Here is a 288,358-nt window from a genome sequence, read left to right on the forward strand (position 1 = left end):
CCCCCCATTACTTCGCAAGAGAGACCTGGTGGGGCGCAGGTGACACCCCTCCCTCCCTCCCGGGGCCAAAACCAGAGGGGACTCCCTCCATCCCTCCATCCAAAAGGAAGAAAAAAAGGGGGGGAAGCGGGAGAGGGTCTTCCCAGTTTGGGGGGGGGAGGGTGTCCCCTACCTTGGCGAAGTAGAGCATCCACAGCTCGTAGAGGCGCTCCTTGGAAGCCATGGCCCCCCCACGGCCGCCACCGCCTCCTCCTCCTCGGCGCCCTTCACGCGCCCCGCGCAACAGCCCCCGATCCTCCGGCTGCTCCCGGCGCAACAGCAGCAGCAGCGGCGGCGGTTCCTGCGCCGCCGGGCTCCATGGCGCGCCCGCGGATCCAGCCGCGAGAGGAGGAGGAGGAGGAGGAGGAGGAGGAAGAGCAGCAGCAGCAGGAGGAGGGGAAGGGAAGCGCGCTCCGGGGCGCGCCGGCTTAAGGGGAGCGCGGCGGCGGCGGCGGCTGCGCTGGGGGGCTCCGCGCCCGCCTGCCCTCCGCCTCCGCCATGCTGGGGCTCCTCGGCCCTTTCTGGCGGCTCCTCCTCCTCCTCCTCCGGCAGCACCTGATTCGCAGCCGCGGATGGGAAAGAGAGGGAGGAGGGAGGGGGGGCGGATCATCCGCGCGAAAGCCCCCCCTCCTTCCCTCCTTCCCTCCCTCCCGGCCCCGATCCCTCCCCCTCCAGCCCTTGCTCCCGAGGAGCCCCATCTCCCCCCGCCGCTCCGGGAGGGAGCGCAACCTTGCGCGCCTTCCCGAGCAGAACTTGTAGGATTTGGGGGGGGGGGACGAAAGAAAATTCCCCCTTTTGGGGAGGGGGGACTACAAAGCCCATGGGACCCCCCACAGCCGGGGGATGCTGGGAGGTGCCGTCCCGCCTCGGGGAAGGGCCACCAGCTGTGGCTGGAACGGATTGCGCGCCTTTCAAAGCGAGTTCTATGGGAGTTTTTTTTTTGTGGGGGGGGGGGGTCGGATAGAAAGAAAGGGAAGCAGGCAAGGCTGGAAGGCAGCAGGAAAAGAGGGAGACTCGTCCCTGGGAGGGGGATCCACTTTGCAAAGGAAGCCACGGCTCCCCCCCCCCGTGCGCGCAAACGCTCAGCAAGGAGGTCGAGTCGCCAGAAGTTGGGAACGCCTGGATGGCCCGTCATAAAAATCATGCTGGTTAATTTTTTATAAAGGCATCATTCTTGAGCCTTCTTCAGTGTTTGTATTCGGGGGGGGGGAATGCAAAACACTTATTATTATTATTTTTATTATTGTTGTTGTTGTTGTTTGCTACAGTTTGCACGAGTTCCATGCGGTAACATTTCTCCAATGGCTGATTCATAAAAGCAAGCATGTTGTCTTTCAGGTTTTTTTTTTTGGAGGGGGGGGAAACACACACACACACCCCATCTGCCTGCCCTCAAGATACCCGATGATGACCCTCCTGTGGCCTTAAATGACCTTTGAGGATCTGGAAGGGGGTTTGAAGGTGAAGGGGGAAAGGTCTTGGGACGGGAGTCAAAAGATATTTTCTTCAGAGTAAAAGGGTGCAGCGGGAAATGAGAGGCCGTCCCAATTCCCCAGAGGTGTTTACTCAGTGAGTAAGTGCTATTTACCCAGTTATGGAGGGAAAAGAACATGCTTTCCGTCCTGAGTCTTGAGTTTGAACTGCAAATCTCCATGGCCTTTTTTTTGGAATTCTATGAGCTTCTTCGTCCTTATTTATTTATTTATATATATATATATTTATGCCTTACCTTTCACCTTACAAGGAACGCAGGGCAGCCAACATCCTTCAAAGATAGCATTTAAAACGAAGACGGTCTCGCTTGATGAGGAGTTCCAGTCTACTCAAAAGCTGGCATGGGTTTTCTTTGCAGGAGAGTCTAGTGAAGAGATTATTGCCCACCTGTCGATTTAGGATGATAAATTTGGACAAATGAGGAGCAGGTCTTTTGTAAAGCTAAGGGCTTTTAATTGCCCATTTGGAACAAAACTGCCTCCCATGTTTTGCATTAGTGGTAGCTTTCCACAACCTCCAGTAGACACGGTCTGGGGTGCCTGTCTATTTGGCATTAAATCTTCCTAGAGCTGGAGAAAAAAAATTATCTTCCAATAACTGCTGCTATTGTAGCTGGAACCCTTTGCCCGTTTATTGGAAATTGAGTGCTCCTGAACATATATGGCAAACTTTGTACACTTTTATTGGACAGTTAAGGTGGATCTGAATCAGAATCCACTGTGACCTGCATGGATTAAGCTGTTTTTTAAGACCCACCGTGCGGTCCTGCACAAATTGACTAAAGATAATCCCAGAATTCCGTCTGCTTTATGTCAAAGTAAGGCCACATGCCTGCCTCCCTTGAGCTGTATCATTGCCAGGATTGTACCAGACCCTGTAATAAAACAGAAGCAACCAACAGCAGCTTTTTCTGCTTGGAGATGTAAGAGAAACAGAACTAAGGCCTTCAGGGACTACAGTATCATAGTTTGTTTCTCTTTCAATTAAACGGTCATTTTCTCTATAGCTGGTTGGAGAAATTGTTATCCTTTTCCCCCCCTCCCCAACAAAAACATTTGAGAACTGGCCCAGTTGTAATGGAAGGCATGGGAGGGAGTCTTGGTTTTGAATGGGCAATTAAGGTCCGTTAGCATTGCAAAAGACCGGCTCCAGGCAGAACCAAGCCCTGGATTAACACTCTGTACTACATTCTGGAGTTTTCCTTGAGGGAACTATCTGGATGCACTCCAGAATTGACCGCTGTTGAGTTGCTTGAAAGAATAAGGTGCATTATATTTTTCCTGAAGTGGAATTTATCTGCTATTTCCTCCCTTTGCCTCACTTCTCAAAATAAACAGATGACGACCTCATTCGCTCACTGCTGCTTTCCACCCTGTCGTTGGAGGTCTGTCCCTGAGTAACTAATGAGAATCAATGCCTTCATACAGATGGTGGATTTTTATTTTATAAAATTAAAGAGGAGGAGACATGAAATAATACATGAATCAAGAGTCAGGACATCTGTGCTCTTTTGATAGGTAGAAATCTGGGTTAATTCACTTAAACGGCAGAGGCCAGGGGGCTGCGGGCCAGCTGGTTTAATTAGGTGGCCCTTCTGACAAAAGTTTAGTTCAAAACTGTACAACTTTAAATGCCTATAAGTCTTTGCTGTGGAGGGAGCAGGTCTTTTGCAATGCTAATGGATCTTAATTGCCTATTCCAGACTAAGACGCCCAGCAGATCCATTCTGTTACAACTGGGACACCACACTTCTCAACAGCATGTCTTTGCTGGGGAGGGGAAACAAAACCAGTCATCCCCTCAACTTTATTTTTTTTTAATTTAACAATAAATAAAAAATAAAATAAATAAATTAACTTTATTAAAAATTAGGGATAGATGTTTCATGGGAGTGGGAGGATTGTTCTGCAGGAAAAAAATGGTTAATTCCCCCACCCCCATTTATTTGGTTGGAAGTTTAAATGCAAATGGAAAGGGATTAAATCAGTATCTCCCCCCCACCCCCATTTTTCCTGAAGAGTTGTTTTGTCTTCTAAATTGTGAGGCACCTGGTTGTCTATGATATATTCATTGTGCATTGAACACTATCTATACTAGCCGCCTTGGGTTCGTTTTAAGGAGAAAGGTGCGATAAAAATATTTTAAACAAATAAATCAAATCAAATCAAATCTGTAGTTCAGGAAGCAATCCTCTCTGAGCTATTCTTTCTGTGTCTGGGAGTACAAACCTATCTGTCACTTTACATCCAGCTGCAAATTCTTCACCTTTCATGAGCTTTAAAACTCCCCAGCCTGCCATCTTTGCATCTACACAAGGGTAAGAGAGCTTAGGAAAAGTTACTTTTTCAGGACTACAAAACTCTGAGAAACATATTTGCTGGGTCAGAATTCGCCAATCTTCATGGCCATGCTACTTGGGGAATTCTGGCAAGGATCATCCAAAAATGTAACTTTTCCAGGCTTTGGGATAGAGCAAGAAAATTTGGGCAGGTATTTGAAGCTCACCTGTTGCTCTCGAAATTCTGTCGTTGACCTGGAGGTGATACTGTACGCAGGTGGTCAGTTTTAAGCATCATGTATGCATTATGTATACTCTTTTCTTGCTTTGCTCCACACATGCACCTGCTGTGGTTGTCGTTCTGACACACAGCGATGTAAAAATGAGTGACATCCAAAACCAAGAACAGTTCCGTTCAGATCTTGCCAGCTCAAAGCAGTGGCTCCTTGATTAAGTCAACCGATCACACATACGGCCTTCCTCATTTCCTACTGCCTTCCACTATAGCATTCTCGGTAAGAACACTAGGGTGAAATACTGCATGCAGAAGGGACGTGGTGCTACAGGGGTTCACCACGTTCTTTCTGATCATCGGTCCTGCTCCCAAGCATACGATCAAATGTATGACGTGGACAGGTGGGAGCGCGCAACAGCTAGCCAGAGGGATTTCATGCACTTGTTATGAAATTGGGGTTTTTTTCACGGTGCAAAACCGTTGAAATTCTGGCAACTGCCTTTCCCCGGGAGTTGTGTCTTCTTGTGATAGAGTGGAAGTAGTAACTGCGCTAACAGCGGCTGGTTTTTATTTACTGTACTATGAAAGCTGGACACTTAAAAAAGTTGGCAGGAAACAAACAAAAAAACACTGATTTTTTTTTGAAATGTGGCACTGGAGGAGAACTTCACAGATATCCTAGACTTCCAGATAGATGAACAAGTGGGTCCTGGATTGAATCCAGCTTGAATGGTCTCTAGCGGCAAAAATGTCGAAGCTGAGACTATCCTACTTCATGAGAAGGCAAGATCATCCTGGAAAAGACAATCAGGCTGGGAAAGGTGGAAGGCAGTAGGAAAAGAGGAAGACCCAAATACGGGATGGACCGACTCCCTCATAGAAACCACGAGGTTGAGTTTGCAAGACCTGAGCAGGGCAGTTGAGGACACGGCATTTTAGAGTTGCCCACCAAGTTGGTGACCTCTCAAGGGCAGATAAGAACAACAACGAATATAAGAAGTCAGCCTGACAGTCTTTCCAGAGGGCCCTGGAAGCATTCCCCCCAGTGAATCATTTTTAGGCAATCTGGGTGCTGGGTTGCTACATTTCCCCTTTTCTGTTTGCACGGAAGAACTCCGAGATGTCCCAATTCAAGGCAATTTCAGAGCTCTACCAATTGGTATGAAATTATGTGCCATCAAATAGCCTGTTCATTATGGCAACCTTATGAATAAGGCATCTCCAGAATGCCCTTTCCTCAACTGCCCTGCTCAGGTCTTGCAAACTCAATCTCGTGGCTTTCATTAACGAGTCGGTCCATCTCACATTTGGTCTCCCTCTTTTCCTGTTGCCTTCCATCTTTCCCAGCCTGGTGGTCTTTTCCAGCGACTCCCGCCATCTCATGATATGCCAAAAGTAGGACAGTCGCAGTTTTCAACATTTTTTATTTGCTCCCAGACAATGTTCCGGCTTGATTTGATCTAGGACCCACTTGTTTGCCTTTCTTCAAACTACTGTTTTAACTGGCCGAAGGTTTCGTGGAGTATAGAACTGGGCTCTAGTGATTAAAAGCTTGCACCGGATAAAAGAGGTAAATTTCTATGGTTCCACAACAATCCTTATTATTTATCTTCAAGCGAGCACAGGAAGCAAAGGTACAGTCCGAAGCCGGCTCTTGCAGCTGGAATTTAGAAGCAGAAGGAGGGGGGTGCCGCATCTGGATTTTGCAGACTGGATGGTGCAGACTGGTACCGTGTATGCGTGCAATTTCTCTAGTAATATGAAGCTGTGTAATGAAGGCTTATGAATTTGCTTGCTTCCTATGAGATCCCATTTGTTTATGAGTAAATAAAGCAACCTTGGCAGCCTCGTTAGCTGTCTTAATTTCTCTTTAAGAGGAAGGAAACCACCGAGATCCCACCCTTTGTCCCTGATTCTGTAAAACACTTTTTTTACTGTTTATAGGAACCTTCAACAGTGAGTGCTGATATGTGATTTCCTCAAAACAGACAGGAAAACCTGGATTCTAATATTGAATTGTTGTGAAAAGATACAAGCACAAAGAACGCACAGAGAACAACAACAACAACAAAAACCTCTTTTGCCATCTTGAAGAACAAGGAAAGGACTGGTGTGGTCCGAAAGATTACACAAAGGCAAGAGTTGCTGATCCCTCTTATTGGACTATGTAACATATTTATTGTTTAATTTTTGTTATGGTGCATTCAGAGTTACCACCTACTCTTGCAATGCCATGAAGAAAACTCAGCTTTAAAAAATTTTTTTTACACAGATTCATTGGAGCAAAACCACTTTACAGGAAACACAGGCTATTGCTAGAGGGATGCAACATCATCCAGGGTAGGGTTGGAGAACTTACCTTTTTTTAAAAAAGCCACTGGTTACCGTTATTGTTTCAAGATTTTCAACGCAATTGCAGTCTGTGTCTTCTCAAAGGCTTTCATGGCCGGGATCTGATGGTTGTGGGTTTTTCGGGCTGTCTTGCCATGTTCTGGAGGTTTTTCTTCCTAACGTCTCGCCAGTCTCCGCGGCCAGCATCTTCAAAGGACCGGAGTCAGAACTCTGTCTGTGCTCTGGTGCAGTTTGTTTGGATAGTTGAGTGTATTTATAGCTGTGGGATCAGTTTTTGTCCTTTTCAGGAGATTGGGTGATTAGGGTGATCAGCGTGTTTTTTAAAAAAACTTATCTAAATATTCAAACATGCATTAAGAACAAAACAAGTATAATATTTTTTAAGTAAAAGTTAAGTTTCGTGGGGATAGTTGAAAATGGCACCAGAGCACAGACAGCAAACCTGAGGATGTTGCTTGGGTGCAAAGGTTCGAGAATCTCCCAAGAGAGTTTTTTTTAAATTCCTGAAAAAAAAAGAGTTACATGTATATGGGCAAGCAAACAAACAAATAAACAAGCAAGCAAACAAACAAACAGCACTTGAGGCCAAATCCTTTTCATATTCCTCATCGAACTTGCCCTTCTCTGTCTTTCTCACCCAGATGATTGTTTGATGAACTGCTTCTGTGAATCGGGGCAACTTCTCCATCACACAAAAGAAGTCTTTTTTTTCACAAGGGCAACATTTCGTATTCCTGTGTCTCGTCGTACCAAAAGCTCTCTGAAATAGCCTTTGAAAGATCGCATAATTTATTCCGGGCAGAAGTATTAATCGGTGTCCTTCATCCTCTCTGACACTTCAACGGGGAGCCAGAGACACCTTTGTCCGACCCCCCCTCATTATGCCAATTCTCGGAGTTGACTTTGCTGCTCCTGCCTGTTTGCTTTGAAGTTTGCTTGATAGAAGAGCTTCTGAATTATTTAAAATGCAAACATCTGGATGAAATAAACTGGGGAGCATCCGAGCTGGCTTCGTGCCTGAATGCATGCTGAGCTGAGTTCGGAATCACATAGGAACAGCAAGAACGGGTGAACGGGTATATTTGGAATGGTTAGTGATTAAAATTTGGCTAAACTTGGAAGTAAAACAAAAGTCTAGATGTATTGCCTGCATCTCATTTTGGGATTATTTAGATTATTTTTATAGATGTACCCTTCTAAAACATGGATCTCAAAATGAGGATGTAAACGAAGTCATCGGCAACACTGAGGATTTTAGCAGGCAGGTGATGGATGGCGAGTTTATAAAATTGACAAAAATAAAAGGTCTTGCAGCCCCTTTACGGCCAGCAAGTTTGATAAGGCATAAGCTCTCAGGCATAGCGTGCCGTTTCAGGAAGCAGATATTTGTAGAGGGATGGAGATGTTAGAAATGTAATGGAAATGCTCACGGCCTAGAATGATGATGGTCACTGTGGGTCACTGACAATCCTTGGGAATGGCAGACATAGATTTCAACTGGATATCCCTTCTGAGAGCTGGTACGGTGTCGTGGGCAGAGTGACAGACTGGGAGTCCTGGGTTCGAATTCCCTGCTTGGTCACGGGAACTCATTCGAGGGCGTGAGTGGCAAACTACTCCTTGAGCACTCCACATACCTCCAAAACCCTATAAAGGGCACCTTAAGTTTAAAAAAAAACCCACATCCAGTCTAGTCTACTGGACAGAGTGTCAGTCTAAAGAGTCCTGGGTTTGAATTCCTGTTTAGCCATGGAAAGTCACAAGGTGTGTGCATGGCCCTACCTTAAAAGCTCCATTAGGGCCGCTATAAATAGGTTTTGACTTGACGGCACATATCAGACAAGGGGGCAAAAACCGGCTTGACTGCTGTAACAACCCAGGAACAAAGACTCATTCCAAGGTCATTGGTAGACGAGAAGCCCGTTCAAGCATCAGTAAGCAGATGAACACACTTAAGGGGGAAAAGAGTCCTTGTGGAAATCCCTTTGTTATCCTGTCAATGTTTTGTTTTGAATTTTAACTCTAACAAAAATTAGATCAAACAATGACATCGAACTCATATATTTTATTTAAGAACATTAAGGAGAACATGAGCGGTCTGTAAATTGAAACGGAAAGGTTTATTTTAATGCACTAAGAGGTAAGGAGAAGAAGGGTAGCAAAACTGAACGAATTATCTCAAATTTAGAAACTGGCAATTTATAATATGGGATAATTCTGGGAACAGAATCACGGACTAAGTTGTGTACGTGTGGTTTACTTTTGAATACCCCGATGAAGCTGGCTATATAGCATGGATACAATGGGTGGGGGCACTGTATGAGATGATGCCCTGTTTATTAGCAGCAGCAGCAGCAGTAATGATGATGATAGTAATAGTATTAAGCTCTCAGGAAATGACCAAGTTAAGATCTTGTGGGATTTCTAGATCCAAACTGATAAGACACCTGGAGCACAAGCACCAGACATGCCAGTAAGAGAAAGAAGAAAAGACTCTGGATCATTGACATTGCAATTCCAGGGGATGCCGGAGTTGAAGGTAAAGAATGGGGAAAATTAACAAAATACAGAGACCTGGGAACAGAAACAACTCATTGGTGGACAAAACATATTTCAGGGGGACCCCCATGGCCATCGGGGCATAAGAAAAAAAATGCTGGAGATTTTTGATAAAATATTCTCTGAAATAACAGAAGAACTGAAAAACAAAAACGGTATTAGGAACAGTATGCATATTACACAGGTATTTAACTGATGCTTAGGTTTTTGCTTAAAACATCTGAGGACGTGGATTTGAGCCAAGAAAGCTCACATTAAAATATGACAGAAAAGACCCACAAAACCATGCCAACGCAGGTGACACTTTTATTTATTAGATTTATTTCCCATCCATCTAGACCGATAGTCTATTCTGGGCAGCAAGGCTATTTATTTATTTATTTATTTATTTATTTATTTATTTATTTATTTATTTATTTGGCTACTAAAAAGAAATAAATAACTCAAGCAAACAACAGGCAGCCAGCTTTCCATGATTGTTCATCTTTTTCAGGGTGAGCACCAACTTTTTTGGGGTCGTTCTGAAAATTATATACAGTACTTTAATAAAAGTCCCAAAGTCTCATGGGGCGAGGTGTGTTTCTGTCACTGTGAGTCTTTAAGTACAGTATATATTATTAAAGTATATACCTGTATATAGTATATGTGTACAGTAGTTTATTTATATAGTACTTTATTAAAGTCCCAAAGTCTTATGGCCGGTGCTTGGGTGAGGTATGTTTCTTTCACTATGAGTCTTTAAAGTTTCAGGAGACTTTTGCATTTTTTAATGTTATAATACTGTACTGTATTCTTTTATTTCTTTGGTCTTTGCCTGATCTGCTGGCCCCGCCCCTCTGTGCCCCTCCCCTCATTAACATTCATGCCCCGCCCCTTTCCTTTCCTCCACGCCCTTTAGTTCCACTTTCCCTCCTTTGTTTCGGGCTGCTCCGAACGATGAGCTCGGCCATCTACTCGCTGCCCCTTCGCCGGGCGATCGGTGGCTCGGAGGCCGCCCAGCGGCTCTCCCGTTGCCAGGCTGCGGCCTGCGCGCGTGCGCATTGGGCGCGAAGATGGCGGCGGCGCCTGGCCGGCTGCAGGAGGAGGCGCTGAGGCGGAAGGAGCGGCTCAAGGCCCTGCGGGCGCGCACGGGGGCCAAGCAGGTACGTGGAGGGGGGGACCCCGGAGTCTAGGGAGAAGAACGGGGTGGGGGAGCCGGAGGCGGCCTTAGGGCCAGGAGGGGCATTGCAGGGGGGTGGAGCGGATGTGGGAGACGGCCTGACGTCATCGTGCCGTCGGGGTGACGTAACAGCGTGGCTTGGGTGACGTCATCCCCCGGGCAGGGTCTGCGGGGGGGCTTCGACGCAGGGGTCACGGTTTTCGTGTAGCCCCAGGTGGGGAACGTGCGATGCACTACAACTCCCATCGTGCCTCACGACGACTGCCCTCCACCCCCTGCTGGGGCTGATGGGAGCTGTAGTTCCTGAAGCCTCCCCGGCCTTCCCATGCCAGCCCAGTCCCCTGGGGATGATTGGCCGCCTGCCTCTGAGACAGGGCTGTGGCTTTCCAGCAGGCGTGTGGGCGTGGGTGGACTACAACTCCCAGAATTCCCCACCAGGCAGCTAAACCTCCATGGGGAATTCTGGATGTTGTAGTCAGTGAAAAAGAAAACCTCACCCTCCTCTCGTCTCAGCCAGGGTGGTTCTCCGGGTCACGTTCCCAAGCCCTAGCTATGGGCGAGGGGTGATGGGAAATGTAGTCCAGCAGCACTTGGAGGCCTGGGCTTTTCACCAAGGGGGTGCTGATTGGGGGGGAGGGGGAGGGGAATGTTGACACCCCGGTTTCACTCACAACCAGGGCTGTTCTGCTGGCGAAGACCTGCCTTGTATCTCTGCCCATCTCTGTTTCAAAGAGGGGGTAAAGAAATATGATTTCCCTGGCTTATAATTTATTATTATTATTATTTATTTTATTTATATCCCGCCTATCTAATCAATTAAGATTGCTCTTAATTTGTCTTGATAGCCCATTCACACGAGGGCAGCTTCATTTGCCAGATGACTCCCCCTCCCCCCCAAAAAAATCCCCACAAGGAAACCATATTTTTTCTTAACTTTCCCAGTTGACAACCAGGAGGCAGCCTCAGGTTCCTGCCTCTCCCCATATGAGCCTTCTGGGCGCTCAGGATCAATGGGACCGAGAGGCCCTCTTCTGGTCCCATTGCCAGGTCAGGCAAGGCTGAAGGGGCCATGAAGACCAGGGCTTTCCTTCTCTGTGGCAACTCCCAGGTTATGGGATGCTCCCCCCCCCATCCCTTTAATCCTTCCGCTGACATTTGCAGATTCACCTTTTCAGGCAGGCTTTTAACGATCGTAACTGAGTCCCCGAATTTCTTCTAAGATAGTTTTTAATGTTTATTTGCTTTTAATTACTCAGTTGTATTTTAATTAGCATATAGTTTAATTGTTTGTCAGTGTTTCATTTGTGATGTTTTTAAATCAATTCCTTTTAATATTGTGAGCCACCCTGGGTTCCCCCCTTATTCATTTAATGAATAAAGAAATAATGCTAAGAAATTGGCAAGTGAAATTTTCTGCCACCAGAATGGAAAACCAACCGCAAATTCTGGAGAAAGTTGCCAGTAGGGCAGTCCCCAGACAGGGCAAGGGATTGCCTGGAAGGTGCGTGCGTGCGTGCGCCTTGGGCAGAGATTGCAGAAGTCCCGGGGGGGGAGGCGTGAAGTAAATGGCTTAGGGCCTTTCTGGTGACACTGTGTGTGCAGAACGCCAAGATGAAACGTATACTACTCTTGATTGTTATGAAATACACAACACAACACATGCCTGCCAATGCTGTAACAGTGAAGTGGTCGTGAGTGAAGCTATAGGGGCCATAGATTTGGAAATGGGGATTAACTACTGTGGTGTTATCAGTTAGGATCAGTATATGTTGGATGCTTCCATCAGCCTTCCCTATTGGCTAGTTGCAGTCCAGCAGCTCCTTTGCAGGATGATGGGTTGTAAGAATTTGCTGCTATAAGGCATGTGAAGCACTTTGAATGCTATAATGCTCTTTAGATTAGATTCGGCATTCTTCAGTCTCAAAAGACTGTGGTATTGTGCTCTGTATGGAGGACTTGGAACAGCATATCGTGTGGCTGAGGAGGCCAATTTGAGAGTTATCATCCCTTCCACACTGAACGCAAATACAGTCTGTCCCCCGTCCAGCTCCCTGATTTTGCTGCTTCCGGGACGGCCTCTTGGCCTCGGCCTGCTGGACAAGGCTCTCTTCCAATTGAGAGAGGCCATGATGTACCGCCTGCCTCCAGGCTGAACGCTCAGAGGTCAAGGTTTCCCATCTGTTGAGGTCTATTCCTAAGGCCTTCAGATCCTACTTAGGATGCTCCCCGAAAAGACATGAAATACCTACATAACCTGTGTATAAATATTGCCACTGACATGCATGGTTGAAATTTGCTTCCAAAAAGCTTGCTCCAATTCAGGGAGGCATAGAGATGTTAGTGGCTGCTAACTAGCTCTGTTTTAGGCCTCTGGCTGTGGAGCCAGAGGTTGGGAGTTCGAATCTCCACAGGCCTCCCTGACAGGAGCTGGACTCGAGGATCGATAGGATCCCTTCCAGCTCTCCCATTCCAAAGTGATGAAGATAATGATGGTGATTACCAGACACTGGAGATGAACAGGAGTTGGCATTTTCCACGGGGCCTTGCTTGTGAACTTCCCAGCAGCATTTCTTTCAGTGGTGGCCTGGAATATAATCAGGCAGTCCCTTTGTTTTTTCTCATGCCAGGAGTTTTTTAAAGGTCTCCTGCGGCGGTCCGGCCGCCACACAGGTGCGAAAGAATCACACAGGACACAAAAATCAGGACCAAATGGGTTCCAGAGCCTAACAGTCAGCCGTGGTGTATTGTGGCTTGAGGGGAGAAAAAGCTCCTGCCTGCACGCCTGTAGCCCTTCTTTATTCAACACAAAATGTCCTCCAATACAGGGGTTATACAGCCAATCACCATACAGTATACACAGCCAATCGCCATACAGTATACAAACTTACATAACATATCTTCTCACTGAGCATGCTCAGGGCAGTACAACATTACCATATATGGCATATAACATAAGTTCCCTAGCTTGCTGGTGTATGTAACTGCTTCACTTAAACATAATGGCGTACTCCCACATCTCCTCCGTTTTTATTTTAATTTAGTTAGAAGTCATTGCCAATTACATACTCCTATATATTCTGAGTCCAATGATTTATGACAAAGGTATGAAGAACTAGGAAACTGTTTTTATCTGGAGGAAGGGATTCAGTATTAAGCACATAGTGACAGATTTGATATAATTGCTACAAGGTTAAAGAGGAGGTAGGAGTAGCACGAGCAAAGCAATTACGAAATATATGAGTCAAGCTTGGAATACACTGTATGCAGCAACAAATCAACATAAGAACACAAACAACAATAAGAAAGTACATAAGTAATTGTCGGAGCCATCCAAAACCGAATGATGGTATGAGTCCCAAAAGGGAAAATCTGATACCGAATTGAATTAAGTAATGCGATGTTCCATGTCAGAAAGTGTTTGAGAAATATCAGAGAAATGATCAGGAACATAGATGTAACAAGCATCACCAATCAAGACACAAACACTACCTTTACTAGCTAAGATAAAATTGAGAGCTCGTCGGTTTTGTAAGGCTACAGTGCAAAATTCTTTTCAAGTTTAACATTAACAAGTTTCAAGGCACATATTGTGTCATTAAACATAACTTCTGTAAAGTTCAAAAGCTGTAAAAGATTATTATAGTTCCACTCCCCACCCCTAGCAGGAGAGAGTAAAAAGTATTAAGTGAGAACAGGTGTTTGATGACAGTAAATGTCCATGCAGATAGGGGTACACTAATACAAGATCCATCAGAAAAGGAATTACTAGGCAAATGAGCACATTGCAGTCTCTGTCATGAAATAATTGTCCCTCCATCAGGGTGAGTAACAGGAAACACTAATAACAACTACGAAACAGAGTACTATTATTTCGTCTCGGATCGCCATGGCCTAACGCAGCGAGCAGGAATCCAACGAGGTGTTCCGTCCACTTCTACTGCTGCGTATCCGCGTCCCCATGTAATGAGCTGGGCGGGACCATGCCACTGAGAGTCCGGTGGGATACGGTAGGAGACCAAAGGACGTGGAAGCTGCTCCTGTGTTCTAAAATGAACCTCAACAGGAGTCAGATTCCTATTATGAGGATAAAAAAGATGATTAAGAGCATACAATACTTTAGCAACACAAAAAGGTATATCGGCAACAGGAACATGTTTGCTATCCAACTGTTTAGAAAGCAAAGATTTGAAGGTTAAATGAGCACGTTCTACTATAGCTTGACCAGTAGAATTAAAGGGAATCCCATGAGTAAGCTTAATTCCCCAGTCTTTACAGAATGTTGAAAAGGCAGATGAGACATATGCAGGTCCATTATCAGTCTTGAGGGAAAGTGGTCGTCCCATAACGGCGAAACAACGGATGGTATGTTGTATCACGTGACGAATAGTTTCTCCCTTAAGCGGTGTAGCCCAAATAAAACCAGAGAAGGTGTCCACAGTCAAATGGACCTTAGAAAAGGGAGAAAGCAATGGAGCATGGGTAACATCCATCTGCCAAATTTCATTTGGTCCAGTTCCGCGTGGATTGACAGAATCAAAAGGAAGATTTAGAGGAGAGGTAACACAGGAAGAACAGGTAGAGACAATATCACGTGCTTGAGACATAGGAATGGCGAACTGTTTGTGAAGAGTCTTAGCTGATTGATGAAAAAATGAGTGGGAAAGAAGAGGGTCATCAAATAGCGAAAAGGCGACAGATACAGAGGAACGGAGAAGCGAGTCAGCCATTGCATTACCTTCAGCCAGAACACCAGGGAGTCCAGAGTGAGAACGTATATGAGTGACAAAGACAGAGGCAGTACGAGCATGGAGAAGAGCCTGCAGAGAGTCAAAGAGATTGTAAAGTTCTTGGTCCATAGTAGGAGATAAGTAAGAATGAGGAAGATGAAGCAAAAGACGATAAACATATTGAGTATCAACAACAAGATTAAACGGCTTTATACAGAAGATGTTAAAAGCAAGAATAACAGCAGTTAGCTCAGAACGTTGAGCAGAGGAGCAAGAAGTAGTGTAGCGAGACTGCCATTTGCCTTCTTCATCTTTCCATGTAACTACTCCACGGGACGGTGAGCCATCGGTGAAAACAGTAGTAGCATCTGGAATAGGACGATCTGCAAAAAAGGAACTAAGAGTATAAGAGACACAAGAGAGAAAGGTAAGCCGTCTATCCTTAGGAGGATTGGCTAGTACAGCACCATAGAAGCCTGCGAAAGCCACCTGAAAAGGAACAGAGGTTTGTAGGAGTCTTTCTACTTCACCCGGGGAGAAAGGTAAGTAAAGTGACACAGGGTCTGTCCCAGTAAGTTGAAGAACGCGGGAGCGAGCCTTGGCAAGTAAGTCTGAAGTCGCTTCAATCAAACTGTAGATCTTCTTCGGTGGAGTGTGTGGAAGATGAAGCCATTCTACTATATAGACTTGATTCTGACCGGGAGAGTAGATAATTCCTGTTGGTAAAGCCGTAGGAGATGAAGGCGGGAAAATAGCACAGGCAACCGGAGAGGTATCATAAGGAATCCTATCCACAGAACGGTCTCGTAGTGCCTGGGAGATCAAGCGAAAAACACACTGCATATCTGGAGTTACCGGGATGATGTCAGCCGGAGAAGAGTGTCCTGCTAAGGCAGCAAACAAAGGTGACAGATCTTGTGTTCGAAGTTTCAAATATGGTCGTACCCAGTTAATATTTCCTAATAAACTTTGCAGTTCTACAAGAGTGTAAGTAGTTTTAAACTTTAAATCAGGTAAAACGGGAAGTGAAGCTGACTCTGAAAGTTTGTGTCCCAGATAGGTGTAGGGAGGTGATGATTGTACCTTCTCAGGAGCTATGACAAGTCCATATTCAGTTAAGGTTTTCACTAGGAAGGTAGTATGATGATCAGTTATTTCTTTACCAGCAATAAGGATGTCATCCATATAATGGTAAACTCTTAGCTGCGGAAAAGCATTCCTAAATGGTTGCAATGCTGTGTGAACAAAATATTGACACAGACTTGGTGAATTTGCCATCCCTTGTGGAAGCGTCCGCCATTGATATCTGGCAGCAGGACGATCGTTGTTACAGGTGGGAAGGGAAAAGGCAAATTTCGCTTGGTCTTGAGGTGCAAGTGGTATGGAAAAAAAACAGTCTTTTAGGTCAATAATCCTCACTTGGTAATTAGCAGGTATTAGATTAGGGTTAGGCATCCCCCTTTGGAGAGAGCCCATGACAACCATGCGTTCATTGACCTTACGAAGATCTTGCAGCAGTCGCCATTTCCCCGATTTCTTTTTGATTACAAATACAGGAGTATTCCATGGGGAAGTGGATGGACATATGTGGCCAAGTTTTAATTGTTCAGAGATGAGGGCCTCGGCCGCCTGCAATTTTTCCTGAGGGAGTGGCCACTGATCAACCCATACAGGAGATTCATCAATCCACGTAATAGGAAGAGCATGACGTGGAGTGCAGGGGGAGGCCCTTAGGATAAATTTGAAGACGTGTGGATGGTAACGTTGAGACGGGAAAGAAGGTCTCTGCCAAACAAAGTAAAAGGAATGTCCATGACAAGTGGGGTGAGGGTTACATGTTGCTGGTCATGTTGAAATAAAAGTGGTTGAGCACTAATCTGTGCAGGCTGGAATCCCCCAACACCAAACACTGAAGCAGTGGAGCGAAGGGGAAATGACGAGGGCCAGTCCTTTAATGCCACAACAGTAACATCAGCACCCGAGTCAATCAGTCCAGTGATCTTATTGCCCCCTACAATAAGGTCCATGGTAGGCCTGTTATCCATGGTGAGGACAGCAAAAGCTGAAAAATCCTGTGGAGCAAATGGTGTATTTGTGGGGAGGGGGAGGAAAAAAAGACGGCCAATTTCTGCCTGCGCCGGAAGAGTGAAAGGGACCTTAAAAGGTCTAACACTAAGGAAAAATTTTTCTGAGCTATGGTCATCGGTGTGAAATACCAGCCCACCCAAGATTTCTAAAGTGGGGAACTTGTCTGTTGGAATAAACAGGCCCACCAGACCAGGCGGGACAGAGTCAAAAATACCAGCAAGAACTGGAAGAGCTACTCCTGGCACAGTGAAGTCAGTAGAATTGACAGTTTGTACTAGCACACCAATCTGTCTCTCATCTGGAGAGTGAAACCCCTGGGATTTTACGGGGCCTGGGGCTGGCCCCCTCTGAAGTTTCCCTGATTTTGTGAGGGGTTTGAAGAGGAGGCTGCTTGGTCATGATTTTGAGGTAACGGTCGAGATCGACATTGATTAGCCCAGTGGAACCCTTTGTTACAGATTGGGCATTTCTTGGATGGGCGCGCCGCAGTCTTGGGCGTGGAACGACATTGGCTAATGAAATGGCCAGGCTTGTTACACCCGAAACATTTTTTATCTGCTTGGGCAGATGGTGGATTTGCTGAAAAGGCAACCTGAAAGGCTTCTGTCTGTGCGGCGGCCATCATAGCTGCTGTATGAGAAATTGTCCCAATATTTTGGCACACCCTAAGCATGTCCTGAATGGTTGAGCCAGCATTGCTATACGTAGAAACGAGGGCCTTTCGGCAATCATCATTCGCATTTTCAAATGCAAGTTGCTTAAGTAGGATTGCCCGAGCCTCTTCGTTTTCCACTTGGCGTTCGGTGGCAGTCATGAGCCGACTAACAAAATCTGAATATGACTCAGTGGCTCCCTGTCGAATACGGGCAAAACCAAGGGATCCACCACCCTCGCGGGGGCTGGGAATCTTCGACCATGCCTTCTGAATAAGTTGTGGAATTTGCTGAATTGCCACATCTGTTAGAGTGAGTTGCTGAGTAACCGTTGCAAAATCACCAGTACCATTAAGCTGATCTTCAGTGATAAGCCGAACAGCGGCAATATTTGATTGTGTATTTCGGGCAGCCTGCCCTTCCGCTAAAAACTTGAATTCATCAAGGACAATGAGAGCCTGAGCAGGGGGTAGGGCAGACCTAACAAGCAATTTCCAGTCACCAGGTGTCAAGCTTAAGGCAGCTATGTTAGCAAGCAGTGCCTTAACAAAATAAGAGTGAGGACCATAGTCTCGAACAGCCTGCATAAAGTCTTTCACCAACTTTAATTGAAGCGGAGCGTAACGATCTGGCGTAGCAGGAATGCCCGCAACACCCGGGTTTTGATCATTCCCAGGCTGCCCTGGGATAGCTGGATTCCCCCGAATAATAGGAAATGCAGTGGCAGCGGCAACAGTAGAATGGTGAGAGTTTCCCGTCTCTACTAGAGCTGCAGCAATTGAACAAGCAATAGGAGAAGGTTGAAACAGCTTAGGAAGTGGCTTCTCATGAAATGGCTTGTCATGTTCATCCTCGGAGAACAAATTAAGGTCGTCCGAGTTGTTATTTGCCCATTTTTCCAATCTCTGATCCGGTGGTTTAGGATGGATCTTCTCCAATGGTGGTTCATAAATCGGAGGAGGAGCTGAGGGAGTTGGTGCTGGTGGTAAAAGCACCGGCAGAACTAAATCGCCACCAACTGCGCCAGTTTGCCATTGATTATTGAAGAGAATATTTTTAGGAGTGACATCCGCCAAGCAAGCTCGAATCTTGCACCAGGTAAAAAGAACCCGGAAAGGGAGCTGCGGATGATTCTGAAAAGTGGTTCCAACTTTTATCCATTTTTCCAAGTCCAAAGTGCCTTTTTCTGGTAACCAAGGGCAAAAACGCTTGAGAGCCTGAACTAATTCAATTATTTCTTCTTTAGTGGCTTTCTGACCCTTTGAGGAAAGAAGTTGTTGTAAGTCCTCAACATAGGTCTGCTGGGCTGATGACAAAGAGCAACCCATGGTCTGTGTGTTCTAATTTTCACAGTACTACTCACCGGGATCCGAAGATGAATGCGCGCGCTGAAACCCTCGCAGGGCGTGATGAGTAGTGGGAAAAGACGGCCTTCTACCTGAACAGCCGGTCCAAAATTTGCCTCACACAGTGGAGTAGGCCTCAAACTGTGAAGTAGGCCTCATGCAGTAGAGTAGGCCTCACACAGTGGAGTAGGCCTTGCCTCGCACGGGGCACCAGATGCGGCGGTCCGGCCGCCACACAGGTGCGAAAGAATCACACAGGACACAAAAATCAGGACCAAATGGGTTCCAGAGCCTAACAGTCAGCCGTGGTGTATTGTGGCTTGAGGGGAGAAAAAGCTCCTGCCTGCACGCCTGTAGCCCTTCTTTATTCAACACAAAATGTCCTCCAATACAGGGGTTATACAGCCAATCACCATACAGTATACACAGCCAATCGCCATACAGTATACAAACTTACATAACATATCTTCTCACTGAGCATGCTCAGGGCAGTACAACATTACCATATATGGCATATAACATAAGTTCCCTAGCTTGCTGGTGTATGTAACTGCTTCACTTAAACATAATGGCGTACTCCCACAGTCTCCTAGCTGCTAAACCGATGTGGATTTACCATATAGTGATTCCTTCCTATCCTGTGTTTCGTATTAAAAATCCCCATGAAATCTGGGAGAATCCGACAGGCTGAACTGCTTGGGCAGTGATACCAAGTTGGCTTATCTCAGCACAGGCTGTGGGAGGAATTGTTCTCTCCAGGGCTGCTTCTTCCTTCAAACAAACCCCTGCCCGTTAAAACCGTTGCTTTTGTCCATCTGAAGCCCTTTGTCTCTTAATTAGAAGGGAAGATGATAGCGGATGGTTTGCCGACGCTCTCCTTGCCGCTGGTGCCCCCGAGAAGCTGCGGCTCCATGAATTATCCATGTTCGGAATAAAGCGATCCGTCTGGCGAGATCAACCGCCTGCCCTCCCGCCCTCCCCAGGCTCATGGTTTATTTATAGTTTCGCTAATAACGTTTTCTGACATCTCCGGGAGACGGATTGTTTTAGTGTTCGCGAGCCTTGTTTCTGTGGTCTTGCTGTAATTTGCCGTGAAGGACTTTGATAACATCTTCGGTGACCTTTGAGGTTGGAGCAGACACAGAACAGGCCTGGCAAGGGGGTGCAGGGCCCCCCCTCCAATCAGACCATTCCTTGCACAAGCCTCATTTATGTGACAGGGTTAGTTAGTTAATTATGTGCTGCCAAGTCAGAGCCAACTTATAGTGACTCTAATACAGCTTTTAAGGTAAGTGAGATACTTAAGGAGTGGTTTTGCCAGTTCCACACCCACCCACGCACAACCATGGGTGTCTATGGCTAAATGGGGATTCGAACACCTGGCCTCTAGCATCCCAGAGCATCACTTCTTCCATGACACTCCATGGAGTACTTTGTACAATTATTAATGCAAGCAATATCACAGTACAGTAGGTCCCCCTTATCTGTCAGTTAAGTATCCACTGATGCACTTATCCATGGTTTGAAAATATTAAAAATATTTTCAAAAATCCCCAAAATATATACAGTATTTCGAACGGTGATGTTACCAGAACTGGCCATGAGAGGGAGCCAGAGACTATGCTATGTATTGTTGTTGTTCAGTTGTTAAGTCCTGTCGGACTCTTTGTGACCCCATGGACCAGAGCATGCCAGGCCCTTCTGTCTTCCACGGCCTCCCAGAGTTGGGTCAAATTCACGTTGGTCGCTTCGGTGACCCTGTCCAGCCATCTCATCCTCTGTCATCCCCTTCTCCTCTTGCCTTCACTCTTTCCCAACATCAGCGTCTTTTTCAGGGAGTCTTCTCTTCTCATGAGATGGCCAAAGTACTGGAGCCTCAGCTTCAGGATCTGTCCTTCCAGGGAGCACTCAGGGTAGATTTCCTTCAGAATGGATAGGTTTGTTCTCCTTGCAGTCCAGGGGACTCTCGAGAGTCTCCCCCAGCACCACAATTCAAAAGCATCCATTCTTTGTAGTTATGCTATGTGTAGCATTTGCTATTATAATAGCATTTGCTATAACCCACGTTTTTCAGCATCCATGGGGTGGGAATTGGTCCCCTGCAGATATGGGAATCCTATTGTACAGTATTTATAAAGCGGCAACCATGTTAACATAGGAAGCCATCAGGATTCTTCCTCTGGGGCAGCTGATGCACGGTGGCTCTGCTGTGAAGGAAATCTCTCTCGAGTAGACCCAGGGTTCTTGTTGACCTGCCTTTCCCAAGCTCTTGGGCTGGATTTAAGAGCGGTCCCAAAGATGGTGTTCCCGAGATACCCTTTAGTTCTTTATCACCCACTCATCTGAAAAATGGTGCAGCAAAACCAGAAGCTGGCTTGTAAAATGTAATTCATGGTCATTAACTTATTATGATGCTTAAAAAGTGGTTGTCCTTCCAGTGCCAGGAGAGGGATTAGTTATATTGCCTGTTGCTTTTCTGTTACTTTCCACTGCTTCCTTTGAAAGGTAAAACAGGCTTGGCAAGAGAAGGGCATAAAAACGTGAAAACTTTCCCATCAAAATGCCTTAAAAACGCTAATAAAAAGTAATATTCAAAAGTAGCTGTAGACATTATTTGGTGCATGGCTAGGGGTTCTTGCTCATTACTTTTAATTTGTGATTTCATTATGTCTTCATTACCTGCTGAAAGCAACTTTTTATATAGTAAGTGGCCACTTCCCGTTCGTTTACGCCCAAGCTCTGTGCAAAGCAATAGATGCTTATTATCTTAATTTCATATTTTTGAGTTCCTGGAAGTGCATCATTAGAAGGCAAAAACCTGGATTTTTGGTCTGAGACATCAGATTGCTTCTGGTCTGCCCACATAACACAACTGAGCATGATTGTGTGGTGGACCGAGTAGGTCTTCTCCTGCACACAGCTGTCCTCTGGTGGCGTTGGTCCGAGAAGTGAGGAGATGAAGCCCTCACGAGGGGTGAGGATTTTACGGCTCAGTCCAGTTTGGACGTTTGCAAAATCTAGGACAGGTGCAGAACCTGGAAAATGTTCTTTCCTTGGAGAGTAAGCCCCATCATCCTCCCGCAAGCCTGGATCTGGCTTCCTCTGGTACCTTCTCCTCTCCCTGCGAAACCCCAAAGGTAGAGTTGTGAGCGAAATGTTTTGTTCCTATGAAAGAGAGCCCGCGTTTGGGTGTTTGCCTGAGAGATGTGGAGGAAGTTCTATGTTACGCACGTTGGTTATATGCCTCTTGTTTTCATACCACGGGAGGAAGTAGAGCAGCCTTTCTAGCCCACATTAGGCAGGGTGTTTTTCAAGACACCAAAGAAAAAAATAATAAAAAATAAACACTTCTTGTGCTAGCGTGATAAGGCCTGCGGCTTGTTCTGGCTCTGATGGCAAGCCAAATTCTCTCTAAATTCAAAATACAGATGATGGCCACTGTACTAAGCAGAGTATGGGTTGTAGCAAATATGTGTCACCAAGTTTCAGGTAGGGTAAAATAGGTGATTTTAAAGGGATACATACTTTAAAAAAAAAAGATCCATACCAATCTTTTACATTTTTAGAATTTTAAAAGAAATGTTAATGTTCCATAAAAATAACCTAGGTTAAATTACATCTCATAATATAGGTATGTATTTCCATAATCTCATTTTAAAAAAAGAATCTGAAATCTGTTGAACGTACCTAGGTCCTAAAATAACTAAATATCTTTAAGCCCAATGGTTTTTGGAGAGTTTGAAGCACATGGTTCGGTTTCCAGCATTTGCTTAAACCTTTCCCGTGGAAACCAGTGCAGCTTAAAAAGGCTGACCTGTTTTTCAGATCAGATTCGTTGAAATTTGATTTTTCTATGCAAAAGAACAAGCTGGATAAAAAAAAATGGCTTCAGGGATCAAGTCTTGCCTGTGATGTTTATATGCCTGTTGTCATCCAATGGCATTTTATATCCAGAGGGTGAATATGGGTTGTTTTGCTTAGTAAGTGCCAACTGTTCTTCCTGAGAGATTTTGGGCAGTTGGTCTTCAAGTATGGGATTCAGATACACAGAAAGATAATGACAAATGTCCTAAATTTCACAGTTGTTTTTCTAAATGGATAGATTTTCTAGTTTTCTCCTCTGCAAAACATGGAAAAGTTAATATTATTATTATTACATTAGGATCCCCGTATCCATGGGATCAGTATCCACCGTTTTACATATCCTCAGTCTGAAAATATTAAAAATATTTTTTTGAAAAGAACTAGAAATACGTATTTTTACCATATATTTACCAGAACTGGCCCCTAGAGGGAGCCAGTTATGATACTGTTCTTTTTCTTTTACCATCCTATTATAGTGTTTAATGTTATCCATGGTTTTCAGCATCCACGAGGGGCCTTGGAACCAATCCCCTGTGGATATAGGGATCGTACTTGATGATGACGATGAAGTAACTGCTTCCAGATAGCACAGCCAACATGTCAAGCTGTTTGATGGTTTCTGGGAGTTGCCCTTCCAAAAAAGTAATATTTCCATTCCCTACTCTGGGCATTATAATCATCAAAGAGTCTTCTGGCATCTTTAATACTAACACATTTATTTGGCATGAATTTCTGTGGCCTCAGCCAGCTTCTTCTGATGAATGGAATGCAAGTCACAGGTTTACATGCACCCTGGTTCTACTTACAGAGGTGGAACACAACAAAACAAGACACAGAAAGTGACAGTAGCATTAGCAACACTGGTTATAAACTTTCACTGGCTAAGCTGGTTAACAGAAGCATCCTGGAGATAAATGAGCTCAGCTACCTAAGTCAATTAACCTCTAAGGTGTTAAAGCATCCATTTCTGCTTTAAAAGAGTGTCTGCTTTAATTGAAGCTGGGAGTGACCTGTTTTTTTCCTGTTTAATAAATCATTTTTGTTATGCAGGATGGAGAGATAATACCTTGCATGGATAAGATGATTAATCTAACTTAAAAAGCCCCTTGCCTGTGTTCAGCCCAAGGGAGGTAGATGTGTTCTGGTTGAATTAATGTGTTCTTCTTGTTCAGCAGTTTTTCCTTTGGAAACTGCCTCTGATGCTCTCCGGTGCAAGGAGAGCTACCTTGAGGTGAGAGATAGGTTGTCCAGGGAATCTGAAGTCTTCTCTCGGTGATATCTGAATATTACTATTTTTCTCAGTCTCTCTGAGATGGCTGTTCTGACATTAACTCATGCTCGCTGAGATCCTGCAACCTGAGATGTCCTCCAGTTCCTTTGGATTGCAACTCCAATTATACCCAGTGCTTGGGATGTGGGAATTTCTGCCCAAACTGTTTGGAGGAGGGCAGGTTGAAAGGGCTTTGCCAGCTGTTTGGAATTCTCTGCAGAGGAATTTCCCACAATGGATGCCTGGCTATTTTGCCAATTGTTTAAGAAGCTCCTCTACCTCCCTTGGGGAAACCCACCTTCCCTTCCATCAGTCGTACATCTCATTCCTTAAATGAGCCAAAAGCTGGGATGCAGATGGATTCTCCTTTCCTCTCCCCTCCCCATCCCACTAACTGATCCCGAGAATTGTGATTCTTGGAAACGGGACATGGCTCGGAGTTTGCAAAAGTGAAGTTCTCTCGGTGCTTAGCAAAGGCTGGAGAAGAAGGTGTTGAAATCTCTTGGGTTTCTGCACAAGAGGCTGTGACAGCTAGTAAAACGTGTGTTCGTATTTTTAAACCTGTTGGCGCCAGTCTGTATACAGGTCTAAATAATGAAGTATAAAGGGGTTTAATTGCAGATAAAAAATGTGGAGCAAGGGGGCAAGACTCTGAGAGAGCTTAAACACATTTGACAGCTATTTGGGATTCTCCCCCCCCCCTTAAATACCTTTCTGACTCATTGCACCGGCTCCTTGACCCGCACCCCACACACCACCGCACTCTTGGCTGTTTTCCCATCTTTATATTTACCTTTTAGCAATTATTCTGCGGATCAGGACTGGAAGCCAACATTGGCTCATGGGGAGAGAAGAGGTTGTATATCTTATGAAGGGCGGCATCCACACCTCAGGCCCCCCTCTGCTTTTCTCCTGCCAAAAAGCCCCCCAAAAATTAACCTTTGGCCCTCTCACTGCTCCTTTCAGGGAGCTTAATCTCATCTGGGGTAAGAAAGCTTTGGCCCTCTAGATATTTGCAGGACAACACCCACAACTCTTTTCTTTTGACCACATTAGATTAGGTTGATGGGAGTTGCAGGTGAAAAGATTTAAAGGGCCACAACTTCCCTGCCTGGGTCTAATTCCACCTAGTTCTTTTCGTTGCTGTTGTTGTTTGTTATCATTCACTTGTAAGAATGGTTAGGAGACTCTGCTGTCTGTGGTCCGGAAAAATAACTTTTCCATGCTCTTTTCTCATTTCTCTCCCTGCGCCACAAGTAGATCAAAGTGCTTGAAAGGTAGTCCTACAGAGAAGGAGCAGGATCTGTTTTCGATCATCCCAGAGTGTGGGATGAGATGGGCTCAAGCTACCAGAAGCCAGGCTGAATATCAAGAAAAAAAGATTCCTAACTGTTAGAGCAGTATGACAATGGAACCCAGTGCGGTGAGTGTTGCAATGCTGGAGGCCTTCAAGAGAAAACCGGACCACCCTCTGTCCAATCTGCTTTGATTTGTTGTCCTGTCTTGAGCAGGGGGTTGGACTTGATGGCCTTAGAGGCCCCTTCGAACTCCATGATTCTGTGACCCAGGAAGTTGTGTTCGATTCCTTGAAACCTTGACTGACCGCTCTCCAGTGTTGGAGGATGAACTCTTGGGCCAACAAGGTGACCCTTAATGAGATGCGGGTTCTTGACGTTGTAGAATTGCCTTTCTGGGCCGCAGAAGTGCTGTTACAAAAGCTGGTCCTCTGCTGCTTACTGTATCGTATTCCTAACTGTGTTTGCGTTGGGCGTCTGTTGTGTGTTTGGCTAGGAAGAGGTCACTCAGCTTCAAGGTCGTCTTTAATTGTCCTGATTCCCAAGCCAAGGGACTTTGTTTCCATGCTTACCGTCTGAAGATAACAGCAGGGACCGGCTCCCGCAATTCTTTTCATGAAGAAGGGGGGCTTTTTCAAGGACCTTCCGGTCTTGCAAGTGCAAAATCAAGCCGGCTGCCCAAAGTACGGTTTTGCCTTTGTTTGTTTTGAAGTGGGGAGCACAATGCCTCGCTTGACCAGCGAGGGCTGTAATTGTGGAACTCTCCCTTGTCAAACAGCCTGGCCTTTTTTTCTCTCTCTCTGCAGGCCTGGCTTTTTTTAAAAAAAAAACTTATAAAGAGATGGGAGTCTGGGAAACTGGGTTAATGATCAACTCAAAAATGCACAGTTAGATCTGTCTTGCACCCCCCCCACCCCCTGCCGGGAATGCTTAATTAATATGTGCAGAGCATGTGGTTCACATCTACAAACGGTCCCTGTTGTTGTTTCAAATTAACCTGTAACGTGTTCACAAGCACGTCTATAAATAGCGGCCGCTGACTTGCATATGGTTAACGTAGCAGCAACGCTGTGCAGCAGCTTTTGCACATGGCGAAAGCACAGGGACGGGGGGGGAAGTAAGTCTCACCATCATCATCATTTTAGAATGGCAGAGCTGGAAGGGACTCTTATGGGATCGTAGGGTCCAGCCCCTGTCCAGGAAGCCCAGTGGGGGAATTGAACTCCCAACCCACTGGCTCTGCATACAGAGACCCAAAGCACTGAGCGCTCCAGTAGTTCTTGCAACCATAGTTATATTGGAAGTTTTTGAACCTTTTCCTCTTCAAGCTAGGAAGATTAATGTCGACATCGTCAAGGTGGGTTTATGGGTTCAGGAGACCAGGAGCAGACATTTCAGTCCTGTAATAGGTTCCCGTCTGTGGCTTCCCATCTGTCATTTTATATCCAGGCAAACTTCCTTTTTCTACACTCTGGACTTGTGGAGCTACATCCGAAGGGTAAATTTTAACTTGGTAGTTGGATTTTCTTAATGCGGGGGCGATGGCTCTTCCCATTTGAGCAACAGTTTCTCTGGGAATATTCAGAAACGTGCCTTTCAGTGCTTCTGCAAAGACTTTTGACATGCCTTCCTCTCTTCTATCTATCTGGAAGAAGACGCCACTTGTATTAAATTTCAAAAAATGGGTAGGGAAGAAAAGTATGCAGAATGTGACCCGCAAGGGAGAAGTTGCCATAAATTACCACTTGTCACAATAATTTATTGGCTACAGTATGTGGCTAGAACTCAGGACACCTAGATTCAGATCCATCATCATCATCATCATCCGTCAAGTCAGTCATGACTTATGGTAACCCATAAGTGGCTCAGTAGTTAAACTGGAGTATTGCAGTCAAAACTCTGTTTATGAGTTGGGTTCAATCCCAAGCAGCTGCCTTGAGGTTCACTCAGCTTCCATCCTTCCGAGGTCAGTATAATGAGTATCCAGCTTTCTCTGTGTGTGTCTGTATGTGTGTGTGGCAATGTGTTGCCTGCATAATTAAATTGTAAACCGCCCAGAGAGTGCTTTAAGCGTGATGGGGCGGCTGATAAGCAGCACGCTTTGCTTTTTTGTAGTTTCTCAACCCGGGCTACCTACCTTGCAAGATTGTTGTATGCCATTTGTGGCTCACTATGGAAGGAGCTGTGGTGGGGAAAAAAAACCCAGAGTAGGTTTTTTAGTGCTGAGAGCTTCCCAATTGCCTTAGCGAGTGAGATAACAGCAGCGGGAATGCAGGAGCAGCGACCACTTCGAAAATCAGACCATTCTGGATTACAGTTCCCATCCTAATAACTCGGTGATCCATAGGATCCCTTCCACCTCTGCAGTTCTAAGATGATGATGATTAAATGGTTCTTCCTTGTCCCCCACTCCCACACCCCAGATGCCTCCTTGGGGTGGATGGAGAAATTCCTTGGTGGCCTTATGCCATGTGAATTTCCAGCCGCCCAGGTTTGCGTGACGTCTCAAAGAGGTTCTTGGCCTGAGTTTCAGCAAGCGGTTCCTTCCGGGCTGGCTGCCTCTTCCGAGTTGCTGAGCGGATCCATCCAAAGGAACATTTCACTCCTCCTGACGGGTGGGATCGGAAACGTGTGCAGCCTCCGATAAAAGAGAGCCTGTTTTAAAAAGCCTCGTTTCTGGAATATGGCCCCTTGGACAGGATTTTTCTTTCATGGAGTCTTTTGTAAATAAATTGGGTTTGTTTGGATTTTTTTAAAAATTTTTTGCACATCAGAGATATGTACCCTGCAGACCTATCGTTTCAATCCTGGAGTTTTTTTCCTCTCTCTGTAGGTTTATTTTCTCTGTACAAAAAGCGGGCAGAGTTCAGCAAGGTCAGCCATTCAGCTGCCTTGGACATTCCCCAGATGTTTCTCCCAAGGGAGAGAAGGACCCTCTTGATTTCCTCCCAGACTCTTAACAGTGTGTAGCAATGTTCTTTCTAAAAGAAAGCAAAAATAGCAGCTGGAAACACATATGCAGAGAGCCTGATTTGAATGTCTCCTCCCTCCCATGTTCCGTCTTAAAACAGGTATTAAATGCAGACTTCAGAATTACACCGGGATCAAATTTTAGGGGCAGATGATTGCATAATCTAGCCCCTTTCTTGCCAATGGAGCAGGTCTGTCGTTGAAGCAAGGGAGTCTTCTGCCTCCTCTTTGCTTTGTACTATCAATATCACTGCCGTATCTTTATTGGCATAATAAAATAAAATAGAATAAAAAGGTAAATGGGAAACCTATAAACAAATGACATCCAGCCAGTCAAAGGATTCAGTAGAAGATCCATAAGCAAATGGAAGGCGAATTATCAAATAAAGGTCCAGTTGACGGGATTGGGGGTGAGGGTGATGTGGCTGTGACACCTGTCAGTCCTTTGACTGCCGGGGTTGATTCGGCTGATCTGGCTGGCTGGGGTGTGTGTGTCCCCTTCCTCCCTCGACCCTCCATGTGTGTCCCTCCTGAAGCTGCCTCCTCAATGGAAGAGGATGACCCTCCCAGATAGAAGGAGCCAACCGGCCTTTGGTCAAGGGTCTACGGTAGCTGCGCTGGAACCTTTTGCTTTGTTTACAACCAGGCTGATGAAAGGTACTGTTGTAGAAGTCAAAAGCTTGCACACTGGTTTTGTGAGAGGGTGTGATAAAGGTGTTGCCGTAATAAATCGAATTTCTCCTGTTTCCCAGTGTATCATTGCCCTCTGCTGGTTAGATTTTTGTCTTTGGTTTTAGTCTATCCCCTGCTCAGTTCAGGAATCCAAATCCAAGCAGATCTGACAGATGGTTCTCCCCGTCTCTTCCCTCTGAGGTCATGGGTTCCATCGTCGTACTGCTCTAACAGTTAAGATGTTTTTCCTGATATTCAGCCTCAGTCTGGCTTCCTGTCACTTGAGCCCATGGTTGCCTGTCCTGCACTCTGGGATGATCGCGAAGAGATCCTGCCCCTTCTCTGGATGATTATCTTTCAAGTCTTTGAAAAGTACTATCATATCTCCCCTCAGTCTTCTTTTCTCAAGGCTAAATGATGCCCACTTTTCCCCGTCTCTCCTCTTAGGTCTTGGTTTCCAGTCCCCTGATCATCATCCTTGTTGACCTCTTCTGAACTTGCTCCAGTTTGTTGGCATCTTTTTAAAAATGTGGTGTCCAGAACTGGATACTGTACTCTGAGGAGGCCTAGCCAGTGCTGAATAGAGGGGGGGGGGCTATAACCCATAACCCAGCCAGGACACTAGCCAGTTTAGCACAGTGGCAGTCCGTGATCTACTGTTTCTGTACACTTCCCTGCTTCTTCTGAACCTCATGGGGTTCCATGTGCCAGATTCGGTGCACAATTATCACCCCCTTTGCCTCTTGAACCTCTGGCTCAATTTCACCAGAGAGCGGATGGTCTGCCTTTCCAGATTTAATTAGGGCAGGACAGAGAAGGCTTCTTTCTTGAGACCATGTGTGGATGCACAGCAGCTTTGCAAAGCAGTTCTTTTTAGGTTTCTCTATCTTGATTTGGGTTTTGCAGACACGCGAAGGATATTTCGGTGTTGGGACCCATTCCCCCCCCCCCCCGCGCAGCTCCCCAGATGTTTGCTTTCCTTGTGTGGAGGAGTAATTTTCAGATGCCGAATTCCCTCATTTCCATAGCAACCCCCTGGAACGGAGCAAGGATTAGGACTTTGAGAAGAAATAACCAGCCCAAGTCCTGGGGGGCTTTAAAATGTGCTCCTGGAAACCCGTGAAGGAGATAAGTAGATTTCCCCATGGAGACGAGAGAGAATTTCTGAAAGGTGTTTAAATCCTGCATATCCTCACAGTAGGACTGGGGGATGGTGGTGGAGGAAATGTAGTTAAATGTTGAGATATTATCACCCGACATTGCAAATCTTCCTTGCAGAGGCTGGGAAGAAACATTTTCTAGTTCATATTTGCAATGGTAAGGCATCCAGGTACCTAAAATATTTCTTGCCTGTCTGACAGCTGATTTTATTTTATTTTATTGCCTGTGGCTGTACCCCAGAGAAGAGCTTGGGAAAAGCTGTTTCTCAATTTCTAGGCTCTGCTGCACAGCCTTCTATACTTTTCTTTAGGTATGATGCTCTATTTATTATGCTATATTCATATCCTCCTTTTCTGTGGCGAGCCCAAGGGAAGTGGATATACATTTCAGGACAGAGTAGAAGTTTGAACTCTTCTTCCCATGTTGTCGTCCAGAGCTTTTAACAATGCCAGTGAAGTTGCGACCAGGTTAGAACCGGCCAGAGAGAGCTTTGTGCTGTGCCTTCTCTTTGTGGGCATCCCACTCATTGATAGGATCCACCCATATCTACCGTGAATCGGTTCCAGATGCTGAAAAAAAGTGGATTATAGCGAATGCTATATTAATGGCAAACCCTGTACTTAGCATGGTCTCTGGCTCCCACTAGTGGACAGTTCTGATAATGTCCTCTTTAGAAATATATATTTCTAGGATTTTTTTTCTCTTCCAACTGTAGATAAGTAAATCCCATGGATACGAGGGTACTCCTGTAACCCGCTGGACTTGAAACCCATTGAAAGTGTATGATGGGGGATTCTCTCTCTTTGGGGGATCAGGCAGAGGAAGTGGGGAAGGAGCTCAAGGCTGAAAATGGGCAACCTAAGGAGATCCCAACGTGCTGGCAGCAGATTGGCAAGAAAGAGTGTGATACCAGAAGGGTAGGGCTTCAGAAGCTCCCGTTGGGCTCCTGGCCATGGCAGCCTGACTGTGCCCTGGTGGTTTCCCAAACCAGGTCAAACCCTGTCTGGCTTCCAGAGCCAGACAAGGTTGGTGTGTGTTCCCAGTGCTCGGGTTGGTAATTCCTTTGGAAGGCTCTCGTGGTCGCAACCCCCCCCCCCCCCCGAGAAGCCCCTGAAGAAACACGAAAGCAGGTTGGAAGTTCTGTGACTTCCCTCGTCCTGTTTTTGCTGGCAAGCAGCTGACTCGGTCAAAGGCCCGATGCTTCGGTCCCTCATTCTGAGCCCTCCGTTCTCGTTGGTGGACCCTTTCCCTCACATCTGGCAACCTGGCAGCTTAAAGCTTCTCTCTTGATCTCGAAGTGGAGCTGGGTAGACACACAGAATACGACAACCTGTTTTATGCACAGCCTAGCCAGGCATCCTGGACTTCTTTAACCATAGTGTTTGGTCCACTTGCGCCGGGATGCTGATGGACCCAGGCTTTATTTGGGCATCTGTTGTGTTCTGGATAACAGCGGTGGCCTTCGAACGGTTTGGAATGATTTCCAGCCTCCTATCAGCACCGCCAGTCCTCTGGGAGTTTGGGTTTCCCTGCCTTTAAGAATTACTCTAACAAAAATTGCTCCACTCAGACAGGGTCTCTGGTGGGTGGGTCCCTCTCCCGCCTGCCTCAAGCGCCTTCCTCCCTTTGAGCAACTGCATAGTCGTGAAAGCATCGCCGAGGTCCTTTCCCCCCTTGCTATGTTTTGCTTCTGCTGTTTCTCTTCCGTAGATGAATCGCAGGGGAAACGGTTTGGAGTGGAAACACAATTAGTTCCACCAAACGGAGGGGTCTCGGATATGGAGATTGTGGGCCAGGAGATGGTGGACATGCTGTTTTTTGCCTTGGCCCTTCTTCTTCCCTTTCTGTGCCAAGCTTTGGTCGTGACGGCTGCTGGCATTGACCCAGACGGCTTTTCTCTTCTCTCTCCCTGTTCCAGGATACAGATGACGGGGCCCCAGAAATCAAGCAGTCCAGAAGCGAGGATGAAGAGGAAGACAAGGCGAAACACAAGTAGGTCCCTTGAGCCTTCTCTCTCAGCCCTTTTGGTCCAGCCTGTTCGCTCTCGGGAGCTCCCGGCCTGTGGCCGTTGGGAGAGGAGGCGCAGGGGTGTGGCACAGATGCCCCTTCCTGTTCGGAAAGGAAAAGGTGGCTTGTTTGTGACAAGGAAACCTGCCTTTCCAATTAACCGTGTATGTGGTAACTGAGCCCCAGGGTTGTCATGTTACACACTCCCAGGGGTGTGTAAATAATGGATGCCTTTGGGGTTGCGTTCCCCGCTTCTGCTGATTAAGGAGAGCTGGCGGAGCATCCTATTCCGAGTCAACCTGCCCCAACAAGCGGCAGATGGGCCGTGTGTGTGTGTGTGTCTTCTGCCCTCTTCACAGTGCAAGACAGAATCACCGCAATTCCTTGCAAGGGAGGAAACTCACAGCCCTTGGGTTGCCTAAGGAGTCCCCCCGCAAAGGGAGAAAGCTTGAGACATGCTTGACTGTTTGAAATATCCCAGGATCCACCGATTTGGGATTTGACGTGTTCTCCTAATCTTGCACGAACAGTTCTACATTAGTTCTTCTCATTCTTGCAGGGGTGTTTTTTTTTGGGGGGGGGCACGTTAACAGTGTGTTTCTCATATCCATGCCCTGAACAGTGTGTCTGAATATTCACCTCTCAAAAGCCAACTTGTCATCCTTCCCCTTTGTTGCCTGGGTTTGATGAGCCCCCAGCCCCTCCGAAAAAGGGAGGTTTTCTAGGTTCTGATGGTGAAGTAGGAAGCTTGATCCCTTCCCTCCCTCCTCTCTCCCCCCTCCCCCCAATATTGCACACTGCCTAGCTGAAGAACTCTCCTGGGGGACCTCTCGTCAGTAGCAGCCACAGCTGCTAATTACCTGGGACACATCTGTCTGAAAGAGCCGGGTGTCGAGTGGTTAATAAAAGGGGTCGAGGTCTGTTCATTTAAACAGGCTTAAGAAATGTAATTACCCCCAAGTCCTGGGAGGATGTGAGAAGCCGGGTGAAGGCAGCCTAGGCAGCTGCTCTCCCATTAACCTTTAGTTTTGCATCTCAGCGTTGGTGCCGTAGAATCGGACCGAGGCAGTGCTGGCTCGGTTTGGGGGCACTTCCCAGCCCAAAACACTGTCAATTGACTAGGAAAGCAAGATGCGTGTATCCCGCTATAGAATCCCTGCCTCGTTTCTGCTGGTGCAAAACTCTTACTGGGCTGCCGTTCTGGTGCTCAGCAAGACTCTTCTTCTGACCAAGCCTGGACAGGGAGATTTGGAAGCTTTCTCCCAGAAGAGGATGGCAGATAGGACAGAAACAAATCAAATCAGTGTGCCTCGGTTTTCTTCTTTCCTTCCTTGGTTGGCAGGGAACAGTGAAGAGAGAGGTGTTCCGATAATCCCCAGATGATCTGCTCCAGTGGGCCTGCCAGTTAGACAGGCAAACCACACCGTTCCCGAGAGCAGGCATGGGTGCGAAGGGCTTAATAGATGGGCATGGATGCTGGCTGCAGCTCTCCTGGATGTAGCCTCGTTTTTTGCATCTTCCTAAGCATTAGAATCGTAGAATAATGGAATCCATGGGATTGGAAGGGATTTAAAAGGCCGCCGAGTCTGACCCCCCCCCCCCCCGCTCAAGGCAGAAATCCAAATCAAAGCACATCTGAGAGATGGTTGTCCAGTTTTCCTTTGAAGGCCTCCAGCGTTGGAGCGCTCCCCGCCTCTCCGTTAGGTCACCGGCTCTATTATTGTACCATTCTAATAGTTAAGAAGTTTTTCATGATATTCAGCCTAAATCTGGCTTCCTAAGCTTGTTATTGCATGTCCTACACTCTGGGATGATCAAGAACAGATCCTGCTCCTCCTCTGTAGGATGCTCTTTCATCTTTGAAAAGTGCTATCATCTCTCAAGGCTAAACATTCTGAGTTCTTTCAGCGTTTCCTCTGAGGGCTTGGTTTCCAGTCCCCTGATCATCCTGGTTGCCTTCCTCTGAACTTGCTCCAGTCTGTCAGCATCCTTCTTAAAGTGTAGTGTCTAGAACTGGACACAGTCCTCAAGGCAAGGCCTGACCAGTGCTGGAGAGAGGGGAACGAGTACATCATGTGATTTGGAGACTGCTGTTAATGCATCCTAAAATCGCCTTTGCCGTTTATGCAGCTGCATCACACTGTTGGTTCTTTTGATCTACAACAATTAGTCCAGCCTTCTTTTCCAGATGTAATATAAAATGCCCACTGTTGCTGGCAACCGCTGTGTTCTCTGCTACTTCTGTTTTAATTTCAGGCATAGCCAGTCTGTCCTTCCTGAAGTAGCGCCCATGCAGAGATAGACCCTGGATAGCGCCTTGCCTTCTCCTGGCCTCAGGGGATCTTAGTTCTGCCCTGAATCAGGCAAAGGAGCTGCGCTGAATTAGACCCCTGCAAGCCAGGAAACCAGGAATGAGTGGCAATGTGTATGAACTGAAAATGCTCTGCTTTTGCTTCTTGTGCTTTCCAGGGAGCTCCGCCTGCGGAATTATGCTCCGGAAGATGAAGAGCTCAAAGGGCGGGTGGTGCCGGCAGCCAAGCCTGCCTCCGGTGAGTTCCCATCCGGGCTTGAGAAAGAAAGCAGCAGTCTTCTGAAGTGGGCCATAATTCAGTCTGGGCAAGATGGCCGGCAGGTTACTTCGGGGAGACTCGGCTTGCTAGAATCCCTCCCGTCAGCCTCCGAAGTAACTGTTGGAGGAAGGCTGCCCTGATTCCTGTGATGGTGCCTGGTCGCAGGTCCTCCGCCTTTGGCTGTCCGGGAGCCAAGGCCCCCGGAAGCCAAAGCCCGAAGGACCTGTTGGAGCCCAGGCTGAGAACGGCTCTTGTTGGCTTCAGCCGGCTTCCGTGGGGCACCCTGGAGATCCACCTTGCCTTGCCTTGTTTTGTGTTATGTCCTGAGTGGTGGAAGCCAGAAGCCGGCTCCAGGGATGGCACGTGTTTGCTCCTGGACCACAAACAGTGGGCCCAATGCTGCAGAGGCCACAGGGCAGCCGGGCAAAGCCCAAAGGCTCCCCATCTCTGTCTGTCCCCCGAAATTCCCAGGCAGCATCTCCGACCTTTGGTGGTGCTGGCCTCTCCTGCTCCTCCCTCGGTTCCCCTTCTGGACTCACCTTTCCTAATGCTCCGCTCTCTCCTCTCTAGTGGAAGACAAGGTGAAAGACCAGCTGGAGGCCGCCAAGCCCGAACCCATCATTGACGAAGTGGTACGTCTGGCCCTTCCCGCTCTCCCCCCCCCCCCGGAAGGGTCGGCCATGCTTTGCTGCTGCCTCCGGCATAGGATCTTCATGCTTTTTTGTGTTCTTGGTTTCTTCCTTTTCTAGGACTTGGCAAATCTGGCACCCAGAAAACCTGACTGGTGAGTGTGGAGGTTTTGGAAAAGACATTTGGCTTCTTTGGGGGGCAGAAAAGGGAAGGCTGAGCATTAATGAGGTTTTGTCTGGAGAGATGCACGATGGTTCTTTTTTTTGGGGGGGGGTTAAAATGCCCTTCTGCTAAAGGCCATTCCATGAACTTTTCTGCTCCGCTGTACCTGGTCCTTCTCTGCCCCTCTGAGGAGGTGTTCTGTTCCCGTTACCGCCGCTTGAGCCTTGTCTGGGAAGGGTTGCGGGTTCTCTTTAGCAGCTAAGCCGGGTGCTATCCTGCATCTGGATTGCGGCTTGTGGCCTTAATCCTCAGCCAGTGTTCCCTACGCCCCTCTGGCCCAGTGGGCCTGGACTTCTTTTGTCTCAGTTTCCCCCTCTCGCTCCCACAGGGACTTAAAGCGAGACGTCGCCAAGAAACTGGAGAAGCTTGAGAAGCGGACGCAGAGGGCAATTGCAGAACTGATCAGTGAGTGATGGACGGCTGGCTGGCCGGCTGGTGGGCAGTCTGCCTGGTGGAGAGCTGAAGAGCCGGGTGGGCCGGTGGGCCAGGAGTACTCTCCTGGAAACGCTGCGCACCCCGCAGGTCTTCCCATATGGAGTTTGGGCTTTCATCCAACCCATAATCCTTCTCAAGGTGTCCTGCCGTCTCCACCTCCGCAACCTGCTTATTCACCCAGTGTCCTCTTCCCGCTGGGAGAGGAACTCGATGCCATGGAAGATGGCTCCTTCCTTAAGCTGTCTTCAGTTTGAGTTGTGCTCCTCGGGAGTCTTTGCTACTTGAGAGGCTTCTGTTCCTACGAATGGAGCAGTGTTTGACTCCAGATCCCATCCTCCTGAGCAAACAGGGCTCGGGTGGGGATGTGACACATTGGGCTGGGGTTGGGAAGCCCATTTATTTATTATATTTATCTCTCCCGCCCATCTAGGCCAAAGCCTGGGGTTTGCTTTCTTCCCTGCAGCTTGACCACAAAGTACACAAGGGGGACTTGAAGCCAGACACCCTCAGCCACAACGCAGGGTCCCTTGTGAGGCTGTAACGGAGAGGGCTGTCCTGCTACTCCTCAGAGTAGAGGCAGTGTAAAGATGGAGTAAATAGACAGAGGCCTTCCATGTCTTTCAGGCAGCACCCCGCCTTCCAGAAAGACTGGTGCTCTGCCGTGTCTTTCTGCTCTGTGTTTGGGAGGCAGGAGCAGGGAGCCTTGGCTGGATGGGTAGACGCCCACTGAAGGGCTGCCAGGGCACCTTGGTCGTGGAGCCTTCCTTGCCAGCTGGTGTGCCTAAGCCGGATAAATACATCGAACCTCTCTGGTCATGGAGGTTTGGAGGGAGAGAAGGTTGGCTCATAGTTAGCCAGGTCTGGAACGGTCCAGGCTCTGCCCGTTGCTGAAGTGGGGCCACGGGGAGGACTCTGATGTTGTGTGTCTCTGTCCCCCTCATAGGAGAGAGGCTGAGAGGCCAGGAGGAGAACTTGGCGTCGGTGGTCGAGTCGGCAAAGCAGGAAGGAAGTGATTCAGACTGAGGCAATCTCTCCGGCTGCCTCAGGAAACTCTTTTCTCTTGGTTCAACTCCGCAAGGTGGGTTTTGCCCCAAAGGACCCGTGAAGAAGAAACGTCTGAACGGAGGACTACGGTAGAACTCGGGGGGGGGGGGAGGCAAATGGGATTTGTCTCCAGGCCAGAAAAAGAGGTGGCCAGGCTTGGAGGGTGCAAAGGGGCTCCGTATCTTTTCCAGGCAGGGATTATAGGGGAAGAGGATGCTTTTTGACCTGCAAGATAAGGGATGGGGAGACTTCCGACGTTGGACCGCCATTTCTCGTGGAGGAAGAGACATGAGAAAGACGGCCACGGGCACGGCTCAGACCACTGGCGAAACTCTGTCCAGGCAGAAAGCTTTGGCACACCAGGAAGGAAGGTCAAAGCAATGTATGAGGAAAACCCAGGGAATCCGTGGAAGAGAATAATGGGGCTCCACTCACTCCCTTTTTGGCTCTCTCTTCCCTCCCACCTTGAAAGACCTGCCACCCTGTGCCTTTTGAGCATATAGTTGTCCTCGGATCAAATTGTGCTACCTTGTATGGAGTGGCTTTTATAATAAAATATTGCAGAAATAATCTCCAGAGCCTAGTATGTCCTTTGAATATTACAAAGATGAGAGATCATTGGCCTCTTGCACAAGGTCCTGCCTTGCGTGGAAGCTTTCACAGCTGAAGAATAGCTTGGTGGGCCTCCACCACTTCTGGATGTTCTCCATCCCAAGGAGAGATGAACTTTTTCTCATGGGTCCTGACCATTATATTCATCTTCAGTAGGGCCCCTGTACCTGTGGGGAATTGGTTCCAAGCCCTCTGCCCTCAGATGCTGAAAACAGAATAATAGTTTTCCCCCCACATGTATTACCAGAACTGGCAACTAGAGGGAGGCAGAGGCCATGCTAAGTATGATTCAAAAACAATAATCGTGTAGTCTCTTGCTCCCTCTAGTGGGCAATTCCTGTAAACGCATTGTAAACACATATTTCTAGGGGTTTTTTCCTCAAAAAATATTTTTAACATTTTCGCAGATATGTGAAACTGTGGATACTGATCCTGTGGATATGGGGGTCCTACTGTACAGTATTTGCACAAATACTTCATAAAACTGAATATACCTCCAGAGGTATCTCTGGAGAGGGTGGGGGGCTGAAGTGTACCGTGTTTTTCCATGTATAAGACGCACCTATGTATAAAATGCCCCCCTTTTCTAATCCAAAATTAGGAAATCTAAGTGCAAAATTAGGAAATCTAAGCAGGGTTTAGCAAAAGGAGGGGGAAAGGGATCAAAGCAATCCCGCGACTGCACAATTGTTTTGATCCCTTTCCCCACGACCAGGCTGTGGAGACAGATCTTCCGCCCCCCCCCCCCGCATGCTGCCCCTACATACATGCGTGCCCTGCTCACGGATGCATGCATGGCCCCCCCATGGACGCACGGATGCCCCCCCCGCATGAGCCTCCATGCACACTAAACCGGTCCGTGGTTTGGAAAAGGTTGGGGACCACTCCTCTAATTCATTCTCTGCTGTACCCCTGTCCCTTTTAACAATGCCCACCGCCGTATACCACTGTCCTTCCACCAGAGCCAGGTGTATCCTTTGCTTCCTTGAAATTTTGCTTGGTATCAGCCACGGTGGAGCCAAAAGTGAACAAAACCTTACCAGAATACTGAATTGTTTGTGATCAGGGCTGGTTTCTGAGAAGAAATGGCAGCGGTGGGTGGGTTTGCCTCTCATGGCAAGATCGCAGTTGACCCCAGAGGAAGCCCCCTCAATTTGGAAGTGCTTCTACACCAATGTATCCCAGGCAGGCCAGAAAACTTTTTTTTTGATCTCTAAAGCTTGTGGCCTGGCCTTTGCATTTATCAGGCGCTTACAAGAGTCAGACAGTTCTTTGAGGGTAGCTAATATTTATTTACATACAGTTTTTTTTAAAGCTGCTGGATTCCTAGAGCTTTGAAAACTTACTTTATTACAACAGCGCCCAGAATCTCTGATCTCAGATCAGAATGTTTAAAAAAGAAGTTTACCGAGGTTGTTCTGAATTACAGTTCCCTCCGCCAGACCCCATTGTACTTTCTTTGGAAAAAGGCGGATGGCGTCAGTGTTGTCCCTGAGCCGAGAGTAGTAAGCCACACTTTCAACAGTTCTTCTGGCTGTGATGAAACACAAAAATGTGGAACGGCCGTTGGACCAAATTGTAGAAACGGTTTTGCTGCCTCTTTTAGCAGCTGCCTCTGACTCCCTCTTGGGGGTGGCGTCCACCTTTGTTACAGTACCGTTAGAAGCCCGAAAAGCGAAGCCAGAGACGGTCCCTGCCGATCACATTGTGTTGCTTCCCATGTATCTTGCACGCATGTGTCAAAGAGATAAAACACCCCAAATGCTGGCCAGACACATCAAATATGACATCAACCTGTTACTCAGCTCTTGTCACCGGTTTCCATGAAATGCCCAAGCTTCTTGAGAAATGGGAATGTAAAAAAGTACAAAGCTTTTAGAAACAAATTCTTAAAGAAAAAGATACAGAATTTAATTCTGAGATTGCTTTGTTATCAATATTTGAGAATGTGGAATATGATAAGATGACTAAAGGATTGATAACCAATTTATTAACAGCGGCTAGACTGATAATAGCTAGGCAATGGAAATCAAAATCTGAATTTCAAAACAATGAAGGGTATAATGCAATATGGAATATAGCTATAAATGATTAACTTGTAACTTAAAGGCTAAGAAAGGAGAGTTGAAAAATAATTTTTATGAAATACGGGGCAGATTTTTGGAATATGTGTTAACAAGAGGAAAAGGGAAAGCTCGAAATCAAGAATCAATGCAGTTCTGGAGAAGAGGACAATAAAAGAAGATGAAAAATATATCGTAGATGGAGGAAGAAGAAGATTACAGCAAGAGGTCCCGCCTATGGTGGAGGGGAACATGGTTAAATTGTGTTTTGGTTTGTGTATTTTATGTTTATGTTATAGTTATTTTAAAAAAGGAGAGGTAGAGAATGGACATGAAAAATCGTCTTGGCTGCGGTGATAGAAGCAAAGCAGACAACGTTCACCGACGTACGCAGGGTGGGGAGCACATGGAAGCCCAGTTGGGTTCATTACAGGTTCACAGAAACGGGACAAGGTGGGAAGGGCTTGTACGGTAAGGCTCAACGGTGACCCAGTTTCTGAGTTTGTGAGTCAAGTTGGTTGGGAAACTCCCGGGCAGAAGAATGTCAACACCTTGCTTGCAAAGAAGCTTCCTCTTCGGCTTGGCAAGCAAAAGGGGTTGTGCCTGATAAAAGCTGTGCCGCGGAGGCAGATGTGAGAGGACCATCTTTGTTACCGGAGCACAGATAGACTGTCGGGAGCCACTATGAGGCCCCTGAGTCTGTTCTTGCGGGCCAGCTTCCTCCTCCTCCTGGTGGCCACCATCTCTGGGGTCGCAGCCTTGCAGCCAGGGGCTACGGACAAAACACCAGCTTCGATGGAGGCCAGCGAAGAGAAGGGGACAAAATCACCTCTAGAGGTGAGTATGGAGCCTGAAGGCTCCAACTTCATCTTGGAAGGGTGGAAGACGATCAAATGGGAGACTGTAGAATCCTGGAATGATGGACTCGGAAGGGGCCTCTGAGGCCATCCAGTCCAACCCCTTGCTCGATGCAGGAATAGAGATCCAAGCAGATCTGACCGATGGTGGTCCCATTTTCCTTTCAATGCCTCCAGCGTTGGAGGGCTCGCCACCTCTCAAGGTCGTGGGTCCCATTGTCGTACTGCTCTAACAGTTAAGAAGTTTTCCCTGATCTTCAGCCACTTGAGCCCATGAGGTCTTCCAAGACTCAGACCATGAGAGATAAAGAAAGGGGGTAGCGATGCAGGGAATTCAGAGGTGCATGATGAAGAACTCTGTAAGACCTTCAGGGCAATGGAGCAGACCATCTGGAGAAATAACTTCTTTGCTGGAGCACATGAAGTAGCAGAGCTGGCCTCAGAAGGTCTGAGCATAGTGACCTTTTTCTGAACAGGGATGATGATGTACTATCCACCATCCTATATCCCCTTTTTCCACTGAGATTTGCTGCAATCTTCATAGTAGCTAGAAGTAAAAAGAGATTTCCCCAGCGGCAGTGGCTTAATGACAGTTAAGAGTTGTTGGCTTTACAAAAGACCTACTCCTGACTGGTTGATAAGAATCAAGGCAGCTGCCTCTAGACTCTTCTGGGGGTATCGATAAGAGGACCATCAGGGTGAATCCCGGTACTTTGCAATTTGCTACTATACCTCTGGTTGGAAGTTTTTAAACAGAGTTTGACCAATCCTCTCTGAGGGATCGCTCAGCTGACCTGGCTTTCCAGTGCCCGCATTTGGTGCAATCTTGATGACCCTCAAAGTATCTTTCCTATCTAAGATCTATGAATCTTGCATTATGGGCAGGGGACGCGCAAAGCGGTGTTTAGTCATGAAACAGGCTTTTTTTTTTTTTTTTGCTTTTGCCAAGGAAATGTTAGTGGGCATCATCGAAATCTAAGCCCCCATTAAAAAATAGCAATCAGTCTTTAATGTGTTTGTCTTCGTTATGAATATATATTTTTTCAAATTTTTGTTCGCTTTTGACCTGATGTGCTAGCGCAGACTAACATGGCGACCCCTTCTAAAACTATACTTTTAAAAAATGACCAGGAAAGGGGTCCATTACGGGGCCCACCTGCTGAAAAAGGTGCTCCAGATTTTACCGTGGCTTTCTTGTGACAGGCAATGTGGTCTTCACCTGCAGCATCGGGAGCTCAAACTCGAACAAACTCCCAGCTTTGAGTTTTTACAGAGGTCTCTCGGGTCCCATCCTGCCCACTTCACTTTTTTTTTTTTTGGTGTCTTCCTGTGTCTGTATTTCAGGCGAACCCCATCTTGCGTGCTGGTGCCTGGTGGAAGAAGTGGACACGTGAAAAGAGGAAGGCAGAGCCCCTCAAGGCAAAGCCCCCCAAGAAACGTTGGAGGCCTGGGCGTTTTAGTTTCCTGGCAGGTCATCCAGGCAGGAAAGAGATCCTTGTGGTTCAGCTGGTCCCAAAGAAGTTGACATAATCCTTGATTTCTAGCACCCTTGTGCCGATTCTGGGCTGGCGCATGGCTTAACTGTGCCCTGTTTCAAACTTCCACCATACCGTCTAGAAATGAATTAGGATGACTATGAAATTTTTTGTCTGGAATGGACCCAGCCTTTATTTCCTGCTGTCAAACAGAGACTCTGGTCTTGCTTCATCACAGCAATAAAGACGGTCTTCTTTTGAATGATTGCCAGTGTGTGTGTCTGTGTTTATGGGTGCTTAGGTTTGTGGGGGATCCGTTTGGTCAAGCAAAACGCTAGCGCAGACTCCCACGACGACCCCTTCTAAAACTATACTTTAAAAAAATGAGCAGGAAAAAAATAGAGGAGAAAGGGGTCGGTTATGGGGCCCACCTGTGGAAAAAGGTACCCCAGAATTTACTGTGGGTTTCGTATGACAGGCAACATGGTCTTCACCTGCAGCATCGGGAGCTCAAACTCTAACAAACTGCCAGCTTTTGAGTTTTTGCAGAGGTCTCTTGGGTCCCATCCTGTCCACTTCACTTTTTTTGGCATCTTCCTGTGTCTGTATTTCAGGCGAACCCCGTCTTGCGTGCTGGTGTCCGGTGGAAGAAGTGGACACGTGAAAAGAGAACGGCAGAGCCCCCCAAGAGAGATTGGAGACCTGGGCGTTTTACTCCCCTGGCAGGTCTTCCTACTCCAGGCAAGGCTATGAAAATTTGTGCCGGGAATTGACCCCTGCCATTATTTCCTGTTCTCAGACGGAGACTCTTGTCTTGCCTGCATTTCATCACAGCAATAAAGACAGCCTTCTTTTGAATGATTGGCGGCGTGTGTGTCTGTGCTTATGAGTGCTTAGATTTGTGGGGGATCCGTTTGGTAATGCAAAAAGCAAAGTGGGCTGCTTACGTACCACCCCGTAGCACTCGGAAGCATTCTCTGGGCGGTTTGCAAGTTAATTACGCAGGCTACACATATGCCCTCTCCTCCCCCAGCAGGCTGGGTACTCTGTTGACCGACCTCAGAAGGATGGAAGGCTGAGTCAACCTTGAGCCGGGTACCTGAATCCGTTGTGATCAAACTCATGTCGTGAGCAGAGTCTTGACTGCAATACTGCGGTTTAACCGCTGTGCCACGAGGTACATTCCAACTTGGGTCATCCTTGTCAACCTGAAAACATACAGCGTTTTCATTTACACTTTACAGAAATTATGTGGGTTGATTTTGGAGAGACCCAAAATAGGTCTTGTACCGTGCAAAATAAAACCCGGAGTGGATTCACACCACCCCTGCATTGGGAGTCCCCACTGGCTGTTATGGATTGTATTTGAGACTGGCAAGCGAGCAAGGAATTCAAGGGAACCCATATCATTGTTGCTTTCCCCTTAACACCTAAAAATGAACTGAGATGAAAAAAGGAAACATACCGCCACTTGGGGATACGACAGCCTTACTGTCCATTGGAAAATTCATTTTCTCTGCCTGTACCCATCTTCACCTGGGTTTCCACCCCACAACGTATTTTGTGTGTGTCATCAAATCAAAATCCACTTAGAGCGACCCTAGTATGGTTGCTCTGTGAGCTGGGCATCTGGCGACAGAGTCAGAGGTTGGAAGTTCAATTCCCCAGTAGGGCCAACCTGGGTGGCCTTGGGCCAGCTGCACAGGAGTCCCGGGGCAGTCCCAGAAGAAGGGAAAGGGACTTGTTTTTTTAAAACACAAGTTGAAGACTTGGTTCTTCCAGCAGGCCTTTTCCCCTTCCCATGACATAGCTTCTTTATCCCATCCTGGATCCTGTTTTCTTTATTGATTTTTCTGCTTTTAACATCGAAGTTATTCTAATGCTCTTTTTATCTTCATTTATTTTGTAAGCCACCCAGAGTAGATTCCTGAATCTAGATGGGTGGAGTAAAAATCAATCAATCAATCAATCAATCAATCAATCAATCAATCAATCAATCAATCAATCAATCAATCAATCAAACAAACAAACAAACAAACAAACAAACAAACAAACAAACAAACAACCTACTCCTGAACTCCTCTTTCCTTAACAGTGGATAATAACAATGATCACCACATGCTGTCAAGTCAATTCTGGCTTAGGGTGACTCTTTCCAAGGTTTTTCAGGCAGAGAATACTCAGAGGTGGTTTCCTATTCCTTTCTTTTGGGTGTGTGTGCACATGCGCACTTTGGGACAGTGCAGCTTGCCCAAGGTGACACAGGCTGGCTTCCCTTCCAGGAGGCACCAAGGGGTAATCAAACTCCCAAACCTTGAGCCTACTACAGCCACAGACCTGTCTAGCCAGGTCACGGAGCTGTCTAGCCAGCATAACAGAGGTGGGGACATTTCCAAAGTCCAGGAGCCCTGCCCTCGGATTTTGTATGTCCCTTCTCTGGAGAAGATCCTAGCCCTCCCCGCCCAGAGAGGCTGATGGGGAAGGAGGTGGCTGAAGGAAGGAGGCCCACCACAAGCAACCTTCCTTACTCCATTTAGTTTAGCTTAGGCTTGCTCATTGGAAGGACAGATCCTGAAGCTGAGGCTCTAGTACTTTGGCCATCTCATGAGAAGAGAAGACTCCCTGGAAAAGCCCCTGATGTTGGGAAAGTGTGAAGGCAAGACGAGAAGGGGACGACAGAGGACAAGATGGTTGGACAGTGTCATCGAAGCGACCAACATGAATTTGACTCAACTCTGGGAGGCAGTGGATGACAGGAGGGCCTGGCGTGCTCTGGTCCATGGGGTTGCGAAGTGTCGGACAGGACTAAATGACTAAACAAGAACAGGCTTACTCCAGTCAATGGCTCTCTTGCTCTCTCCTCTTCCTTCTCTCCGTTGTGCTGTGTGTCTGTGTGAAGCTGTGAATTGAAATGAAAGCAGTTGGCGTTTGTGCGAACAAGTCTGCAAAAAGTAGACAACAATGCAGGTGAAAGCTGGCACAGTTTCGGTAACATTTGAGTAGTAAGAAGCACTGCCCTAGTAGGAGGTTTGAGAAATTGAGGTCAACCCAGTTCCTCAATTTAGCCCCATCAGGATTGACACCCCCTCAACTCGAAAGCCACTCTTGACCCGCCCTGCGGAAACCCAAAGGAGCCAACGGCCCTGAAGTGGTTTCATGTTCCCTGTTTGGATCTCCGCTGGCGCAGGTGGCAGTTTGGGGAACTTCCTTCCTCCCCCCCCCCCCGAGAAATATTTCATGTCTCCCTTGGTCCGCATCTTCTCCGAGGAACAGCAGCTTCATTCCTGGATCCAGCAAAAGGAAATGTTGGGCAGTTCCCTCAGACATTCCCAAGACCATGTGTTGCTTCTGGAGGCTGATGCTGTGGTTGGGATTAGTGACAACCGACCCGAGCGGTTGCCCTGCCTGAGGCACCGAGTCGGGGAGATTCCACCTGGCGGAAGGCGGAGGCCCCAGGGACGGAGGAGCCCCTGAGGTGAGGGAGGGTCCTCATCTTCGCCTCCCTTGTGAATCGGGGCCTTCCTCCTCTCCGTTGGAGAGATTTGGGAAGAATCCTTCAAGCAACATTGTTGGATTGCTCGGTGGTTGAGATCTCTGGCTGCGGAGCCAGGGGGTTGGGAGTTCGAATCCTCCACAGTGCCTCCCAGGAGAAGAGCCAGCCTGGGTGGCCTTGGGCAAGCTGCACAGTCCCACAGCGCCCCCTAGAGGAAGGGAGGGGGTAAAGCACTTCTGAGTCTTCTCTACCTAGAAAACCCCAAAAAGGGTTACTGTAAATCAGAATTGAATGGACAGCACAGCATTTTAAACTGGCTGGGAAGCTCAGTGGTTTAGATTAGAAGTTGGGACTACGGCGACCAGAATCCCCCAGGCTGGCATGGCCAAGGGGTTTAGACGTAAGCTGTGTTTTTAAGGTGCCATGGAGTTGCAGCTTAGGTTGGTCTTACAGATGGAGAATTAAAATTTAAAATTTGAAAGTTTTTAATTTAATTTAAATGTTTTAATTTAATTAACATGGGCTAAGAATCCATGACAACTGGTCTTCGCAACTGGAAAAGTTGTGTTGTTCTATGTATATGCTTCATCTTCCAGAGCTGTTAATTTATAGTTTTTTTTTTTTTATTGGAAGAGAATAATTTTTGAAACAACGGTGGCTGGTGGCTGGCCACTAGATGTCAGGATGAGACCGCCTTGCAAAAGGAACAGGGGCCTCTTGCAAGCGTAGTGAAGACGCCCGGAACAGCTGAAAGCAGGATTTGCAGACCCAGTCAGCACCTGTGGGAAAGGTGTTTTGGACCGCAAGTCCCATCAGCCACTGACAGTATGGCCAGGGATTATGGGATTTGTAGTCCACAACAAAACGACCTGGAAGGCATCAGAAAGCTTACTCCTGCCCTAAGAATAAACACATTGGAGCTTGGAATAGTTACTCCTCGGCACTACAACTCCCAACACTCCACAACCAGCATACTGGAAATTGTATTTTTTTTAAAGAGTAATTTTCCAATGCTATATGTTTTTCTCACAACAGCCCTGTGCGGTTGATCAGGCTTCTTTCTTTACTCGAATCAATTTTAAATTATGGGTGTCTATGAAATAGAGGTAGTAAAATTGAAAACAAATTAAAAGGTTAAAAGAATGAGACTGTTTTTTGACCAGAAGCAGACTGCTTTTCTGTTTCTCCTTCCCCCACCATAAAACGTTTGAAATGCGTCTCCCATCCCACCGATTTTGTTTTCGTCAGTAAGAACTGGGAGCTGTCATCTACAGGCATTTTTGCACCTAGTGTTTGGCTGTTGGAACCGCCAACCACTGGAATGTGGCCCTCCAAACTTCTCTGAAATTGAATTTGGTCCCGGAGCTGAATTGTCCTGTCAGCTGGTGAGCAGGTCCAGGCAAAAGTTTATCAAGCTCGTACAGTTGATAAAACAGCTCATTTCTACACCTAGTATACTGTTCTAGTCATATAATGGCTCTCTCCTCGAGCTTAATCTTGTGTTTAATTGCCTCTCCAAAGAGCATTTGTCATTAAATTTAATGAGCCTGATTCTTCCTCAAAGGCAGGTTTACCAAGTCGCTGCTAATAATATGTCAGCGGGAAAGGACTCTGCCAGCTCATTTTTTTGTACTGGGTTGTACAAGAGGCTCTTGATCATCTTCTCACTGTATTAAAAAAACCACTTTATGAACTTCTCCTCGGATGCTTTCTTTTGATTTGGTGACTCCTGCGGAAAAGCAGTAAAATATATGAAATTCTAAAACCAGCTAAGAAATGGGAAAGTATCACCAGATGATCCTCAAGGGAAGCCATGAGCCAGGAGGAGACAGAAGCATCTCCGGGTTGCTTTTTTATGCAAGCTGGATTAAATTGTGGTTTCCAAATTACTGCGTTTCCTCGAAAATAAGACAGGGTCTTATATTAATTTTTGCTCCAAAAACGCATTAGGGCTTATTTTCAGGGGATGTTTTATTTTACAGTCATGTCATCTTCAGGTTGCTACACAAGGGTGGAAGGTGGGGTTTCACTTAACTAGGGCTTATTTTGGGGGTAGGGGTAGGGTTTATATGATGAGCCTCCTGAAATATCATACTAGGGCTTATTTTCAGATTAGGCCTTATTTTCGGGGAAACAGGGTAAGATCCAAAGTGAATTGCAATTAGCCTTTAATTTTTGGCACATCTCTGAAATCTGCAGTTCTGTTTTCTGATCCAGATATGCATGCCACAAAGTTTTGGCAGGTAATCTGTCAGAGAGAAATATCCATCTTTCCCCTGCTGCTGTTTTTATAGTGGCAGCTGTTTTCAGAGCGCTTTGCTGCACTGCAGTCTTCCCTGATGACAAGCAGTGCGCACCTTTAGCGGATTACGTTCAGCAAATTATCTGGTGGGAAGGAGGGGGGGGCGGAAGCAAGAAGCCAAGGAAGAAAAGATGAGTGAGGGAAACGAAAGGAAAAAAACAGCCAAGGCTACTCTGTGGATCAGAGGTACGCAGTTTTGGTTTTATTTATTTTTGTTTGCAAAGTGTTATCAGACTTTTGGGGATATTATTGTTTGGACTACAAGTGTCAGTATCCCATGAATTTGATATCCTTTAATGCCAGGGTCACGTATGGAATCTCCAAATACAGTGGTGCCTCGCTTTATGATTGCCCCACATTATGACGAAACCGCATTACGACGATCTTTAGACGATGGTTTAAATGGTTTTTTTTCGCTTTGCGATGATCGGTTCCCTTTCGGATCAGATAGGCGGGGTATAAATCAAATAAATAAATAAATAAATCCCTGCTTCGGGAACCGATTCTTCGCAAAACGACAATTTTAAAACAGCTGATCGGTCGTTTCATAATGGCCACCGGGTAAACAAAATGGCTCCTCGCTGTTTTCTGGGATGGATTCCTCACAAGACAGGCAGCAAAAACGGCTGCCCTATGAAGGATCTTCGTTGGACGGTGAGTTTCAATGCGTTTCAATGGTTTTTTTTTTCACTTTACGATGTTTTCACTTAACGGCAATTTTCCTGGAACGGATTATTGCTGTTAAGCGAGGCACCACTGTATCCCATCTGACCTGCCTGAAAGTCTAAATTTAAGAGCCGCCAGCGTCATGTCTGGCTCTGTTTTAGGACTCCTTAGTGGCTGGATCGCTCATCAGTTGAGGTCTCTGGATGCGGACCTGGAGGTTGGGAGTTCGATTCCCCCACTGGGTCTCTCGGGAGAAGAGCCAGCCTGGGTGGCCTTGGGCAAGCTGCGCAGTCCCACAGCGCCTCTAGAGGAATGAAAGGGTAAAGCGCTTCTGCTTATTGTCTACCTAGAAAACCCCAGAAAGGCTCACTATAAATCAGAACTGATTAACATAACCCCAGATATTTTATTTATTTTTACTTTCTCTGCCTGCTGAAGTTTGGGAGAACATGGATGCTCACTTTATAACTTTTTTTTTTAAAAAAATAATTCTACAAAGGAATTACCCCCACCCTAAACAGTATTTCTATGGATGACTCTCACGCCTGATTATTCCATTCTCCAAACTCCACTCCATCTGAGATGTCTCCTCTTTGTCTCGGCTCCGTTCCATTTCAAAACAATAATGTATTGATTCCGTTTCTATTACTCCATTAATCAGAGCTGTTTTCGCACTTATACATTTTAATCTCATAATTATTATGGTTGTTGAGGCAGATTAAGACACACAATTTCTTTCATCTTTTTGTGTGAACGTCGAATCGATTTATTCTGGGAGAAGGACAGCTAAGACGGGTTGGTTTTCAATTGTTTTTGAGGGCGTTTTTCATCTTTAGACATTGATTTGGAAAATGAAATAATTCTGCACCCTGTCTCAACCGTGTTCAGCATTTGAAAATGTTTCTTCAGAGGGTGACTATTATTATTACAGGAAACAAGGGAAAAGTGATGGATTCAATTTGCTGACAGGCTGAAGGCTAACATCGTTGTTGTTGTGGAAGTCTTAGAACTTCAGAGTGGGATGGGAGCCTACGGTTCATCGAACCCAGCTCACTCCGTTGTGTGGATTCGATCTTACGATGGCTGGTCTTCCAACCTTGCAGCCCAGAGGCTTCTGCGGTTTAACCCGCAGTGCCACCACGACCTTATCCTAGGTATTGCCAACTCTCCATGCCAGGGAGGCTCCTTATTACCTCACCCAAAAGGAGGATGAAGAAGAGCACGTGGTTTGCATAAAACTGCATGGGCTACTTGAGATGGCCAAGATCCTCTGCCGTGCTGGTGGAGGACTGAGAAAAACGTTATCATCCTGGTTGCAAAGAAAGCACCTCCACCATTGGTCCCATCGGGCTGAAATCCTTTGCTTTAAAAAAAAATTCACCTGGCATCAAATTGCAGCAATGGGGCAACTGGGCAGAGTGACCCCGAGGAAGTTTCCTGCTGGAGGCAAAAGGCAGGATGGAACCGAACTTCCGTCCCTTGTCCAAAAACCAGCTGGACTGGCAGATCCCTTTTTCTTCCACCCAGTGGATGGGACAGCACCCTCTACTTCAAAAAATAAAAATAAAAATAAAAATAAAAATAAAAATAAAAATAAAAATAAAATAATAATAATAATAATAATAATAATAATAATAATAATAATAATAATAATAATAATAATAATAATAATAATAATAATAATAATAATAATAATAATAATAATAATAATAATAAAAAGCCAGGTAGCTTATAGCTGGAGGGCAAAACTCTTCAGCAGAAAAGTTTTTCCTCTATAGTCCTTTATGGATTCTGCCCCACTCTGACTAACAGATGTAACTGCTTAACAGGACGAGCTGTCGGGCAGTGAAATGGACCGCCTTTGGGTCCTCTTTCATTGGAGGTTTTCAAATCCAGTTTTGGCGGCCATGTGTGGAGGGCTACCCCTGTCGGTGTGGAACGGCAGGGGGTCAGACTAGATGACCCTGGGGGAACCCCTTCTCGCTTGACAGTTCTATGGTTCCATGAGGGGAGGGGAAAGGGGATCCCCCATGCCCGAGCCTCACTGCCAATCCTAATTTGCCCATAATGACTCCCATTAAGTCGTATTAATAGAAACTGTGGGTAGTTTTTTTTTTTTAAAGGTAACCAGGCTGATCAGAAAAAGCATTCTCCAGGCTGGAAAAACTTTTGCGGCCAGGCAGGGAAAAAGGACGTTCCTTGTGGCCATTGAGCAATTATGCGTCCTCTGTGGCTTTCCAGTGCGTGCATAATTTTTTGACAAACGAGGCCCCTAGGCATCGGTCCCAACGGCCAGTTGTTTTGGTTGTAACAGTCTTTGATTCATTAGAGCCAAAATATATTTATTTTCCTTTTCCTTCAGCCCTTTCTCCTCTCCGCCGCCCTCCCTCCTCTCTCTCGGCCGGCGTCCTCCTTGTCCACTGCCAGCTTGGTGGTGGGGATGTGCGGCCGGGCTTCTGCTGACGCAATTGGGACGGCGTTGGCCCACAAATGCCGTTGCGCCGGTCTGGCCACTAGCCGCCGGCCGCTGCGGTTGGCTACGGGCTGGAAAAAACAGCTGGCCGAGCTTCCCAAACGGACATCTCAATGGGCAAATTCAAATATCCCAGGTTTTGCTGAGCAAAGGAAAACCATCTTTATTTATTTGAAGTTATTAATTGGGTTCCAAATGACAAAGAACCAGAATACACAGTCACAACATGAAAGTCAGCTGCAACGGAGGTTTTTCCTCTCTGTTCGGTGTAATAAGGTATCTGCATTACTTATTCAGTGGAAGCATTACTTTTTTCCTTTGCCCTTTGGCTCAAGACAGGTTCTCCGAATGGCCTGGGAAGATCCGGAAGGAGACCCGCTGCCAGGTTGGAAATCCACAAAGGTTCAAAGCATGAGAGGAAAAGGGACTAGGAAGGAGAAGGGGGAAAAAGAGCAAGCAATGTGCAACGGATTAAGGGACTTAAAACACGACAGAACAGTTTCTTTGGAAACTTATTGGGAAATTTATACATTTAGGCTATACATCCCAGAAATCATCGCCCATTTTCCTAACCTGCGGATCTGAGTAACTGTCCACCTGGCCTAATAGCCTGCATTCAGCACCCTAAACACAGTGGGGTGATTTTGTTTCTCTTTACCATTTGCAATCCTGAGATATATGCAGAGTTTTATTTGCAACCTCGCATGCTCTCTGAGGTTTGAGTGACTGGGAGGGACTTTTCAAGGCTGAGGTGGTTGTATTTCTATCCAATGCTAACCAGTTGTTCCTTTTAGCCTTTGAATTCAAAGAGACCCTTGCTTCTTTGCTGAGTGTTCCTTCCCCTCTCTTAAGTCTGTCGGTGGCAGTTGTTTGCTTGCTGTTGATCTGCTCAGTTGGTTGCTACATATGTGTGCAGAAACAAAGCAGCAAGTTTGGGATTTCAAGCAACTGTAAGTAAAGGAACATTTTTATTTTATTCTTCCTCCTCCAAATGTCTCAGAGTGAGTTATTGAGACCTTAATTGCCAGTTAACAAGAAAGGAGCAGACTCTGAGGAACCTGAAACTATACTTCTTTGTGGGCCTCTGTACTTTTACCGTGTAGGAAAAAGAAATTTTACCAGACATTCAAAACTTAGCAAAGACATATTACTGTATCTAGTTTTCATAGCAAATAACCACTGACTGATGTATATGAATTGGCTGGATCATTTTTTTAAAAATGAAGTAATTCAATGGATGGTCATCATCCCCATGTCATTTGGTATGTTGATGATGCTCTCACCCCTGCATAGTATTGGCTCAGACATCCATGGCTTTTTCAGCCCCTGAACATACTCACCGTTTTGACAGGCTATTTAGTTATAAGTTCCATTTCTATCCCTCCCTTCTTTTGGTGAGCTCAAGGACATGTCTCAAGAATAGATTACTGCAGTGCACACTTCATGGGGCTGCCCCTGAGGCTGTTCGCGAAACTTCAACAGGTCCCGAACATGGCAGCCAAGTTGGTTAGAGCAGTGGTCCCCAACCTTGAGCCTCCAGATGTTCTTGGACTTCAGCTCCCAGAAATCCTGGCTAGCAGAGGTGGTGAAGGTTTCTGGGAGTTGTAGTCCAAGAACATCTGGAGGCCCAAGGTTGGGGACCACTGGGTTAGAGAAGTCAGTAAATACCACCACATCTTGCTGTTACTGGCCACCAAGGTACTGTTTTTGACCTATAAAAACCTAAAAGTTTTGGGACCTCAGTACATGGCAACACGGGCTGGCCATCCTACCTGCATGTCACAGACTGGATGGCTGAGGGCATTAACCCCGAGGGAGGAAACGAGAGACGAGGCCTTCTTGGTGGTTGCTCCTTGACTCTGGAACGAGCAACCCCTCAAAATCCACCCGGCCCCCTCTATGGGGACCTTCAAGAAAACCCTCACAACTCTTTTATTCCCGCAGGCTTTTCAAAGCATGTTGCTTGTGTTTATCTTATGTTATTGGCATGGCTATAAACTGGTCCATTGGTCAGATGGATGGTATAGAGAGCGAGCGAGCGAACGAACGAGTGAGCGAATCAGCGAGTGAACAAACCAACGAACGAGCGAGCGAGCGAGCGAGCGAGCGAACGAACGAACGAACGAACGAACGAACGAACGAACGAACGAACCAACCAACCAACCAACCAACCAACCAACCAACCAACCAACCAACCAACCAGTGTCCATGGATGGCCTTCTGTCTACATTGATCTAGCTGTGGAACCAGAGGCTGGGAGTTTGATTCCCCACAGGGCCTCCTTGACAGGAGCTGGACTCCATGGGGTCCCTTCCAGCCTTATAGTTCTGAGATGATGATCCTTAATAAGCTGTAGGATAGCTCAGTGGTTTAGGGATGTGGCTGTGGAGCAAAATGTTGGGGGTTCGATTCCCCTCACGAGGCCTCCGTAACAAGGGCTGGATTTGATGATCCAGACGGTCTGATCCAGCGTTGCACTTCCAAAATTATTGATATTATTGGGAGGGTGAATTTTTCAATACCCCTTGAGTAAAGCTGGACCCTAAAGAAGGCTGATAGCTGAAGAATTGATGCTTTTGAATTGTGGTGCTGGAGGAGACTCTTGAGAGTCCCCTGGACTGCAAGGAGAACAAACCTATCCATTCTGAAGGAAATCAAGCCTGAGTGCTCACTGGAAGGACAGATCCTGAAGCTGAGGCTCCAAGACTTTGGCCATCTCATGAGAAGAGAAGACTCCCTCGAAAAGACCCTGATGTTAGGAAAGTGTGAGGGCAAGAGGAGGAGAAGGGGACAACAGAGGATGAGATGGTTGGACAATGTCTCCGAAGTGACCAACATGAATTTGCTACCAAACTCCGGGAGGCAGTGGAAGGCAGGAGGGCCTGGCATGCTCTGGTCCTTGGGGTCACGAAGAGTCGGACATGACTGAACGACTCAAGAACAACAAAGAATTGAAAGTTCTCATTGTAGCTTAAGGAAGTTCCTTTTCTAAACAGTAAAGTCCAGAACCCCTCAACAAGCTGGAATTGTGGACAAGAAGAGGAACTATTCCAAGCTTAGGTTCTGCTCTAGTTGGACCAGTTGTCTTATAACAGGTACCTTGATGAGTAGGGTGGCATTTTTGGGTTTCTTGGACTACAAAATCCCTCCAGATTTCCACCTGATTCGTAGCTTTTAAATGTGCGGGAGATGAATCCTGGTGGGAAGAAGAAAGGTTTGATGTTTGTCTCTCAAAGGAGAATTCCAATCTGCGCGGTTTGTTCGAAGACATATTGGCAGAGATGTCTTGTGATGAAAGACGCTGACTGGCATAAAATCGCTTGCCTGGGCTTCAAGGGATCCGTCCTCAGCCATGATTAAAATGCCGCCCACAGGAATATGTTGCCTGAGGTAGGGCTTGCATATCCAACACTGGTGGTACCGACAGACATGTCTCTGTTTTGGGCTGTTGAACCTGGAGCATCTTAGTTATCCCATCTGGCTTGGGATGAGACGTTGACTTTGAAACAGGTACTCGTGGCATGGGGCAAAAGAAGAATCCCATAAGCGATAGAAAAACAAGTCTGGAAAAAGCGGGAGGGGACGAGGAAATTCCTTCATGGAAGAAATGAAGGCCACCGAGTCAAAGAGAGAAGGAAGGGCAGCAAAATCAAAATAAGTCGTGGTCTTTGGTCGAAGGATAGCTTTGCCGTGAAAATGGGCCTTTTGGTGAGAGACAAGCGGGGTTTCTTCTAGACATCGGTGGATCAAGGAGTTTCTTTTGGAGGATTTATTTACACCTCAACACCAGGGGAGCAGGGCTGGGCAGCCAAAACCGACTGAGGTAACCTTGAGAAAATAAACTTCTGAGGAGCCACTGTGGCGTTTTGTCCTGTATTATTTTGTTTATTTAAATTCTTTGGTCAACAATGAAGCAACCTGTGTATGGGGACATTGGCAGTTGAATATTTTTATTTTTTAAAACTTAGCGGGTAATGCCGTGCATTCAGTCAAGAGGCAGTTTGGATTTACCAAATGGGAAATTCCTGACTCTGGGGGAGAGCATCACCCTATCCATCAAGGCCTGTAGGGTTTTCAGGGGAGTTTGGGTTGAGGCTGGAATCCGGCACGTTCCCTTTCTTTCTTTGGTTCAAGTTGTCTTGGGTGGCATCCGGGACTTTGGGCCCGGAAATTGATGGACTTTTTTCGGTGACAAAAACAACCAACAACGTTCTTTTCCAGAGCTGCCATCTTGTGAGAGTCAAGTTTGCTACAATTGTACGAAGCTTGCTTAGTTGCTTGCTTGCTTATCTATCTATTGATCATATTCTTATCTATCTATCTATCTATCTATCTATCTATCTATCTATCTATCTATCTATCTATCTATCTATCTATCTATCTATCTATCTATCTATCTATCTATCTATCTATCTATCTATCTATCTATCTATCTATCTATCTATCTATCTATCTATCTATCTCATATTCCTTCCTACCTACCTACCTACCTACCTACCTACCTACCTACCTACCTACCTACCTACCTACCTACCTACCTACCTACCTACCTACCTACCTACCTACCTACCTACCTACCTACCTACCTACCGTCTGTCTCATCTTTTCCCCCATGGTTAAAACCCTTGGTTTAGGTTTAAATGCATGATGACTGCTTTATTGCAAATGTTAAAGAGAGGGAGATGGCTGAGTCTTCTCAAATCTCCCTTTCTATTGGTTTCCTCATTTTTTTTAGTTTTGAGAGAGAAAGGAAGGAAGGGAAACAGGTAGGCTTTGAAAGGATTAGATGGAGGATTTGAAAAACCCACACTGCATTGACCACCCGGCTCTTCCTGACGGCCATTTCTCTTCTCTTAGAATGCCATTTTTAGGAGTGAGGGCAACCACGGACAAGAAAAGACGTGTGGGACGTCCTTCCTGGTGCTGAAAAAACACCAAAACCACGACTACCGAAGAATGTTATAACTTTAACGCTGATAATGAAGAAATCAAAACCACTAAAGTCCTTGGAACCCATGACTTCAGGGAGAGGTGGTGAGCACTCCAGCGCTGGAGGCCTTCAAGAGAAAACTGGACCGCCCTCTGTCAGATCGGCTTGGATTTGGATTCCTGCCTTGAGCAGGGGGGTTGGACTAGATGGCCTTAGAGGACCCCTTCCAACTCCGTGATTCTAGGGTTGTATGATTCTGTATTTGTAGTTCAGTCATCAATGGAAACAGTGGCTGCAGCCTGGAAATCAGAAGAAGCCTGAGACTCAGAAGGGCAGCTATGAAAGAACTAGAGAAAAGATGCCATTGGGGTCCCAAGAAGGAAGATCATCGAATATATATCATCCCCAAGAACGTGCATCCAGAGGAAAGCTGGAGAGGTGGTATGACTGATTTGAAAATTAGGAGATTTTTTAGATACCAAGGACTGCTAGAAGGAAAAATGAACAGGCTCTAATCCACCCGACCCTGAACCTTCACCAGAAGTTAAAATGGCTTGGCAGAGACTATCCTAGTTTCGACATAGGACAAGAAGACAAGCCGCTGGAAATGATAATGATGCTAGGAAGAGTGGAAAGCAGTGGGAAAAGAGGGAAACTTAACATGAGATGGATTAACTCAATAAAAGAAGCCGTGGTCTTGAATTTAAAGACCTGAGTAGGGGTGTTATTGGGAGATTATTGATTCATAGGGTCCCCATCAGTCTGTTTTGTGACTGAGAGTACATACTGTATTTTCCCGTGTATAAGACTATACTTTTGTCTAAAATCTTTAGAGTAAAAATTGAGGGTCGTCTTATACACGGAAGTAAGCTGAGGCGAGAACATAAACAAGTGAAGGGGAAAGCAGGGATCAAAGCGATCCTGCAGGGCTTTGATCCCTTTCCCCCTATACTTGCTAAGCCCCACTTAGATTTCTTAATTTGAGGTTAGAAAAGTGGGGGGGTGTCTTATACATGGGGGCATCTTATACACGGAAAAATACAGTAACAGTAAAAAGTTCCATTTTGGTTTGAAAACAGATCTGTTATTCTGGGCAAATACCAAATAAACATAGACGTATTCTCTGAAAAACGTGGATGCTGAGGCCAAACCAAGAAGAGTCCTTTATTTCTTGTTGGTGACGCTGGCTATTCATGTGGTCCTGTTGAGAGCCAGTGTTTAAATTGTATAGATGAAATGTCACACAATGCCCTTGCTTAATGGAATTGTTCGGGGGTTCATAAATGACGGTCTTCAATCTTTCGTTTGAGAGTTGGTTCGAAATGCATTAATAACTGGGAAGCCGGGATTTTAGTTCAGGAAATGGAAAGTGATGGAAGGCCAGCTGATAAAATTGCTGTGTTCTCTTGGGTAACACGAGTCTTCATTTAGCCGGAATTCTTGGAGAATGCCAATAAAGTGTTGGCAAGTCCTCATTACTATCTGCCATTTCTAGTGGCATCCAGTACATTTCACAACAATTGAGTTGCATAAACTGTAAGGGGAGTTTCTCCCAGTAAGTGGGTCCTGGAATGTAGTTTTTGCTGTACCCCTTCCTTCCCCCCCCAAATCCTTGCACACCAAGAGTCGGACACGACTTAACGACTAAACAACAACATCCTTGCACACCATTCTTGTCAATTTTACAAAAATGTGCATTTTGCACAAAAGCCAAGCACATCAACAGATGGTCCGTGCTTATAATGTGTGGACACATATGGCCTTCTAAAACTTTTGCTTTTTAACTTTTTTTTTGAAAGCTGTCACATGCGGAGGATTTAATGGATTCTTACCTAGTGGGTAAATAACAGAATGCAGCAAAAGTCAGAGAAAACAGGCCTTAATGTTATTTAACTCCGTGTTCTGGGATGAGGATGGAGCCAGATTCATGGCTACCACCACGTTTTTATCAAAGCAGAACCATGGGGAAGATTAAAAACCATCTCTTCAAATCTGAGCAATCAATAACAAAATTGCAGTAAATAGACTGCAGAGTGATTTATACTGGGGAAACCCTAATTGCATGCACCTTAGTCTGGAAACTGGACATAGTTACTTTTCTGGACTACACATTTCAGGATCCTCTACCCAGCATGGGCAAGGAATGGCCTGGCCATTTCTCAAGCCATCATGAGAATGGGCTGTCCCTCTGGGCCTCAGTTTCCCCCCAGTATACCATCTGGAACATGGAGTCGTCTCCTCCAGCCCCGTGATAGCCAAGAGCAGACCACTGGGACAGAAGTTATGGACATCATCTGTAGATGGTACCTGGAGGGATGCATGCTACTCCTGCCCCCTCACCGATCTTTTCTAGTTCAACTGGAAGTTGTGAAAAGAGCTTGTTTGCGTGTCTGGCTGAACTCACAGAACTGTAGCATCAGAGGGTAGGAGAATCCGCAGGAACACCAACTTTCATCTACTCCTGCCGGCTGCAGGACTCAATGGTTGAAGCCTCCCTGGTGGATGGTCGCTCAACCTCTGTGAAAAACTTCATGCTGAGGTAGTCTGTTCCACTATCAAGCAGCCCTCCGGTCAGAAAATTTTCCCCAATCTTTAAATGGAATTTCCTTTCTTCTAACCGGAAATGATTGGCTTTCTCTCTACCCTCCGGAGAGACAGAAATCAAGCTAGCTCCATTTTCTATTTGACAGTCCTTCAGATATTGGAAGATAGGTGCCCTGTCACGCCTTTATCTCCTCTTTTCCAAGCAAGACATCCCCAATTCCATTAACCATCTCTCATAGGCCTTGGTCTCCAATCTCTTTACCATCTCGGTCACTGTCCTCTGGATACCTTCCTTCCTTCCTTCCTTCCTTCCTTCCTTCCTTCCTTCCTTCCTTCCTTCCTTCCTTCCTTCCTTCCTTCCTTCCTTCTATCCATCATCTGCTCTTCCTTCCTTCCTTCCTTCCTTCCTTCCTTCCTTCCTTCCTTCCTTCCTTCCTTCCTTCCTTCCTTCCTTCCTTCCTTCCTTCCTTCCTTCCTTCCTTCCTTCCTTCCTTCCTTCCTTCCTTCCTTCCTTCCTTCCTTCCTTCCTTCCTTCCTTCCTTCCTTCCTTCCTTCTATCCATCATCTGCTCTTCCTTCCTTCCTTCCTTCCTTCCTTCCTTCCTTCCTTCCTTCCTTCCTTCCTTCCTTCCTTCCTTCCTTCCTTCCTTCCTTCCTTCCTTCCTTCCTACCTACCTACCTACCGTACAGATTTATTTATTACATGAAGAGCCTTTGCTCCCTGTTCTCTAGTGATTTCTCGGGGCATCTGTCGGTGGAGATGCCGTGCAGTGGAGACGCCATGGCTGTCTAGGAGCTGTGGGACTACAACTGACATCAGCCCCAGCCACCACCTCCCATGAATACAGAGGATGGGAACTTCAGTCCAAGAACATACGGGAGAATCCCAAACTCCCAGCCCCCATTCGATCAAAACTCATCTACTCTTGAGTCTTCTGCAGAGCTGCTTAGGAAGTCAAGGCATCTTCAAGGCCGGGGGGGAAATGCAAAAGCCAGAGGGGAAAACACGGGTCTGGTTTCTTTTCAAGAGCTCTTTTCCTAAAGAAACAACAGTTCTTTAGAAGACGCGGCTGCTGACAGCTCCTCAAGAGGGTTTGGTGTTCATAGCAGCCTTTGCCTCCTGATCCGAAAATCATCGCTTCTTTCAACCCTCAGCCGCAAAATCCCCTCTAAACAATCTCCTGCCCTTTGTCTAGAATGGATTAAGCGGCTTCTGACAGATGAAGATGATGGCATGGCATTTGTCAAGGATAAAGCCCTGCTTTTGTCAAGATGGGTTGCAAACGGCATTGCCCACGGAGGCTGCCATTTTGGGGGGTGCCCCTTGAAGGTCCTGGGCACCTTTGAGGGAGACCTCTCGGGTGAGTCGAATTTGTTCACACGGGCTTAAAAAAGCAGGTTTATTACTGCTTCTTATTTAGGTAAAGGTAAAGGTTCCCCTTGACAATTTTTGTCCAGTCGTGTTCGACTCTAGGGGGCGATGCTCATCCCCGTTTCCAAGCCATAGAGCCAGCATTTTGTCCGAAGACAATCTTCTGCGGTCACATGGCCAGTGCGACTTAGACACAGAACGCTGTTACCTTCCCACCGAGGTGGTCCCTATTGATCTATTCGCATTTGCATGCTTTCGAACCGCTCGGTTGGCGGGAGCTGGGACAAGCGACGGGAGCTCACTCTGTCGCGTGGATTCAATCTTACGACTGCTGGTCTTCTGACCCTGCAGCACAGGCTTCTGCGGTTTTTTCCTCCACGTTGGCCCTTTTCAGTGAGTTGTGAGGACTCACAATGAGCCTGAGGCAGGAGGGTTAATTTATATGGCTTTTTCCACGTCCCCAGAGGATCCATTTGGGTTGGGTTTCTTTTTCCTGCCTAGCCTTCTTTTCCGTAAGGAAACTCCCGGCCAGCCCTGGGGCAGGAATAGCATGCTCAGAAAGCCTTCCGACCAAGGCCTTTCTCCCAGGTGAGGCAAATTTTGGGCTCTGCAAGGTCTCTGTCGGGTCGAATTTCCATTATGGGACTTTAAACCCAGGAAACCCAAAAAATCCCATCCATAAAACCTAGACCAAAGAGGAGAAGATGGTGTCATGGCGTTGCCTTCTGTGGTCACTCAGCTTGAGCCTAGAAGAGGACCAGACTGGGCTTGAGGGCCGCACGTGCTGCTCCCTTCTGCCAGTGGCAAGAGTCTCGGAGGGGAACGGGACGGGCAGGATTTGGGGCCAATTGTCCTTCCCTTCCCTTCCGCTCGCTTTGCTCCCCACCCAGCTTGGCCGGCTCTTCGTCGGCAAAGCCTAAACAAGCATCAAAACACTCCGAAGCTGAAAAACAGGATGGGAAAAGCTTGGGGCGGAAAAACCGTGTTGGTACCAAGAATGGACACCTGTGTAACCAGTCCGGGAGTGCCACGCAGCAGGTGGCGCTGTTGGAATGTAAGGATGAAACCGTCGCGCGCGGTAATATGTTTGGAAATATTATGGTCTTTTTCCAGGAAAAAAAATATGCAACCAAAAATAAAAAAGTAAAAAGCCTTTACTCTTTTTTTTTTTTTTTTGGAGCAGGTGGCTATTAAACTGCCTTCTAAAGAATTTCCTGGCCCGTTTATTTCTAACTCCTCTCATGGAAACCAGCTTTGATTAGAAGCTTTTGTGTTCCACTCTTGACTGAAGGCTGATCATTGATCTTCTGTCTTGCAAAGGCTGATTTGAGCTTTTTGCATCAGGCTTTTTCTGTTTGGGAGACCGAGACCCATCATTCTTAAGGCGTTAAGAGCCTTTTATGAGATGCGCGAGGAGCAGTCTAACTGAAATTCTCCCTTGGTTTTCTAGCGAGTAACTTACCTCTCCCTGCTCGGAACAGTCAGGCTGGGCTGAACGAGCTTAAACATGTCCCTTTAGTATTCACGAACGTGACTCCTGACTTACATGCAGAGTGGAATCAAATTGATCCCAATGGCTTTTGTACAGAGTTGTGACTAAATGGACAGTTAATATGTGTGTGTGCGTGTGTGCGTGTGTGCGTGTGTGCGTGTGTGTGTGTGTGTGTGTGTGTGTGTGTGTGTGTGTGTGTGTGCGCGCGTTTCGTAAAATTCCTTTCCTCCATCCCTCATTTTCACAAATCAGGTTTGAACAGTGCCCCCCCCCAAAAAAAACATAAATTATTTTGTGTTCCTGACTTGGTGGGTTTTGCCCATATATATATATGTCCTCAACGTTGGGCCTCCAGATGTTATTGAACTACAACTCCCAGAAGCCTTTGCCACCATCTCTGCTGGCCAGGATTTCTGGGAGTTGAAGTCCAAGAACATCTGGAGGCCCAAGGTTGGGGGACCACTGCTATAACAGATGGAAAGCAGGGCTACATCTCCATATGTGGTGTTAGGAATCACAGAGCTTAGAATTGTTGCTCTTTTTTTGGACTACAAGTCCCACAACCCCCGGCCACAAGAAAGGATGGGACTTGGAGTCACCTCCTTTCCCCCACCCTCAACTGCATCAGATGCGGTTCTCTGCTCTGGATCCGCTTATGACATGTGCAACTTCTATTTTATATATACCATATTTTTCCATGTATAAGACACCCCCAATGTATAAGGCCCCCCCCCCACTTATCCAAAATTAAGAAATCTAAGTGGGGCTTAGCAAGTGTAGGGGGAAAGGGATCAAAGCGCTACAGGATCTTTTTGATCCCTGCTTTCCCCTCCACTTGGTTTTGTTTTCTCCTCAGCTTACTTCCGTGTATAAGACGACCCTCAATTTTCAATCTAAAGATTTTAGACAAAAGTATAGTTTTATATGTGGAAAAATACGACAATGTTCTGCTAAAAGAAAAGAAAAACAGAAAGAAAAACCTGAAGCTGCTTCTGACATTTCTCTCTTCCTCTGTGGGACATTATGTCTCCTTGATGTCCTGGCGGGAGGTTTTGCTTTCAGATTCAAACACTCCCGTTAATTAACTCCCGTTAATTAACTCCCATTAATTTGTTCTCATGTGTTCTGGAGGACCCTGGCTCAGACTGGCGTGTCTTTTGACACCTCGGATACTTCTGTGGGCCACATTGTGTGTGAAATCCCCTCAGAGGAATGAAGGATGCTTCCCCCCCCAACATGGACAAAGATAAATAGATGTCTTTTTAAAATGATCCTCTGTGAATGCCACAACGTGCCAGAATCATCCTGCTTTTTCCTGAATATCTGTCCATTTGCATCAGTTTAAGAGAGGTGCTGCCTCACGTGGGTTCTCTGGAGGTTTCACAGTAAGAACAATAAATATTGATGTAGAAAGCTGCCCTGTTTCAAAGTATTTCCAAAGCCAGGTGGGCTAAGGGTGGGGGCTGTGGACCATACGTGGACCTCAGGGCTTGGCTTGTGACCCCTTTCAACGTCCAACCACTTTGGGCGTTGAATAAAATCTCTCTCTCTGGGCTCCCAAAACAAGGCAAAAATCACACTCTCGTACCTTCGTCTTTTTCACAAAGAAGGCTTTAGAGATGTTGGGGATAAAAATATCTCAAAATGCTTGGGTCATGGGGACATCTTTCTATGGTGTAGAGCAGCCATTCTCAATGAGGGGGCATATGGCCAATTGACACATTTGAAAGGGGGGACTAAAACTCCCAGAAACCTTCACCCCGAGCTGGGCTGGCCAGGATTATTGGGAGTTCTAGTTCAAGAACGTCTGGGGACGAAAGGTTGGGATCTAGTGATGTAAAGCAGTGGTCCCCAACCTTGAGCTTCCAGATGTTCTTGGACTTTAAGAATTCCTGGTCAGCAGAGGTGGTGGTGAAGGCTTCTGGGAGTTGTAGTCCAAGAACATCTGGAGGCCCAAGGTTGGGGACCAGTGATGTAGAGGGTATGGGCCACAGAGAGCGAGAGAGAGAGAAGAGCGGGCATTTCAGGCTGGGTGGGAAGGGAGTAAAATGATGTAAGAGCCCAAGAAGAATTTGCAAGTGAGAGTTTAAGGATTTAAACGAACCGTCTCTACAAATTTCCTTTCTTCTCTGTGATGTTTGCCCCATGCATTTAGTCTCAAAGGGAAAAAAAGCCCTGAACACTTAATTCCACTCCCAAAGACTGGAAAATCAGAGCCATTTCCTAGAGCTGTGAAATCCACAACATTTTTGGTATTTATTATTGTGCAAAGCTGGGGAATTAAAACCATCGTGACTCAGAAGCTGGATGCTGGCTGTGCTTATAGCCTTCTAAAGTATTTAAATCCATAATGATTTCAGAAATATTTCAGGGGAAAAAAATCTATGGATGTTCTTAACAAATAAACAGGGATTTCCGCTTGGAAAACTTAAGGCGTTTCTGCTCTAAAATTCCTATGGAAAGCTTTAGGATGCAACTGTAGGTATATCCTCTCCCAAGATACTGGCAAGAATCCAGTCGGTGTTTGTGTGGGGTTTTTATAACACGTGGTTGCTAATTGTACCTAATTGATCATGTGCTGGGGCTCATCTCAGCTGCAGAACCAGGGATGTGTCTTGAGATGCACCTCCTAAATTAGCCGCAATTAGCCACTGCAAATGGCACTAACTTTATGTGGCCCAGAAATAACTGGGAAAAGGCTGTGTGATTCTCTCCCGGGATGTCCGTGTGGTTGTGGGCAATCTTTTCCCCAAGAGCCGTTGATTCCAGCGTAGCTGCTGTTAAGCATGGTATGTAGTCTGGATCCAACCCTACGTCTGCAGCAGAGCTTAGAGAACGGTTACCTTTTTTGGACTACAAATCCCAGGTGCTCTCTGGGGATTCTGGAAATAGTACTCCCAAAAATGTACCCTTTCCAGGCTCAGAAAGATGCCCGTAAAAGTCAAGGATCAGAGGGAAGAAAGCAAAGTGGAGGCTGTCGTTTATTGGTTGACATTTTTTGACAAAGCCGGTGACGGACAGATGGCAATCTGAAGCTGGATAAAAGCAAGCGTCAGAGAAAGCAGGCTTTCTACTTTGAAGGTGGTCATCAAAGATCCTGGAAATCTGTCCACTCTTTCAAATAGCCTGCATTTAAGATCCCCTTGAAATGACAGTGAGGTACAAATGTCGCTCTGTTTTGATCAGGTCAGGAGGGAAGTAGAAGAAGAAGCAGGGAAGAGATGTTTTCAGAGGAGCGGGAGCTGAGATCCCTCGCATGGAGAAGTGGCTCAAAATTGGTCAAGGCTGGTTCGAAAAGCGATACCCCATCTATTCAGTTGAATGAGACTAGAAACCTGGCATAAAGCCACAGCCTGATCGATGGACCAAACCCACCAACAGTCGTAACTTGGTAGAATAAACTGTGTACAAAAGATGGCACCGAGGGGTATTGAATGAATTAGCATAGAAGCTACACAAAGGTCACCATTAATAATAATAATAATAATCACCGGCTGTCATGCCTATTCTGGGTCACAGCAACCCAGGTAGAGAATACTCAGCAGTGGTTTACCCCCTTCCCTTCCACTGGGGGCGCTGTGGGACGGTGCAGCTGGCCCAAGGCCACCCAGGCTGGCTCTTCTCCCAGAAGGCACCATGGAGAATTCGAACTCCCAACCTCTAGTTCCCCGAAACCACTGAGCTATCCAACCATGTAGCTACGTGACAGGTGACGTTAAAAGGTACAAAGTTTACAGTTCTGTCAGCGCAGGTTCCATGAGAACAGGAGGTCATGTGGTCCCTTAAGAACCATTCATGGTGGAAAGGTAGGAAACACTAAACCCAAGGAAGGAAGGAAGGAAGGAAGGAAGGAAGGAAGGAAGGAAGGAAGGAAGGAAGGAAGGAAGGAAGGAAGGAAGGAAGGACGGACGGACGGACGGGAGGGAGGGAGGGAGGGAGGGAGGGAGGGAGGAAGGAAGGAAGGAAGGAAGGAAATACACTGTAATGGTCTGCTGGAATATTCTTTCTTTCTTTCTTTCTTTCTTTCTTTCTTTCTTTCTTTCTTTCTTTCTTTCTTTCTTTCTTTCTTTCTTTCTTTCTTTCTTTCTTTCTTTCTTTCTAATATTTTTTCTTACCCCACCTTTCTTCTTCAAAGGACCCAAGGCAGCTTACAACAACGAAAAGACAATATTTAAAAGCAGGAAAACAGCGAGTATACAAAGGTTAAACCAGAAGCAAGCAAACGTGCTATTAAAAACGGTCCGTAAAATCAACACACCTTCTCTGGCTCAGCTCAGTGGACTAACTAAACTTTACTGGAATATGATTACACAGGGTGCAGGCGGCAGTGGGAAGATGATGGCGATGGGGTTTTTGTGAGCGGATATGCATACAAATAAAGCTATCTCATCCGATCATTCTGAGATTTGTCTCCTCACTGGGAGATGCGGAGAAGCCACAAAATTCTCCCAAGTTTTGGGGTCGTTCTTGGAAACCCACACCCCCTGCAACCTTCGTGTCCATCTCCTGTAGGCGGTATATTTGCAGCCCTTGGCTTAATATACCTTTGCATCAAGTGATCTTTATGCAAACACAGCTGGGGGGAGGGATGCTGCAACGGACCCCCTGATGCAGGAATATGGCTTGCTTTTTCTTGTCCCGGCCCATCAGACAATTGCACAGATGCTTTGCTGATCCTTCCTTAAACCTTTTGCCGTCTTGGCAGTTCCAGGCTTGGAGGCCCCGGGCAGAGAAGCTCCATTCTGTTCCCCCTATCTTCCTGGGCGAACGCTTCCAAAGTAAAGTCGGATCCAGCAGGAAATAAGGAGGTTTGCTGCCAAAAGGGAGGGCAGTCAGCTGAAGGCAAACAAGGTTCTTGTATAGCAGGGTGAGATTCATCCTTGGCACGCATTCCTGCAAACACTTGATCATCGCTCAGCCCAGTAAACATTTCCGTGAAATTAGCAGAAGGCAACCGCGGAGAGGACTTGTCTTCCCAGATCCTCTGGAATCGAGATTCAGTGGCAGTGGTTGGGCGAGAAGGAGGGTCTGTTAACATGAATCAAGAACAAGCCTTCCGTGGTCAACCTCCACTGGTGTGTCGGCCCGAGGGAGGAGATAAGGCACCTAAGCTTTTCTCGGTCTGGCACCTCCATCATGGCATGCTTCCTGTGATCGTTCCTTATTTTTTAAAATCTCTTTAAAATATTTTTTACCCAGCCTTTCTCAAAAAGGACCCAAGGGTGGCGTACATCATTAAAAGATGGCATTAAAGGCTAGAAACAGTAAGCATGCCAATACTAAAAAGGATTAAAGAGATACCCCACTAAAAGACAGTATTGTAAACAAGAGCAACACCAAAACCATGCTCAAAGCAGTAAAGTACAACAATCGATTAAACACACACACACACACACACACACACACACACACACACACACACACACACACACACACACACACACACACACACACACACACACACACACACACACACACACATGCTCAGGCAGCCGGTCGTACAGGGAAAGCCTGCCTGAAGAGAGAGGTCTATTTGCCTGCTTGCGGAAGGAGAGCAAAGATGGGGCCAGTCTGGCCTCCAGTGGGAGGGAGTTCCACAGTCTTAAGAGCACCAGATCTTTTATTTATTTTATTTGTTTATTTGTTAGATTTATACCCCGCCCATCTAGTCTACTCTGGGTGGCTAACAATAAAAAATGGAATAAAAATAATATAATGAAGCAAAAAAACAACCATAGTAATGTGGCACAAGATGGGGAAAAGAAAAAAGAAAAATATTCAAGTGATGACAGGAGGGAAAGCCTGCCTAAAGAGCCAGGACTTACTGTAAGTTCGCTCTTAAAAACACCCAGCGAGGGAGCCAGACAGATCTCTGGGGGCAGACTGTCCCAAAGTCTGACTCCTTTAAATAAGAATTACAAAGACGGAGCCAGTCTGGCCTCCAGTGGGAGGGAGTTCCAGAGTCTCTGGGAGCAGCTCCAGAGAAGGTTCCTCTCCCGTGTCCCCACCAAGCACACCTGTGAAGATGGGGGGGGGGGACCGAGAGGAAAGGCCTCTCTGGAGGATCTTAATACTTGAGAAGGTCCACAAAGGGAGAAGTCCTCAAAATTATTTGGACCCAAGCTGTTTAGGGCTTTATAAATTAGAACCAGCACTTCGAATTCTGTGCAGAAACGAATCGGCAGCCACTGGAGCTGCTGTAAGGGACCTGGTCGTGTGATCCTCTGGTACTTTTCCCCCCCTTTTTTCTATTCTCCGAGATTCCCTGTATGCAAATAATGAAGGCGTTCGCCAGAGGTCTGCTCTGGTCGAGTCACGTCTTTGAGCTTCCTGGGGGCATGTGGTGGGCTTTCGTGGGAAGCTGGAAGGAGCACCAGTCAGGACGTCCTCCCGTTTTTAAGGCCATCGCCTGGAACTTGAAAAAGTTTACTTTTTTGGTACTACAACGGGCCAGGCTGAGGAGGGGATTCTGGGATTTGTAGTGTCCCCCCCCCACACCTTTCCAAGCTTCCCAGCTGTAGCAGAAGTGAACTTTGAGAGCCACGAAGACCTACCCACCCATCTAATCTTCTGAACATCCCCCGGGGAGGTGAGTCACAAGCCTCAGGGGGACTCAAGGTGGGAGGCGAGATGTCAGAGGCCGCGAAGGAGAACCAGAGTAGCGGAAGGTGCCAGTTTGGGTGTGATTCAAGAGGCCAAGAGAGCTAGATTGGATCCAGTAGGTAGAAGGTTAGACTAAGACTCAGAAGGTCTTGAGCACCTCACACATCTTGAAAACCTTACCACAGCCACCATAAGCTGGAAGGGACCCGGTGGTCTCCAAAGGAGGTGAGACCTACCAGAAGGCTCAGGGGTCAAACGCCACATGATAGGCGGCACTGTCCCCAAGCAAAGTGAGAATTGTGCACGGTCACGTGGATTCCAATGGATGACGATGGATCTGTTCCAGGTCTTGCCCGTGTTCCTCAGAATGCAATGCTGTATCACCGTATAACATCGTCCACGGGAGCATTCTGGAGGGGGAAATGGCGAAAGCCAAAGACAGCCAGCTGCCACATTGTCCACCCCCCCCCCCCCAGTAACGATTCAGGGCATTTCGGAGTGTTGTTATCAAATGAGATCAATCCTTCCGAGAGGATTATTTGGGGTAAGTGGGAATGGGCAGAGAGACATCAGGAGACAACGGTCACTGCCACGGCTTTGGAAGGGGACATAAATATCGAGGGATTTGTGGCCCACAGCTCTTCCCAGGCTGCCTGTGTTCACGCTGTTATTCCCATGATTTATCGTCTGCCCTCCAGTTAACAGCCTGCACAATAAGAACACAAATAAAACCCACAGTCCCTATAAATCAAAGCAACAGCAGCTTCATAAAACAATAAATGAGGAGGAGGAGATAAGCTCCCTCTGTGTGTGTGTGTGTGTGTGTGTGTGTGTGTTGTTCCCTCTCCGTCTCAGATTCTTTTCCCCACCTTTTCTTCCAGTCAAGGTTCTATCAGCAGTTGGTTATGGAGTCAGAAAACACAGTGAAATGTTCTGTTGGCCATTTAGTCACAAAGTCATGAAGCTAGTTAAAAAGTTAAGCTCAGTGATGCAACCAGCTAATATTTTCCCCACAAAATGATGTTTGTTTTTATATAAGAAGAACTGTGAGTAAACAGAAGCATTTTACTCTTTCTCATTACCAGTATCTCTGGTATTGAGACAGTAAGTGCCAGTAAGGGGCAGTCTACCTGGGGAGACTTGAAACCAATCTGCTCTGTAGGTCCCTGCCTGAACCATTTTATTTGCTGCATAATTAGAGGATGATTATTTTTAGTCACACACTATTCCGCACACACTCATCCCCAAGACCTGTCATCCTCCCAGGTATATTATTTGGGAAGAAGGGAAAGGGTCTTTTCTGTTGCTCTTCCCAGATTCTGGAACTCCCTCCCACTGGAGGCCAGACTGGCCCCCTCCTTGCTGTCGTTCTGCAAGCAGACAAAGACCTTTCTCTTCAGGCAGGTTTTTCCTTTAAATGACTGGTTTGCCAGGGGGATTTTTTTTAAGAAGGGGTTATTTTATTCTGTTGTTTTACTTGTTTTTTAAAAAAACATTGCTCTTATTATGAGGTTTAATATCTCTGTTTAATGCTTTTTAAATATCGAAACAATTTAGTATTTCACTTTTAATTTTCTTTTAACACTGTAAACTGTAATCCTGTAGATTAAATCAAGCCTGAATTCGCTCTGGAGGCAAAACATGAAAAAAAGGAAAAAAAAAAAAAAGGGGGGGTGGGCTTTTCTACTTTGGCACCTCATGAGAAGGCAGGAAATCCCTGGAAAGGACCCTAATGCTGGGAAAGTTGAAAGCAGCAGGAAAAGAAAAGGAGGACTGGATACGAGATGGACTGGCTCCCTCAAGGAAGCCACAGGCTTGGGTTTACAAGAGCTGAGCAGGAGAGGATAATCTGGAAATCTCTCATTCATGCGTCGGAGGCAACGTGATAGACACATAACAATGACAAACATTCACATATCATGCACGGTGTGGCTTTCTCCAGCGGAGGCCGAGGCGCATGATAGTGTGCCAGTTTGAGGGCCTCATCCATCCGTCTCGGCGCTCTCTCTCTCTCTCTCATCCGACTGAACTCTCTTAATTATGCATATGTTCTGCCTCCCGTCCTGAGAGCGGGTGGGCGAGCGAGATAGCGCTTCCTGGAAAGGCACATCGTCTTTCTTCCCTTGTGTGCGCGGGGGCGAGACGCTCCCTTATCGCCACAGGTAGCAATTGGAAAGGGAGCGTGCCACCGTTTCTTCTGCCGCAAGTCATTTGGGCGGAAGGCGGTCGGAGGCAGCCAAGCCTGAAAGGACAAGATTTCGTTAATGAACCTGGAACAAGTTGGCCTGCTTCCCAGAGGCCCTGCTGCGTTGGCACCCATTTTGGGCGAAGGCTGGCGGTCAAGGATTTCTGCTGAAGAGGAAGTGACCACAGAGGATCTAGGGTCCTTGGACCAAATCCTTTCTCCTTCCATGTCATGAAAGAATCAGCTGTAGAAGGAGGCCACCGTTTCTCCCAGGATATGGGCTTGGCATCCGGCATTTTCTCTGCTGAAGCTCCCTCTGGCTGACACTTGGCTCTTTCTAAGACAGAGTCCGGTGTAAGAACTGGGGTCTGCAGGCTGGAGAGAAGCAAGATGCAGCTAGGGAGAGGAACTGGCTACATATACTGTATTGCAGAGTTTTGTGTCTTCGTTTAGTTACTCTAGCTGTGCAACAGAAGTGCAGGGATTCACAGGGCAGAAGAGCTTCAACTATCCCCGAGTAGTCCACTTCCTTTTCTCATCCCCTGGCACTTACAGGCTCAAGAGTGCACTCTGAGACAGGAGTAGGGGGAAAGAATAAAAAGGTTTCCTGGACAGATCAAACTGCAAATCGACCAACACGACAGCTTTCGGCGACAGCCTTCAACAGACTCAGGAGAGGGAAAAAGACACCCAGCAGAGAGCCGGGGCTGTCTCTGAATTCAGAGGCAAGAGGGAATGATTGGTGAGTGCTGGAGAGATTGACAGCCACCCCAGCCCAGAATGGTCCCTCCCCCAGCCGCACCTTGTCCAGGCAGCATGCAAGGTTGCAAAATATCCGACAGACCTGTTTCGCCCTGTGGCGGATGCTTCTCTTGGACCAGATCAGAATGTCAGCCGGGCCTCTCCGTTCAGATCTACCCCTGCACTGAAGCATCAATGGAATCAGAACGACCTGTTCTAGAAGCTTCCTTTCTTGTCCAGGAACTGCCAGCTTAGGGAACAACGTTGGTGGCTCCGTCGGATGTTGTCCACAGGGCTGCGAAATCGAGATTGCACTTGCAAACCCAAGACGATAGGGTGGAAGTTTTTGAAATGAGATGTTTGAAATATAAAATCAGGAAAACCCCACAGTCTCTGACAGCCATCTCCGCCTAAACAAGATGGCATCCAAATTAAATGCGGAAATCTGGGTGGGGGAAATCAGCCTCTAAAACGAAATAAATAAAATGCACGCTGGTGGAAGTAGAACATAACAACTCCGGGAGTATTTATGTCCTCTGGAATGAAGCATGGGGAGAAAAAAAAATCACAGGTGTCATAGTTTCTCCCAGCTGTCTGTGACATTTTATATTGCAGCTGTGAGGGGGCGGAAAATATAAATGCTAAAGTTTTTAGTTCATGCTGTGGAAAAAAAAGAGTTTAGAAATTTTGATTGCTAAAAGACTAGAATCCATCCAGTCTCCCCTCAGGCTATCCTGGCTGAAGATTCAGGGAACTGTCACTTTAAAAATGTAACTTCTCAAAACGTCGACATGGTTAGAAAACGAGCAAGAATCTTCCACTAGATCCTGATGCACCTTCTGCGCAGCTTCTGCTCTGTAGGTTCTTGACACAAAGCTTATTCCGAGGAAGGGCAGCGATGATGAATCCGTATTGGCTTCGCTGAGTCTGAAGGCACCAAGACATTCAAGGCCCTGGTGGAAGAACCTCTAAAAAAAAAAAACAAAACAGTGTAAAAAGGACTTTTTCCGCCCTGTCCTAGAACAAGGTCGTAATTACAGACGTGCTGCTTGGTTTTCAGCCCAGTCCTAAACGAAATGACATCATTCTGTGCCAGGAGGAAAAACAATATTTATACGGGCTCTTTGGATCAATACTTTGCAGGCTTTTATGAGAAATCTGGGAGGCCATAAAACCCACACGGGTGGGTTATTTTTTGGGGGTTACAGCTGTATTTCGGAAGGGCAAATCATGCCGATATTGGGAAACTCAAGAAATAATAGTTATTAAATTGTTGTGGTTTAGAACGAGCCTCTTGCTGGGAACAACGTGGCAAAGGACATGGAGGTTGCACAACGTTTAGGAGAAAAACAAGATTCCTGGGGTGTGTGTGTGTGTCTCGTTTTAGGTCTGCCTTCCAAGCTATTCCCCCACCCGCCCTAAATCATCACTACCACCATTGCCATTCCAGCAGGGTTTTCTTGGGGGGAGCTGGGAAAGGAGAGAATGACGACGCCTCTAAGACTGGGAGAAAGTGCAGCGAGATCAGAAAAAGACCTTTTTCTTTTTGGTATGGCAGTTTTCCAAATCCATCGGGAGGAAGTGGTCTCCCCGAAGAAGCTGTTTCAAGATCTGGGAAAGACGGGCCGAAGGCTTCCGGTGGAAACACAGGCTGGAGCAGGGGCTATTGTTAGCCACCCAGAGTAGACTTCAGTCTAGATGGGTGGGGTATAAATAAATAAATAAATAAATAAATAAATAAATAAATAAATAAATAAATAAATAAATAATTTGTATACCTATATACCCCATTTTTCCTCCAACAAGCTCAGGGAGGCATACAGGGCCTTCAACTCCATTGGAGCTTCAGAACAACAACCTTAAGAGGTGGGTTGATGCCAAACGGCACTGGAGAATTCTGGCCATTGCGGTCCATAAATTGAAGGCTGCCCACCCAGGATGAGAGAAAGTGCTACTCGGACCCAGGCCAACCCGTGAGTTACACAACACAGTGGGTCTCGGTTCTGGATCTCCAGAATCCCATTGCATCAGTGGAAGCCGGTGGTCGCTTGACAGAAGCGATTCAAGGTGCTGAAATCCCACTGTCAAATAGGATCAGCACCATGGACAGCCCATTTGAAGTTCAGAGCAAAACCCCAAGCGGGATCCATAGGACTGCCACGCCGTCCAAGTCACCAGCCTCCGCCGCAAGGAAACCAAGCGGGCCTGGTGTTCTTGGCGTCCCTCACCTCTTTGTCGTCCGACCTTGTTGTTGAGGTTCCTAACGAGTCCGGTTGAACTCGACGGTTTCCCCCTGTTCCCCATCCCGCCGTTTGCCGCTTGTGCTTGGCTTGGTTTCTTTCTGGGCCGAAGTGACGGCCGCCTTTGAGGCAGAGAAGGCATTCCTGAAGCTTTTTGATTGCTCGCTTGGGAAACGGCAATGGATCAGTCCTGGAGAACCTGTCAGAAGCTTCAGCAGCCAGCCACTGAAGCATCTGGGCAGAATTATTGCAGCCTGTTATTCCTGGAGGTTGAAGGAAAGTAGTTTACGAGCGGCTGAACAGAACGAGGCCCTCCCTAGTTAATTGTATTATTGCATCATGTTTCTGCCGTACAGGGGTGACCCACATCACAGGCGATAATTGAGCCACCTCCTGGACTCTCCGTGGAGATTTGGACTCCTGACAACCAGCGAGTCCCATCGGGTCTCTAAGAGAAAGGCAGCAACAAGTCTTGTGGCATATTAAAAATAGAGAAGACTCCCCTTCACATGGGTTAAAAGGCTGTCGGTTCCAAATTCTGCAAACAACTTTTAAAATGCAATGTTAACAGCAATTTCAGGCATTAAATATCATAATGGATTGCTATCATCTCTGGAGCAGATATAGGTATTTGCACCTTTCAGTTTATTAAAAGAAACCTTTAAACTCCAGGAAGAATTGCATTAGAGAGAATGAGACAAACACATCAAGGCCTTGTGTTTTCCAACTACAGTTCCCAGATTTATTTATTTTATTATTTATTTATTTGATTTATATACCGCCCATCTGGCAGCCAAGGCCACCCTGGGCGGTTTACAACAAATAACAAACTGTAAAATCATAGAGTCATGGAATTGGAAGGGACCCTATAAAACCACTGAGTCCAACCCCTTGCTCAAGGCAGGAATACAAATCAAAGCAGATCTGGTAGAGGGTGGTCCCATTTTCTTCTGAATATTTCCAGTGTTGGAATGCTCACCACCTCCTGAGGTCCTTAGTCCTGTTGTTGTACTGCTTTAACAGTTAAGATGTTTTTCCTGATATTCGCCCCAAATCTGGCTTCCTGTTGCTGGAGTCCGTTATGATGTGTCCTACATTCTGGGATGATGGAGAACAGATCCTGCCCCTCCTCTGTAGGACAGCCTTTCAAGTATTTGAAACAATGCTATCCCATCTCCCCTCATTCTTTTTTCCCCCTCAAGGCTAAATATGCCCAGCTCTTTCAGTCTTTCCTCCTAGGGCTTCCTTTCCAGTCTCCTGATCATCTTCCTTGTTGACCTCTTCTGAACTTACTCCAGTTTGTTGGCATCCTTCTTGAAGTGCAGTGTCCAGAACTGGACACAGGACTCAAGGTGAGGCCTAACCAGTGCTGAATAGAGGGGAGACTAATACCTCATGGGATTTGGAGACTATTCTTCTATTAATGCATCCTAAAATCACATTTGCCTTTTTTGCAGTTACTTTGGACAGTTGGCTCATATTCAGCTATAACCCCAAAACCCCTCTCACTTGTAGTATTCCTGAGCAAAATATCCCCCATCTTGTCACTGTGCATATATTCCTCCTGCTCTAGGCGTAGAACTTGGCGCTCATCCCTGTTACATTTCATTCTGTTATTTTTCAGCCCAAGGTTCAAGCTGATCAAGATCTTTTTGAATTTTGTTCTCGCTTCCAAGTTTTTTACCATTCTTCTCCATCCACAAATTTGTCATCCGCAACTTTGTAAAGGCGGTGAAGCAGCCTAGCGTGAGCTGCAAGCACACGGCTGCATGGAGACCTGCGGACACATTAACCCCTTGGTTGCCCAACTTGATTTCATTCTTCATTTACATTAGGGGTTTCCTTTTCTGCAATGAAATCATGGCCTAGAAGCCTCTTCCTATGCCAGGAGAATAATCGAAAGCAGTGATCCCCATTGCTGGTGAGTTAGCCTCTTTCCAATGTTGCTTTAATCCCCTAGGAAGCACGACAACAAACCAACACACCAAGCCCACCTGTATACATTTGGCCCAGATCTCATAGGCTGAGCTGTGCCATCAGATTCTTAATACTTCAGTGTTTAATTTTATTTTCAGTGTGTTGTGGAACCACCACTTAACCCAGACCTGGGCAAAGTGCGGCCCGAGGGTCACATATTGCCCGTGAGCCGCTCCTGTCCGGCCCGCGGACAGTTTTGAGCATCAAAACCATTTATACCTTTTTGTCTAAAGTCGATCAGTTGCTTATCTTTAACATACCGCAAAAAAAAAACCCTCTTTAGTATTTGTGAAGAGTAACAAGTTTAAAATAAAAACAATCATAACATCACCGTTTCATTTTATTTTTAAGTAAAGTTGGTTTGGCCCCCGAACACAGTTCAGATTTTCCATGTGGCTCCCCTATAGAAATGAATTGCCCACCTCTGACTTAACCGATGCTGAACTCTGGACCAGTTTCGTTAAGTGGTCCATTATCAAACACTGGCACACACTGAAAGTGGAAGTCACAACCCTTTAAATCTCTCTCTCTCTCTCTGTTTCTCGGTGTGCTCTCACCCGAGAGTAGGCCCACCCCTGTCTCTGTGAGGCAGAGAGGTCCGATCGCATCATGGCGCAGGAATCTCCGACTGCCTCCAGTTTGGTGTGTCCCTGCTTTTCCGCCCCTTGGCTGGTCTCCAGCTGGCAACCAACCCACAGAAAGAAGCCATCCGTTCTGGGTGGCTGGGTGGCTGAGGAAAGGATTCCCGGCTTCGCTCAAGTGGATGGAAAAGTGAAGGGCCCACCCGCAGGCAACTGGGAGCGGGACGTCATGTCATCAACATGCTGCGTGATTAAAAACAGTGCCATCGGACGGCCACCATCCATTGTTTCCGGGCAGACAACAGGCCGGCCACAAAAACATTTAGCAGAGTTTTAAACTAGAAGTTCTATTAGCACGTCATTAGCAGCCGAGCTCCCTTGGGAGGTTTTAATAGTTTGTTTCCTAGTACCACACAACCTCCATCGCTGTGCTTTTCTTCGGCATCGGTCCTGGAAAAGGGAAGGATAAGTTTGGAGTGCTACGTCACAAAGGCCTGCAGGAAGGATGTCTCTGGAGGAAGGATGTGCTATCACCTTCTAACTGCGAAGCTGGCATGTCGAAGTACAGAATATGGGACCTGTAGCCCGAGTGGGAATTTCTGGCATGCCCATGTTGCCTTCATCTCCACAGGTCCTTGACACCTGGCACTGAAACCTCCCACTGCCTAGACTACAGGCTGGGATCCTGAAAACAGAACCATTGGCCTTTGAACATAGACTTCTCTGAATACAACACCGTCCCTTATTTCAGAAAAGCAAGGATAGGATTGCAGCATCTCAGTGTCCTCCCAAATCTTGTCTACTGATGCACTATAACAGAAGTTCTGATGTGCATGCTAATGGAATTAGGCATTTCCTAGAGTAGACCTTGTCCATGGATAGCACCCTTGAGTTCCACTGGAAGAAGGCTCCATATGTGAGATGCTACCCTGACGATTTGAAGGCAATAAGACATTACACCTCCCGGGTTCCATTCTTTCAAATGAGCTGGGTCCGAGCACTCAAGACCGGGAAATAAAACCTGTATTTACCTCCTGAGGCACAATAGCAAAGCGAAGACTTTTAACTTGCAAGGTGGAGAGCTAAGGAAAAATTCGTGTTAGGATAAACAAAGCTCTCTCACCTCTTAAGGGAGTTCTCATTCCAACTTTAAAAAGCAAAACCAAAATGTGCTGCTTAGATACAGCCCCGTAGCGCTTAAAGCACTCTCTGGGTGACTTACAATTTAACTATGCAGGCTACACATCCCCATTCCCCAGCAAGCTGGGTATTCAATTTCCTGACCTCGGAAGGCATGAAGGTTGAGTGAACCTCGAGCCAGTTACCCTGAGACTGAACCCAGGGGATGAGCAGAGTTATGGCTGCAATACTGCAGTTTAACCACTGTGTTACAAGGCTCCTAGTAACATTTATATCCCATCTTGAGCGCTATTGTTTAGTGGAAAGGTGGGGGATAAACAAACAAACAGACAGACAGACAGTCAAATAAGATTGCTGGTTGTTGTGGGTTTTTTGGGCATAAAATCGCTACTTGCATAACTTGGGTTCCATGGGACTTAAAGGTAAATGTATGTAAGAATAAACAGCTTTTCAAAAGTTTCAGTTGAACTCTTCAGAGGAGATTGTTGTTGTTGTTTAGTCGTTTAGTCGTGTCCGACTCTTCCTGACCCCATGGACCACAGCACCCCAAGCCCTCCCGTCTTCCACCGTCTCTCAGAGTTGGGTCAAATTCATGTTGGTCACTTCGATGACCCTGTCCAACCATCTCATCCTCTGTCGTCCCCTTCTCCTCTTGCCTTCACACTTTCCCAACATCAGGGTCTGTTCCAGGGAGTCTTCTCTTCTCATGAGATGGCCAAAGTACTGGAGAATCAGCTTCAGGATCTGTCCTTCCAGTAGGCACTCGGGGTTGATTTCCTTCAGAATTGATAGGTTTGTTCTCCTTGCAGTCCAGGGGACTCTCAAGAGTCTTCACTAGCACCACAATTTAAAGGCATCCATTCTTCAGCGGTCAGCCTTCTTTATGGTCCATAAGATTGTACGGGGCTGCAATATCCAGTTTATAGCAGAAAGTTATGGATTTTGCAAGATTACAAATCACTTACCAATTTGTTAAGTTTCCATGATGAATTGAACACGACAGCCCTGAATCATAAAGACAGGGGAAATGAGATTTTTCATGCAGAAAGCTGTGGACGGTGAATGCTTTGCCCTGTGTTTTAGAAGATGTATGGCTCTATTAAACTCCTTTCCCCAGTTTTGTAGTCCTACTAAGTACTTCCTTATACCGTGTGGGTATTCGTAACCTGGGAGAGCTGGAAACCTGTCAAGCCTTCTTTTTCCCACCTGACGTAGTAGGCACAAGCTGTAACAAGACGACCATGCATGCGAATAATAATGCACTTAAACCTGTTAAGACTACACAAACCATGATGCAGGGTGGCCTAGACTTGAATGCATCACACCTAAGGCAGGAGGGTGGCTAAAGGTTTGCTTTCCAAGCTTATCTCCGGCTTGGCCGCTGACTTGATGGCGCATGGGACCGTTATTAAGAATAGAACATGTGCATGTGTGTTTGATTTCTGTCTTTAGTAACAACAACAACAACAACAACAACAACAACAACAACAACAACAACAACAACAACAACAACAACAACAATATTTAGATTAGGCATCCTTCAGTCTCGAGAGACTATGGTAATGTGCTCTGGATGGAGGACTTGGAACAGCGTCTAGTGTGGCTGAGAAGGCCAATTCGAGAGTGACCGTCCCTTTCACACTGAAGACAAATCCAGTCTGTCCCCTGTCCAGCTCCCTGATTTTGCTGGTTTCGGGACTGCCTCTTGGCCTCGGCCTGCTGGACAAGCGTCTCTTCCAATTGGGAGAGGCCGTGATGCACCACCTGCCTCCAGGCTGAATGCTCAGAGGTCAAGGTTTCCCATCTGTGGAGGTCCATTCCTAAGGCCTTCAGATCCCCGCTTGCAGATCTCCTTGTTTCTCAGCTCTGCCTTGGATTGTGGTTCCGGATGTCTGGTGATAGAAGGCCCACCTTGCCTAGTGCCTGTTTCTCAACACAGACCCACATCACTTCTTTAGGGATCAGCATGGCCACCTTCCCAACACATTTCTGGAGCTGTCCAGCAGGACAAGGGACAGGCCTGTGCCAGGGCTGCTGAATCAGTTGGGGAGCTGTCCAACCGAGGAGCTCCACTGAGCCAGGATCTGGCAGAATAAGAGGTTACACCTGTCAAGACCAGGTAGGACAGAGATAGCTTGGGAGCCACCTCCTTCAATGAGATACACCTTGCTTCCTTGGTCGGGGACGATGCTCAACAGTTGGAATTAAGACCAGTCAAATCCCACCTCCAGTGTCTTTGAAGGAGCTGTCTTTCAAGAGAATAATTTCTGAGGGTTTGCCAAGTAAAAGGGGTCACCCTGTTTTGGTTCAAGGCTGCTCCAAGGAGACCAGAGATAGGATCTGCAATGTTCCATGTATGGTGGTGGCTCTCAGAATTTTAGATGCCATAGAATCATGGATTAATTGAGTAGGAAGCGGCTTCTAAGGCCATTGAGTCCAGCCCTGTGCTAAGGGCAGGAATCACAATCAAAGCAGATGGACAGATACCCCGTTTCCCCGAAAGTAAGACCTAACCTGAAAATAAGACTTAGTATGGTTTTTCAGGATGCTCATAATATAAGCCCTAGCCGCAAAATAAGCCCCAGGTGAGTGAAACCCCGCACTCCACCACTGCGCAGCAACCAGAAGATGACATGACTGTCTTTGAAGAAATGTAGATGGTTGTACATGAAAAAAAAAAAACATCCTCTGAAAATAAGCCCTAATGTGTTTTTTGGATCAATACTTTGATATAAGACCCTGTCTTATTTTCGGGGAAACACGGTAGCTGTCCATCACCACCTCCCAAGGTAATGGATTCCCTTGTTGTACTGCTCTAACAGTGAATAGGTTTTTCCTGATACTTAGCCAAAATCTGGCTTCCTGTAGCTTGATCCTATTATTATACATCTTGTACCAAGGACAGATCTTGCCTGTCCTCTGAAGGACAGCCTTTCAAGTCTTCGAAAAGTGCTCTCCTGTCTCCCCTCCATCTTCTTTGCTCAAGACTAAATGTGCCCAATTCTTTCAGCCTTTTCCTCCTAGGGCTTGGTTTCCAGCCACCATAATCACCCTTGCCACCCTCCGCTGAACTTGCTCCAGTTTGCCGGCATCCTTTTTGAAGTGCGGTGTCCAGGATGAGACACAGACGAGGCCCGACTAGTGCCGAATAGAAGGGCATTATTACCTTGGTGGAGATGGAGAGTCTAATTCCGTTAATGCATCCTAAAATAGCATTAGGGTTTAGCTCTACCTGTCAACGCTAACAAAGAACCGGAGTCCCATCATGTCTCTCTAACGAACACAAACATGATTTCATCCCTAATGAGGGGTTAGCACTGACATATGGTTTGTTAGAGAAGCCGGATGGCGGAGCTGGTCTTCCGCTCGCCTGTCACTTCCGTTGTGAAGTTGGGTTCATTTGGGATGCCTCGTGGGCTCCTCTTTTTTGACAGCCTCGGGCCTTTGGTAGATATCAGCCCCGTTGCGTGCTCTTCCATAAAGAGAAAGCTCTCTCTCTCTCTCTCTCTCCAACAGCCAGGCCTTCTGAGACTTGCTTTTCAGCTGTTCTTGACAAACTAAAATCCTCCTTTATTTTATCTTGATCGATGCTACACTTGAGCCGTAGGGGAAAAAAAACACCCCCTCCGTGGCTTCTTACAAGGCCACATTCCCCCATAATGTCACCAGGCCACTGTAACATAACCGGAGGTGTGCCTTTCGAAAATGGGAGACAATCAAACATGAGTTCAATCGACCGTTTCCACCAGAAGGAAGGAGAAGATCTCATCTGAGGAGAGATTTATTGTGGCTCTTGAAACTGGAAGCAGTAAAACTAATCTGTGGATGATGGCGGGGGTGCAAGGAACTGTTAGCTGGATGTGATGATGCCGATGTCTTCCTTGGAGGCGGCCAACTTTTGGGGCAGCTCTGGGTCATGACTGTTACCTCGACGGACAGAGTTTAGAGATGGGGTTTTGGGATTTCTAGGACTATCAATCCCATCATCCCCTGTCTGGGAGTTCTATGTGACAGACAGACACCTCACAAACATCTCAGTGTGGCTCGACTAGGAGAAAAGGCCTAAACGAGAAGGCTAATGCCTCGCTCGGCCTAGCGTCCTGTTCAGAAAGAAGACACCCAGCTAGCAATGGGGGCAGGGACAGGAAGCTAGGCCTAGTTGAGGCCTTTCTTCCAGGTGAGCCACACGGAGGTGTCTGCAAGTCCAAAACAGTACATCTTTATCAGTCGCTGATCAAAGAAGCATCCAGAGCCTCAGGCTTCATGCTGGACCCACTGTATATGTGTGTGTGTTGTGTTGTCAATTAAGAACCAACCCTTTTGTTTCTGTCCATCGAGTTTTCTTGGCAAAGATACTGGATGCCGGTTCCTGCTCCAGGTGGATCGCTTTGAGTCAAAACTCTCCACTAGGACCTGCCTGTCTTGGGTGTCCCTGCACGGCATAGCCCATCGCTTCTCTGAATGACTCAAGACCCTTCGCCACGACAAGGCAGCCATCTGTGAAGGGATTGAGAAGAGAAGACTCCCTGGAAAAGACCCTGATGTTGGGAAAGTGTGAAGGCAAGAGGAGAAGGGGACGACGGAGGACGAGATGGTTGGACAGGGTCATTGAAGGGACCAACATGAATTTGACCAAACTCCGGGAGGCAGTGGAAGACGGGAGGGCCTGGCGTGCTCTGGTCCATGGAGTCACGAAGAGTCGGGCACGACTAAACGACTAAACAACAACAAAAAAGTTGCAACCCTAAGAGGCCTTTCAAAGTAAATGAGACAATTGATTTTATCATTTCTCCACCACCCAGTGGGTTCCCATGGCCCAGTGGGGATTTGAACCCAGGTCTGCTGAGCCTTGGACTCCCATCTGCTACTCCACGCTGGGTATCCATGATTAGGACTGGAAGCTTCTTCCTGCCTTCATAATACCAAGCGGTTTGGTTTTGCTAGTCTCCCTTGTGAAAGCCTATGATGACTGAAATACAGGAGAGAAAGCAGCTTTTCTTTCCTGGTTAACTGCTTGACGGCTGACACTCTCCTGACAGCCGGGCTTATTTATGCTGGAAAGACAACCTGCAATGTTCTCTTCTGTGTCATGTCGAATCTGTATAATTATCTGTTATCCCAAAGGTTATTTCCCGCCCCCCTCCTCATAATGTTCCCACCTCAAGAACCTGTTGAATTTTGGCATTGAATGTGTGCCCTTATTCGAACGGATAAATATTTCTTGCTATTTTTGAACATCCTTCAAGCCCTCTAATTAAAGTCTATTTAAAGCAGGACAATATTGAGGTCTGAGGCGCTGGAAGGCGTCGGAGAGCATTAGGATAGGTTTCAAATGTGAAACGTCACGGTCGTTTCAGTTGAACGTGGAGCAAAAGTTGGAGCGTTCTTGTATCGCCGCACAAAATCTTCTCCCGGATCTGAAAAGTGTTTTAATTTTCCCCTGCCTTGCTTGTTTAATACACGTTTTCACTTATTGCTAAACCACCCAGAACAGAGCTTCTGCACTAATGGGGTGGTACAGTATATAAATTAGGTAAATAAATAAATTAAATAAATACTCCATAACCCGAAAATATTCCTCCTTTTTTTTCTTACTAAAAACACTCCCCTGAGCCCTCCGTTAACCCATATATAGAAAAAAAAAGGAGTAATCTTTCCGGGGTATGGAATATTTATTTATTTTATTTCTTTACCTAATTTATATGCCACCCCATTAGTGCAGTAGCTCTATTCTGGGTGGTTTAACAATAAGTTAAAATATGTATTGAACAAACAAGGCATGGCAAAATTAAAACAATAGGATAAAAACCAAAGGGTGCCAGACACTGTTTCCCAGTAAGAGCAGGACAGGAGGTAAGTAATCAGTCAACGGGGGTCGGTGTGAAAGGCCTCCCAACTGTGGGGTTCCACAGGGGTCGATTATCTCCCCAATGCTATTTAACATCTATATGAGGCCGCTAGCGGGGGTCATCAGGGGGTGTGGAGCGCTGTGTCATCAGTATGCCGATGACACCCAGCTCTACATCTCCTTTTTACCACCTGCAGGTGATGCCGTCCTGCCCCTTCAGCGCTGCCTGGGGACTGTACTGGAATGGATGCAGGAAAATGGCCTGCGGCTGAACCCGGACAAGACGGAAGTCCTGAGGGTGGGCCCCCCCGTGGTTGGTGGCTTGGTTGGCTCTCTCTCATTTGGGGGGGCCACCCTGGCTCCGGTGAGTGGGGTCCGCAGCTTGGGCATACATTTGGACCCGACGCTCACCATGGAAACACAGGTGGCGTCGGTTGTCCGCTCCGCCTTTTTCCACCTTTGGCGGATTGCCCGGCTGCGGCCCTATCTCAACACGGGGGCGCTCACCACCTTAGTACACGCGCTCGTAATCTCAAGATTAGATCACTGCAACGCGCTCTACGTGGGGCTACCTTTGAAGCTGATACGGAAACTTCAGATGGTGCAGAACGCAGCGGCCAGACTCCTTACTGGAGTGAGAAAACACCAACATATCTCTCCTACTGTGGCCATGCTGCACTGGCTGTCCATCCGTTTCCGCATTGACTTCAAAGTTTTAATGCTCACTTATAAGGCCCTAAACGGTTTGGGACCTCGATACCTGGTGGAACGCCTTCACCCACCGAGTTCTACCTGGACCACCCGCGCAACCCAGGAGGTGAGGCTGAGGAGCCTGACGCCGAGAGAGGCCCGGAGGGAGAAGACACGAAACTGGGCCTTCTCGGCGGTGGCTCCTCGCCTCTGGAACAACCTTCCCCTGATATTTGCGTGGCCCCCTCGCTGGGTACATTCAGAACTCAACTAAAAACATGGCTCTATGTCAAGGCCTTCCCTCCTGCCAGCACCTAATCTAACTTAATTTATTTTCTCTTCTTTATCTATTATTTACGATTATTTATGAATTTTGTCATTTTCTGTTAATTGATATTTTAAATTTATTTTATTATAATTGTATACATGCTCCTGTTAGCCGCTGAGAGTGGTATAGATTTACCAGATGAGCGGGATATAAATCAAATAAATAAATAAATAAATAAATAAATAAATAAATAAAATAAAATAAATAAAAGCTATGTCTTGAGTTGCCTCCTAAAGATCAACAGGGAGGAAGCCGAGTGTAGCTCCTCCAGGAGGTGGTTCCATAAGGCTGGAGCCACCACGGAGAAGGCCCTGCTTCTTGAGGAAGACTTCTGGGTCCCCCTTGGGGTGACTACATGGAGGAGCCCAGCCTGGGGAGATCTGGTGGATCGGGCAGATGAGACTCCAAGCAGAGGGATGTGCAAAACCTTCATGGGCATGGTGCATGGGGTGCCTTCTGGAAGTGTCTCTCCTGATACGATTGCTTTTGCAGCTAAAAATACCTGTACTTAAAATACACAAGCCAATCTACCCACCTCTCGTTAGACGTTCACAACATTTGTGGCTTTTAACGACCATCTCTAGGATTGCTTCCGGCCGTCGCTGTCTTTTTCAAAACAGAGAATGCCTTCAGTATACGGGGTGGGGGGGGGTAACCTTAATAAGGATGTTTTCAGAAAGAAAAGCACTGGCATTTCATCGATTATAGCCCCGTATTTCTCATTGTTCTTCCTTCCTAAGCCTATAATTTTCGGTGGTTGGTCTCCCTTTGTCATTAGCGCCATTGAAGTCGTCGTTACCATCATAATCATCCTTACTCTCAGGCATGGGTGGCGAGGGCTCTGAATTTTGCCTCATTACTTGTTACCATAGAAATGAAATAAATTGCGAGCACAGAGCGTCCGAAGGAGATGCGGCAACGAGTTCTAACAAGTCAATATAACGAGCATTAAGAATATATATATATATATATATATATTTGGCTAGCATTAGCATTGGCTCCGGGTCCGGGACCAAGGTCCAGGAAAGCTTTCTCCAGGGATCTTTTAATTAGAAGGAAGGTCTCGTTAAATACCTTCCCAAAATGCCTGCATTGATGCCTAGCTGGCCCCGGCCTCCTGGTCTCACAGTTAGAAGTCTGTACGCCGATTCTGCATTCCTTATGGGTTCTTCCATTAGCGACAAGTCAGAATGGAGAGCGTGGGCCACCCGTCTTTAAAAGAAGCAAACGATGTTCCAGGTGGTGGTCAGACGAGTGGAGCGAAGTCCTCAAAGGGAGCCCCGTTCATGAGACCCACGGCTTCTTCTCAGCATCAAGGACTCAAGGCATGATGCAGAGAAAAGCTGATGGGGAAGTGATCGGATGAGACAAGCCTAGACAATCGGGAACGGGGTGTGGGTGTCAGAAGTTGGTAGAGGAGAATCCTTCTCCCATAACGCCACAAGGGGAACTGTGTATTGAAGGGGTTTATTCTCCGATAATGCAAAAGTTCGGTTTTGTTTTGTTTTGTTTGGTAAGGGGGAGATTAAAATGGACTGATTACAACTCCTGGCTAAGCTTGTTGGTCGTTCTAGAAGCAGTCGTTCCAGAAAAGGCACAGGTCCGTATCAAACACTGGTTTGGACTTGTAAAACCTTGGAAATGTTACTTTTTGGACCAGAACGCCCAGAATCCTCTGTTGGCCATGCTGGCTGAGCAACCCGGGATCGGCGCTCTGGGAAAAAAAAAAAAACTAACTTTGCCAGCCTCTGTGAGAGAACCCTCCATGGCGAGAGGCCATGCGACTGGAAGGACAGAGTTTGGAATGTTACTTTGAAAAAGAAATTATTTGTCCTTCTTTGCAAAAAGGATTTAGAAAGCCACCAATGGCCATTACTCATTGTGGGGCTGAAAAAGTAACTTGTTCGTATTGATTACTTTTTGTTTGCCTTCCGTTCTGGAATAGTAAGAAGATAGGATTGAACGCCAGTAATTCCTCTAGAAATGTATCTCGGAGCCTTAGAATTTGGTTGATTGACCGGCTGACTCATAGACACACAACAGATGTCAGAAGAGAGATGTAATTAGGTGTGAATAATAGAAGGGTTGATTTTTGCACTGAAAAGCAACGTCGTAAATAGCTGTAAGTTTTCGGAGCGGCTGTGCTTGTGCAATTTCTATGCACCAAAAAGTTGGTTGGGGGGGGGCACGGAGAGGAGGCGGAGGGGAACCATGGAGCGTGTGCTATCTGACGTCATCCCCTGACATCACATGGGTTGCCGTGTGACATCACCGGTGTCTGTTTGCGTGACATCACAAGGAGCCACTCTCGGGCTTCAGGGTTTGGCCTCGGGAGCTGCTGACTATAATCACCACTGGCAGCAACCTAACTATGGCCTCATTCAATTTGACGTAGGCCGGATACAATGCCAGGAGCTCGCAGATGTGGCTTTATTATTAGCACCCTCTTGGCCACTTATTTTAGGGTAATGGAGAGGTAATCGTGACAGAGGGAAGTTTGGGAAGGATTAGAAATGAGGGCGAAAGAAGACCTTTTAACAAGGTTCATAGCTTTCTTCCGAATCAGTGAGAGTGTTTCCTGAGAAACTCCAGTTGCCTTTTAAAAAAACCCTTGGCCCTCCCCAGCTCCCTAGCTGTCCTCCTTTCTCCAATTGTATTTCCTTATTTTGGGGGAAACTGAATTGGTGTTCCCCTTGCACATGGCCCTAAAGAATTGCCCAGAGTAGACCTTTGGTCTAGATGGGTGGGATAGGAATCCAATAAATAAATAAAATAAATAAATAAGAAACAAGATCAATGCTCTCCCGCAGGGAACATGGAATCAATGCACATTCAGACAGTGAATTAAAGAATTCACTGAAAGAGAGGAGCTGTCTATTTACGAGGTACGCTGGGTGGCTATTTGCAAGAAGGCCATACTGCTGGTTTCTCACCTTGCTTATCTTGGATCACGCAGGCATTTAAAAAAGCCGATGCTTTCACACAGAGAACTGTCCTCAATCAAATAGGGCGTGCGGTCCTTTCATGACAGGGCGAAACTGGGCCCCCATCTAGAAGATGACTTGGGCTTCTCTAGGGAATAGGGTTGCAAGATCAATAGCAGCCCATTCCCTGAGGGTTCAGAGCTAAGAGCACAAAGCAAGGAGTAAACGCTTGGGTGGTTATAAGGCAGGCCACGGTGATGTCAAAGAGGCCTGGCAGGCAAGAGAGCAGGGAGCTGCGCCCAGGTTTTGAGCCACAGTTGCCAGAGCTTGAGCAACAAGAAGGCTCCAGAGTCAAGATTCTGGTGCTTCCCTCCGTCCCTGACTTTGAATGTTATGATGGATCTAATGCTGGCAGGCCAGAAGCTAGGAGTGACGGGAAGGGGCTAGGGAGAGCCTGGGTGGTGGGGTCACACGCTTGTGCTCTTGTGTCATGTGCAGCAATGCAAGTGCACAAGACTCCACACACAACTAGGGAGCCCGGCTCCAGCCAGGCATGGCTGGAGAGATCAGTGACCAGGCCACCTGACACAAAAACAAAACCACTTCCTTCTAGGAGGCTGCCTGTCCTGGCATTTATCTTCCCACCTGCAAGAACAGGAGGCAGAGGGTTGTTTCTTGAGATTTCTGCCAGTTCCCCAAGACCTGGCAACCTTACTACAGAAATATTGCCCCCATCGGGAGCGTGTTTCAATGTTGCCTGTGTTGTCTCCATCTTGCTCAACCTCCACCCCCCCCATGCCCCCCGGTCAAATTGGACTAGCTTGTCTTTATGAGAAGAGGGGAAAACGGAACATGGCGTCTTTTATGTCAAGTGGGGGCCCCTGTCCTTCTGGGTCTGGTCTCAAGCTTCTACCTCGAGATGCGTTTGGGCCTCACCTTTTGCTTCTGCTTGTATGGCAGTTCCTCGGAAGGTGTTTGAGGTGGATAAGTTGAAAACAATCAGCCCCCAACTTTTGGAAAAGCCAGCCAATCGTCCCTGCAAATAATTCAATATTAAGCAAACCATGGAGCCTCTCCAGCATCAAGAGCTGCAGGCCATGTGAAGGGCCAGAAATCCATCCAAAGGAAGGACATGATGGGGGAGGGAATATCTCTGCTCACCTCAAAAGTGAGGTTGACTTTTGCCTTTCAGCAGCCTGAAGCCTGGGGGTATCAACCTGTCCTTCAATCTCATGGTACACTCAGAAACTTTTCCCAAAACTTGCCAGAGAGGACAACAGACCCTCCTTTGATCGTTGGGACATTTCAAGCCAAAGACCTCTTTTTTTTGGACTTCTGGCTTCTGCTGTGCTTGGCTTCTTTGAGATATTTCATCGGCTCTCGGTCGTCTCCCCTCCACCTGCCCTTTCCTGCTTCACCAACATTTATTTTTCTCACATACACACACAGATCGAAGGCCTTGGGTGATGTCACGCAACGAGGAGAGAGTCACCAGCATGACAACGGAACCCATGACCTCACGGGGAGTTGGTGAGCGCTTCAACGCTGGAGGCGTCCAAGAGAAAAATGGGACCACCCTTTGTCAGAACTGCTTTGACTTGGATTCCTGCCTGGAGCAGAGGGTTGGACTGGATAGCCTCAGAGGTCCTTTCCCACTCAGTGATCTGTGATTTTATGTTCTCACCTTTCGTTCCACGCCAAGTATTTCTACCTGTGTTACGTGGTACAAAGCGGGATGGATCCTTCAACATAATATAATCCATGTTGGGTGTCAACCCTAATAACACCCAACGGATCCATTTTGGGTGTGAAACAAGAGTAGCAGCAGAAGCAGTAACATCAGCGTCAACACTGGGTATCAATAAGAATAACAACACAGGAGCAACAGTACTACTGTAACAAAGGGAAACTAGACTAGCTTTCAGGTGGTGAGTAACAGAAGGAGGAAATGGTAAATCACTTCTAAGTACTCTGTATCTTAAAAACTCTGGAAAAGGTTGGCATAAGTCACAATCAACTTGATGACAGATGTACCCGGAGTAGAACCCAGATTTACTTCAGTTGGTGGATTCTTGGAGGTCTTGTCCAAGGAATGATCTTTTCTACCTGGTATTGCTCTGAGACGTGGTGTGGATCCTGCAGAACCACCCTGCCCATTTTGATCTAACAACGCAAGCTGGATTGTCAGCGTTTTTCGAACCGCAAGAACTGCCCCGTTGCCCGTTCTGCTTGCTCCTTCCAAAGGCGCCCGTCAAAAGATCTCAGAGAACTCGGTAAACACTGAGTCGTTTCTTAGGCGTCTGGAAGGTATTCCGCGGTGACGATGACGGACAGAAAGCAGGAGGGAAACGGTACAAGAACGGACATCAAAAGCTGCCTGCGTGTAGCAGGAGGAGGGGAGGAACCTGATGACAGACAGCCGCTCTGAGCTCGCGTTGCTTGGGTCCCTGTTGACACAGACCTTCGCAAGCCAGTTGAGTGTCAAAAGCAATTCAAGGTGTCGCTTCAAAATTGTTTAGTTATCCCGCGTTGGGAACTTCTGAACTTCCTTCAGCTTCTGAATTGCTGACAGAGAGGAGCGGTGGAATGAAAGCCGGCTGGTTTGATGCCTTCTCTTCATAATACCTCCTGACAGCCATTTCCTTCCTGCCAATCTTGGGGCCCAGAAAATGGTGGTGGGCCCCGTAGTCTCTGTGGCAATGGAAATAGGGTGAAAGAAAGGTCTATACGAAGAGTCCTTTTAAAAAAAAAACCAATAACCCAGAGGGTAGTCTTCTATTAAGATTTCTAGCCTTCCTTCAGGAAGGCTGTTTTATCCATGTTTAAGGTTTAAACGGGAAGATTTAGCTAGGCCGAGCTCCACCAGAGCTTCCTCTTCCTGGCCCACTGCAAGCTTTCTTTCTGAACAGGAAGCTAGGCCGAGCTCCACCCGAGCTTCCTCTTCCTGTCCCAGTGCAAGCTTTATTTCTGAACAGGAAGCTAGGCCGAGCTCCACCCGAGCTTCCTCTTCCTGTCCCAGTGCAAGCTTTATTTCTGAACAGGAAGCTAGGCCGAGCTCCACCAGAGCTTCCTCTTCCTGGCCCACTGCAAGCTTTCTTTCTGAACAGGAAGCTAGGCCGAGCTCCACCCGAGCTTCCTCTTCCTGTCCCAGTGCAAGCTTTATTTCTGAACAGGAAGCTAGGCCGAGCTCCACCAGAGCTTCCTCTTCCTGTCGCAGTGCAAGCTTTCTTTCTGAACAGGAAGCTAGGCCGAGCTCCACCAGAGCTTCCTCTTCCTGTCCCAGTGCAAGCTTTCTTTCTGAACAGGAAGCTAGGCCGAGCTCCACCCGAGCTTCCTCTTCCTGGCCCACTGCAAGCTTTCTTTCTGAACAGAAAGCTAGGCCGAGCTCCACCAGAGCTTCCTCTTCCTGTCCCAGTGCAAGCTTTCTTTCTGAACAGGAAGCTAGGCCGAGCTCCACCTCAACTTTATGCCTTTCCCTCTAGGTGACCCACATTTAGGCATCTGTAAGATGTGTTCGAGTCAACAGGAACTCACAGAATGGGGAATGATGGGATTTGAAGTCCAAAAACTTAAACAAAATGGTCCCTAGTGGTTATTAATGATTGACAGCACTATAATGGAACTCAGAATTGTTTCTTTTGGTTTTTTTTTAACTGAAACCCACTGGAGTCCCACCCACCCCATGCTAGGGGATTCGGGAAATTATTAAGCCCCCAAATGTAATATTTTAAAAGTTCTGGGCTACAAAATGGGGGTTTCTTCTGGAGGTCTCGTTGTGCGTCTTTTCCAACCCATTTCGGCTAGCCAATGGCCTTGTTTTGTACAAGATGCTCCTGGCATGCCACAGCGGCTGCCCAAGAAATAACGCTACAGCACTACGCTTTGCATTGCCCCCATTCCTGCCCTGTTTTCCAAGCCACCCTTTCACGGTGGCGACCTTCCTCGGAGAGTGCCCAGAAAGCTCCTTGTTGTATGTGATTTTCTGCATTTGCTTGGTACGCTTCCTTCAAATGTTAAACCAATATTAGCAGAACGATTGGCATTTCTCTCTTTCTCGGCAGGCACGGGGTTCCTGCCACGAGCACTCACCCCCTTATTAGCAGCTTGGCTGAGGCCGGCGAGAAACCCCCCCAGAGGAGAGCAATTAGGTAAACAGTGATTATTTTTAAGCCCTTTGCAAAATGGCAAGAGGAGGCACCCGGGGGAGTTGGGCTGGAGAACCTGGCAAGCCAGCCAGCCTCCCCGAAGGTGGGAAGCAGCGAGCAAGCGTCGGGAGCTGAAGGAACAACTGGCGGGCAGGTAAACTCCCCGCAAGGCGAAACATTGCCTTCTGCCGAGAAGACATCAAGTCCCATTGAGTTCCATGAGCACAAGATGCGGGCACAAGATGGCCATCAAAGAATCCTTTACTGATGTCTCCCATCGGAACTATGGAACATTGATTGATTTATATTTATTTGTTACATGCATTTCCTTTCTCCGGTCGAGCACTCTAATCCCCTCCCCGCTTGGTTTCTCAGTGTTCCTTTAGTGGACTACAGCTCCCAGAATCCTTAGCCAACAGAACCGTGGACCACCTTGGCAAGGGTGTTACAGCTTTTTTTTTTTAAGTTACGCCTTTTTTAAAAAGGAAAATTTCAAAGCTCTGCGTCCACCCAGAGACAAAACAGGATATGGCCCTTCCTAGCAGACAGTAACTGGCTGGGAATGATGGGCATTGTAGTACAACACGTTTGGAAGTTGCACCAAGTTGGCCATGGCAAAGAGAGGGACACAGGAACAGAGTCCCCTGGGTGGTAAATTATTGGGCAATAAGGACACTCAGAGCATACCTGGGCGCCACTGGGTTTGTTAATCCCGCTCAGTGGGCTGAGAGATGTTTGCTGATGGAGCAAATCCCAACCTGGGGGGGGGGGGCACTGATGCGCTGCTTCACCTCGCCAGATGGGGCCGGAGCTTTTGACATAAGGCCGCGGTCTCCTTTCAACCGCAGTTGTGTGCACTGTGCGGGCACCTTCTGAACATTATGCGCCCCACCGCCTGCAGGAGCAGTATCGGTGAGGCGGAAAAATGTAGAAAAACAAAAAGCCCAAAGGTTAATCATTTTCCCCTGCTCGAGGGAGCATTAAGAACTCCCAGACAGGATGAGGGCCATCTGTGGCACGGTTGCAGAGGTGGCTTTCCTTGGAGAAAAACAGGAATTAATGCTGAGTAAGGTGGCATACAAACAACTGGTATTAATTGACTCAGGAGAAAAAAATAAAGGCTGTTCAGCTAATCCTTTGACGGGTTTCAAGTAGTCAGGGTTATAGCCGGCAAGGCTGAAGATCTGCTGTTTAAACAGGATAGATGGGGGTGTATTTCCCAACTTCTGGGGGAGACAGCAGGAAAAATCAAGACCATGATAAGCCCTTGCTTAGTAAGCTTTGGTGACGCATCACAACATCCCCCCAAATGAGCCCTCCAGATGCTCATAATGGTGTGCTGTTAAATGCTTACACAGTTACGAGATTGGGGGGGGGGGGAGACCTGGCTCACCATATCTACGAGCAAGAAGGATCTTGGAATTGTCATAAATTACAAGCAAAATATGAGCCAAGAGTGTGATGTGGCTACAAAAAAGGCTAACACTATTTTAGGCTGCATTAATAGAAGTATAGTTTCTAAATCCCAAAAGGTGCTAATCCCCCACTATTCAGCACCAGTTAGGCCTCACCTTGAGCCTTGTGTTGAATTCTGGACACCTTGTTATCAAGAAGGATGCTAACAAATTGGAACAGGTTCAGAGCAGGGCGACAAGGATGATCAGGGGGCTGGAAACAGAGCCTTATGAGGAAAGGCTGAAAGAACTGGACAAGTTTAGCCTTGAGAAAAGAAGACCAAGGGGTGATAGGGTAACACTTTGCAAAGATTTGAAAGGCTGTCATACAGAGGAGGGGCAGCATCTGTTCTTGATCATCCCAGAGTGCAGGACACGCAGCAATGAGCTCAAGTTAAAGGAAACCAGGTTTCAGTTAAATATTGGGAAAAACTTCCTAACTGTTAGAGCAGTACGACAGTGGAACCAGTGGCCTCGGGACCTGGTGAGCGCTCCAACACTGGAGGCATTCGAGAAAAACCTGGATAATCACCTCGCAGATATGCTTGGATAGTATCCCTGCCTTGAGCAGGGGGTTGGACTCGATGGCCTTAGAGGGTCCCTTCCAACTTCACTTTTCTATGATTTCTATGATCCTAAGTTGATTCTGACTTATGGCAAGTGAAAAGTGAAAAGTGGGCTGCCACAGCGCCATGGTGGGGTTATTCGGCAGCAGAGCATTATAGACCATTAAACAAGGACCGGTGTGACGATGAGGTCTGCAAGTTGAACTGGGACCTATTGTTGCAGAGTTTTGCATTTCTGGTTCAAAGAAATGCAGGGATTCACAGAGCCGAATAGCTTACACTTCCCCAGGTAGTAGTTCGCCCCTTTTTCTCATCAACTGGCACTTGCAGTCTCAGCAACTCGCTCTGAGACCTCTGTAGTAGAAAGAATAAAAAAAATGTTTCATTACTTACAGTTGTGAACAGATCAACAGCAAACAGTAATCAACTGACTGCTTCCCAGTCTAAAGAGAAGGGGGGGGAGAAAGCACTCAGCAGAGAGGCGGGGCTCTCTTTGAATTTAGAGGCAGAAAAGAATGATTGGTTAGGGTTGGATAGATTGGCAGGCACCACAGCCCTAAACAGTCTCTCCCAGTTGCTCAAATCATTGTCCGCATGCAAGGTTGTAAGACCTCCAAGAGGAAGAAGCTCTGCTGGCCAATCCACCAGGCAGTCATTTCTTTTGCCGTGCCGTGCCTGCAAAAAGTTTCTGTGACCATCTTTTCCTCCACACCCTCACCTTCTGAGCCTCCAAGACTCTGCTCTTCAGTGTGCCCCAGTCCTCCACCTGAAATATCAAAGGTGGACAAGGACTACCTGGCAGGTGCAGAAGCTGGCTTCTCCTGGATCTACTCTCAGTGCAACGATCCAGCAGGATCCTGACCTTAGCTCTTAGCTGCACAGACTCAAGTAGTGCGTGGATATCCATGGAGGGGGGGCGGGCGGAACAGAAGATTGTGTTTATGCAGCAAGTGGCGGCTTCAAAAACCTTAAAGGCTGCAGCCTGACATTTTGGAAAGCTGAATTTATTTTTCTGGGGGCCCAGTCTGGAGCAAGTTGGGGTGTAGAATTAGTAAGGAGCTTTCAACCTTGTGTACAGTACATGATCAGATTGCGGCTCCCTGGAGCCTTCCGTTAGAAATTCAGATGATCTTCGCATATCCTTCCCACGCTTCTCTGCAATTATCTTTTTAAAACGCGAAAGAAAGAAAGAAAGAAAGAAAGAAAGAAAGAAAGAAAGAAAGAAAGAAAGAAAGAAAGAAAGAAAGAAAGAAAGAAAGAAAGAAAGAAAGAAAGAAAGAAAGAAAGGGGGGACCATATCCAAATTCAATTAGCTCCTGATGACAAATTACATAAAGTGTGCACCACAAGGGCAATTAGCATCATTGCTGTTTTTGAGTTTTGTGTAAAGCCCAAGAAAGTTGATGGAGGCATGTTTCCTTGCAATCAGAGCCGAGCACTTGATGACTCTGCTGGATAATAAGAAATAATTAAAATCTTCTTGGGACCTCTTTCAAGTAGAGCCACATGTTTTAAGGATCCAATTACCTGCAATTAGAATAATAGCTATAATTAGCCAAATGTACATCAGGCAGAAAAATTCCTGCTGTGAAAAACTGAACAGTCACCTGTAGTTTTTACAGGCGTTCAACACTTGCTGATTAATTTGGCTGATGAAGATCTCCAGGTGGATTCTGGGAGTCAGAGTCCCAAAGCAAACTTTTTCAGTTTCTAGCCGGGGAAACCCATCCATCTCTCTCCATTGCTGTCTATGTTCCAACAGCATTAAATGCAGAATGGTGAAAATTTTTTTTGGGGGGGGCATCAGGTTGTATAAAGACGGAGAGGCTTTGGATCTATGGACCTCAACCCCCCCCTTTGCCTGGACACACTCTTGATAACGAGGCTCTAAAATAAAAGTAATTTAAAAAGCTCTGCAGTTGGCATGCTTACGGTCCTTCCAGAAGAGACCAACGGGAGTTTTTTTTAAAAGATGTTGGAAGCAAAGCTGAGGAAAAAAGGCCTGCATTTGTGTTGCAGGGTTTTGAATTTTTTTGGTTAAATTTTTGGAGGGATTTTAAAGCCGCCTAGAGTGGTTGCAAGACCAGATGGGCGGGGTATAAATTAAATAAATTAAATAAAAAATAAATTCACAGAGCAGAATAGCTTCAAATTCCCTGGATTAGTCCACCCCCTTTTCTCATTAACTGGCACTTACAGTTGCAATAACTTGCTCTGAGACATTTGCAAGAGAAAGAATAAAATTTTTTATTACTCCCAATGGAACAGATCAAACCTCAGACTGACAAACATGACTGCTTTCCATAACAGACTTCAACAGACTTTAGAGAGGGAACGAGCACAAAGCGGAGAGGTGGAGCTTTCCTTGAAATCAGAGGCTGGAGGGAACATTTGGTTAGTCCTGGTTAGATTGACAGTCACCCCATCCCAGAAAGGTTCCCCCCCAAGCCAAACTTTCTCCAGGCTGTATGCGAGGTTGTAAAACCAACCAACCAACCAACCAACCAACCAACCAACCAACCAACCAACCAACCAACCAACCAACCAACCAACCAACCAACCAACCAACCAACCAACCAACCAACCAACCAACCAACCAACCAACCAACCAACCAACCAACCAACCAACCAACCAACCAACCAACCAACCAACCAACCAACCAACCAACCAACCAACCAACCAACCAACCAACCAACCAACCAACCGTTTGTCTCCATGCCTTCAACTCTGACTGTGGCATTTGATTTGGTGGCTTCCTTCTCCTCCTGTCTCCTTAGGATTACTCCACCCAGGAAGCCAAAACAGTAAAGATGTAGCGCCACATAAAGTTAATAGGTGTACCTGCTTGTAAAGGATGTGTTGGCCTCTTTTTGGTCCCTGTGAGTTCTAAAGAGCCCATTGACAACCTCCTCCTTACTACTGCAAAACCTGGTGAGAGAAGAGGGCTGCTGGATAGCTCTGTGAGCTAGGTATCCAGCTGCAGAGCCAGGGGTTGGGAGTCTGATTCCCCCCATGGTGCCTCTTGAGCGAAGAGCCAGCCTGGGTGGTCTTGGGCCAGCTGCACCATCCCACAGCGCCCCTAGAGGAAGGGAAGGGTAAAGCACTTCTGAGTATTCTCTATCTGGAAAACCCTGGAAAGGGCCCCATAAGTCAGAACTGATTTGATGGCGCACAGTTTTTGCTGGATAGGGTTAGGGGCTTAGGCATCTGGCTGTGGAGCCAGATGTTGGGAGTTCGATTCCCCCAACTGGGACTCCTTGACAAGGGCTGGACTAGATGATCCAGAGGATCCCTTCCAGCTCTGCAGTGCTAAGATGATAATGATGATAGCTGCTTAGAGAGGGGCTTTAGATTCCCAAGGGCCGCTCTTACAGTACATGTCCTTCTAAATGGCTTGTGCTTAAGTTGCACGGCTATATTTCAATTTGTTTCACTGTGCTTTTCTATCGTCGCTTGGGGCTTTCTTTTCCCTCCCTGTTTCCAGTCTTCCTAGGAGGACCGAGGCAGGCTGCAGATCAAGCAAGTAAACCGATAACAAGCCAGTGTTCTTTATTATTTCCTTTAATTCCTTTGTTATTATGGCAATGGATGGGGAGGGCTCATCCGTCACTCCCTGGATTTATTTTAGAAGAGGGAACATTGGGAAAATCAGAAAGGTTTTCATCTTGCTGCTCCTATGACCTTGACAGAGAGGCAGGTGATGAGAAATAGCAACGGAGGGCCTGTTATTTGTTCCTGAAAGGAGGGTGTGGAAATGGGTAATTTCATCTTCCAAACGAGGCGACTTAATCAGATCTGTCTGCAAAAGGAAGACAGGTGAGCGGTTTAGTATCTTTGATCGGAAGGGTACTCCAATCAAAAACCAGGGGAGGCCAGCTGGAAATCTGTTGTCTGAGATTAAAAAAAATCTTCTCCGCCAATTAAAAGGATATTTTTGTTTACCTTCTTTGTAAATTCAGCATCACACTGACTCCCTTTCAAGGATGACAAGGGTGTAAAAATAAGAACAGCCATCAGAGGCCATCAGATCCATTCTGACTTATGGCAAAACTTTTCAGAGTTTTCCAGGTAGAGAGGATTTAGAAGTACGTAGTTGATTATTCTGTTCTTCTGGTGTGTGTGTGTGTGCCCTGGGATTTGGCAACTTTCCCCAAGGCCACACGGGCTGGCGGTATTCACAGAAGGCCCAGTGAGGAGTTGATCTCCTAACTCCTGCACAGCCAGAGACGGAAACCATGGAGCTATTCAGGTAAGTTTCTAACAAGCAGTAAAAATCTACGTGATGGGTGCAAACGAGCCCAATGAGTGGCATAATTTTCTCTCTTTCCTCTTGTCCTAGGACAGCAGAGGCTCCGGGCATGGATGTCGGTGGGGGCGATGAATCCACACCGGGACTGGGTCTGAACTTTAAAGGCCCTTTAGCTCAATATTGTCAGCTTTGACCGGCACCACTAACTCCCTAAGGTTTCAAGGTGGAGACTTGAATTGATGTGAAAGGATTGGGATTTTTAAAAAGTAGAGGGTTCTCTGGGGAAATGTGAACCTTCTACTTAAAAAAATAAATGGCAAAGCAGCTACCATGTTCTCTAGACTCACAAAGAGAGTATGGCTCAATAGGTAGCTGACGGCATAGACCAAGATCCAGGTCTATAGAGCCTGTGTCCTGAGCACACTCCTGTACTGCAGTGAGTCCCGGACCCTTTGTGCACGGCAGGAGAGGAAGCTGAATACCTTCCATATGTGTTGCCTCCGACACATTTTTAGCATCACCTGGCAGGACAAAGTTCCAAACAGAGTAGTCCTAGAACGAGCTGGAATTTTGAGCATCTATACATTACTGAAACTGTGACGTCTACGTTGGCTTGGGCACGTCGTGAGAATGGCTGATGGGCAGATTCCAAAAGATCTCCTGGATGGAGAATTAGTGCAGGGAAATTGCCCCAGAGGGAGACCACAGCTGTGATACAAAGAGATCTGCCAGCAGGATCTGAAGGCCTTAGGAATGGACCTCAACAGATTGGAAACCCTGACCTCTGAGTGTTCAGCCTGGAGGCAAGAGGTGCATCACGGCCTCTCCCAATTTGAAGAGACCCTTGTCCAGCAGGCCAAGGCAAAGAGGCAGTCCCGAAAGCAGTAAAACCAGGGAGCTGGACAGGGGACAGATTGTGTTTGTCTTCAGTGTGGAAGGGATGGTCCCTCTCGAATTGGCCTCCTCAGCCACACTAGACGCTGTTCCAAGACCACTATTCAGAGCACGTTACCATAGTCTCTCGAGACTGAAGGATGCCTAATTTAATCTATGGGAAAATGTGAACCTGGCTGCCCAAACCCATAGCATTTCCCACATGTTTCCCCTGTGGAGTCGGGTTCTGTGCCAGAAGTGATCCCAGACCCTCAGTGGGTGGCCAAAGAATGATTCTCTCTTTTGGAAAAAGATGAGAGCTGAAAAGGACTTCAGAAGTCAACATTGAGATGGCCTGGAGCAGCTTGTACAATGCCGTCTGCATCGCAGCTTTAAGAGTGCCCGTGATATGGTGTTCTGTGTTCTTCGTTCCAGCCCGTGGCGTGGAATCACAGACTTTCACTTGAGTTGCCAAAAAAATGACAGAAGCCTTTGATTTATTGCAGAATGGGGAAAAATGTCTCAGATTGAGAGGGTGACCGGTGAAGAAGTACTGAGGAATAAAGATCTAGAAATCATGAGACACATCACAAGGATAAAAGAAGAAGATATTGGTTGTTTAATGAGAAAATATTCTTCTAGTTGAGCATTCAAGGTAAAATAAACGAGGAAAGATGTGCAACAGGGAGCAGAGCTTCTAAGTTGAAGCATCTGGAAGGCTGGTTTGTGTTGCAGAGTTCTGAATTTTTTGTGACATTCACCTCATAGTGCAAGGATTTACAGAGCAGAATAGCTACAAGTCTCTTAGAGTACCTTGTTTCCCCCAAAATATGACAGGGTCGTGTATTAATTTTTGCTCCAAAAAACTCATTTGGGCTTATTTTCAGGGGATGTTTTATTTTACAGTCCTGTCCTCTTCTTCTGGTTGCTGCACAAGGGTGGAGGGCTGGGTTTCACTTCACTGGGGCTTATTTTTGGAGTAGGGCTTATATGATGAGGATTCTGAAAAGTCATACTAGGGCTTATTTTCAGGTTAGGTCTTGTTTTCAGGGAAACAAGGTCGGTCACCCCCTTTTCTCATGAAGTAGCCCTTACAGTCTCAATAACTCACTACTGAGACATCGGTAGGAGAAAGAATAAAAGGTTTCATTACTTGCAGTTAAATAGATCAAACAGCAAACTGACAAATCCGACTGCTTTCAACAACAGATTTCAACAGACTCACGGCTTCCGACAGACCAAAGAGAGGGAAAGAGATTGAGCAGAGAAGCGAGGCTCTCTTTGAATTCAGACACACGAGGGAACAGCTGGTTAGTACTGGATAGTCACCCCGGCCCCAAAAATCCCTCCCAAACTTACTAAAGGCAGCATGCGAGATTGCAAAAAACTCCAAAAGTTTGGAAGCAATGCAATTTTTTTTAAAAAAGAATGAATGCATCCAAGGTCAAAATAACCATCATGCTGTCCAGCCTCGGGTGGGAAGGAACAGGGAGATGAATATAGATGAGAACAGAAATATGAGTCTTTGTGACATCCCCTTCGGTTCCCCCCCCCAAGAAGGTTCAATGGTTTGACTCAGTATTGAGCAAGTTTCTTGAATTTATCACTTTGGCCTTTGCCTCTGTTCATGGGGCTCGGAAGCAGTGGTTGGTGATGGATGGCTCTCCCAAGGTCATACCACTCGCCAGCCTGGGAACATTTCTACACCCGAAGAATTGGCCCCTTTGTCCAGGCTGTCAAGATGATTAAAAGGTCCAAGCGGTCACTTGGCTGCAGTAGGCAACCTGAAAATGGCCCTCGAGCCACTTTCTGCATCGGGGAATCGACTTTCTCGGTGTCTTGGCAAAGGAAAATGCTGCTCGTTCTCTTTTCCGACTCCCCCACCACCCAGGTGGAAATGCCACGTTATTTGCAGATGGCCATAAAATGGAAACGATAAAAACTAAGCCATTTTAGAAGAAGTAACGGTGTTAGTCTGTCCCAGCGTGATGGATTAAGACAAAACAAAACAAAACATTAAAAATAAAAGAACAAATAAGAAAGACACAAACGTGGGAGTGGGGTCACGAAGAGTCGGACACGACTTAATGACTAAATAACAACAAGGAATTGGGCTTATGTGAGGCCAGGTGGGTCTCCGGAATGAATAGGTTCGACCCTATTTCGCCAGTCCTGACTCACCTGTGTTGGTTTTCTCTTCCTTTCCGAGCCTGGTTCAAGGTGTTGGTACTAACGTACCAGGCCCTTAAGTTCCCCCAGAGAACTTCTGCCCATCCCACCCGGTCCTCCCAGATCTCGTTCTTACGGGCGATCATGTCAACAGAAATGAAGGTCTTCGTCAGGAGCCGAGCCTTCTCGGTGGTGGCTCCGTCGTTGTGGAATGGGTTCCTGCTGGAGATTCGTCAGGCCTCCTCCCTCCCTAACCTTTTAAGAAGATGTTGAAGAATGAATTCTTTAAGGAAGCTTTTGAAGAGATCCTTTCCCCGGGATAATTTTGGGGTCCGGATTCATCTTAGAGCACTATCTTTTGTCTTCAGATGATCTGTTGGAGTTTTCATTTTTCATTTTTGTTCATGGTTGTTGTGCATCATGGTTTTTACCCCCTTTGGTCTTGTGTGTGTGTGTGTGTGTGTGTGGTTTGGAGTAACCTATATTGTTAACTGCCAAAGGGCAGTAAGTTCGGCGGCAGACAAATGTTTTAAAGAAATAACGAAATAAACAAACAACAATCTTGGAACTGCAGAGTTGGAAGGGACTCTATGGGTCCCTGAATCCAGCCCCTGTCTAGGAAGCGCAGTGGGGAATCGAACCCCCAACCTCTAGTCCCATCATCCTCAGCCACATTGGCTGGGGATGCTGAAGGTTGTAGTACAACTCATGGGAAAGGCCCTGGTTGGAGAGCAGGAGCTGATTTATATTTCCAAAAGATCCCTGCTGAGTCGGGGACAGAATGTCAGCCGCCGAGAAGAAAAGGCGGAGTGTGTCGTTCACAGTGCGCCCTGTATGCTTGTCCTCGCAGACAAATGAGCTGTGGAAATGCATTTTGCATGCCGGGTGACTCTTGACGGGCTTCTTCTAATTAATGACTCCTGCTGACCATCTGCCCTTGGATGGGGGGGCAAAATGTTTCTTCAGCTGGCTGCAGCTGTTAAAATGCAAGGGTTTGCCAGGTTGGTAGCTCAACAAGCTAGGCAGTGTAATAGCGCACGGCTGAGTGGGAAGAGGCCACGGTCTCCCCCCGTGTTGTTTCTCCCTCTCCATGCGGTGCTACAGTGGGATCTGCTGGGCCTGTGTTTGGTCTCTTTTTTCATTGCTGAGTTATTTCATGAGCAATGTTCGCTTCTTGTAGGAAGTAATGACACTTTAAAAAAAAGAGACACCATGGAGGCCATCTTCAGAGCTGAATGCTAAGCCTTAGGAATCTTGAGTCTAGTCTTTCTAGAATTAGAAATCAAATTGCATTGGGACGTACAAGATATGTTGAACACCCTCCGGGATCAGGTTCGTTCGTTCATCTGTTTTGCAGAACCGGTCCTGCCAAAGTGGTGAAAGAGGTGTGCGTTTCATAGCACGTGATTTCCGTCCTCTATGGAGCTTGCATTTAGCGTGCTTGGTAGGTCTTTGAAAAGTAAAACCTGGCTTAATTTGCTAGTCTGAGTGTGGAACTGCAAAGTCGTCGCCCTTTGGGATGGAAAAATGGGTTAATTGTGGGAAATACACACACTTGGCACCTCGTGTGACTTTTGATGTGGTGGGATGTTGTGGGAAATTATAAGGAGCCACACAGAAGCTATCCTCAGGGAAAGCACCATGAGGCAGAAAAAGGGAACTGCCTCAGGCAGCAGATCTTGGAAGGAGGCTGTGATGGTGGCCCATGATTTCTTCCTCTTCAGACTTTCCTTCTCTTGGAGAGCAGAGCAGCGTACACCACACAGCTAGTTGCACTACACTAGCCTAATTCTCTGAGGTGTGGTAGAAGCAAAGCATGAAATGATACTTTTTGGGACTACAATACCCAGAATCCAACAGCTCCCCCCCCCAAAAAAGTAACTTCTCCACACCCCGTGTTGAACTTTTCCTTTGTTGAAGCAAAGTTCTCCTTTCAGTCCGATCAGCACCTGTCCTTGGAAGGGAAGGGGCACCATCAGAGTAGACCTTTGGTCTAGATGGGCGGGATAGTAGTCCAATAAATAAATAAATAAAATAATCTTGTTTTGGAATCAGGCACCCAAATGGCAGAGCCCATCTGGCAGCTACCTGAGAAGAATGATCGCTGGCCACCCAAGGCCCGAAAATGTGGGCAACTGGGAAGAAATCGCCAGCTCCCATTTTATATGGACACGTGGGCAGTTGTGATTCTTGGCCCCACTGCTTTTGAAAACCTAGGGTCAAACTACCAGTTAGCTTCACAAATAGAAGCCAGTACCCTCTTTCCCCTCTAGGGGCACAAGGCTTGTAAATGAAGCCCGTGTTTACCTCCTGTTGACCAATCAGAAAACAAAAGCAAGCCCCCAGGCAGCATACAGGGGCAAGCCACCTGGGAGGGTCAGCAAATGTCTTTTACTTCTTAAGAGAGTTCTGCTCCTCTCCTGCCTAGTTGGTCGAAAACTTCAGCACTCAACGTATCCTAAAACTTCAGCTTAGGTAGCGATCCTCACCCTTACGGGCTCTTGCACCAGTTCCAGCGAGCTGGGTGATGTGAATGTGGATGATTCATCTTGCTAGGCACAGATGTTTGGAGGGAGACGATACGGGCTCCCGAGGAATGACAGCGGAGGCTGAGACGGTGCAGGAGACTGTAAGATGTCTGGCACAGCGGGGATGATCTTGACGGCAGCATCCTGCCTCCAGGGCCTGCGAGAGGGGCTGTCACCCAGCCCAGCCTGTAACAATCTAATTAGTCTTTGTGTGGGCTTGAGTTACAGCAGCAGGACGGAGGCACTGCTTTCTGATTTATGTTTTCCAAGTCGGACCGGAGGATGCTTGATGTCTGAGGAGCACTTCAGAGAATTGCCAAGGGCGGGCAGGATAGGGCGCTCAGCAGCCAGCCAGCCTGACAAATTGTTTAGGAATTTGCGAGAAGTAGAGCTGGAAGAAAGTGGCTTTTATTATTATTATTTTGGGCCATGCTGACTGGTGGAATCTGGGACTCGTAGTCCTAAAAATGAACTTTCTGTGCTTTGCAAAAATCTTCAGAGGACTTAACGGTTCACATCCAGGCATGTTTCCCTGGAGTCAGAAAAGAAGAAAAAAGCAAAGGAAGAAAGTGACTTCTGTTTGTTTGTTACACGTGGGAGTTTTTGCAAACCTCGCATGCTGCCTTTAGTAGGTGTGGCTGGGAAGGACTTTCCCGGGCTGATTTGGCTGTCAGTTTATCCATCTCTAGCCTATCATTCCTTCCCTGCCTCTGATTCCCACCCCTCTGCTCCGCTCCATTTTCCCTCTCAAACATTCTGTTGGTTGTCCATGCTTCTGCTAAAACCTGTGGCTGATAGTCACTCAGCCATGTTGCTCGCTTGCTGTTATCTGTCCACAGTAAGTAAATGAAACTTTTTATTCCTTCTTCTTCTTCTTATGCTTGAGAGTGTGTTATTGAGACTGTAAGTGCCAATTGATGAGAGAAAGGGGTGGACTCATTTGGGGGACTGGAAGCTACTCTGCTCTGTGAGTCCCTGCATTTCTCTCCTTGAATTCACTAGCAGGGAACGATTTGTGCTGGATAGATTTGACAGCCAGCCCAGCCCAGAAACATCCCTCCCAGACAAATCTACTAAAGGCTGCCTGCGAGGTTGCAAAAAACTCCAGCAGTTCTGGTGGTGAAAATCTCCGGGTGCCCTCAGACGGGCGCAACGGCGACTCGCATTTTTCTGTTATTCTGATCCAAGGATCTACCTCCTGTAACAACACGAGGGGGTCCTCCGACTGCGACAGCGGACTGACCTCAGATTGCAGCTTTTGGGGTCGAAATCTCCATGAGCGAGAAGCCGCTGACTTGGCAGCCCGAACTCCCACAGATGGCTAGTATTAATAATCCCTATGAATAAATTAACTTTTAACATATTTTTCATATTTTATAATGCCGTTTAAATATGGCAGTATGAAACTGATTTTTACATACTGCAACTAAATAAAAATATGGATATATATGCATAGATATTAGGTGTTATAACGGACGTGGTGGGGCTGCGGGTTAAACCGCAGAAGCCTCTGGGCTGCGAGGTCAGAAGACCAGCTGTCGTAAGATCGAATCCACGCGACGGAGGGAGCCCCCGTCGCTTGTCCCAGCTCCTGCCAACCTAGCCGTTTGAAAGCATGTAAAAATGTGAGTCGATAAATAGGTGCCACCTCGGTGGGAAGGTCATGGTGTTCCATGTCTAGTCATGCTGGCCACGTTACCAAGGAAGATTGTCTTCGGACAAATGCTGGCTCTCCGGCTTGGAAACGGGGATGTGCACCGCGCCCTAGAGTCGGACACAACTGGACAAAATGGTCAAGGGGAGGTTTTACCTTATTAGGTGTTACTCAGTTCCATTACTTGTTTTCCTGTTTCTCCAAGGTTGATCTGTTTCACTATTCGCAATAAGTAAAAGACCTCTGTCTTCCTAACAGTATTTGTTTGGGGAATACAGTAATTGTGAATCTCATATTCCCAGCCAACCGCACAGAGGTGGGCCAGACGAGGGTGGACCCCTGGCATCAAGAGCCGTTGGCATCATTCCGGCAGGGGTTTCTATCCTGTGTGACCTTCGCTACAGCCGTCCATGAGACGTGGCAAGTCTTTCCAAGCCATGTGGTGCGGCTGGGATGGCCGTGTGGAAGCCTCACCCCCGCTCAGAGGGAATTACTCCCCTGCTGTCAGGACATGGGCCACAAGAAGGCGCATGAGTTGCGATGCCATGCTCAGCTGCCGGCCTTTCTTTATTTCAAAGATTTGTAACCTGCCCTACGAGCTCTCCGGGCAGGCTTCGGACCCCTATAAAACAGCTGAGCCGCAAACCGTTCCAAACATAGACAAGTAAAACATTAATACCATGACATGAAAGGATGTGCAGGCCAAGATCGTCAACTTCAAAGGCTCTAAGGAATAAGAATATTTTGATGTTGCCAACTGCTAGTGCCCGTCGGGCTTCCAAATGGCACCATGGGCCAAAGAGAAGGTGCCCACCAGCTCTGGCTTTTTAAGGCCCTGATGATGTACAAGGCCCCCACCACCACCTACGAAGCCTTTCATGCTGAGCCAGTGAGGCGTAATGCCAGCTAGTCAGGCATGGATGTGCGTGCCAACACCCCCTCCCTCCCAAATCAAATGTTCTTGTCTTCCTGCCGGGTGTGCCCTGAGATTTGTCTCCGCAGAGAATCTGGAGAACCATAATATTGCAGAAGGCCTTCATTCCGCCTCCTTCATTCAGGACCCAACCTTTTGAATCTGGTCTGGGGAAATGCTTAAGGAGCTGTTTTGGCTCTGTTTTGACCGGGACGCTGATCGTGCAAAGGGCGCCATCTCCACTCGCTCCTGCTTGGGGGAAGGGGGGCAAGCCCTCCAACATGAAAAAGGAGGAGGAAAATACAGTCCCCCCCCCAAAGGAAACAGACCATTTAAAAAAAAATTATTTTCAGAAAAAGAGAGATAACAAGAGTAACCAAATGGGGATTAAAAAAAAAAGATAATAAAAGCGAATAGAAGTCTTTTATTTTCCTAATTCTCACTAGTAGATTCTGTTGCAGAGTTTTGAATTTTGGTTTAAATTCCTCTAGCTGCACAGAAGGGCAAGGATTCACAGAACAGAATAGTTCCAATTTCTCCAGAGTCGCCCGTCCTCCTTTTTCTCCTTCAGCTGGCGCTTATAGTCTCAACGACTCCCTCGGAGACATGGGTAAGAAAAAGAATTTAAAACGTTTCATTACATACAGTTGTGAACAGATCCACAGCAAACCGGCAAACACAACTGTTTCAATGGTAGACTTCTTCGGGCTCAAGAGAGGGGAAAAGCTCTCCGCAGAGAGGCGGGGCTCTCTTTGAATTCAGAAGCAAGTAAGGAATGATTGGTTATTGATGGATAGACTGACAGTCCCCCTATCTCTGAAAGGTCCCTCCCAGCTGCACCTTCTCCAGGCAGCATGTGAGGTTGTAAAAACTCCAACCAGATCCACCTCTAGATTTCCGGGTCCTCTAAATTTTGGTGCCCTGGGACAAACCCCCAGGTGTGTCACCTTAAGTCATAGCCCTGCGAGGATCCAACAAACCTTTGCAAAAGGTCTTCACCGACAGAATGGAAAGAACCAGGAGTGTCCAAACAGCCGAACATGGGAGAAGGCCAAACGGATAGATGGGTCTCCCATGACTTTGTTCCCTGTGGGCACCAACGGACAGAATATATAGGCCATCGCTTTGAGGCGGAGGGGTGCTTTGCTGCTTCCACGGCAGCAGTAAAAACTTTATGGGGTGCATGTTGATCTCTCTGCTGGGAGATTCTTCTCCGGTTCATCCTTTCCCTTTTGTGGCTAGCTTGGGATGCATAACCTGAATTCATCTTTTCTAGCCCCCACCCAAAAAAACCCCCCCTCAAGTGTATCCTCAGCTGCTACCTTAACCAGATGACGGAGGTGAGGAGAAAGAGGCCATTTAGACAGGCACCCCTTTGCCAGCTTGGGTTTGTTTAGTTGTGGCGGGCATGGCTGTAAATTCAGCTTCTCCCACCAGCTCTGGCTCACAGATCGTGCCCGCCACATCCGCCCGGGGCTTGGCCCGAAGGGCTGCCATGTGCTTGCGGCCACAGACCGGTTGGCTCGAAATGGATGGTGCGAGCAGAAGGTTTGCCATTTGGGCCCCTGCCCCGGGCGGCTTGGTGAGCTCAGAGATCGGCTATCTTTGGATCTCCTGCTCCATGGCCCGGTGGCGTGAATCAAAGGAGGGTGATTGGAGCTGCAGGCACTGGAGAAAGGACGTAGCTTAACAGTAAGCAGGCAGAGGGCTCCGGGTTCAAACTTTGCCATCTGCACCCAACGTAGATGAGTTAGGGCACAGTCCTGTTGATGAGCGGTGGAGCCCCATGGCCTGCTCTCTCCCAGGGAGCTTGGACGATAACACAACGTGCAGTGCAAATTCTCACAAGACCCTCATCGGGTGACACAAGCTGGGGGAATGCGATGGTCCTATGGTTTTCTGTAGATAAATGGGCCGGAGACGGCTCTGTTCAAAACAACAGGGCTATTGCATGGGTAAAGGACGTGGGGACACTCCGTTGCACAAGTGTCATGGAAAAAGCGAACGTGTACACATTGTCAAATCCAAACGGAAGCTCATCTTTGATGTTACAGCTTCTTGCATGGGAGTAAGGAAAGCCTTCTGAAGGACACAGGTCACTAGACGGCAAAATGGACTGAGCTGATGGACAGAGGAAGAAAAGACAGCTTTCACCCTGGAGCAGCACGCTCGGTTGGCTGCCCTTCTGCCCTTTCCATGCCAGTCTGTGCGCTCACCTGCAAAGAATTTCTGGGCGCCTGTAGCAACCAAGCTAGCGCTTACCTAGGAGGCTGAAGGAAGCTAATGAGGACTTTGCAGGTTGTGTTAATTTCCAAGCTGCTCAGGGGAGAGGAGCGATCTGGAGTCTCCGACAGCTCCCTGATCATCTCTGGGATGCATTTAAGGATGGGCCTCGTGGAAGGAAAACCTCCCATGCACCACAGGTCTCCTGCTACCCCACGGGCACAGTGGTCCGCAGGTTGAGTCCTCCAGGGCAGAACAGAGGGCTTCTGTTTAGCAAGAAGCAGAAAGAAAAGAAAGAAAGAAAGAACCCAGATTTTTTTCTCTCTCTGACACTTTCTCCATGCACCATGGGGCTGCGAGGGAGTAGCCACCTCTTCCCCAGTGGGAGGGCGACACCTCCTTTTTTGGTGGCCTTTGTCCTACAGCAGTTTTGCCAAACCGATGGTGCCAGCCTGGCACGCCAAACCACCGTGGCCGTGAGGGAGTTCTGCAAAATAAAGGGCAAATATAGGCAGACGCAAAAGAAATAGCAATACATTCGGATCTGTTTTTTGCCTGCACTTGCTTTAGTCTGACTCTCTCAAGTGATGCCCAACTCGTACCAGGTCTGTTCTGAATGACCTGTTCTTGTGGCCGCCGTTGTCCTTGTTGTTATTCCAGGCCTGCACTCCCGTTTAGAAAAGACGATGCTAGTTAACAAACTTTTCATTCTCCGGGCAAAGGAGTTCTACCACAGTTCAGCTCCCATTCCGTCGGACGGAGGTGGACGTGATTTTACGGACGAAATTGACAAAGCGTTATACAGTATTTTCCAGGCTTAGACCCGTTAAGGGCTGGCCTTCCCTGGTGGAAACCTACATATACCAGCGCAAAACTCTGACCATTTAATAACCCATTTGCTTATTTTAAAAGGGGCTTGAGGAAGACCATCAGCCATGCTTGTCAGGAAAGTGTCCTTGGCCACAGCCCGCCCGCAGATGTCAGAAGGGGCAGGGTTTACAAACAGATCCTAATTTTTTTTCCCAATCTAAATCTGACGGTCCAGCTCTCCCTCTGCCATGACCAGAGCTAATCGGTATTTTCTGATCCTCGTTCCCCTTGAAGCAAACTTTCCTGTCTGGCCTATGAGGGGAATCTGTTAACAAAAGGTGTACATGCCCCAGTGGTGGACAGTCCCCATTGTGGTGGTTGAGGGGAGAGACACAACAATGGACGATGGACGGAGCCAGGTGTGAGGAAAAGTGCCCGGGGCTTTCATACGTGTGCGTGCTCACACACACATGCAAAGGCTGGCCGAAAAGCCACATAGGACTTGTGCGGACTCACACACCTAGGGAATGGCAGGTATTCACACAGGGGCATCCATGCCAGGCCTCATTCCGTTAGAGGAGCAGACAAAGATTCTTCTCAGTCTCTCTCTCTCTCTTCCAGGGCATGTGAAGCTACCTCTGGGGAGTTCATCACAAAGGAAGACCGTTGACACCCTGACCATCTAGCTCTGGTAAAGAGGTAAGGAAGGGGCTAGGGTGAGAAGTTAGGGGGGGACATCCCACTTGACCAGTCATTCCTGGGGTGCATGCTGGGCATTTTGCGGGTTGTAGTCTGGCCGCTCAAGTTAGAAAGGACGTCTCTGGGCAAAGTCACCAAAGCACTTTGTACTTTCTTGCAGTCTTTTAGAGCAGGGGCTCCCCAGAATGTTCTTGGACGACACGACACCCAGAAATCCTGGCCGGCACAGTGAGGGTTGAAGGCTTCTGGGCGTTTCAGTCCAAGAATGTTTGGGGGCCCCAGGTTGGGAAACCACGTTGGTAGAGAAACCAGTCTCAATGGCAGGAGATATAGAATCGTAGAATCGTTGAGTTGGAAGGAGCCTCAAAGGCCATCGTGGCCAGTCCCCTGCAGAAGGTAGGAATTATATATATAAAAAAAGGTAAAGTAAAATAAAAAAAGCAGATCTGATTGATGGTTGTCTCTCTTGAAGGCCTCCAGCGTTGGAGCATTCACCACCTCCCCTTGAGGTCATGAGTCCCATTGTCGTACTGCTCTAACAGTAAGGACGTTTCTTCCTGTTATTCAGCCTAAACCTGGCTTCCTTTAACTTGAACCCATTATTACAAGTCCTGCGCTCTGGGATGATGGAGTAAAGATCCTGCCCCTCCTCTGTAGGACAGCCTTTCAGATCTTTGCAAAGGGCTTTCTTATCTCCTCTCAGTCTCCTTTTCTCAAAGCCAAACATGCCCAGTTCTTTCTGTCTTTCCTCACAAGGCTTGGTTTCCAGTCCTCTGATCATCCATCCCTGTTGACCTCCTCTGAACTCGCTCCAGTTTGTTGGCATCCTTCTCAAAGTGCGGTGTCCAGAACTAGACACAGGACTCAAGAGGAGGCCCAACTTCTTGATGAGGAAGAAAACCCTGAGATGATCTGCCAACCCTCGCTGGCTTTTCTGTTTCTCCTCAGCTGGAAGTTCTCTTCATAAATATCTTTTGTTTAGGCCCTGTGCCGTTACTCCGGGACATAAGCAACAAGAAGGCTCAAAAGTTGCGGCGATGGTTCTCCACTCCCTGTCTTGTTCCCAGGGAGAGGATATGCACTCTGGCTCCCTCCCCATCCTGGTTTTGGTGCACTGCCATTGCACAGTTACAAGACACGTACAAAATGGGTTCAACTCAAGCCAGTTTCTCTGGAAACAGGAGGTGATGGACGCCCAGGCTTTAAAATCAAACTTTGACCTCCAGGAGCCACAGTGGTAATTACGTGGAGAAAAACGAGAACCAGAAGAGACCTGTGGAACTCACTGCCCAAGGATACATGAACTGTTTTTAAAATCCCATCAACGTTACTGTAGTTGGGACCGGCTGCTGGCTGTAAAGGGTGTAAACAGAGAAGGAAAAATCGCCCCCCCCTTTCCTCCTTCCCATCACAAAATAAGCGAGCAACATGCAGAAATCTTTCTTTTATTTATTACAGATGAATGTCTTCAGTATGTAAACAATTCTTGTGCATTTTTCTCAATCATTTCCAGACATATTATATTCATTGAAAATCATCTGCCATTAAAAAACAACAGCCACCATGTATAATTGTAGTTAAATTAGAGTTTCCTCCCTCCCCCTTTTTCTCTTTTGGCTTTCCACTTATAAATGAAATGTTAACGGGAGGGGAAAATAGAAAGACAGCTTTTCATTATGTTTCTTAAACAGAGTAGAGCACACCCACTGCTTGTTCTTGTGACTAAAGGAGAAAGCATAGAAAGACGGGTCGCTCCCAGCATCTGGTCCCGAAAGAGGGATCTGCGTTCTCAAGAGCCCATGGCGGTTGGCGGAGAACCATCTGCGGCTCAGAACACGGCAGGATTTTTCTATACAAAACCAGACTCCCTTTCGTAAAGGCGAAGCTTCAGGATTAAGTTGGTGACACTTTCCAGCAAAGCTTCATGGTGGTTGAGCATGGTCGAAATCATGGCACAGTGACCCCAACATGCCCCCCCCATAAAGCATAATTCAACACTCTTTGGAGCTAGTTTGAACTTAAGAGTGTTCCTGGGAACCCAATGGAAGTTGATAGCAACTCGGGCTTGACACCATACTGGACCTAATTCCTCTTTAACCTATGGCATGGTGGGGCTCCCTTTGAATTGGCACAGGGGATAAACTGCAGTACTGCAGTGCAGATTCTGCTTGTGAGCTGAGTTAGATCGTGACAGGCTCAGGTAGCCCATCTTCCATCCTCCCAAGGTCAGTAAACTGAGTACGCACCTCCGTGTGTGTGTGTGTGTGTGTGTGTGTGTGTGTGTGTGTGTGTGTGTGTGTGTGTGTGTGTGCGTGTGTGCGTGTGTGTGTGTGCGTGCAGACAGCTGCTGCGGTCAGAGTTGGTAATGTGGGCTTAGATGGGCCAAGCATCTGACTTAGGATGAGATAGCTGCCTATGTTCCTTTGTCTTACAATGCCTTTTCAGTTAATTTAATGCTAGCCATGGCCTCTTGGAGACTTGTTTCCTCTTGCTCCCATCCATCATTCTGTGGTTTTGAAATTCGGTTCTCCTTGGAGGGGGGGGAATAAAATAAAATAAAATAATTCAGATTCCACGTAACTCCACCCAGTCATGTCATGGGCTTGGCTGCGTGGGTGCCATCAAAGACGACAGCTGGACGGCACACTTAAAATTATATATATTCTGGCTGTACCCTAAATTTTCCCTTCACTTGCAGTGTTTAAATCTCTTCCTCGTTCCCCCCCCTTCAGCAATGTACCTCCCGGCGCAGTGGTTAAACTGCAGTCCTGCAGTCAAAACTCTGCTCACGGCCTGCATTCGATCCCAACAAAACCAGGCCACCAGCTCAAGGTGGATTCAGCCTTCCCTCCTTTGGAGGTTGGTAAATTAACTACTATCTCACGTGGGGGGCAAAGTGCTGTTTGCATAATTCAGTTGTAAACTGCCCAGAGAGTACTTGAAATGCTATGAGGTAGTATGTAAGCAGCACACTTCATGTTTCCTTGACTTGTGCCGGTCCGTTGTAGGGTTGTGTGCTCCTTGTGTGGCTGTTTTTAGAGGAGGTGTTCCTTAAAGAACCACACACCAAACATGAGGGGAAGAGGTATCCATTTATGGCACATCATTGGATTTACCCACAATATCTTTAGCTGTGATTCAGGGCAATCAAAGCAATTCAGATTGGACTTGAATGTCTACTGTTGATCCCGGAAAATGAGGCCAAGAAAATATACAATTGCGACAGATATTTTACATCAACTGAGGACAACACATAGGGAGTGTCACCAGATACTAATGAGAGCTCAAAAAGGAATTGGAAGTGGAGTACACCGTTTCCTACAAACCAAGAACAGAGCAGCTCTAGACGGGGAATTTGCAATTATTTTGGAAACAGTTCAGCATTATCTACACCTGGCACAACAGTGGGCTCAGATCTGAACCCTTCTAAGCCTCCACATTTTCTGCAACAGGAACAAGCAGTGAGTGCATTTCTATGAACCAAAAAGAAAAAAAAAGACTGAGATTTCAGAAGTGATCTTCAGAGGTAGCATGTGATTGTGGCCGGGCTGGGCTCATAGGAGGCGACCTTGCTGGCCACGCATTAAAGCAAAGACTCGTTGGGCAATCGAGAGGAACGACTTGGCTTCTGGCCTGCATCCCCGAAAAGGGGCATGCTGGCTAACGGGCATGGCGCCTTCATCTTGAGATCCTCTGTGTGGGTTGATCTGTGGTCCCCGGCATCTTTCATTGGATGGAGGGCTGCCAGGAATCGCTTGTCTCATCCAAAAGTAGACCATAAACAAGGAGAGCGGAGGGCTGACCCAGATTTTCGACTGTTGGCCCCGTCTGCAGCATGGCTTTGGTGCCAGACTTCCTTCCTGCCTCCTTTAAAGGATCCTACGGGCATCTTCCACATAATGCAATTCATGAAGCCAAAGATGACGTTTCTCACACTGGATTCCTTCAAAAGTTACTAACCATCTGTCTTGGAAGTGCAATAATAATCAGAACAATCATTTAAATGGATGAAGAGCTGTTAGAATTACTCTCTTCCACTTTTGCTTTTGAAAGAGCAAGTTTCTAGTTCTTATTATTGCAATTAAAAATATATATGTATGTATATATATTTCAGAGTGTGGGAACATGACGTGGGGATCAGAGCCCATGCAAGTGGGCGGTCAGGTTTCCAGAGACCCGGGCTTGGTTCCGTTGGTGAGAAGTCTGTGTCGGAAGGGGATGCCTGGCTTCCGCACTTTTTGTGGACTTTCACTCAGGGCAACAGAAGCAGCACTTAGCGTGATGCAAAATAGGAAAAACTGTGGAAAAGCTTGTGCAAAAAAAAAATGTGGTCAAATGTGCACAATTTATATCACTTGCAAGGTCCCTCTTTTCTTGACTTAGGTTTTCTTTTTAAAACTTTGCACAGTGTGCCCGGTTTAGCTTCTACCCTTAAGCCGACTATGGCAGGATGGCTAACCTAAATAAGCCATGCCATGGCCCCCACAAGGCCACCTTCGCTTTGCAAGACTCTCCATTTTCTAACCTCCACTCTTGCAGCTGTATCAGTCGGTTGACAGGGGCCCCTCCGTGCAAAAAGATGCAAGCTAGTTTTTAAAACATGCATTAACTGTCATGGTTTCTCCTCAGAACTCTGGGAACGATAGGATTTGTGTGTAAATCAGGATGCCCAAAATATATCAATTTTTATTCCTAAACACTGTATTATTTCGTGTATAAATGCTCCATGTATAAGGCGCCCCCACTTTTCTAACCCAAAGTGGGGCTTTTCTAAGTGGGGCTAAGCAAATGTAGGGTAAAAAGGATCAAAGTGCTGCAGGATGGCTTTGATTCCTGCTTTCTCCCTTTGTGCTAAGCCCCACGTGACTTAGAATAAGGAGGGGGAAAGGGACAAAGCAATTCCACAACTGCACAATCATTTTGATCCCTTTCCCCCTTATACAGCTACGGGATTGCTTTGATCGTTCCCCCTCCTTTTGCTAAGCACCATGAGACTATGCAAGCAGAGGGGAAAGCAGGGATCGAAGCGATCCTGCAGCGTTTTGATCCCTGCTTTCCTTTTCTTAAGGCTTAGCAAGTGGAGGGGAAAGCAGGGATCAAAGCCCTGCAGGATCACTTTGATCCCTGCTTTCCCCTCCAGTTGTTTTTTCTCCTCAGCTTACTTCCGTGTATAAGACGACCCTCAATTTTTAGTCTAAAGATTTTAGACAAAAGTATAATACATGGAAAAATACGGCAGTTTGCTGTTCAGAGGAGGGGCTTCGTACCTATTTTGTGCAGGCAGGAATGGTTCTTATTCAGAAGCACAGATTGAGAATGAAAGAAATTGCACATTAGCCCAAATTTCGTAAAAAGAATCCTTTTGCTCGCCAAATTTGCACCGATTATGAAATGGATAGAAAAAAAAGGTGGACCTGATTACACTGGGCTATCTATGCTAGGGAACGAACATGGTTCAACAAGCACTCCTTCTGCCTAGGGAACTGTAGTTCTGGCATGAGGATATATGGATCTCCAGTAGATCACTTTCAACGTCTTCATTAAGTTCCCAGCATTCCTTGAGGGAAATGACCTTTAAAATGGTATAAACCCAAGACACATTTGTTTTCAAATGGCAGTTTCAAGGATCCAAGGCAGAGCTACAGTATTGAGCCTATAGAAGTGGAAGGAAATCCAACTGAGTTGGAACTTGGCTTCAGGCATGCGCATGTACTTTTTATGCCCCCTTTTAAACACGGTGGGCCCCTCGGTCTCCCTGAAAATGCTCACGGAATAAGGTGAGCTGCAAAAAGACCCTGAAAAACTAACAAGGAAGATCCTTCTGGGAGCAGATTTCTAACGGAAGACGGAACCTTGACCCAACCCACTGAGATCAAGCAAACATGGCTAAGATTGGGTCGTAAGAGTAAACCCAACTCCCATTTTAGTCTCCTTGTCTCAGGGGAGAACTTGAGAAAATAATTCTCAGTTTCCATGTGATTAGTCTTCACGGTCATGTTAGATCAAGCTGATGCTCTGGTAAAGTCATAGACATCGAAAACTTTCTGCTCTAGGGTGGGATCCTGGCTTCATTTTCTAGTCATAGAACCCTAGAATCATGGAGTTGGATGGGGCTTTGAAGGCCATCCAATCCAACCCCCTGGTTCAAAGCAGGAATCCCAATCCAAGCAGATCGGACAGAAGGCGGTCCAGTTTTCTCTTGAAGGCCTCCAACGTTGGGGCGCTCACCCCCTAATTGGTTCCATTGTCGTACTGCTCTAACAGTTAAAATTCTGCACCTCTAGAGAAGAGGATGAGACACAGAGCACCATGCATTTACATGTGTTGACTGACACTTGAGACTGGGGACCTGGAGTAGGCGCGAAGAGCCCACAACTTAGTCCACCCTCTATGTTCTTCCCTCATAATGCTTCTCCTCTCTATGCCTTTATACCCTCCTCTTTACACAGGGCCATGCACACTCACTGGAAAATGTCAACTATTTTGGGAACTGGAAGGAAGGGTTATCCAACAGTTTGGTGTCGCTCCAGGGGAAGATGAAGTGACTTCAAAAGGTCTACAAAAGATGGACAACTCATGGGTCTTCGGACGTTGTTGAGTCTCAACTCCCATCAGCCCTAGCCTAAACAACCCAAGGTGAGGGATGATGGAAGTTACAGTGTGACGGGCTATAAGCCGCACACCTCGATCCAATAGATGGGCTTTGATCGGAATGCAAAAAAAGTGGATTATTTCTATTACTGATCTACCACCAGCAAACCCTTCACAAACCCTTTCTCCCAATAATTCTACACCATAGACTCAAAGGCCTGCATCTTCTTCCCATGGAACTCTGGGGACGAGACTTTTGGGAAGAGACATCAATGACTCCTATGTTTCCTTAGGGCTAAGAAGGCTTTTTAAAAAAAAAATAATTGTGCAACTCCCTGTAAGGCCACCGTCCGCAACCCACTACCTTTAACGCTACCACAATTTTGAAGTAGCCTGGCACGTTACTCTTTTAAGTCGCTCGTTGCTTTTAAATGTCTTTTTCTTAGGAAGAAAGATTGCCCTTTTTTAAAAAAATGGTGCAAAATTTGAGGGTTTGGGAATCCCTTCAAAAGGTCCTGAAAAAAATCTTTTTTTCCCCAACTTATACATCCCCAATGAGAGAATATACTGGACTGATATTGCTTGTCCCATGGGGTTGGCCGTAGACTAAGGATACGGATGGTCGTTACCTAGTGACCGGAGGGGCATCCTTACACCCTCATCATGCCCTAAAAGTAACACGTTAACAGGGAAAAGCCGTTGCTTGTTAACGTGTTACTTCCAAGCTTTGCGCTCCATGGACTAAAGTTCCCGAAGGTGCTTTGGTGGAAAACATGACAGTTAAAGGTGTATGTTGCTAAAATGAGTGCAACGTTATCCTCCTGAAGTGGGAAGCAGGAACACTGATGCAAAGTTTGGGTGTTCTGCTATTTGTTGCTTTTCTCCTGTTTACGCTAGCAGCTGTTCCCCCCCCCCCCCCAGCATTTTGGCTTCGCTTGGATAAAGACCTATTTCTGCCTTTCCTTCCCTTTGGATTTTTGTTCACTTAAGTTGGTGCAAGGGCGGGAGGTTTGGGATGGGTGGGATTTCCCCCGGTTCCTGTCGCGACATGGGAGTCTTTCAAGAACTGGCTCTTAACATAGAAGCAAGGATTTGGACCCTCCGTAAAAGCTTGCGCTGTTCAGTCCCAAGGAAGGGCCTCCCCCGCCCTTGAACCTCTCTGCCGGGTGGCTCTTTCACACATAAAACCCCTTTTCTTAGCAATCAAAGGGGAAACCCGCGAAGTGGGGACGCTGGCGCTCGGCCCCTGGCCTTCTCGGCCCCAAAACTGGACCCGTGGACCAGGCCGTTCCTTCTGGGCTGGGCTGTCGATAAATTCTAGCGTGTCCGTAGACATGTCCTTAAAAACGCTGAGTTATCTCCTTCGTGGTCGGACAGCGGTGCCAAATTCTGCCGGACCGAGAGAGCCCAGGCCTTCATGACACACCGTGGGGCAGCAGACCATGGAGCAAAGTATCTGGATCAGACCGCTGGCCCACCTTCTACCCGAGAAAATTCATTTCTTGTTTCAAAGTGCAGAGGACAACGGTCTGTAGGCTCCTGGCATTCATTGAGTGGCTAAGGATTCTCTTAAACCCTCAACACTTGGGGGGGAACCTCTTCATTTGGACTCGAAGCCATTTCTATTTCTTTCCTCTCTCTCCCCCACCCCCCAAATTACATCACAGTCTCCTTTTCCTCCTCCACGAGTACCGTCGGCTTGTCTCCGTTGTAGAGTCCCGACCCGTTGAGATACTCCTCATCTTTATTGTACTGTTCTGGCCCAGAAGAAGGGAGGGAATTCTCGGATATGGAGCCGTTTTTGACATATCCCGGCAAGTTCCGATGCCCGTTGAGGGCCCCCGGGATCAGTCTGTTGTTGGCGTGCAGAGCGATCCCTCCTCTGGTGGTGACGTTCGTGATGCTGGTGTGGGACACCATGGGGCCATAGCTGTACGTGGTGCTCCCGCTCCGGGCTTTCCTTTTAAAATCAAGGGCTAACGTCCATCGGCTCCAAGACTTCTTGATCTCGGCTTGAACCTGGCAACCGTTGAGAAAGAGAAAGGGGACTTATTATGGGATACGAAGCAAGGGAAAGCTTTGAGAGGGGTGCCACTTTGAAATATATCTGGGATGGGCACCTTTTTGTATGCTAAGCCTTTTGCCAACTGGGGGACTTGGTAGGGTATAGTTTGAAAGCAAGTCTTCTGCTCCATAGTGCTTAAAGCTCCCTCTGGGTGGTTTATAATTTTAATTAGGCAGGCTGCACATGGCCACCCACCCTAGCGAGCTGAGTACTCAATTTGCCCACTTCGGAAGGATGGAAGACAGAATCAAGCTCGAGCCAGCTACTGGTTGAGCCCACTGGGATTGAACTCAGGTTGTGAGCAGAGGCTTAACTGCAGTACTGCAGTTTAACTATGGTGCCACGAGGTTCCTACAGCAGCCCCTTTTGCAAGCTCTGGCATGGCAAGTATTTGCAGAAGATGTGGGACGGCTCTCAGATGTGGAGGACCTGATTCCAGAGGGAGACAAGGTCTCCGGTCCCTGGGCTTCACGAACAGGTGTGTGTATTTTGATCTGGGAATATTTCCGGGATTTAAAACATTGAGTAGGAAAACCAGGTAGATAAGTGCAAAGGGGTATCATTTGTGAGACAGAAACATGCAGCTGGGAGCCTTGCATGATCCATCCATCGCTGGACTGCATCACTCCAAAGTCTTGGAGGTAGCAATAATCGTTAGTCTCAGTCCAAGTAAACCCACTGAATCCATGCCATTTACATAATGGTTGACCTTCCAAATTCAAATAGATTGACTTCATCTACTGCAGTTGAGACTAACAAGCATTTCCCCATGTTAAAGAAAGACAAATCAGCCTTCCTCTGTAGGCTCAGAAGGCTGCAACCGGCAGGATTAGACCTTGATGGGCTGACAAACGTTTGTGTTTATTTTTCCCTAGGAGAGACCCCCTGTCCTGACAAGGCCCTCTAAAATTTCAAGAGGCTGTGACTTTCCACCATCCCATCAAGGGCCCAGTTGGAGCTCTAAGAGACTTACCTCCCCATTGCAAAAACAATAGATAATGGCCACAAAAAATCCCTAGGAGGAAGAAGAAAGAAAGAAGCAAAGAAAGATTAGACTCATCGAACAATGGATTTGGAAGGGGCCTCTAAGGCAGTGGTCCCCAACTTTGGGCCTCCAGATGTTCTTCGACTACAACTCCCAGAAGCCTTCACCACCATCTCTGCTGGCCAGGATTTCTGGGAGTTGAAGTCCAAGAACATCTGGAGGCCCAAGGTTGGGGACCACCGCTCTAAGGCCCTTGAGTTTGACCCCCTGCTCCCTTCAGGAGTCCAAAGCAAAGGAGATCTGACAGAAGGTTGTCCAAATTTCTCCTGAACGTCTCCAACGGTGGAGTGCTCCCCGCCTCCCCCTGAAATAACTGGTTCCATTGTCGTACTGCTCTAACAGTTAAGAAGTTCTTCCTGATATCCACCCCAAATCTGGCTTCCTTGTAAACATCTCGCCCTCGCCTGTCCAACTGCGTAACCATCTCTCCATCATCATTCAGAGGCTCCCAGACATCATCAGGTCCACATGTAGCATTCTCGGGTAGCTGCTTGGCCATCGTGATATCGTTGCCAAGAACATGATCCCACCCTTCTATTCATTTCTCCCCCGTGGCTGCTGCTCCATTGCTTGCTTCCCTCTTGACCTCCCGCATTGTTCCTTTGCCCCTGACACATTGTGGGAAAACAGCCACCATGGGTGAACGAACGGGCATTGTCGAATCAATGCCAACGCAAATCCCACTGCTGGTGGGGGTCTACTCTAGGGAGGACCAAGACTCTCACTGAGCCCTAAATGTTGATTTTAAAGGTTAAAAAGGGGGACACCCGGTTGGTGGCGAGCCCAGGATTCTCCCCCAGCTTCCCTGGGTTGGCCACCAGGCGGTCATCCTTGAAACCGGACCTTGGAGGAGGCACGTCATACCTGGAAAGAATTGAAGAGCATTTCATAGTGCATCTGGATCTGCCAGAGGATTCCTGAGACTTCTGTGTATGGCATAGCCATAAAAACGATATAATGAACTCCAAAGAGAGGCATTAAGACGAGGGTTGATTTCAGCAGCTTCCTGCAGAAGAGAACAGAGGGAAGGGTAAGAGAGGTGCTGGCTCGCTCTCAGCTTCCAGAGCTGGCTGGATGATGGTTAACCAGGAGTGGTTCAGGATCAGTTGGCTAGATTAGAACTGGTCACCTTTTCCGAGACAGGGCGGCCATGTCTTGATTTTAGTGTCCCTAGAAGTTGTGCTGCAAGGGAAACGGCTTTGCTCTGAACTGAAGGCTAAAGATTATGCAGCTGGGTCATGTTGAATTTATACGGCTGCAGATGTGAATATCAAACATCCAGTTAGCCTGGATGAAACACATGGGTTCATGGATTATCACATACGTAAATGAGAAAACGATCTGTAATCAACCCTTCATTGCATGCTGGACTTCCTAAATATATAGGTATGAATTTTTAAAATTATTATTACAGTATTTCATTTGATGTTATGAATCCCGCACACGGCTTTCCACAGTTACTTTTTCTGGACTCCAGTTCCCCAGTGGGAATGCTAGCTGGGGGATTGTGGGAAATGTAGTCCACCGCAGTAACTTTTTTTCAAGCCACATTCATGCATGCTCTACAAGCCATGGCTCTCCGTTTACACGAGGACGATGGCCGTGTTTGCAATCCGACATAAAAGAAAGGGGAGGGGAAATACTGAGCATTTCTCACAACTTTGGAAACAGAGAGAGAGAGAGAGTAATGTGTGATCAATGATGTAGATGTTTTCATTTTTAAAACCCCGAGCCGTGCATTAAAATATTCGCAAAGGGTTATACTGCATCCAAACAAGCTCTCAGTGGCCCAGGTAACAGCTGGAAGCATCCTCTCTCCTCATCTCAGTGGTCCTCCTAAGAAAGGTGGTCCTTCGTTTCTGATACACTCCTGGCCATGGGCGCTGTTCTCAGGGCAAAACCCCCAAAAGGCAGACCGGCGAGGGCGACCCCGGTGGAAAGCCTTTGCCGATCCTGGCACTGTTGACCGAGCTATAATCTAGAACGGAACTTCCCACACTCTACATCATGTGGCTGGGTTTTTAACTTGGTCTTTGCCTCCGATCCGGCTATAGGATGTACGTTTTGACTCCTACTGTTCTTGCAGAGAAGAATGAAAAAATCCACACGTTTTCTCCTCACCGGGCAACAGTATCACAGAATAACAGAATAATGAATTTGGAAGGGACCTATAAGGCCTTCAAACCCTGTTCAGTGCCAGGATCCAAGTGAGAGCTTTTATCCATTCCCCTGTTTTATATTCTGGGCCTTTTATTTCCATTTTTTTTTTGGGGGGGGGAGTGTTTTTTTGGGGGGGGCAGGCATACTATCCTGCATGCAAAAAATAAAAATAAAAAATTCCACATTTTGTGCAAAACCCTTGCATATTGAGCAAAATACAAGGGTTTTTTTTTGCCACAAAATGTAGGGCTTTGTTGTAAAATATACATATAAAAAAATTGGTTTTATTTTTTTCCTGAAACTGCTGCTGCTCAAGACAGAGCTGGTCTTTTCCGTCACGTGAAGCAGCAAATAAAACTTCCTGTGGTTGATGATTTTGTTTTACAGCAGAGTGCTTTGATAGGTTGAGATATTCTTCTTTATCAAGGATAAGATAATTGGCCTGCGCTTTGCCTCTCCCACCCCGCCCAATTAGCTAACCCTACTGTAGCTTACGAAGTAGCAGTCTGAGATAAAGTGCCTTCGTTTGCAAGGTCTCTGATTTTTAAGTTGGATTGTGGACGTAAGGATGGTGGGAGTTTTTACAACCTCACAGGCTGCCTATGGTTTGTGTGACTGGGAGGGTCTTTTCTGGGCTTGGGTGACTGTCAATCTATCCAGCACTATCCAATCGTTCCTTACTGCCTGTGAATTCAAAGAGAGTCCCGCCTCCCTGCTAAAGGCTTCCTTTCCTCCTCTTTCGCCCATAGGAAGCCGTCTGTTTTTTATGGTTTGCTGTTGGATCTGTTCACGACAGCAAGTAATGAAACAGGTTTATTCTTTCTACTAAAGATGTCTCAGAGTGAGTTATTGAGACCTGGAAGTGCCGGTTCGTGAGAAAGAGACAGGCTATCGGGGGGAACAGAAGCTACTCTCCTCTGTCCTTCTCCTGTGTCATGAAAGGGAATTTTTCACCAGAAATTTAAAGCTCTGCAGCCAGGGTTACGCTGGAAATAAGGTGAAATGCTAAACATTTATCTGATGAAACTGCATTGTCGAGGAGCCAGGACTGTTTTCTATCTCGGACTAAGAGTGTGCACCGAGGAGATATAAAGTTCAACAGAGCAAAATCCGTTCTTATGAGAAGCATAGCCAAGGACGGAGAAGACAGGCCGTTGGGGTCCCGAACACCCCCTCTGAGATTCCTGTGGCGACAGGATTGGGATACGACACCCAACCGTGGCATGTCACGATGCCACAGACCTCCAGAAGGCAGCTCAGAAAATAGGAATGGATGCGACATCTGGGAATCATTTAGAAGCTCTCCTCCCTACGAGAACATTTTCTGCCTGGAAATGATGCCGACTGGGAAAAGGAGGGGTTGCTTCGCCAACCGTTGCCGTGGTACCACATGGAGGCAATTACCGAGGACCGGGCACCCGCCGTGGCTCGGCTGAGCGCCTTTTCCCTCTGCTGGCAAATGGGAGCCGCTGGGGTTGGGGGCTGGGAAAAAACCCCATAAAAGTCACAGAGTGTCTCCAAACCTTAATTAATAGCAAGCCTCCAACAGCATGAAATAAATCCGTAGGTAAATGATAGGTCTTGAAAATGCCAGGGAACACACTTGGGCAGTTGTGGAGGCCAATAGCAGCCGAAGCGCTGCACTTCGGATGGTGGAAGCGCCAGCTTCCTAAGCCGATCTTCCTGCTGAAGCAGAGATCCAGAAACCTGGTGACTGATTTCACCAGACATGTAGTGGCCTATAGGGCTTGGTTCAAGCAGAAAACCCTCTGGAGACAAGGGCGTGTCTGGGAAATACATTTAGGGTCTAAATAACTGAACGGCTGATTCCGTTTCTAGAAGAGGTGCACCCTTCAAAAGAAAATACTGTTTATTTATTCAAATTAAAGTTGCACTTTGCTTGCTTTTGTTTCATAATTGGCCAGTTGGGAGGTAGCATGGCTTTGTTTTTCACGTCTGATTTCTCAGGTAAGCGGTCCTGAAAGATTTCCATGCCTGGAGGGAGAAAACTGTCAGAGGAGATGTATACTCGAAGGCTTTCAGGGCCGAGATCCGATGGTTGTTGTGGGTTTTCCTGGCTGTTTGGCCGTGTTCTTGAGGTTTTTCTTCCTAACGTTTCTTCCTAATGTTTTCTTCCTAACGTTTCTCTGCAGCCGGCATCTTCTGACTCCTGTCCTCTGAAGATGCCGGCCACAGAGACTGGTGAAACGTTAGGAAGAAAAACCTTAAGAACACGGCCAAAGAGCCTGGAAAACCCACAACAACCATCGAGAAGATGTATGTTTGCCTTCCCATGGGACCTAACCTGAAGCTGAAGATTTTGATGGGTTGTTCAATTTATTTGTGAATTGATGGCCTTCCATTGGGATAGTTTACTCCACTTAAAAGTTTCAAGTTGCTGGATTTGGGCAGTGCCTTTCCCTTTTTCTTGAGCCATCTTTCTAGATTCTCCTAGAATTTTTTAAGCCACAGAATGCCAGATTAGGACTCAGGAGACCTGAAATGGAATCTCTGCACTGCCACAGAAACTCTCTGGGGAGCGATGATGCTAAAACCTTTTCTTAAATGGGTCACCTCACCATGCAAAAACCTACTAGGGTTGCAACAAGTGAGGTGTGACTTAATAGCACATGCTGGAGGGTTGCCGGGGACTTACCTATACTGTTGTCTTGTATCACACCTCCCTGCGTTTGTCTCTCGAAGTTTGGTGGCCAGGACTCTGATGATTTTGATAAAGAGAATAAAATTTGCCTGAAAGAGAAAGACAGAGGTAAAAGGAGGGGAGTCACGAAGGTGTATCTTGGCTCCTCCCTTCACAGAACATGTGCCAAAACCAACAGCAAAAACACTATAGAAGTGATTGGTTTAACCAATTAAACCTAATCAATTGTTCCCTCCTGCCTCTGAATCCAAAGAAGGTTCTGCCTCTCTGCCTGGCCTTTTCCCCTTGTCTGTTGCCGGTTGGAAGCAGGTAGTCTGTTGATGTCTGTTTGCTGAAAGCAGTCAGTCACGTTTTTCTGTTTTGCTGTGTCCTATGTTCAATCGTGAGTAAATGAAAACTTTTATTCCTTCTCTTATTCATGTCTCAGAGCAAGTTATTGAGAAGTAGGGGCTGGTTGATGAGAAAAAGGGGTGGACTGATCTGGGGGACTAGAAGCTAATTAATTAATTAATTAATCAATCAATCAATCAATCAATCAATCAATCAATCAATCAATCAAAATTCGGCAACGGCAAAAGAGGAACATCAGCCAGAGTGATGCCTTACAAAATGTCCTCCTCAGTTTTGCTCCTCTTGGTTCTTGTTCACACTTTTAAACTAGTAAGGTAATCATTACACCCGTCTATTGTAGTCTGTCCTGTGGAAAAGAGTCGACGTAGCTCCCAGGGAGTTGTCTGGAGGGAGTCATTGCTGGGGGACAGCAACGAAATATCAGAAATAGAAGCCAGGAGCTGGCATCGGTGGTTGACCCAGCTGGTGGCCGGCCGAGGACCATCGCTGCTCATGTTTAAGAGGCGTGAATGGGTTTATTATCCCCTGAATTCTGAAAACCCCCAGCACTGGAATTCTTAAAACGAGACAGAGATTTAGGGTTGGGATGAAAATCTTGAATGCGAGGTGACATTCAAGAGCATATTTTCGTTATCAAGTTTTGAAGGCAGGCTTTTGCAAGCTCCTTCTCTTCCTGGAAGCTCACAGAGAGGGTTTTCCTCCTCCGTTCCATTAGGAACGACCAACTCTCCAAACCACACAGTGGTCCTTGGATACGGGATCCCGGGAGGGGAGAAAGATGACAGCAAAAAGAGACCTGGCAGAATTAGAACACAGAACCACCAGGCCCCGTAAGCCTTTGACCTTACAGCCCAATTGCTAGAAGAGAATGAGTTGGATGAGGCCAAGATTTTGCTGCCAGGGGTGAGTAAGACCCCCTAGGATGTCTTTGCAGGAGCGTTTGGCAAATGCGATTCTGTTTGGAAGCAAAGAACTCTCTCTGTTGGAAAGAGTAGGGTTTTTTTACCCTCGTTGCCACTGAAACCCAGGTTCTGCCAAACCCGGGCATGAAAAGATTGCATTTTCAGACAGGGGCTATCTTGGAGAAGCTAAAGCCCACCTGGAGCTTAGCTGTTCTGCAACTCAAAATAAATTACAGAAATAAAAGCAAGATTGCCATCCGCTTCTCTGCCGTGTTGCACTCTGCCAAGCAAAATGTGAGAATCAGACCTAGCCCTGAGTACGGGAAGGATTATGCTGCTGAGAAAGAGCACACGCTTTGCAGATGGAGGGTCCAGATGCAGGGGGAGGTTCCCTTTTTTTGGACTACAGATCCCAGAATCCACCAACCACCATGGGAACTGTGGCATTGCAGCCCAAACTCAGCCAGCCAGCCAGCCAGCCAGCCAGCCAGCCAGCCAGCCAACCATCCATCCATCCATCCATCCATCCATCCATCCATCCATCCATCCATCCATCCATCCATCCATCCATCCATCCATCCATCCATCCATCCATCCATCCATCCATCCATCCTAGCCAACCATCCAAGCCAACCATCCCAACCATCCCAACCATCCAAGCCAACCATCCCAACCAACCAACCAACCAACCAACCAACCAACCAACCAACCAACCAACCAACCAACCAACCAACCATCCATCCATCCATCCATCCATCCATCCATCCATCCATCCATCCATCCTAGCCAACCATCCAAGCCAACCATCCAAGCCAACCAACCAACCAACCAACCAACCAACCAACCAACCAACCAACCAACCAACCAACCAACCAACCAACCAACCAACCAACCAACCAACCAACCAACCAACCAACCAACCAACCAACCAACCAACCAATCTTCTGCTTTTTAATGACATTTTCACTACCACAGGGGAGACCCACCCCCCTGGCAAGAAAAACGTTCCCGTGTCTTTTCTCTGGTCTTCCCCCTTCCCTGATCCGAACTTCTCTGACTCACCATCACAGCTGTGAGGATGGGCACCTGAATAAACCACTTGAAATAGCTGGCACTTAAATCCCAGCACCTGCAGAAAGACAGAGAGAGAGAGAGAGAGAGAATTATAACCCTTGCATCTTTTCTCTGTCTTTCAGCAATGTCAGAAAAGTACTTCAAGGGCATTGGTCGCCACCCCTGGTTCTTTGGGTCGTGGGCGGCACAATCACTCCCATAATCCATCTGACCAGTTTGGATGTCACAAAGCAGTGCATGTTTGGTTCCTGCTGATGAGCAAAGTGTGTCTCCGTTCGCCAAAAATAAAATCAAAAGAGAGCCAGCTGCTGGGAGATTTCTCTGCTCCTGCACGAGTGCAAAAATCAGGCTTATTCCACCTCGTCAGCAGCCATGTTGGCAAATAAATAAATATAGTACTTAAAAACTGGCTGGATTTTAGTTTTTTTGCACAAAATACAAGCCTTTTTTTTTGCACCCCAGTGCAAAGTGTTTCCTGCCCCAATACATGCTCCAGTTCCAGTTTGGAAAAGAAGGGCCGTCGCATGAGAATTCCTCCCCTGGGACCCGTCATGCCACCAAGCTCACAACCAGCGCAAACCTCACAACCATGCTGGGGTATTTGATCTACATATGAGAAGGAAATGGATTTTCCCCACCAGAGCTCACCATATAGTTTCATGCTGGCTTGAATGGGTAGTTAAGACCCATTGGCTTTACAAAAAACCCTGCTTCTGGTGAAGGAGAAACTGCTGTCCGTCAGTTCTTCTGCAACACCCCTGCTTGGCAGGGAGAAGGTCCGGAGCTTGGAAAAGTTACTTTGTGAGACTACAATTCCTGGGACCTTCCAGTCTGCTGGCTCACAAGCCAAGCTAGTTCTAGGAGCTGTCATCCTGAGAAGCGAGCGCTTTCAGATTCTCGGCTGCTCCTTTCCTCTTGCAGAGATAAGCTAAATGGGGGTGGATGAGCCTCGTGGCACAGTGGTTAAATGGCAGTACTGCAGCCAAACCTCTGCTCACATCCTGGGTTCAATCCTAGGTAGCCGGCTCAAGGTTCACTCAGCCTTCCATCCTCCCGAGTTTGGGAAACGGAATACCTAGCATAATGCTGGGAAGAGAGGCAGTGTGTAGCCTGCATAGTTGAACTGTAAACTTGCCCAGAGGGTGCTTCAATGCTATGGCACAGTATATATATTTTATTTTATTTTATTGGTGAAATTGGGGGTGGAGGACTTCTCTGGTTGAGACCCACACCAAAAGCATGTGTGGCCTAAGGCAATGGGCAGAGTATTTTTTTTCCTCCCATACACCCAACAGATACACACAGGGACAAAATTTTACATTTATCACCATTACCACAATGAAGACAATGAATAAAGAACCATCTGAGTTCATTACAGACTTGGTCCTCATTTCTTTCCAGACTTCTCCAGGGCTTAATGAAGGGTGAATAACAATTAGCTAAAGACTATTTTCTATTCATTACAGACTGCATTTATATCAACTTAGCCAAACCTGCGCCTTACATCCAGTTAGGGAGAAAGAAGAAAACCTGCCACTGTCTGGAGCTATTTAAATAGTCAAGGGTGTTTAAATAAAAAAGGAGAGTGATTGACAGCCGAGGGAAATGACCCGAGAAGCAGCTTGTAATTAAGAGTTATGACTGCATCACCCGCGTTTTTTTTTTTTTTTTAAGAAACAGAGTTTGTAAGTTTTGTTTACACGCACAAAGTAAAGGACCTCGTTGGCCCCGAGGAAACTCTGCTTTAGACTTACTCTGTGTCTGCTAAGGTTGCCCGTAAGCTTGCCCAGACTGTGACGAAGACAGCAGGGAGTCCTAGAAAGAAAAGAAAAAAAGGTAATAATGCGTGAATGTCCATCTCTGCACTTTGGAGGGGAGCCCCACAAGATGGGAAAAGTCTCTCCCCCACCCCAAAAACTTTCTTCCTTCCTCATCCCCACCCCGTCACAACAGAGATAAATCAGATGGAGTTCCTTGGGGCCAAGATGGACATGGGGGTTATAAACCTTTCTGTTCTCCTACAGAAAGGGGTCAGGTGTCATCTGCAAGAGATCGTGGCCAGTTCTAGCTCTCTTAAAGCGGGAGGGTGGTGTGACTGAAAATGGAGCTACTCCATTTCGACAGAACTTCAAAGTCAATTACTTGCTGGGACCCAAGACTGTCAGACCATGTTCTGTCCTCCCAGCTAGGATGGGCGGTGGAGGCTGGAGGCCAGCTGGGAAAGTTCCTGGGATTCGGAGTGAAAAAAATAAAATAAAAAAGGAAGAACGGTGCTGAAATCTGATTTCCCCCATGTATCCACCTAGCTTGGTGCCTTTTGTAGTAAAGGTCTCCCTGGAAATTCCAACCCGAGGAACCTTTCCTTCTGGGACAGGGGGTGGTGGTGGTGGTGGAGGACAGAGCATGTGGCCACAGAATCAGATCATGGAATGAATCATGCAATTACAGAATAGCGGAGTTGGAAGGGGCCTTGAAGGTCATTGAGTCCAACCCCCCTGCTCAAGGCAGGAATCCAAATCCAAGCAGATCTGACTGAGGGTGGTCCGATTTTCCCTTGAAGGCCTCCAGCATTGGAGTGCTCACCACCTCCCCTTGAGGTCACGAGCTCCGTTGTCGTACTGCTCTAACAGTTAGGAAGTTTTTCCTGGTGTTCAACCGAAATCTGGCTTCCTGTCGCTTGAGGCCATTGTTGCGTGTCTTGCACTCTGGGATGATGGAGAACAGATCCTGCCCCTTCTGTGGATGACTATCTTTCAAGTATTTGAAAAGTAGTATCTTCTATCCCTTCAGTCTTCTTTTCTCAAGGCTAAGCCTGCCCATTTCTTTCTGTCTTTCCTCCTAGGGCTTGGTTTCCAGTCCTCTCATCATCCATGAATAGATCTCAGAGTGCAAGAAATAATTTTTAAAAAAACCCATGAATACTTTTTTTAAAAGTGAAAATCAAGAAGCGAATGAGAAGATGGAAGCATTCTAGCTCCAAATTGGTCACCCTTCTTTGGTGTTATACACCAAGGTTAGCCAATCAATGGCTAGGTTCTCAGATAAATAAATCACAGCACCACAGATTAGGTGTAAGATGGTCCCCTATTCCTCCATCCTTGCTCTTACTTTCCCAGCCTTCTATTGCCTCCCCTTCCTGGCGCACTGTAGACTCCTAGAGGCAGAGACCTGGAGGATCTTTAAAATTTTATTTCATTTATTTTTTTTGCTGCAGCTTGCTGCTTGAACTAAGAGCAGCCATGCACACAGATGGGAGTGAATCACTGCTTTATTTCTTAGTGAATGACACACACACACACATAAGAACACACACATGAGTTCACCCACACCCACACAGCAGCGCAAGCTCCAAGGGGTGGCACCGCTGGCATTGACTTCTATAGTATCCACATTGTATGCGCTGTGCATCTCCAGTCCTTACGCACAGTGTGTACAATGCAGGTCCTATAAGGTCAGGATATCTCGGGGACGGGGTGCCACGTTCAGAGCTGCTGGCTGACCCAATGCTCCCTCTTCCCGCACGTGGCCCACGGAAGGTACCGACGGGCTGCGTAGAGCCCACGTGGGCAGATTTTGGGATACTAGGAAGCTTTTGTGTTTCCCCCCCTCCAGAACTTCCAAGATTCAGTAATTAAAGGCTGGTGGAAATGGGAAATAAAATCCTGATTAGGCATCCTTCAGTCTCGAGAGACGATGGTAACATGGTCTGAATAGAGGTCTTGGAACAGCGTCTAGTGTGGCTGAGAAGGCCAATTCAAGAGTGACCATCCCTTCCACACTTGGAGACAAATCCAATCTGTCCCCTGTCCAGCTCCCTGATTTTGCTGAGTTTGGGACTGTCTCTTGGCCTCAGCCTGCTGGACAAGGGTCTCTTCAAATTGGGAGAGGCCCTGATGCACCGCCTGCCTCCAGGCTGAGCGCTTAGATGTCAACGTTTCCCATCTGTTGAGGTCTATTCCTAAGGCCTTCAGATCCCGCTTGCAGATATCCTTGTATCACAGCTGTGGTCTCCCTCTGGGGCGATTTCGCTGCACTAATTCTCCATACAGGAGATCCTTTGGAATCCGACCATCAGCCTTTCTCATGACATGCCCAAGCCAATGTAGACAGCACTGTTTCAGTATTGTATACATGCTAAACATTCCAGCTCGTTCTAGGACTACTCTATTTGGAACTTTGTCCTGCCAGGTGATCCCAAAAATGTATCATAGACAACGCATATGGAACGTGTTCATCTTCTTCTCCTGCCGTGCACAAAGGGTCCAGGACTCACTGCAGGACAGGAGTGTGCTCAGGCCCCATAAGAGAAGTGTGCTGAGCTTGTAGGGTGAGCCCCATCCTGACACAATGAGATATTTGGCTCAAGACACGGATTCCATGATGCCACTTTAAAAACAAAAGACAGTTTAATTCAATGAGTTCAAATCTCCTGGTGTCTTTGGCCGTTCAAGAATGGCCAAGCGCTAGGCAGGTGTTTTTGAGGAGAATTCTTGCAATCAGACCCTTAGGGGACAGCGAGGGTTTCTGTCTGTCCAGGGCATCCTCAGATGACATCTCTGGAGAGGACCTCAGAAGAGAAACGGCATGATTTATAGAGCAAAACGCTTTCTGAAGTTCCACCCTGTTTCCTTGCCAACACAGAATCTCCTACAAGGGAGAAGAAACATCATCTTCTAGCTGTAAGATGTCTCTGGCGTGAAAGGGATCAAGACTTAGCTTGGAAACTCATTCAGACGATGCGTCTCCTGGATAGATGGGAAGTAGGAAGACCTCCAGCTTGGAGGACCCTTTTAAAGAAAAGACTGACCACGAAGACACAGACTAAATTGATGGCCGGCTTGATGAAGTTCATGGAGAACCGGCTGAGTGATGGCTAGCGAAAAATGTCACCTCCACGGTCAGAGAGAAACATCTCTGTTCATCTGATGCTGAAAACGTACGATGTCGGTGCTTCTTCTGAAACTTGACTGTCAAATTCAGGTTCTGGTGTGCTTTTAAATGAATGGGTTTATGGATCAGGTCGTCTACCCCTCCCGGAAGAGGATCTGACCCCAGAACGGCGGCAGGTTGTTCCTCCCGTCTAAAGAGAGATGGAGCTTGTTGGTGGTAGCGAACGCACAAGGAATTCACAGGGACGAAGGGTTAGACCAAAAGACGGAGTCCATTGGATATCGGCTCGGCCTCCGTACGCTCTCTTTTGTTCCTAACGAGCCATGGCTATTTCTACTGGCCTGCCTACTTCCTGTCCTTAAATGACTTTGTGGGGAAACCGATTTTCGCTAATGACTTTGCCCACTTTCCCCACATCCTGTTTTCAAACCGACGACCCAACCGCGCTGAAAAGGGCTCCTTTTGTTTCCTGCTCAAATCCCAAGGCTCAAGGTCACCCTGTCCTCTATATATATATACTCTGAAGGAAGGAAACCGGAAAAGAAGAGCAGGGGCGAGGGAAGTAAATTTGGGGTGACTCTCTCAGGAACCCACAATCAGGCAGACCCCAGGATGTGGTGCAACTCAAGAGGAGGGCAAGCATCACTTCATGGGGGCTGCAAGATGGCAAAGTCTTGTGTGACTCCGACATCTCCTTTACCCTATGCCTTGACATCGTATTTCAGAGGGACGGACAGAAGCCCGGCTCAAAACGTTTGGGAGCCCCTGAGCGACTCGTAAGTTTCCTTCGGAAAAGATTGGCTTATTTTTCAAAACACGCAGGCTGAGAAGGAGAGGAACAGAGAGGTCTATGGCCAGACGTCATCTGTGAAACAGCGCCCGTTTCCACGCAAGGTTGGCTGAGCATCCTCTATTTCAGTCATTTGCATGACTGTCTGACCCCGTCACTTATTATTGGCACCTGGGGAAGCACAGATACATTCTGAAAGCCAACTCAAAGAGCAGGGGGGTCCCAAAAAAACCCAAAACAAAATAAAAATGATAACAAGGAAACTGGATCTCGGATCAGCACCACCTTTGGCAGAAACGTTCACACTTCTTGAAAAACAACCGGACAAATGTTTTGGGTTTGGATGAGAAGCAGTTAACCAATGAAAACAGGAGTCCGCTTCTGGGATTTTTCCTTTGCCTGGTGTCCCTTTGTGAATGGCAGGCAACACAAGAGGGGATCCGGTAGACCATCTTGACTGCGGCCATGGGTGTCGTCCCATGGGTGTCGACCCAGGGGTGTTCTAGTTGCCACCGGCCATCACAAGCCATTCAAGAACATCAAGCCATTTGTACCCAGTGAAGAGGCCTCTAGGTATTCCTGTTCATCAGACAAAAACCAGCCATCACCGCCTGTTTTTAGCTGATCACCGATTGATTTTGGATGGGAGGAGTGCTTCAGTTTGCCCACCAAGGTGGTTGTAGGTCAACTAATCTCATTCGTTTGGACCTTGGGAAGACCAGGTTTGCTGGAAACGATAAGGAGGGCAGGATTGGGCAGGAGGAAAAGAGGAAGACCCAATGTGAGATGGATTGATTGCCTAAAGGCAAGCCACGACTTTGCCAAACCTGAGCACGGTGGTTAATGACAGGACACCTGGGAGGTCATTAATTCACAGGCTTGCTAAAATTTGGTAATGACTTCACAGCACCGTAGATAGCCAAAGATGTGCAGTAGCTGCTGAAGAATGGGTTGTCCGTTGTCTGGCTCATAATGAGCACCTCTCTTTCTGAATGTATCACTACCCATCCCCTGTAACCTGGCTTAGCAGTTTCTCAGCCCAAGACAACACTTGTCCAGTTTATCATTTGAAATTCTGCTTCGGTATTCCTCTTGCTATTGTTATAATGCGCGGTGAAGTCACTTCCGAATTACAGTGGCCCTAACGCTCTTTTTCAGGTACTTGAGATGTTCAAACAGCAGTTTACCATTCCTTGCCTCCAGTGGGCTTTCGTGGCTGAGCAGAGATTGGAACCCAGGCTTCTCGAGTCGTCGTCTAGCGCGTTATCATCACAGCGTTACTTGCAATTGAGATTTATGGACGTCCACAACACCTTCCCAACAAATCATGAACTTTCCCAGAGTCTCCTCTGTCGTGCAGAAGACTCCGAGGCTGCCAAGCGGGAGGACCGAGAAGAGACGAGACTCACCCCAGCCGAATAACGTGAATCCCCAAAGATATTTCTTCTCCGAGAAGAACGCCATGAAGATGAGGCTGTGGAGGTAGAGGCCTTCCACCAGGATCCAGTAGTAGTTGGTGGCCAGAAAATAAAGGAACAAGGTCACGGCTACCTTGCAGCCCACCTGAGAGAGGGTGAGAGAGGAAGGAAAAAGGAGTTAACAGCACGGTCCTGAGAGCTGTCCGGGGAGCCGGGAGACCATCGGCGTCTACAAGCTCAATACAGGGATCCAAATCAAAGCAGATCCGATTGAGGGTTGTCCCATGTTCTATTGAATGCCTCCGGTGTTGGAGCGCTAACTGCCTCCCAAAGGAATCAGTTCCATTGTTGTACTGCTCTAACACTTCAGATGTTTTTCCTGATCTTCAGCCTAAATCTGGATTCATGTACAGTGGTGCCTCGCTTAACGACGATAATCTGTTCCAGGAAAATCGCCGTTAAGCAAAAACATTGTAAAGCAAAATTAAAAACCCCATTGAAACGCAGTGAAACCCGTTCAATGCGTTCCAATGGGGTAAAAATTCACTGTCCAGCGAAGATCCTCCATACGGCGGCCATTTTCGCTGTCTGTATAGCGAGGAATCAGTCCCTAAGCACAACAGGGAGCCATTTTAAGCACCCAGCGGCCATTTTGAAAACCCGATGATCAGCTGTTTTTGATAGTCGTAAAGCGAAAATCGGTTCCCGAAGCAGGGAATCGATCATCGCTAAGCGAAATTCCCCCATTTAGACCATCGTTTTGCGATCACAATTGTGATCGCAAAAAGATCATCGTAAAGTGGATTCGTCGTAATGTGGGGCAATCTTTAAGCGAGGCACCACTGTACCTTGAGCCCATGATTATCAGTCCTGCTGTCTGGGATGATTGAGAGCAGATCCCACCTCTCCTCTGTAGGACTCCCTTTCAAGACTTTGAAAAGTGCTATCCTGTCTCCCCTTAGTGTTCTTGGCGACATTCAAGAGAAAATTGGACAGCCGTCTGTCAGACTGCCTGATGGTCTTAAGATACCTCCTTCCAACTTCACGATTCTACGATTCTGTCCAGAAACATCTTACAGAGTGAAGCTAGGATGGAAAAATCAACATTGCAGTCACCCATTTGGTGGTTTGATTCCCCAACGTGCCTTCTTGAGAGGGGCTGGACTTGATGAGCCACAGGCTCCCTTCCAGCTCTGCAGTTCTAAGAGGATGATGATCCCTATCATCCGACAAGAGTCAAAGATGTCTCCTGTCTCTCAGGATTAAACTATATGCTAGGTGATTTTAGGTTGCAGCTACATTTTAAGTTGTTTCTCACTTTGAGTTCAGAATATGCAGAATATGCACTATACACTGAAAGTGGGGTGGGTGGGTTAAATCTTGCACCTGACTGATTTGCCTACTGAATCGTCCTCCCGGGGGGGGGGAACGGGACTATTGGGGGGGGGGGCTTTAACAGCAGGGTTTTTTTAACCCCTGCAGAATAGATTGTGGGACTGTCAATTTAGAGGCAGGAAAGCCATCTGGGCAAGACATTTAAATCTGCCTGTCTATGCTTGGTGGTGGGCTTGAAAATGAAAAGTAAGGTTCGATTATCCAGGGACTACCCTGTTTCCCCTAAAATAAGACCTAACCTGAAAATAAGCCCTAGTAGGATTTTTCAGGATGCTTGTCATTGAAGCCCTACCCCAAAAATAAGCCCCAGTGAAGTGAAACCCTCGCCTCCATCCTTGTGCAGCATGTAGATGGTTGTACATGAAAAAAATTAAACACCTGAAAATAAGCCCTAATGCATTTCTGGAGCAAAAATTAATATAAGACCCTGTCGTATTTTCGGGGAAAGAGGGTCCATTAAATCAAGGGGAGACCCAGCTTTGCCTGGAAGGCCAGGGAGCTGAATCTGGAGTGGGGCACAGTGCCACCTAGTGGTGAAGGCACAACCACCTTGAACTTAACGGCACTTCCTCTTGGCTGATTTGAAAGCTAAGCGTAACACAGCCAGGTCAGAAAACGGATGGGAGACCATCAAAGACCTATCCAGGCAAGGGTGGGAAGAATCCGGGCCCCAACCTTGGACCAGCTGCCCATCAAAGCTAGTAGTATTCCTCTTGAACGAAGCCATTGTCTGACTCCACAAAAGGCAGATTCGTACAGTCTTGGGTGTTTCTTGTGCCTTTGCCGATGGCCATAAAATAATGTGTATTTTTTTATAATTTATGTAGCACTGCCAATGTGCATGGTACGTTAAGAGAACAGTATAAGGAAATATATTTCCTTCTCTAAGGTGCTTACGGGGGATGCCGGAACAGGAAGGAAAGAGGGAACAGAGATGGGATTGCAACCTCACAGTTGTTGCAGTTGTCTATACTAAGATTTCTCTACAGGATGGCCCGGGAACAAGGCAAAAAGGATGAGGCTGAGGCTTTGGGCCCATCCTGAGAAGGCAGGATTCTCGGGGGGGGGGGGGAAGACCACCAGGCTGGGAAAGGTGGAAGGCAGCAGGAAAAGAGGAAGACCCAAATATGAGATGGATCGACTCCCTCAAGTAAGCCACAGGCTTCAGTTTGCAAGAGCCCAGCAGGGCAGCTGGGTCATTGATGGGTCATTTTGGAGGCCATTTGTTCGTGGGGTCAACATCGATAACTTTCAGAACGAATCTCCGTGATGAGAGAGGGCTGGATCTAACACATTTCTGATGCTTGTATGAATTAGGGAAGGGCATGGATGTGGAGGCAACGGAGGGTGGGAGAAGACTGAGGGTCAAACTCAATAACCGGGCATGACATTAGTGTTCCGGAGACGTGATTCAGGAGGACTTCCAGGTCTGAGAAACAGGCTCAAAAACGGACCACCTGCTTGTGTCCGGAAGACCGACCTCAAAAAAAAACCTTGAAATAATAAAATACTTAAAAAACAAAACAAAACCTCGAAACAAAACCTGCGAAATGCCCCTGCTGTGACAACTACACATCATCAGCACTCAAGGAACACCCTCTTCTAATGGCAGGTCGACTGTAACAAAGAGCTGAGCTCAAAGAGGGTGAAGGAAGTCACCCCAGGAAGGAGGAGGAGACCAGACCATAGGACCAGGAATATGAGAAATGGATTTATATAGAGTTAGATTGTGAGCCCGTCTACTCCGGTTTTGCCAATGCTGGTTGGCAGAAGTTACGAGCAGAATTCTTTCCAAGGTCTCACTGGGGATGCCTGCTGTTCCCTTCTGGCTTCCCATCCAAATATTAACCCGGCCTGACCCTGCTTAGCTTCTGGAATGAAACATGATCAGCAGGTACCGGGTGGTATCCACCTTTTCCAACAGAGAGCATCTGTGTGCTTCCAGGAACTCTGTAAGCAGGGCGCAAGGGCCATGATCTCCTCCCTGGGTTGCCTACGGAGCGTGGGACGAGCTACAGTCTCCAACAGCTCCTGCAGGGAGAAACCTGATCGCCTCGGAGCTGCCCCGGGAATCTTTGTTGGGTTTGTGGTCAACTCTTGTGTGGATGCAACATAGAAACGCTTACGGGAGGCCCAACGGAGAACTCAGCCACTTAGGGGAACGGGAACTGCCGCTCGAAGGGGTACTCACCAGGGATGACTTGTCCGGTGGAGGCAGCTCGGTGATGGTCTTGAAGTCTTCCTCCGAGATCCGCTCCATCTCTTCCAGAGCGGAGCCAGAGTAGAGGACGGCGTCCTTCACGAAGATGCTGATGGCTCGGAGCATGAAGGAGACGAAGAGGTGCATGTGGATGTAGTTCCGTGTACAGTGCAGGCGCCTGAATCAGGAAAGAAAGGGGGGGGGGGAGAGAAGGAATGCTTTTGTCTTCTCCCATGGCTAACATTTGCAGCAGAACCTCTCAAAACCTTCAACCCCAAGAGTGCTGACTCCGTGACACCTGATGGCGTCTACCAACCTCCACAGTTTGACGGGGCTCGCTTGCAAACGAATCTGGGTAATGCCGTAATAAATGTTTCAAGCTTGCCCTTAAAACACACACACCCCGAACGAACAAGAGGACAAACTTGCAACCCACACAAATCTCAAGCTGTGTGCATTTCTTCGGCGCCGTGCATCAAAAAAAAGAGGACACAGTTGTAAAGGGGGGTGTTCCACAAAGTCCCATGGGAAGTACAGGGGCTTTGTGGAAAAACTGCAGAATTCAGAGTACAGGAATTCAGAATTCAGGTCTCTAAAGCTTTGGTGTCTTAAATCTAGCACATGGTGAAACAAAAATATGGAGACGGAGTTGGAACGCCTTACCTGAAATACCCTAGAATAAGGACCGCAATGGTCAGGGACCCCAAGGAGATGGAATAGCCGACGGTATAGATCAGATAGAGGCGGTAGAAGACCTCCTGTAAGAAACACACAATCTATGATTAGCCTGGAGAAAAGAAGATTGAGAGGAGACAGGATAACACTCTTCAAAGACTTGAAAGGTAGTTATCCAGAGAAAGGGCAGAATCTGTTCTTGGTTGTCCCAGGGTGTAGGATCCACCCTAATTAGCGCAAGTTGCAAGAAGCCAAATTTCAGCTGAATGTCGGGAAAAATATCTTAACTGTTAGAGCAGTATGACAATGGAACCTGTGACCTCAAGGGGAGGTGGTGAGCGCTCCCAAAGCTGGATGGGGTTCAAGACAAAACGGGACCACCCTCTGTCAGATCTGCTTTGATTCCAGCCTTGAGCACGAGGTTGGCCGTAGAGGCCCTTTCCAACTTCAATATTCTACAATTCTTTTTAAGGGAATGAACGTAATAAATGAAGGGATGAAAAAGGGGAATTAACTCTGTGCTCTGCTGCTTAAGTGGTGGCAGGATCCTGATAAAAAAGAACGAGGTGCATCATTTTGCAGAAATAGGGTGGGCCTTTCAGGAGACGAATCAGCTTGTACTTGTCAAGGGTCTTCAATTCCACGCAAAACTTTGCGGGAGTGAATGATAAACTTCCAAACAACTCTGATCACCACACGTAAGAGTCAAGGTTCAGGATATGAAATATCTGACCTTTCCAAAATAGTAAAGATCACCGTTAGAGGCAAAACGGGACAAGACATTTCACATTGGCTTCTCCAGGATGCAAGAAGATGGGGAAATTTACTTTTTTGGGAAAAACCCGCCTCCCAAAGGCTGACTGTGGCCACAAATAACTTCTCTTCTTCTCAATAGCTTTCAAAACAGATGTTAGAAACACTGTTTATTTCAGCCAGCGCATTTCTGGGAATGTTACTCCAGGGTTTTCAACCGCTGCAGCTTTTTTGCCGTACAACCAGTTTGTTGGGAGGCCCAGTGGGGAATCGAACCCCCGACCTTTGCATCCACGGCCCAATGTCTAAACCACTGAGCTGTTGGGAGTTATAGCTTCAAAATAGCTGGAGGGTCACACGGTTTTCACCGGTTTTCACGCAGGATGGGAGAGACCATCATTTGGTGGTAGAACCCCATGTGGCGATATCCTTCTTTTCTTCTTGTTGTCTACCTGTTTGTGAGGTTTTTTTTCCCCACTACCTCTCCCAGAATCCCCCAGCCAGCATAGTCATATTGTCCAAAATGGCATGATGATATATTTGTTGAATGCGTAAACCATCCACAGTGGCCTTAGCAGCCGGATGGGCAGCATAAAAGTCTAACAAATAAATAAATAAAATCCAAATCACAAGTGCGGAAGGTCCTACCCTCTCCAAACTACCACTCCCAGCACCCAATGGGAATCTGGGAGTAGTAGATTTTTTTTAAATAAAGGAAGTTTCTTATTTTTTTTTAAAAATATATATGAAGTTTCTTTTTCCTCTGTTGTTTGAGAAACAAACATTTGCCATCACCAGCTAGCTCTCTTTATACTGACTCAGGGAAATTTGGGGATATCATTAAATAAATAACTTTTCTAAGCTTGGTGAGGAGATGGTTGCCTGGCCCTTCAGTCTTGCCACGGCCGGCAGAGCTCCCTGGGCTACAGATCCGAGGCCTTGCTCAGGCGGCTGAGTGCAAAGATACAACCCTTCAAACGCTCAAGAGACGGAGGCGAATTTTGCTCACCTTTTCCCCGTTATCGATGGGGAATTTCGGACATTCACTGTAGTTCGCCCAGGTGCGGTTGGTGTTGGGGGCCACTTCCCAGCTTCCATTCAGGTCACAGCGCCTGTAGGCGTGGGCTAAGGAGGAGGGGAAAAGAAGCGTTGAGAGGGAGAGAAACGGCAGCGAGGCCTAGTGGAGGCTACTGGCCTGAGCCACAGAAGCGTTTGCCCTTGCCCGAGCATTTTGCGGTGAGCATCTCCCAGTTCTGGTCATAAGCTCTGTAGGATAAACAGGGATACAAATCCCCCCTCCACTGCAGAGGAACTGGCCTCTTTACATTGACAGAAAGGCCGGGAATTGATTCTCTTCTCAGTGGCAAGAGCATAGAAATCACCCGATGATTGTAGTGGGAGATTGCACAAATCTGCGCCATTCGCAAAAATTGGACAATTTATGGAAATTGAAACATGGTGTGAAAATAGGACGACAATGGCTGTTTCTCAGGCATCCCAGGGATGGTGAAGCACTGGATGGGTTGTTTGTGCTTTTCTTAGCAATCGGCCATAAATGAGCCTATGAAGGAGCTATCTCCAAAATGCCCCTTATGGCTCTTACGAAAACTCAAGATTGTGGCTTCCTTATAGAGTTAGTCCGGCTCATATTCCATCTTCCTCACTTCCTGCAGCCTTCCACTTCTCCCGGCGTTATTATAATGCTTCCCTGCCCCCCCTACACTCATGAAAATGGGTATCAAATGAGATCAAAACATTTCACTCAATCCTTCCTCCACTTTTGTCCAGTGCTAAGGGCCTCTTTCTTTGCTTTTCTGAAAGAGGGCTTCAGATTAACGTTGATGTCTTGGTGCCATTACTAAGGAAAACGAGATGAGAATTAAAAGGCCTCTTTAGCTGACCTGCTCAGCTGACCTCTTCCTACCTGAGATCTGCATCACAAGAGATTTTTGGGCAGGTAAATCGAAATGAGCCTCGCGCCTGTTTCCCTGCCTTTCTCAGAGAGCCGGTGCTTGGGCTTTACCATAAAATGTTCTGCTTATCTAGCGGAGGGAGCGGATCTGCGCGAACATGAGGGATTTACCATCGTGGTTGAAGTCATAGATGTAATCCGGGCAGGGTACCGCAACCAGCTTTCCAGGGGCGCCTTCTGGCCAACAAATAAGGTTGTCCCATTCAGGAACACAGTATCCGTCTGCAAGGTGGGGGAAAAAAGAGGAAGAACTGTAGACACCAGTCTCAAAGGAGGTATGTTGTGAGCTTTATCCAAACACTTGCTTTGCCTCTGATCTTGGGACGGTATGTATTTATTTTTAAATGAACTTGTTTTTTCTCACTGCATAGATCATCCTTTTGCTCTCTGTTGCTAAAGCGTTGCACTGTCATTACCAGGAGGCAGGAGATCTGCAGAGAGAACAAAATGCCCAGTTCCCTCTAGTGTCTAATTCTGATATTGCACCTTGAAAATATCTACATATTTATTTTGTGTTTTCAATTTCTAATACTACAAACATAATGAGGAATTAAAATTGCATTTAAACGAACTGGCTAAAACGCAAAAGATTAAACAGAGAAGCATACATTTCCAGTTGACATGCATTTAAACCAAAAGTAATTACATAATGTTACTCACTACGTCCAGAGTAACTTAGTAACAACTTGCTATGTTACTTTCAAAGGAACATGTTATTTGTAAAATCTACATTACTCTTGGAAACAACTAGTTATACACGGCTACATTAGTAGTAACTATTTACATCCATGCTGTAGTTTATGTTTCTTCAAATGCTGTGGATATTTCACTCCACTGAGATGATTCCAATTCTTCTTGAAATGTTACTGCCAGCAACCTACGGCCAATACCTTTCCTTAAGATGTTTTTGCTAGATTTAACAGCTTTCTTTTGACAGTTTGGGCGGAAATTCTGGGAAGATCACTAGGTAAAAGCCAACACCTAACTTGGCGTTACCTTTTTTATTTTTATTTCAAGCAACGGATGTGAGGTAGAGAGTTCTATTAGGATCTGTGAGATTTCTGTTCTAATTGTATGCCCTTGCAGGATGGTATTGTTAAAAAAAGAGGATACAGTAACTTTTCATTTAAAGAGGTATTTTAAATTTCTTTTAACTTTCCAAACGAATGATGTTTCTAACATTCATTTGGTTGATGTGTGTGTTCCGTGCCATCGTGCGGGAATGGACTTCTAGTGACACTCAAAGGGCTTTCAAGGTAAGTAAGATTATTTAAGGAGTGGGTTTACCAGTTCTCCTCCCCCCCCCCCCCGTGAATTCCATGGCTGTTCTCTGGAGTTCTAGTCTGCCACTCTATCCCCTGCACCACACTGGAAATCATAATGTGCTGTCAAGTCCGTTCTGACTTATGGCAACTTTTTTCAGAATCGGCCAAACATTCCCCTGCAGATGCCGAAAAACGTGGATGCATCAAACACTATACATTGCATGGTCTCTGGCTCCTTCTAGTAGTGACCTCTGGTAAATACACTTTGGAAATAATATACCATATTTTTCTGTATACAAGACTATACTTTTGTCTAAAATCTTTAGACTAAAAATTGATGGTCATCTTATACACGGAAGTAAGCTGAGGAGAGAACAAAAACAAGTGGTTGGGAAAGCAGGGATCAAAGCGATCCTACAGTGCTTCAATCCCTTTCCCCCTCCACTTGCAAAGCCCCACTTAGATTTCTTAATTTTGGATTAGAAAAGTGGGGGCGTCTTATACATGGGAAAATACGGTAAATATGTACTTCTGTTTTTTTATTTTGCATTTTCAGGCAGCGGGTAAGTGAATCAGTGGATTCTGATCCTGTGGATAGGGGGTCCTATTGCACTCAAACATACGTTCCCATTCCCTCCCGCTGGGGGTACCCTGGGACTGTGCAGCTTGCCCAAGGCCACCCAGGCTGGCTTTTCTCCCAGGAGGCACAGCTGGGGAATCGAACTCCCAACCTCTGGCTCTGCAGCCAGAGACATCAACCCCTGAGTTATTCATCCAGCTTCATTTGGTTTAATCCTCTTTCAAGGGCAATGCCTTAATTTATTGCGATTTCCTACATGTATTTTTAAATAGATGTAGACCACCTTGAGTTCCTTTACTGAGAGAAAGGCAGGATATAAAGAAAGTAACTAACTGACTAACTAAGTAGATGCTCTAGCAGTCCAAGAAATCTGGCAGAAGGGGAATGAATTGACCTAGGTGCATTAGCTGCAGCTGTAAGCTGCCTGGAGTAGACGTCGTCTAGAGGGGCGGGGTAAAAAATCAAATAAATAAATAAATAAATAAATAAATAAACAAACAAACAAACAAACAAACAAATAAATAAATAAATAAATAAATAAATGCACAGAAAAGACCACATAACAACACCCATCAACCACAGTGACAGATAATCTCTCCCTCTTATCACAACAATCCATCCACAACAAAAAAAAACATGCTGATCATCCTAATCACCCAATCTCCTGAAAAGGACAAAAGCTGATCCCACAGCTATAAATACTCAACTATCCAAACAAACTGCACCAGAGCACAGACAGAGTTCTGACTCCAGTCCCCTGAAGATGCCCATGGCCACAGAGACTGGCGAAACGTAAAGAAGAACAACCTTCAGAACACGGCCAAAGAGCCCGAAAAACCCACAACAACCATTAGGTGCATTTTCTGCCCAGCAGACCCAGTTGCTTGGAAACGAGGTAAGAGCAGGCCCTCAGAGACCCTGCTGGACAGGAGCGCCGGGATGAGGTTTCCATAAACGTTCCGGGCATTCTTGGCAAACCTTGTGCAAACTGTTCCTACTGTCCACACACACGCAGTGGGCACAGTCGGCTTGGCACCCACTGTTGCCTCTTCCCACTCTGGGATGTTACCGGGAAGGCAGTGTTTGGACGATCAAGATGCTTGACGAGAACATCGCCCCTCACCACCCGTGGAGGCCGACATTGGCTTCTCCAATGTTTGTTTCTCCCTCCAGCTGCTGAGGGAACCGACGACCAGACAAGAACACCTTTCTCTGCCATTTGTGGCCGACTGCCTTCTCCTTTTCGGGGTGAACCCGAGATCCTGGAGAACCCGACCGAAATCCGGGAGCCTTTGCTTCCCCAACATTTGTATGTTTGAAGCAATTCAAAGCTGTGGCTGTTTCACCCATTTAACGATTCAACGCACTTGGATCGGTTTTATGCCTCCATTATTTTTTAAACGTATCTTCCACGGTGTTTTTAATTCTGCTCTTTTTAATGCTGTGAGCCGCCTTGAGAAAGAAGACCCATGAATGAGATAAACAAACAGATGGACAAATGAATGAACAGACGAATGAATGAACAAAAAACGAACTAACTGACTGACCTCTGGATTACTGTTCTCCAAATTTCAAATATGATTTTAAAAAACATTTTTTGGGGGGTTGGGGGACACAAGCTCAATTGTCTTGATGAAGCATTTCTCTTTTTGTGTCACGGATGTTTCTAGCTCAGATCATGCCATAAAGTAGCACACACTCTGTTCCAAGAATGCTGGCTCATAGAGATGGGTGTTATGCACCGTATTCTGACAAACTTGGAATGATGAACTGCACTGGCCTCGTTTGGAGTGGTTTATATGATGGGCCGATTAAGCATGGAACAAATAGTGGGCTTATTATTTTTTTTATCCCAGAAATTTTTAATGTTTTGCCCTGTTAGGAAATCTCTCTGGAAGGTTCCACCCCCACCCCACCCCAGCCTCAAAGTACATCTCTGTGATTCCTTTCTACCTCTGAAGCTGCTCCTCTTTGCAGTCCTCGCTTAGTTCTTGCAAACCCAAGCTTGGGTCTTCCTTGAGGGAGTTAGTCTGTCTCACATTTCCTCTCTTTCTGCTACCTTCCACCTTTCCGAGCGTGCTGGTCTTTGTCTGAAGCACTGTGCCCCAAACACCACCTATATACAAGCTTGGCACTCGGGTGTCTTTTGAGTTCAATATTAGGACTGGACTCTCATGCAATGCTGCACCAGCCCCTCTCGGTTATACTGGGATGCGGGATGAGGGGAATGGCAAATTCACTTCTAAGGAGAGACAGCTGCTAGGAGTGTTTGGGGAGATCGGTTTTGTTTAACAGGGAAAACGGGAAAACGGAGAGAAGCTTCACGTTTTCCAGTTCAGCTTATAGGCTGCAGAGAAGCGTCTGTTGGCTGGCCATTGTGAGAAACATTTAAGTTTTTCAAATTAAGATAGTTTAAAAAGTTTACGTGTTTTTAATTATTCAGTTGTATTTTAATTAGTGTATAGTTTAATTGGTTTTTTTAAAAAAATGTTTAGGTAAAGGTAAAGGTTCCCCTTGACATTAAGTCCCGTCGTGTCCGACTCTAGGGCCCGGTGCTCATCCCCGTCTCCAAGCTGTAGAGCAGGCATTTGTCTGCAGACAGTTTCTGTGGTCACGTGGCCAGCGCGACTAGACACAGAACGCTGTGACCTTCCCATCGAGGTGGTACCTATTTATCTACTTGCACTTTTACATGCTTTCGAAGGGCTAGGTTGGCAGGAGCTGGGACAAGTGACGGGAGCTCCCTCCGTTGCGTGGATTCGATCTTACAACTGCTTGGTCTTCTGACCTTGCAGCCCAGAGGCTTCTGCGTTTTAACCCGCAGCGCCACCACGTCCCTCGTTAAACAAAAAATGTTTAACATGTTTTAAATTCTATTCTTTTTAATACTGTACTGTGAGCCACTTCAGGTCCCCTTATCGGGAGAAAGTTGGTCTATAGATACATCAATCGCTCTTAAAAGCTAAATTCGGCTGCATAAGGATTGTCCAGGGTGAGGCTTCCCTTTGCTGTCTTTCTCCTCTCTTTCCTCCTCCAGAGTTTTTACTAAATGCGGATCCTGCTGCTTGTGAGTCACACCTCCAAACTCTCTGCCCAGCCCTTTTGGCGAGGAAACAAAATGTAAACAAGTCCCCCAGGTGTTTCTCCGGGAGCGCGGAATATAAATCAACCCGAGGTTACTCTGGCACAACACAGCCGGGCAGCAGAGGCCATAACTGTGGTCACTCCATTACGGGAAGGACAACCAGCGGCTTGGAGAGGAACACAGGGAGCGTAACTCCAAATATTTGCGAGGGAGGAGGCAGGAGAGGGAAAACCAGGAGCCACATCTTTGGAGAGCGAACCGATCTGTGCCACCCGGGCTCCCAACCCGAGAAATTTTAGCCCTCTGTGATTGCATTTCTCTCTCCCACTCCCTGTGCTCCTGCCAGGATTTTCTGACAGGGCTGGGATTTTATGCCAGGAAGTTGCAGATTTGCTGTGAATGTTGGCTTGAAGCAAAATTCAGTAGCAGATTCGGGGGAGACGCTGGTCATAGGACTGTCACCGAAAGAATGTAACTACAAATCAAACACACCCAGGCTTGCATTAGGCACACACATGCGTACACAAGGGCATGTACGCACGCACGCACACATTACACCAAGTTGGGCGCCTGCTGCCGCCATGAAAATGCTAGTCCAGATTGGCATTGGGAGGGGCCACCAGATCTGCCGAATACATTTGTAGGCTTTATTTTAATTTAACATTCTAGTGATAGTGTTTTTTTATCTGTTGATTTTGTCTGGATTATTTTATGCTATCGTCTGCTTTGTATTGTTTGCCTTTATATTTTGTTTTATGGTATTTCGCAAACTGCCCAGAGTGGCCTGGGTTGCCAGACGGGGCAGTATAGAAATTAAATAAATAAAATAAAATAGGCTGGTCATTTCTGCAAACCTGGAGGGGTCACTCCACCCTGAGAAGGGAGGCAGACTTATTTGTTTAGGGATTTAGCCTTTGGCTAAGCCAATAGTTAGTCCAATAAGTTCTTGGACTGAAATTCCCGGAAGCCTTCACCCCTCGCTGGGGCAGCCAGGATTTCTGGGAGTCGTTGTCCACGAACATCTGAGGACCCTGGGTTGGGAACCATTGTGCGAAGCAGAAGAAGCTGGCTGGGTCAACAGCTGGAGCAGAAAGAGGCTGCTCTGTAGATTACCTTCCTCGCTGCCGATAAACCTTAGTAAACAGGGCAGCAAGCAGGAAGCAGGAAACAGAAGGCATTTTGGTGTGGTGAAGAGCCTGGCATCGTGGGGGGCAGGAAGGAGGGTCTGGCACAGTTTCGCCACCAGACAGTGGGCTGTTTTGACAGTCTGAGGTCCCATCCTTGGCATTTCCCCCAAAGGCGTGAAAATGCCTGCTGGGCATACCTGCTTGAATCTGCCATTATGTTCAATCATCATCATCATCATCAACAACAACAAACAACATCAAACAACAACAACAATAGGCAATCAAAACATCTCGCCTCTAGAAGGAACACACTTCCGTGGTCCCCGTCGTCATTGGGGCTTCGGGAACAATATCAAGAAATTCCACACAGTGCTATAAGCAGTTGCAGATTTCAGAAATCACACCATCGAAGCTCCAAAACCCGGCAATATTAGGAACATCATACATCCTGCGCCGATCTTTAACGGATACTTAGGATTTTGGTTAAAACTTGTATCTGTCCTATAATACCAGTCAATGTTTTTATAATTTTGACTGTGCCTGGTGTTTCTGTCTAATACTAAAAAGAAGGTCATCAGAGAGCAATTGAATATTGCTGGCGGTCTTGGGGATTTGGTGTTGCATGCACGATAAGCGTGAGTATTCAGGTCACACACACCTCCCCATAGTGTGTGACCAGAGGTGTTATAAATATGCAAATATGTTCCTATTTTAATCTGTTAAATATTAGAAGGGAGCCTTTGCCCAAGCAAATATGGGATTTTATTTATGGGGCGGGGTGGGGCAAAGGGGACCTCATCGCAGCCCTCACAACACCTTAGAAGCTCCAGGCAGGCATATCCCGAATATTCACAGCTAATAATAACAACCCCTTCGGCGAATCTCCCGTTCTCTCTCCCCGGTCCGCAAAATGTCCCTTCTTCTTTTCCAAACCGTCGTCAACATTGGCTCCTAATTCATAAAAGAACAGGGGGATGGGGAGCTAGAAATTCTGATCCTCGCTGGCTTGGGTTTTCTTTTCATGCCCTTCCAGGGCCTGCCGTGGGTTCGACCAGCCCTGTCACAACGTAATGTTTGCCTATGTCTCAAAAGAAAAATGTTTGGGAGTTTCCTGTTCCTCCTGGACGCCTTTCATCTGGAAGCTAAATTTAAAAGAAAGAAAGCAAACCGCAGGCTTGTGGCCGGCAGGATTCCCCCACCCCTTTGCTTTAAATTAACCAAAAAAATAAAATAAAATTTTAAATTTTTTTAAAAAAGAAACAAAAACAAGAAAAAGGAAAAAAAAAGGGGGGGGAAGATTCCCCCCCCCTTGAGTTTACCCTCGTTCGAAATGGGAGCGAAGCACTGCAGAGAGGAAATCTAGAGAGAGTCAACAGCGGGGCAGAAAGGTACGGAAAATCATTTGAGGCAAAGGCTTTAAGGAAACAGCCCTCCAGATCACGAAGAAAGGGAACCTGATGGTCATCTAGTCTAACCCTCTGAGTGACACAACTCAAGGCAGACGACAGGAAGTTTTCAGGGGAAGGGAGCTGCCGAAAGCTATGTTAATGTAGTGTAATAGTTTATTATTTAGCTTTTAACGTTGTTCCTTTTAATGCTGTAAGCCGTCCTGGATCCTTTGGGAGAAAGGCGGCATATGAATATTTCAAATAAATTAATAAAATAAAGTAATAGTTTCTGTCCATCATATGTGACTCTAGGCTTTCTCCCACCGCCACTGCAGCAAAAAAACACAACAACCTACAATCGCTTGGCGTGTGGGTGGACGTGAGAAATTGGCCCGGATCAGCCACAGAGGGCTCATGAATTACATGGTTCTTGACCGCTCTTGTAGAGCAGTGGTTGCCAACCTGGGGTCCCCAGAGGTTCTTGGACTAAAACTCCCAGAAGCCTTCACTGCTGGTTGTGTTAGCCAGGATTCCTGGGAGGTATTGCCCAAGAACAAGGGTGGGAACCACTGCTGTAGTCAAAGATAGTAGTCAAGTCCAAAGAACAAGAGAAAAATGCGACAGACCAGAAGGAATATGTCAGAGGGCAGAAATATGTCGTAGGAACCCTTCACAGCTCCCAAAGGCCTGCTGGCTGAAATAAAACAAGCCTAGAACAGGAAGAAGCCCCTTTTATACTCTTTCCAGCCCAAGAGTCAGTCCAGAAACAGAGGTTCCTATGGGGCTACTGCCTGCAATGCAGCAGCTCACCACATGGGGGAGCTACACACAAATCCCAATAGAGTCTGACACCTCAGAGCTTTCTTGCTGAGGTGGAATTCGAACTCAGGCCTTCAGGGGCTAAAAAACACACACACCCACTACATTGTATGAAAGAGAGAAGCTTCATGTGAAATTCCCCATGCCTCATGGACAGTTCCCAAGAAAGCAATCGATGGAAGGGTATCATTAGGAAAATTACAAAGCACAGCTCTTGTACAATTTTTGGAATGCTGCTGATGAGCCAAGCATTTTATATGAAAAAAGATCCCCACTAGATTACTGGCTATAGCTCTTTTTTCATGATAGGCAAGCGTTCAGTGCGTTGCAGAGTTTTGAATTTCTGAAATGCAGTAGAAGTACAGAGATCTACACAGGAGAATAGCTTCAAGTTTCCCAGTCAGTCCACCCCTTTCTCATTAATTGGCACTTAAAGTCTCAGTAACTCACTCTGAGATAGGTGTAGAAGAATAAAACACATTACTTACTTACAGTGACTCGATAATGACAGACTTGTGTGTGCTGCATTCTTGATTGCACACATCCTTAGCAACTCACTGAACTGATCAACAGCAAAGAAACAACTGCGACTAACAGACTAAAGAGAAGGAAAAAGCACTCTGCAGACAGGCAGGGCTCCCTCTGAAGTCAAAGGCTGGAAGAAACCATCGGTCACTGCTGGACAGATAATCACCCCAACTGAGAAAAGTCCACACCAGTTACATAAACTCCAGGAAGTATGCAAGATTGCAAACAAACTCCAATACTATTTTCAGTAAGATGTAATGTTTTCCTCCCTTTATTACAGTTTTCCAGGAAACACAGCTGTACATACATGTGCATTCCAGCTGTAGACAGAAATAGCTGTACATACATGTGCATTCCAGCTGTAGACAGAAATCCTTTAATGAGGATCTGAGGGAAAATTTATTGCATCCTCCCACCATGTCTACTGTCCATTTTTCACTTATTTTTTTTTTGTTTCGGTAATATGTACTTTTTCTCCAGAGCTAAGGCAGGTGACTAGCCAACCAGGGAGCATGGTATGAAAATGGCGATGGCACCTCTTAGGTCACGAAGCTAGTTCAGAGTGATGGCAAATGCCTTCAGGGTTCACGAAATTGCTAGCCATGAAGGTTTCTGGCCAACCGGGGACCACGAAACCGACCACGTCACAACAACGATCCGAGCTGGCCGTGTGGCATGGCAAAGCTAGACCAGATTAAGAGTCATGCCATGAGGGTTTGCGGGACCTCACGGTTCATGATCCTGAATTGTCGGCTTCCACCAAATGGCTGGAAGGAGATCCTTTCTCTCAGGTTGCAAGAATATTTTGGACTTCTGCATTCCTTTCAGTTCTACGTCTTGTAGAGCGGGAGTTTCCAAACCTTGGGTCCCCAGATGTTCTTGGACGACAACGCCCAGAAGCCTTCAACATTAGCTGTGCTGGCCAGGATTCCTGGGAGTGGTAGTTTCAAGAACATCTGGAGGCCCAAGGCTGAAAAACCACTATATGTAGGGAATGCCCAGATAAAATCAGGCAAGCAACCTACACATCACGGAGAAGGAAGCTAGAAAGCCTTCGTTGTTAAGTGTGTAACCACCAAGAACAGGCCAACGGGTAGCGCTGAGTGCTCCAGAAGGAATCTCAACAGTTTACTTCTTAGCATGTGGAGACCCCTCATTCAGACTGCTGTGGGTCAACGACAACGTGATGGCAAAGAGTCACCGGGCGGCCGTTCATCAGGGCTAGATGCCCTCTGAGTCTCCTTGGAGGTAGACAACTGCATCATTCTATCTTTTATTCTTCCCCGAAGCGATTCCTCCAGGCCCAAACACAAAGTATGGTTCTCATTGAACAGATTAAGCTCTGCCAAAGTGAGGTTTTCTTTTCTTTTCTTTCTTTTTTTCCTGACAGGCCCTGGAAAACAGGATGGGAAGGCCACCAGGGTTTTACGGGCGAGTGGGGTCCCCTGTCACATTGCACATTACGAGGGTGGAGCCAGAGATGGTTTAATGAGACCCGCGGTTGCTCCTCCACCCTGTTAACGAACGTAGAATTGATTCCATGTGGCTGTCCTCAAGTCGAATTGGGTTCCTGGGTCTTTTCCTCTTATTATGCAACAACAACAACAAAAAAGGTTTTGGTCAGCTTTCTGGAGGTTTAGCCTTGTTGTTTTGGAGTGGTGAAGGGACAGGCTGGCTTGTTCTTAGAGATGAAGGTCAAATGATGGCTTTGCTAGAGTGCACCAGCCCATCTCCAAAGCCATTCCTTCTTGCATTTTCCTGGCCCCTCTCAAGGAGCTTCTACTATTTTGCACAGGAAGAATAACTCTACTTTGCTTTATCTCCAGTGCGTGTGGTCACTGGGAACGGACCAAAGAAAGCCGATATGGTGAAGTGGCTTAATAAGCAGTATGGTGAAATGGCTTAATAAGTGATGCAACATTGCAGCGATGGTCTAGATACAGTACACATGTAAAGAAGTCACTTCCCCCTGCGCCAAGCAGGGGATGTGATTAATTTGCCAATATCCTGAAGTGGCTCGCTTATTAAGCCCCTTCACCTTATTGACACAGCTGACTTAAACAGCAAAGGGTATGTGATTATCCTCTAAAATCTTTCCCAGCTTTTGGAACTGCAAATTTTCTGGTCTGTTCTGGCCCCCATGTTCTCTTTCAGTTCTTCACACCTTTTTCTACATACCATTTCCTGGTCTATTTTGCTTGGGATCTCTTCTAAAAAACAGTCTCAAAAGACTGTCCTTGTACAACAACCTTGTTTCCCAGGTCCCTTGTCTGGAAAATACTGTTTCTAAGATGTTGGCAAAAATTTCAGGGGAGGGGGAGAGATTCAGGGCAAGAACACTTCAAAGGGCAAAATCTGGTGGCACTTCAAAAACTAACCAATTCAGCAGAGTTTTTGGGGATCAAAAGTCTGCATTTTTAGACATCTCGCCTGCTTGTGATGGTCAGGAAGGAACGGGCAATCTGAAGGGCCGCTATCAAGTTACAGCCTCTTCCTTTATTTCAGCTAATTTTTAACAGGATTTCCCTCTCATGTATAGTGCTGGCTTGTTCCCCCCCCACAAAAATAATGTTATTTACTAAATAACTTTTGTTGGTGGTTTTACCATCCCATTGAGCTCAAGACCACCCCAGCTTCACATACTCCTTTATTTATGATCATGGTTGTAAGAATATGATCATGGATAGTTCAGTGGTTTAACGACCTGACTGGGGAGCCAGAGGTTGGGGGTTCGAATCCCCATTGACCCTCCCTGACTCGATGACCCCCCTCCATCTCTGCAGTTCTAAGACGATCCTTATTATAAGATCTAGGATTATTTCGGAAGAGATTTCCAGTGTGAGACTGGGGGAGTCTATTCCCTTTCTCCCTCCCAGATTCTCTAAAGCTCAGCTTCCTTTCCCCTTTCGAAGGGTTCATTTCCAAGCTAGGGTCCCTGTCTAATTAAAAAAAAGAGCATTTTCTGGCTGATGGGAAGACACCAGCAAGTAAATACCCCAGGGCCCTTTCTCTTTCCATAAATTAAAGCATGGATGGGGTAAGGGTGCTATCCTGGTGGAACCACTTTTCAGCTCCTCTGTAGCTATTTTTATTCGGCATCTGCTCGTCTGCTTCCACCGACATCAATGGGTTTAAAAAGGCTTCAGTGGGTCTCTCCCTTGGCTTAATGGTGTGGATCAAAAAGGAAATTTCATTTTTAACACAGCAAGAGGGCTAGGTTCTCTTTGTTTGTTTGCTTGCTTTAAAACAACAACAGCAACAACAATATAATACCCTCTTGTTTGGGTGATAGTGAATCCCATTTAATTTTCAGTATCTTCCTATCTGGTGTGATTGCTGATTGGCTGGGATCCCTGATGTCATTAATTCCGGAAACAGCAGCTGCTACCAAAGGGGGCCGTTCTTCTTCGGTGGAAGGGATAAGGCGTCCCTTTGATAGCAGCTGTTATTTTCTGAATTAACGGCATCAGGGGTCCTACCCAATCAGGGACCACACACCAAATAGGAGGGTGCACACCATTAATTTCCCTAGAGATCAACTGGGATGGTTCAATCAACCTTCATGTTTGGTCAACTTACTGCAACCTGAATTCTGCAGTTCCGAATCCGTGCTCTCCGATACTTCATGTCTCGGAATGCACCTCTTTTCCCTCCCAGAAAAACAGAGGTTTGGGGAAAAGCTGGGTGGTTGTTTTTGTGAAAACAGCCTGCAGGGTGCACATACCCCTTCTCCCAATGCTGGGATCCCTGATGCCATTAATTCAGGAAACAGCACTGCACTTCTGTTCGGCAAAATTGCTCTTTTTACTACCACACTGGCTGGGGCATTCTGGGAGTTGTAGTTAAATATAATTGTAATTATATAAATGTAATTATAAATGTAATTATAAATTATAAATGTAATTATAAATATAATATATATACCGTATTTTCCATGTATAAGACTATACTTTTGTCTAAAATTTTTAGACTAAAAATTGAAGGTCGTCTTATACATGGAAGTAAGCTGAGGAGAGAACAAAAACAAGTGGAGGGGGAAGCAGGGATCAAAGCGATCCTGCAGCGCTTTGATCCCTTTCCCCCTACACTTGCTAAGCCCCACTTAGATTTCTTAATTTTGGATTAGAAAAATGGGGGGCGTCTTATACACAGAAAAATACGGTAACTTTTTCATGCTTTCGGTTCTTGTCCCTCTCTATAGAAGCTGAGAAGCAATTCTCAGGAGACTAAGGCAGGCGAAGTAGAACTTCCTTCAGCTGCAGCAGAGATGGGAAAAGCCCCCCCCCTTTTTTTGGAATACAGGTCCCAGAATCCTCCACCCCCACATCACCACTAGGCCGTGCTGTGCGGCCGGCTCTTCCGCAACTGCTGATGGCAGCCAGGCGTGGAACCACCTCGGTTGTGTTAATGAGAGGCATGCAGTGCCATTTTTAAAAATTCCACGAAGTCAAATTCCTCCAAGCCACTTCTGAGGTTTCTCTCGAAGTGTCTTTCTCTTCTTTTAATTAACCATGACTTCACTGCTGCATCTTATTAATTAGTGCTAACAGGACACAGACGGCAGGAGAAGCAGACCCCGTTCGTAGTTATTGCAAGCTTCCCTGTGTGAAGATCAGAAAACATCTGATCTCAGGCTCCCTCTTTCTCTCTTTGCTTTGAAAATTAGTTCTCCAATGTTGCTTTCGTCCCGGTCAAATTTTGCCTAAAGCCAGTGAGAAACTAGCTGGATAGCTCAGCGCCTTAAGGTCTCCGGCTGCAAAGCCAGAGGTTGGGAGTTCGATTTCCCCACTGTGCCCCCTGAGAAAAAAAAAGCCAGCCTGTGTGGCCTTGGGCAAGCTGCACAGTGACAGGATGCCCCCAGAAAGATGGGAAGACTCTCTACCTAGGAGAACCTACAAAGGGGCACCCTAAGTCAGAATTGACTGGATGGCACGCTATAGAAGGTGTCTGGATAGCTCAGTGAGTTAGGGAGAGCCGGAGGTTGCGAGTTCGATTCCCCCCATGGTGCCTCCTGGGAGAAAAACCAGCCTGTGTGGCCTTGGGCAAGCTGCACAGTTGGCCCAGGGTGCCCCTAGTGGAAGGGGAGGGAAGCACACTTCAGAGATCTCTCTACCTAGCAAGCGCTGAAAATGATTGCCATTAGCCAGAATTGAGCAAGACGGCACATGATTATTATTAATAGCATCAAGAAGGACACTGTTCTCCAGGAGCTGAACCGAGCAAGCTAAACAACCCACCCTTCCCACCGTGCAGCCTTCTGACTTTACCTAATGACTCGTCCCGATTGACCGGCTGCTGCTGGCTGAAGGGAATCGGTAAGTTTGGAGCATGGCCATGCAGGTCAGAATCCAGAAACCATGAGCTTGGTGGGAATAAAACGCCAAAGGAGACCCACCCACCAGAAAAGTGTATTATTATTATTATTATTATTATTATTATTATTATTATTATTATTATTATTATTATTATTATTATTATTATTATTATTATTATTATTATTATTATTATTATTATTATTATTATTATTATTATTATTATTGTTATTGTTATTGTTATTGTTGTTGTTGTTGTTGTTGTTGTTATTGTTGTTATTGTTATTGTTATTGTTATTGTTATTATGATTATTAGTTATTGTTTTTGTTGTTTTGTTGTTGTTGTTAATAATAATAATAATAATAATAATAATAATAATAAATGATGATGATCATGATAATAATAATAATAAATGATGATGATGATGATGATGTGCTGTCGAGTTAGTTTTGACTTATGGTGGCCCTTTCCAAGGTTTTCTAGATAGAGAGAATACTCAGAAGTGCTTTACCCTTCCTTTCCTGTAGGGGCGCTGTGGGACAGTGCAGCTGGCCCAAGGCCTCCCAGGCTGGCTCTTCGCTCAAGAGGCCCAGTGGGAGGAATCGAACTCCCAACCTCTGGCTGCAGTCAGAGACCGACCGATCCACCCACTCACATCATTATTATTAAAGGTGGAGAAGTTTTTTTGGAGAAGTTTTTTCCTCCCATCGTTCTCTTCCCATTATGAAAAGGAGAGGAAAAGCTACTCTCAGGGAGTTGTGCTGTTTAAGTGGCTGGGAAGCAGACGTTTTAAATTCATTTTTTTAAAAAAATGTTTTTTAAAAAGAGAAAGAATCTCTTTTGCTTTTCCTAGGGATGTTTGCAGAAGATAGTAAGATTCGGGGCTCACCTTACAGATCTAGAAACATACAGGGAATGGAGCAGAGACCGAGCTGGGTGGGAGGCAGAAAGTGCGGTCCCTGGTTTCAATACAGAACAGCTGCAGAACCGACAAGCGTCTGTCGCACACACACACACACACACACACACACACACACACACACACACACACACCCCGAAGCCCACAACACTCTCCTTCTTGCTGCCTCGGTACATCTGGCACCAATTAAAAGAAGAAGCTCGAAATAGAAAATAATTGAGACCAACCGAACCACCTCCCTTCTTCCAGCTGGTGGGAGCAGGCGGTGCCTGGCGGGTTTCGCTGCACAGACTCTGGACTCCTCTAGCTGAAATCCTGCTCCTCTCTGCCTAACGTAAAGTTTGCACCAGCATAAATGTGTCAGGGGTTATAAGGCTGGGTGGTCTGGATTGCACAATGAGTACATTTTTCTTGGGATTTTTTTTTCATTTTTCTTTTAAATAAATGTCTCTTCATGCGCAGAGGCACCCTCTTGGGGATGAGAAAACGTGTGAAAGCTCTCTTCCTTTGGAACTCCCTAGACTCTGGAACTCCCTCCCACTGGAGGCCAGCCTGGCCCCATCTTTGCCATCTCTTCAGGCCAGCTTCCCCTGACGGACTGGCTGCCTGTGTGCGGGTTTTAAATGGATTGTGGTGCCTTATTGCTTTGAATGTGTTTCGATGTTGCTTTGGTTCATGATCTTTTAATATGGCATTTGTTCAATCCTTTAAAAAACTTGTATATATACTGTTTTTGGCTTAAATTTTTTTTTCAATGTTGTAAGTTGCCTCGGGTCCTTTTTAAGGAGAAAGGTGGAGATTCTCTATACCTGGGCATGATTCTTTATATTCAGTGTCCTCTCTCTCTCTTTCTCTGGGACTCGAGGGGTACATCCAGAGCTTGAAAATATTGCTATTATTTTTGGGCTACAGCTCCCAAAATCCCCCAGCTATACTGTCACAATGGCAGTCCAAAAATAAGAACAAATCTATTTATTTAATTGCAGTTGTAAGTAGAAGAAACAAGTACATACATAACATGAACTGCTGGATAGCTGAGTGATTTAAAAATTATCATCATCATCATCATCATCATCATCATCACCATCATCAAATAATAATAATAATAATAATAATAATAATTAATTTAATATTTGTTATTTAATTTGTTATTTAATTTGTTTAACAACAATTATTATTAAACAGTAATACTAATATTAAAATAATAAAACTGTATTTATTTATGTATTAGTCTTATATGCCGCCCATCTACTCTGGGCGGTTTACACAAAATACAAAGCTTTTGAACTGCTGAACTGGAAGGGATCTTACAGATTATTGAGTTCAGCCTTTATCAAGGAGTCTCCATGGGGGGAATCGAACTCCCAACCTCTGGCTTCGCAACCAGAGATCTAAGCCAGTGATCTATCTGGCAGTTCTATGCAACACAATGTGCATATGGTATATATATATATGTGGTCATTACCTATAAACCCCGATACGGCTTTTTAATATTATGAGCCGCCTTTTTGGAAGAAAGGCAGCCTATAAAGAAAACAACCCAGTCCATATATATAAAAATAAAATATATGTATGTTTAAATGTGTTTTTGCTAGACAAGACCAGGATGTTGCATTGGCTTAGTAGAGGATTTTCTGAGCAAGCAGAATGTGTCTGGAGCCACCGAGGCGGCTTTATAAGACAGGTGTCAGTTAGATGTCTGTCAGATGGGGGGGGGGGAAACCAGACAATGGGCCACTCAGACAGGAACCAGTCATGGGTCAGACAGTGACAGGGTCCCAGATGAGGCCCGCAGAAACCACATGTGTCAGGGACACGCACCAACACGTGACACAAACAGGGTCTGGGATGGAACAGGGACCAAAATATACAAAAGGGCTGACGAGGTTAAAGTTGCAAACTTGCAACCCACAGGATTCGAAAGGGCCTGAGAGGGCTTAGAAAGCGTCCAAGAGTGATGACGGGAGAGTCCGTTATTTGCTAGGGGAAAATATGTCCGTCACTAAGTCATGGACATGAATGACAAACACCAAACGTCTAAGCGCTCCGAGTTATGTGACAGTTTACATATGCTTATAAGCAGTTATTTAGTGTTTCTACCAAAGACATAAGTGATTATTTTACTATTAATTCTTGGCACAAACACATATGAGGGAGGACATCAATTTTTAACTCAACAAAGTGGTTTTTCTTTTAAACAATCAATTCAATACACTCCCAGCTGCTGTGTGTACAGACCCTGCAAGTTAGTGGTTGTATATGATTCATTATAATTAAGAAGCCAACAATTTAGGGGTCTGACTGCTGAGCCAGAGGTGGGGAGTTCGAATCCCCCCATGGGACCTCCTTGGCAGGGGATAGGCTTGATGATCTGTAGGGTCCCTTCTAGCTTTGAAGTTCTACGAGTATTATAAGACTATTTCCAAGCTCCAGGCCCTGTGGAAGAAATTGCTTTCTAACCAAGTGTTAACTACCGTATTTTTCCGTGTATAAGACTATACTTTTGTCTAAAATCTTTAAATTGAGGGTCGTCTTATACACGGAAGTAAGCTGAGGAGAGAACAAAAACAAATGGAGGGGGGAAGCAGGGATCAAAGTGATCCTGCAGTGCTTTGATCCCTTTCCCCCTTACATTTGCTAAGTCCCTCTTAGATTTCGTACTTTTGGATTAGAAAAGTGGGGGGGGGCGTCTTACATATGGGGGCGTCTTATACACAGAAAAATACAGTATGTCAGTTTTTTAAAATGCACCTTATCATAAGGTGTTGAACTCGGGGAAGACTGTTTTTTTAAATATCATAGCTGTTCATAAAACTGTGATTGAGTTACAGTTTGGGGAATGCGTACGTCTTCTTTCCGTTTCTTGAAATGGAAACAACATCACGGCAGGGGCATATGTATGGGCTTTCTGGTTGGGGATGATGGGAGATGTGGTCCAACCTATCTGGAGGGCAGTTCGTTAGAGAATTGTATCGAGTGGCAATCTGGGGTTGGAACAAACTTGGGATTTACCTCTGAATAGACCTAACTAGGATTGCCCATTACTTTCACAGTTCAAATGGGGTGGGGTGGGGAAAATTGTTTTCTTTTTTTCTTTTCTGTAGTCAGCTAGAAAATAAAGTCCAACTCTCAGATTTCCCAAAGAGGAAGTATTTCTTTTTAAAGATCGCGTAGTCACAGAAGTAGTTAAGCTTCTGTGGCTTTCCTATGGTTCATTCTTTCAAGAATGTAGAGGGGGCGTAGATGACATTCCCGATTTCCTCCCTCCTTTTAAGAGACCTTTCCTCCTGGACAGCTCCGTGGTTTAAGGTCTCTGGCTGTGGAGAAAGAGGTTGGGAGTTCAAATCCCCACAAGGCCTCCTGGACAGGGGCTGGACTAGATGACCCACAGGGTCCCTTTCCAACCCTGCAGTTCTAAGATCTATTTCTTGAAGGACACACAGACATTTAGAAAGTTGGGGCATTAGCAGCAAAACATCATTTTTGTGGCCGTCGGAGAGAAAATTACCCCGGCCAATGAGGGAAACATGGTTTGGTGTCCCAAATCGGCCTGATTTGGTGTCCCGCCATTCCTCGGGGGGTATCACTTACCTTGCAACCTGGGTAATTTGACTTTCATATGACGCTCGCACTTCGCTTTGGCTTTCAGCAACAGGAAGATCTGCTCCTCCTTCGTCAGAACATCATCAGGATCCACCTGCGAGAAGATGGAGCAAATGCCAGTTTGAGATGACGAAAAAGAATGCCAGGGGCCACAGATTCATTTATTTATTTATTTATTTATTTATTTATTTATTTGATTTTTACCCCGCCCCTCTAGACCATGTCTACTCTCCCAACTTGGTCGCCTCGTGGACTGTGAGACCACAGCTTGGTTCCTCAGGGGGAAATCCTTGGGCTTTAAAAAGGATACAGCCCACCCACACTTCAGATCTGAGAAACTTGATGTAACTTCAGCGCTGACAATACAGTTAGCACTTCATTAGAAGCACAGCTCTCTTGAGCTGCAAAAGGCATTTGTTTACCCTAGTATGAGCTTCCCTTAGCCAGGCATATTGTAAATCAGTGGTTCTTAATCTTGGGTTACTCAAGTGTTTTTGGACTGCAACTCCCAGAAGCTTTCACCACCAGCTGTGCTGGCTGGGGTTTCTGGGAGTTGCAGTTCAAAAACACCTGAGCAACCCAAGGTTAAGAATCACTGTTATAAATGATCTTGCTTTTATTTTCTGACCGGTCATTAGGAGGGAAGCAAGGGCTTCAACGGCAAAATCGGGTTGTGCAGACATTGGGAATAAATTCTTGAAGTGAGAATGTTTCACCACTTTGAAATTGCAGAGCTGGTGGTATCTGATATGGCTTAGTCTTGAGATTAAGAATGGAAGCATATAAGGAAGGAGGAGATAAACCGTGATCCGTAGATGCAAATGGGTCTCTTTTCTGAGTGATGTATACCAGACCATCAGTTCTCATTTTGTAGTGTTTGGCCCACCAGATATTTTTTGATCTTTTCTCCTACAAACAGTTACTCCCCGGCCACACAGGCTAGGGCGTATGAGAAATGAAGTCCACAACATTTGGAGTGCCAAAGGTCCTTGAATGGACCATGGCCAATCTGCTTGTAAGGAGCATGTTTGTGCTGGGGATCATTTTTCTTTCCAAAAGCTGAGCAGAATGGGGGAATCCCGGGGTGACCCCACTGTTTGTTCCATCCACTTCTCCTTGGGACAACCCTGAGTTTTAATCCTTGCAGAAGGAGGGAAGGAGGACAGGGGAGACGAAGGTCTTTGAATCCGCTACAGCCCCATGAGTTAGTTCAGACCTCCGTAAAGCACTGAAACGACGTTTCAAACAAACAAAACTTAAATGCAAACCACTTTGTGCATTCTCTCGCCCTTTCCACAGTTCTCAAAATTCAGGGGAAATTGTAAATGAAGTGAAGCTTGGGTTAGCGTCCCACACAGGACAGTGTTGCTTAGTAAAATGGTGGGTGTGATAGGGACATGAGAAGTAAGAATCGATGTATAGGGCTGTTCATGCACCCACTCATTCAGTTTGGAGGCTTCGCAAAGGTCTCCCGTTTGGGCTCCAAAGCCTGTTGCAGAGTTTTGTATGTTTGGTTGAATTCATCTCGCCGCCCAGAAGAAGGGCAGAGATTCACAAAGCAGAACACCTTCAACCTGCCCAGCGTAGTCCGCCCCTTTTTCTCATGAAGCTGGCACAGTCTTAGTAACTCACTCGAACACAATAATTAAGTAGAAAGAATAAAAAAAACCTTCATGTTTTACAAAATGAACAGATCCAACAGCAAACTGACAAACATGACTGCTTTCAGCAACGGACCTCAACAGAATCCAGTAGAGGTAAGGGGCTCTCGGCAGAGAGGCGGGCTCTCTTTGAAATCAGAGGCACGGAAGGAACGATTGGTCAGTGATGGGTAGACTGACAGCCACTCCAGCCCAGAAAGGTCCCTCGAAGCAAAACCTACTAAAGGCAGCATGCGAGGTTGCAAAAAATATCCAACGCGTCCAAGTCAAGCGATCAGCTTTTCATTGACTTGCACTGGGAAACCCAAATTACCCAAAAATGGTTGGATTTGCATTGATATGACATTGGGAGAGGTGATCGGTCCTGAAGACCTTCGTAAACCCAACCGATTTCAGGCCGCTGCCTTGACACATTGATGCATGCAGGGATCTTTAAAACTTACTTAAAAAGGGGGGGGGGAGGAGAGAAGCCATTTGCACCCCATCAGATTCTACTGGTGTTTTGGACAGACTCACCTCTAACCGGTTCTCTTAAAAATTAGTCTGAATCAGTTGGGATTTGTCTGCATTTGCTTTGGTTCACGGCTCCTCTTAGTCACAATCCTATTCTGGATGGTTTATTTGGCTCGGGCAGTGAACTCTCAATTAGCATTTTGGTGGTTTGTCTGCTGATTGATCCGTGTCAAGGCAGCCAGCTCCAGGCAAATGGGGAGCGCAGTTTATTGACATTTCGGTTAATTAATCACAATGCCCAAATCTTCATTAGTCACACTCTCTTGCTTTGGGTGCATTGTTTTAATGTTGGCTCAGAGGGGGCAGGTTACGGTGGACGTTTCTTCCAAAAGAGAACAGCCGCTTCCTGAAATGGCCAGCTTATTTTTATCCTCCTTGACTTCCCTAAATAAGCATATTTTCAAGGATCACATCCTATGCAAATCCATTTAGATTCTGTTGGTCTAATGGATCCACGGGCTGGTGAGCAATTAACCTCAAAAATTTTAATTGCTTGGCAGGACCTAATGAAAAGGGATAAATAATATTAATAAGAGAGGGGGCCCAGCCCTCTATAGCACCTGGCTTGCCTTCCATCTGATACAGAAGGGCATGCATCAAAAAACAGATGCTGTAGAAAGAGGCGTCCATCGGCTAAGGTGTCCCATGACATCTTTTACCTCCTGTAACCTTCCCACACCCACTTATCAGTGATCTCTCGGAGGGCAAAACAACCGAGGAGAAAATGTTTATCTCTGTTAAAAGTGGCAAAATCTATCGGCGAAGAGTTGATCTGGAACTCAACACGAGCGACCTTCTTCCCCTCTGTCTTTTGACAAGTGAATAGGCTGTGAGTTCTTGTCCTTCTCATTCCACTCCGACCAGAGGTCATTAATTTTATTATTTATTAAAATACGTATAACTTCCACCTTCCTCCTTAAAGAGGACCCAAGGGGGCTGGCATCATGCGAACACAACACTTAAAAGCCAAATAACAGGAAGTATACAAATATTTAAAAGGATCAAAGAAATACACTATAAAAATGGGAAGCAGAAGCAACACCAAAAACAGATTCAAAGCAGTAAGGCGCAACGATCCATTTAAGAGCCCCATTCAGTCACGGAAGGAAAGCTTGCCTGAAGAGAAAGGTCTTTGACGGCTTATGGAAAGGCAGCCAAGATGGGGCCAGCGTGGCCTCCAGTGGGAGGGAGTTCCACAGTCTGGGAGTTAATAGAATCATCGAAGCATAGAGTTAGGGAGCTGGAAGGGGCCTATATTGTCACTGAGTCCAACCTTCTGCTCAGTGCAAGAAACCAAATCGAGCCAAAGGGTCATCTAATTTTCTCTGCGCTGAAGTGCTCACCACCTCTCCCCGAGGTCATGGGTTCCATTGTCATACTACTCTAACAGTTAAGCAGTTTTTCCCGGATATTCACGTGAAATGTGGCCAGTTCTCCTGGTTATTCTAACCTGGATTTAGCAATGGCATCCGAGCCATTCTCTAAGACAGGGGCGGACAGTGACCATCGCTCCGAAAGCTGTGCGCTCTCAGCTCTGGACATTGGAGCGTCTCATCTGCTCCAGCGTCTCTGCATCTTCTCAAAGGCATAAGCCAGAGGGACGGATTGTACTACAATTTCTAATGGTGTTGTGTCATCCAGATGTTTTCAACTTATGGAGGCCCTCCCAGGGATTTCTAGGGAGGAGAGACACAGAGGTGGTTTCTCTGTACCACCTCCTGATGGCGCTCTAAGACCATCATGCTGCTTGCCCAAGACCATTCCATCAACCCAACGTGCTCCGAGGAGGGAACTCTTGAACTCCCAGCCCTTGTCTCTAATTCACTGGCGGATACCAGCTCAATCACACAACAACCTCTCAAGATAGATCGCAATTAGGTGTTGGGGCTGAGAGGGGGGAAAATCGATTTCATCTGCAGCAGCTGAGGGGATCCCAGCTGAACTCAAAAGGAGACTGCGAAGCTCGAGTGGGATGAGAGATGTCGTAAATCAAAAAACCCCATAGCTGGTTCCATTGCGCGACTCTTTATCACATATGACAATGTAAAAAGCAATTCTTTTTCAGCTAATCTTTCAGCCCATGATTGTGGTGCTGGAGGAGGCTCTTGAGAGTCCCCTGGACTGCAAGGAGAACAAACCTAATCCATTCTGAAGGAAGTCAACCCTGAGTGCTCCCTGGAAGGATAGATCCTGAAACCGAGGCTCCAATCCTTTGGCCATCTCATGAGAAGAGAAGACTCCTTGGAAAAGACCCTGATGTTGGGAAAGTGTGAAAGCAGGAGGAGAAGGGGACGACAGAGGATGAGATGGCTGGACAGGGTCATTGAAGTGACCAACGTGAATTTGACCCAACTCTGGGAGGCCATGGAAGACGGGAGGGCCTGGCATGCTCTGGTCCAGGGGGGTCACGAAGAGTCGGACACGACTTAACTAAACAACAACAATCTTTCACCCATTATTTCTGTATCACGTCTGACCTCCCAGAAGACCCCGGTGTGTATGTGTGATCTAGGACTCACTCAATTTCTTCCAACAAGCCTAGGAGCTCCATTGGGTGAGTCAATGTCCATCAAGGCCCCTCAGGGTGCTGAGCACAGGAATTCAACCCTTCAGCCCCCCTTTCTCCTCCTCCCTGCCATCTCCCAATTTACATTCACGCCACAATGGGAAGTGAATTTAAACACAGAAGCGTGTGCGTGTCCGCTCATAAACCAAACAAGCCCTTGGCAGGTTGTCAGTTCATACCAGCAGCCCTGTCAGCTATTCCAAGAATCTCATTAACATCACCTTCCTGGAGATGGTTCAAGACTGGCCCCGAAATCCCATTAATAGCTCACCTCTAAATATAATGCAAGACAACAGCTGAGCCCGACCGTTTGGAAGGCACCTCTCTTCGCCTAGAAAATACCGTCGGGGTTAAAAATATGAGGGCTCCCCATCCTTTTAAATCAGGCCGTCTGCCTGCCTGAATTCCACCTTCCAGATGGCATCTCTCTTCCATCAACAACATCGCAGCTAAATCCCAAAACAAACATTGACACACAAAGGGCAGGGGGAAGATGTCACCCTATCAAGCGTCCCTCCCTCCGAGCCCCGAAGAATGGGAGGCAGTGGACCCCAAAATAGGTCGGTTGCAAGGCAAAAAGGGTTTATGTTTGGGCGGGATGGCAAAGCACACGCTTGGAGGAGGCAGGGCAGGGAAACCTGAGTGGGCGGCTGCTGGAGGAGGCCGGGCCAGGAAACACCAAACACCCGTTTAGCCAAAGGACGGACTGGCATGCACTGCGGGGCGGTCCGTGCCCATCTCTACTCCTTAATCATATCTCTTCTTACTTGTCCTTCCCCCTACAAGCTAGGTAAAGGTAAAGGTTCCCCTTTACATTTAGTCCAGTCGTTTCCAACTCTAGGGCACAGTACTCATCTCCGTTTCCAAGCCATAGAGCCAGCGTTTTGGAAGAGTACAGTTTCCGTGGTCACGTGGCCAGCGCGACTAGACACGAAATGCCGTGACCTTCCTACCGAGGTGGTACCTATTTATCTACGCACATTTTTACTTGCTTTCAAATGGTTAGGTTGGCAGGAGCTGGGACAAGCGACGGGCGCTCATTCCGTCACGTGGATTCGATCTTACGACGGCTGGTCTTCTGACCTTCCAGCACAGAGGCTTCTGCGGTTTACCCCGCAGTGCCACCACATCTGTTCCCCTACAAGCTAGAAAGCCCCAAACACTGTCAAATTTCCTCAAGGGGGTGGGGAGATTCCATCCTGATTTTCACAGAATGAATTACTCTTTTGGATGGCACAGAATTCACTGCTTTTCCTTGAGACCCACAGTCTAAACGAAGTGATTTTTCTAGGATTTGGGTTTTCATTATCCTCATATGGTTTGAAGGGCTGCCCCCTCGCTGGATGTCCTTGACCATTAGAAGCCATTTTCAGACAAATCGATTTTACGAAGAGAGAGATGTGTGTCTCCCTTGGTATTTTAATCCCTGGTTAATCATTACAGTGTCTCATTGAAGTTTCATCCTGGCAGTTTCATAAGCTTTTCCCAAATTCTTTTGAGGTGCTTTTCGGCTGGTCGTGTACAGTAGGCATTTGTCTGGCCCTCTCAACCCTGGTGCCTCCACATAGCCAAAGTTCACTGGATTTACACTCTCCCGCACGTATTCTGCCATCAAACGGACATTTGGAATTTGACAAGGTTTTCTCTCCTGCCCACTGACAGTTGTTGACTCCTGGCTTTCCACCCATGCTCCTTTCTTGCCAAAGATGGGTCTTGTGTTTTATTTTTTCTTTCACAAAAAAAGAATCCCCCACTGTTATCGGACGCAGAACAGAAATGTAACCCCCAAGCCGGACCAAACGCTTCGGAGAGGGACAATAATTTGGTCCCAAGCCTGTGAAATCGGTCACGCCATCTTCCTTGCGTTCCGACTCTCCCCCCAGAAACTCTGCACATTGACAGGACGCCCTGAGGTAATTATGATAATGGTTTTCGGTATTTCCATTTCGCTGGCCGAACTCCCAGCCACGAAAGTAAACCCCAAATCTCTACGGGCAGGTCAGATTCACTCTTGTTTACGGGACTCATTTTCAGGAATAACACACACTCTCTCTCTCTCTCTCTCTCTCTCTTGATTTTTGTGGGTCAGGGCTCCTTGGCAATAAGTCAAAGCCAGCAAAAAGCAAACAAGGTTATAAGGGGCAGGGGAGAATAGAACCTGTAGTTGCTCAGTGTATCAGGATAAAAAAAAAATGGCCAGAAGGCGGGAAAAAAGACAGAGAAAAACAGAGAGAGGATGAGAGTCTTCCTCATGCAGAGAAATTCACAGGTTCCTTTTTAAATAAAGGCTAATCAGAAATTTGTGCATCACTCGCACTGCAGTTGCCGAAACCCGTTATAGTGTCCCAAACGCTGGGTTCCTCTCCCCAGATGATTCACATGCTCACGCTGGTGTTCTGCAGAGCTCCAAAAATCTACCCTAGAAAGCTTACAGCTTCCAGAAGCCCCAGACAACCATAGCTAGAGGATTCTGGGAGTTGTAGTAGGAAAAAAGGACATCTATGCTGGAGGGGCATCATCTGTCTTGCAGAACCTGAGCCTTCTAGTACAGAATTCTAAGGAACTCAGCCAAGCGACATGCCCCAGGATTCTGCAGGAGGCCAGTCAAAGTGTTATCCATCTGCTCTAATTTGTGAAGTGTAGAGGTACCCTCGTCGTTTTTAGAAGACGTCTGCATATCGCTACACTCTTCCACATTTTGGAAGTACTGTAGCAACAAAGGACAAACCACCTTGTGTAAGAAGTGGGGGCAACAGATGTGGTCCAGTTCACCACCTGCGTGGTAGACCTCCCCATAGCTAAGGCATGAATATAGACAGCCTGGAAGAACACCGGATGATCGGTGGTAGCCAATTAAGGACCAAGCCAAAAATGGGTGGTCTTTATTATCTTTTCATGGATATTTTCCAGGGGGGGTCTTTCCAAAAAGAACAACTGAACAGGTTTGGTTTACCCTCGGGGACCCTATGATGTTCCTGGCTGGTGAGGATCACCCTGCCCTATAGGATTGCTCTCGCTCTCAGTTGGCTTAATGCATCCTCGGTGATGCGCATGGCCAAATCAGCTGACTTCAGGAGGTTGTGCAATCTGTTCTTTTGCAATTTGTGTATGGGAAGAGTGAAGAGTACAACACGTGGATCAATCCAGTTACATTTTTCCCAGTTGTTAAAGAAACCGGTTCAAGTATCCCGGACTCTAGATTCCAAGGGTGTTGTTTGCCCGCGGGGCTAGGATCCCTTAGTCACATGATCAGTGTACAAAGCACTGACTTCCTTCTGAAATGGCTTTATGTGCCCTAAGTGATGCACATAAAACAAATCGGATTGCCTTCTATTAAAGTCCTATTAAAGTTATTAATTCAGGAAGAGTTGGGTGATTGCATGGGACAAAGTACTACTATAAAGCCACCACAATGTCAATACGAAAGTGCTCCTCTGCCCCTGAAATATTTTGACCCTCACCCTCCCGAGAGCTCAATTTCCAAACATTCAATCTTCAGTCCAAGTGTTTTGCACAGCCCTAATGAAAGCAATTTCTCTGTATCCAGTATTACCTTCCTTATAATAAAGCAATCATCTGAACGTTCATCTTGGCTGACATTGGAACATTCTCCTACTGGGGCTGAAAAGAAATACTTTAGGACTACATGTCCATATTCACGGGAGAATAAAGAAATCTATGATTTGTACAGGTTCAATTTGTTTTAATGCTTTTCAGAAACGCTGGGAGCAAAGGCTCTTGAAAGCTCTTGAAATACTTGAATTTATGAAGGGAAGAGAAGGCAGAGAGACTTCTGATGCTGTTGACGAGGGTTTTTTTGGGTTCAGTCCAAGTAACTTTGTTAAGCTCTAGCTGGAACACAATACATCTGTTCTTATTTTCAAGCAAAGGTCCACATTCCCAAGAATCAGGGCTACTGACAGCTGTCCCAGTAGCTGGGTCGAACCTCTCCATCCTACAGCATAGTATCTCTGGGAGGCCACAAAGAAGATTATGGAGACTAACTAGAAAATGAACCTGACTTTATTGGACCCGAAGGAGGAAAGACTGAAGGAACTGGGGCATGTTGTGCCTTGAGAAAAGAAGACTGAGGGGAGAGAGGAGAGCACTTTCCAAAGACTTGAAAGGTAGTCCTACAGACGAGGGGCAGCATCAGTTCTCAGAGGGCGAGATATGTACTAATGGTCTCAAGCGACAGGAAGCCAGGTTTAGGCTGAATATCAGGAAAAACTTCTTAACTGTTAAAGCAGTACAACAATGGAACCAAGAATCTCAGGGGGAGACGGTGAGCGCTCCAACACTGGAGGCCCTAAAGAGAAAACAGGACAACCCTCTGTCAAGATCTGCTTTGGTTTGGGTTCCTGCCTTGAACAGGGGGTGGGACTGGATGGCCTTATGGGCCCCTTCCAACTCCATCCTTCTAGGATTTCAAATTTTCAACATGGTGATTCTATTGTGGCTGTGGATGGTTTGGTTTGAGAAGCAGCTCCAAGCCTGCTGGAGGGGATCAATGGCTTATCCAGCTCACAGCCGTCTGATTTTTTCAATCCTCCAGCCTTGCTTTCTACCCCTACCTCAAGAACATTCGATTCCTATTACCATGTTAATTTAAAGTTATCCTTCTGGTTCCTGGCACCCGTCTGACTGGTGTTTTGCTCCTGCATCCCCAGCCGATCCAGGTGGCGTCCGGAGATTTATTTATTTTAAAACCTTTCCAGCCTTTAACAGCGGAAGAAGTCAGTTGCAAACCACATTTTTTTTAAAAAAATGATGAAAATAATGTCTGTGCATTATTATTATTTTTTTAAAAAGTAGCAAACCACAGAGGTGGAAGGGCATAAATCTTGTTGCCTGGCTTGTAAATGCTGAAAATGAGCAAGGCTGTCAGTAACTGGACCGGCTTTAAGCACTGCTGTAAACGATGGAGCTGAAATTGCTGTTTATTTATCGAGGGGCGTGCCAAATATTCTCCAGCACAGAGTTTCAGTGCAAAACAAAGCAAAACAAAACACAAAAATTAATTTTCACAGGATGCACATGTTTAATCCCTAACATTGTTGTAAATATTTGCCTTTTCAGATCTGATTTGGGGACACTTTTATCTCCAGCAGCTGGCACGTTGCTGTCTTCTGTTTTATTCCCGTCTCTGCCTGAGTCACGTTGTTGATCTCTACCACCCCTATTAAGGATCACAGGCTACACAGGGACGAACATTGTGATGTATACAATTGTGTATAAAATATCCCTGGGATCAGTAGCCACAGTTTCATTTATCTGTGGTCTGAAAATATGAAAAATATTAAGAGAGATATCCCAGAAATATCTCTTTCCACAATATGTTGACGAGAACTGGCCACTAGAAGGAGCCCGAGACCAATCTCTGTATAGTGTTCACCATTATCTGCGGTTTCAGCATCCACAGGGAGGTTTGGAACCAATCCCCATGGATATAGGCTCGTCTACTGCATGTGCGACATAGAGAGGGCACCATAATTTATACAGGAAGGCAATAATGTCCTTATGGAGAGATGAAGCCCATGAATGTCAGGGATTAACATTAAACTTCCTTCCTTCCTTCCTTCCTTCCTTCCTTCCTTCCTTTCCTTCCTTCCTTCCTTCCTTCCTTCCTTCCTTCCTTCCTTCCTTCCTTCCTTCCTTCCTTCCTTTCCTTCCTTCCTTCCTTCCTTCCTTCCTTCCTTCCTTCCTTCCTTCCTTCCTTCCTTCCTTCCTTCCTTCCTTCCTTCCTTCCTTCCTTCCTTTCCTTCCTTTCCTTCCTTTCCTTCCTTCCTTCCTTCCTTCCTTCCTTCCTTTCCTTCCTTTCCTTCCTTTCCTTCCTTCCGTCTACATTGGTTTCTTGTTAGTGTTATTAAAATGACTACAACCTCACCTAACTCCCACGTAATCAGTTTATCAACCCTTCTTAATTTCGGGGTGAAGTGGAATTTAATCCTGGAAAAAATAAGAAATCGTGACAAACGAATGCTAATCGATCTCTCCGTCTAAACGTACTAGAGTAGGTCTGCCACGGAACTTGGGTGCATTTCGGCAGCTGGTCGCCAAATTAATCAGTCCGCATCTCATATTATGCTCTCTCAATGATGGCAACACAGAATTTTACAATAGGCTCATAACAGACATCACCGGCACGCAAGAATTTACGGCTTTTGCAGCAACAGATGGACAGGGATCGGGTTGAGAGCCTCTTTATCTTTGAATGGTACACACTGAGGTAAATGGCCCACAGATAAGGGGGTTTTCAAGGGAGCTGTGTCGGTCTTCAGGCCGGTGTGCAATGCAAACTGTAATTTTTAATGGATTTTTACTGTGGCCATGTATTGGTCTCTAAAGCAATACAAGCTTGGGGGAAAAGGGGGGTCTAGATCAGGTCTCTTGGAGATGCTCACTTGAAAAGGGTGTGCTTGTGTTATCCTGTGCTAATCCAAGCTCTCACACTGTCTGAGACCGGAGCAAGACTGTCGCTTCCTTCCGTTTTGCAGCCACCCCATTCCGGCATGCTTCCCACAAGATTTATGGACCTTCCACAAGCCAAAAATTTGGGTCCCAGCACCCTTAAGCCCCCCCACACTCTCAGACTCCCCTCTCTTGAACCTAACCTTCAAGGCAAGTCAACAGAATGCCATGCTGAAGCCATTGCGAATGCAGCAGAAGTAGAATGATGCCCTGAGACCCAGAACATCATCCCACCATTTCCAGTTATGAATGAACACAGCATTATAGTCAATCTTGTTGAAGCAGAGGATTCAGTTGGAAGGAAGTCCAAAAGTCATGTTAGCTGGGGGAATCTGGAGAGTTCTAGTCCCAAAAGATAGAATTATAGGATTATAGAGTTGGAAGGGACCCTATAAGGCCATCCAGTCCAACCCCCTGCTCAAAGAGGATGGTCCAGTTTTCTCTTGAAGGCCTCCAGCGTTGGAGCGCTCGCCACCTACCCTTGCAGTAACTGGTTCCGTTGTTGTACTGCTCTAACAGTTAATAACTTCTTCCTAATATTCAACCTAAATCTGGCTTTCTGTCGCTTGAGCCCATTGTTGCCTGTCCTGCACTCTGGAATGATGGAGAACAGATCCTGCCCTTCCTCTGTAGGATGACATTTTAAGTCTTTGAAAAGTGTGATCTTCTCTCCTGTCAGTCTTCTTTTCTCAAGGCTCAGCTTGTCCAGTTCCTTCCGTCTTTTCACGCTCTCCTCCTTCGCCCTCTTTCTATACAGCTTTTGCAGCCCGCATACAAAATTTTAAAAAATAAATAAATAAATCTGTGTCTAAGAGACAACAGAGATACTCAGGCACTCTTAATTGATCCCAGTCCTCATCTGGCTGCTAAATTGAGAGCAACCGCCCCTCTTAATCTGACAAAAAGGGAACACGAAATGAACCCCTCGGCTGGTCCCTGGGGGGGCAACACTTTTCTATTTGCTTTGGCTTCTCTGTATTTGTTTCTCTTTCTTGCTTTGACGACACGATCCTGGCAGGACAAGGCCTGGAGGACTCAGAAAACAGCACGCCTCTGTGTCTGATCCCCCTGATTTCGAGAACGCGTGTTCTCCCTCTGTCCTCTGGATCTTTTCTAGATGAAGTCTGGCTGAAGAGTCTCATGGAGCGATCCGCTTCTCCCCACAATACATATTTAGTCTGGATCAATTCATTTGATAGACAGAATTTTTTTTGATATTATATTAACAAAAATCATCATCTTCCCAATATAGCAAACTAGCATGTCAGGAAGACCCCCCCTTTGTCCCTGAAAGGCTGCTCTTCCACATGCAGGGTTTTGACATGACGCTGTTATTATTATTCTATTTTTACACATTTTTCTCATTTGTTTAAAAGCACATTCCTCTCAAGCCATAGATTTCTTCAGGACGAGAGCCCTTTCTTTAAGGGTTGGGAGTAGATTTTGTGTTTTGGACCTGGCACTTCTTGAATCTCTTCAGGTTGCCGGCTGGGAGTGCCGTTCTTGCCATCACTGATCAGTGATCAGAGCTAACAGAACTCCTTTTCAACGGCTTGGTGGAGGGGGCGACATGAAGGATGAGGCGAATCGGGACCTTCCGTGGGCCAGATTTGGACTTCCCAGTAGATTTGGATTAGGCCCATGGGCAGAAATCCACATTTAATGGTGGAAACATCTTAAACGTTTCAGTGTGGCTTGCAGTCTTATACCTGCATCCTTCTTCTTGTGACCACGTCAGTATTTTAGGTTATTCAAGCAAAGAGGTACGGCTGAGCAGCGGGAAGCAGAGAAACTTGGACGTTCATGCCAAATAATTCTCCCTGGTCCATCTATAGGCGGTCATCAGGGCTCCATGAACGGATTCCAGGAAGGAGCAAAATCTGGAGTTGTTTAAGGAGGAATCCCATCTATTAGAGCAGAAGCCAACCATGGAAGCATCTGGTCCGTCATGATTTGTGCCTAGTTTAGGTGCGATTGAATTTCCCGCGTTGGACAGCGCTCTTTCTCAAAACACGATACCTCTTCTCTGTTGTCTCGCTGGGCTTATGACTTGATCTTCTCCAGGGAGGGTTTGAAGAACCCCAGCCCCTCCTGCTCTTGGGCCTTTAATCCCAACATCTGGAGCGGCTCTCCGGGAGGAGAGATGATTGTCTCGCTGTTGGCAAGGGGATGTAAACACCGGAGCCGTGTGAAAGGAAACAAAACTGGGGTTCTCTGCGTCCTTCAGACCTTTCTCTCTCCTCTCCCCCTCAAGGCATCTGTACTCTCCTCTGCCTGTTTGAAACCGGGAGATCAGAAACAGGCGTTGCGATGATCCAAAGACATCCAGTCGGGGCAGGAAAACACATGCAAAAGGTGGCTGTAAGTGAGGGCCCACTCTTGCCAGGATGAGTCCCTATGTGAGCTGAAGGACATCATGCCAAAGGTCAAAAGCCGGGCTGGGTCTAGCCATTTTGAGCCAAATTACTTGCTATGTTCCTTGTAACCTGTAACCTAATCAGTTACAAGGGTATGTGCTGGAATATTAATAGCTAGTTTTTGGAAAGACAAGAATGATATTAAATTAGAAGATTTGGTGTGGTGAAGTTTGGGACACTGCATTAAATGATAAATTCAAGATGAAAAGAGGGGAAATAAGTTGTAATATTTTTAATCTGTTTGGGGTGGATTTGTTGACATTTGTATTAGTGAAAGGAAAGGGGAAAACCTCTAAACCAGTGGTACCCAACCTTGGGCATCGAAATGTTCTTGGAATTCAACTCCCAGAAATCCTGGCCAGCAGAGGTGGTGGTGAAGGCTTCTGGGAGTTGTAGTCCAAGAACATCTGGAGGCCCAAGGTTGGGGACCACTGCTCTAAACAAGAATCTATACAATTCTGGAAAAGAGGTTCATATTAAAAGTATTGCTTCAAAGGGTCCCATGGGTATGGGGTGCACAGTAGAATTTAGTGTATAGTAAGTACATCGACAATTCAATAATTAAATACATGTGCACAGGTATAGTAACGTTTACATGTGATCACCAGAACGGGGCTTGTCAGTGTAATAACAGGGAGGGTACAAAGGGCCACCGGTATGTTTCAATGGTTCCCAGCTTCAGTTCCCCCCCAGATGTTCTTGGCTAAAAACTCCCAGAAGCCTTTTCACCACTGACTGTGATGGCAAGGATTTCTGGGAGTTGCAGGCCAAGCACATCTGGGGAGTCAAGTTTGAGAAGCACCTCTCTTTTTTTGGTCTTTGAAATGTGAGCAGATATGGGCAAGGCTGCCCCCACCGTGTTTTCTAGCTGGATTCAGGAGGCTGCCGTTTTCTAAAGGTGACGGCCGGATCCTGTTCGCACAAAGGTTCGTGGAGGGGAACTCACACCGCTTTAAGTTCGTTCCGCTCCTCCCGGAGGTTGAAGAGACTGACTTTGCCTTGAATGATCAGCAGTAACAATCTGTCCTGTTTGATTTCTCACCACGCTTTCTGCGGTTGTTCTGTGTTTTCTTGGCCACCCTCCGAGGATTCTTTCAAGGTCTCCTGTCACGAGTTCCATTTTGGGGCCACCCGGGTCTGGGAAGCCAGAAATGGTGCTGAACTCTGGCTGAACAACTGTTAGATAACAATGGCTCTCCGTCATTCCCCCAAAGTTGGAACTGAACCAGGGGCGGAGAGGTGAACATTCCCTCGGCGCTCCCAGCCGGCTCGGCTGAGCTGATCTCCTTTCGACCCTGCCGTCGTTAACGGCTGGCCGTGCACGCATCCTGCTGGCCCCGCTCGATGGTCTGCGGCCGGCCGGCGTTTCCTTTCTGGCATGCGAAATGCCGTCACCTGCCTATTATAGCAATGGGGGTCAGTGAGCCACGATCGACGGAGCCACGAATCCCGAGGAGCTGGAGGAAGTGGATCACCAAAGAAATATCGCACGGCAGAGACAGGTCTTTTCATCTCCTTCATTGCAGGGAGAGGTCAGTCTTGACCTCTCTAGCTACGGAAGGTCAACGGGTGCATGGAAGGGGACTCAGGGGTCGTGACTCGCTGTTGTGTTTGACTTAAGTTGCGCTGGACTCAGACCTGCTTTTCTGTGTTGCCCTACTGAGTCCCTAATAGGGATGCCCCCCCCACCTTCTCCTCGCCACCGTAATTCTCAAAGGCAGCAGGTCCAGCTTCCACGAGCCAGTTACTGCCCCTGCTCACACCCCTGATGCCCGGCTCTTGAAGGCCTCCGGTGTTGCAGCGCCTGCCACCTCCTAAAGTCATGGGTTCTCTTGTTGTACTGCTCTAACAGTCAGGAAGTTTTTCCTGATTTCAGCCTAAATCGGGCTTCCTGTCTCTTGAGCCCATGATGATGTATCCTGCCCTTTGGGAAGCTTGAGAGCTAATCCTGCACCTCCATTGTAGGACTACCTTTCATAGCAGGATATTTCTTTTCAATTGGGGGGCAGGGGAGGATGGATACTGAATATAATTTCAAATTGCTCAGGACCTCATAATTGGAGCACCAGAATAAAACTTCAGACTCCCAATAACCCAATGTGTTTGTCCAGCATCTTTCCAAACAACTCTACGTATGGTTGCATGGTGGGTCTCTGTTGCGTAATTAGGATACAATGTGATTTGATTTTATCTCTTATTTTATAACAGCCTGCAGTGCCTTCTTGCCATTACGCCTGATTCTCCTTTCCTGCCTTTTTCCAAAGGACGTGATGGACCAGAGTGGACGCTTCCACCACACTTTCTCCCCACTCTGGCCCCTGACCTCACACCTGGCATTATGAGGTCTCCGTCTGGTGCCTATGGACATTTTTGCAGTGAGCCAGTAACCCTCAGTGCCGGGTAGGAACCAGACGTGATGGGCGCCCAAAGTTTAAGATCACCTCGGATGGAAACATCCCATTTCCTCTACTTTCCTCTGATGCCTTCTCTGAGAGCTGTCCCACCCACTGCCTGGAGACCCTCGTTCACTCTAAGGAAGGAAAAGTTCCTCAAAACAAGGAACAGATGAGGAATCCAGGAGGAGTCAAGTCAGCAGCGCTGTTCTAAGGAGACCACGTGCCCAATTATATTGTCAATGAGAAAAGGAAGTCAATGAGAGGAGGTGGCAGTTCAGGACTTCCACCTCCCCGCACAGAGGTGGCCCTCCATAAAATCCAGGCCACTTTCTTCAAATATTCGCCCCCATGTGCAAAATCGGGAACCTGCCCTCTCTCCCAGCTCTGCTGAGAAAAATGCCGGCAAAAAGACACAGAAGCAGATTATCTTTGGAAACGCTGAAGTCATGACCACGGGAGCAGGAAGGTGGAGGTGAAAATAGGTTCTGGGTCACACAGAGGGATCGAACGCTACTACAAGGGGGAGAAACCGAGAAGCTTTTCGGTCCAACCTGTTGCTGGACAGCACCAAGCCACAAGTGTCCCCCCCCGGGCCCCCGTGTCGTTCTCAGCCCGCCTTTCCACCTTCTGGGTTCTCTCTTGGTGTGCTAGACTACATCTCCCAGAATCCCAAGCGAGAAGGAGACATTAAAGACCCTATGGTCTCCCAGGGAGATGATCAAGTACAATGCATAGCCCAGCAGAGTAGTTAGATCTGGATGACCCACGTTCATCCAGACCGGTGGTTCCCAACTGTGTTCTTGGACTAAGACTCCCAGAAGCCTTCACCACTCGCTGGGCTGGCCAGGATTTCTGGGAGTTGTAGTCCAAAAACATCAGGGGACCAAAGGTTGGGAACCCATTATCTTCACCATTTGTCCACATGGCAGCCAACTCTATTCCAGGGAACACGGCTGAGGCCCTTAGAAGCTTTCTTGGCCTGTGTTGGTCCCCTCTTCTGCCCTGGACAAGTAGTAAGGCCAGTGATAAAAGCAATAATTTTTTGAAAGGCAGGTGGTCACCACGAAAGCTCCCCGGGCTGCGAGCCTTAAGCAGACACGCTCAAATACTACACGCCGTTGCATGTCGTTTTGCCGTTCCATTCCACATTCAGGTGTCCAACGCTCTCAACGTTTAAACATCAAAGAGAGCCACTCAAGGAATTAAAAGGAGCTAAGGATGAAATACGTCTGCAAGAGAAGCTTTGAATAGTTTCACAGACCATTGCATGTCAGCTAATCAAACTCTACAGGATGCAAAACAGAGACCTGAAAAAGAATATATTCCAGCGATTAAAGAATATTCAACATCAGCAGGCACAGAGACCTTTTGGAAGCGATTCTGTTTTAGCTGTAAGTCCCATGACATCTGTAAATTAAGCCAAAGTGGATTTACTCCGTTGTCATGTTCTGTTTCCCCTGGATTGCTAGAGAAACAGCGGTTGACGTTCCAGGGGGAATTAAGGAGCAAATTGATAACACAACCCCATCTGGCTTCACTCAGCTCGGGCAGGTCTCCAAGGGCATTTCAGCATTCTTGGGCCAAATTCTTTAGCAATTAGCTCTGTAATTGCTTTCTGGCTTGTCTGTTTGTCTCTAGGCTCATGTTTTTTTGGGGGGAAATGACTGCTCTGGATTATGCACATGGCACATTTCGCTGGCATGAGCCACGTTGGGGGGGGGGAATGCTAGCTGCATGCATGGATCCAAACTTAAAGACTCTGGATTGGGGTAGAGAGGGCATTTGGAATCCTAGTAGAAAAGGAAACACGGGCCTGATCATCTCCGCAGAATCCATGGAAAGTTGTATGCATTCTCTACAAGGGATCGGGGACAAGCTGCCAGCTCTCGGCCTGGCTTCACAGGCTCTCCTTTGTAGCCATAAAGAGGCGGGTACACACATTTCTGAGACCCTCTCTTTTTTAAATGCAGGGCTTTTCTAAAATTAAAGCAATTGAGTGGGGAGGTTGGTCTGAAAACAGCATCGGAAAGCAGAAGCTTCACCTGTACAGGTTGAATGTATCCCACAGCGACACCTACTGAGAGAACACAGTATTACAGAAGAGACGACAAGGTTAATTCTAAAAGACGCCTGCAAGATTGCACGATTGCCTTTTGGAAGTTTGCATTCATGCTTTCGAAGGAGAGCGCTGGAGTCCATAAGAGGTGGCACCAAATAATTAAAAAAAATCTTTAAGAGTCTCCGTTGTTTGGCTTACACTTAGCAACAGAGCACAGTAGCGGCCTCCTAAGAATAAAAAGGAACTTTTGCAGTGTTCCGCAACACGATAGGACAAAGGTCCCAATCAGGCTGGGTGCAAAGAATTTGCGGGTCCTTTGTAACCCAAGTACTTCCCACCCCACGGAATCACTCCTAATTAGAGGGATGATGAGTCACTCCATGCCTGCCTGCCAGTTGCACCGTATCGTTCTCGCCCGGGTCAAAGGTGCTGTTGTCAAACTCCCTCACCCCTTTCATTGCTCCTAGCATGTGACAATCTGCCAACCCAGTAAGGGCTTTCTGCTGCCGGAATGCAGAGCCATTGAGACCTGTCTTCTATGGAGCCTGACCATGACTCCCATCTAGCTTAGGGTTGCCAACTCTGGCTGGCAGAAGCTGCCTACAATTTCAGGCAACGTACTTTCCCCGCCGTTTTCTTTGACTGATTTCTGGTATCCCTTGGTGGTCTCCCATCCGGGGTCCTTCTCCTAGCCATAGCTCTAGCTGCAGTTCTGGCCCCATCTTTGGGCAACACACACAATCCTCTCTTGAAAGCTCTCCGGAGACGTCACATTCCTCGGTGCTAAATGACTTTGAGGACTTCAATCACAGTGACGACAGGGAGCAAACTTTCAGGGAGCGACACCAGTAGCCAGCCAGCCTTCTTTCCTTGCTTCCTTGCTTCCTTCCTTCAACTTACATGCCGCCCACACTACCCAAAAGTCTCTGGCTGGCTTACAACAATTACAGTACAGTAAAAAAATATTAAAGGATTAAAATACAATTAAAATATATACTTTGCCATCAGGACCCACAGTAGATATTATTTCAATTAAAAGCCTTCTGGAACAGGAAGGTTTTGACCTGACGCTGAAATATCATCCATGTCGGCTCCAGACGAATCTCCCTTGGAAGGGCGTTCCATAGTCTGGGGGCAGCTGCCGAAAAGGCCCTTTGTCTGCAAGCCGTCCCTCTTACCTCCTTGAGGGACGGCTCTTTCCAAAGGGACCCCCTGGCTAGATCTTAACGGCCGGGTTGGTTCCTATGGAACCTTTATTTACTTCCTTACTTCCTAATGCTCTGTGTTTTCCTGAAGATCACATGCTGAATTTGACATTTTCACAACAACCACTCTTTGGGCTGACCTTTGCATCTGTACGTCACTGATCGCTTTCCATGACAGTGTGAAGTTAGGGTTTTTTCACCCTGAGGTTTTTATCCTTCCTTGCATGGAATCTCATTTGCAATTTTAATGCCCATTCCAACCAGTTTGGAGAGAAGCTTCTAAACCATCCTACTTTCGTTTTTTAACACCCTAAATCCTTTGGCGTCACAACATCGGCAAGAGTTTTACAAGACCATCCTTTAAAAAAAAAGAATAGGGTAATTAATAAATATTACGCAGGGGGAAGAAAAAAAGAATACTTTCACTTAAGACTTTCTGTTAATAATGGGAGGTTAATTTATTAATCCTTGCGGTAACAGCTGACGTGCCAACATTTTAACACGCTATGAAGTGAGAACTCATTTTAAACACTAGTTTTATAAAGCAGCAGGGGGCAACATGTGGAGTGCAGGCTGCGTTGGCCCTACAACCACCCTCAGCTGAAAAACATTGTTTTTAAAAGTTGGAAGAAAAAAAATTAAATAAAAACCTCTTGACTCAAAAATTCCCCTTACAGTATGTCCTATAGGGGGTCAATGGGAAGTAATCTCTGACTCCCAACACCCAGATTTAAATTTTAAGTTTTAAAAAAGATATATTTGGCCACTAGAGGGCGAAAGAGGTGTTTTCATGAAACATGTTTTGTGTGAGAAAAAAAATATTAAGTAGTGTGGAGGAAAAGCGGCTGGAGATGACACACACACTTGGCATGGGTGGGTTTATACTTTTCTACCCGCTCTTCGGTTGAAGCCCCATACTTGTTACAGCTCCAGGGATTACCTGGATTTTTAAAAAGGGATTAGGCAAATTAATGGAAGCCAGGACAGTCTGTGTCTTTTAGCTATGCTGATGGCCCCTTCTCTCCTCATTTGCGCATTGCAAATTTTGATAAAGTCAGATTAAATAAGATGCTGAATCCAGCTGCTGGCTGTGCAAAGTTTATTATTTCATTTTATTTTATTTTGCATTTCATTTTGTATTGCAAGCTTTTCTGGGCAAAGATTCCTCTTCCTGCTATTGGAAAGAACGGGGGCCTGCTATCGGTACAGAAACGCTAGAATAATTTCCAAAGCCATTACAGCTAACAAAATCATTGAGTGGATTTTAATAGGAAACCACGGAAGAGCATGTGCATGAAACCAACCGACACCCATTTTCGGTGATTGATAGCGTTGGTTTAATTCTCCTCGGCTCCGTTTGGAATCGGTTTCAGGGTTGATAAGCTTTCTCAGCAAGCGTTCGGAGAAAGATCATCATCTATTTTCTGAGTGTCTAAGGTAAAATGAAGGAGAAGGAAGCAGGGGAAGGTCTCCTTCTCAAATTATCCCACCCCCTCCAAAAAAGGATGATCGGAAGTGGAGGAACCCCAACGCTATGAGGGAAGACTGAAAGCACTGGGCTTGTTTAGAATCGAGAAAAAAAGACTGAGGGGAGATCTGATAGCCCTTCCTCAAATACTTGAAAGGTAGCCCTCCGGAGGTAGGACCTGTTCTCGGTCATCCCAGAGGGCAGGACACATAATAATACGATCAAGCGACAGGAAGCCAGATTTAGGCTGAATATCAGGAAAAACCTCTTAACTGTTAGAGCAGTACAACAACAGAACCAATAACCTCAGAGGGAGATGGTGAGCTGCAGGCATTCAAGGGAAAATCTGGGTCCGAATGGATGGGGAGACGGGTGGCCTGCCGACCCACCACCACCTTTGTGTCCTTCATTCTCGGGAAAAGCGGGTGGTCGCAGTGTAAGCTCAAAGGATGCTGAGCAAACACCAGCGGGTAGAGTTTGCGTCCTTCTAACACCAAATTCTGGTGCCATCTAAATTTGGCATCTTTGCTTAAAGCCCCAGTTGCCTTGCCTAAGGAATGGCTCTGACCATCGGACTACAGTCTGGAGAAGCCCCTGACCCAAATCTGCAGACCACAAGCTAGCTGGCCTCTTTTTATACACTTTCTGTGAGTCCTCCTCCAGCCGACCTGATTGGTCTGATCCTCTCTGCCGGGAGGGGATAGCTCCGCCCCCAATTCCCTGTCAGTCACATGGGCTATGGGCAGGACTCCTGGCGCCACCTGTCCGAGTAATTCATATGGATTTTAGATTCTTTTCGATGAAAACGTCCATAATTCTCCTTCCTGGGAGTCCCACCTGCAAAACACAGGCTTTACAGAGACCGACATGCCGCTCGCCTGGAAAGAAGGCCCAGCTGCCAGTCTCCATGCTTTGGATAGGCCTAACTTCCTGTTTGGAAAGGAAGCTGGCCCAATGGTTGCTGGGAAGCTTCCTTTTCCAACAGGAAGTTAGGCCTTTCCAACACATGATGCCTTCAAGCTGGGCCTTGGCTCCAGGTGAGCAAAAATGTTGGTGTCTATAAGGTCTTGGTCCTGCAGGGGGGGGGACTCCCAGAAAAGAGAATTATGGGATTTGTTGTCCAAAAAAAAATCCAAAATGCACATCTTTAGCATTTAAAATATTGTGAAGCAGATGGAGCCGTAACTTTTTGCTCGTTTTGAACCTCCTGCTTGACTCCATGGGTGGAAGCGACACAGGCTTTGAAATTCTGTCTTGTACAAAGCTTAGCAGTTTCCTTTTTTTTGGGGGGGGGGGAGAATGATGATTCCCAGGTATGGTCAAACAGCCTGGCCAGTGGTCTTGCTGGTCAGGGACGTCAGAAGCTGGTGGCTCCCAAAGGAAGCTCTCATAAGATCTGCTCTTCTGAGGAACTTCTCCCATTGTCAGCCAGCGACACTCCCAACCCTCCTGCAGCATTCAGAAGTACAAGACTTTTTCGTTTGTAAAAATGGCAGCAGAAATTCTGATGACAAATTCTGAGCTCACAGCCCGACGACCGATTCGACGCTCGTCGCTCCAGAAAGGCTAGCCCACGCCAGCTCATGCTCACTGGGGATCGCAGGCTACAATTACACAAACGCACCGGCTTCCAGCCAAATCGTTTCCATCGTCTTTCTTACGGCCTCACCAGAACAACGAAGACCGCAAGCAACGAGATCTAGAGAGGCATACACAAATACAGCTGGGTTCCCCAGATGTTCTCTCCCCTCCCCCCAGTTTGCACCCGTTTATCTTGGGTGAGAATAAACACAGGGTAAGAAGGGGGCAGGGGGGTAGGTGGTGTGGAAGATGGAATCTGCCCTGAACCCTGCACTTTTCTTAATTGGGACCAAATGCCAGCTCTCCCTTTTCCACCATCCTGGTTTTATAGCATCTTGCAATTAGCCGGGCTGTATCCTTCCCTTCCAGCACCCTTGATCCTGGCTTAATTACAGAGGGAGACAACTCTATCGAAACCCACAAGCCTTCTTGTGCTGTAATGAAGGGGAAGTGGAGAGGAGTGGATAGCGGCTGGGGAGCGGGTTCCGTTTCAGCCCCACCTCACCACCCCGCATGCACACACACACATACACACACACACACACACACACCCCACCTCGCCCTCCTCGGGTCGTGATTTTTGCTGAAACAATAATTACAGGCCTGTGTCGATCGAGCCACCGGCTGGGAAAACATGAAACCCGGAGATCAATGCTGAGAAAATAAGAAAGAGACAAAAATAGACGCAAGCCACAAAAAAAAAAAAAAAAAAAAAAAAAAAAAAAAAAAGGCGTCGAGAAGCGACAAAGGGGGGAAAGCACAGTTCTGTCAGACAGCGGCTGTCGCTCTGGCCATCGGAGACGGCGAAAAGGAAGCCTGCTTTGAAGGAGCGTTGTGGGAAATTTGGACAGGTAGACCCTCATCGCGATATTCCCCACCTCCAGCACATACACCCCCACCGCCAAGCAAGAAGAGCCCAATCCTGCATATTTATCAAGGGAGGAGTAAGTCTTTTGTAGAGTTAATGGTTCTTGATTGCCCATTCAAGGCCAAACCAGCCTCAAATCATTCACACTGCAATAAAGACCGGCTGTAACTGATGGAGAACTCAGTAGTATTGGTCTTTGGCTGAGGAGCCAGAGGTCGGGGCTGGAGTGGATGATCCCATGGGGTCCCTTCCTGCTCTGCCGTTCTAAGAGGATGGTGGTGGCATTAGTCCCGAGAAATCCTGTTTCCTTCCTGGCTACTCTGAGATTACGGCCAAGGTCAAAGGGAACAGATGGCTCCTGATGATCCGAAAAGCCTTAAGGAGTTTGACCCTGTGAGGTCTGGCTCTCCTAGATCATTGTGCCTTTGGCTAGGGAGCAGGGAAGTCAAAAATCACATTGGTTCGGTGTCAGTTTCATGCGGGCTCATGGGTCCGTCCTGTCCCACATCTTCTTCTCTGCCGGCCGCCTCACTTTGAGTGACTCGGACGTAGCTCTGGAAGAGGACGTTCAGGACTGTGTGCTCTCCAGGGGAGAGCTGAGCCGAGACAAAACGGACGATGAGCAATTAAGCGGGGCACAGGGAGGATAACCGACCGACCCTCTGAAGCACAGACAACGAAGCCCGCTCCTGCCCCCAGGGAATGGCTCTGCAGAGCCAGGAGATGACTTTTTTTTGCAGTTAATAGCTTATTATGCTTCCTCCGTTGGCGTGCAAGCAGGAAGATTTCCGTTTAAGTGGATGCTAATGGGGAGGGAGGCTGTAAAGCAACCATTTATATCTGGAGAGGATGAACCAGACCTTCTTGCCCCAAATCTCATGCTCATGTCCTATTTAAGTGTGTACAGATTGTTTCTTATTCGGGTGCTGCATACATACTAGACAAGCAAATTATGACCATTTCCCATGTGCTCAAGTCCCTAAAAATGCCAGCCCCTAAAGAAAGAAACTTGCATTTTCAGAGGGAACAGAGGCTACCTTACTGTGCACCAGCCTGGTTCCTCCCCCCCGGCGACCCCATTTGCTGAATTGGCATATTATTAAAAGAAACATAGATGGTTCAGAGCCTAGCTCTGCCTTCCCTGTTCAGAAAAAAAAACTCCCAGCTACCATTGGGGCAGAAACAGGAAGCTTGGGAAGAGTTAGGCCTAGCTAAGTCTTCTAGTCGAGGCCCTTCTTCCAGGTGAGCCACATTGGGGTGTCTGTAAGGTATCTGTGTGTCCGGTGGAACTCCCAGAATGGAGAAATATGGGATATGTAGTCCAAGAAATCCAAAAATCCCATCCACATGGAGGGATTTACAGGAGTGTTCAGATCATTGTTGGCCTTATATGATGGGTATCTCCAGCTTCTTCCCCATGCTTGAGCACCAGCTAGGATAGCTGGTTAATTACCTCCCAAATTCCCAAAAGGTTAAATCTTTCCCTCTGACAATCTGACTAGAAGGTCGGCTCGGCTCTGCTTGAGCCTTTGCTGGAATGGCTACTGAACGTCTGGCACCAGGTGCCCCTTTTGCTAGCCAACTGGCTTGCCCCCAACTGAGGCCAACTTTTCTTTCAGGACCAGATTTCTCAACATTGTTATTGCATACCAAGTTGCAACATTTTTAGTATTTTGGAAGGGCGACCCCGGGTGATGTCATTTACAGATGTTTTGTGGTGAGGAGAAGATAAAAATAAAAACAACCCCAAAAAATGTATGTTGCAGTTAAGTACATAGTTTGAAGCTAATGTTTCAGAGTCGCTCGGAGGGAAGAGCGGCCTTTTGCCAAGCACACACACACACACACACACACACACACACACACACAGAGAGAGAGAGAGAGAGAGAGAGAGAGAGAGAGAGAGAGAGACTTGTGCACACTGACTGCCTCCAGACCCATCTCGCCATCCCCTCATTCACTCATTCCTGTCCGATGAGCTGTGAGCTCCCTTAACGCAACGTTAAGCGTTTTCATGTGTCGACGGTGGAGGCATCCATTTGTCCCGTTTGACACATGGCTCGCAGATAAACATAGACATGACATGACTTCACCGTGGTCACGCTAGAGATCTGCGGCTGAACCAAGAGCTGAAGGCAGAGCTGGCCCAGATGTGGGCCAAAAGTGGCATTCAAGGCCCATGTGGCCCTACAGCTGTTGTGGGGGGGCCCTCAAGGGCCACATCAAGCTCCTGAAGACTTCCCACTGGAAAAGTTTCAGCAATAATCCGTTTTCCTCTTCTTGAAGTCCTCCAGAAGCAAAGACATTAGGCTTAGGAATCATGCATCCTTCAATCCCGTGTTTTGCATGGGAGTGAAAGTGGCCTGGTCCGAAACCCAGTTCCCAATAAAACCAGCGATGGAAGCTGTTCACTTCTGGTTTGACTGTTGGTCCTTTTGGGGGGGGGGGCACATGAGGGGCCAGATCTACCACAATCGACCCTTCCTCTTAAAGACTGGTGTTTCTTTGAGTTTCCTTTTTGGGAGATTTTTGATCTGACCATCTCTGGGAGGAAGAATCAGGTAATACTTGAAAGGGAGTCCCTACAGTGGGAGGGGCAGGATCCGTCCTCAGTCCTCCCAGTATGCAGGACACACAACCATGGGCTCAAATGACAGGAAGCCAGATTTTGGCTGAATATCAGGAAAAAACCTCTTAACTGTTAGAGCAGTACGACAACGAAACCCATGACCTCTGGGGAAGGTAGTGAGCTCTCCAATGCTGAAGGGATTCGAGAGAAAATTGGACAGCCCTCTGTCAGATCTGCTTTGCTTTGGATTCCTGCCTTGAGCAGGGGGTTGGACTCAATGGCCTTCGAGACCCCTTCCAACTCTACGATTCTACGGTAATAAAATAAGAGCGACGATTATCCGCACGGAACATCAAAGACAAGCCGGGACCACTTTAAGGGGCTTCGGCTCATGCGTCTGGATTCTCAGTCCTGTCCTTCTCCCTTCATCTCATGGTCCCATGCTGCAAAGGTGTCCCTCCAGCTAAGAGAGCCTTCTACAGCAACCTCTGGTTTAATTTGAATCCTTTATGAAGAGAAAGAGGAGGAGGGGAGCCACCAGCCGAAGTGCTTAAGGAACTCGTGTGAGATATCCAGCAAAGAGCACCAATGATCCCATCTGGATTCATTTCAAACCCACTTTGATCTTCTTTCAAATGCAAAACGCCAAACACAACAGAATCCGTTTCCATATTTGACTCTCAAATACTCTGAAAAAAGAGGCAGCCTGCTGTAGGGGTTGCAAATCAATGCAGAAGAGAACAGAATTGTTGTTTCGTGCCGTCAAGTCAGAACCAACTTATAGCAACTCTAATTGGGCTTTTGGGGTATGTAAGATATTTAAGGAATGGTTTTACCACTCCCCCCCCCAAAGTAGAGAGAGAGAGAGAGAGAGAGAGAGAGAGAGAGAGAGAGAGAGAGAGAGAGAGAGAGAGAGAGAGAGAGAGAGAGAGACTCTAGAGCCCCAGTCCATCACTCTATCCACTACACCACATTGGGTATCCAAAAGAATATAGAAATGTGCAAAAGGAAAGGGAAAAAAATCCTAATGAATATGTAGAGGGAAGCACTTATGTGAAGACTTATTGCTAAATGACCTATTCTGAGTGGGACAGGCTCCCTTGACATATCAGCACAGCCAGTTGATATTTCATAAATTGTTACATGATTTCTTGCCTCCAGTGTGAGAATGAGACAGTGAGTTCTTTTTTCATGTGTCGACGGTGGACAAGTTTCTTCAACTTGTCCAAAGTATGTAGGTGCAAAATTAATGCCCCATCCCTTTGTGAAGCAAAGTACCACTGTACACAGAAAGCACTGAGAGATGGACCAATAGATTGAAAAGATGGGAAAAACCCATTCAGTGCCTCTCACTTTGAAAAAATACTATGGCAGAAGGCAGCAGCTGTTACTATTTAGCTATATAATATGCCTAACTTGCAAATTTTGAGTAACTGCATTAAAAAAAGCTCTCACAAATGTGGAAACTCTTGTAGAGATTGAGAGAAAATATCACAACATCTCCTGGTGGAGAACAAAAAGGGGAGACTCTCCATTTTTCCTAATAAAAAGAAGGATGCACATTCCAAAAATAGTGGTTGTGATTTGAATAGTAGAAAGATGATCCCTCTCAGCCAGTGGAGGCTGGCGACTTCATGTAGGATGTTGAATTCATTCTTGAGTTTTTATTTCCACCATCACAGGAGCAGTCAAAGTGACGAAACCGATCTTCAAAATAGGTTCAGCACTATGGTCAGCTCCACCAAAGTTCATACTAAAGTCAGACTGGTTTCACTGCCCTATGAAATGGGAGTAACTAGCCTCGGCTCTGTTTATGATAAAAGATTTTAATGTTTTGTTGTGAACTGCCCGGAGAGTACATGTGCTATGGGGTAGTACGCAAGCTTAGATAGATAGATAGATAGATAGACAGATAGACAGATAGACAGATAGACAGATAGATAGATAGATAGATAGATAGATAGACAGACAGACAGACAGACAGACAGACAGACAGACAGATAGATAGATAGATAGATAGATAGATAGATAGATAGATAGATAGATAGATAGATAGATAGATAGATAGATAGATAGATAGATAGATAGATAGATAGATAAAAATCCACAAGCATCAACAAAACTTCAACCGGAAGGAGGAAAGTCTGAAACTCAACAAAACCTGGCTCCCAGCTCTCAAAAACACAGAGTGCAAAAGGTCAACAAACTCCACCCAGCCACAAGGTCAGGGGATTACTACACACAAAAGACCAGCTAATGACACCCATCAACCACAGGGACAGATAATCTCCCCTCCTTATCAAAACAATACAGCCACAACAAAACATACTAATTAACCATCTCCTGATAGGACAATAGCCTTCTCACAAACAAGCCTTCTCACAGCCATAAATACTCCACTCTCAAGCCTTACCCAGAGCACAGTTTGCTGTCCTCTGAAGATGCCGGCCACAGAGACTGGCGAAACGTTAGGAAGAACCACCTTCAGAACACGGCCAAGAAGCCCGAAAAACCCACAACAACCATTAGATCCCGGCCGTGAAAGCCTTCGCGAAAATATTTCATTATTTACAGTTGGGAACAGATCAACAGCAAACTAACAAACAGACTCTTTCCAACAGATGAAAGAGAGGGAAAGAGAACACTCAGCAGAGAGGCGGGGCTCTCTTTGAATTCAGAGGTGGGAAGGACAGATTGGTTAGAGCTGGATAGATTGACAGCCACCCCAGCCCAGAAAGGTCCCTCCCGGTCAAACAAACTACAGGCAGCATGCGAGGTTGTCAATACAACTCCAACACGATTTCCACTGAAATTGCAAAACCTTCACCAAATGCAAGCAAGCGAGCGAGCAAGCGTAAACAAACAAACATGCTTAATTAAGAAGAAAAAAATGCAGACGCTTGTGGTCTGTGCCTTCTGAGTATGCTAGCCAAAATTTTCCAAACAACATGTTTGAATATTTGTTGTGACCTTCTCTTCCAGGAGCCCAAACCAAAGCAGGAATCACAAGCTAGAATGGTTACAGTAAGGCGGCCAAGAAATTTAAAGGAAGTAAACAACTCACATAATAAACCTATTTCACAGAATGGAAAAGATGACACCACCCTTGGGTTGCATCCATTGAGCAATAGCTTAAAGGACAATATCGAATAGCAAAGGAGCCACCATTTGAAATATGAGCAGGGTGATCTGCTGATGAGGTCTTTTGCACAATGATCTGGATGCAAATAAATAAATAAATAAAAATCACCATTCAGAACGACCCCCCCCCCCTTTCCAGGACATTTATACCTTCATGTTCTCGGGTAAAATTTCCCAAACAGGCAACCTCAATGTTACTTTTCAACAAGGCCAACTATTCAAGGGGAATAATTGAAAACACACTCTTGAAGCTGGGGAAGACTATTCTTTTTCCTCCTAATGGCTCCGGCGGCTGTGCAGAGCCCCCCTCCCCAATTTGCGGTTTTCCATTTTTCGTGCTGTCGGTTTTAATTGATTGCTCGGTATTTTCATTTTATTGTTGCCTCTGACCAAGTGAGCTACAAGCCTGCCAGATCAAACTTTCTTTTGGGACGTTTCAGGTGCCCCTGGACTTTGCTCATTCTATGGCTCCAGATTAATATATATAAAAGAAAGTGGCTTCTTTCTCTCATTATCTTTGAGGTCTGCTACCTCCAGGGGTGCAGCTGGGGAAGACTTTTCCCCCCAGTTGCTAGGGGATGCTTAGATGACCTTCAGGGGCTCATGAGTGGTCTCAGACCCTCTCTGGGCCAAGGCAAACCCGACATGCATGTGCCCACATTGGCTGTTCCTACTTGACGGAAAGCTTTTTCCGGTCACGGGCCTGCCACGAACGACATACAGAATCCCTGGCCAGTTTGCGCTGGCATGGCTACAGCCAGTTTGCCAAGGCTCAAAGTCAGCTGAGCGACGTCAACTTCCCTTTCGGGGTCCAGTTTTCGGAGCTATGCCACTGGGAATCCGCCACCCACCGCATCCCTTCCAGGCCTCCTTTGCCATCCGGGGTGACCCCTCGCAGTTCTTCCAAGAGCAAGTTTGAACACAGGGAAAGCTCCTAATAAACATAGTGTGAAATTAAGACTGGCACGTCTGTGTATTGCCTCTGGTGGGAACAATCCGGCTATTATGTGCTGAGGTTCCAATGGAGTGACTTTGGCTTCCACACCCCGGAACAATTGTGGAACAAATAAATCTGATTCACTGAGCTAAAACCAAGGTGGAGAGATTGGCACAGCATATTATGCGATCTCGATCTCTCTCTCTAATCATCCGTCCATCCGTCCATCCGTCCATCCATCCATCCATCCATCCATCCATCCATCCATCCATCCATCCATCCATCCATCCATCCATCCATCCATCCATCCATCCATCCATCCATCCATCCATCCATCCATCTTTCTTTCTTTCTTTCTTTCTTTCTTTCTTTCTTTCTTTCTTTCTTTCTTTCTTTCTTCTAGGTTAGAGAAAACATTAGGTCAAAACAGTTCCAGGATGTAGAAAAGATAATACTCTTCCGGTATAAAATGTCCAACACCTTTCATCCTCTCAGCCTCCTTCATGAGCTATAACACAACAAGAATTACAGTCACACCTTGATCACGTACTGGGGACAGCATCAAATAAATAGAGGTGTATATTTGTAATTCTACAGCACCCCCATAATTTTTTAAACAGTATTTTTGTGTTGATTAATCATATTCTTGTCTGGAATATTGCACCAGTGTGTTAAAATTAGGATAGGTGGATATTCATTTACTCTATAGTCATAAATATTATCTGTACATACAGTGTTTATTAAACTGTAATTTGCTCTTTTTCTGTTTATTCGGTCTGTGAGCCACTGCATTAAATATATATTTAGTACAGAAGGGGAAAAGGTCAGTAGTTTAAAGTTAGAGGAAGACCCGCATGGGATACACTGGGCTAGTTTTCCCACGGGATGAGGAACAATATATTGTCAGTGCTATTGAGAGGCAGGAAAGAAATGTGTGCAAACCTTTTTAATTTTTAACAATTTGTCCCACGCAGGTGCTGTGAAAATGAAGGTCTCCACCGACCGACCTTGGTGGCAAATAGTTAGCAGTTAATAGTTAATAGTCTGAAATTATTTGTGAATGTTTGCACGTAACCTCCCGTTCCCATCCCCGGGACAAATCCATTAGCAGTAGATTCTTATTTTTAATTTTCCTTTTGAAAAAAATGTGAGTGACGAAAGGATCACAACTCCAGAAATGTGTCCTTTTGGAAAACGCGCATTAAAATGCTTCCGTAAAACAGACAAATATGTATAAAATGATTGAATAAATGTGTTTTTTTTGTTTAAAGGGCAATGATCAACCAAAAGGGGAAGGATTTCCATCTTCAAGGAAGAAGAAAAAGAAGAAATGCATCAGCACCTCCTATGGCAGTCCTCAACAGGGTAGGGGGAATGCCGGTGGGTCCATCGACACCATAGAGACCAGATGATGGGCAGATAGAGTGTCACTTTCTTTTCTGCAGGGGAGGGGGGGGTTGGCCACTATTTTTGCACCCTTGCTGAGCGTCAAGGGGGGTAAGGGGGGTGACAGGATAGGGGCTGGATTGGATGATCCGTGGGGTCCCTTCCAGCTCTGGAGTTCTGAGATGAGGAGCTGGCTGGATAATAGCCCAGTGGTTTAGGTGTCTGGAGGTTTGGAGTTCGATTCCGGACTGTGACTCCTTGATCATCCATAGAGTCCCTTCCAGCAGTTTTAAGAAAGGAAAAAAAAAACATCAGGAGGGGCACGTGGAGCCCACAGAGGATGCTGACCCTAACACAGGGCAGCCAAGACAAAACCAAGCCCCTGGGGCCCCCTGCGTTGTTGGGATGTGACTAAGAGAGGAAGTCTTCCCCCCCCCCCCAAAAGGCAGGCAGGCACCATCTATAATGGAGGAAAGTCCTATAAATGGGTAACTCACCGTGAAAAGGCTGTCTGTAAAATCATCATCTATTAAAGCGACAGGGAAGCTGGTGGAAGGGGAGGAAGGAAGGCTGGTTTGCTCCCTTCACAAACTTTGCACGGGAGGCTGGTGGCCAGAGAAGAAAACGTGGGCACCTGGGGGCCAGCAGCGCCGTCGGTGACATGGGTGCGAGCCCCCCCCCAAAGCCAGAGGAGGAGGAGGAGAAAGTGATGCCCGTCCAAAGATTAAAGCTCCTGTTTCCAAAAGCGAAAAAGGAAAGTAAGTAGAGCCTTGCTAGAGTTCACACCTGCAGAGGCTGGCACATTCTGAAGTCTGGTGCCCCCGGGCACAGCTCCAGTTACCCAAAATAGGGCCCTCCCAGCTTAGCGACGGAGAGGAAGTCAGTGTAGGCACTGCCATCATCATCGTCATCGTCAACATCATCCTCTCAGAACCACAGAGCTAGAAGGGACCCTGTGGATCATGCCTCCCCCTCTCCACCCAACCCTTGGCGCTCGGCAACCGAGCCCATAAACAGCTTGTACGACAGATCATCCACGCTGACCGGTGAAGAAAAACAGCCGTGCCGTTTCGTGCCTGATCCAGTTTTACGACTGCTTTCCTTTCCTGGAACAGCAGCGCAGGGACAGACAGGGGAAAGGGAGGCAGTCAAGGAAAAAAAAACACTTCCTTGTGCCAGTCATAAAAGCCTGCGTTGAATACACTGATACCAGATCTAGAAAGTAACTAGTTACTACCTGTAACTAGTTGATTTGGGGGTAATGAGGGCATAAGTTACATTTCAAAATTAACATCATTGGTGAAATGCAGGAGTAAGTCACAACTAGAGTAGACCCATTGGATCAGTGGGGATTTGGCGAGTGAACTTCCTCCGTAAGTTCCATTGGTTCAATGGGCTTACTCAAGAAGCCTCATAGCATAGTGTTTAAAGTGCAATACTGCAGTCAAGGCTCTCCTCACAACTTGAATTGGATGATTCAGACTTCCATTCTTCTGAGGTTGGCAAACTGAGTGCCCGGATTGCAGAGGTGGGACAATGTGTCGCCTCCATAATTAAATTGTGGAGAGAAAAAAAGGACACAGGATTTCTGAAACCCCAAAGAAAAAACAAACCACACCTCCTCTGTCAATTTCCCCCAAAAGCAATCCCCAAAAGTAACAATAAACAACCGGAACAAATTTCATAATCCCAACCAGCCGACAGCAAAGTTTAGGAATTGCCCATTCGCACTTCGAAACACAAGTGGCAAAGATCTGCATTCCTAACGGGGAGCCATGTTTTCTACTTTCAAAAGTTACTCGTCAACCCTCCGAGAAGCATTTTTAGAGAGACAGGACAGGAACTACCCAGCCTTTATGCCTTTCTTGTATCAGTCCTAAATTGGAAGGGGGTTCCTGTTTTGTTTCCCCTTATGTCTTTTTCCGGAGGGATGTGGTGGCGCGGCAGATTAAACCGCAGAAACCTTTGGGCTACAAGGTCAGAAGACCTGCTGTTGTAAGATCAAATCCACACGTCGGAGTGAGCCCCCGTCGCTTGTTCCAGCTCCCGCCAAAGCATGCAAAATGCGAGTAGATAAATAGGTACCACCTCAGTGGAAAGGTCACGGCGTTCTGTGTCTAGTCGCGCTGGCCACGTGACCACAGAAAATTGTCTTCGGACAAACACTAGCTCTATGGGTTGGAAACAGAGATGAGCACCGCCACCTAGAGTTGGACACGACTGTACTTAATGTCAAGGGGAACCTTTACCTATGTCTTTCTCCAAGTATTTTCAAGGCACAACCTCAGAGGTGGCTTCTTGGATTTCCTCACCCTGGCATTCAGGTAGAGGACACCGTGCACAGCGCAAGCAAATTAAGATGAATGAAGTAAGACTGCTAATGATGACAGTCACTTGGTGGCTTCAGCGTTACCCTAGTTCCAAATCATCACCATCTAGAGGGAAGGATTTCAAAGTCTGAACAGCAGGCACCACGTGAAGCTGACTTTGAAGATCGCTCAGAGAAGGGTGTCGATGCGCAGAAGGCTAGCTGGGGAGAACGTGTATTTGCTACCATGTTGATTGCTGCTGGCTGCTAGCTAGGGAGAGGAGGAAGAATCCTCTTTCAGTCTGATGTTTAGCGGGCTTGACTTCTGCAACTGAGCCCGAGGTGGACACAACTCACATGCAGAAAGCCTCCTATGGGCTGGTGGCCAAGCAACAGGGTCTTGAACCCAATGCCCCCATTGCACAAGGGCGCAGAAGGAAAGGTGCATTCTTCCCAATGCGCACAGAACATGGCTTAACCTTCGCCACAATGGGACATTTCTTGTAGTCAGGGCCCCCCACTCCCACCCCCAATCTTGCTCTGTTGCGGAGTGCACGCAGAATGAAAACCTGCAAAGCATTTTATGACATGGCCTTTCAAAACGGCATAAACAGGGACCACCAAATGTTCGTGGTTTGTGATGTGAAGGGCTTAAAAAAACCCAACACAACAGACTCAAAACAGCAATGACAACCTTTATCCCAATCCATCTGATACAATCTGGTCCGTCTGCCCAAAAAAATAGCCATATTCTATTTTGTTTCGTGTTTGTGAAGCCTTGATTATAAGAAGCAAAAGGGGCATCTTCTGGTAGTCCTCCTCTAACTGGAGGAGACGGGTTCGAATTCTCAGGGGGCTCAGGAAATACAAGATGCATTCATCCTAATGCTAACCCTTCTGCAAACTCTCAATATACTAGAATTCCCAAGGACCAGGAAACTTCTCCAGAGGGGTCCTTCCATAAAAGTTTTTTCATTCCCCCCCCAAATGAAGGCAAAGCATCCTTTTGTTAACAGAGATATGGGGTGAAGCAATGTGTATGATTTCAAATGTGCACACACATTGGTTTCCTCTATCAGCCTCAGACCCTGACAAATTCAGGCCAGTCTTTTTGCAGTTCAGTGCCCTCTCCCAAAGGAAAAGGAGAAACTGAGGTCTCTGTGAATGAGCAGCAGATACAGACTGGGTTATGAAAATGTTGTTGGATGCCATCAGATGATGAGAAAGGATCCTGTCTAATCATACCGGAAAGGGTTACTTGACTTTAAATCAACTCTGGGAGAAAGTGACCCTGTTCTACTTAGGGTTCTTGATTTAAGCAAAAGCAGAGTGTAGGCGCCCGTATACGCTGGACTTTAGGAAAGCCAATTTGAGTAAACTCAGAACAAGGATACGTAAGGTCCCATGGCAGAAGATCCCAAGAGGTAAAGGAGTCCAAGATGGGTGGGCGTTTCTTAGAAAAGGAAATTCTAAAAGTAGAACTACAGTTTCAACAAGAATAGAAAGGTGGAAAACGGCAAAAAAAGACGAGTGTGGCTTCACGAAAAAGTTCAGAGAGGTCCTGAAAACAAAAAAAGGACACATATACGAGAAAGTAGAATGAAGGCCAGGCCACAAAGGAAGAGTACAGACAAGTAGCAAAGAATTGCAGGGATGGCATTAAGAAGGCAAAAGCTGAGAATGAGCTGAGGTTAGCAAGAGATGCTAAAAGCAACAAAAAACCATAATTCAGGTCCATGTGTAGCAAAAGAGAGAGAAAAGAAACGGTGGCTCAGTGACTCAGTGGGGATGGGGAAATGATAACAGAGGACAAAGAAAAGGCAGATGTGCTCAATTCCTACTTTGGCTTGGTCTTAGTGAGCGCTCCCAATGCTGGAGGCCTTGAAGAAAAAACTAGGTGGCCCTCTGTCCATCTGATTTGGATTCCTGCACTGAGCAAGGGTTGGACTTGAACGCTTTATAAACCCCTTCCAACACTTTTAATCTATGATTTGATGAACCTTCCATTTGATGTGGAATTGCTCCAGCCCATCCCCCAAAAAGTAGCCATCCTGCTGCTCGCCCCAAACGATCCAGGGCGGGCACTGTTCAGGAATTGCTGCTTCGTGTTCTCACATAGGTTGTTTCAATTGTCGGGAAATGGCTCACAGTGGCTCATGCGGCAAGCGGCCCCAAGTGTGAGCTCTCGGACCATCCGATTGCCCCTCTTCCTTTGCCTCCTCCATCAGTTCTGACGTTCGTTTTGGAACGGACGACACGCAAAACTCAAAGGCCCTTGCTTGAGCTGTTGTCTTTATTCCTCCCGACGAAAAGTGTGTCGGCGGCTATTCAACCCCAGGAATAATACTCTTTTCAGCGGAGAAACTGTGGGATGCGTGACACAGCCTGCCTCTTTTTCTCTCAGCGGCTGCTGCTGCTGCTGCTGATTTCTACTCCCCTGCCAGAAATTTTAGGCAAGCAAGCAACACATTTGCTGTGGGGCACAGGAGGTGAAGGTGGAAGACAGAAAGCCACAGCGCTGGAAAACACCGCCAGGCCACCTCCCTTGGGATGAACAGCACCCCTAAAGAGGAGTCTTTTGCCTCTGTCTTCAGGAGCTGATGCGTAACCCCTTCAACCGTCCCCCCCTTGGAAACAGGGCAGAGCGGAACTTCAATCAGCCCCGTTGGGTTTTATGAACCAAAGGATATTTTGCTCCACTGGCATGCCCTGAAACCACAGGTATCTGACCCCCAGTCTTAAGGCCCATAACTTTGATTAATGTCTTCATTCACGGGCTGCGTTCTATAAACATGCCGGACGCAGCCAGAGCTGCTGGAGCGCAAGCATCTGATGTGGCCAGCCTCGTCTCCCCACCTCAACGATGGCCTACCTATTTTTGCCATCCCATCCCCATAAGCCTTCCGGGTGGGGGAGAGAAAACCATCAACCAGGACAGTGCATGGGGGAGGAGGAGGAGGAGGAGAAGAAGCTGGAGCGGTTATAGTAATAAGGGGTGGTGGGGAGATGATGCCAAGCGAAGGTGTGTGTGTGCGTGCGAGTCAAGGTGGAGGTGCGAAAGCTCCAGAAGCTGCTCAGAGTAACAAGGAGGGCCCTGTGTGGACAAGGGATGAAACCCGCAGTGTAATTCAGGCTGCTGAGTGATGACGTCTCCACTCATGGCTAGTCAGCTTCAGTGCTGAAGCTTCTCGGAGCAGAATGTGGAGGAGACCAGGAAGGGTGGGGGGGATTGGGTGGCCACTTAGACATCACCCAGGAGGAGGAGGAGGAGGAGGGGAAGACGGGGACCCATGTGCAACGAGCCGCGTATGGCACTTTATATGCGCATGTGGACATATAAGCACCCTCCCCGAATTTACTAGGAATAAAAGGGTTGGGGGAGCCATGTGGCCATTACAAAATACAAATGCAAGAAGAGGTGATGCACTCTTGAAGGCTTTCACGGCCGGGATCCGATGGTTGTTGTAGGTTTTTTTGGGCCATATGGCTGTGTTCTGGAGGTTGTTTTTCCTAACGTTTTGCCAGTCTCTGTGACCGGCATCCTCAGAGGACAGGAGCTAGAACTCTGTCTGTGCTCTGGTGCAATTTTGTGGGATAGTTGAGCATTTGTAGCTGCGGGATCAGCTTTTTGTCCTTTTCAGGAGATTGGGTGATTACTCAACTATCCCACACACTACACCAGAACACAGAGTTCTAACTCCTGTCCTCTGAAGATGCCGGCCACAGAGATGGGTGGAGCGTTAGGATGAAAAACCCTCAGAACATGGCCAAACAGCCCGAAAAACCTACAACCACCACCCAAAGGTAATGCCTTTGTAGGCCACTAACAATTTTTTTTTAAAAAATCATACAATATGTAATCTTTCATGGATAGATCCCACATCTTCAAAGCAAGTACCAGAAGTCCAAACATGTGTGTCAAGATGGGTTTTGCCAGATGGTGACTCTTAGATGTCAGGTTTTCGGCAAGATTAATTTTACCCAGTGCACCTGTCTTAGATGAGGCAGAAAATAGTAAGGTGGTGGTTTTAAAGTTGTGGGTTGGATTTGACACCTCAGTTCTTCAAACAAAGTGGCTAATCAGCTAGCTTCCTCTTTGTGCTTTTTGCCCAAGAGATGTCTTTTTCGAAACCACATAACGTGTGGCGGTTTGTGCTGGTTCGTTTATTGGACGAACGGGCGTTTGGGGCTTCCCAGCCCCACCTCTTCTGGTAGGCGCCCACTCAGAGGCAGCTCCCTGGTTTCCCTGCCCCGCCTCCTCTGGGCACTGCCTAAGAGTACGGGCCCAACAGAGGAGGCAGGGCTGGGGACCACGAAGCTAGTGCCCACCTCTGTTATTTCTATGGTATTTTCATCACTGCAGATATTTACTTGTTGAAGCTCCTTTTCTCAAGATTGTCCACCCTGCTGCCAGATCCTCCCAGGCAATGATCCTCTGGGTGGCCACCTTGAGAGGAGGCCAGAAAACCATCCACAAGAAGCTGAGCCTCCTTAGCAGATTTGTGCAACCGGTTCCTGGTCGGTCAAGCTGCGCCTGGCCCCCTCCTTCCTCACTTTTAAGAGTTTGCTGAAGACACCGCTCTTCAGAGAGGCCTTTGGTGGCAACCTTGCCCAGATTTTCTTTTGCCTTGCTGTTTTCAATACGGGTACGTTGTGCTGTCGTGGATTTAATACAATTTCATTCATTTGCATATCCTGTGATTTTATTGCTGCTTTAGTTGTATTTGTTTTGATTTATTATGCTTTTACCCACCTAGAACGGGGCAGTATGGGGCGGTATTTATATGAATTAAGGAAATAAAATGAATCCATCAAGTTTGTGCACAGCTCACAAGCAAAATTGCATGTTAGTGTGCAATTTTGTTTAATAGAAGGCAACAGTGTTTCACGGGTCATACACATTCTGGGCATGCACGATTCCCTTAATCTACCAGTTTCTGTAAGAAGGTTTTGAGTGGGGAACAGCCTAAAAGAAACATCCCGAAAGCAAAAAAAACTTAAGGAAGGCAATGTTTTCCTACATTGTTTGGTTCAAGAGGTGTGAATTAGAGACGTTTGCATTACAAATGGGAAGCAAATGGGTTTTCTGGGGGGGGGGGTGTTCCAACTCTTAACGTTTAAGATGTCACAAGATGCCATCTGGTTTTTACTGGGAAATTGCAGCCGAAAAGCAGAATGTGCCGCCAGACGAAACTCCCTGAACGCTTTCCGAGTGCGCTCACCAGGCACGGAAATGCACTTGTTCCAAGGTCTTGGAACGATGCCACCATAGTGGTGTCAGGGCTAATGACAGATTTAAAGTCTGGCTACATCATGGCCTGTTCTTGTCTGGAATGCCCTAGAGGCCATTGTTCCCACTGTACATGGCGGTCCTGCCTTGTTTGGGAGGATGATGGATGCAAGAGGGGGCCAGTGGCAAGAAACCGTGAAAGCATTCCCACCAAGTGAAATTGTTCTCAGCCTAAGAGGCCTTGGGGGGTGAAGGGGAGCTGTCTTTTCCAAAGACCATGGCATGCTGAAGATCCTGCGTTCGAATTCTGGTTCCACCACTTCATCATAAAAGGTAGCCAGTGGCAGGGAAAAGACTTATTTAGGAGAACATGGAGAGCTGCAGTTGTAATCGCAGTCTAGGAGTTGGAGGGCAACTCTAGTGTAAAGTGTGGTTATTGTCATGGTGTCTCCAAGAGGGTTTTTCAAAGATACATGAGCTGTTCAAGGAGTGGCTCATCATTACCACTGCTGTAGTTTTTATATCATGCCTTCAATACTGCTGGCTTATAGACTAAAATATATTTCATTTCTGGTGTGTCTGGACTTGAACTCGGGGCCTTCTGCATATCACAGTCCCTGGAAATGCTGCCCCCTAGTGGATGTCAGGCTGATAACAAACACAATCCCGTTGGAATGGCGTTAGCTGTTTCCTGCCGCTCTCCACGCCCTGCGTATTTCATGTCGTTTCAAAATCAGGAACAGCGTGCGACCAATTAGATCTGCTTATGTGGCGCCAACACAGGAAACAAAACAAATCTAGTTCTGAGCAAGGGTAAGAATGCCAGTTCGAATAGCATGCCCTCACTCTTAAGCAGTTTGAACCTTATTGGTTGTACGACAAACAACACGGTTATTAAGAGAAAGATCTATTCCCTCTCCCACCTCAGCAGGTGGACTAAAAAGGCTACACGCAACTGAGTTTGGCAACGACAGTGGCGCAAAAAGCCCAGTGGGAAGCTGAGATAATTATAAGTGCAGGTTAGTCTATTTCTGGCCTGTTTCCTATGCATGCATTCATTAAGTCTGTTCCGCCATCTCAATCTGCACTTTTTAAAGATGTGCAAAAATCGTTATTAAATACTTATTTTGTCACAATACGAATGTATATCAGCATATGTTTCAAAGTATAGTTTGTCCTAAAATATGCAGTTGGTATACACGCGACGGAGTGAGCTCCCGTCGCTTGTCCCAGCTCCCGCCAACCTAGTGGTTCGAAAGCATGCAAATGCAAGTAGATAAATAGGGACCACTTTGGTGGGAAGGTAACAGCGTTCCGTGTCTAAGTTGCACTGGCCACGTGACCACGGAAGATTGTCTTCGGACAAACGCTGGCTCTATGGCTTGGAAACGGGGATGAGCACTGCGCCCTAGAGTCGGACACGACTGGACAAAAATTATCAAGGGGAACCTTTACCTTTACTTTATACATTCTGTTCCTTGTTTGAGTCAAGAACAACAGGGCAATACCGGAAAGCATCAGAAATGTGAAGCATCATTGCTTTATTCATCTACAAAGAGAGAGCTAGTTGAGATATAAATTGGATGAAATCATTAAGCATCCTTAGTTGCCCTGTTTCCCTGAAAATATGACAGGGTCTAATATTAATTTTTGCTCGGGATGTTTTATTTTTTCCATGTACGACCATCTACATTGATTCAAATACAATCACGTCATCATCTTCTGGTTGCTGCACAAGGGTGGAGGACGGGGGTTTCACTGAACTGGGGCTTATTTTGGGGGTAGGGCTTATATGACGAGCATCCTGGAAAATCCTACTGGGGCTTATTTTCAGGTTAGGTCTTATTTTCGGAGAAACAGGGTAATCATTTAGTGTAAGTTAGCTTCACTTCCTATAAAATTCCTCGAGACGCAGGATTTCCCTGGCTGGTTTGATTTTCCTCTGATTTCTGTTTTCAGCAAATATTGTTGTTGTTATTGTTACTCTTAAGAGAAGAGACTAAAGAGGGGAAAGTTTTCAGTCTAATGGTCTTCAGATCTGGGAAACCTCCCACAATCTCCTTCTGGAGTAAACGGCTACAGAAGAAAAGAATTCCGAAACAAGCGTGGTGCAATTTACCTGCTGTAGTAAACTTGATTAACTTTCTTCTTCCCCCACCTCCTGTCCTGAGATTAGAGTTTGATTTTATGAGCCACAATTGGCAGAAAACCGCAGGGCATTTGGTTCATCGTTTGGACCGAGATTTGCTTTGTTGGCTGTACTTGAAAACTTTTATCTCTGAGACCTCTAGAAAGTGCTGATTCGACCTGAGGGTGAAAAAGGTATACCTGGCCTCGATGACTTCCTCCACTCTCCCAGTATTGATTCTGTACACACAGTTGGAGATAAGGATATTAATAGATCTGGGAGACCAACAGTCAAAGACTGGGCTGTTTCTTCCTTTGTCTGTACGAGAGCTCTTGAATTCCGCATCTCAGGAGGTCAACGATGGAAGAACTGGTCTGTCTTGCGGAAGGCCTGAGGTTCAGTTCCCCCATCTTCTGATCCGAGGCTCCTGCTAGCAGGTCTGGCAAAGATATCATGCTGGCCTAAATGGATCAGTGGTCCCGATCAATGTCCGCAGGTCCCTTTTAAAAGCATTTTCCAGGCCCTGTGAAAGGGTCTTGTTCATCGCCAGCTGGTTTCCCCCGCCCCAGCCTTCTTAATAAACAACAATCATGGGCCGTGAAGTCAATTCTGACTTTTGACTTTCCAATTAGAGAGTACTGTACTGAGACATGGTTCAGAACCCCCTTCTTCTGGGTGTGCAGCTCTCCCAAGCCTACACAGGCTGGCTCTTTCTCCATTCTTCTAAGGGAGCCCCGGGACTGTGCAGCTTGCCCAAGGCCACACTGGCTGGCAAAAATAAGCCACCAGGCCCGGGTTCTATTCAACAACAAGCTTTCTCTCCCTACCAACAAAGCCATCTTTCCACATTCTTCCCAGCCCTCGCCTGTTTTCCGTATTCATGTCCTTCTCCCCGGCTGTTTGAATGTTCGTGAGGATTCCGTGACATCCTAGTGGTTCAGCTCATGGCAGAATGAGACCTCGTGTGAGCCATCCTTACAACCTGGCCTGGACTCAAATCTCCAGAAGGGCTTGGAGGACCGTTACAGCTTCTAGGGAAGTTGCAACCCAAGGAAGGCTCAAACTGTGCGCATGTGAAACCTGCTGGAGATGCGGACCAGTTCCAACGGTGGTGTGTCTCTAGCGGGGTCCTTCCTCAGCAGGGAAGGAAGGATAAAGTGTGTGTGTGTGGGGGGGGGTTCACTGACAACTCAGAGACCTGCTGGCCAGCCTGACTAACTAAAAAAATCTCTAGTCAATAAATAGCCAAACATGGCGAGGTTTTGGAATTCATCATCCAAAACCTGTCGTGGTAGCTGTTAACTTAATTAAACTTTCAGAAGGATTAAACATTGTCAGGGCAAACAAACCTACCAAAGCCATTAATCACAGATGTCTTTAAACACACATGGACATACACTGATCTCACGGGGCGATGGTGTGGCTGCAAAAAAAAAAAAACAAAAGAAAGAAAAAAAGGCTGATGCTATTTTAGGATGCATTAACAGAAATATAGTCTACAAATCTCGTGAGGTACCAGTTCCCCTTCATTTGGGACTGGTCAGGCCTCATCTAGAGTATGGTGTTCCATTTTAAGAAGAACGCTGACATATCAGTACCAGTCCAGAGGAAGGCAATGAGAACGATCAAGGGGTGGGAAACCAAGCCCTAGGAGGAAAGGCAGAAAGAACTGGGCACATTTAGCCTTGAGAAAAGAAGACTGAGGAGAGATAGGATAGCACATTTCAAATATAGTGGTGCCTCGCTTAGCGATTGCTTCGTTTAACGACAAAATCGCTTAGTGACGACTTTTTCGGAGCGTTTTTACACTTCGTTTAATGATGGTCCCTATGGGCGATTTTCGCTTAGCGATGGTTGGGATCATGCTTTGCATAGCGATTAAATTTTGGGTCCCCTGTTTCGCTTAACAATGGTTTAAACAGCCTCATGTTTGCTGGTTCTTAAATGTTTTTCTGTTATTTATAAAGTTAAAGTTTACTGTTTAAAATGTTTGAAATCATAAAGTGCACTTAATAAACCCTTTGTTAACCAAATTTGACTTTGTTCTGACTCTTTTTAAATTTGTTGTTGTATTCCCCCCCCCCATTGAGATGCATTGAATAGGTTTCAATGCATTTCAATTGGGGAACTGCGTTTTACTTAGCGATGTTTCCTATCGCGATTTTCGCTTAAGGACGGCAATTTGTTCCTATTGGAACGAATTATCTGGTTTTCAATGCATTTCAATGGGAAACCGCATTTCACTTAGCGATGAAATCGATTAGCAGCGATTTTTTTGGAACCAATTAACGTCGTTAAGCGAGGCACCACTGTACTTGAAAGGTAGTCTTAAAGAGGAGGGACAAGATCTGTTCTGGATCCTCCCAGAGGGCAGGACATGTAATCATGGGCTCAAGCTACAGGAAGCCAGCTTTCAGCTGAATATCAGGAAAAATGGCTTAACTGTTAGAGCAGTACGACAATGGAACCAGTTATTTCAGGGGGAGGTGGGGAGCGCTCCAATGCTGGAGGCATTTGAAGGAAAATTGGACCACCCTCTGTCAGCTCTGCTTTGATTTGGATTCTATAGAGTCATTTCATGACTCTAAATGAACTTTGCTTTGCTTCTGGTGACCCTGTCTTTTGTTCCCCCAGCCCAACGTCACTTCAGTCGTCAAGCCAACTAATGTCTACAGTGGCCAGCTGGACACCTTCTTCTGGACACATTCCGGCTCACTCTCCTCTTGCTGAAACTATGGTGATGATTCTTGTGCCTCTTCTAATGGGATAGCTGTGGCAGAGTTCTGAATTTTGGTTACATTTCTCTAGCTTTGCAGTAGAAGTGCCAGAATTAACAAAGCAGGATTAGATTTGCATTCCCCGGAGTCAACCACCTCTTTTTCTCATTAGTTGGCAATGGACTGGTCTCAATGAACTGGTGTCAATTACTAACTCCGAGACATTGGTAAGAGAAAGAATAAAAATGTTTCATGTACTTACAGCTGAACAGATCCAACAGCAAACTGACAAACATGACTGCTTTCTGCAAGAGACTGATCGGCTGTCTTTGAATCAGAGCCAAGGAAGGTATGATTGGTTAGTGTTGGATAGATTGACAGTCACCCCATCCCAGAAGGGTCCCTCCCAGCCAGACCTACTAAAGACAGCATGGGAGGTTTACAAAAATTCCCAACAGAATCCTAAGATCTTGTTAGGATCTCAGATAGTGACAGATTAGGGAAATATCTACCAGCTGCAAATATTTGGGCATTCTTCACTCGGTTGTGGTTTTTACAGGGAGGTTCTTCCGCCAGATCTGAAAAGGATCTTAGTGATGGAAAGAAGAAACAACCAAGCATAAACAAACTTAATTGTGGTGGCAGGCGGTGAAAAACCAACCGGAGAGACAAAATAATGACTGGAAATGAGGCAGAGAATGTCCGAAGGGGATCATATGATGGGGATCGTTCGTGCTTATTCATGCGCTGTGCTATCATGTGACAGGAGGAACCGAGAGGAATATAAACTGTGGAGTGAGGTTGGTCTTTTGTTTTGAAGATGAAAGGTGGAGACAAGGTAAGTCAGAATCTACTGGTATGTTTGGATATTTTGTAATTAGACACAAACTAATATTACTTTTTTAAACAGCAGGGTTATGGCCGTGGAATTCTGCATCCCCCAAGAGTGACATTTGTAAGCTAAGGAACTGAAACTCAACTGTGAAAGCAAGACATTTGATCATGCCTGTTCCGAAATGTCAAGCAGGAGAAGAATTTCTTTCGGGGGAAAAAACATCTCAGAGAATTTAGGAATAGCGTCACCAGATTTAGGTCAGAATTGGGAAGAGAGAAAATTGGGGACTTGGGTCAAGCAATAAGTCCACCAAAACTGTTTAGGAAAAACTCTTCAGGGTCTCAGAGAAGGAAATGTCTTTTGCCATATTCTCTCCCCTAACAATGTAAACTGACTTATCTTCGTTTTTGTCCTTTATTTGGTTAAGAAGCTCATCATGAGCATCACACAACCACATCTGAAGCCAGAACAAATCCAGTTCCGAGTGACGGCAAAAAAACAAAGCTAGTTCTGAGGGAGGTCAATGCCTCCTCAGAAAACCCTCCGGACATACTGAGTCAGATGGGTTGTCCAATGACCTTCGGGTTACCGTTTTTTCAAATCCAACTGGCGAGGTAACACTCCGAGCAGCAGCTACCCAATGTGAATAAAGACGAGGCATAAGAGATCTGAATGGCACCGGGTAAACAACAACGAAAGAGGTCTCGAAGGGCAAATAGATCTGCCATTAAGAGGGAAAGGTGATTGTTCATCAACCCCTGTTGAACTTGCCAAGGCTGACTCCTCAGCGTTTTATCCCTTGTTATCTATGCTTCACTGCTGGCATTTCTATCAGACCCCTTTGAGTGTGAACAGATAATGCTTGCTTACTGGTTTTCCTCCTGGAGGCTGACAGTGTGTGAACACATTGTTCGGTTTTTAACACCGGACTCGCTACAGAATAACTCTTGATCTCCAGAGGTGTAAGGCTTCAGGAGGGCGGCCCCAAGACCTTGCAACGATAACGAGAATAATACTAAGTGTGGAATGCCACTCCGCTAACGAAGCAGGCCGGTCGGTACCCATTTACTGTTGTTCTGGATTCATCTACACAACAGTGTTACATCAGACGGGATGCGGGATGGTGGGATTTGCAGTTTTTGGAGAGATGGCCAGGTCTCCACAATAGGGAATTCTAGTTCCCTGAAAGAACTACACATCCCAGAATTCCATGGGATGCAATCACTGCAGGCCAAGCAGTGTGAAACTGTTGTGACTCTGGTCGTGTAGACACCCACTTCTGCCAGTTGTGTCGGTTCTGGGGGAGTCCATTCCTATGCCCTGGACGACACTGCTGGATGCATTGCACGGAATTTAACTAGCACCACCTACAGGTCTGCCATTTTATTTTATCCAGAATGCTTCAGGGTTTTAATTATGATCGTGGCTGGCTTTTATATTTTGGGAGACTGCTTTTGAACATCATGAAAAGAAGGTTCGCCTGAGTGCTTCTAAAGCTCAACATTGCAGGCTGGCTAGTCTCCAGAAATTCTACAATTTCTACAGAAGAGAGAGTCGAATTCCTTGCCCTGTGATCCCTTCATCATGACCTTTTTGGGAATAATTCTGGAGGAGTTTTCTGGCCATCCATTGTTCTACGTTGGGCATTACCTCTGGAGTTTAAAATGCTCAGGGCCCTGCATCGGGCGATTCCCTTTCAACACATTTCCCTCCGGTCTTTGGATGGCTTTTGAGGGGGGGTGGCTAGGAAAAATGTCCACTGCCTCCCATTGCATCAGATCAGTGGCTGGTTGGTACCCAGGAATGCTAGAGATCCTTTTGAAGTTTGACCTCTCTGACCTTCTCAAACGGTTCGGATGGGAAGGAACAGTTGGCCGGTGGCCGGGCTCCTTTTTCTAGAACAGCAAATCACGGAGGTTAATTCCCATTCTGAAGGAAGAACAACCTTCAGAACACGGCCAAAGAGCCCGAAAAACCCACAACAACCATTAGATCCTGGCTGTGAAAGCCTTCGCAAATACGTTAATTACCATTGCTTAAAAATAATAACAATCTTTTAAAAAACCTATAAAAGGCAACTAGTGTAAAATACTGTAAAACACCATTTAAAAAAATCCAGGCAAGTGACTTTTTCTGGATCGGGGTGAGGATAAACACAGGGAACGTAAAGAGATGCAGACTTGCGTCTTCTAGCAGATCTTGCTACTTGGTCCTGGGAGAACCACAGGTTAGTCCACCAGAGCCACGAATCTCACAAGCGCCGGTGAGAAGATCTACAGTCTGCCATCTAAATAAATTTGGAAATAATCTGGATCTGTCTGCTGGGCCATTTCTCCTATCTCTCTTCAAGGATTTATGGAGGACGCTGAAAACCGGCAGATGTTGGGAGCACACTTTTAGAGATAGGCTTAAGCGCGATGACCCTTCCGATTTAATGTTCTTCTTATTTAATGTTTCCTCCAGATTCCCAGTGTGGTGTAGTAGACAGAGGGATGGGCCAGGATTCTGGAGAACAGGATTCAAATCTCCGCTCAGCCACTGGCTGTGGATGTAATTTTGTAGATTTCCACCACAAGATGACAACTTTTCAGGAACAGCTCATCTGTTTTGGAAGCCGAGCCTTGAGAGGAGAGATGTAAGTCCTCCCTGGTTTTGTGCTTCTCTCTGAAGAAAAAGAACTTCAAAATGAGGGGACGATATTTGATGGCCCTCTTGAGAATGAACACTTCTCTCTTTTTTTGGCAGAAATTATGTCGAATCCAGCGAATAACACAAATAATGCTTTGGCCGAAATAAAGGAAGACGCCAGCTGTTCTCAATCATCCCAGAGTGCAGGACACGTAGCCATGGGTTCAAGGGGTGGGAAGCCAGATTTTGGTTGAAGACCAGGAAAAACTTCCTAACTGTTGGAGCAGTACGACGACAGAACCCATGACCTCAGAGGGAGGTGGTGAGCGCTCCAACGCTGGAGGCATCCAAGAGACACTTAGACACCCACCTGGCAGATATCCTTTGATTTGTATCCCTGTATTGAGCAGGGGTTGGACTTGATGACCTTAGGACAATCTCTGTTCTATGATTCTATGATACTCCGTGTCACACCGATTTCAAGAAACAGCTGAGATGGAGAGGAGGGGAGTCTGGCCTTCAGAAGTGTGCTGCTTTATAAACCACCCCATAGCGCTTAAAGCATCCTCTGGGCTGTTTACAATTTAATTATGCAGGCAACGCATTGCCCCCCTGCTGCCAAATGTGAGCTGGGCGCTCCATTTATTGTCCTTGAAAGGATGGAAGGCTGAATCAACCTTGAGTCAATGACCAGAGCCGGTCAGAATTGAACTCAGAGCATGAGCAGAGTCTTGACTGCAGTTTGCAGTTTAATCACTTCGCCATGGGGCTCCTGTTTAATCCGAACGATGACATTTCACACTGTACACCTTACTCTCTCACACACACAAACATGCATACTTCAGGTTCCCTGACATTTGTGCTTATTAGTTCCTGATTCTGAGTTTGATCTTCACAATCTCAAGGATCCCTATTAACAACCAATTACAGGAATCAGCTTGCTTGATTGCAAAGCCCTTTCTTTGTGGAGGCTGCTTCTAGAGACAGGAGGCTTTGCCTTTCCTCCAGGTGCAAAGGTCTCCCGGGTTAATGAGTCTGAGCAGATGAGAGATAAGATTTGCCAGCAAAAGCTCCTGATATAATTTTTTAAGGCTTCCTAATATAGAAAAGGGAGGTCCCTGGGTTCGCCCGGTGCATCACAAGTGAGCAGGATCAGGTTAAAAAAGAAAAGAAAAGCAAGAAAAGAAGCAAAATTTGGGGACGGTGGGTTTAAGGGAGGAAATCACCTCCTGGAAGTGTGGCCGTGTCCACACACACACCGCGTTCCATGAACGGTTGTTCAGAACAAATCTTTGTTCATGTGAAAAAGTCATCAGGGCGAGGGAAGAGTGAGTAAGCCAGCAATGGCTCAGGTGAGGAAAGAAATCATCCTAGAATAATGGGGTTGGAAGGCGTTGGAGTCTACTCAAGGCAGGAATCCAGATCAAAGAAGATCGGATATCGGGTTGTCCGATTTTCCCTTGAATGCCTCCAGCATCTGGAGTGCTCACCACCTACTTCTGCAGTAACTGGTTCCATTGTTGTACTGCTCTAACAGTTAAGAACTTTTTCCACGATGTCTCGGTTTCCATTGTCACACAAGCCGGTTGTGACCCGTGGCAAGGTTTTGCAGGTGTAAAGCCCCCAGAAACAGCTTCCCAGTCCCCCACTCCCATTTGATGGCGCACTGGGGCCCCCACCATGCACCTTGCCAGCGGCCACATGAATGGCAAGGGTACATCACCCCATCGGCCACACACAACCTTGGTGTGGGGAGGTTCAAATGGCCAACCAGATGCTCCGACCCACAGAGGTTGGCCGGCTCTTTGGGCCGTGAAGGTTAAATAAACATATAAGCACAGCGAAGAGAGCAGGAGAAGATGGCAACTCACATCTCTCCCACAAACACGCTCCGGAAATGCTGTCATTACCTTGCTTTAGTTAATTAGCAGCACTGCAGACATGGGTTGGTGGCAAGCCAGAGCATCATCCTCTGTTGGCATTTGCCCCGCAGACGGTGCTTCTTATATTTAAATGCTTAATGCCATGCCTCACAAATAATGGAGTGAAAAAAGCATGTGCACTTTTATTATTTTTTTTTTTAAAGGACATGCTGCTATAATCCACAAACAGAAAAGGAAGAATGTCTTTTCGGTATTGTGAAATCCGCCCCTTATCGACACTGGCTCTCTGAATTATTGATACCTCCGATTAAATATGCAGAGCCAGCTTAAGAAGGGGCCGAAGCAACAGAGCAGGAAAGAGAGAACTGCTACTGCGGCTGAAATGATATTTTATTTCATTTCATTTTGTTTTTGCAGCTTGGCGTGATGCCAAGATTTTTAGATACCAACACCCTTAAAGTTACGACGGCAGTTATGCTGACTTTAATTCAACGGTCAGTAGCTTTGCAGGAAGACTTTTGAAACTCAACGAGATACTTATTTCTCCAGGCTAAATCTGGAAGGAAAGAAATGAGCACGGTCAGAAGTAACGGAAGAGCAGGATTATCAAAGCTCTAACAGTTGGGAGTTCTTACAACCTCGCATGATGTCTGGAGAAGGTTTGGCTGGGAGGGGCCTTTCTGGGCTGGGGTGATTGTCAATCTGTCCAGCACTAACCAATTGCTTCTTCATTGCCTCTGAATTCAGAGAGAATCCCGCCTCTCTGCTCAGTGCTTTCCCCCCCTTCTCTAGAGTCTGTTGAAGTCTGTTGTTGAAGACAGTCACTCATGTTGATCAGTTTGCTGTTGGATCTGTTCAACTATAAGTAAATGAAATATTTCCTAAAGGAAACTATGTTTCAGGAGCAAGCAATAGGATGTGTTTGCAGTCAACGAGTAATTTTCAAGCCCGTTTGTCTGGAGTTTGGAATGGAAAATTCCAATCATGCGACAAGGGAGGAAACTTGAAACCACACCTCCTAACTCGCTTTAACTCACCACATGCAAAATAAAATAAAAAGAATAAAATAAAATAAAATAATCAGTATGGACGTCTGCCATAAATTTTTGGGACCTACAATACCTATATTTTTTTTCTGCATTATAGTGCACAAAATGGGACATTTACCCACAAAACCTTGCAACTGGTGTGATTTATTTTAGTGCTTCAAGAAAGGGACCAGCCTACTTGCATTTGTGTCATTCTGAACCACATGGCCTTTTCCTCATTCTAAATGAAACATTTTATTTTTTCTCTTACAAATGTCTCCGAGTGAGTTACTGAGACTGTAAGTGCCAGTGAATGAGAAAAAGGGGGGTGGACAACTCTTGGGAACTTGAAGCTATTCTGTTCTGTGAATCCCCCCACGTCTGGTGCCCAGATGTTGGAATTTAGCCCAGAATTCAAAACTCTGAAACAGCATTGGTTCTCTAAGGGGGCAGGAGAGGGCTTGCTCCCTTCTAGAAGGGATGTAAAACACCGGGCTTTTCTTTCCCTGTTGATGCTGCTGGATTTTGGCAGTGTTTTTCTGGCAAAGGATGGCAGCCAACGAGGATGACAAAAAGGGCCCCCCCAGGACACAGGCTCCTCAGAAAATTGCTGGGGGGGGGCACACGTTGCCAGCTCCATTATGAAGGAGGAGCCGGAAGCGATTGCAATCACAGCCTAAAATCGCATAAGCATCCTGCAACATCTGGACAACCCCCCAGAGAGCTCGGCCAGAGGTTCAGCAACAAAATAAGCTTCGTAAAAAGAATTCGGCCTGCATTCGTCACCAGGGGAAAACGTCACCTCCTGCTACAGTTCATTCCTTCCAAGGCACCATAACATGCTCTTACTAGTTCACAGTCTGTTGGGATAATTGCAACTTCGCCTGCTGCCTTTACTAGGCTGGGAGGGACGTTTACGGGCTGGAGTGACTGTCAATCTATCTAGCAGTAGTCAATAGTTCCTTCCCTGCTTCCGAATTCAAAAAGAGGTCTGCCTCTCTCCCCAGTGCTTTTTCTTGCCCTCAGTTTAGTCTGTTGGAAGCCAAGAGTCTGTTGAAGTCTGTTGCAGGAAGCAGTCTGGTTTGTCAGTTTGCTGTTTGATCTGTCCAACTGTAAGTAAATGAAACATTTTTATTCTTTCTCCTACAAATGTCACCAAGTGAGAGTTACTGGGACTGTAAGTGCCAGTTAATGAGAATCAGGGTGGTCTACTCTGGGGAGTGATTCTGCTATGTGAATCCATGCACTCCGGCTGTGCAGCTATTAGAATTTAACCTAACATTCAAAACTCTGGAACACTTTCATCATCTCTTTTCTTGGGAACCGGGACCGGCAAGCACGGCCTGACCGTCACAACACCCCTGAGCCCATAGACAAGAATTCACCACAGATCGCTTTAACATCTATAGTTATGACCTTGTCAACCAATGCGTGTCAACTCTCAAAAGGAGAGTCTGTCTGTTGTGTTGAAAACTGTGTGCAAACACTTGTTTTGTGATCCATTTGTCAGGCACAGTTAGACCCATAATAACACGTAGGCTATAATTAGAAACCAATCGCGTGGGAAAGGGAAGAGACAAAAGAAGTTATGCTATTGCCACGAAGACTAATTGCATCAACATGTAGATTAAATAGATACCAACCACTTTCAATTCAAGCAGAGCACAAGACGCATCAGTCCGGAATAACTTGTGGGCTGCCAGTGCTAGCAGACGTCAAGAAAGCCGACAGAGAAAACAGACTCGTGAAAATACAGCCGTCCTGTCTGCAAGATGGAGAAACTTCTCCTTCTGTATAAAGCCAACGGGTTTGTAGATGGGGATATAAAGAGAAGGGGGCATGCATTATGTTCCCAAGACATTATATTAATAATCGAGTCTGGTCCCTGTTGAGGAGGCCCCCGTGGGGAATCGAACGCCCAACCATGGGCTCCACAGCCAGAGACCTCAACCACAGAGCTGTCGAAGCATATCTATCTGTACCAAAGGTATCTATTGACATTCTCATCATTTCAAGTAACATGTTACGGTATCGTCACCCTCTTTCCTACACCACCGTTATGCCGTTACGACAGCTTTTTCATTTAGGGCTTCCCTATCAATAAAAGACGGCCTTGTTCCTGCTCTCTGTCCATTTCTGGGGATGATCTGAGCAAGCCAGGAAGGATCCCTGGAAGACAGGTAGCTTTTGAGCCCCCTCCTCTAATCCACCCTACGGGGACTTTGTGCCTTTCTCTTTTCCCACTTGCCTCTTTCCTTTCCAGAGAGGCAACCGACAATCACATGTAAACAATGAAATAATTTCAGAAAGACACCCACAGATCGAAAGGAAGCCCTTTTCGAACTCAACAAGGTGGGCGAAAAAGCCTCGCACCACGGTGGAGTTGGTGGCCTCTTCTTGCGCTCATTTAAAAACACATCCCGACAGCAAAGGAAGACAGGTAGATCATTTCTAAGAACAAATCCCGAAGATGCCGAGGAACACAAACCTGGCAGAATCTCTCTGCCATACCACTAGCCTCATCCACCACCCTGCGGAGTTAGGACATCCTCTATCAAGAGGCAGAGAAAAGCATCATTTTAAATTAAAATTTTAGCGCCAAAGATCATAGTGAATGGACGTGGCTGTCCTGCTCGTCCCACTTCCTCACTCTGTTCTTGGAAGCGGGGTTCGTACCGGCTTCCTGAGCTTGTGGGGCGATGTTCTCTCTAGTGAGCGGAAGTGTTGGGTGAAGATTCAAGAGAGCTGAGTTCAAATCACCACAAGACCATCGAATTTCCCAAGCGACCTTGGGCCACTCGCCGTCTCTCAACCTGACCTTCCTAAACAGGGTTGTGGTAAGGATACGTGAGGCAGGGAGGAGAGCCATGCACCGTGCCTTGAGCACACTGGAGGCAAATCAGGACAGATACAGAAATAATAAATAGGTAAGTAAAAGAATAAGGGACGTGGTGGCGCTGCAGGCTAAACCGCAGAAGCCTGTGCTGCAGGGTCAGAAGACCACGCGACGGAGTGAGCACCCGTCACTTCTCCCAGCTCCCGCCAACCTAGTGGTTTGAAAGCATGCAAATGCAAGTAGATTAATAGGGACCACCTCAGTGGGAAGGTAACAGCGTTCCGTGTCTAAGTCGCACTGGCCATGTGACCACGGAAGATTGTCTTCGGACAAAACGCTGGCTCTATGGCTTGAAGAGTGGGATGAGCGCCGCCCCCTAGAGTCGAACACGACTGGACAAAAACTGTCAAGGGGAACCTTTACCTTTACCGTTAAGTAAAAGAATAAGGTAGCATCTGCATAGGCAGAGAAGGCATGAAGAGGGATTTTCAAAATTCTAGTCCCAGGTGTTATTGGACTAGAATCTGGCTCCTCTTTGCACTGCAGAGAAGCTAGTACGGATGCCCTGCGTGTCTCCCCAGCCACACAGCTGCTCTTAAAGGCGGCCAAGAATGTCCCCATCAGGGATCTCATATCCTCTAATCCTTTCCTTTCCTTCCCCCTGCTAACCATGTGCTCGAGGGACATCTTGCTTGCTTGAACATCTCAAAAAGCCCATTTATTTAAATAGGTACACACCTGTTTGAGAATACAGCATATAGAACAGCTGGATAGCTCAGGGGTTGGGGTCTCTGGCTGCAGAACCAAAGGTTGGTAGTTTGATTCCCCCACTGGGCTTCCTGGACAGGGGCTGGATTCAATGGTCTATCAGGTCCCTTCCAGCTCTAAAGTGATGATGATGATTCAGAAACACCAGGCACAGTCAACATTATAATAATATTGACTGGTGTTATATAGATACGTTTTATGCAAAAAACTAAGTCTCTGTTAAATATCGGTGCAGTATGTATGCTGTCCCTAATATTGCCTTTTTTTGTAGCTCTGATGATGTGATTTCTGAAATCTGCAACTTCTTTTTTCTGTTCAGAATCAAAGTGGTTTAAAATGTCCAGATGTCCGGGAAAAGGGTACTGTATGGATAAAGATCACACACCCCACCTAACAGGTCCAAACTAAGGTGCTGTCCTTTTCTCTGTGGCTGGTTTATGTCCTGGTTTGTTTGCAGATATTTAAGGGTAGATCGGAGAGTCAAGAGCAAAACTCAGAACAAGGTTTTAAGCGGATGCCGTATGCACCGAAAACTAGGGGTTATTCCATTTGTGCAAAAATCAGCTCTAGAAGGAGCAAATGAAAACAAGGACGTAGAAAGGAGAGGGTGCCAAGTAAATGCCATGAAATGGGGAAAGATGCAGGACAGAAGCATCACAAAGGGGGGAGTAAGCCCCATTCCCTGCTCTTCTCTGTACTTTGCCTTCTCAAGATTGCTTAATAGAGATGTGGATGCTGAGATGGGACCACAGGTCACTTGACATGTGATAATAATCATGTGCTATCAAGTCAATTCCGACTTATGGTGACCTGTTCTAGTTTTTTCTAGGCAGAGAATGCACATGTTCGGTCCATCGGCTATACCACACTGGGTATCATATTTTCCAGTATATCCTGATTTAAATCCCAGTAGATGTCAAATTGGATAAGTTGGTGGTGTATATACCTGGCTGTGGACCCCAGAAGAAGGGATCGGGAAACCATTTGTGAGCACTCTCTGCCTAGAAAACGCTGAAAAGGGTCACTCGACGTCCCAATTGACTTGACGGTCCATGATTATTACAAGAAGGAAACCCTTAACTAACGGATGTGTCCGAACCCCACAGCAAACACTTCTCTCAACTTTGGAAGCATGCAGATTGGCTTGCTTTGAGTCCCCTGGACTGCAAGGAGATCAAACCTATCCACTTTGAAGGAAATCATCTCTGAGTGCTCCCTGGAAGGACAGATCCTGAAGCGGAGGCTCCAATCCTTTGGCCATCTCATGAGAAGAGAAGAGAAGACTCCCTGTAAAAGACCCTGATGTTGGGAAAGTGTGAAGGCAAGAGGAGAAGGGGACGACAGAGGATGAGATGGTTGGAGAGGGTCACCGAAGCGACCAACATGACTTTGACCCAACTCCGGGGGGCAGTGGAAGACAGGAGGGCCTGGCGTGCTCTGGTCCATGGGGTTATGAAGAGTCGGACACGACTAAACAACAACAGCAATCTGGTAACTGGTCTTCTGGAATGAAGCAGGGAATCCTTTTTTGTCTGATTTCACAAATGGAGAAAGACTGCCTCAGTCACCTCTCTGGAATATTAATGGCCTTTTGTCTCTAATCAAAGGCCAACGCTTACGGCTGCTTCTGAGCCCTGCCTCTGTCTTGATCTTCTGTCTCAAGAGCACTTCTTCTACCTGGCGGTTTATGGCCGAACCATCCTTGCCTTGTTGTTCTCTCCACTAACTGAGACGCCTTTCTACTTCCATCCCACCATCCCGCAAGCTTAGCAACAATCATAATCTTGATAGTCTTCAATTGTGCATAAGCGCCGAGATCTGTTCCCGTAGAACAATATCTGGACAGATTTAAAGACTGTTAAAATAATCTCATTACTTTTTTTCAGGGATTATTCTTAAGAAGGAAAATATTGCAGTTGGCAAAGATTGTCTACACCCGGGTCATCAATCAGGCAGAGACTGTAGTCAAGAAATCAAGAACCTGAAGGTGCAAAACTCCCCTGGATTTGATTCACTGCCTATATTATTGAAACGACACCTCGTGCTCACAGAGGAGCTGTGGATGGATTTGGGAGCTCGTCCCTCATACTGGATGCCCTGTGATTCACTTTTCACCCCACGGCCACCCCATATTTCCTTCCTTCTCCTGGTCCTGCCTTTGCCGATCCTTTTATAAGGCATCCATGCAGAAAATAATAATACCAAGGACCCAGTGATAACGTGATAGGATGAGCTAGCAGTAATCTCATAAATGAAAGAATATTTTTTTAAAAAATGAACATTTTCAGAGGACGATCAGTGAAGAAAAAAGAATGGGGGGCTGTGTTCCCCCAGGCCCCAACTGCCTACTTCACTGAAACACCACCTACACAAATCCCCAAACCCCTTGCATCTTTAGAAGAACATATCACAACTTAACCACCTAGGGGAAAAAGACAGTTTGAATTATTCTGGCTTGAAAAAGTAGAAGTCCCCCCGAGGCAGAGGGAAAAAAAAGCCACTTTGGCAGCGAAAAGGACCAGACTGATTCGAAGCAGACTTTGCATCATGCGGTCAGTTAAAAAAAAAAAATCGGATTCACCCACTTTTTAAGCAGAGCAAATCGTGCAGCATTTGACCGTGTAGCCACAGCCAGAGACTTAGAAGGGCAGCTATCAAGAAATAAGAAAATGGGTCTTAAAAGCAGGGTGTCTCTTACATGATATTTCCACATCCAATGGATGGTTGTGAAAGGTGGCCCATGAAGAAGACAGACGGCGTAGGGAGGGAGGGAGGCTCCTTTGAAATGTGCTGTTGGAGGAAAGGCTTACGGGATGCGTGCTGGGTCACCAGAAAGACGAAGGACTAAACTAAAACAACTCAATGGAGAGTATCACACTTTGAACATGAGAATGCAAGGCTCACTGGAAAGGTGCGAACGGTAGAAGGCGAGTGTGTGTGTGTGGGGAGAGAGAACACCTGAACATGAGATGGATGGACTCCAGACAGAAAGGCGTAACTTTGAGGTTGCAAGACCTGAGAGGGGTAGTTACTGACAAGGTGTTTTGGAGGTCATTCAAGTTAAGAGCAGTTTGGTGCTGCATTACAACTGCAAAATGGTTTCAGTAAGGTCAAGGTTCCCCTTGACACTGTAGTCCACTCGTGTCCGACTCTAGGGTACAGTGCTCATCCCCGTCTCCAAGCCATAGAGCAGGTGTTTGTCCAAAGACCATTTCCATGGTCACGTGGCCAGCGCGACTAGACACGCAATGCCGTGACCTTCCCACCGAGGTGGTACCTATTTATCTACTCGCATTTTTACATGCTTTCAAATGGCTCGATTGCCAGGAGCTGGGACAAGCGGTGGGAGCTCCCTCCGTCGTGTGGATTCGATCTTACGACGGCGGGTCTTCCGACCTTGCAGCTCAGAGGCTTCTGCGGTTTAACCCGCAGCGCCACCACGTCCCTGGTTTCAGTAGATTGCACTAAACTTCTCAGGGGCAGCATGAGCCTATTGCCGAGCTGGTTTTTAGAACCCCCAAAGACGGTCTCACTCACCAATATCCACCTGTCCAAACGGCAAGATATTCACCCACCAGATCTCCCCTTCGGAGGAGACCCTGATCGCTTTTGACCATGCATCACACAATATTTAGTCAACCAAAATGTCTTGTGCTCTTTCAAAGCAGGAAATGTGGACCTGCAAAGTCTTTGTCCATTGTACAAATGCATGAGCAAATTGAGCGCCATTTGTACACAGTGTGTCAGGCGGGATTCTGCTAAAAGCAACGATGGGCTCCTACATTATCTCTGGGCACATCAGCAATTCTGAACTGGGGGGACCTGCTCCTCTGTAAGTGCAGACACCTTTCCAGGTAGAACACCTGATAAGGATGAACCATGCACAACACAGGTAAATTATGTATGATCCAAACCTGGAATTTCTTAGAGGCTGACAAATGAAATCAGCAGCTCCGTGAATAAGCGGGATGCTTCCACCTTGTTGGAAAGGATACGGTAACAAGGACTTGCAAACTATAGCTTTAAAGCACAGAAAACAGACACATGTGTGAAAGGATGAGAATAATGGAAACTGCAGAATTCTGAGATATTCTTAAGGAAAGCACAGATGACTTGCCACTGGGTTGAAGCTTCAGATGACGCTAGTTTTTCAGCATAATCATCATAATCAAACTAGATACAGTTTACGGCGTGCAGAATTCTCAGTGCAGATTAAAAAGCAGAACTCTCTCCCAGGCAACACCTCCCCACACAAGAGAGTTGCATTCATACAGTCCCAGAAGTCAATATAATTGCAGGTTAAGACATCTCTCCATCAGTAGCAGATTTCCAAAGCAGGTTCTGCTGTCAAGTGAGACACCCCCCCCCCCCCGAAGGAGCTTTAAAGCTCATTTCAGAACGGATCGCTTTTCCTAACGGGAGGCAATGAAATGCTTGAGCGGGCTACCTTTCCATAGGCAAAGCACTGGAAAGATAGAATCCTGACCACCGAACATCACAGTCCTTGCAAGTCAGTGTGTTGTTCGTTCCACAATCAAGCCTCAGTCCAGCGGGTCTTTCATTGTTCAACAGGACTATGTATTGTCGGAAATGGTATCACCAGAACACGCAACCCTGTGGACAACAATGTATTCTCTTCTGTTTCAATGCTCTGTAGCATTAAAGGTTTTTGCCCCACACCTTCCACCTGGGATAACCCACCTGGGGACACGAGGATGGATGAAGCAACGGGGGAACATTTGGGTCTCTCCCCAACAGGCCGATAGAACAGGTTTTCAAGAAGAGGTTTGCACCGGGCTGCTCTTTGGGAAACACTGACCACCCCATAGATCGCATGCGTGCTAGTTTTCGGACATTCATAATGTTCCCATGCTCCCTGCAAAAGCAGCATCGGGGAAGCAAGCGGGAGAGAAAGATGGGAGTGTGTCATCTACTGCCAGCATCTGACAGGGGTGTTTTTCCTCTCTGCCAGCTGGGCGCTGGGAGAACGGGCAGGTGACCCTTTGCTAAGAGCAAGATACCTAAGGTGTGCATGCGAGGGACAGGGGAACATAGGACCCCCCCCTCCCCTGTTTTATCTTGAGTCCATCTCCTGATCCCTCATCACGATCACCTCTCACTCCAGAGTTTCAGCCGAGATTCCTCTTGAGTCTCCCTTGGAGATGCCCCGGGACATCCCATGTGCAAAGCAAGGGGTGAACCACTGACCTGATCTTCGCCCCAGGCAGGGGGCGAGAGGAGACATTTAAAAATTGTTCTCTTGTTCCCCTAGATCTTGCCAGCAGAGAAACCCAACGGCTGAGGGCTGATGTGCCCATCAAGGAGAAAGGCGGGTTAAAAATATTTTAAATCAGTGTCAAGAAATAAAATACAGGCCGGCAAGTCCAGCTCAATGTATGATGTACAGCAGTGCCAACTGCCCTGTCTAGGCCAGGATGATCTGTTTGACTTTTTCTCTCTCTTTCTCTCTTGTGGCTGTAGGTTGTTTCTAAGTACAGCTATGATGGGCTGCCCAGGGTAGCAGGAGACCAAACCATGTGCTCGGCGGTAGACTTTCGGGGCAGACTTTCTCTTGCAAAGGGCTGCTACTCAGTAGTGGCTCTCACTGGACTCTATGGGATGTGTGCCTGGGGCACGCAACTCAGCTGGATGCTGCCTGATGCAGGAGCCCCCAAGTCTTATTGCAGCTGAGAGGGGTTTAATCCCTCATTCGGGTGTTTACAAGTCCCTTCTGTTTGCAAAGTGACCCTAAAATCATCCACTTCCCCGGGTGGGTGGGTTGGTGCTGACTGGTAACAAAGCCATCCTCTTTTTCAGTGTTAGAGATACTGTTGGCCACTAAGGACAAATGATGAGCATATTAAATGCAAGCCCCTTTTCATTGCCTGGAGCCCAGATGCCCCCTTAATCCTTTTGCAATGCATTTTTAGAGGATAATGCAGAGATCTTGAGAATTAGGAGCTGTCACACTGTCTTATGGGTTGTCCGCTTCCAGAATGACTGCAGATCTCATCGAATGCAGGGAATTTTAAAGGTATAATCTCGGAACCCTCCACAGAAATGTTTATATCAATCGTACCTTTGATTAATTGGTCGTTTGAGGGTTGTTGGTTTTTTTTTTGGGGGGGGGAGTCTGAATTCCATGGGGAGCCTTGGAACTCACAGACGTTCTTCCTCACCTCCCATCTCACAATTGCTGCTGTAGATGGCTTTGAGAACAGGAAAAACGACACATTTACAGGACCTTTCGGACCTGCTTCAGCCAAAGCTCCGCACATCTAGCCTTCGAAGTGTCACTGCACCCTTCATCAGCCGGCAAAGAAAAGATACTGAACTGCAAAACATTACACACCCAGGAAGAAAAGCCCTACCAGATAGTGGTCTAGCTCACAAAAGCTCAAGAAGATTTAAAAAGAAGAAAAAGAGAGGAAGAAAAAGAGACCAACAGGAGAAGCTCAGGGAAAAGAACCGTCCTGATATTCCATGGGAAGAGCGGACGTGAAAGACACCAGGTATAGCTGGGCGCACTTGGAAATGTGAGTAGTAGACGCACACATATCCAAAATACTGTATGTGTATAAGGCAGATTTTGTGGGCCTTGTGGTGTTCCCAGTTCAAAGTCTTGACATAGCTGGGTTGTGACTCCAGAAGGAAGCCACCAAAGCCTCCTTGTCCCGGAGGATTGCACAAGCAGTAGGCAGAGAAAAGGAACACAAACACACACACACACACACACAACACCCCGCCGCCGCCACCACAGCATCCCCTGTGCAACTTACCAGCGCAGAGGCGAAACCCAAGAGGGAGCAGCAGAAAAGGAGTCCCAAGCTGTAGTAGACCAGGTAGGATCCCATAACCAGGAAGAGGGTCTGGCTTGCCACGCATCCAGGGAACGAGGGCTCTCCAGGAATCCTCTGGATGCTCTGACAGCTGCTGATGGGGGTTGCAGGGGAGCCGCGATCCCTAACGGCAGGAGGCGAGGGACCCCAAATCTTTGCCTCGCTTTCTCATGATGGGGAGGTTAGAGGCGTTCAGAACTGCCGCCCCAACGAGGAGGAAAGCGGGCGCTGGAGGAAGGTCCATGAAACGGGCATGGGGACCGACCTTCTTGCTTTCCCCGACGAAGCCTCAGATGCTGCTGGTCGTGGCTGTTCTCCGGGTGCGCCCACATCTGTCCCAGGGCTGACAAATCACATCCATATGTTCAAAGCCCCGATTCCGTCCCCCTTTCTCTCTCTCTCTCTCTCTCTCGCTCTCTCTTTCCCTCCCCTCTAAAAGAGGCAGTGGGAAGTTCAAATCATTTCTTTGTCAAACACAAACACACAACTGGCAGGGAGGGGAGGGGAGGGGAGGGGGGAGGGATCGGGGCGAAGAGAGAGAGAGAGAGAGGGTGGGGGCGAAGGCCAGGGGAGCGAGAGAGCGGGCGCCCAAGCCTTCCGAAAACCACCGCATTTATTTTTAGCTCCGCTCAGTCGGTCGCGCGTAGGTTTTCCCCGAGTCGGTCGGTGGGAGAAGAACTTCCTTTCCCCCAACAAAAGCCCGATTATTGTTACGTTGCAGAAGGCCAGGAAAAACAACAACAACAACACGCGGACAAGTTGGGATTTCTTTCCTCCCTCCACCCCGCAAAAAAAAAAAAAAAAAAAATTGGCAGTTTTTCTCTTTTCTTTTTGGCTTCTTCGGTTCTCGCTCCCGAACGAGTCCTTAAAAAAAACGCACGCAAACACACGCTTCCCTCTCTCACGTACAACACTAGGAGCTTTGTGACGAGGAAGCGCACCGAGCAGCCCTTCGCGGTGGATCGCGTCGACTCCCAGTCGTTCGGTGTTGGCAACAACCCCCCCCCCCAAAAAAAAAAAACCGCGATCGGCGCTTCGATTGCGAATTCCCTGCTCGGCCTCTTGCTCGCTGCCTTCTCTCCGTTCCAAGCAGCCGATTGAATGAAGCGTGGAAACGTGGAGTTGAGTTGGCTTGGCTTTTCTTGCAAAAAATAAAAGGCGCCTGGAGCTTCTTTCCCTCGCCAGGTTTTGGAGCTTTGGAAAGGGGATCGGGGGGTTTGTTTGAGAAAAGAGGAGGCTTTTTTTTAAAAAAAGAGAAATAAATTAAAAACTCATCTCAGTTTTTTAGAGACTCTCCGGCCGGCAGCGGCCAACAGCAGGCAGGCGTCCGAGTAGTCCTCCTACTCTCATCGGGGAGGAGGAGAAAAAGGTACATCCTTAAAGTTGACGACGATGGGAAACGGGGGAGGGGGGGGAGAGAAAATGTTTTCTAAAAATTAAAAAGTTCTGGGTCGCGGCTGCGTCTCGCCTGCCCTCCTTTGCTGCGGGACGGCTCTGCGGACAGTCTGTTGACGTCCCACATCCAGCAAGGAGGAGAGGTATTAAGGGGGGGGGGAAGGTTTTTTTTTTCCACTAGTATTTTTTTTTTAAATAAAGGAAGCGAGTAAGATCCCGCTAGGTCTCCACGAGGCGTTTTACAGCTTCGCCTCGCCGAGCCAACGGGGAAGCGCAAAGCCTCGGCCGGCCTCCCCTCTCGCGCTCTGCCGGCGCGCCCGGTCGCGATCCTAAAGCCCTGCCTTGGGCCCCGACCGCCTCCCAGGGTCGCCCCGGCTTCTTGGCTGCGGACGGTGAAATTGACCAGCCTTTGGAAAGGCTGGTCAATTTCAGGCGGGGTCAGCTCATTCCCCAGCAACCTAGGTGGGTGGGTTTTTTTTTTTGCCCCCTCGGGTGTCAGGATCCACGCTCAGCTTCGGCTCCGTCGTCGGATCGGGTCCCGATCGCGCCCGGGTATACTCGGAAGTAAGCCCTGGGGTTCCGTCCCTCTTAGTTCAAGGATGCAGGCAGACCATTAGGACGTGGGGTTCATCGTGACAGTGAGTTGATGGGGACGCAAGAGGGATACGTGTGTGTGTGTGTGAATGCCCATCTACTCGGAAGTAAGCCCCGTTAAAGCTTGCTCGCCTACCAAGCAAGGGGGGCGCACGGTGGTGGTGGGGAAACCTTGGCGGATCGGGTCGGGAACTTCAACGGCATGAAAGAGATGTGCTCCGATTCCCCCCCCATCGGCCTACTCGGAAGTAAGCCTACAGCCCCGTGTTCTGCGGAGGGTGGCGCCCCAAGGCAGCGGGCGTCGGATCGCCGCGTGGCAACCAGAAGCCCGCGCAGGACCCAACGATGGCCACGAAAACTCCCCCGAGCAGCGGGCTAGTATTGCAGCCTCTTTACTCAGCCGTAGGTACGTTGCCAGCTGAGCGTGGATCCCAACGGGCAGAAAGCGAGGAGGACGAGACCGCAGAGATCGTTTTAATGCCCTTTATGGATTCAGGGGCCATCCAGCGGACCTCCTGCTTCTTGGCGGGAGCATCCTGGCGCTCCTCATCCCCAGCGCCCTCTCCCTCTCCTGGACCATCATCCCCAAAGGCTCAGGGGGTCTGGGGAGGATAGGTCTGGCAGTCCAACGCGTCCGGAGTGGGGGAAGGATGATGGCCGTCCTTGGGGAGGTCTCCGATCAACACGCGGGGAGGACTTTTTAAAAGGAGACGTTGGTCATCAGGATGCTGATTTTCTCCCCAAACAAACTGCTGCGGGGATGTCCTTTGTGTGTGTGTCCCCCCCCCCCCTTTGCCCCTGTTGTGAATGGGTGCCTTCAACAGAGTTTTATGAAAAGCGTCTCTCTCCCTCTCAGGCTTCCTGTAAAAATGAGAGGGAAGGAAGGAGGCAGGATTTGGAGAGAGAGAGAGAGAGAGAGAGAGAGGAACTTAAATCAACTTTCCCTCTCTGACGCTTAGGGAAGTTATGTAGAAGTTTGGGAAGAGAGAGAAACGGCGGCCCCATTGGCCGGCTGCCCCCGTCACGTGACCCCCAGGCCGTCCACCGGATGGCTGGGAAGGCAACCCCCCCTCACCCATCCCCTTGAGGAGCCCCTCCCACCTCCTTCAGGTGGGAGGGGCTGGGTCAAAGATGCTGCCTCTGGGTCCTCTCCAGACATCGCTGCCATCCCAGAATATTTGGGAAGCCTCTCCTGGCTTCCCTTCCCAGTTGCTTGGGAGCCAGCTGAATTTTTTTTTCTTAACGGGAGGATGGGCTAGACTTGAACTCGGAGCCCTCTTTAGGGACTGCGAAACAGAGCGCATCTGGTTGCAGGCGAGATGCCACTGAAGCGAATGCCTTGGATTTCTCCTCTTTTCGACTATTTCTGGTGAAGTCTAGGAAGTACCACGGGGTCCAAGAAAAGAAAAAGCATAAGGGCGTTAAAGAATTGCAAAGGAGAATGAAGTTTATCATCTCTCTGTAAAGATATGCTTTTTTAAAAATAAAAAAATTAAAAGCCAGCTTGCTTTGAAATTGATAGATATTTTAAAACTGGTCTATTTTTCCATTGTGCAATATGTTAGTAGGAGGGAGGGAGGTTTCTCTTGAACAATCACTAAGGTATCTATTTCTAGCTGGGCCAGCCTAAATAAAAAAAGGTACTTAAGGGTCTGTGGTTCCTTCAGATGACCAACCTAAGGGGAGATGCTGCAGCTTTGTAAACCCCTTTGCTCTCGAGAAGTCTCATATAGCAAAGCAGACAGAAATAGCGCAGATGGCAATGGCAATTTCCGCAGTTGTGCTTCTACACCAGTAAGTGTGGAACAAGAGACTGGCTGGTAATTCCCACCGTCAGAAGACCCCTGTCGGATTAAGCCGGAGGTCTATCTAGCTTAATTCGGGTGGCCCCATTCTGGGGGGGGGGGCAGAAGATGGAGGGGGGGAAACATACGACACTTAGTCCTTATATGGGGAACAGATGGGTAGCAAACAAGTCCCTATTCAGCACTGGTTAGGCCTCGCCTTGAGTCCTGTGTCCAGTTCTGGACATCACACTTGAAGAAGGATGATGACAAATTGGAACAAGTTCAGAGGAGGGCGACAAGGAGGATGATCACGGGGCTAGAAACCAAGCTGCAGGAGGAAAGGCAGAAAGAACTCAGCATGGTTAGCCTTCAGAAAAGACAGAGGAAGGGCAGAGTCTGTTCTCAATCAGCTTCCCAGGTAATTTTGAACCCATTAGGGACGCAGCTTGTCAAAGCTAACCCAGCGTGGATAGTAATTGGAGAGATGACACCAGGGATCTCCAGATAGGAAAAGCTGAGGCACTCAGGAGCTGGGGCTGCTGGTCAGAATTGGAAATACTGGGGTAGGTGAACCAAAGGCATATAACCCACTTCCCATGTAAAAAAAAAGGTTGCGTTCAAATGCCTGGAATTTGAGATCTCCTGCAGAGGCCCTGCTGTGGGTCCGGCCATCCCAAGAGGAGAGCAGAACCTCGGTGAATGACTCTCCGGCTGTGTCTGTCCTGGCTGAGTTTTCAGTGAGTGGTCAGACCTGTCTTATTCCATCTGGCCTTCGTTTTCTAAAAATCAATTTGAAAGTGGGCTTTATAAAAAACACTTGAAAGGCTGCCCTACAGAGGAGGGGCAGGATCTGTTCTCAGTCATCCCAGAGTGCAGAACTTGTTAGGATGGACTCAAGCTACAGGAAACCAGATTTAGGCTGAATAACAGGGAAAGTTCTTAACTGTTAGAGCAGTACAACAACGGAGCCAGTGACTTCTGGAGGTGGAGATAATTGGACAACCCTCTGTTCAGATCTGCTTTGGCCTGGATTGAGGGTTGGGCTCATTGGCCTTAGAGACCCCTTCCAACTCCATTATTCTATAATTCTATAATTTTTGGTGCACATCTTCCTTCCTTCCTTCCTTCCTTCCTTCCTTCCTTCCTTCCTTCCTTCCTTCCTTCCTTCCTTCCTTCCTTCCTTCCTTCCTTCCTTCCTTCCTTCCTTCCTTCCTTCCTTCCTTCCTTCCTTCCTTCCTTCCTTCCTTCCTTCCTTCCTTCCTTCCTTCCTTCTGTATAAATAGATGCATTTCCCCCCTTGTGTGTTACTTAGATCTTTGGTTAAAGCCATGTACCCCATTTTGGTTGTAATTTTGAAGAATTATGTCAATTCATTAATTGTGAGGTGCCTTGGTCTTCTCACTGGCAGAAGAGAGGCAATCAATCAATCAATCAATCAATCAATCAATCAATCAATCAATCAATCAAGCAAGCAAGCAAGCAAGCAAGCAAGCAAGCAAGCAAGCAAGCAAGCAAGCAAGCAAGCAAGCAAGCAAAGGTTTCGTGTGCATTTCCTCCCAAACAGATGTGCTTTTCCACACATGTTCATCAAGGGTACACCCATTATAGAAGTATATTTTTTGTTGTTGCGTTGATCAGATCCGAGGTCCTAAATAGCATGATTCCCTCTCAGTGCTGGGAACAGCTCTACCCATTGGATCGGGCCAATGGAAATAGGAGACAATTTTGTTTTGGTTGGGCCTCAGTCGCAGCTTACCAAAATCTGCCCATGGCTTCATGCGGTTGATGGAAAGAACCTGGTATTTAGAAAAAAACAAGCCCCAGTACGGGAGAAAGCGAGAGGCTGGCAGAGCCATCCATCCCTGCTCAACCCCAGCCTCTATGTCATGTCATCTCCAGGGCTAACCTTTGCTTTGAAGCAGAAGAGTCTGGATACGTCAATTTCCAGAACCTCCAGCTATATATATATGTCTATATGTCCAGAAAGGGGGGGGTGCCCTGCGCACTGCAGGAGAGGGAGGGGCATGGAATCCCACATGAACCAGCTTTTAAAAAGGAAAGAAAATAAAGAAAAAGAATCAAGGCACTATGTGGCCGAAAGCAATCGCTCCTTTATGTTAAATAACTTCTTTTTTTTTTCTGGAAGCAAACTACCCCTGGATTGCTCACTGGGGCCTTTCCTCCATCCGTGCTGTGTTTACTTGTGTATTTTTAGATGGTTAACTGCAAGGAACCGAAAGCAGCCTCGAAAAAGACCTCAAGGAGGGAGTCGTCGGAGGGAGAGGGGAAGCGGGAGTGTGGAAGATCTGAGCCAGCTGCAAGACTTCTCGGCAGTGCTGTCCGGCGGGGGAAAGACAGATATACCTGCCAGTGGCTACGGGGAGTACACGCTTGAAAAACGTGAAAGGGAGTCCTACAGAAGAGGGGCAGGATCTGTTCTCGAGCACCCCAGAGGGCAGGACACGTCATCATGCGGTCAAGCCACGGGAAACCACATTCTCAGAATGGAGAATTCTGTAATAGCTAATGAATATTTGTTATGTTCGTTTTGAACTGTGACATCGCTCCCCGTTTGTTACTCCAGAAAGTTGTAACTAGTCACTTTGACTGGCTATTTCCTCGCTCTGCGCTTGTGAGGATGTGACAGATCTGAACGAATGTTGGCCTGCCTCTCTCTCTCTCTGGATGTGTGTATGGATTGACTTTTAGATTCTTCAGTCTCGAGAGACTATGGGAACGTGCTCTGAATAGAGGTCTTGGAACAGCGTCTAGTGTGGCTGAGAAGGCCAATTCGAGAGTGACCATCCCTTCCACACTGAAGACAAAGACAATCTGTCCCCTGTCCAGCTCCCTGGTTTTGCTGCTTTCGAGACCGTCTCTTTGCCTCGGCCTGCTGGACAAGGGTCTCTTCAAATTGGGAGAGGCCATGATGCACCGCCTGCCTCCAGGCTGAACACTCAGATGTCAAGGTTTTCCCATCTGTTGAGGTCTATTCCTAAGGCCTTCAGATCCCGCTTGCAGATGTCCTTGTATCGCAGCTGTGGTCTCCCTCTGGGGCGATGTCCCTGCACTCATTCTCCATACAGGAGATCTTTTGGAATCCGACCATCAGCCTTTCTCATGACATGGCCAAGCCAACGTAGACATCGCTGTTTCAGTAATGTATACATGCTAAACATTTCATCTTGATCTAGGACTACTCTGTTTGGAACTTTGTCCTGCCAGGTGATACCAAAAATCCGTCGGAGGCGACGCATATGGAAGGTGTTCAGCTTCCTCTCCTGCCGTGCACGAAGGGTCCAGGACTCACTGCAGTGCAGGAGTGTGCTCAGGACACAGGCTCTACAGACCTGGATCTTGGATTGACTGCATTTCTGGGTGCACATGAATGCCCCTCGTCTGCGGCTGGCCACACCCATCACTGGCCACTGAGCCTTCCACCCCACCAACTGCAAGGGTGACCAGCTGCAATGGCTTATCATACAGGAACTTAGGGTGGGCAGAAGGGGCCAGCTTCTCCACTGTGGTGCAGAGACAAACTCTGGAATTGAAGGCCCCAGGAGGAAAAGAGACGGGTCCATCCATCTCTACTCTCGGGGAAGCCTGCGGGGGATTGCCGTCGAAGGCCTTAATTTCCGGAAGACAAGGACGGGAAATGTCACTTGATCGATGCAGGCGTTTCTTGCTTTGACATTTATGAAAATGTTTCCCAGCGGAAGAACGGTGCAAACTATATTTCTTCTGTTTCCGACTCTGATTTAATGGAAGGTCAACAAGATTTGTCAAGCGGAGAAGGGGAAAAAAGACGTCTGTTTCTGCTCTTTGGGAAACAGTTGGACGTGTAGAAATGGAACAGGCTTAATGAAGGCTACTTTGTGTTGGGGGAAAAAGTGGTACCTGCTGCATTTTGGGGGGCAGGCGGGGACTGCTAACGATCTGGAGTGAAGGGGAAGAGGAGAACAATTATTAAATTTTGCACTTCACGTTTCCTCCTGTTAGCTCAACGTAGCATGCATGCCTTTCCTCCTTTGCACTTTCTTTTGGTCTTTTGGTCACAGAGTTTTGAATTTCTAATTAACTTTCTCCTGCTGAGCAACTGAAGTGCAAGGATTCACAGAACAGAATAGCTTCTAGTTCCCCCCCAGAGTAGTCCACCCCTTTGTCTCATTAAGTTGGCACTTACAGTCTCGGTAATTCACTCTGAGACATTAGTAGGAGAAAGAACAATGATGTGTCATTGCTTACAATTGAATGGCCAACTTGACAAACACGACTGCTTTCTGCAACAGGCTTCCACAGACTCCTTGCTTCCACAGACAACAGAGGAGGGGAAAGACACTGAGCAGAGAGGCTGGACTCTTTTTGCATTCAGAGGCAGGGGAGGAACGATTGGTGAGTGCCGGATAGATTGACAGCCCAGCCCAGTAGGTGTGAGAAGCCCCTCCTACTCACACCTACTAGAGGCAGCCTGCGAGGTAGCAAAAACTCCAATATTTTTTTTCTCACAACAGACTGGAGAGGTGGGTCAGGTTGGGAGAGATGGTCTCTTCTAGGGTTACCCAGTAAGTTTAATTATCAGGAAGTCCTGAAAAATAATGGTTTTGCAATTCACAGCCCCATTGCAAATTATTCTTAAATGCATGCACTTCTAACCAGTGTTAACAACTTACCCAAAAGGATTCAGGCCCATGGATCGTTATTTAGGCTGTGGTGGAACCTGAACTCACAGCTTTGAAGGCCCAAGGTGTTCTGATTCTGACATGGACCCCCACCTCCACGAGCCTTCTGAGCTTAGCTGCAACCTGCTCCTAGTAAGATGGCACATTTTTACTTACTTACTTACTTACTTACTTACTTACTTACTTACTTACTTACTTACTTACTTACTTACTTACTTACTTACTTACTCTTTTTATTATTTATTTATTTATTTATTTATTTATTTATTCATTCATTCATTCATTCATTCATTCATTCATTCATTCCCCACCTTTCTCCTTAAGAAGGACCCAAGGCGGCTCACACCTTTATAAGATACTATTTAAAGCAAAAAAGCATACGAAGTTTTAAAAAGGAACAAACACCACTCTTGAGAAATGGCAAACCAAACTAAAGACATAGTCAAAGCAGAAACAATCCATTAAAACAACAACAACCACCACAACAACACACACACACACACACACACAGGCAGCCCGTCACGCAGGGGAAGCCTGTTTAAAGAGAAAGGTCTTTGCCTGTTTGCCGGAAAGGCAGCCAAGACGGGGCCCAACCTGGCCTCCAGTGGGAGGGAGTTCCCCTGTCTGGGACCCGCACCCTGCACAGGAGTGGGAAGAAGGATGTGTATGTCATTAAACTCTGTCAGTCTCACTGCTGTGAAGGGCTGTCTCTTTGAGCCACTCCGGATGGGCTTCTTTGAATGCTGCGGAACCTTTACACATGGTAAACCCCGAGAAATCAAAGCCATCAATGATTAGACCGGAGGTTTAGAGGGGTAAATTTTAATCGGGCCCTTTTTGCAGAGCTGCTGACTCAGGGCCTGGGACCGCAGCCACCGGTGGGGGTGTGTGTGTGTTCCTTCATTTGGAACAAAGAGATCTGATAGCAGCTGCCGAGCCGATTTCCACCAAGTCAACCCATGCTGATTTTTTTAAAAGAGAGAGAGAGAGAGAGAGAGAGAGAGAGAGGAGAGGGTTTGTGTAGTTCATCTTATCATCCGCACCAGGAACAGCTCCTGCTGACTCAGCGGGAAACGCCATGGGGGAAAATCGCGGCGGCTCCTGAATAAAGTGATTCGACTGTAAAAACTCTGAACCTGGCAGCCTTGCCAAGCGGTACGGAGCGTCCCCTTTGGCCGCGGCCCAGGGAGACAGGTGTTTGGGGGCACCAACAACGGCTGTTATCAGTTGGCCCTGGATAAGATGATTGCTAGTTCTTACAGTATGGCGATGATAAGGGTTTTCCAAGGGGAGCTCCGTAGCTTTAGGTCTCTGGTTAGCGGAAGCCAGAAGCTGGGAGTTCGATTCCCCCCTTCGGTGCCTCCTTGGCAGGGGCTGGACCGGATGATCGCAGAGGGTCCCTTCCAGCGCTGCTGTCCTAAGATGATGATGACGAGACCAGAAATAACTTTTGAGAGATTACCTGGGCCCACGTTAGGAGTTAAGGTGGGTGTGGGCGGGGAAGGCTGCACCACAGGATGGAAATGATCACAGGAAGAATTTAGGTAAACGGCTTCCAAATCTGGATAAACCCCACTTAACAGGTAAGATGGAAAAAGAAAGAGAGAAAAAAAGGGGGGGGGGGAAGCTTTTCTGTATTTCATTTATTTATTAGATTTTTATACCGCCCATCTAGACCATGTCTACTCTGGGCAGTTTACATATAAATTCTGTGTTCTTGAGCAAGCAGAAGGATGTTGCCAGAAGCTTGACAGACAGGCACCTACAGACACCTAAATGTGGCTCCCTTGGGAGAAAGTGTCTAAACTCGAAGGCTTTGTGCATTTAACTAGGCCTAGCTCTGCCCAAGCTTCCTGTTCAGAAAGGAAGCTAGGCCTAGCTAGGCCACAAAGCCTTCTAACTTCGGTCTTTCCTCTCAGGTGAGTCACACTGAGCTATCTGTCACATGGAACTTAAATTGTAAGAGCATCCAGTATAAGGATGTGTCACTGTAGACCAAGAACAAAATCATCCACGCTCTCGTATTTCCTATCACACACGTTTGGGTGTGAAAGCTGGACAAGAAAGAATCCGGAGAGGAAAAGAATGGATCTGTTTGAAATGTGGTGCCGGAGAAGAGCTTTGCGGATACCCTGGACTGCCAGGAAGAGAAAACAAGTGGATCCTAGAGCAAATCAAGCCTGAACCCTCTCTGGAGGGACATGCGTTGAAACGGAGGCTAATGTTTTCTGGGCAGGTTGTGAGAAGCCAAGATTTACACAGAAAGGCAATTTATGTTGAAAAAAGTCGAAGGCAGCAGGAAAACAGAGGGAGACCCAATGTGAGATGGACTGAGTCAATAAAGGAAGCCACAGGCTTGAGTGTGCAAGACCCGGAAAGGGCTGGATGTGACCTTTTTGAGGTCACAAATTCACAAAAATGTCTCAATGACCCATAACATTTTTTTAATGAAATGGAAAAGCCTTTAGCCTTTTGTTTGGGACAACATGCTCCGCCACCGCATCTTGCTGTTTCTCACCTCCTTTTCAATACTGTGATCATAGAATCACGAAGTTGGAAGGGGGCCTATAAGGTCATCGAGTCCTACTCCCTACTCAAGGCAGGAATCCAAAATCACAGCAGATCTGACAGAGGGTTGTCGAAGTTTCTCTTCAATGCTTCCAGTACTGGAGCACTCCCCTCCTCTTCCGGTCACTGGTTCCATTGTCGCACTGCTCTAACAGTTAAGACATTTTTCCTGATGTTCAGGATAGCCGGAGCAAAGCTGAGGTGGATGGGATCAAAACCAGCTGGAGAGAAAACCGTGATGGAGAAACATCTGACAGAGGACAGAGTCTTCCTCGCGGGTCGTGTCATTTCTCCGCGTCTCTTTCGATGTTCTGAATTTCAGATCTCCTCACTCTAGGTTTTGGCCCAGACCCATCTCTTCTTCTTAACAGGGGAGAAATTCTACGCACGTGAGTCTGAGGCGGAACAATCTCAGGAAGGCTCTTATCAACTCTGTGGCTCGGCTCTCGCTGTTAATTCTGAACCCGTTCACATTGCTCCACAATCTTGCTTTCCCAGATGGCTGGGGACGACAATCACACGGCAGATTCACTTTGAGGCGCAGAAAGATAAAGAGCCTCGGAGGCTCCAAAGTCCGGCATAACTGAAGGCGAATACAGGAGATAGGGCAAAACTTTGGCCTGGGTTTTCTCTTTTTGAAATAAATAAATAAATAACAGCGGGCCCTGATTTATCATGGTTTGTAGAGAGATACTTGAGCCCTGGAGTTCAAAGGAAATCTGGACAATAAATGAACCAAGGCAGAAGGATGTAGTAACTGGTGTGTGGTGGGGGAAGGAGGTGCTTGTTTTGGAAAGCTAGAATTTCCCTTCTTCTCTAAAAATATATAAAAAAACAGCAGCTGGACTAACTCGGGTGGAGTTTGCACTAGTGATTTGAAGAAAACTTGGAAAGTGTGTCATTCTCGTTGGTTTTTCCAAGACTGGCCAGGCTGAGACTACTTGCTGAGATTATCTCTTGTCTGAATGAATTTTAGTTTCACGGGACGAGGAAACATTTTGCACCAGAGTTGTAAGAACTCAACCAGGATTGATGTGCTTCCCTCCCCCCCCCCCCCACTCCAGGGACAAAAGACCATGGAACAGTTGAGGAAACTTATGAGATTACTCAAGAAACAAACCACCAGGGAGAAAAATAAGGGATTTGAAAAAAGAAATCTCTCTGCAAGAATGAAACGGGATCCTGAGCCCATCCATTTCTTCACTGAAGTCAAAATGGCCACAAGAAGTCATTATTTATTTTTTTAAAGTTTTTTTTTAACTAAAACATAAATATAAAATACAAATGAACTGTGTTCCCCACCACCATAGACGGGACATCTTGCAATAATCTTCTGCTTCCTCCATCTATATTCTTCTCCTTTTTTTGTCCTCCTCTTCTCCAGAACTGCATTGATTCTTGATTTGGAAGAATCTTTTCCTCTTGTTAACAAAAATCTGCCCCATATATCATAAAAATGATTCTTTTTCAACTCTCCTTTCTTAACCTTTATCATTTATAGCTATATTCCATATTTCATTATACCATTCGTCCATTTGAAATTCAGATTTTGATTTCCATTGCCTAGCCTATCGTTAGTCTAGCTGCTGTTACTCAGAAGTCATTTTTTTGGCTTTCTGCATCCTTCCCTTTATAACGGTGTGATAAAATGGAGAAATAGATCTTGCATCACTTATGGACTCGTTGATCCGTAAGATCCCTTCCAGTTCTGCAGTTCTAAGATTAAAATGGCGATCCATCTCCCAGCGACCGCACGACGTAGGGAATATTGCGCTCCATCCCGACCCTGACCCCTGCCCAAGCTGGACTTTTAAAAGTCCCACTGTAGAGCTTTTACTTTTGGGGGCTGGAGGAAAATTCCCAACAAACGGTAGGGTCATTTTAAGGGAGATCACTCCTTGAAAATTGACCCTTTCTGGTGCGATCCTGCGCCCCCTGCGCCTTTGCAGCCTGTTTGATCCTAAAGGTCAGGGAGGTTTGCAGTGGCCTCTCAGTTTCACTTGGCAAAGGGTGGGGATGACCCATCTGACCTTCACCAGCCTCGGGGAAGGCAATTCTGGGATTTAAAATAAATACATCTACCGAGGAAACGGTTAGACATTCAGTTCCTGCCCTTTCTACCTCTAGCAGCTGCTTTTCATTAAAAAAAAAAGTGGGAAAGTTATATGGAACTCCGTATAGCTACCCTGAGCAGGGAACCCATGGTTTTAGATGTATTTTCCATCAAAGAAAACATTTCTCTGTCAACTGGACCCTGAAAAATTAGATGGATTTTTGGTCTTTAGAAAACGGTCCAATTTTGCCCCGAAAGTGTGAACCACACCATCACATGTTATTTAAGACTTTTACAGCAACTGCATTGTCAAATATATGAGTTTTCTCTTTCTCTTCTCTATTTCCCTGCCAAAATAAAATACAATATCAATATTCTCAAAAAGGAGGGGGAACCTAGGTTCCATTGCAGAGCAGGCACGAATCAAGATTTCGACTTAGGGAAAATATATTTTTTTCCCTCTGCACTGTTTTTATTTTCGCCTTCCAATTAATTCCAGCCCTAAACCCCAAGATGAGGAAGGTCTTTAATTCATCCTCAATAAAAGATTGTGTAAATCTGCCCCCGCTTGGTGGAAAGGGAGAACTGCAACCTTGGGGCTGACCATGGAATTATTCTTCAGAGTCCCACAACATGGCGATAAATGATGGAAAACCAGAGCTGAATTACAGGAAATTGTTGTTCATCCAGATGTGTTGGGCTTCAGGTTCAAAAACCCTGAGCCAGTATGCCTAGTGGTAAGGAACCGTAGGAGCTAAAGGGCAAAATATTTGGAGAAGCAACTGTTCCTGTTCCTTCTTTTTCGTAAGTAGCGAAGGGGGTCACTGCTGGGTGCTAGAACAGAAACTTTGTGGAGGTTCTGTGTATGTATTGAGTCTGTCCCTAGGATGTAAATCTTTGCCTTTCTGCAGTCAAGAGGATAAAATATCTCAGAAGTATTTCTGTCCGCCGGGCAATGTTACGATCGGTTTTTAGGACCTCTTTGGCGAAACATTTAAGAAAATGCAGAAATTTTTTATTTATGCACGGAACACAATCTGTGTGAAATACATAATTTTTTGGGGTCATAAACATATACATTTATTTGCACAAAACTGGTTGTTGTTTTTTGTTTGAAACAAACGGTGCAGCTAAGGAGGAGGGGGAAAAAAGCAATTGTTTCTTATGTTTTCATGCAGGAGTAAAAAAGAAGAAAGAAATCTGGCACTGGCTGAGAATTATTTTGGATGCCGTGTGCAACCCTCTTCCCCTTTTGAGGCCCAGTTAGTGCTGACACTGGCTTCAGGAAGTAAATCTTTGCTTATCTTGATTCCCTGCAGAATGAGCTACCACACTTTTCTGGGTGTATAAACAATGTGAGTCACACAAAATGGATGGAGTCATGAGACTGGTGTGTTCTTTCCTTGATTTTTAATGATCAGAAGCATCGAATGGGTTGCTTGTGTCTTTTTTCTGTTTTCTTTCTTTCTTTCTTTCTTTCTTTTTTGAATAACAAACCCACTACGGTGCAGGTGCTCTCTTGCTCTCTCATGGTTTCTCCCTTTCTGGGTTTGTGTTGCTTTCCTTCCCAAAGGGAGAAGACGCCAGCTTTCCACAGGGACATTTTGCTCAGATTGCAGGAACCTCGAGAGAGAGAGAGAGAAAGAAAAGGGAGCTTTTTTACTTTGCTGTCATGCTCGAAGTGAGGCAAATGTTGGCAAATCTTTGCGTCCAAGTCCCAAGTCTGAGACTTGGCTGGCAAATCCCAAGTCCAAGTCCCTCTTAAAAACAAGCTCCCCCCCCAAAAAAAGGGGAAGGGGTGGGTGAATTCAGAGTCACAAGTTGCGTTTGAGTCATTGAAAAAAATAAACACCCCCAGGGTGAATCCGAGTCAAGTTGCTGCTGCAACTTGACAGCAAGTCTCGTATCTCAAGTCCTCATCTCTGGGCATCTCAGGGGGCCTCCAAATTTCTTCTTGTAGTTCCCCATCAGAAGGAGGAGGAAAAGGTAGGGGAGTTTTAAGGTAAAGGTTCCCCTTGACATTGAGTCCAGTCATGTCCAACTCTAGGGCATGGTGCTCATCCCCATCCCCAAGCCATAGAGCCAGCGTTTGTCCGAAGACCGTTTCCGTGGTCACGTGGCCAGCACGACTAGACACGGAATGCCGTGACCTTCCCACCAAGGTGGTACCTATTTATCGACTCTCCTTTTTACATGCTTTGAAATGGCTAGGTTGGCAGGAGCTGGGAGAAGTGATGGGGGCTCCCTCCGTCGTGTGGATTCGATCTTACGACGGCTGGTCTTCTGACCTTGCAGCACAGAGCCTTCTGTGGTTTAACCCGCAGCACCACCACGTCCTTCAGGTAGGGGAGTTTTAGTAAACCATTAAATACCCAGAAGACCAGAAACCGGGCCTTCTCAGTGGTGGCCCCCCGCCTCTGGAATAATTTCCCACTTGAAATTCACCTGGCCCCTTTGCTGTAAATTTGCAAAGAATCTGTGGAAACGTGGCTGTTTAGACAGGCTTTCCCTGAGAGCACGTCATCACAGTGCAGAGGTTTTTAAGTGCTTATACTCTCAGTTCTGCCACCTTGCCTTTCAAACTTAGTTATTCTGTGCTGTTTCTGTGTATCTGTGTACATTTTTGTGTGTTCTGCATTTGATAGATCTGAAATTCAGTGTTTTTGTATAGTTACTACGGTCAGTTCTTTTTAAAGTGTTGTCCGCTGTTTCACTGTGTCGTGGACCTTGCAGCGTGGCCTTGGTAGCCAGACGGGTGGGATGGATGGATGGATGGATGGATAGAAGGAAGGAAGGAAGGAAGGAAGGAAGAATGAATGAATGAATGAATGAATGAATGAATGAACTCACACTTTTCTCTGATTGTTGGTGCCATTTTTATTTCCATGAAGTGCCTTGGAATTTACTCTCAGAGAGGCATAGCGTTGTTCCCAGGGAATTTTGGGGAAACTGGCTTGCCCCAAAATTGCCACAGCCATACAAAAGGGCCGCGGCCACTGGGGGGGGGGGGGCGGTGGCGGAAATTCATTTCTTTATGCTCAGGATTTTCTCCACCTCCATTTCTGCCTCCTTGAAAGTTAAGGGGAAGGATGAGGCAGACCGATCCGGCCAAACTGCTTGACTGCTGGGAGGAGTTCTAATTTTATCCCCTCTTCCTCGGTATTTTTCTTTTTATACCCGCCACCAAAAGGAGCTCTTTGTGTTTGTGAACTCCACAGCACCATGATTATAGCCTTCTGTCTTGGGAAAACAAACTGGTTTTATTTAAGCTGCGAACGCAAGGCAAAGAACAAAATCTGCTTTCAGAACAGCGAGCGCTGGAACAAACAGACCCCTCTAATTGCAGCTGAAGAGGGAATATTCAGAATCGCTCCCTTCTAATTTTGGCGTGGAGGGGCGTGGGCCAGCGGTGGTCAAGCCAAAGCAGGTTTTAATTGGCAGTGGCCGTAGATGTTTCAGCCGGCCGATGCCAAGCTGTCCGGGGCTATTAACTGCCGCAGCTAAATCGAACCTCCGTCTTCGTGGATGGTGTTATTTCTGAACTCGAGCTTTTTGGGGCATAAACAGATGAGGAGGGCTGGTTGCCTTCAAAGGCTGCTGGAAGCCTCCGACCAGCCAGTCTTAGTGCAATGATGACTTAGAGCAGGGAGAAAGATCTTCTGGTCCATCATGGATGGCCTACAAGAGGTTCCCCAAAGACTCCTCCCACTCCTGGAAGCCCTGCCCCAGCTTGGAGATTGAGACGTCCCTGTTTTCTCCGATCAAAGACTGGAGACAACGTGGCCTTAGCTTGAGTCCCATTCAAGGACTCCTCGGGCCTCTGGACGCCCTGGGGAAGAGTGCTGAACCCTTTCCTCTTCTCCTGGAAAGGAGGAAGGGAACCTAAAGGGTCAGCTCGTTGGTGCCTTCTTGATCTCTTCCAAGGCTGTCACAAAATGAGCTGTTCCTTGCTGGAGAGCTCAGTGGTTGAGGTCTCTCTTGCTGTGGAGCCAGAGGCTGGGAGTTTGATTCCCCCATGGGGCCTCCTCAACAGGAGATGATGAGCCATCGGCTCCCTTCTGGCTCTGCCATTCTACGATGATGCTGATTTGAAGAGTCCTCTTTGTGGAGATGGAGGGGGACTGCATCCCCCTCCAGAACGGAAATTAGGGAGGCATGAGTGTTTCGCCACTGGGGGAAAAGACTACATGGAGCCAAGTCAACCGTGGCAAGAGGTGTAGCTGTACCCCTGCCTGGCATAATCCAGAGGTCTTGGGGCGGGTGTCCCAGGATCCCCATCTCATCTTAATTCCCCACCACCGAGCCAGAAACACCTTGGTCTTATTAGTTGTCATCATTCCTAAATCAGAACCTCCACATCCAGAAGGGATGTACCCTTGAGTACCATATTTAAGGCACCAAAGAGCAAGTGGTAGAGGCCATTTCTCAGCCTTGCTTGTGGGAACTGAGGGACACTGGGATGGCAGCTGCTGGATTTGATTGCTTGTCACGTGGTGGATCACGGGATGGAAAGCTGGCTGCATGGCCTTTGGGTGCCCCTTCCACTGGACTGATTTCTGTACATTTCTCAAAGATCCTTCGCTTTGGCCATGCGGCTTCTCTTGTCTGCGAGCCAGACGCCCCCAAGCTGTTCATGTTGAGAAAGCCAGCCATTAGTGATGGCAATCATTATTATTTTCAGCCTGGGGCTAATTCCCCACCTCTTACGTTAACCGAGAATTACTCAGCCAGCACTGTTAAAAAAAAAACCAAAATACATTTCCCTTCACTCTTACTCCACCTATACACTGCAGGAGAAGAACTGCCTTATCGCTTTGGAGCAGCTGTATCCCATGGCGAAAAGAGGTTTCCTCAACGGTCGTGTGAAATTTAGAGCTTGTTTCCCAGTGACTAACATACTGTTTATTCATCGCTGTCTCTCTTAAACTTAAATATTTCTACGACAGCTTGTGCTTCGAATGAGGCACTTCTGCTCCTCGCCAGTGTTCCCTGAGCTGATGGACTCTCTTTACCCGAAGGTAGGGCCGGTTCTTCTCCATCGATACGTGCAGCCTTGGGTCTTGGTACTGGACCATAAACTGGGTTTGCTGTTCCTGGTGAGAACAGAAAATTTCACTCCTTGGAACACACCGAGCTTTTAGCGCCACTGCTTTTCTGTCTCTGCAAGGTAAATTTATTAGAAAGAGGAACGTCAGACTGGGAACTCCTTATCCTGAAGCCACATAGGCTGGAGTTTTTCCAAGAGGACAATGTTCCTGTCCAACAGCTGAGTTGAGAGACCCTCATTCCAGGGAGTCAAGGAGAGATTAAACTCGGCACTTACCAGCAAAGCTTCGCTCTGTAGGCATTGACACTAGCGCTTGAGCAACGTCAGATGAAAGCCGGTGATAAGATGAAGGTGGAGTAGAAGAAAGTGCAGGATCACCCAAATCAAAAGCTGGAATCTGCAGGGGTTCCCAGCCTTGGGTCCCCGGCTGTTCTTGGATGAAAACTCCTAGAAGCTTTCATGACCGGCTGTGCTAGCCAGGAGTTCTGGGAGTTGTAGTTCAAGAACATCCAGGGACCCAAGGTTGGGAACCAGTATTCTAAGGCCTCATTAAGAGCCCTGTATCCAGTTCTGGACACCTCACTTTAAGAAGGATGTTGACAAACTGGAGCAAGTTCAGAGGAGGGCAACAAGGATGATGATCAGGGGACTTGAAACCAAGCCCTAGGAGGAAAGACGGGCAGAACTGGCCAGGTTTAGCCTTGGGAGAACAAGACAGAGGAGAGAGAGGAGAGCCCTCTTCAGATACTTGAAAGGTATTTGTACAGAAGGATCCGTTCTTGATCATCCCAGAGTGCAGGAGATGTAATAATGGACTCAAGGTGCAGGAAACGAGATTTCAGCTGAGTATCAGGGGGAAAAAACTTCTCAACTGTTAGAGCAGTACGACAATGAAACAATGACCTCAGAGGGAAGAGGTGTGTGATTCAACGCTGGAGGCGTTCAAGAGAAAACTGGACCACCGTCTGTCAGATCTGCTCTGATTTGGGTTCCTGCCTTGAGTCGGGGGTTGGACTCGATGGCCTTAGAGCCTCTTTCCAACTCCATTATACTATGATTCTATGATTTCTTGGCTGCAAAGTGACGAAAAATGTCAAACAAGATACTTGGAGCTTAGAAAAGGTGTTTTTCCGGGATGAGACATCTCAGATACCTTAAACAGAATAGCTAGCGGTCACGTTGACTAGGAGGATTCTGGGCATCGTCATGCCTTTTATGAAACTCTAGTGGTCGAGCCCATGGATCTATTAATTCAGAATAAAGAGAGAAGGGCTACAGGCATAAGGTCTTATCTTCAACAGATCCAGGTATCCTCTCAGAAATATATATTTATAGCAAAAAAATAAATAAATGTGGGTTTTGGCATGTAATGCTGTACACAAGGGTTTTGCCTAAATAAAAAGTTTTTGTGCAAAAAACCTCTCCCCTGTATTTTTCACACAGAAGAGTCCTGAAATGGAGAAAGTGCAGTAAAATTATTATAACCTTGACCAGCAGGCGGAAAAAAACAAAAACCCTTTGAAACAGGTATTTTTGTCTTTTATCCGGCATTCTGCTTTCCAAAGCGCTTAACTGGATGCCTCTGCAGAGCCCCCCGGAAGAGCAGAAAGCAAACTTGTCTGCTCCTGTTGCTGCTCCATAGCATCTGATATTTTGTGGGTTACTGCCACTGAACATGGAAGTTCCACATAGCTTTTACACTCACTGAGGGTCCCTCTGAGTATCTCTGTAATGCAAATCATTGTTGCCACATGCTGCTTTTGACCCAAGAATGCAGCTCAATATACATGAACTCACTCACCATGTTTATCCTCATAGCAACCCTTCAAGGTAGTTTACGGATTGGCCCGTGGTCATCCATAAAGCCCTGTAGCCAAGTGGAGATCTGAAATAGGTTCCTCTCAGCAGTGGTGGAAACGTAAATCCAGAAGTGCAGGGGGTTATCTTGAGAGTCTCCATAGGGTCCACCTCAAGAGAATTCAAAAATGCTGGTGTATCAACAAAGGAACAGGTCTTTTGTAAGGCTAACAGATCTTTGCTGCCCATTCAAGACCAAACTTTGCATAACAACAGAGGTAGCCAATCTGTTAGTCTTTGGGGGAGAAATTAATCTACTGGCCTTGGATGGATGGTAGCTTTGAACTGGGTCATGAGCAGAGTTTCATCCGCAGTACTGCAGTCTAACTACAGCCACGAGGCGCAGGAGAACTCCCAGACTCCCCCAACCCGCATGACAACTGGGGGTGGGGGATACGCTTCATTACATCTCTCCAGTTTAAAAGGACCCAAACACATCATCATCACCTCCTCGCCCTTTGCGGCAGCTTTTTTAAAAAAACATGGGACCCAGAGAGTATAGATTTTAATCTCAACAACACTCAGAAAAACACAACCGATCCCAGCTCTGGGAACAAACACATGGCGTTTGTATAGATTTTTTTTTTTTTTGGAGACCTAAAGAAAATAGAATTTAGAAGGAAAAAGCTGTGCTGGAGTCTGAGATTTGCACCACAAAGAAACAACTCAGACAATGGCACTCTTCCACCTGCTAATAGGCAGAAATATATATATATATATCAGAACCATTGTCAGAGTAACTGGAAAATATACATCTAAGATGCTAAAGCAGCATTACATAATTCCAAGAGGTCATAAGCAGAGATGCGACCCAGGTTGTAAAGATATACGTGCAGAAGTTCTAGAATAAAATTGATTATGTGTCTTAGTAAAAGCTAGGCTCAGACGGGAAGGCAGACATGACGGAAGAGAGTTCTGCTTACCTCTCACTTTTTCTTAAACGAACTCTGTGAGGGAGATGGGATGTTTCTTACAGGTCAAGGCTATGTTTCGGTAGCACCATAATGCAAATTCCTGGAACCTCAGCTTTCACATAAACGTTTCACATGGGAATCCTGTTGTCATTTGAATTTTTGGCCCCTGATCTTTGTGAAACTCTTCCTGAGGATCCCCCATTAATCTTGGCCATGGCGTGTAGTAACGTGGACTTTAAACCGCTTTTGTCCACCCTGTTTCTCCCTCTCCTTCCCAGAAAGGTTCAAAGGCAGGCTTTCCAATCTGGAAATCTTTTCGTCATTTGGTGCCGGCGTTGTCCCGGCGGGGGCCAGGAGCTGAAAATTGGCCCTTGGATTTCCAGATCTTCCTGCCTTTTTTGGGGGGGATTTTCAGGACTACAAATGCCATTCTTCTCCATTGTTGTCTTGACTCTCATTCCATCAGATAAACATCTCTCTTTCCGGGCTCACTTGCACAATGTCCAGAAGAACGCCAACAGGGATTCTGAACTTGGAAAGCCAGCGCAACTTCATCCATCACTAGATTTTGCAAGGCAGTCAACCCTGAGTCTCCTTTTTTCGATAGGAGCGTCATGGCGCCCTTCTTAAACTGCAGAACGGCAGTCAAGACCCTGTTCATAACCCGCATTCGATCCAACAGGCTCAGGTAGCTAGCTCGAGGTTCGCTCAACCTTCCATTCTTCTGAGGTTGGTAAACTGAATACCCAGCTTGTTGGAGGGGAGGCACAATGCATAATTAAATTATAAACCACCCAGTGAGTGCTTTAAGCACTATGGGGTGGCATATAAGCAATAGGTTTGGCTTTTTTTTTTTTTTTTTTTTGCTTTAATCACTTCAAGGGCTGCGAGAAATATTGAGATTTCATGTTCAGCAGCATGTGCCACAAGAGCTATGTAACCCCACCTCCCAGTCTGTGAAAATGTGGGTTTCGACCAGCAATGATTTTGGTAAACCGTTTGGGGCCCAAAGTGGTTGGAAACTGGATCGAAGGCAGGTGCCTTCCCCCATAACTTTGGGGAGTGAGGGGCCCTCCTGTTCGGTCCAAGCAATGCTGCTGGTTTGCATTCAAGACTCAGAGGACTGGAGGCGGCAAGTTGAGAAGCAAAGAGTCCGTCACTTGCCTTGGAACGCATGGAGAAGTGCTATTCTGTGCAGAAACGGGAGACTTTGTTTTTACCCTGCTTCTTGGAGACATGGGAAACTCAGACCCCATGAACCTGGCAAATAGGTTGCCTCATCAAACCCACCCATTCCCCTTTTTGAAGGGAGGTGTCTTTTCATTTTGTTTGGGACTGGGGAACGTGCGAAAGAGGTCCGATCTTGCTCATTCACTTTTTAAAGAACATTTTCACACCCACAACTTCCCAGAGATGCACATTTATAAACACCTCCCTCCCAGGCTTCTTAGAAGCCTCCTCCAGGAAGAACACCAACGTTGAACGTCAACTTGGAGAGCCGAGCCAACTTCACCCCTCGCTGGTTTTTACAAGGGGCTCCGATGCGCGCAAGCCAGAAGGTTCCCCTTTAAAATCCCAGCTGGCTTTCACAGCCAACCTCCTTCCCGGGATTATTTATAGAGTTATTGGAAATCCGAAGCCGTTTGTTCCATGAAAACATCGGAAGAGTCACATAGGAAGTAAGGAGAGACCAAGGGACTGGCACGGCATCCACGCATCCCTAACCGCAGAGCAGTTTGTGTGTGTGTGTGTGTGTGTGTGTGTGTGTGTGTGTTTGTGTGTGTGTGTGTGTGTGTGTGTGTGTGTGTGTGTGTGTGTGTGTGTGTGTGTGTGTGTGTGTGTGAGAGAGAGAGAGAGAGAGAGAGAGAGAATACTCTTTTGTTCAAAACCCGGTTGGGTGCATTTTCAGATCTCCAGATATCCTTGACACCCATTTCCGTTTACAGAAAGAGGTCACCGAGTACCATAAAGCAAGCAGGTTCTTTATTTGCTTCCCCAGCTTTTCAAGGAAGATGGCATTGTTATGGGCTGGATGGCTTTCTGCAGAATGCAGGGTTCGGGTCAGGCCGGGTTGCTCTCAAGCTGTAAACACGTCTCACCTCTCGTGAACATGAAGAGAGGGCCTGACTTCCAAAGCTTTGCTTCCTGGGGTACGTTGGGGCAAAGTGTCTGAGAAAGAGAGGAGACTTGGGGAGGAAGAGGAAGGAGAGAGGAAAGCCACTTTGGAGGGATGGATAGGTTGCATCTAAAGAAGCACACAAGTCCAGGACTAGGGGTGGGCGCGAATCAAGTCATCCTGTGGCAACACAGGTGCCCTGTAGACACTTCCCCACCCTCCTGGGCTGGTTGGCCCACTCACCATGTGTCACACGCCGCCAGGGTCCTCTTTCTCCGGCGGCCCTCCAGTACAGCCCGGAGGTCGGTCAGCCCTTCCTCGCCCCCTCTGGCAGCCGGACACTCCATGGTTGCACGGGGAGGCAGGGCAGAGGGAAATCCCTGTCCTGCCTTCTTGTCAGCGTGGTCAGTTGCCAGAGGAGGCAGGGAAGGGCAGGTCGCACTTCTGGCTGGACTGGAGGGCCGCCGGAGAAGGAAGACGCACAACGCCATGTGAGTGGGCCAACCCGCCAGGGGTGGGAGACAGGTCCCTGTGGTCCCTGGGGTGCTGTGCAGTGCACTTCGTACAGACATGATGACTTGATCTGTGCCCATCTCGATCCAAAATGGTTAAATCCTAGTGGATGTGAGGTCTTTATTTCATGCCTGCTGCCCTTACGAACTGAAAAACCATTTCAAAGGGACAGACTTGTTTTCTGCCCAATGTTTCCTGTTGTGTTTTCATGGCTCAGTAGGGCAATAAATGAAACATTACTGCAGTGAGAGTAAGACTCTTTTCATAGAACCATGGAATCGGAAAGGGCTTATGAGGCCATCCAGTCCAACCCCCTGCTCAAGGCAGGAACCCAAATCGAAGCAGATCTAAAAGAGGGGTGTTCAGTTTTCTCTTGAGTGCCTCCAGTGTGGGAGCGCTCATCACCTCCCAAAGTCAGGTTTCTATTGTTGTACTACTCTAACGGTTAGGAAGTAGAGATGGGCATGAACCGGGGAAATGGTGGCTTGTGATGGTTATTTGATATTCATGAACCAACTTTCCAATGCAACAAACTTTTTCATAGTTGACGCAATTTGAGACTTCTGGAAGTGGTCACCCCACTGGCTAAAAAGTCCTTTCCTAGGGAGACCTGCTTTGGATGGCTCTAATTTTGTTATAGGTCCACATAGTCAACGGTCTTCATAGTCAAAGCTTTGTTTTTTTTTCCCAGTCGGGATGTATGGAAGTGAGAGCTGGACCATAAAGAAGGCTGAACGCCAAAGAATTGATGCTTTTGAATTGTGGTGCTGGAAGAGACTCTTGAGAGTCCCCTGGACTGCAAGGAGAACAAACCTATCTGTTCTGAAGGAAATCAACCCTGAGTGCTCCCTGGAAGGACAGATCCTGAAGCTGAGGCTCCAATACTTTGGCCATCTGATGAAAAGAGAGAAGACTCCCTGGAAAAGACCCTGATGCTGGGAAAGTGTAAAGGCAAGAGGAGAAGGGGATGACAGAGGATGAGATGGCTGGACAGGGTCACCGAAGCGATCAACATGACTTTGACCCAACTCCGGGAGGCCGTGGAAGACAGGAGGGCCTGGCGTGCTCTGGTCTATGGAGTCATGAAGAGTCGGACACGACTTAACGACTAAACAACAAACAAACTTGGATATCCCAAAGGCAGTCTTCACCAGACTTGGAGAAGGCGGTAAGGAGAGTCAGCGAGAGATGGGCTACCAGTATGTCCAGAAATGCTGAATTATATAAGCCAAGAAGTGTACAAATGGCCAATGCTGATCATAGTTCGGTAATTTGGTTTGTTCTGGGCAGGTGCATCTCACCAAAGCGCCTCCAAACAAGCTATGAAATGGGGGTTAGGGTTGCTTCTCCATCTTTACAGTCATAGCAACTGCAAGCTCTCCTTCTGCCTCCCTGCATGAACCAGCTTTGGAAACTAAAGACACCATTCATTTCCCAAGCTGGCAGGGAATACCACGAGCGAGAAGGATGTTGGCTTTGTTGTAGATCAGATGAATATGAGCCAACAGTGTGATGTGACTGCAAAAAAGGCCCATGCTATTTTACGCTGCATTCACAGAAATATAAATTCTGAGATGTACTAGTTCCCCTCCGTTTAGCACTGGTTAGGTCCCATCTAGAGTATGGTGTCCAGTTCTGGACATCACCCTTTAAGAAGGATGTTGACAAACTGGAGCAAGTCCAGAGGAGGGCAACAAGGATGATCAGGGGACTGGAAACCAAGCCCTAAAAGAGCTGGGGCATGTTTAGCCTTGAGAAAAGAAGACGGTGCGGAGATAGGAGAACACTCTTCAAATACTTGAAAGGTAGTTCTACAGAAAAGGGGCAGGATCTGTTCTTGATCATCTCAGAGTGCAGGAGACGTAACAATGGGCTCAAGGTACAGGAAACCATATTTTGGCTGAACATCAAGGGATAGCCCAGCTGCGGCCCTACCTGGATGTGGGGGCGCTCACCATCTTAGTACACGCGCTCGTAATCTCAAGATTAGACCACTGTAATGCGCTCTACGTGGGGCTTCCTTTGAGGTTGCTGCGGAAATTACAGGTGGTGCAGAATGCGGCGGCCAGATTACTCAGTGGAGTGAAAAAATTCCAACATATTTCGCCCACTCTGGCCGCATTGCACTGGCTGCCCATCAGGTTCCGCATCGACTTCAAAGTGTTAACGCTTACGTATAAAGCCCTAAACGGTTTAGGGCCTCGATACCTGGCGGAACGCCTACTCCCACCAAGTTCTACCCGGGTCACATGGGCGAGCCAGGAGGTGAGGCTGAGGAGCTTAACGCCGAGGGAGGCCCGAAAAGAGAAAACAAGAAATAGGGCCTTCTCGGCGGTGGCTCCTCGCCTGTGGAATAATTTACCTCCTGGTATTCGAGGAGCTCCCTCGCTGGGCACCTTTAAGAATCTATTAAAGACCTGGATGTTTCGGCAGGCCTTCTCACCAGATTACTTTTGATTTTCTTTTCTCCTTTATTGTTTCTTTACTCTAATTGTTTTGTAATTTGTTGTTTTATTTTATTGTATTTTATCTTTGTTGTTGGCCGCCTAGAGTAGTCCACCGTGACTAGATAGGCGGGATATAAATTAAATAAAATAAAAATAAAAATAAAAAAAAAACTTCCTAACTGTTAGAGCAGTATGACAATGGAACCCATGATCTCAGAGGGAGGTGGTGAGCATTCAAGAGAAAAGTGGACAACCAGCTGTCAGATCTGCTTTGGCTTGGATTGCTGCCTTGAGCAAGGGGTTGCAGTCCATGGTCTTATAGGCCCCTTCCAACTCCATTATTCTGTGATTCTAAGCATTTCTTCTTAATTGTGATTTCTAGGCAACTTTCCCTGCAACATAAGTAAAGGCCAATCACCATGATTTTCTACCGAAGATCTACCTTTTCAGTCCGCATGGATATTGTTTGAAACGGATTGCTGAGTTTTTGATTTATTATCCCCAAACATGGGCCAAGGTCAATGTTTCCTTTCCTTAACAGCTAGCTGGGATTTGTAACATGCCTCGGAATAATATTCCATTTGGACCACATCAGAGAGATGGCTGTAAATTAGGCAAACGTCGGGAAGAGGGGGGGGGAACCCCAGGCTGCAGTGCTGGTGATGGTGGTGGCTTTGAGATTGTGATGTGAGTCACCGGCCAGTAGTTATCAAGGGCGGAACATCAAGGCCTTGAGTGGCCAGCCCCGGCCAGTCTCATGCAAAACAGCTGCTTTCTGGCCTTTCATGATGAACGCAGAAAGAATGGAATTCTCTTAGTTCCCAGGCCTGCGTGTGTTCCCAGCTGGCATCTCTCAGCTGAGCGGCTGTTCATACCATTCAAAAACTGGAGCATCTTTGTCTTGCGTAGTGTTTGTTCTTTAAAATAGTAGTGGAGGAAGGTTTGGTGAAATGCATTTGGACTGGGTTTTGAAGTCTTGGACAAGCGCTTTCTAAGGACATGTATCGATCAACCGGTAGCTCACTATTAGGTCTCTGGTGAAGATTCTCAGACATCTAGGTGAGGTTATCTGGAAGTTGAGTCATGGTGACTGGACTTCAGGGACGTGGTGGCGCTGCGGGTTAAACTGCAGAAGCCTCTGGGCTGCAAGGTCAGACGACCAGCTGTCATAAGATCGAATCCACGCGACGGAGTGAACTCCCTTCGCTTGTCCCGGCTCCTGCCAACATAGCCGTTCGAAAGCACGTAAATGTAAGTAGATAAATAGGTACCACCATGGTGGGAAGGTCACGGCGTTCCATGTCTAGTCGCGTTGGCCACATGACCACGGAAACTGTCTTCGAACTAACGCTGGCTCTATGGCTTGGAGACAGGGATGAGTACCGCTCCCTAGAGTCGGACACGACTGGACTAAATGTCAAGGGGAACCTTTACCTTTTAACTGGACTTCATTCTTATTAGGTTGAAACATTTCACGACTCATCCGAGAAGCTTCTTCAGTCTGAGGAGAGTTGGTAGGAAACCCCTGATATCTCCTTCATGTTGGTTTCACTTCCCTCTGGTCTGAACAGGCTCATTAGAGGGATAAGGGACTGGGGGTGAGGGATAATCCCACCTCTGCAGTCCTTCACCACCTATGGTCATGGTAAATATAATCTGTTCACATCACTTTTTTTGATGTAGTACATGATGCATGTTCATTTCTGTGTTTCTGTGTTCTTCGATCCGATTCTTCTAAGTCGTTTTGAGTGTAATCTATTATTCCAGCTGGATATCTAATTACTGGAACTGCCCATGTGTTTATGGTTATGATTGTATTTCCACCGTTTAATTCTGATTTTAAGATTTTCTGCAGTTTTTTTTTATGTATTCCCTTTCTGTCAGTTCTTTCATGTGGACAATATTATCTGCTTCTAGTATTCCAAAGTATTTATAATTTTCATCACTTGATTGTGATTTTCTAATATTGCCATTTTTTAACTCTATTCAATCTAGTTTTTGGATCTTGTCACCATGTATAGACAGAGCTGCACATATGTCAATTCCAAAACTCATTTGGATATCTTCATTAAATATTTGCACTGTGTTTAGCATTGATTCTGTCTCCATGGAATATTTTGCATATAGTTTTAGGTCATCCATGTGTAAGAGATTATTGATTTTTCCTGCTTGTTCTGAAATATGGTAGCCCAATCCAGTTTTATTTAAAATTACTGACATGGGGATTTGTGAGACGTTAAACAGTAGTGGTGACAAAGAATCCCCTCAAAATATTCCTCTTCTGATGCTATATTATTATTATTATTATTATTATTATTATTATTATTATTATTATTATTATTATTATTATTATTATTATTATTATTATTATTGTTGTTGTTGTTGTTGTTGTTGTAGTAGTAGTAGTAGTAGTAGTAGTAGTAGTAGTAGTAGTAGTAGTAGTATTCTCTAAGGCTTTCAGGGCCAGGATCTGATGGTTGTTGTAGGTTTTTTGGGGTGTATGGCTGTGTTCTTAAGGTTTTTCTTCTTAACATCTCGCCAGTCTCTATGGCCGGCATCTTCAGAGGACAGGCATCAGAACTCTGTCTGTGCTCTGGTGCAGTTTGTGGGATAGTTGAGTATTTATAGCTGTGGGATCAGCTTTTTGTCCTTTTCAGGAGATTGGGTGATTAGGGTGATCAGCGTGTTTTTTTGTTGTTGTGAGTTTATTGTTGTGATAAGGGGGAGAGATGATCTGTCACTGTGAGTGATTGATGTCGTTAGCTGGTCTTTTGTGTGCCGTGATCACCGGTCCTTGTGGCTGGGTTGAGTTCGTTGAACATGGCCAAACAGCCTGAAAAACCTACAACAACCATTCTTATTCTTATTCTTCTTATCATCATCATCATCATCATCATCATCATCATCATCATCATCATCATCATCATCATCATCATCATCATCATCATCAAATATATGGTGAGTCAGACTCGAGAATAGTTTCTCAAAGCATCTTTGCGACTTGTAGCTGTTGCTCCATGGTGTCATCGGAACAAGGGGGTGACTCCACATGACCTGCCCCTTCTTGACCACCGGACTGGGAGGTAGTTACCAGAGGTTTTCATGGCACATGAGCAAAACGTCATCTTAGATCATGCTTGCCGAGTTTATGGTAAAGTGCATCAGGACAGAATGTTTTCTTGGCCTGGCAAAAACTCTGCGGTCTGGCTTGAGCGATCAAAGGAGGTTGGGATGCTTGATTGGGGGATTAGCTTGCAACAAAAAAAGAGACCACGAACCATATTCTTCTCTGCTCAAAGGCCCGCGCTATTTACATTTCCACTTAAGTTGGCTGTTTCTTTTAAGATCCCAGGAATTATAAATACAGACGGCTCATTAAGAAGCAAAAAAAAAAAAAAAAAAAAAAAAAAAAAAAGGAACTCAATGGGGAATATCAGAGTGAGCGCAAGCCATGGATTGCCTTATGAGTCCATCACCCGTTCTGGATCATCACCGTTCCTCATGCTGGACTATCGGCCCAGCTCATCTACCTTTGCAAACAGACAGCATTTGGAATCTGTGAAGACTGGAGGAACTATTCCTGCTGAGCTAAAGGTTAGAAGGTTGACGAAGCGAGGAGAGAATTGGTAGGACCAGAGGAAGAGCCAGGGAGTGGCCTGAGGCTTTACAGACTTGGCTTGGCTTTTTCAACACTCCGTTGCACTTCTAGATCAGTGTTGGTTGTGCACGATTAAACATGCATTGAGACAAGAGAAATGTAACCCCCTGGCAGAGCATTGCCCACATCCTGGGGCGGCGATCTTTAATTTCCTTTAGAGTGATTTCCTTTGACGTTTGGGGGGGGGGCATCTTTGTAGAAATGCTGGCCAACTGGAGGAACATTCTTCTGTGACCCTGCCTAGATTATCTTTACCAGGCCGAGGATGGGCAGGAAATAGTTTTGGACCTGGCGCTTGGCCTCTGATGATTTGCCGCAGATTCTTCGAGGGTAGTTAGAAATTAGAGGGCTGTAAGGAGCAAAAAGAGCTTTAGCAGAAGAGCTTGGAGTTAATTCTAGTGTGGAGGGCCAGGGAGTTTCACAAAAGCCTTTTCTGGCTTGGATCAAAATCTGAGCCAGCGAATAATTCCCAGTTTTCCCCTCTTCTACCCATTTTCCATATCATCTCTTCTCCCAAAAAGCCATTCTGCATGCCTGCTAACATCTTTGAGCACATCTCATTGGATGTAATGATACTGCTACAGCTCTAAATACAGAATGGCCCAGAAATCACATCCATCCATCCATCCATCCATCCATCCATCCATCCATCCATCCATCCATCCATCCATCCATCCATCCATCCATCCATCCATCCATCCATCCATCCATCCATCCATCCATATGTATGGTAAGCTGTAATTACTTCTTGCATTATTTTCACATGATGGAATGTCCCCATTATTTTCACCCATAGGATGGATGTAAACGCTGAACAATGAAGAAAGCTGACAAGAAAAAAAAAATAGATTCACTTGAAATGTGGTGCCAGAGGAGAGCTTTGTGAATACCCCTGGACGGCCAGAAAAATAAAGAAGCGGGTCCTACGTTTTTTGAGTTGCAGCCTCCCTTTATAACAGCCTAGTAACCAGTGACCCTTCACTATATTTGCATAAAAATGCATTTTAATAGGGTGAAGCCATCCCTTCTCCAAAAGCAGAGACTTCTTTTCCCCCCAAAGGGTCTGTTTCTCTTAAGTTCAAACTAACATTAAAACCTGCGCCAAAAGATCAAGAAAATTTTTTTAACAACACATATAAGGTGACCCATAGCTCCCTGTCTGAAAACACTTTGTGACCCCTTTGGAGGTCACGGTCCCAGTGTTGGGAAACACTACTCTAGAGGAAGCCAGCAGCTTGAGTCTGCAGGAGCTGAGCAGGGCTGTTGAGGACGAGACATTTTTGAGAGCACTCAATCCACCATTTGAGGGGGCCACGAATCAGAAAAATGGTGATTGATTTCGATTTGTGATTCGTCAAAGTTGACGAATCACAAATTACAAATTTATGATTTTTTCCCCTGATGAACTGATGAATCAATCTGTCAATTTATTTTTTAGTTTTAAATCCCATAAAATGCCCCCCTCCCAAACCTAGATACATCAAATTCACAGAGACTCTTTCAAACCTTGCAAGTTTGGTGAAGTTTGGGGTTTCGGACATCCGAGTGATACACCCACAAAGAGCCTTACCCCAGGAAAGTTCCCCCCAGGCACCTAGAGACACCAAAATTCCAGAGACAGTTTCAATGGCTTTCTTCTTCAATCCATCCAAATTTGGTGAAGATTGGATTTCAGACATCCAAGTTAAACACCCACAAAGTGGGTCCCCCCCAAGGAAAGCAGCCTTTAGCAGCTGCCTTGGGGAAACCCAGTCTTCACCAAACAAAATTGGAGAGGAGAGTTGTAGGAAGCTTCTCCGTAATTTTGCTGTCTCTAGGTTCCTGGGGGCAATTTTCTTGGGGGTGTGTGCTCTTGGTGGCTGTATAACTTGAACATCTGAAATGCAATCTTCACCAAACATGGAGGGATTGTAGAGGAGAGTCAGAGGAAACCTCCATGCCATTTTGGTGTCTCTAGGAGACTTGGATGCCATTTAAAAGCTGAAAAAATATGAATCAAAAATAACATCCATTGATTCGTATTCATTGCGGGCATCGAATTGTACACATACGAATCTACGAATTTGTGATTTTTGAATAAATGCGGTGATTTGGTTTTTTTAAATTCATACCTATCTCAAGTCAAGTGCGACTTGACAGCACATAACAACAACATTGCAATGCATTTTCCATTGCTCTCCCTGGGTGCCAGAACTGCTCATGAACAGCTCTGTGAACCAGCCTGATCCTGCTTAGAATCAAATGAGATCCGACGAGTTCAATATGATATTGTGTTGACTAGAGGGAGAAGCCTTCTCCTGGGTGAGCTTCTTCATCCGTCCAGCCCTGTCTTGTCTTCTCTCACTGACAAAGTTGTGATTTTTAGAATAAAGACCCAGCCTTCTCTTGGAGACCTTCAGCTTGTGGCGATATCTCCTGAGCACTAACGGGGCCTCCTCCTTTCCATTATCAGACAACATCAAAGCGTTCAGGATGGCTGGTTGACCACCCAGAGCCCAGAGCTTGCGCTGAGAAGCGTTCAACCACGTGTGCTTTTCCTGAAAGCTGAAGGATGCTCAAGTGCAAACAGGCAGTCTGCGAGAATGAGGCTGGGTTCCCCACAAGGTTTTTTAAAATTATTTTCATTTTTTGTGGCTTCTCTTTCTCCCTCTCTCTCTCAGTGCAGCCCACAAGCCAGAAACAGAGTCCCCGAAGGACTGAAACCACAAGGATAAAGTTACTCGCGAGGAAAAGTTTCCAAAACAGAGTAGAAAAATTACAATTATATAAAAGAGAGGGAGAGAAAAATGCAGGCCCAAGCACAAAGCGAGGCCATGCTGTGTTCTAGTGGCTCCCACCCTATAATTATGTCAAAGATACTGGATGCTACGGGGATATTTTCAAAATAAGCAAATCCTCTACGATTTTTTCCCTCAGAAGTCCCAGCGCTCGCAGAGAGAAGGCTGAGGGGGGGTCAACCGGTCCATGCCAAGACAGGGTAATTTCTCCCTCATCCCACTCTTATTATTGCTTGTGGACTAGAAACTTCGCCAGAACAGTTTCATGCACTGTGAGGAGAATACTTGAGGCTTTCAGTGAAAACTGCTCGGATTTAAACAACTGAAATGAATGTTTATTTTTAAGCAGTTCGCTTTCTCGGAGAAGAAGCCCTGAGGAGAAGGGAAACATCGCCAGTGAACGCTCTGGTTTTTTCAGAGTCTGACATAACCTGGCATTCTGAAGCTTGGAGATTAGGCTCAGAATTTAGCACCCGTGTTTGGTTGGACAACATGTCCCAGAATTCCCCGGCCAGCCTGGCCAAGAAGTCAGCAATGCTCTTGCAACAAGCCCGTGTTTATCTCACTACGTTTTCCTTCTTCGTTGTTTTTTGACCTTTCTGTTGGCCTGGCTCTCCTCTCTTGGCATAGGTGATGCCAGATGGTTGCTCAAGGGGAACATTTGAGGTCCACAAATGATATTTCCATGTCGACGTTTTTGCACTCCTGCATGCTGCCTTTAGCTGGTTTGGCTGGGGGAGGGACCTTTCTGGGCAGGGGTGACTGTCCATCGATCCAGCCCTAACCAATCATTCTTTCTTTGTCTCTGAACTCAAAGAGAGCCCCGCCTTTCTGCTCAGTGCCTTTTCCCTCTCTTGAGTCACCATAAATTGAGGGCCACCAGCTGTGGCCAGCCAGGATTTCTGGGAGTTGCAGTCCAAGAAAATCTGGGGACCCCAGATAGGGAGCCACCAGACTAGAAAATGGTAGATTCTCCTTCACGGAAGCGGTAGATCCCCTGCTTTAGCACAAGGTCGGACTCAGTGACCTTTGAGTTCTCTGGCAATTATAAACTTCTACCATTCAATGATAGGAAATGCATTTCCCAGACACGTTGAATTCTGGAGGGCCCGGCCAAGACACCAAGCTTCCCTTGACCTCCCGCCTATTTGGTGCAGACATGCAGCCAAGGACAACAAAATCTAGGCACCAAACACAGTAAGTGGACGCACTGCTGTGTGTCGCCACGAATAGTCTTTTCCTTGCCTGCCCCCTCAAGGCACCTTCGTTCTCCATCTCTTTCCTTGGCCTTCACATTTTAAGGAAGGAAGACACACACACACAAACACACACAGAGACAGACATGTCAGTGGGCAGCTGCTTCCTATCGCCAGGGTTGGCACAGTGGTGGCCTCATCCTTTCCATCAGGTCCTTTCCATCAGGTCCTTCAACCCGTTCAGGTTTATAGGGAGGGTCAATGGGAGCCCTGGACTCTGTTGACCGGCTGGTCCTTTGCTCTTTGCAGAGAGCAAGCCAAGGGAATGGCAAAGTGAGCTGATCTGGCATGCAAGGGCCACAGAGGGACACAAGCATGCGGGGCAGTGCATTTTAAGGCTGGCCATCCCATCATCAGGGCATCCAGAGGGGAGAAACAGGCTGGAAATGTGTGTTTCTTGTAGTAGGTTTTGGACATCAAGGGGTTGCTTGGGTGCCTGTTGAAATTAAACTTTGAACAATGGAAATCCAAAGGCTGGCTGTAAAAGTCTGTATTTTTTTTTAACCTCCTTGACAACTCAACCGGCTTTCCACTGCTTAGGATTGAACGTCAATTGAGCGTCATTGGGCCTCCGTTGGACTAAATGCACTTCACTCCGAAGACTTTGCAGGGAATATGATGCAGATTAAGCTGGACGTCTGGACGGACGAGACTTTTAGCGCTCAACAAGCTGCCAGCTTGTTTCTCTCACTGTCTATGTGCCTCACATTGTGGTTGTCTTGGAAAAGCAGCCGATCTGAGACGGGCTGCGTTCTTCAGCCTCCAGACGCAGCATTGTTCCAACATGCTGTAATTTCACCGTTCCACTGCTTCTCTTCACCTTGCTTTTCATGTCTCTCGAACCCTAGTTTAATCAAGGGCAACTTCACATTGAGAGAGCAGCTTCACAATTGGAGGGTGATAAAACATTATCCCTCCCAGAGCTGGGGATGTTAGGTTTAAAAATTAATTGGTTAAATATTAGAAATTAGCTTGTAAATCAGAAAAAAACCCACACTTAACTGGTTCAATTAGCATTATTAGCACTTGAATCCACACATTAGTTTCTGTCAGCTGGCATTACCCTCCCGTTTCTCAAGGGAGAAGAATACATGCCTCCCTTTACAAATAAAGTTTATAATACAATAACAAGTAATTATTTTATTGATTGATTGATTGATTGATTGATTGATTGATTGATTGATTGATTGATTGATTTGATTTGATTTGTATCCCGCCTATCTGGACCACTGGACCACTCTATATGGTGTCAAGTAAATTGTGATCTATGATTTCAGGTTTCCTAGATATAAATGATAAAGCTGTTGCCCTTCCCTTCTTCTGGGAATACTCTGGGTTTATGCAGCTTACCCAAGGTTATACAGGCTGGCTCTTCTTTCTGGGGGCACAGTGGGGAATTGAACCCCGAACCTCCGGCTCTGCAAACCCAAGTCACTCAGCATAAGGCTTAGAATAGGATTAGTTTAATCTTAAGAAAATGACTGAAATAAAAGTAAAATAGCCAGTCGTGTGACTTAATCCGGTTAGAATGCAGAATACTTCTCAGGTTTTTGGGGAATTATCATCTGTGACCATCACAAGCGCCAGTGCTGGAAACGATTGTTTTCTGAATAGTCAGTTGATTGCTGGATAGCTCAGTGGTTTAGGCATCTGGTTGTGGAGCCAAAGGTTGGGAGTTCGATTCCTCCGCTGGGCCTCCTTGATGGGAGATGGACTCTACGATCCATCAGGTCCTTCCAGCTCTGCAGTTCTAAGAGGATGGTAAGATGATGATCATTCCCTCTCAGCGTTTTGAGCACAGCACTATACAGTAATACGTTTTGCCTAAAAGTAGAGGGTTCATTAGAACTCCCCATGGACAGGTTTCCTATCTGATTCCAGAACAGCTACGGAGTGTTTTCCCGTTCCACCCAAATCAACGTCGCTGCCCCACAAATGAAAAAGAAACACACACACACACACGTTGGGTTGATTTTCATGGTCCTGCCCCGATGGTGTCTGTAGCAGGAAAGGAAGCCCCATCCCATTATTTATAACTGTGTGCCATCAATTCAGTTTAGATTTCTGGCAACCCCATGGAGTGCTCATGGTGTTGATGATGAAGATGAGGCTTGCCAGGTCTCAGAGAATGAGCTGCTGTGCCAGGAAATGGCTGGGCTCCCCTGAATCTCCAGGCCAGGCAAACAAATGTCAGGAGCAGTGGTGGAATGAGTCTCGTTTATTGTTACAGGGTGGTCATAATGTTTGGGTACACAACTCCAACCCTCTCTGAATGGCACCGGGGCTCACTGGCTTCCGGCATGCGTTGGGGACATACTGTATTTTTTGCACCATAAGACTCACTTTTTCCCCACAAAACAGGGGGGTGGAAAGTCTGTGCATCTTATGGAGCGAAGAAAACAGATTATATTTTCCTGTTTTCTTCTCCTAAAAAATCGGTGCGTCTTATGGAAAGGTGCGTCTTATGGAGCGAAAAATACGGTAATATATTTAGGAAGTCGTATAGGGGACCAACGGTACCTCTCCCCCTCCTTCATGCCTGCAGCAGACACATTACGTTTCCACTGTTGAAGAGGCTCCTGCCTCTTGTGACATCACAAGGTCCCACACCATGACCGCACAGAGACCCATCCCAGGGCATTGGGCCCCAGATTTTATAATGAGGGGATGGGGAAGATGCTCCCATGAAAGCCCCTGACAAACAAAACAACACTTCAAAGCCATTCCGGAAAATTCTTTTATTGGTTTTGGAAAAGAAGCTAAGCAGGTATCCTCAGCGGAGACAATGGCCTGGTTCAGCTCCAGCAGGACACCTGCCTTCTGGTCCCTCGCTTCCTCCTGGGGCAGAGGAAGTTTCGGGCCCTGCAAGAGAAAAAAATACCAACTAAGGGGCGAACTCGTCCATGGCTGTCAACCAGCTTCAACCCAGGCGTATCCGCCGACCAGTGTTCTGGCAACTTCATCCCAAAGTTCTGCCTGCCAACATCCACTGGCTTCCACCAGGAATATCCACACGTTCATCTCTTCCACTCCACTTCTGAAGACAGCCTCCACCAGCTCCCAAATGCTTGGGTCACACACACGCCCAGGCGACATCCCCATGGAACACCAGCCAGCCCATCCACACACACATTCATTCCACCAGCCATTCACACACCCACACACAGGCTTCTATCCACCGATATCCACCAAACTTCGGCCAGCTGATTTCAGGAGGCTAACATCCACCAGCTTCATCCGCCAACCTCTGCTGGCCTCCGCCTTGCGGCATCAGCCAGTTTCCACCGGCAGATGCCACCAGCTTCTGTCAGCCAACATCCTCCGACTTTCCCCTGGTCCATCACCGACATCAGCCAGCTTCAAGCCACAGATCTCCACCAGCCTCGAGCTGTTAACTCGCAAGCCCACTTAGCAAGTTCAGAACTTGCCTTGGGCAGAAGGGCTGGGCCCCCTGCAGTCCCTGCCACTCTCTCTGCTCGACTGCCCTCTGGCCACTGACCTCCCTTCTGGTCTCCTGCCCTGCGCAGCAGAAAGGTGGGGCCCCTGTGAGGTCACAAAGACCCAGGAGGATGGGGTTGGGTTCCGAAGGCAGCAGCACCCTTGGGATTGGCTGTCCTGAAGATGATGTCAACAGTCCCTCTTATGTGATTTACCCACAGAAGCTTGCATTTTATATGATTTTTAAATACAGTGGTGCCTTGCTTGACGAGGATAATCCGTTCCAGCAAAATCGCTGTAGAACAAAATCGTCGTCAAGCGAAAGTAAAAAACACATTGAAACACATTAAAAACCGGTTAATGCATTCCAATGGGCGAAATACCTCATCTTCCAGTGAAGATCCTCCATAGGGCGGCCATTTTCCAGTGCCTGTAGAGTGAAAAAGCAGTCCTGAAAACAGTGGGGAGCCATTTTGCACAGCGGGTGGCCATTTTGAAACTGGACGATCAGCTGTTTTCTGATCGGCGTAAAGCGAAAAATCATCAAGTGATTTTTTCCTATTAAAACATTTTGCGATTGCTATAGCGATTGCAAAATACTCATCGTTAAGCAATTTCCTCATCTAACAAGGTAATTGTCAAGCGGGGCACCACTGTATATATTTTTATGAGTGACCTATAAATGTATCACCTGCCACCAATCCTTCTGATTGTTAAATCTCCCCATGTTGACCTTCTGACAGGATTCTAGGCTGGCGCTCCAAAAAGTTATCTTCCAGCATCTGCACGAAAAGGAACTTTCCTAAGCTCTGAGCAAGGGGGGGAAAATGTAATAATTGAATAAGGATGAGCACAGTAACACAATGCAGCCTTTGACCCTTTTGGGGGTCTCTCGCTCTCTGCCTCTTTTTGGACATTTTTTTCTTGTCCTTGCCATGAAAAAGATAATATAAGGAGCCAATTAAAAAAAAAAACTAAGTGTTTGAAACACATACCAGTATTTTAACACCAGCCCTGCACTATCAAACATGCAGCTGTGTTTCAAAATGCCCCCAGCCTTTGGAACTCCCTCCCACTGGAAGCCAGACTTGCCCCATCTTTGCTGTCCTTTCATAAACAGGCAAAGACCTTCTTCTTCAGTCAAGCTTTACCTTATGGACTGGCTGCCTGGGTTGGGATTTTGAATGGACTGTTGTGACTTATTGCTTTGAACGTGTTTTTGATGTTGATTTTGTTTACTGTTTTTAGAGGGTTATTTGTTCCTGCAAACTCCTGCTATGTTTTGTTGTGGTGGTTCAGTTGAGGGCCTAACTGGGACCAGGCTGTAAGTGCTGAAGGGAATCAGCGAATCTACAGAATAAAATCAATAGAAATTGCAGATACACAACAGTGCCATTCCTTGCTGAACCACTGTCTGGTTCTAGAAACTATGATAATGTAGTCCGCACTCCTGCTTTGCAGATTCTTTACCAGCAAAATTCACTATGCCACAGTGATAGTTACATTACATTTGCTATGAACTTTTTGGAAAACTGGATGCCTCTAAGGCTCACATCTTTGTCACTATATAGTAGGACTCTCTATGCATAGGCATATCTGCACGACAACCTTTTCTTTTGCAAGGCTGCCCAAACGCAGAAACCTGCTTCCCTGTCTAAAACACCATTGCAAAAAGACTTTTGCCACTATCATCCCATTGTTTGTTGGCTTCTTTTGAGAGATGTCGCCCGACCCACAGGAAGAGCGGCTGTCGGTAGACCATCTCACCGCAGACCCTCTAGCAGGAGAGAGAATTTCAGTGTGTGTTTTTGCCAAGCCAGCTCCCTCTGCGTAGGCTCTACAGGCACATCAACCAGAGGATGCTGGAAAAAAAAGACACGAATGAGCTGGAAAAGAGGGAAAGTCTTACACTGGCAGATGAAGCTCTTTGCAGTATGAAAGACAATCATACAGCAGTCATGAGGTCCATTACAGGGAAACCTAAACCACGTCTGCTTTGGGGGAATCTCATTTTAAAAACAGAGTATCCTCAGAGAATTTACAGAGAAGGAATCAAGACCTCTTCAGTTGTTCAAAAGATCTGTGGAAGTCCTGTATTCTTTTCTAGGTGACATTCCGGGGATCTTTATTTCCAAGAGAACATTTGATGGTGTTCCAATTTTATTTTGGCTCTCTGAGTCTATTTTTCTTCCATTGTCCAGCCCGGACTCATCTGTCCCATTTTTTTAAGCTTTGGGGAGTGCTGATGTTTTACAAGAAAGGGACAGCAACGTCTGTTATTACTCCAGGCTCGGATCTGTTGAGTGCCAACTCTTATCAGGCTCGGGGGCAATCCACAGTTTTGACTGACCGTTTTTATAAATAAATGTTTTCCTGTTTGTTTCCCAGAGCTGATAAACGAGCATGAGCACAGTACATGGGAATCTCCATGAAAGCAGAACAAGGTTTTGATGGTCAAATATGGGCTGCAATATTTATTTCGGTTTCCTTCTTGATAATCCTGATGAGCCGTTGCAGTGTTTCGTTACAGGGCAAGCAAGATTGGCTTTGAATATTTCTGGTGGTGTTTTGTCACGCAAGAAAAAAAAATGAGACTAGGTAAAAGTTGGAACGGAAAGGAATAGAAGAGGATGCAATGTGGACTTCTTAGTTAAAAATTGATGCCCAAACCGGCGGAACGTGCTGGACAAACATCCGGACCACATTTTCGACCTCAAACCCAATGGATATGACTATTTCATTAGCCCTTCGTTGCCCCCAACCTGCCCAAATAAAACACAAGGGCCCAGAATGGCAACGTACGAGTAAGATAAACCCAACCCAATTCACAGCACATGTGTGACTTGATGAGATGGGGGAAAAAGCAAATCATCGGCAAGACCAACCTCCCACTGCCCATTCCAGACAGAAAATCGATATTGTGAAAAACAGCCCCAAATGGAGGCGTCCGAGGAAGACCAGCCCAACGAAATTCACCAGATCCATCTGACTAAAGGGGATGGATAGAAAACATTCACAAGATCCACATTCCAGAACCTGTGCTGGGTAGAAAATTAATCTTGTGAAAAACGGCCTTGAACGGCCTCTTCCGAGTTGGCCAGCGCCTGTCCCCGAATGATCGCTGGCAAACAGAGCTTGAAAATCTACATGGTTCGTTTGCCAGTGGGAGAGTCACACCTTGGCCTTTTTGCTCTGCCATAGAGTCTGATTACTTTGCCTGTCAGTCATATGCCCAATATTTTTCCACTGTTGCTGAAAAGTCTGCCCTCCAGAGCATGGGATCCTAGAATGATGGAGTTGGAAGGGGCCTCTGAGGCCATCCAGTCCCACCCCCTGCTCGAGGCAGGAATCCAGATCCAACCGAGTCAAGTCACTGGAGGAAATTAAGTCCAACTTTGCTAGCAAGTCTTGTGACTTGAATTCCCATCCCTGCTAGGGGATGATGGGACAGGTCATTTCAAAAAAAGTCACTTCCCATGCTCTGGTGAGAGGCTAACCGCAGTGAGCTTGGTGGGTTTTGCTTCCAAGTGAATGTACGAACAAGGAGAGGGAGGGGGAAAGGCAAGCGGGTGGCAGAACGGTTTAATGTGCGGCCAAATAAAGTTGGATCCAGCGGAAGTGGGGGTTACTTGCTTGGCCGCTTTCTGTTTCCACCTCGCCTGTTCCAAACCTTTCGAGTGAAGATTAACCGGACCGGAGGAGCTGTGGTTAAAGGAAGACAGAATGGGCACCAAACCGTGCCAACTGACCCACCCCCCCAAAAAATACCCCAAACGCCGGATGCAATCTGCTCTGCGGGCTAATGCTTGACTACGTTGGGGTGGGTGGGAGTTAACCATCTTTGAAAGGCCTTTGGTCCATGCTCTTCCTGAGTAAAGTCCGGGATTGTTCAAGCAGAGTCACGGGTCAAGGAGGCTGCTTGGGGGGAGGGGGAACAAAAATGGTGAACTCAGCAGGCTGCTCAGCATCCGGTCCAGTCCGTTCAGGCTGTGCAGAATCCAGGTGGACTTTCTCCTCCTGCTGACACGTTCGGGGAATGGAAGCATAGTTTTTAAGCAACGTCCCACAGAGGCCAGGTAGCCAAAGAGCAACTGGGGCACCCTAGTGGGGGTGAGGGGAAGATAAGATGGCCCCAAGTACTCCGAATTTCGTGTGATATAACGACTTGCTCCGCCCAAGCAGCAACGAGGGAGTGTGTGTTATGTATGCAAAGAGTCTGGTTCAATTCCAGGCACCTCCATATAGTTCTGGGAAGATTTGCATCTGGGGTGGGTTCAAACTATACATTACCAGATATGCTGGCAAGTCTTCGGGTCTGAGTGCGAATCTTCGGGCCGGAGCCTGAGTCCAAAACCTCGAGTCGATGGACCAGTCCCCCGATTCGGACGAACGGGTCAGAGTCGTGATTCGAATCCAATCTTGGGGGGGGGGGAGGAAACCGAGTTGCTTCCAACTCAAGTTGTAGGTTGTGAGACCCAGTTAGCAAGTCTTCATCCCTGTACATTACACATAGCACGTCTTTAGAAGTGATTGTGTCCAAGGGCTGAAAGACAGCTGATTGTCACGGCAGGAACTTTTTCTGATGTCCCGTCATTTTCCAAATGAGGTTTTCTGTCTTCTGCTGCATCACTGAGGTTTGTGGGCAAATCTGATTGCTCAGTTAGGCAGGTCTGCCCGAAGGACATCTCTGGGACTTCAGCTTCTGAGGGTGTGCTATGTATAATGTGTAACTTGACCCCTCTAAAACCCCAAGTGGTCCATGAAAGCCAATCTGTCAGGGATGCTCTAGCATCCCTACCTGGGTGGGAGTTGGATTAGATGAACCTTTCTATGATTCTGCGATCACTACCGGGTGGAAGCTGAAGGTCTCCCGCTTCCATCTGGCTGGCTAGCCTTCGTTTGAGGACCAGGTTGAGGTTGAGACTCTTCTGTTTCTTCCGGGGCTTTGAAAACGGACTTCCTTGGAAGCCAATGCCAAAAAAATCGCTCTTTCTGGCAGCTGAAGTAGCTTCTCCGAGCCCTTGATTCTTTATTTCTACCACCAAAGGCACAAGAGTTTAATTGGGGCCATGAAGAGCCATTGGTTTTGCAAAAGACCTGCTCTCCATTTGTGGATAGGGGCTAATCCAGCTATTGTGTCTTTGGATCGCTCCTTATGGCGGTCGGTGCCCCAAACAGCCCTCTGAGAGGATCCTTCCCACATTCTTTCTGAAGGCAGCTGCCATATTGAAGGGCAACATTCAAAAGGAGCTGGATGGTCAAGGCCGGCCTCTTTTAAGGTTGCATTTCTCCCGTTCAGGAAGGACAACACTTCAATAAGTTACTTTTTTGGATTACGACTTCTAGAGTCCCACACCCATCATGGCGGGGGGCCTCTTTCATGTTTGACCCCCTCAAACAATGTGCCCTGTTTTCTTAGGTTGCAAGATATTTCTACTAATAACTCTTCTCCCTACTAACTGGGTTGTTGGTTGTTGCTTTTTTTTGCAGGGGTCTTTTTCAAAATTACACCGCACCATAGGCTTTGTGCCCGTTGCTATAGAAAAAAAAAGAGACTATAGCCATTTTAAACCCATTTGATGGCAAATTTCTATTAAATCCTGCAGACAGAGGAGAGGAGATCTCTCCGGTACGACGAACCAGACAGTTTTACAGTCTATTCTGTGTTCAAATAGGTTACTCACAAGTTCTGGAAAATTCAATTTTCTTCCAAGAATAGAGACATTTTCCCAGCAGCTTTTCTAATTCTACTATTTTTTCGGGTTGTTCCCGCCCCCCCCCCCGGCCTCAGATTGCAGTAGTCAAAAGGACCAATTCTCCAGCTCCAGAAGTAACACCCTAGCTTTCCAAGTTACACAGAACTCTTCATGGGCTATAATGATAATGAGGCTTTTGTTATCACCCGGAAACTTGCATGTTCTGAGACTCTCCGAGATGAGTTGTATGAAAGACGCTGTGTTGCCGGTTTCGCAAGAGATTATGGCCAGCCAGAAAAGGCAGCCGTGTAATGGGAACCATAAGGTTGACTGATTCACTCTGGCCCCTTCCACTTCTCAGGGGAGGATGATGAATGAAACACGTCCACTTTTGATAAGATCATCACATTGACAGAGGATTTGGGGGGGGGGAGTCCAAGGGAAGCCAAGGGGCTGTGTGGGGTCGGCATTTATAGGGGAAAATTGGATTAATTGATTGATTTAAAATACTTAGAAACAGAGAATCACAGTGTAATGAACTTGGAAGGGCCTCTAAGGCCATTGAATCCAACCCAATGCTCAAGGCAGGAATACAAACCAAAGGAGATCAGACAGATGGCAGATTTGACAGACAGGGACCTCCACTTGGAAAGAGGCTCAGTTGTTTTTTTTTAACATGTGTAGGATGTGGGTGGATGATTAGCTTTCTAGCTGGGTCGTCTTCTAATTACCTGTACCAGCCAGCATAGACTTCTGATAAGGTCATTTAAAAATTAAACAAAGTTTCTGAAACTCCAAAAGAGGATCAGGCAGGTGGGAAAGAATTATCTTTTGCATCTCAGAATGGCATGATTAATTTTACCAGCCTATGGAGAAGGCTAGAAACGATGTTAAAAATCTCACTTTGCTCTTCTCTTGCAAATTAAGCTGGCAGTTTGCTAGCTGCTGGCATTATGTGAACTAAAACAGAAGACAAAGAAAATTAGAAGGTTTTTAAAGAAACCTGACAGTGGCAAGCCCTGGGTCTTAGCCAGTGAAGCAGTGGTAAATTGGAAAGTTCAGGTACTCATACAATTCCCCCAGCCAGCTTCCCTCCGTAAGAAGAATCCGAAATGCACAAAATTAGATGGTCTTTATCCATAAATGAAGAGCAGGTCTTTTGTAAAGCCTATGGCTCTCAATTGCCCATTTAGGATCAAATCATCCTCCAAGACCTGCTATTACAACATGAATAGCTTAAACAATACACTGTTTCTGGGGAAATCCTTTTCTCACACAGCTATTGTGAGGATTGTAACTAAGCTCAGAAACCACAGGGAAGGAAGGACAGGGCATGAAGGATAATGTCATTATACTTGTTGCTCAGAAAGTCTTGACGCACTCATCCTGAGAACCCTGAATCAATTACAGCATGGGTCTCCATGTTTCACTGTCTTGAAGCAGGGCATTCTTAAAAGCAAAAGGCGTTCTGTTTCTTCCAACATCCGTAGGCCTCGTATGGCTAATGAATATGCTTTTGTTGTGTAAGTGTCTCTAGTTACATGGGGGGGGGGAGCATTTTATAGGATTTGGAACTGAAAAAGTGAATTGACAAAACTATTCATCAATTCATCATAAAAAGCATAAATTTGTGATTCGTCAATTTGGGTGAAGCATAAAAACAAATCATTATTTTTCTGATTCGTGTCCATCTCTACCAGAGATTCTCGACACAGGAACTGTATATCAAGACATTTATGGGCTTTCTAGCTGCTTCAAAGCTGGTTTAGCTAAAGAGATGAAATTGTTCGATTTTAAATGGAGCATCCCTTTAAAGGATTACGTGGTCCAGCATTTCCTGGCCTTTACCACTTTTGCCTACAAGAGTGCACAGCAAATATGCCATATTTTTTGTCACTCCTTGAGATGTTTTAAACTGGGGGCAGTCCTCCCTCCCAAAAAAAACCAGAAGTGGCGTCTGGATCATCTTGTCAGATTTCACAACATCAGGTGTAAACTCATGAAACTTATGTTTTTCCAGTTTTCCGTTCTGGTAGACCAGTCTCAGCAGTATCAAAGGAGAAAGTTTGGCTTGTGTACGTGAAATCCGGGATCCCCTCTCTATCAGCTTATATTAGTCTGCTCTGGCTCAAGATGAAGGAGTTTGCACATGTAATGTACAATGTCTGTGAACCAGAAAGCCAGACGTAAGGAGAATGTAATGAGCAGGGGGTTGCTAAGTACATGCCCTTCCGCTCCTTATGCCATTTGGAACAAAAAAGGGAGTAGCAATCCAGGGTCAAGCCCAAATGTATGATACTCAGACAATGTCCTCAGAGCATGATAAGTTTTATGACACTCCATGGTAGTTCGAGACTGTGATGGTTTGACACAGCTGACATTTATCCCTGAAGGAGTTGATTTCAGTTTGAGATCAGATAACCAAGTCCGTCGCGTCAATATTCATCTGAGTATCTGGTATAAGCTGCTCCCTTGTAGCTGCAGGTGCTAACGCTTAACTCAACTCAAAGCCATCCGCAAGCCATTACAACAATGGATTAAAAAAAAAAAAAACCCTGCAGGCACAAATACTTAAAAATGCATGAAACTTATACACAAGTTGCAGACAGCAGACTTTAAGTCATGTTTCATAAAAGTTTCAAAGCGCCAGAGCGCGGATATACCACAGACATATTTTTTAAGGATCAAAAGGAGAAGGAGAATAGTTTAATTTCATTCTATCACTGGTGAGTCCCGCCAGCTTGGAAAAACTTGGCATGTGCCATGTGGGATAGTAATAAGGCCATTAGGGATGTTATCCGTAAGCTTGGCTGTCAAGGCCGATTGCTTTTTTCTGCCTCTCTAGATGCTGCGAGGGAGAGGAACAGTTTTCCCATCCCTGTTCGTGGACTGACATATTACTCAGTTAGCTGGGTTTTATGTGAATTCTTGGCAATTTATCCGGATTCTCTTTGTGCCCATTTCTATAATCATGTGCCCCAGAAGTACTTTGTCTTTGTCATCCGGGACTGCTGCTCCGTGACATTATGAGACTGTATTTATGTAACTCTGTAAAGCCCTTCATCTGATTTCTGGGTTTGAGCCTTGACATCTCAGGAGACAGAATGCTGGGGAGCTGTTGATGCTGCTTTCAGGTATGGGGCTCGGTGGCCCCTGGCATCTCTGAAAGGTGGGGTGAGGTTGGACACGGACGCTTTTCGAGAGAATTCTCAGCCAAGAGAAAAAGTAAACCCATCCCTGGCTTTTAGAAAATGTTCCAGCCTCGTTCTGAAAGTGGATGAAAATGTCCTGAACAAGGGCAAGGTTGATTCAGAAAGCAGTAAAAAATAGATGCCTCTAAATCCAGTTTTTGCAACTCCCGATACAAACAATCGGAGCCGCAGGGACTTGAAAGCTGGAATGTAAATCTTCGTGGTGGATTCTATTTTTTAAAAAAGTTGCAAACAGCTTAAAGGTACCAAAATACTTCCCCGCTGTGTACTTTGAGGGAGAACGTGTCACAAAGGTGTAGTTGGTTATTTTTAAATATTTGTGCAATTAAAAGCCAAGAAATTTGCCAAGCGCTGTGGAAGTCGGAGGGAACCAATTTACGACGTGAATGTTTGCAAAAAGGAGCACCGAGCAGAAATAGATGGATGCTCCATTTCTGCTTTCAGGTAACTCCACCTGATTGGCTATACAGCATTAGTACATCTTTCAGGGTGTCTGTCCATCCCTAGTTGGTTGGGATTATCCCCCCCCCTCCCAGGAAGAAGATAATCAAACCAGGCCTTGGGGAAATGATGGCAGTCAACGTACATTAAGCAAAAAGGAAGCAAGCTGGACTTGGGAACGCATTTCACAAATATGGCAGGAGAAATGGGCAGATATTCAGCCCAGCCTTCTGGAGAAAGTGCTGTGTCTCCATTAAACACGACTTGGAGGCCAGTGGGCGGGAGGCATAAGGGGCTACTAGTTTAAATTAATTTAAGGGCTATTATGTCAGACAAAGAAGATGGAAAGCTAGCACACTTAGGTTTGCATCTTCACTCTTCCTTCTCCATGTCTTGGTGTTCATTCCCTCCTTCAGTTACAACTGGATGTTGTTCATTTAAGCTGGGAGTTCGATTCCCCCCACGGGGCCTCCTGGGAGAAGAGCCAGCTTGGGTGTCCTCAGGCAAGCTGCACCGTCTCCAGGTGCCTCCAGAAGAAGGGGACGGCCAAACGCTTCTGAATGGTACCTGGGAAACCTTGCGCAATGCTGCCATTGAACACCTAGGTCATTGAACACGGTGGGACCAGTTACCTTGGGAGTGGTGAGTGCTCCAGTTCTGGAGGCATTCAAGAAAAAAAAAACTTAGATCATCCCCTGGCAGATATCCTTTGATGGTATTCCTGCCTTGAGCAGGGGGTTGAACTTGATGACCCTTGTAGGCCCCCTTCCAACTTCACTTTTCTATGATCCTATGATTTGTGTTGTTTTTCTAGCCACTCAAGGAGGGGTTTAAAAATCTAAGGATGATGAACGCCTCTATGGTATTTGTGATGTCAAGCAAGCACGTCTATACCGCTTCTGTCCTCAGAGTCCTGAGGTCTTAGATTTTTTGTTGTTGCGGGAGATCTCTAGTCCTCTGGATGTCCTGCCCACTCTTATGCCATTTTGAAGTGGAAACACATGCACATGGGACACGCTTAGGAAGCAGAGTTGTCAGGTCCCAGGTTACGGCCCTGAAATACAGGTTCTGGGATCCCTTGAGCATGTTTCGGCCTTTGGGTCAGAAATCTCTGTGATCAATGCCCAGACTTTAAAGCCACCTCATATCCCAAAATCAGGCCCTCTCGTCTTTCACCATTGCTCTTTTTGAGATTCGTAGAGCAGTTCCGTGAGAATTCCACTGCTGTTCTGAGACAGGATGCTGACAAATTGGAACAAGTTCAGTGGAGGGCAAAAAGGATGATGAGGGGGTTGGAAACCAAGCCCTAGGAGGAAAGACTGAAAAGAACTGGGCATCTTTTGCCTTGAGAAAAGAATACTGAGGGGAGATAGGATAGCACTTTTCAAATACAGTGGTGCCTTGCTTAACGAGCGCACCGTACAACGATGAAATCGCATAGCGATCCCTTTTTTGGGATCGCTAATGCGATCGCTCAACGTTTTTTAGATAGAGCAAAATTTGCTTGCGAAGATCGGTAAGCGTTTCGCTTACCGATCTTTGCAAAACGAAGCCCCGACGATCAGCTGTTCAGCGGCCAAAATGGCCGCCGGAAGCCCGGAAATGGCCCAAAATGGCAGCGCGCAGCATTTTTGCGCCCTCGTTAAGTGAGGGGAGGGCGCGAAAATGGCTGCCGGCCATTAAGAAGCATCGCTGAACGGTGAGTATTCGGCCCATTTGGAACGCATTAAACCATGTTTAATGTGTTCCAATGGAATTCCCTGCCCCGTTCAACGATGCTTCAGCATAGTGAAGGTTAATCCGGAACGGATTAACCTCACTATGCGAGGCACCACTGTATCTGAAAGGCAGTCATCCAGAGGGAGGGGACAGGATCTGTTCTCGATTATCCCAGAGTGCCGGACACACAATTATGGATTCAAGCTGTAGAAAACCAGGGTTAGGCTGGATATCAGGAAAAACTTCCTAACTGTTAGAGCAGTGTGACAATGGAACCAATAACCTCAGTGGTTCAATGCTGGAGGCATTCAAGAGAAATTTAGACAAACACCTGACTGATATCGTTTGATTTGGATTCCAGCCTTGCACTGGAGGTTGGACTTGATGACCTTATAGGCCCCTTCATGATTCTGTGGACCATAGGGTCTTCCAGGAGAACCTTGAAAATGTTGCCTTCCTGAAGGACTCCGATTGTCCCCATAATTTCAGCCAAGAGGAAAATGTGATACAAATTTGTTGATTTTTTCCCCTCTTTTGAAGGGAGCCAAAAAAATGTTGGAGAACATGAGCTGTGTTTTCGTTCTGTCCATGCTGGTGTTCTCACTGGCTTTTCTCTAAAGTGAAATTCGAAGCAAATGTTGGAGGTTCTTCCTTCTCCCCAGGCTAAACATCTGGAGAATTTCAAGCCAGCGCAACAGAGCCCTCGTAAAAGCAACACAAATTCTCAGGTGCTTGTGCGTTCGTTCACGGACAGGTTTTCAGCAAAAAGAAGACTTTCTGCTTTTCTAGAAAGAAAAGACCACCTGAACTGTCTGGGGAAACAGACTGCGCCCAGCTTTGAGATGGAGAAAAAAGAAAGCAACTCTTTACGCGTCTGCGGCTTCAAGATGTCACCGGACTGGCACCGAAGTTGGAAAAGTTAGATTTTTTAAATTTTATTTTTGGACTCCATCTCTGAAAATGTTACAACCCACAGGGCTGGGAGGCCATCTGGCTAGGAGATTCGGAGAAAGGTAGTCCAAAAACAGACTGTTCTGGTTTGAAAAGGGGCTTAGACTGAGTGGTAAAGGGTTAGGGTCATCCATGGCAAATCGCCATATTGGCTACGAAAAACTGCATCGAGGAGCGTAGTCAGGACCAGTCTAAGATAAGCAGAGGCAAAGTCCAATATGGGGGCAACCCTCCATTCCGTCAACGGACATTAGCTGTATGGCAGCTGAACTTTACTTCAATATGGGCCATGGGACAGGGGTCTCCCCTCCCTCCCCCGAATTTGGACGAATCTGGAATGTGACTGGCCTCAGACAAATGGGCGAAAAGGGATCGGACTGAAAGTATTTCTCTGTTATTTATTTGTTTAAAATATTTTTTACCCCACCTTTCTGCTTAAAAAGGACCCCAGGTGGCTTACGTCCTTAAAAGACAACATTCAAAAGTCAAAACCAGTACGTATACAAATATGAACAAGGATCAGTCAAATACGACACTAACATGGTAAACGGCTCAATGGCAAAAAGGTGTTCAATGCAGTAAAGCAGAATAGTTTCTTGGCACTATGGAAATTGAATGAATGAATGAATGAATGAATGAATGAATGAATGAATGAAAAATCCACTCAGACAGCCAGTGGTTCAGGGGGAACCTGGCTGAAGAGAAGGACAGTTTTTTGGCTGGCTTCCAGTGGGAGGGAGTTCCACAGTTTGGGGGCAGCCAGTTTGTTTACCTGTTGTTCTTCTGATTGTTCAAGTAATCTCTTGTGTTGTGTGCTAATAATAGTCTGCTTTGCTGCTATCAACAGGCCAGAAAATAATAGGGAATTATTCTCTAGTTCCCTCCAGTGTCCAATTCTGATACTGCACTATATAAAAATAAAAAACACTATGGAATACTTGTCTTCCTACTTAAGTTTGATAAAACAAATGCATACTGTTTGCAAAATCTCTCTTAAAATGCCTATAAAATACCTTAAAATGGCTTTTAGAAGTAACTTTGGAAAGTAACTAGAAAATGTGACTTGTTACCTTAAAAATAACTTTGTAACAACCTTTATTGGAATTACTCATGACATTATCTGCTACCCTGAAAGTATTTATTTATTTATTTATTTATTTATTTATTTATTTATTTATTTATTTATTTCCTTCCTTCCTTCCTTCCTTCCTTCCTTCCTTCCTTCCTTCCTTCCTTCCTTCCTTCCTTCCTTCCTTACTTACTTACTTACTTACTTACTTACTTACTTAACTGCTCCATTAATGCATGCACTATTTTGGGTGGTTTACCCACAAATAAAAACATACAAACCTCAAAAAAACCCTTATAACAAAAATACATTCAAAAACAACGTAGTGATACAAGAGACTATCATTCTATCCAGAACATTCAGTTAAAGAGTTCTAGATAACTATGCTACTTGTAACTAGTTACTTCCAGTTTTTTTTTCTCCTCCTGAGGGCAGCAAGCTAGTTTAGAAGGTGGACAAGGAACTCCAAGTAGTCCAAGGAGTTCACAACAAATAGCGGAGGTGGTATGCTTACAAAGGCCCCATTATCTTCCATCTGGGCTAGTGGCCATAGTCTGCCAAAAGACAGAGCTGGCCTAGGTCTATAGTTTGTGCTTATTGGGTTCCCACTGGCATCTGTTTGGCCACTGTGGGGAACTGAGTTTGATAAGATGTTGTTTTGCTCTGATCCAGCCATGCTTGGATCCTTAGATAGTTCAGGGTACTTGTGCATTTTTAAGAACACATCATCATGGGCTCAAGCTAAAGGAAGCCAGGTTTAGGCTGAATATCAGGAAAAACTTCTCAACTGTTAGAGCAGTACAACAACAAAACCCATGGTCATAGGAGGCGGTGAGCACTTTGACGCTGGAGGCATTCAGGAGGAAAATGGAGGACCCTCGGTCAGATCTCCTTGGCTTTGGATTCTTGAATTGAGCAGGGGGTTGGACTCGATGGCCTTAGAGGCCCCCTCCAACTCCATGATTCTAAAGAGTTTGTGATTCTAAGTCTCACAATGAAGAACCTGTGGCTACCGAGATGTTGCTAGAACACAACCCTCCCCAGCCCAAGCCAGGACTACAACTCCCAAAATCCCTACATCAACCAGTTTGCAGTCCCAGCTAGGGAACATGGGAAGTGTAGTCCATCAGCCATGGCTTCTGTTGTTGTTGTTGTTTAGTTGTTAAGTCGTGTCCGACTCTCCGTGACCCCATGAACCAGAACACTCCAGGCCTTCCTGTTTTCCACTGCCTCCCAGAGTTGGGTCAAAGTCATCTTGGTCACTTGGGTCCATCCATCTCGTCCTCTGTCGTCCCCTTCTCCTCTTGCCTTCACACTTTCCCAACATCAGGGTCTTTTCCAGGGAGTCTTCTCTTCTCCTGAGATGGCCAAAGTATTGGAGCCTCAGCTTCAGGATCTGTCCTTCCAGGGAGCACTCAGGGTTGATTTCCTTCAGAATGGATTAGGTTGGTTCTCCTTGTAGTCATGTGAGGGAAAGTGTTTACCTTTTTCTCTGGAGAAGCTGGTCAGCCCAAGCTGAAGGAAGAGGAACCCCATCCCCGATTTGCCTGGGCCAAGCTCATAAATGGCTCGCTGTGGAGCATGTACTGCGACGTGTCAAGTTACCGTGGTTTCTGGCTGAACAACCTGCGAACAGCTGTGTCAGTTCAGGACACTCAAAATCCTGGCCAGGTTGCATCCCCGTTTCGAAGGGCGGACACTCTGTTTTTTCCAAGCCCCCAAAACCCAATGTTTTCCCATTCGCTTTTTAAAAAAATGAAATAAAAATAAAAATGGGTAATTAACAAGGCCTTTCAGAGGTGTCATAGCAAAACAGTCAAGGACTTTCCTTGGAATGGACCGCCGAATGGCATAAAACTAAGAAAGAAGGAAAGTGCTGACTATATTTTCCTGGAAGTGACGTGAGATGGTGTGTTTTCTGGATCCCAAAGCACAAGCACAGCCAGATTTTTTGGGGGGCGGGCGGGGGGGAATATATGAATTTTTTCCACTATGTTCCTCAATCCCTTAGAGGATTCTAGGAGTTATACCTGAAAGTAAGGAAGCCAAAGGGTGAAATCAGCAGTCCCATTTAGAAATGGCGGTTTGTCCTGGTTTGTCAAGGTTGACGAACCACGAACCACAAATTTCCTGCCGTGAACTACCAAACCACAAATCAGTTCATCGATTCGTTGGTTTTTTTTCTTCAAAGCTATTTATTTATTATTTATTTATTTATTTCATTTCTATCCCGCCTATCTGGCCAAATTCGACCACTCTAGGCGGCTTACAATCCACAATAGTAAATATTAAAACCATTACAAGTACACAAAAATTGAGATCATAGGAGTACAAAAGAAAAGATCGTCAGGAATTAACTGTTGGAATTAGCTGTAGGGAAGGCCTGCTTATACATAAATGTTTTTAGTTGTTTTTTAAAAGTACCCAGCGAGGGGGCCGCACGTATCTCAGGAGGCAAGTTGTTCCATAGGTGAGGAGCCACCGCCGAGAAGGCCCGATTTCTGGTCTTTACCTTCCGGGCCTCTCTCGGCGTCAGGCTCCTCAGCCTTACCTCCTGGCTTGCGCGGGTGACACGGGTAGATCTTGGTGGGAGAAGGCGTTCCGCCAGATATTGAGGTCCTAAACCGTTTAGGGCTTTATAAGTAAGCATCAGTACTTTGAAGTCGATGCGGAATCGGATGGGCAGCCAATGCAATGCGGCCAGAGTGGGGGAGATATGTTGGTATCTTCTCACTCCACTGAGTAGCCTGGCCGCAGCATTCTGCACCACCTGAAGTTTCCGCAGCAGCCTCAAAGGTAGCCCCACGTAGAGCGCATTACAGTGGTCTAATCTTGAGATTACAAGCGCATGTACCAAAGTAGTGAGGGCCCCCACGTCAAGGTAGGGTCGCAGCTGGGCAATCCGCCTAAGATGGAAAAATGCGGTACGGACCACAGACGCCACCTGGTTTTCCATAGTGAGCGCCGGGTCCAGATGGATACCCAAGCTGCGAACCCCATCTCTGACAGGCAGGGTCACGCCCCCAAAAATGAGGGAATTACCCAAATCCCCAGCTGTGGGAGCGCCCACCCTCAGTACCTCCGTCTTGTCCGGGTTCAGCCTCAGCCCGTTCTCCTGCATCCATTCCCGTACAGTCTCCAGGCAACGCTGGAGGGACAGAACGGCATCTCCTGCAGTTGGAAAAAAGGAGATGTAGAGCTGCGTGTCATCAGCATATTGGTGGCACCGAGCTCCACACCCCCTGATGACCCTCCCCAGCGGCCTCATGTAGATGTTAAACAGCATTGGGGAGATGATCGACCCCTGTGGAACCCCACAATTGAGGCTCCACGGGGTCGAGACACTCTCCCCAAGCTGGACTCTCTGGGGTCGGTCCTCCAAGAAGGAACGGAGCCAGGCAAATGCCCGGCCGCCTATTCCTAACTCGGTGAGCCTCCCCAGGAGGATACCGTGGTCAATGGTATCGAAGGCCGCTGAGATGTCAAGGAGGACCAGCAGAGACATTTTGCCCCTGTCGGCCTCCCTCAACAGGTCATCGCACAGGGCGACCAATGCCGTTTCTGTTCCATGGCGCGGCCTGAATCCCGACTGGAATGGATCCAGGGCATCTGTTTCATCCAGGAACGCCTGAAGCTGATCGGCCACCACCCTCTCAACTACCTTGCTTAAGAAAGAAACATTGGCGACGGGCCTATAATTGCCAATTTCGTCCGCCGCCAAGCTCGGTTTCTTTCTTATGGGCCTAATGAGTGTGTCCTTGAGGGCAGAGGGAAATCTGCCCTCAAGGAAAGACCCATTAATTATTACAGTGGCCCATTCCGTTGTTGAGGACCTGGCTGCCTTGATTAGCCAGGCCGGGCAAGGGTCTAAAGAGGAGGTGGTGGCACGACAGCGGTCAAGCGTCCTGGCCACAGTATCGGGCGAAACGGGCTGAAAAGAATCAAAGGTCACCGGACAAGACGGAGCGCTGGACATCTCAGCTCGACTCACTGTGTTCAAAAAAGGGGAGAGGTCCCGGCGGATGGCCTCCACTTTAGATTTAAAAAATGCTGCAAATTGGTCCGGTGTAAAGCTAGGGGGAGGCCTATCTCCCGGGCCAACTCCGGATAGGTCACGTACTATACGGAATAATTCCGCCTGCTGATTGGACGCCTCGCTTATCCGGTTAGCGAGGTATGTTCGATTGGCAGCCTTTACCTTGGCCTGGTAAAGGTTAGTAGCGACCTTAACAGCTATACGATTAAAAACCGTCGGGTCCTTTCTCCATTTGCGCTCTAGCCGTCTCCTGACCCGCTTCGACGTCCGGAGGTCCTGGGTAAACCAGGGCGCCGGGCGATCTCTGCGGCGGAGAGGGCGTTTAGGTGCGATCATGTCTACGGCACTAGTCGCGGCAGTGGACCAAGCCTCGACCAGAGCCTCGACAGGAGCGCCAGCCAGGTCAGCCGTAATCCCTCTCATGGCATCCTGGAATCCAGTCGGATCCAGTAGCCTTCGAGGGCGGACCATGACAATAGGTCCGGGCTCCCTGCGAGGGGGGAGAGCCATCTTGGTGGTACATCTTATTAGGTGGTGATCCGACCATGACAAGGGTACCGACTCAAGGTCAGTCACCATCGGACCACTCTCGCTCCCATTGGTAGAAAAGACCAGGTCTAGTGTATGGCCGCCCACGTGTGTAGGGCCGTGTGTAGGGCCGTATCTCTTTTTTTAAAAAGGTGACCCCCCCCAACAGCTTGCCCCTTCTCACTACCCTCCTCACCTCCTTATCTTGACTGCTGTCACTGCCAAGGGAGGGAGCGGAAAGGGTGGGGGGCAGACTGTGGGGAGATGAGGAGCTATAAGGGGTGTTGCCCACCTGTGAGCTCACCGATCAGCTGTTTGGGAGGCCCATAGGCACAATGGAAGCCCCACCCCAATGTGGGATGAATAAAACTTGCGAAATATTTCTCCCTTCATATTCATCGGGGTCTCTGGTATTGACAAATGTGAAAGTTTGGATATTAAACAAATCAGCAATTTTAAACGAATATCACAATTCATTTTTTTTTATTCATCCCCATCTCTAGTCACATTATTTGGGATTAGAAAAAACATTACAGGTGTGTTTGGTGAGGAGACGGGAGAGGGCCTTCTCTGTGGCTGCTCCCAGACTCTGGAACTCCCTCCCACTGGAAGGCAGCCTGCCCCCCCCATCTTTGCAATCTGTCCTTCCACAAGCAGGTGAAGACTCTTCTCATCAGGCAGGCTTTCCCTCAGTGGCTGGCTGCCTGAGTGCGGCTTTTAAATGGATTGTGATGCTTTGAAAGTATTTCTGATGTTCCTTTTGTTTACCATTTTTCGTGTAGTATTTGCCTGATTCTTTTTAAATATTTTCCTATGTAACCATTTTAAACATTGCTTCTAACAATGTAAGCCATCTTGTGTGATGTTTCTTTGTTCCTTTATAGTATCTGTATACTTACTGTTTTCACCTTTAAATATTGTCTTTTAATGCTGTAAGCTGCCTTGGGTGCTCCTTAAGGAGAAAGGTGGGGTAAAAATTGATTGATTGATTGATTGATTGATTGATCAATCGATCGATCGGTCGGTCGGTCGGTCGGTCGGTCGGTCGGTCGGTCGGTCGATCGATCAATCAATCAATCAATCAATCAATCAATCAATCAATCAATAATCTGTTCCTGCATTCAGTCCTGCCACCTTAGATTTTAGACCACAGGGACCTTTCCTCTGGAGCTCGGCCTGTCTGAAGCAGGGTGGATTATAATGCCCATGATCCCCAACCTATGGGACCAATGGGAGAGAAACGGATGAAATGGGTTTGTTTTGCATCTTAATGCAGACATCCCTAATTTTGCACTTTGGGGCAAATATACAAACTCAGGATTCCTTTGAATGCTGTATTTTGAATTTTGCTGTGCATTTTTTTTTTTTTTTTTTTTTTTTTTTTTGCAAAAAGTGTTTGGTAAGGAAAATATTGTAGGAAGGTATGCTAAAAAAATACATGAGCAACAGTAGCATTCTGTCGGGCAAAGCTCTTGCAAATATGCATGAGGTAACATTACATTCGAAATCAGATGTGTGATGCGCAGCATTCTCTCTAATTTCCTAAGTGGAAATCCTGTCTTGCATGTGCAAAATTCCAGCTGCCACTTGAACCCAGTGAGCAGCAACCTTAACTGTGGGTGCCCGGCACGAATACAGTGTCGCGCAGCTGTGCAGCTTAGAGAAAATGTTGATTATGGTCCATGTGCAGAAAACTTTTTCCCCCAAGCACTCAAGGTCTGATATGAATCTGACATAAGACCAGAAAAAGGAGAAACGGAAAGAGGAATATATATATATATTTTCAATACATCTTTCTAGTCAAAAACATTTGATCAATGCTGGCTTGGAGAATACTGGACTTCCAGATGTGAGGGAGGCAGAGAAAGGCACAAGACACCAACAGCGTTCTAAAAACAGGGCCTGTGTGTTCAATGATGGGATGGTTACCAGCCTCTGTGCCTTCTATTTTTTAAAAAAAACATCAATAGTCTGCTTTCTCCATTCGCCTTGTTCCTCGCAAGATTCCCTCGGTGGTTTCTTTTCATGTCCGAGGTGTTTATTAGACTTTGGAGCCCTGACAAGCCGAACGGGACAACAGAGCCTCTTGGACCAAAGGGAGGGGGGGTCTGTTTAGACAAGGGTTTGGGGTTATGCCCAAAACCTACGGCATCATGTTTACCTGCTGGCTAAAAGGGCCAGCTGTGGAAAGAGACACCCAAATTGCAACCTCCATTTTTAACTCGCTTCCCCCGTGTCCCCATGGTGTCGGGTCTCCGCTGTTTGTACAGGTGGGGTTGTGGGAAAAGACGTCGGTTTGATCACATACTTCAGCTGGAACGACATCACGGTGATGGCACTCGTTTCTGCTCGGGCCGGCTAATTTTCTGGGTTTGGCAATGAATCCCCGATGATGACTTGTCCAAAATAATACAGAGGAGAGGCAGGATCTGTTCTTGATCATCCCAGAGTGCAGGACACATTAATAACAGGCTCAAGCGACAGGAAGCCGGATTTCAGCTGAATATCAGGGGAGAAAACTTCTCAACTGTTAGAGCAGTGCAACAACAGAACCCATGACCTCAAGGGGAGGTGGTGAGCGCTCCAACGCTGGAGGCATGCAAGAGAAAATTGGTCCATCATTTGGCGGATCAGCTTCGACTTGGATTCCTGCCTGGAGCAGATGGCCTTGTTAGACCCCTTCCAACTCCATCATTCTAGGATTCTATGAATTTTTAACTCCTTCTCTTTGGCTAAGTCAGGACCCAATGCATATCACAACCACAAAAAAGTCACTGATCTCCCATGGGACCGGCCACGTTGGGCCCAGGTGAGATAGCCCATCAGTCTTCTTTTCAAAGTCTGATTGAAAGATAAAGAACTGTTAAAGGCCCTGAAAGTGGTCCATCTACAGGGAATAAAGCACAGGCAGCAAACACTGGAGGAAACACAAGTCAATCTTTGGCCCTCAACTAAGATGAATTGCAATATGAGAAAACAAAAACTGATTATGCACCTGTACAGGTAAGTTAACATAGGGCTTCATGCCTGGAGATGGGGGAAAGTGCTCAGTGGTTTGGGCATCTGGCTGCAGAGACAGAGGCTGGGAGTTTGATTCTCCTTGTCAGGAGCTGGACTCCATGACCCACAGGGTCCCTTCTAGTTCTGCATGATGATGATGATGATGATGATGATGATGATGATGATGATGATGATGATGATGATGATGATGAAGGTGCCCCAAAGCTGCTTGTGTCTGTGTGCAGCAGTGCCCCATGTGGCAAACAAGTGAACAGCACCTGATGGTGGTCTCTGTGCTCGGATGTGCTCCACCTATTGAATCTTTTGGACAGGACTTCCTGATGCTCTTGAGTCTTGCTAGACATCTCTTGTGGTCTTTCTCCCTTCCTTGATGGTTCTTTGCTTCTGACAATGAATGTATCCTTGAGAAGTCTCGTCCTCACGGCTGCCTTGCTCCATAGTTCTGGCCATCGACGTGTGGCTTTGAGTTCCTGAAATGTGGCAATCAATTCATTGGGTTGCCTAGCCCGGCACGGTCAACTTGGCTGGCAAGTGCTCTTCACGGACCCAAGTGGGATGATTTCCCCATCTGCAGACCTCTCGTTTTGAGACAGAAAGTCCTGGAGAACACCAGTTTATGTATTGGGCCTCTCGAAGATTGACTACTGCAATGCTCTCTATGTGGGGCTACCCTTGAAGATGCTGCAGAAGCTGCAACAGGTGCGAAATGCAGTGGCCAGGCTGGTTGCAGGGTTTCGAGATAGGCCCTCGGTCCTGGTTCGTTTGTACTGCTTGGCTATTTGATTCCATGCCACATCCAAAGGGGTTAAAGTTGACATACAAAGCCCTGAATGGTTTGGGACGGATCCACAGCCCTTACCACTTGAACGTCCCAAGCTTTGATGCTGCGGGTGGCTATCCAGAGAGAGGCCAGAAAGTCTGAGTCTAGAAACTGGGACTTCTCAGTGGTGGCCACCTCTTTGCGGGATGCCTTACCAGTGGAGGTACGCCAGGCTTCTTCCCTCGCAATATTCAGAAAGCGTATAAAACCCCCTGCTTTTTAGAGAAGCATTTCAGAATATCCTCCCCTTTTGACTATTGATATTTGCATTACACCTTATTGATTGTGTTTTTGAGTTTGTCGTCACCATTCATGGGTTCTTTATATTTTTTTAAATATATATTATTGTGGGGTACAGGGTTTATGTTTTTGCATTATGTTGGAAACCATCCAGAGTAGTAGCAGTCTAGTAAAGTTTCAGAGCAGACGCTGAGACTGTAAGTGCCATGTCACGAGAAGAAGGGGTGGTCTACTACAGGGAACCTGAAACTGTTCTGCTCTATGATTCCCTTGCATTTCCGTTGTGCAGCTAGAGGAATTGAACCGCAATTCAAAACTCGGCAATGCTGAATAGGGACGGGGAGCTTGCCGAAGCCCCGTTGGATGAATCAGCCTGGATTTTTCTAACCTTCAGGGGTCTTCTTGAAGGTTCAACCCCCCTCTCCTTTTTGACCACCCCGCCTTCTCTGTCTGTAGCCACAGAATGAGGATTACGCCTATCCTGGGAGAGCAGAAGCGGTCCAGAAGTTCGTTTAAACCGTTTGGATGCCATGACTATTTCTGGAACATTTGACAGACATGCGAGGTTAGGGCTGTGGTCGCCTAAGGTCCAAATATTAGATTTCCCCCGAGGCCCTTTGAATCGGGCTGTGTGGTTTGTGGGAAGAACGGATGGGAGAAGCAGGCTATGTTTACACACCGCCCCTTTGACTCCCTCGACATGAAGATGGCACAACGCAAATCAGACAAAAATATACACAAACACACAAGCGGTGTCATTTGGGTAAGCTGTTCCCTTGTGCCACCAAGAACGGGTTTCATTTTTTCGGACAGCGAAACAGGAACAGCTTGCTGCGGTTTTCTGTCCATTGGTCTGATTTAATGAAATCGATTTTTCTTTTGCCGAGAGGACCGTGGAATTCCCTAAATGGAGAAACAACCCATAAGGCAAGAAATAGCTGTTTTGTTTTATTTCACCTGGTTCTGTTTGACTTGTCTTTCCTAGCTCGGGGGGGGGGAGTTTGAGTGGAACGCTCTTGATTCTACGATTCCACTCTTTGGGACAGGGGACATTTTAACATCCAGCGGATTGGGAGTTCGATTCTCCAACGTGCCACCCATGAGAAGAGCCAGCCTGGGTGGCCTTGGGCAAGCTGGAAGCTGGACAGGAGTCCCAGAGCGCCCCCAGTGGAAGGGAATGGATAATGCACTTCTGAGTCTTCTCTACTTGGAAAACCCTGGAAAAGGTTGCCGTAACTCCGAATTGATTTGATGGCACATTATGATTATGATTATATCACCAGACTTGATGGCCCATAATTTATGATCATGGTTATATCACAGGATCTCAGGGTCATTTACCCAGCAGTATAAAGCAACTTTAAGGCACACAACGTTGAAAGCAATTTAAAATCAAGCCCTTTTAAATGCAAACGTGAAACTTCAAAACCATTCCACGAAAACCTGCCCGGGCCACGATCCTCAACCCCAAAGGCTCTCGTAATAAAGAAGCGTGTCTTGATTCGGTGCCAAAATGGTGCCAATGTCAGCACCTGTCGAGTGTCCAAGGGGAGGGCGTTCCGTGGTCAGGGTGCTCTGGCCAAAAAAGCCTCCCCACCCACCCCATTCGTCCCTCCCCAGCACATCTTGGCAATTGCTTAATTGATTAATTGGCCTGATTAAGTACGTATTGAAAGATCATCAGGAGAGGCCTTTCTCTTAGTCCCACCACCTTCACAGACGTGTCTGATGGGGATCCGGGAGAGGGCCTTCTCTGGGGCTGCTTCTTTAGACTGTGGAACTCCCTCCCACTGGAGGCCAGCCTGGCCTTTCTCATTCTTATTTAAAGGAGTCAGATCTGGTGCTCTTAAGACTGCGGAACTCCCTCCCACTGGAGGCCCAGCTGGCCCCATCTTGACTGGCCTTCCGCAAGCAGGCCAAGAAGACCTTTCTCTTCAAACAAGCTTTCTCTCAATGACAGGCTGCTAAATGTTTTTTTTTTAAAATGGATGGTTGTGCTTTGCTGCACTGAATGTCTTAACGGTGTGGCTTACGCTTTTTAGCGTGATACTTGTTTTGAACATTTGCATACCCCCTGTTGTTAGCTTTGATGTTGTCTTTTAATAATCTAAGCTGTTCTAGGTCCTTCTTCAGGAACAAGACATAGTAAAAATGTTTTAAATAAAATAAAAAATAATTTCTCCATGTGCAAAATTATGGCTAGTTGCAGCTCTGTGGTGGGGTGAAGGACGTTGCAATAGCCCAGTTTGACCTGCAGTACCGACAACCTTCTTTTCTGCATTTTTTTCTTTTGTCTTTTAAATTTTCTCCCGCAAAATCTGCTCGTCTCAGCCCCGTTTTCCCGGCGGAGACCAGATTCCTGAAAGGAAATCTACAGTCGGATCCCGATTCCTCCTGACCTCTTGCCAGAGGACAAGCCATCGCTGTCTGTCCCCCCCCCTCCCCACTTCGACGGTGAGTGACGTCTTTTTTAATTTCCTGTAATCTAATTAAGAAAGGAATCTGTATTCGTTAACAGCTTTAATGGCTCTGTCGTCCTTTATGCAACTGGGGCCGTCTGGAGTCAATGAAAAGTCTGTAGCTCCTCTGTGGGATTCCGAAATAACCTGTCTTGAAGACGGCATGGCCACATATTACTAAATAAACAGCCGAGGCTACCCCTGGCTTCCCAGGCAACCTTCAGCTCCAGCCCTGCTTATGAAAGATGGGTTTATACTGAGGTCAAATGATACAGTATGAATTTTTTGGAGGGAGGGAGAAAAGGGGACCTAATGAGCTCTCTGTGCTAAGGACAGCCTGTGCTGTTTCATGAAGAGCTCTTGATTATGCATTGATGATATATTTATAAATGGGACCCAAAGCATTCAAAGCTCCTATTTTATGCCCCAGGAGTTTGGAATTCTTGTCTGCCACTGAGCCGGAGCGCCGGACAGCTTCCATAAAGGAGCGAGCCCCGTGTGCTGCAGAGTGTGCCCCTACGTTCATTTGCTCATTTCCAGAAATTATTATGACACTACCAGCTCATACTCTTAAGGGGACCAATTCAGAGAGCATTGACTGGTCTGTCTTCCTCCTTATGCTCAAACATGTTATAGACTAGAAAAAGGGCTTAGCATGTTTTTAGAAGGGGTGCTCCTTCACATGGGTGAAATGCATCTGTTTGTCACAGTGCTTGGTTCCCCCCCCCCTCTTTTTTCATATATATTTTGTATCTATTTTTTCTGGCTGCCTTGCACTGGTTACCTGTTCATTTTCGTGCCAGCTTCCAATGGGTGGTGCTAACTTATAAGGCCCTAAATGGTTTGGGACCTCAATACCTGAAAGAACACCTGTTGCAGTACAGTCTTCCCAGGCTGGGCGGTTGAGAGTTTTGACCCTGAGAGAGGCCCAAAAAGAAAAGACTAGAAATTGGGCCTTCTCAGCTCCTCAAGTCTAGAACAACCTCCCGCCCAGAATCCGCCTGGCCGTTTCCCTGGGAATTTTCAAGCAATTGTTAAAAATATGGTGTGTTTTTTTTTTCAACAAGCCTTTCTGGACATAACATCCTATTGCAGTGGCGGTCTTATATTATCAATCCTGCCACCTTGCTTTTATATCATTTTAATTATTAGTACTTAAATTTTGTTGGCGAGTTGGTGTTTAATTTTGATTTTAGAATTATTATGTTTATTGCTTTGAATTCTTCTTTGATGTCCTGCTTATTTAATATTGTACACTGTCCAGAGTGGCCTTGGCAGCTGGCTGTGTGTTGCAGAAGTTAAATTGAATGAATGAATGAATGAATGAATGAATGAATGAAGGAAGGAAGGAAGGAAGGAAGGAAGGAAGGAAGGAACGAACGAACGAACGAACGAACGAACGAACGAACGAATGAACAAACGAATGAATGAATGAATAATCCAATTTCTATACAACAGATGCACAATTAGCATTTTAAAAAGCCATTTAAATAGCATTAAGGGTGCAGCTTATTCAAGTGATGATGGACCTCTTTCTGTTCCCCGAGATCTTTCCTTGTCCTCCGTTTAAATCAGGACTGGCCTGCTCTTCAAACGGAGGACACCTTCAAAATGTGTTCTCGGGCAGCTGCCCAAAAGGAAAACCAGCCTTCTCTAGAAAAGAATGCCTGGACACCTCCTTTCAGCCAGTTCTGAGCTTCCCTTCTCAGCTCCTTAATATTCAACGCTAGCCATATTTTCTCTCGAGAAAGCTTTCCCGTCATCTTCAGTATTTGAACACGACATTTTGCAGCTTGCTTTGGCATCCAGAGAAGAGGAGGAACCAGCAGCTGGCTCCGGGGTTTCTTCAGCATCAGTGCTACAGCCAAAACCAGACTGTGTGCTTGGGCTGTGCCCAAGATTCCCTCGAGCCAAAATATCAGAGAAAAACAGAGCAAAGAAGTATTTTTATTTATTTATTTTGGAAGGACAGATCCTGAAACTGAGGCTCCAATCCTTTGGCCATCTCTTGAGAAGAGAAGACTCCCTGGAAAAGACCCTGATGTTGGGAAAGTGTGAAGGCAGGAGGTGAAGGGGACGACAGAGGATGAGATGGTTGGACAGTGTCATCGAAGCGACCAACATGAATTTGACCCAACTCCAGGAGGCCGTGGAAGACAGGAGGGCCTGGCATGCTCCGGTCCATGGGGTCATGAAGAGTCGGACACAACTTGATGACTAATCAACAGTTTATTTAAGATATTTCACCCCGCCTTTCTCTTAAAAAAAAGGATTCATAATTAAAACCACAAAATGAAAAACTACAAATAATAAAGGATTCAAATGTTGCTATAGGCCATCTGGTTGTCTCCGACGTATGGCGACCCTATGAATCAGCGATCTTCAAAACATCCAGTTCTGGATCCATCGGCCTCTGGAGGCAGACCATGTTAGCCATTTTCTTGACATCTAAATGGAGAGAGGGGTTACATAGCCAATTCTCAAAGGCAAGACCAGAGTGGGAGAAGTTGTCCCTTCTGTGACCTTTTTGTGAGCCTCCCAGAGATATTTGGCTGTCCCTTGTCAGAAACATAGCCGTGGGTCAGAGTTGTGTATGTGTCTCTCTCTCTCGCTGTGTGTTTTTAATAGGATCCAGCACTAGCTGGATGATGTTCTTCTTTCTTTCTAAACATGGTTTCAGATACACAAGAACTGCTCCGTAGGTAACATTCAATTCCCTTCCGTGAGTGCTTTGTAAATGTTCTTCCTTTACCGCCACACACAGTAAGAGAAAAAGAGGGAGGGAAAATGAAATTACAGAAACCATGGCTAACTATTGTTTTGCGCCCTGGGACACTGGAAACAGCTGACAAAGGGAAGGATTGTTTTTCTGACTAAAAGCTGGCTCCCCCCCCCCTTGTTATTCAAATCGTGCTCCGTGTTTATCATTCCTGAAATCTTTTGGCATTTGAGGGTGCAGAGATAGTCTTTGTTTGGACGCTTTTCCGTCTTCATCTTTTATGGAGAAGGGGAAGGTTTTGTTTGTTTTTAAAGGATGCGCCTTTTAATTTTAATCATGCTTCCAAGGTACTGCTGAGGACCCGGTCACATTACTAAAAAAAGACCCTATTCAAATCGGGTGCATGAGTCGGTTTTGAATTGATGTTTAAAAGGCTGAATATACAATGAACATGAAAATGCGGATTAATTTGAAAGGGAATCATGTCTGTTTTGAGTAACTGTGAGTTTTTCCCCCCATTTTTTTTTACTCTGCCAGAAGTCAGTTTCTTATAACTTAGAAGTGGAATCCATTCATTTAAATCGATCCCCCCCATGTGAACGCCTCTGTCCGGGTTAATGTTTAAGTAGTCCTCCTGCTGGCTGGCTCTCAGTGCCACTTGGCCCTTCTGTTGTTGTGTTTAAAACAGGGGGTGCAGGAGATGATCGGCCACCCAGCAGCCTGCAGGAGACCCCCACCACTCCGTCGCTCGCTCACCCAGATCTTTTGGTCCCCGGGTGACAGGACGGATAACGCAAAATCAACCCAAGGAGGGGTCTCTTCCCTGAGCTGGCATGCAGACCCTAGAACCGGTTGGAGAGAGAGAGTGCATGCATCTAGCGAGTCTGGGGGTAAAAACACCTCACTATCTCTCAGGTAAGATCTTTTTTAAAAGGCTTCTTCATTCTTCTTGCACTCAAGAATGAGATGCCAATGTGTGACCTGTCCACTCAAAGCCAATGCGGCAACCTTCCTTCCATAACTACATACGCACAATCCTCGGAGTTTAATAATATTTCCGCTCACGTTTGCATCAAGCTAAATGAGGGAAGGAATGAAAAAAAAGGAGGCCTTAGGTTTTACTGTGGGAACCACAGTAGGATTTCACACTTGGTATTGACTTAAGAGACCTTGATTGATATTCAGTCCTTTTAGGTAGGTTTCTAACACCTATATATGCCATCTCAGAAATCATGACCAAGTGTGAAATCCTGCATGGATTCTCATAGTTTGCCAGAGCTATGCCCTTGTGACATCGGAGACTGCTAATTGCAAGTATCCACAGCTTGTTACCTGTTACGCTACTTACACATTGATCATGGTGTCCATTATCTGTATCCCTTCCTGGCCACGGGGCTATGTATAAGTATGTCAGTCATTTCATCTCACTCTTATGTCTGAGGAAGTGGACTTGATCCACAGAAGCTGACGTTAAAACATAGGGGTTAGGCTTTAAGGTACCACATGAAGTTTTTGTCTCTTCCGTTTTTTTGTGGGTTTTTTGTTTTGCTTCTGTTCTGTTTGTTTGGACTGAGAGGCCTTAAAATGCTTTTTAAATGAACATTTCATACTCAGTTTAAATTGGGGGTGTGTGTTCCAATTTACCTCTGAATTTCCCTGGCACAGTTGATAGATTGAAAAAGGCCTTGGAGGACCACATATGGAACCATGATCCTGTGTCCATTTCTGGCATACAGGTTCTTCATTGCTAAACTCTCCAGTATTGCTTTGTACGCATGTTGGAGCACGGGGGGAAATCACCTGGTGCTCAGCTTTTTATTTTGCATGCTCACGTGCTGCTTTGAGCGAGGAGAACTTGCTGCCCTCCATTAGAGAATACAGCTCGACTTGTGTTTCTTTCCAAATACCCACTCAGGGGTATTGGACGGCTGTGCGAAATCTCAGTCTCTCCAAAACGCTGGCTGTCAGCAAAAAATAAATATGTCTGGAATGCATTTAGATCATGCCACATTGGGGCATGGATTCATTTGGGAAAATGAAAAGAGTGGGAGGGGGGAGGCAGGGAGGGAGGGCGGAGAAGACGAAGGGGAGGGAGAAGACCGGGGAAATAGTAGTGCGCTCCACACAATGCCAACCCATTTGCTCAAAAGGCACGTGCGGGCTTAGAATGTTTTAATTGAATCCAGCCGGTGCTATTTATATATGTACTGCTCCTCGTGTCATTCTTTCTTTTCCTTTTTAAGTGAATGTGACAGGAGGGGAGAGAAGCCAGAGGAGCCTAAATAAAGAAGGAAGCCCCCCTCCCCTTTCGGCACATGAACCACAGAAAAGGAACATGGTACGAATTCTCTTTTGTTTGAACGATGAATCAGGAGGAACGGGTGAGAAAGGCCGATAAGGATTGACCAAAATGCTTCAAATCCTCTATCTTCAGCCAGAAAGGACTTGTGGGTTTCTTAAACAATGGGATGCGGTAGAAACTAAAATGGAAAGCTCACCCACCCTGGCCCAGGAAGGTTGGATATCTGACCTTGGAAGGTCTGGACTTGAACCGCTCCATCTTTGTGCTGAATTAAAGTTGCCAGCTTTTCTTCCGCACTGGAGAGATTCCACATCTTGAACACCTCCAGAGCAACTGGGTAACCACATAGCTCATTCCATGATGGGAACTGGTCTACCTATTGAATTTGGTGAAAAGGGTCGACTACATGCTCTCTGGAAGGACAGATCCTGAGGCTGAGGCTCCAATCCTTTGGCCATCTCATGAGAAGAGGAGATTCCCTGGAAAAGACCCTGATGTTGGGAAAGTGTGAAGGCAAGAGGAGAAGGGGACGACAGAGGATGAGGTGGTTGGACAGGGTCATCGAAGCGACCAACATGAATCTGACCCAACTCCGGGAGGCAGTGGAAGACAGGAGACACACTCTGGTTCACGGGGTCATGAAGAGTCGGACATGACTTAACGACTAAACAACAACAACATGCCCCATTGGCTTGAACGTCAAGCCACAAACCAAATCTAGGCTAGCCGTGTTTTTCAAGGGTGAATCGTAGAATGGAACAAAGAGCCTGAAGCGCTCACGTGGTGGGGGAGCAAACCACCACTGCCTGACAGGCCCCTCATGTGAAACCCAGCCTTTGATGAGGCTAAAAATGTCTACATGGGAAAGTTGTTCATGTTGAAGAACAGGAAAAGAGGAATAAAAAAGAAGTAGTAGGTCAGAAGAAAGACACTGAGCTGGCACCAGGGGAGAAGGAGATTGGCACCTTCCTTTCCCAATGAAGGCCAAAACTTCTCCTACGTGTTCCTATTGCTGAGACACTGGGGGGGGGGGGAGGGTCTTTGAAGATCCCTGGGCTGTACATTCACTGTCAGCTAGGCTCCATGGCATTTGGCCGAGCTGCCATGAGGATTTGCACTGGAGTCATGTGCATAGCTTGAGTTTTGCTTTCTTCCCCTAACCTACCTTTTGGATAACAACAACAACGTTAAAATGGCAGAGTTGGAAGGGAACTTATGGATCACCAAATCCAGCCACTTGTGTGTTTAGCGGCACAGCCATTGCGCTTGTTCCCGTAAAAATTTTTTTTAACTGTTAAGTGATGTATCGGTATTCTCTTCTTCAGGAGTTTACCGCTGCATCACTTCCTTTTAACCTTCATTCTCGCTCCTCTCTTCCCTTGTCGATGTGGAAAAACAACGCCACCTGGTGACCTTTGAGAAACAAAGCGCCCTAAAACCGAACAACTGCTAAGGGAAACCTTGCGTTATAAAAAGTTTTCCAGGATTGCTTTCTAAAGCTTTTCATACGCATTTAGATGCTGTTTTAGGGATCTATGGGTATTTTTCCAAAATAAAACTTTTAAAAAAGCAAAATAAAATAAAACAGAGCAATTTTAGAGCAGTGGGCTCCTGAAACAGAAAGGAAAATGAGTCAATTACATGGGGGGGGGCGAGAGCCCATGTAGCCGACAAAACCTGTTCAAATTTCAAGAAATGTATTGGAAGAAAAGACAGTCGTGTGAACGGGCCCAGTGATTTATATACCAGTGACTATACATAAATATATATATCAGTGTAAATGAAGTAGGAAATTGAAACGATTCAAATGACTTGAGTGATTAGTTCCTCAAATGGGATCCTGTCCTAATCTGTAGATCTTTGGTATACGCTATGGGTCTCCCGCTGAAGTACAAACCAGGCCTAGCCCCTCTTATCCCCTGAGATAAGCCGAGATCAGAAGCTTTCAGGCTGACGGGAAGGGTGGTGGTATTAATTCAGCATTGTGCTTTCCTGCCTTCCTTCCTATACCTTTCCCCCCTGATGCATTCGCAAGCTCCCTTCAGATGATCTGACGGAGGTGTGCCGTTCTTTGCTCGTCAAGACCCAGAAGCAGCTTGCAAGCAGCTGCTGAAAGTTCTTGAATGACCTCTCCGTGTCAGAAATCGTTTTTCTGCTGGGGGGAAGCTTTCCTCACATCCGTGGAGGCTCTTTGAGCAATTAATGGTGCTTTGATGTGAATCACGTGATGCTTATTCACAAACTCGGTCTGGTCTTTTTCTAGTTGAGCACAAACGCATCTCCTTGCCTCAGTTAAAAGCCTTCCTACGCTCTGGCGAGGATAATATTTTGTACTCCGTTGCTACAGAAACCGCCCAACCAAGCCATCAGCGGAGGATCACGCAACCGGATCACCCATCACAAGATTGGAGGTCATAACAGTCTAACGAATCTAGGTGCGACAGCATTTCAGGATACCTAGTATGGCTCTAGTGATCTTCTCTCCAAAATGACCAGCGTTATACATAGAGCCAGAGAGAGGTCTGAAAAAGGCAATTACAGGTGGAATCGTTTTGCAAACTTGATATTTACTTTTGCAGAAGGTCTAGGCAAATTCAGATGGAAAAGTTATCCCAGGAAGGAATGGAAGAAAAATGTAATGTAAAGCAGTAAAATATGATCCTGATAGGAAGATAAAGGGTGTTCATTTTAAAAAGAAATACATTTTAAAGGGGGGGGGAGGGGAGAAACCTAAAAAATCAACATTCATTTACAACTATCCTCAAGTGAAAAAGCTAGCAAAGCATCTCCCGTCATGAACCTGTTTGGGTGTTAATCTCGGCCCCACCATCTTCACAGGTGTATTTGGTGGGGACACAGGAGAGGGCCTTCTCTGTGGTGGTTCCCAGCCTCTGGAACTCCCTCCCACTGGAGGCCAGCTGGGCCCCATCTTGGCTGTCCTTCCGCAAGCAGGCGATGACCCTTCTCTTGAGGCAGGCCTTCCCTAAGTGACTGACTGTCAGGAGAAAATAAATGGGGTAGATTTATTTTATTTATTTTATTTATTTATTCAATTTTTACCCCGCCCCCCTAGACAACGTCTACTCGGGGCGGCTTACAAAAATTAAAACACATTATGTTTCATTGCTTCTAGATCTGTTTTTCACATT

General features: G+C 46.6%; 3 protein-coding genes and 2 long non-coding RNA genes across 10 annotated transcripts in view; 3 read left to right on the forward strand and 2 right to left on the reverse strand.

Moving 5' to 3' along the window:
* The window catches only part of NBEAL2 (neurobeachin like 2), a 128,274-nt gene extending 127,710 nt beyond the window's left edge, over positions 1–564 (reverse strand). For all 4 annotated transcript variants that reach the window (XM_073002771.2, XM_073002773.2, XM_078378400.1 and 1 more), the window contains exon 1: positions 173–564. In XM_073002771.2, coding sequence (XP_072858872.2) covers positions 173–223 — 51 coding nt within the window. In that variant the 5' untranslated portion in view covers positions 224–564. The remainder of the gene's footprint in view (positions 1–172) is intronic.
* The window catches only part of LOC140708035 (uncharacterized), a 13,896-nt gene extending 4,089 nt beyond the window's left edge, over positions 1–9,807 (forward strand). The window contains exons 2-3 of the long non-coding RNA XR_013537689.1: positions 5,991–6,386; positions 7,040–9,807. This is a non-coding gene — a long non-coding RNA (uncharacterized LOC140708035). The remainder of the gene's footprint in view (positions 1–5,990; positions 6,387–7,039) is intronic.
* A 105-nt stretch (positions 9,808–9,912) lies between these two features.
* On the forward strand, positions 9,913–42,938 carry CCDC12 (coiled-coil domain containing 12). Of its 3 annotated transcripts, none has more exons than XR_012088162.2 (8): positions 9,913–10,099; positions 32,081–32,154; positions 34,639–34,718; positions 35,310–35,371; positions 35,489–35,523; positions 35,920–35,996; positions 36,970–37,104; positions 42,692–42,938. XR_012088162.2 is itself a non-coding variant. In XM_073002788.2 (7 exons), exons 1-7 carry the CDS (start codon positions 10,010–10,012, stop codon positions 37,047–37,049), a joined length of 498 nt encoding a protein of 165 aa, XP_072858889.2. In that variant the 5' UTR covers positions 9,920–10,009; the 3' UTR covers positions 37,050–37,640. The 3 variants fall into 3 exon arrangements, 1 of the variants encoding a protein (XP_072858889.2); XR_012088160.2 differs by lacking the exon at positions 42,692–42,938 and adding an exon at positions 37,262–37,640 and having other exon boundaries at positions 9,914–10,099; XM_073002788.2 differs by lacking the exon at positions 42,692–42,938 and having other exon boundaries at positions 9,920–10,099; positions 36,970–37,640.
* Positions 42,939–114,599: 71,661 nt separating this feature from the next.
* PTH1R (parathyroid hormone 1 receptor) lies at positions 114,600–219,231 on the reverse strand. The gene is made up of 13 exons (XM_020804960.3): positions 218,838–219,231; positions 158,448–158,553; positions 139,944–140,054; positions 138,870–138,985; positions 137,096–137,190; positions 136,424–136,610; positions 132,829–132,982; positions 127,494–127,554; positions 125,728–125,794; positions 123,407–123,501; positions 119,455–119,596; positions 118,519–118,560; positions 114,600–117,499 (listed from the first exon to the last, which is right to left on the reverse strand). Exons 1-13 carry the CDS (start codon positions 218,910–218,912, stop codon positions 117,137–117,139), a joined length of 1,614 nt encoding a protein of 537 aa, XP_020660619.2. The 5' UTR covers positions 218,913–219,231; the 3' UTR covers positions 114,600–117,136.
* Positions 219,232–248,212: 28,981 nt separating this feature from the next.
* Positions 248,213–249,451, forward strand: LOC140707967 (uncharacterized). Its single transcript, XR_012088093.2, has 2 exons — positions 248,213–248,461; positions 249,322–249,451. It is a non-coding gene; the product is annotated as an uncharacterized LOC140707967 (long non-coding RNA).
* The last annotated feature ends 38,907 nt before the right edge of the window (positions 249,452–288,358 follow it).

This window comes from Pogona vitticeps, chromosome 6 (genome assembly GCF_051106095.1).
Source record: "Pogona vitticeps strain Pit_001003342236 chromosome 6, PviZW2.1, whole genome shotgun sequence".
Lineage (NCBI taxonomy): Eukaryota > Metazoa > Chordata > Lepidosauria > Squamata > Agamidae > Pogona > Pogona vitticeps.

Excerpts from the sequence above, each read along its gene's own strand:
- CCDC12 (XM_073002788.2), top strand. The coding sequence starts at position 10,010 with ATGGCGGCGGCGCCTGGCCGGCTGCAGGAGGAGGCGCTGAGGCGGAAG. Across the intron at positions 35,372-35,488 it reads AACCCATCATTGACGAAGTG|GACTTGGCAAATCTGGCACC; the intron begins GTACGTCTGGCC and ends TTCCTTTTCTAG. Across the intron at positions 35,997-36,969 it reads GGCAATTGCAGAACTGATCA|GAGAGAGGCTGAGAGGCCAG; the intron begins GTGAGTGATGGA and ends TCCCCCTCATAG.
- PTH1R (XM_020804960.3), bottom strand. The coding sequence starts at position 218,912 with ATGGGATCCTACCTGGTCTACTACAGCTTGGGACTCCTTTTCTGCTGC. Across the intron at positions 140,055-158,447 it reads CAAATTACCCAGGTTGCAAG|ACGGATACTGTGTTCCTGAA; the intron begins GTAAGTGATACC and ends CCCACCTTGCAG. Across the intron at positions 117,500-118,518 it reads ATTGTTTTTGCAATGGGGAG|GTTCAAGCCGAGATCAAGAA; the intron begins GTAAGTCTCTTA and ends AACGGTTGCCAG.